Source organism: Sinohyriopsis cumingii, chromosome 11, assembly GCF_028554795.1.
Source record: "Sinohyriopsis cumingii isolate HCF-2022 chromosome 11, ASM2855479v2, whole genome shotgun sequence".
NCBI classification, from domain to species: Eukaryota; Metazoa; Mollusca; class Bivalvia; order Unionida; family Unionidae; genus Sinohyriopsis; species Sinohyriopsis cumingii.
This window is the reverse complement of record NC_142971.1, coordinates 89,674,956-89,963,313: the sequence shown is the minus strand read 5'-3', so window position 1 is coordinate 89,963,313 and position 288,358 is coordinate 89,674,956. Positions and strand designations below refer to the sequence as shown.

General features: G+C 37.4%; 6 protein-coding genes across 16 annotated transcripts; 2 read left to right on the top strand and 4 right to left on the bottom strand.

Annotated features, from left to right (window-relative positions):
- Nucleotides 1-63,688: 63,688 nt before the first annotated feature.
- On the bottom strand, nt 63,689-66,211 carry LOC149788955 (uncharacterized). Its single transcript, XM_089975812.1, has 2 exons — nt 66,041-66,211; nt 63,689-64,971 (listed from the first exon to the last, which is right to left on the bottom strand). The coding sequence occupies exons 1-2, from the start codon at nt 66,068-66,070 to the stop codon at nt 63,775-63,777; spliced, it is 1,227 nt and encodes a 408-aa protein (XP_089831938.1). The 5' UTR covers nt 66,071-66,211; the 3' UTR covers nt 63,689-63,774.
- Nucleotides 66,212-68,362: 2,151 nt separating this feature from the next.
- On the bottom strand, nt 68,363-96,828 carry LOC149788954 (uncharacterized). Of its 3 annotated transcripts, XM_089975811.1 has the most exons (4): nt 74,489-74,700; nt 73,385-73,455; nt 69,519-70,205; nt 68,363-68,762 (listed from the first exon to the last, which is right to left on the bottom strand). In XM_089975811.1, exons 2-4 carry the CDS (start codon nt 73,403-73,405, stop codon nt 68,565-68,567), a joined length of 906 nt encoding a protein of 301 aa, XP_089831937.1. In that variant the 5' UTR covers nt 73,406-73,455; nt 74,489-74,700; the 3' UTR covers nt 68,363-68,564. The 3 variants fall into 3 exon arrangements, with proteins under 3 accessions (XP_089831937.1, XP_089831936.1, XP_089831935.1); XM_089975810.1 differs by lacking the exons at nt 68,363-68,762; nt 74,489-74,700 and adding an exon at nt 96,678-96,828 and having other exon boundaries at nt 69,015-70,205; XM_089975809.1 differs by lacking the exon at nt 68,363-68,762 and having other exon boundaries at nt 69,015-70,205.
- A 1,482-nt stretch (nt 96,829-98,310) lies between these two features.
- LOC149788953 (isocitrate dehydrogenase [NAD] subunit gamma, mitochondrial-like) lies at nt 98,311-141,239 on the top strand. 3 transcript variants are annotated; one of them, XM_089975104.1, is made up of 14 exons: nt 98,311-98,413; nt 103,578-103,634; nt 104,852-104,949; nt 106,246-106,361; nt 110,508-110,559; nt 113,871-114,003; nt 117,350-117,483; nt 120,100-120,202; nt 125,057-125,203; nt 126,121-126,215; nt 128,224-128,284; nt 129,656-129,741; nt 133,483-133,535; nt 139,324-141,239. In XM_089975104.1, exons 1-13 carry the CDS (start codon nt 98,318-98,320, stop codon nt 133,502-133,504), a joined length of 1,200 nt encoding a protein of 399 aa, XP_089831230.1. In that variant the 5' UTR covers nt 98,311-98,317; the 3' UTR covers nt 133,505-133,535; nt 139,324-141,239. The 3 variants fall into 3 exon arrangements, with proteins under 3 accessions (XP_089831230.1, XP_089831231.1, XP_089831232.1); XM_089975105.1 differs by having other exon boundaries at nt 133,483-133,551; XM_089975106.1 differs by lacking the exon at nt 133,483-133,535.
- A 3,950-nt stretch (nt 141,240-145,189) lies between these two features.
- Nucleotides 145,190-197,003, bottom strand: LOC149788952 (uncharacterized). 4 transcript variants are annotated; one of them, XM_089975102.1, is made up of 10 exons: nt 196,926-197,003; nt 188,202-188,826; nt 186,921-186,999; nt 179,551-179,692; nt 174,667-174,779; nt 169,733-169,835; nt 166,927-167,031; nt 164,617-164,762; nt 159,536-159,676; nt 145,190-154,330 (listed from the first exon to the last, which is right to left on the bottom strand). In XM_089975102.1, the coding sequence occupies exons 2-10, from the start codon at nt 188,804-188,806 to the stop codon at nt 154,202-154,204; spliced, it is 1,563 nt and encodes a 520-aa protein (XP_089831228.1). In that variant the 5' UTR covers nt 188,807-188,826; nt 196,926-197,003; the 3' UTR covers nt 145,190-154,201. The 4 variants fall into 4 exon arrangements, with proteins under 4 accessions (XP_089831228.1, XP_089831227.1, XP_089831226.1 ...); XM_089975101.1 differs by having other exon boundaries at nt 196,778-196,992; XM_089975100.1 differs by having other exon boundaries at nt 196,862-196,992.
- Nucleotides 197,004-217,366: 20,363 nt separating this feature from the next.
- LOC149788951 (uncharacterized) lies at nt 217,367-240,520 on the bottom strand. Of its 2 annotated transcripts, XM_089975099.1 has the most exons (4): nt 240,421-240,520; nt 237,565-237,703; nt 227,523-227,712; nt 217,380-218,444 (listed from the first exon to the last, which is right to left on the bottom strand). In XM_089975099.1, exons 3-4 carry the CDS (start codon nt 227,697-227,699, stop codon nt 217,914-217,916), a joined length of 708 nt encoding a protein of 235 aa, XP_089831225.1. In that variant the 5' UTR covers nt 227,700-227,712; nt 237,565-237,703; nt 240,421-240,520; the 3' UTR covers nt 217,380-217,913. The 2 variants fall into 2 exon arrangements, with proteins under 2 accessions (XP_089831224.1, XP_089831225.1); XM_089975098.1 differs by lacking the exons at nt 237,565-237,703; nt 240,421-240,520 and adding an exon at nt 228,816-229,303 and having other exon boundaries at nt 217,367-218,444.
- Nucleotides 240,521-241,994: 1,474 nt separating this feature from the next.
- Nucleotides 241,995-264,691, top strand: LOC149788950 (inactive selenide, water dikinase-like protein). Of its 3 annotated transcripts, none has more exons than XM_089975094.1 (8): nt 241,995-242,129; nt 242,957-243,201; nt 252,084-252,187; nt 254,430-254,579; nt 255,933-256,045; nt 256,859-257,049; nt 258,900-259,112; nt 262,565-264,691. In XM_089975094.1, exons 3-8 carry the CDS (start codon nt 252,092-252,094, stop codon nt 262,747-262,749), a joined length of 948 nt encoding a protein of 315 aa, XP_089831220.1. In that variant the 5' UTR covers nt 241,995-242,129; nt 242,957-243,201; nt 252,084-252,091; the 3' UTR covers nt 262,750-264,691. The 3 variants fall into 3 exon arrangements, with proteins under 3 accessions (XP_089831220.1, XP_089831223.1, XP_089831221.1); XM_089975097.1 differs by lacking the exon at nt 241,995-242,129 and adding an exon at nt 242,765-242,829; XM_089975095.1 differs by lacking the exon at nt 241,995-242,129 and adding an exon at nt 242,829-242,860.
- The last annotated feature ends 23,667 nt before the right edge of the window (nt 264,692-288,358 follow it).

The following is a 288,358-nucleotide window of genomic DNA, read 5'->3' as shown; positions in this document are numbered from 1 at the left end:
TTTCCCACTTTAACATATTTAGGGTTAATAAAGCCTCTCAACATCTCCACTTCCTCCTCTATGACTTCTTTAACCAGATCTTTGGCTGCTTTTAGACTCGTCACTTGACTTGTCACAAAGTCTAGGGTAAGTGTACCTCCATTCAGCTGCAATCCTTTCTCCGACATACGCTGCATCCATCATCCAATACCAACCGACTTTTAAGTCACTAAACAAATTTATTTTTCAAAGTGTTGACTGGTCAACGAGAGTAGCCAATCTGCATTACGTTATTTGAATTAAAGTCGCATTCTCCCACTAGGGCATGCGTGACCGGTTAATGCCCCCACGCGGGGCTGATAGACTTTTTCGAGGGGGAATGATTTGCCCCGTCCCCAAACGCTTTAATGCACACACCGTGCGCTAATTGATTTGTCCGTTTTCGAGACATTAATGTCCCACGGGACATGTGGTGAGTGGGAATAGAGCCACACGCACTCACAAAGGCACAAGATGTCCGGCAGTGGAAAGGAGGGTCGGACTTTATAGGAGGAAGGTGCTGTACATCCGGGATCTTTTCTTTTTAGCTCCATTTTTCCGAAAGGCATATTATGTCGTCTTGCCGTATTTATACTTTTGAAAAACATTATTTGTGCTGTTTGTAGTGGAAGAGGTGGCATAGTGGATCTACCTAGGATATTTTATTGGGAGTTTATTTAATGAGTTAATAATTATGGAAACTTATTTTAAATTTAACGTTTTCCGCATTGTGCGGGGGACCTGATGACTGGGCTTAGCCACCTTATAAATCTAAATTTGGGTTCTATATTTTGATTAACTAGTTTGGGTGCCACACTGTGCGGCTGGACCTGATGGCTTTGGGTTTTTATACACCTTATAAAGCTAATTTGGGGTCCTACACTATACCTAGTAAGTTAATTTGTCGAATCGTTGACGCATTGTCCAGCTGGTCCTGATGGCTGGGATTTAAGCCACCTTTTAATAATTAAGTTTAGTGGGCCAGTTTTGTTTGCTTATGTTTTAATGATCTACTATATCACGAGACATAGAAGAAAGAAGGTAGTAATTGCTAATAGTTGTACTTGGGAGAAATAGGGATGGATTGGCTGCCGACCACTTAGGGATACCTGCAGTCGTACTGCATTGCCTAACGAATCACTTGTAACGCCGCCTGCAGTGACGATGTAGGTAATAGGTGCAGGTGTATCACCGGTCCGCGTACAGACTGGTACCACCACTGCTTGGGTGATATTCCGTATGCCACCTCCGCACCCACTTCCCCGCTTCGGCAAAAATTCACAAAAGCGTCTAATAAATTCGTAGCCGCCTGTATGGAAGCGGCATCAGTTATATGATTCGTTTTGGGTGGGATATTTGTTTCAATTCTGAGTTATTATTGAAACAAACAGGGTGGTGTTGAGGTTGATACGGGTAAATACATTATAAAATGTATATAAGATATGTATAAAGAATGGGATCAACAGTTATATTGCATTGCTTATTGAGATAGCAGTCGATTTTTCCTATTTTATCTATCTCTTTGGGAATGTTAGGATGGATTCGTTAGTTAGCTATGGGTTTTAGTGCCACCTATAGTATCGTAGAAGGTAGTAGGTGCAGGTGTAGCATCGGCCCGCGCACATGCTGGTACCACCCCTACTTGGGTGATGAACCGTATGCCATCTCCACACCCATTTTCCCACCTCCCGACACGTCTACATAAATGTGTATAGTAATTTAACATCGGCCTGCATGTTATATTGCATTGCTTATTGAGATAGCATTAGATTTTTCCTACTTTATCGATCTCTTTGAGGAAAATTAATATGGATTCGTTAGTTAGCTTTGGGTTTGGGTTGTTAAGATATTGTAATTCAGGATAGGAGTAGGGAGAGACAATGTTCTTAAGAGAACTTATCAGTTTTTCCCTTGGTATTTTGTATCTAGGGCCAATATTGGATACGTGTTGCAGATCCTCAGTATTGGGGAAATACTGGCAGTTGGTTCCTCTTTCTTTATTAAGTTGAATGTATTTCCCTATATTCCCTGCTAGTAAAGTTTTACCAGTTTTAACCCTATTTATGAATCGTTGATCGGCTTGTTGATTATTATTGGGGCTTTGGTTTTGCGACTTACAGTTTTTTGTACTGAGTACAGCATACGACTTTTAGGGCATGAATTCCACTCAATTTGCCATTTTGATGTGATTGTTTTGGATGTCATGCTGTATATCTCTGAGATGTTGTACTCAGTATGGCGGGGTTTGGTTCATTAAGTTTTTTTGTTTTGCCGCCAAATCGGATTTGTCATTGCCGGGTATGTTAATATGGGATGGCACCCACATGAATTCCACAATCTGATCTTGTTTCATCATGTTTTTAAGAAGCAATTTTGTTTCTTTTAGGTTTTCTCGCCCCGCTGAGTTTCCGGTTTCTAGGGATTTAAAAACGCTAAGAGAGTCGCAAATTATTAGCTTTTTGTGGAATTTTTAGTTGTTTGCAATTTTATTGCTTCAAATATGGCCCAAAATTCTGCAGTGTATATAGAACAATTATTCGGGAGTCTTATCTAATTCCAAGAGAGTTAGGGCTGAATGATTTTTGTCTGGGTCTTTTGATTTCGATCCATCTGTGCAGATTTTGACAAATTCCTTATACGAGTTATCAACTGATGTTAGAATTTTGGATCTTATCTCTGGCGGTTTGTCTTGTTTAGAGCCAAAGGTTGTTGCTAGAAAGTTTATACTTGGATTTTTGTATGCCCATGGTATAGGGTCTGGGTGGTGGATGGGCTCCGCTTCATGGCTATCAGTACTGAGTTCTTATCACTACTCCTACATACAAAAAACACATACACTATCTTACAAGTCAGAGAAAATAAGTGTTTATAGGCACACTTATATTTTTTACTTACACACACACACACTATCTTACAAGTCAGAAAAACGAAGTGTTTATAGGTGCACTTCTATATTTTTATCTTACAGACAATAACAAATACAGACACATATTTTGGCAATAGAATATTATATCTTTTCTAGATTGTTGGGGTAGCCATGAAAAGGGCTGGGTTTTTTTTGGGTTAAGAATTTTTAGGTAATCTCTTAATACATGGGATTTTGCCCCCGTCTGGCTGCAAGCTTTCGCATGGGATACGGCCAGCTTTTTCGGAAACAGAAGGATAACTCGTGTCCACACTGCAGTCCACAAAGCCTCTGTCTGGCTCCTGCTGTTGCTGCTGCTGCTACTGTTGCTGTTCTCTCTGCTGTTTCCTCAGTCTATACTTCTCGGTCCACTCTTCTCGCTCCTTCTTGATTTCGTCTCTGAAGACCTCGTCTATCGGGTCTTGGGCCACTTTTAACATCCTGAAATTTTCAATCTCATTAGGCTTGAGTATCAGGCTTTGCCTGACGTGCTGCAAATTCACGTGTGCTTCGTTCAGCTTTGCTAGCCTTGGAGACATCTTCATATGTTGACTAGTCAATCATGGATGTCCAGACTGGAGACCGCCCCGCTTCACATGTCTCAAGCGCTGATGCGATCGACAACATCCGTACGATGTTTTGGGTAGGAAAGCTATAGTTTAACTCATGGTGAGGGAGAGAGAGAGAGAAGTCAAACAGCATATATTCACAGTGTTCATTTTTAGAACAAACCACAAACGCTCCTTTTTTAAATAACGTTTTAATTCAACCAACAATTAACCAACACATAAAATAACAATCCAATAAATGTCAAATAACACATTTTTGACAAGGTTTATAACGTTGTGAAGTCAAGTTAGACTTCCACTAATACAGGTCATTTGGTCATTGATGTACACTACGTTTCCTAGCTAAAAACAAGAGATATCCATAATGGTCACAAAACCATCTATCTACTTTTCATCGTTTCTAGAAGAGTCACGATTGAAATGAGTCACTAAATGTTCTAAAGGATATCCAGTCTTCTAGATCTGGCCTTCTGTACATGACCATCACCGCTTCGTCTTTGTCTTTTGGTTCTGCTTCCACGATATTCTTGCATTCACCATTCAAAGAGGGATAAGAGTCTTCCATAGCTTCTAATAGTCTATAATGACTTCTCTTAAGCTGCTGTTTCTAGAGTGTTGTCGAATTCGGCATACATGATGACGTTCACCGTCTCAGTCAGAGCTTCTGCAAACTGAATTTCCACACGCAGTTGACCAGATTGTATAGGGTGGAAATGTCCCTCGTCGCTGCCTTCATCTGGAGTGAAATCAAAAGCCCACAAAGTGTAACCTCCTGCATAATCATCGTACGAAATGCCGTGGCTGCTTTTGGTCCCTAACTGTCCATTGGCTTCGTACAGGGACAAGTCCGATCTCAAGTAATTCTTATCGGTAAACTTATGTTAGAAGGGTTTGGTATGCATAGTTTTCCATCGCGACTGACTTCAATCGTTGACACTCTATAGTGCTTAAACTGGAAAGGATTGGCAGTGACGGCTCCGTTGAGGGCTTCATTGCTGACTATACCAGTGATTAAAAGTTTGGGTAACAGTCCTTGAAACAGATGATCTTCGATCTTGGATCGGAGTTCAGCCGCAGTGGTGAAGGTTTTCACTTCAACGCGTCGTATAGGATACTTGGCGGTCGTTCTGCTCAAAGTGTGGCTGATGTCGCTTCCCACTTTAGGTAACACTTCCACGCGTCGTATGTACAGTATGTCTTCTTGGATGACGGTTTTGTACTCGTTGGCATAAGCCATAAAATAGAAAACGGTACTGCTACGATTCAGTCTCAGGCGAATATCCACTCCGTTCAGTAAATACATTTCTTGCAACCACATGCCCAAATGCAAACGATCTATCAGTTCTAAACTATGTCCTTGCATAATTTTCTTTCGACGGTCGTTAAAACCCACATTGTGATGATCGTCAGCTGTTGTCACGGCTGTGTCGTTAAATTTGTCCTCACCCGCCGTGTCAGGTTTCCATACGACGCAGGCATCCAGATGAGTGTTCTTGGCAGGTAGGCTCGGTAAGGGTAAGTATCCATGCTGCTGCTGACTAGTTTGTTATTCAAGTACAAATCCACTTCGCTGAACAACGAATGCATGAAATTGTTGAAGGGAGCTACTCTAGACTCGGCTCCCAGAGCGCTGTCGTCAGTTTTGATCACTTTGACATTCCGGTACAAGTAACCGCTATTCAGATCGATGTAATCTTCGGGCTGTCCTTTGAGTTCAAATTCGATGGGCTTCGTGATCCAATTGGATAGCCTGAGGTAATTTGGCCGTGAAACAGCACAAAGAATTGTGGGGAAACACGTCCATGGAACTGTCTTTGGGTAAAGTTAAGTAAAATTGGTTATTCATAATTCCAGAGTTCTGTTGCACGTGGGGTCACTGGCGGTCAGAGGAGTGTCCAAAAGAGGATTGTTTTTTTCGGTGGTGACTGTTGGAAGGGTGAATCACGTTGGATACATGGCTCCCATTGTTATTGTTAAAGTATTTCAGGGAAGGATTGGGGAGAAGGTAACCGATGCAAATGCTCAGTAAAATGGTCCACAATTGTTTTTCTTCTCTGTTGCAAACTCAAATTGGAAATGGCAGCACCGATGACACAATACACCACAAAGAACTGGCAGAAAAAAGACGATTTGCGTTTTAGGCATACGTTCTCCACACCACACCCTCCGGAGTGGTTTTTTTTTGATCTTGCAGAGAAGAACTCGGAGAAGGGGTGGTCACTGTGGTGGTTGAGGCTGTGTTGAAGGGCATGATAGTTACTTCTTGTTTTCGTCGATCCTTTTTGGTCACACGTTGTAACTGGGCAAGTAAAAAGTTACTTTTAACACTTCCCCGTTCATGTCTTTCAATTTATAGACGGTAGGATGAAAGCCAAAAACTCGACCAGTGGCACGAAACAATTCGGTGGTACAGTTGGGTAAGTAACCTTTGTCGAAAGTGCATTTGGTTTTGCCAATGCGTACCCAATCTCCGGTCGTCAACACTCCACCTTTCTTGGGGACAGCCACAGTCGGCAACGTACCAAATAGACGCTCAAAGTCGGTCACTTCGTTGTCGCGAGTCACTTCTTGGGGGGCAAATCAGATGCTCCGATGGTAAGATTGGTTGTACGCTTTGACCAGGTCGGGTAAGACGTCCATATACGTGAGAGTGTGTTGATGCGTAAAATATTTCCACATGCGTTCTTTCAAGAAGCGTTAAAAACGTTACACGATGCTGGCTTTGGTTTCGGGACTCTCGTTGGTGAAAAAATAAATGTCTCGTTTCTTCACTTCTTTTCGGAAAGCCTGGTTCAGAAATTCGGTGCCTTTGTCGGTTTGCAATCGAAGAGGGTGACGACCACTTTGTTTCAACACCTGATTTAGAGCTCGCACTAATTCAGTGCTCGATTTGGAAGTCAATGGCACGACCCAGGCAAATTTGGAAAATACGTGAATAACACAAAACAAATATTTGTAGCCACGATTGTAGGTGGCCAAATAAGAGACATGGGCTAAATCGGCTTGCCATTGATGATCGATGCCCGCCACTCGGGTGCGATTTCTGGTAAGTTTTCGTCCAATGGGTTTGTCTAAGGTGTACGTGGCTTGTTCTTGTAACCATCGTTGCATTTGAGATAAACGGACACTTTTCAGTCAGGTTTTGGCAGCATTATACAATTTCTGAACTCCTCAGTATCCCGCAGGATAGAATGGACCGTAGTAAATGCTGGCTAACACATTCTCCATCAGGACTTTTTAAAAAAAATAAGTCTCCCACTCTTCACTGATGCTACTTTGACTGGGGTGAGGTGGTGGTGGTTTGGAAACGGCTTTGTGTCCGACGTGCCAGTGGAGTAGAAATCGAGGGTAGTGGTGTTGGTGGCGGTGGCAGTGATGGGATGGTTTTTGTCTCGCTTTCTTTATTCACTTCTGGTTTCCCTTCCTTCTTTTTCACTTCTGTCGAAGGAGGAGTGTACGTAATCTTTTTAAGCCAAGCTTTCATTTCTTTTCGTTGGGATGTTGGGGAAGGGGTCAACAAGGACGCTGAGATCCTACTAGGGATGGGAACCGCTGACGGTGTTTGAAAGACTGATCGTGTCTATTTTTCCTCAGACATCAGTTTGGCTGCGTCTGTCTTGGTCACTGGGGGTGGTGATCGACTTTTCATCAGGGTTTCATAATTTTTCAGAGTCGATCAAACTGTTTCGTCTCAAGCTTTCTGGTGGAAGAGTTGAAGTCGCTGAAACACTTGACCGTACCGTTGCGATTTTTCCGTTTCTGACAAATGGCTGCGATCCATCAACGGTTCCAAATCGTGTTGTAACCAGACATCTCGGTCAAATGCGGATTGGGTGGTAAATGCGGGTTCCGTTGTTCTTGCCAACGATAGAATTCCGTCCATCGTTCGGAAGGCACTAACGTCAGTTTTCGTCCTTCCATCAGATTCTGAAGGCAACGTCTGAGATCTTTCGACCCAGAGGGTCCCTTTTATCTTCTTGATTCTTTTTTTTATCTTGCTCCCATGAGTCCTTCCATCATTGTTCCCAGCACTCCTTTCAGCAAGGGTCCTAACAACATAGGCAAAATTCCTCTGAGTTGTACTAACATCTTTTTCTTTTGACGGATGGGTACCTTGTTCTTGATCATTCGGCGAAGAACGTCGATGTTTGGCTAAGCATACTTTCTGATGTTGAGACAATGGTATCGTGCCTTTTAAGACATTCAGGCAACATTCACACACGGTATCGACGAAGTCTTTGGAGAATGTTTGAATGAGTTGTTTTCGTATGGGTAGAAGGGCTTTGGACAGGACGGACAACACGTCCCAATGTTTGGCTAAACCATGAGGCAGTCCTTTCCTATTCTTTCCTTTGGGGATAGAAGAGGGATGACCTCTGGGGGAGTGACATCTTTATTTGTTCCGGAGCACAAAAAACAGTGATACCTATCGTATGGTACATGTCTTTTAATAGTGGAATGCGTCGCCACTGATTGTCGGTCCGTAGTATCATTTTCATGGGAGACATCGCTCGACGTTGAGAGGTTCTCAACGAACTAAATGGGGAAAATTCTTGTTTGGATAAATCCAGTAAACTCTGTAACATACCCGATCTCACTTTGACTTTGATCTTGGGAGCAACTACTTTGTGAGCAGCTGCCACTGCAGCTAAAGAGAAGGAGGGTGTCATCGCTGAAGGAGATGTTCCTGGAGACACCGGCTTCCATTTTTTCATCAAATTAGGAAAGACGCGTTCACCGTCGCTGCAGGTCGTGGTTTGGGTAAGTAAGGTTGCGTCCTGGCCGAAGTGCCTCTCTTGCGGTTAGAAGCTGCTTTCAGGGGGCCTTTTCTGTGGGATTTTGTTTGTGGGGAGATGTGACCTGGTCTTGACACCATTGCTCTTTTTCTTCTGGGTCCCTTTGGATCGGAAAGTGGCTTTATTTTTTGAGATGACTTTTGGGGCAGTGGGATTCTATTTTTAAGTAGGAGCGAATGATGACACTTCCTAGAGATCTGCTACCTCCAGGTTTCAAAATAATTTGCATTTTGGTTTGAGTGTCGATGCGTCAAGTCTACTTTGTTTCTTTCAAGACGGTGTTTGGTTTGATGCGGGATGTGAATGATGCTTTGCAGTAATTAACGTGCTGTCACGGTAAACCATCATAAGACTTCTCTGAGACTGGCTTCTAAGACACAAGCACGTATTTGTTGATTTTGTTCGCGACTGATGCCGTACAAGGAACGAATCAATTTGACGGAAAGATGAAACTCAAACGACGTCATGCTGACGATGTGTGAGACAGATCAAAAGTGTCCGAGGTTTTTATGGATTTTTTTAAGTTTACGGGAGCGTATACACGACAGGCCCCCCCCCCCCCCCGTCTTTGCACCAGTGGTGAAACAGATGGGTACGAAATCGCAAATAATCGGGGCTAGTGTGTTTTAAATCTACGATTTATCTCTAGGGTTTGTAAACAAGACCACGTAATGAGCATTGAGACTGATGGTGCGATGGGCTTTACTTTGTTGAAACAAATTTTGGGTGATGTAAATGACACTAGCATAACGATGATGCCTATGCGCGTAAGCCACAGTTTAATTTCTTCTTCGTCTTATCCTAACGTGTCGTCGAAGATGACCAGATGGGTTTGACTGGGGTCATACGCGATCCCGTCGTCTTCGCCAGGAATGCCTTCTACAAACACTATGGAATCACCTTGACGTTTTCGCAGGAGACTGTACGCCGATTGCCATTCTATGTTATATCACACGATAGGTTGAGGTGGATTATCGATCAAATGAGTTTTATGTTCCATCAAAAATTTGACAAATTCGGTTTTGCCTGAACTGCTCAGTTTAGCAATGAACATGTTAAAGGGATGGCAAAGATACAAGGCCTCCCAATTGGCACGATCTAATTTTTCGTCGATGAATTCGAAAGTGGAGGAAGAGGGAGCAGAGACAGCAAAGGAGTCATATTGAAGGTGATCCCAAATTCAAAATAAGAAGAGACAAGACAATAGTTTTTATACTTTTTCTGGACACGTTTATTTCAAAATGTTTAAAATTGAACACGAAAGATAAAAATACTTTGTTTTAAAAATGGTAAAGTACATCGATAAAATATACATCAAAACGATCAAAGTGGAATATAAAAAAGTGACTGTACAACGTTTTTTGGACGAAGGTGTGGTGTCCAAGGGACACTGAGTAATGTTGTTAGAGTCTCTACACTTGACAAAGTTACACAGGGGTCCTCCCGGAATGGCTTTTCGGGGATGTCAATGTCAATGACAGTCCTGTCCTGAATAGGGTGGTTTTCCTCGGTGTCGGGTTCTTCTGGCACTGCGGTTAACACAGGTTTAAAAGTTACTTTTTTTAAATTACGTTTGAAGTCATGATCACAAATCTTTGGTATAGTTTGCCACTTCTTTTGTCCAAGCCTCGAAACCAAAACTTTTCCAGTGACGTACATCTTGCCAGTGAGGGTGTAAATCACAAGCAACACACACGTCTTCAATGCCTAAAGGTTGACCAATGTTTTTCCCGTAGAGGTCTTTCGTGTACATTTAAAGGTATCACCCTCATGTTTTTTTTTATGGTACTGTGAGGTACAGATCGTAAAGAGTCCACAAGGAATCGGTTGGTAAACGAAATCCTAGAAAGAAAGTCACTAAGACACACATCATACGTCGACCTCAATTCAATGGACACAGTTCTCGTAGCAAGTGTTGGTAATCATCCACAGTCTGAATACTGTCATTCACTTCCTTCAACGGTATTTGTTGTATCACGACTGATAAAGGTCGTCCCACTAAAGGTAGGTAGTGACAATGAGGAGACCATCGAGTATGTTCTAGTTAAGCTGAATCTTTCTGCTCCCACTGGTTAAGTGACACACCGCAACTGAAGCACTTGAATTTAATACCGTCGCCCAAGTAGATCAATCCAGTTCTACTAATCCTGCAGGGGTAGGTCCTCTCAGATATTGAGGCCACTTTTCTTGGACGGTTTGGAATCGACTTTCAATGCCTCAGTATCCAGAAAAGTGTACAGGGAACGAATATTCTTCTTTCACAGGTGCATTTTCATGAAGCGGTAGTAATGGTCTCAGTAGTTAGCTCAGGCATGGATGATATCCGTAGGGTGGTAGTTATGCAGTAGTATGACGTTGAGGATGACATGAAAACCAGTAAACTGATAAGGTGTACTGTGCGAGTGGAATCGCTTTCGCATCCGTCAAGTTTGACACTCATAGCAACACTTTCAATGGTAGGTATTGTAGTAGTTATAACAATATTTCCATGAGGTCCTGCTCAATCGCTGATTTTACAGCGTACGGCATTCCTGCAATCGCAAGGCACAGTATCGCACTCACCTGAGAATCACTGATCTTGAATTTTGTCTGTTTAAAATGATTCATCTTTCTCGCTTGTCAGTGGTAGTCACAATGAACTATCGGTCTGGGACGTTTTCCCTTTTTATATGCTGACCAATATCAACGCATCCGTAAGGTAAAGTCAAGTGATTGGGAAGCCGTACTCGCTTATGGTGAACGATTTGATACAGTTTTTCCAAACGTTGACTGACGATTTGGTGTGTGGCTAAACGTACAGTCTTGTGCGGCTCGTAAGTGGTCACTTTAAAATGTTGATCCCATCCAGATTGCAAACCTTCTTTCAATACGTCAAATGTCACCACTTGACTGGTGCGATAATTGAGAGTCAATCCTTTCACTTTACACTCGACGTGCACTTTCCTTGTGGATTACGGTAATTGTTTGGACTGCCACAAGCAAAACTTAGAATCTTGTCGGTCTCCCTCGATGTCAGTGTGACAGTGATCACGGTGATCATATAGAAGCAACTGTCCGTGTGAAAATACAGCACACGATCTCCTAACAGTTCTAAAGCTTCGTACAATTTTAAGCGAGCATGGGCTGTCACGTAGGCTGCATTGATGACATTTCCAAATTCGTCAGGTTGTACAAAGTCCAGTTCTTCTTAGTAATTGACCAGGATCAAGTTTTTACGAAGGACGTCCACGTGTTTCATATATTTGATTTAGTCGTGAATCATTTGGTAGTCGCTAAAAAAAAGTTCTGTCAAATACTCCGTCTTGGATAAAAACTGTCGTTGTGACATTTTTCCCCAGAAGCAATTCAACATCACTTGGGAAAACGAACGGCTTTGTTCGTTTTTTTCAATGTTACTCTTAAGAGATGCCTTCCTGTTGCAAGTACTTCTCTTTGAATTTCTCTTGGTCTTCGGGAGTGTGGCAACAGGAAGAATAGCCACTGGCTTCTTGTTTCAGATTTATAAAGGTATCCACGTTGTCTGCGAAAATGCATTTCTGAATCTCATTCCCCATGTGGTACTGTTATGTCTTGGGAAAGTGGTATATTTTGTACACTTCTAACAATTGATATCCAAGGTCCAGAGCTTTAAACAATTCCCCGTTGACCCACATTCCTGTCAAGTTGCGTTCTTCCTGGGTGTGATGACAAAGTTGGTCTTGGTGGCATATTCCGACACAGGTACGGCACAAGGGAAACATCAGTTTTCCTTGGCAATGGTGAGGTAAAACGGGATGGTGCAAGTCCGTGGGAGGCAAGGATTTACGTTTAATCAATCCTTCGTATTGTCGAATGTTGTCCAGGTCGATGTGTTCCGTTAGCAACTGTGGGTTACCTGCGGAAAAGTGACAATAGTTGCACACGTAAGGAAACAACGAACACACGTCCAAGTATTTTATTTCTTCTCCTTTCTCCTCATCAGTTTGGTTCAGCAACCAGGCGGCATTCGTCCGTCCTCCATAAAAACTGCCCCACGGGTTCAGAGGATCCACCGGCTTGTAACTTTCCACGATGCGTTTAAACTCTGGATCGATTTTTAAACGATGATCGTACTCGTGGTCCCACATTTCTCCCACTTGGTATACTTGCTATTCTAACTTTAAGAGCCGCTGACAAGTGACCATGTACAAGTCTTCCATGGTACGTTCCAGAAACAGATTTTTGGTGCCTCGTTGAGGGTAGCAGATTGGACATCCGTGAAATAAGCAACCATTAAACTCGTACACGATCTTAGGGTTTTCTAACTCCCAGCCATCCACTGGATCCATTTGTCTTCCTTTTCACACAAGTAATGTAGCCAGAGTAGAGCTTTGACCGAGTATTGATGTTTGACAAAGTCGGTTGTTTTAGAGCGGATGACAACTAGGGTCTTCTCCGGCATTAATCGTTTGCGGTACACTAAGGAACACGATTTGGCAATGATGCAAACTTTTTCCAAAGGATCGATTCCCCCGTGCTCCATGAATAATTCTCGAAATTTTCCACAGCATCGCCGCAAAATTCTACGTCGGAACGACAATACTTTAGCATTTCTTCCTGAAAGTCGAAGGGGTCCGAGACGTGAGTCTGGTACCAAGCGTAGAATGCTCGTTGCTCGGTGCTCATGTTGTCGGGGTCGTAGTGGTGAGCATCAGGCAAATGTGGCAGGATAGCGCGTTGATTGGCTTCGGTATTGAAAAAGTGCGGAAATAGCCTTTGGCCATTTCTGTCATTTTAACTGTTTTAGGCATTCGACTCAAAGGCATGGCCAAGTAATTGATTTAGTTTTTAAACTGCACTTACCCCACTTCCATGGAAATGATTTTGGCTCCATTCAAAATGACATTCGGACGTTTGGTGCTTTGTTCCGTCTAGTATTTGAGAAGAAACTGTCCATCGTATCCCGAGAAATTGTGAACCATCACCGTGGCATAGCGATGGCAATCTACTTAACGCTCGATGTCTTCTTGACTCCACGTTTCGTCGATAGGGTCTAAGATCCATTGGGAAAAATCGGCCAACTTGTTCGGTCCCGGAAAGATTTTTTCACGTCCTCCAGAAATCTTGCTACGGGGGGTGGGTAGTGACAAAAGATTAGTTCTTGGATGCACTTCTCGCACGCTCGATGAGCGGCGCAGAAATTATGAATGTGAATGCCGGTCTCTTGTAGCATTCGTGTTCCAAGTCCACGATTTGGTGACAAATGTGACATCGTTTCTTTCCTCCACAAATGCGTGCCTTGTCACTATTGGTATGTTTGACTTGTCCACAAGCAGAACAACATTTCAGGAGTTGACAAGCACTTTTCCGCTGTAAACCTTGCCTCTTCAGATGTTGTTGGTAACAGGTAGGGCTGACAAAGGTGAGCAATGTACTCGTTTTTGTACTTTTCCAAGGCAGGATTTAGAGGCCTAACATCCTGGACATTTCGATGCACAATGGTCGAGTTGCTCTCGATTGTTATACCCATAGTCACTTTTTTCACAGTAATAACCGTATCCAAGGAATCCGGTGATAACTGTTAATGGTATCGAAATGTTCATTGTGATAATAGACGTTAATGTATTTTCCACCTTTGAAATTTTTGCCTCGAAACAACAGACGTCCGCGCACTTCTTGCGGGTGCACTTTCAGTGTGTAACATGCAGCCAAGACGTCATGCAATTTTAGCATTTCAAGAATGCCACAGGGTGTGCCTTTGGAAAGGTCAGCTGGCTGTAACAGGAGTTCTGCTTCTCCTTCTTGTTTTCCAGGCTCTTTTCCATTCTGCCGTGTCGTTCTTGTCGGCATACGTTCATCCTACGACTATGGCACGAGCTAAACACATCTTGTCTTGAGGCTTGTTAATTTGGACGAGGCTACGCTTGATGCTGCGAAGGTTGTCCATCAATAACACTTTTTTGCGTTGTCCGGTCCCTTGGGGAAGAGAAACGTGGGCCATGTACAGTGTCGCTTTTCAATTGGTGATGTGAAACTTGTCGTTGGACTACTGCACGTGTTGAATCTTGTCGATGACTTTGGAAGGTGTCAGTTCGGACGGCCTGCTAAACTAGATCCAAACGGGAAATTTCAGACTATCGTGATCAATGGAAAGGTTCATGAGATCGTCTTCGTTGGCTCGACATTGACACTTCGGTGTGGTTAACAAAGAATCCCACAAATTGGTGATGAACCCTTTGTTTTCTCCGGCGGTACGTCTGACTTTAAATCTTTAAATTAAATGTATGTGTAGGCTGTGGTTCTAAATTTTCTAGAGGAACGTTTATCCGTGTCTCAGATGTGGTAGCAGTTTTCCGGGGCTACTGGGGGTGGACTTTGGTTTTACGTATACTCTCTGGGTCTGGATTCTGGTTCATTGATGTCATCTTCGAAATTGCTGGCATGGATTCGAGCTAAGACTTCAGCTACTATGCGAGGCGATAGGTCATGTTTCTGCCTCTTACTTTCTTCTCCTCTCTTCACGAAATGATGCGATCGTTTTATCTTGATTGGAAAATGTCAAATAACTACATTTTAAACGTCATGGTCCCCTATATATCAATGTAAGGTCACTGTCTTCCCTCAAAGTATTCATTTCACTTTCAATCCTTGCAAAAAGATGGAAGAGCCAACACAGATTGTACTTCTGATCAGAGCTTTGCGAGGTGTCATAGAGATACCGACGGACTACTCCCTTTCCTTTCGAGATGAAAGTCAAGATACTTGCTATATCTGTCAGAAGAAAGGGTGTTGGTCTTCAGAATATCCGAAAAGTCAAAGCAAGACAAGTGTCAAAAGAGACAAAGGTCAAGATACCTGTCATCATTGTCAAGAGAAAGGACATTTGTCTTCAGATGCTCTAAGAAACAGCAGGAGTAGGAGGTAGAGAGGGGTTCCGAACAGGACGAAGGGGTACTCTCCTTAAAGGAAGAACCCAGACACCTACAGAAAGAGAAGAAAAGAAGACGAGAAGAAAGTAAGGAAGAAGACGAAAACCCTGTGACAGTGAAGAAATTCAAAAGAGAGAGAGAGAGAGTAAACAAAAAAGAAAAATGAACTTTTTCAAGTGATGTGTTGTGAAATTGGATTGTAAATTTTTACCAGAGAATAGACCAGAAAGAAAAACGTAAGTGTCTCTTGGTTTTGATTTTTATACTTAAAAGGACCTACACTCACGCACTCACACAGGTCCATTATGATAGAAAAGGGAGCTGAGTTTTACTTGATTTTGGCAAACATTGAGTAGTCTCTTTTCAAGAGAGATGGGTGGCCCTGAAAAGGACCGTTGGGCGTTTAGTTTTTGTTTTTTGTAAAATGCAACCTCAGGAACGGGAAATAATGAGCTTTACCTGCCTTATCCCTATGCCACGGCCAAGGCCTACTTCTGGACCTGCTGATGTCGATTATTTTGTAGAAATCACTAGTGTTGGTATCTCAGACGTAGTAGGCGAGTTGACGGGGTTGGAGTGTTTGGCCCGGGAAAGTATTTTTCTCTTGGGTCGTATTAAAGAAGTCTCATACATTTGTCTCAGACTCCTTAACTCTGCAAAAATGACTAAGTGTACAATCACCGTTTGACTTTCACCGTCCTCCTTTTCTCCTAGAACTTGTTTATTCTCTGCTTCTTCTTCTTCCTGTCGTTTTATTCTTACCCTTTCTTCTTCTTCCTATTGCTGTTGAATGAGAAAGGCTTGTTCTGCTTCTTTCTCCAATTCTTCTTTCTGCCTATGTATATAATCTTCGACGTGTGGTAAAGAAGGAGAAGGTGGCGAAGGTACTAGTATCGGAACAAATTCTTGTGAAGAGAGAAAATCCGACAGGTCCCATATATAATTGGTCTCTTCTGGAAGCAGAATTGTGGTTGTTTTAGTAGCCGCTGCTATACCATCACTCCTCGTCTCCACAGCCGGTGCGTCCCAATTCATAGTCTTCGGAGTTTCCGTTATGTTCTAACTCTGTCGCATTGATTCACTGTACACAGACGCTAGCGCACCTACATAGGGAATGTGACGTCACATGCCGATAAATTCGGACTGGTAGACAGTCTCCGCACTGTGACTGAATTTTGTAACGCATTTTAAGATTGGTGAAAGAAATCAACCCGTTTCGATCCGCTCTTCCGCTACAAATAACCCCGATTCAACTCATTCAATTCATCTGTCCTCGTCACAATATGTGGAGTAACGTTGAATCGTCTACCCTCGTATCGTCAATGCTGTTAAACCCGGCCTATCCCTAGTATGTCAGATAATCATGGGCAATTACCCAGATTACAGAGACGGCCCTTTGGAAACAAAGGATCTATGTGGAGAGACAATGCTATCTGAAGCCAATCTTAATCTACGATCCAGAGGTCAGGCGAAGTTTGAGGAAAAGAAGAAGATCCGTGCGGTACCCTCTGTGTTAACTGAATGGTGTTAACAAAAATCCCAAACGCCATTTTTGAGGCCACTTCAATGCGTCGAAAAGATATCTATTTCTCTCTTGCTTAAAATACTTTTAGTTGGTAGAATAGTTGTTTGTGTGATATATATATATATATATATATATATATATATATATATATATATATATATATATATATATATATATGTCTCTAACCCTGTCTCTAATCACGTCTCTATGTCTGTGTCTCTATTTGTCCCTACAGTAACGCGTATTCAGGTCAGACCTTGCCACACCGTTCCGCCCGATTGAGGTTAGCTACTTGTAACATTGTTGCCAGTGTCAGTACTGTGATATCACCACTGTTCAATTTCCTTTGTCCCTATACAATCCCAATCCCTTGTCGTTATACAGTCCCTATGTTAAATTCCCCTTGTCGCTCTAAAGTCCCACCCCATGTTAAATTTCCCATGTTAAATTCATTGTCACTATAGAGCAAGCTCACTTTTTTAACATTAAGGTGACATTGTCGCTATATCGTTCCCACTCACTACTATTGTTGATGAATATTGCAGGTCTAATTTATTTTATATAAAGAGCGGCTTGTAAAGGGAAAAAGGGTCACATGTAATCAGCCATCTTTTATGCCATGCTTGTTTTCAATTTGAACGTTTCAATTCTTTTTATATTTATTCACTTATTTTAGTCGCACTTGAATTTAGTCTTATTATTGTTTTCGTTTTTATTTCCAAAAATATACAGCTGACTGAAATCTAGATAAGGGTCTAATAATGTCACAACTTTCATTGCGTACTGTCTTTTCTCTTTGACTGTATCTAGATATACGTGTCTCTTTAATCTGTGTTGTCCGACTTCTGAACAATTCCGATGTTGAAATTCAAAACTTCTGCTGAAATCCTAACGTGGCTGTGTAACTACGTTGGCCAAGAGATGTATGAGCGCTGCGGTTATTTCCCTTTACATTCATTCTGGAACATGAGAGGCAAACTTCAATATCCGTCAATGCAGACCCGGCCCTATGATGTGCGGGGCCCCAAGCCAGCAAGCGATGAGCGGGGCCTCAAGCAAAAAAATTGCATTGCGGAGTTGATTTCCTGAAAGCGCGGGCCCAAGGCGGGTTCCTCATTCGCCTTGCCGTAGGGCCGGGCCTGCGCCAATGACACTAAATTATATATCGCATCCTATTGCTTGGTGAGTCATTGGCAGAACTAATCATTTCTCTGGTGTTTTCTTTTCTAATCACTTATTATTAACAGTAATTAAAGCAGTGTTCATCGGCAAATATGCCATCATCAGTCGTTATTTGTGCTTATGGCTGTATAAATTATGGCTATTAAAGAAAACAAGAATTGAAGTTCACAACTATTATTGATATGCATTAGAAGAAAAAGAACGCTACTGCATTTTGATTACACAAATGAATTATGTATTTCCTCTTCAGACATTTTTACAACTAAACCAGAAACAGAGAATAACTCGAAAGCTCATTGATACAACACCATTGTGAGGAAGGTATATACCGGTTATTCTGTGCAAGTTTCAGGATGCGTTCAATTAATTTGTCTTTATTACCACGACTCAAAGGTAAACGAGTATTTAATTTATTGTGATGTTTTAAAAAATTCTTTTAAGCTACACCGTAATCACGACATTAGGAACCAGCCACCCACCCACCCCATCTCTTTTACGCAAACAACTTGGACTAGAAATAAAGAAATATAAGCTGAAGCAAGGATGTATTCCTAGTTCAAACTAATGACATCTCTTCTGCAGTTGAATGTAGATGTTCCAGTTAAGAGGAAGAGTTTAAAAGACGATCTGCGCATGTGCACTGCATAATTCACTGTAATATACATGGGGGCTCTAAAGTGTTCAAATGATGTGTGGGGAGGGTGATTTTTAATGTTGCAAAGTAAACCTACTGTTTATGTACCTGATTAAATACTGATGAAAGAGCGTCTCTGAACAATGCAGTGTGATTGGAAACCTAGAGATTGTGGCTTACCCCAAATTCAGTCTGCAATTTGTACATGTTATGTGTCAAGTGTGGTTGCAGGTCATGTGGTAACAACTGCAATGTCATCAATTTCGATCGTGCACATCTATAACTACTCATAAAATCTTCTAGAATCTTACTTCCTATGAATTTATCACACTCAGAAATATTTTTCACACCACTTAAATTCCCATCTAAATCAGCATTTCAACAGCACTAAGTTTGATGACTTCATCAGCTGACACAACTAAATAGGTCTGCAGCTAGGATGGCCAACGCTTGAACACATTACCGGTCCCACACACAAAATTTGTGAAATTTCACATATTTAGTAAATTTCACTTGTTCTTTGTAAATGCTGGCCTTCTACTACACAAGTATGAGTATACTTTGAACATTAAATATTGTATTCTTCCTTCATTTTTATGCTAGTCAATGTATTATCAATGTTGTCAGCGTTCACAGGTCCCTGTTTACTGTCACCCAAGCCTAGCACCCTTGGTTTCGACTTAAAAGGCTCTGATATTTGACGGATAAGACATAATACAAAATACAAAATGTTTATGTATTTGCCACTGACTGAGTGTAAGCAGACAAGTGATGCTAGTTAAACTGTATGATAACCCTCAGTTTATGGCACTGGTTCTAGAGTATCTGTTCGGCACAATCCAATCTGTTAGGATTGACAAGTAATGATTGGTCGGAATTTCGTCACATGACTATTTTCCGAAGAGTATAAATAGGAGCAAAGTTCAAAGGTAGGCGGATGGCTGTAAACAGTAATAGCGACCATAGATACCAAACTCCACCAAGTTATTGTCCTGAGGAAGTTACCAAATAACATTAAATAGCCAACAGATAGTTATATAAATTGAAGTTTTTATTTCTTTATTATCAAAATACATGGAAATTACACCTGAAGTATACTGTAACTTTAACAAATTTTCAGTCATATCTCTACGATGTCCGCAGTGTGGCAGTTTAGCAGTGGTGCATCATGCCGCAGATATGTAGCATGATTTCCCACCCAGTCAGATTATCCTTACAAAAGGCCGATCAGTCCTAAACACTAACCTCTTAATGATGAGCGCCTAGCGAGGCAGCTGTTAGTACCATGTTTAAAGTCTTTGGTATGATTCGGCCGGGGTTCGAACCCGCAACCACCCGCATCCTAGGTCAGACGCTCTAACCACTAAGTCACCGGAGCAGTCTCTAAAACCTATTAATATGGGTCTTCAAACATATTATTTAATATTGAAATATCCGAAGGCCGTTCTATCCTCCTTTCTTTATCACTGTGTGGGTTGGTAAGGCAGCAGACTCATCAACCAATAAAGAAACATAGGGATGGGCACAGAATAAACGCATTTAAGGTAAGTCCCCCCCCCTCTCTCTCTCTCTCTCTCTCTCTCTCTCTCTCTCTCTCTCTCTCTCTCTCTGGACCTTAGTAGAAAGATACCAGCGAAAATCCGTTTAAAAACGAGAGCGGCGTGTTATGTTATACGACGATGTCTCTGGACCTATGAAAATGGAAAAATGTAGTCACACAAAGCAACGGAGAGAAGAAAGTTAGAAATGGAGGATGTAAACAATCGTATCTTGGGAGCAATGTTAACTAAATCATAACAATCACTTAGATGAACTGTAATTACATCTTAATGGTTGAGTTACCTCTTCCTGGTTCCTCATTTCGCCTAGTTTATATTTCCAACTCATTTTAATAAGCTAGCCTGTATGTGAAAGGTAGCACGCTCATGTTCAAGTAGTTAAGCATGCTGTGTTTGTAGTGCTCTACTTTCTTCATTTAAATATTCTTTCTTGTGCAAATCATAGGTGTATCTTATATTTATTTACTCAGTATGAATGAAAATAGAAGTACAAAAACTAAAAGAAGTAACTTATTAATTTAAAAAGGAGATTTCGATTATTCGCAAAAGGTTAAGAACTACATTTTGTAGCGGACATACTAGTCAGGGCTGTGCAGAGTTCATTCATTCCATCAATATACAATTGCTTGTAGTCAGTCTTAACTGCGTTGGAAATGCAAGCATGTGTATGTGGTATAAATTAATTATATTTTTAGTATCTACGCTTTATCTTTAATATGCCACTCGTCGTATAAATTTTTCACTAAAAGCAAAACTCGGCAAGCCTCGTTTCCTTTTAATGAACAAAGTAATCATCTCATGGTATATCCAACAAATGCCCAACAAATCAAACACAGATCCATGAAGAGAGCAAGAAAAACTCTCCAACTGCAAGACAACAGGAACAACAACAACAGCAAAAGCTACCAGTACAAATGAAACAACAACAACAACAACAACCAAAACAACTAAATCAGGAACAAGAGGGGAAGCAAATTTATTTCAAAACAGAAGGAAAAAAACCAGAACGGACAGAAACAACACCAACAGCAAGAGAATGAGAAACAAAAACAACAATTACAACTACAGCAGCAATAAAAAGAGGAGCGACGAAAAGAACAACAACTACAAAAGCAGAAGCAAGAAAAAGAAAAACAATAGAAGGAGCAACAAAAAGAACAACTGTAACAACAAAAAGAGAAACAAGAGAATGAGAGACAAAAACAGCAAAAAATAAATAAATGAAATCAAAACCCAAAACACCAACAAGGAGAACAGCAACAATTGGAACAAAGGCAAGACCCACAACATCAACAACAACAGCAACAAAGAAACTAACAGGAATACAGAAAAAAAAAGACGCTAGCCAAGAGAAACAAACAGAAGAATCCAAGAAACAAACACAGCTGATCACAAAGAAGGGAAACACAAAACAAGAAACATCAGTAGTAAAGTGGGGCACCCTAGCGACAATGGGAATTAGCATTACAGAGACCCCTGGGTCACTCTAGCGACAATGGAAATTTAACATGGAGAAAAATCGTGGGTCACTCTGGCGACAAGGGAAATTTAACATAGAGAAAAATCGTGGGTCACTCTGGCGACAAGGGAAATTAACATGGGGAATAGAGTTTGGGCTTGTCTAGCGACAAGGGAAATTGAACATGGGATTTTTTTTTAAAAAAAAAATTTAAAAAAAAAGGGGTAGGCAATGGAAAGGCTATCTCTTTTCGAGAAATATGGGGGCCCTGAAAAGGGCCTTTGGGTTTATGTTAATGTATTCATTAACATAGATGGCATCTGTTACATCTTCTTCTTCTTCTTAAACTCCTTCTAACTGCCGGTCCATACACAAGTACCCTCTTGAGACATCCTTGTCTTTCTATATAAACTCTCCTCATCCATAGACTAGCATCTGTCCTATCAACAACAGTCCACTTCGATCGGACATACATGAGCATGTCCGTCCTGAACATCATCGTTGACACAAGCGTTGAAGAGTGCACATCGGTCCACATGTTGAGGCGCCGAGAACAGGTGAATCAATGCAGTGAACAGCGCTTATTTATAGGTACAGGAAGGATTGAAACGGATTGAGTTCATTCACCAATCCGAACACGCGTTACAAAATTCGGTCAGCCCGCATCCAATCCGAAGAGAGCAGTCTGTGACGTCACGTAGTCTATATAGATTCGCTAGCGCTTGTGTGCAGTCAATCTATGCGACAGTGATTCAACATGACGGAAATTCAGAAAACGATCCATTGGGGTGCACCAACAGGGGAGACTGTCCAAGGGAACCCGGACTTACTTTCAGAAGAGGTGAATTGGGATTTTGTGGATTTTCTCTCCTCGCAAGAATTTGTTCCGGAACCTTCGTTACCTTCTTCATTACCGCAAGTGGAGAATTTTAGACAGAGACAGAAAGAAGAATTGGAGAAATTTATACAACGACAAAAGGAAGCGGAACAAGCTTTTCTCCTACAGCAACAGCAGCAAGAAGAAGAGGTAAGAAAAAAACAACAGCAACAACAGCAAGAAGAAGTCGCACCAGCAAAGAAACAAGAGGGTGAAAATCAAACGGTCACGGTACTGTTGGACATTTTAGCGGAGTTAAGAAGTCTGAAACAAATGTATCAGACTTCTTTATCACGACCGAAGAGAATACGACCTTCCCGAGCGAAACACGTTAACCCTGTGACTAAGCCTACCGTACCACCCTTAGTGATTTCAACCCAATCATCATCATCATCAACATTACGCAGTCCAGAAGTAGGCCTTGGCCGTGGCAAAGGCTTAAGGCAGTTAAAGTTGATTGCTTAAACTCACCCCTACACCATAAAGAAAAAAAGGCCCTTTTCAGGGCCACCCACATTTCTCGAAAAGAATTACAATTTCAATTTGCCAATAACTCAAAAAAAACCCACCCATTTTACCCTTATAGTACGTTTCTGTGTATGAGTGCGTGAGTGTAGCTTCTTATTTTAAAATCAAAACTCAAAGACACTTACCTTATATCATTCATTTATTCTTTTCTCCATTTTTTACAATCCAATTCACAATTCACAACACAACACTTTAACAAAAAGTTCATTGACTTCTTCTTTCTCCTTGTTTAGTCTCTCTGTTTTTTGAATTTCTTCACCGGTTTTTCCTCATTTTCTTCCCTTCTTCTTTTCTTCTCCTGTTTCTTTTTCTTCACTTGTCTGCTTTCTTCCTCTGAAGAATCCCTCTCTTCTTCCGAAGAACCCCTCTCTTCTTCTGAAGAATCCTTCTTTTCTTCTGACTCCTCTTGTTTCTTTTTTGGGCAATCTGGAGACCAATGTCCTTTTTCTTTACAATAATAACAGGTATCTTGACTTGTGTCTTTTTTAGCCCGTTTCTTTTCTTTTTTGACGGTCTGGACACTCTGAAGACCAATGCCCTTTCTTCTGACAGATATAGCAAGTATCCTGACTTTTATCTCGAAAGGAAGGAGAGTAGTCCGTAGGCTGGTCTGAAGAGAATTTTCTAATGACCCCTCGCAAAGCTCTGACGAAACGTTCCGTCTGGGTAGTCTCTTCCATCGTTGTACTCGGACTGAGAGTGAAATGAATAGTGAAAAGGACAAGACACGCACCCTTTAATATACGCTGGTCTGCCATGACTATAAATTAGTTTATGGTGTTTATACTTGAGTCATTTGACGTTTTGCACTCAAGATGAAACGATCCCATTCATTCGAGAAGAAAGAAGAAGAAGAAAGTAAGAGGCAGAAACGTGATCTATCGCCTCGTACCAGAGCTGAAATCTTGGCACAAATTCATGCCAGTGATTTTGAAGAGGACATGAGTGAACCAGAATTTGAAACCTCTAAACCAAGTTCGTCACCCTTAGTCAACCCTGAAAAATACTATTCCATTCGAGAGACGGAAAAGCGCTCCTCTAGAAAATTTAGAACCACGGCTTACACCTACACGGTGAAGTTTAAAGATTTCAAGGCCGACGTACCCTTGGAGAAAGCAGAAGGGTTCATCACCGAGATGTGGGATTCTTTGCTCACCACACTCAAGCGACAATGTCAACCCAAAGAAGACGATCGCTTGACACTATCCATAGATCACGACGGTTTGAAATCCCCTGTTTGGATCGAGTTTAGCAGACCCGCAGAACTGACCCCTTCGAAAATCATGGACAAGATTCAACACGTACAACAATCTAATTACCAGTTTGACATCACCGATGGTAAAGCCACACTGAAAATGGCCCACGTCTCTCTTCCTCAAGGGACTGGACGCAAAAAGATGTTATTGGTGGACGACCTTCGCAACACCAAAACAAGTCTCGTCCGAATTAACAACCCTCAAGACCAGATGTGTTTAGCCCGTGCCATCGTGGTGGGACGAACCTATGCCAACAAGAACGACACGGTAGAATGGAAAAGAACCTGGAAAACTATTCAACGATCCGATCGAGCCAAACAACGAAACGAAGCAGAACTCCTGTTACAACAAGCCGGATTGCCCAAAGACACACCCTGTGGCATTCCTGAGATGCAAAAATTGCAAGATGCCTTAGCTCCACGCTACACCTTGAAAGTGCACCCTCAAGAAATGCACGGGTCTCTGTTGTTTCGAGGCCAAGACTTTAAGGACGAAAATACATTCACCTGTATCATCACGATGAACATTTCGATACCATTACCAGTATCACTGGATTCCTGGGATATGTTTATTCTTGTGAGAAATGTGACTATGGTTATAATAATCGAGAGCAACACAAGCATTGTGGATGGAAATGCCCAGGATGTTTGGCCTCTCCACCCTGTCTGAGCGAAGAACCAGTGCCTTGCTCGACTTGTCTGCGTACGTTTGTCAGCCCTGCCTGTTACCAGCAACATCTGAAGACGCAAGGTTCACAGCAGAAATGTGCTTGTCAACTCTTGAGATTGTGCCCTACCTGTGGACAAGGCATACTTACCAACAATGCCAAGGCACACGTATGTCGAGGAAAGAAAAAATGTCACATTTGTCACCACATCGTGGACTTGGAACACGAATGCTACGTGCAAAAATACCAACCCCCACCAGAGAAAGAGGACGGTCACAAGAAGAAAGGCAATTTCATCTTTTTCGATTTCGAATGCATGCAAGAGACCGGCATTCACATTCCTAATTTCTGCGTGGCTCATCGAGCGTGCGAGAAGTGCATTCAAGAACCTATCTTCAGTCATTGCCCTCACTGCAGCAAGATTCCCGGAGGGCGTGAAAAATCTTTCGGGGACCAAACACGTTAGCTGATTTTGCCCAATGGGTCTTAGACCCCATCGACAAGACGTGGAGCCAAGAGGACATCGAACGTTACGGAGATTGTCATCGTCATGCCACGGTGATGGCTCACAATTTCTCCGGATACGATGGACAGTTTCTTTTGAGATACTATACGGAACAAGGCACCGAACGTCCTAAAGTGACTTTGAACGGAGCCAAAATCATTTTCATGCAAGTGGGACAAGTGCAGTTTAAAGATTCGATGAGTTACTTGGCCATGCCTTTGAGTCGAATGCCTAAAACGTTTGGAATGACAGAAATGGCTAAAGGGTACTTTCCACACTTTTTCAATACGGAAGCCAATCAACATGCCGTTCTACCCCATTTGCCTGAGGCTCACTATTACGACCCCGACAACATGCGTACCGAACAACGAGAAGCTTTCCACGCTTGGTACCAGGCTCACGCCTCGGACCCTTTCGACTTTCAGGAAGAAATGTTAAAGTATTGTCGTTCCGACGTGGACATTTTACGACGTTGCTGTGGAAAATTTCGAGAACTGTTCATGGAACACGGAGGGGTCGATCCTTTGAAAGAAGCTTGCACCATTGCCAAAGCGTGTTCCTTAGTGTACCGCCAACGATTCATGCCTGAAAACACCGTGGCTGTCATCAGTCCTCAAACGACCCACTATGTCAAGCGTCAATACTCGGTCAAAGCCCTACGTTGGTTACATTACTTGTGCGACAAGGAAGATAAATGGATTCAGCATGCCCGCAACGGAGGAGGCGAAAAGACCATCGGAACGTATTCGGTCGATGGCTGGGACTTAGAAAACCCCAAGATCGTGTACGAGTTTCACGGCTGCTTATTTCACGGATGTCCCGTCTGCTACCCTGACCGTGACACTAAAAATCAGTTTTTACAACGGACCATGGAAGACCTGTACCAGGACACTTGTCAGCGACGCTTGAAGTTAGAACAGCAAGGATACCAAGTGGTGGAAATGTGGGAACACGAGTACGATCACCGTATGAAAACCGATTCCGAATTTAAACGTCTCGTGGAAAGTTACCAGTTCATGGACCCGCTGAACCCGAGGGATAGTTTGTACGGAGGAAGGACCAATGCCACCTGTTTGCTGTACCAAGCCGACGAAGAGAAAGGAGAAGAAATCAAATACTTGGACGTGTGTTCGCTGTATCCCTACGTGTGCAAATATTGTCGCTTTCCTGCAGGGCACCCGCAATTGTTCACGGAACACATCGACCTGAAGAACATTCGACAATACGAAGGCTTGATCAAGTGTAAAGTTTTGCCTCCCACGAACCTATACCATCCCGTCTTACCTCACCACTGTCAAGACAAACTGATGTTTCCTTTGTGCCGTACTTGTGCCGAAACGTGCAACCAAGACCAACCTTGTCAGCACACCCAGGAAGAACGGGCCTTGACGGGAACCTGGGTCAGCGTAGAATTGTTCAAAGCTCTGGACATGGGATACCAACTGTTAGAAGTGTACGAAATTTGCCACTTTCCCAAGACACAACAATACCACAAGGGTGATCCCAGTCAGAAAAGCATTTTCGCTGACTACGTGGATGCCTTTTTGAAACTGAAGCAAGAAGCTAGTGGCTATCCTTCCTGGTGTCACACTCTCGAAGACCAAATACAATTCAAAGAGAAATACTACGAACAAGAAGGCGTCTCTTTAGACCACATCGAGAAAAACGAAGGCAGGCGATCGTTTGCCAAAGTGATGTTAAATTGCTTGTGGGGTAAAATGGCACAACGACCGTGTTTACCCAAGACGGAATATTTGACAGAACCTTCCCGCTACTTCCAAATGATTCACGACAAAACCAAATACATGAAACACGTGGACGTCGTTCGAGAGGATTTGATCTTGGTCAATTACGAAGAAGATCTGGACTTTGTACAAGACGACCCTTTTGGAAATGTCATCATTGCGGCTTACGTGACAGCCCATGCTCGCTTAAAATTGTACGAAGCTTTAGAACTGTTAGAAGAACGCGTCCTGTACTTTGACACGGACAGTTGCAATTACATCCATCACCCGATTCAACATCACCCTGACATCGAAGGAGACCGTTTAGGAGCCTGGACAGACGAGCATCCCGACGACAAGATTCTAAGTTTCGTCAGTGGTGGTCCCAAAAATTACGGCTACGAATACCGTGACAAACAAGGAGAAGTGCACACGACGTGCAAAGTGAAAGGACTGACTCTGAATCATCGTACCAGTCGAGTGGTCAACTTTGGGGTATTGAAAGAAGCCTTGCAATCGGGAGAGGATGGAAACTTTAAAGTGACCACTTACCAACCGAACAAGATTGTACGTTTACCCACTCACCACATCGTCAGTCGACCTTTGGAAAACGTTTATCAAATCGTGTACCAGAAGCGAGTTCGACTTCCCAATCATTTCACCTTACCGTATGGACACGTTGGTATAAAACACTGGTTGCAAGAGGATAGTCACCCACCAGAAAGATGACTTCGCCACAGCAAGAATCGAGTGAGAAACCCGATGAGAACTCCAAGTTCAAACCCTACCATTTTCCAGTCTTCTTACCTGACTATTGTGATTGTGCCCGTCGATTGGACACGTTTCAGAAATGGCCTACGGATAGGGAAGGATTACCTTCTTCGCATGTTTTAGCTAGAACAGGATTTGTCTACTTGGGACCTGAGTCAGGATTGGGATACGAGGTACAGTGTTTCGCTTGCGGACTGAAGTTACGAATGGATCTATGTATCTATAAAGATTCAGCTATTCTGGAACATACTCGATGGTCTCCGCACTGCCCTTACCTTTCTATGGCCTTTCCACCCATCACACTACGGTACAATGTTGACGGTACCTTAGAGACGGTACCTTCCGAAACAAGACATAAAAAACGTAAAAAAGGAAAGATGTACAAGCTGGAGACTGCATTGCGACTAGTATAAAAAGGGGGCTATGGTCAAGATCGATAGTTCATTGTGACTACCAAGACCGAGCGAACAAGATGAATACTTTGAAAGAGACATCGTTCCAGTTTGGGGATTGTAAAAAAGTTGTATCTTCCTCTAGTGTGACTAATATTGGATGGATAAGACCCATGCATTGCGACGGAAAATGTCCGGAAGGAAACTGCGATTGTCCATGTGGTTACCATTGTAATTGCGTAACGGAGTTTGCAGACGAGTGCGATTGTGAGCCTTGCGATGGGTACGATGCTGTACGTTGTGACCTGAGCGATGCCGTAAAGCATCATGGGAACTTTGTTCTCACTGCCCCTGTCATGGAAAGTGATGCTGTGCGTGTCAAACCTGAGGGATGCGAAAGCGATGCCGCTCGTCCTCTTGGACATTTTACTGGGTTTCGTTTTAAAGGGGAATGTTCACCTTCACGTTTACCCCCCTACGGATGTCATCCAGCCCTGAGCAAACTCCTGTTCATGTCACCCAACCCTCATCGAAACCAACCTGTGAAAGACGAATATTCGTTCCCTGTGCGTTTGTCGGAATACTGCGACTTTGAAAATCGTCTTCAATCGTTCAAAGGAAAATGGCCTAAGTATCTGGGAGGACCGACCCCCGAAGAATTAGCCAGAGCCGGATTTTTCTACTTGGGCGAAGGAGATAAAGTCAAGTGCTTCAGTTGCGGTGTGTCACTTCACCACTGGGAACCGCAAGATTCGGCCTACGTTGAACATGCTCGATGGTCACCGAATTGTCATTACTTACCCTTAGTGGGACCGAGACATTGAAGTAACTTACCATGTCGTTGACGAAGAAGAAACCAGATTGGTTAGGAGTCAAATGTTGGACATCACCGAGACCAGTATTTAAACTTCATTTCAAAAACGATATTGAATCATTACCTAAAGAACTGCAAGAGAAGATTTACAAAGAAGTTTGGCAGGGGTTTGCCAGAGTGAAATCTCAATGGGTCACTGTAGAACTTTTGTGTCGAGAAATTCATAAGAGGAAAGTGAAAAAAGTCAACCAGTGTGTTAGATTTCTTTGGGTCAAGGGTGCATTCCTCCTATTGTATCGCTTTAGACCGTTTACATCAAAAGAGTTCAGTGACATTCTTGGACGTTACCCTGAATGGCAGTGGTCAGAAATTACTCACTATGTGGATTACTTTTGTGAATTGTACGGACTGACCTATTCATGAATACTTTACAAGAGAACATTTGTGCTTTGCCTGTGGAGTTGAGAGAAAGGATTTACCGAGAGCTGGTCAAAATACAAGTGAAACGTAAAGAACAATTGCATCCGTTACGTCACCGGTGTTTGAACCACTGGTACCTGAATGCTATACAAGGACTGATTGAGTTGAAACTGTTCCATTGGACAGACATTGATCAACGACCTCCTGGTTATAAAAAGGAATGGTTTGGTATTGACGATTCTATCTACTACATTGTAAACGTACTGCATCGAATTCCAGAGGAAGAGTTAACGAATTACCAACATCTTTCACGCAATGTCAACTTGGTGAAAGAGGAAACTTCTGAACGAATTGTAATGTGTAGATTAGTGGTGAAACGATTTAGATTCGACAATGAATTAAAACCATGTTTGTGCAAACAGTACATTTCTTGTGTCAGACCAAAGAGGATTTAGTATGACCTATTCATGGATACTTTGCTAGAGAACATTCGTGCCTTGCCTGTGGAATTGAGAGAATGAATTTACCGAGAGCTGGTGAAAATACAAGTGAAACGTAAAGAACAATTGCATCCGTTACGTCACCAGATCTTTAACCACTGGTACCTGAATGGTATAAGAGAACTGATTCGTCAGAAATTCTTTCAATGGTCAGACATTGTTCAAAACTTTGAGGTCGCTAATGATCGACATGTTCATGATTATGGTTACTTCGAGATTCACCTAGTGCAACGCATTGAGGAAGACAAGTTAAACGATTACCAACATTTGTTACGTGGAATCTACTTAGCGGAAGAGGAAACTTCTAAACGAACTCTGACGTTTCGGTTACAGTATGCAAGATTTAGATTCCCTACTGGAGAACGAAGATCTCTGGCTAGAAAGTACGTGTATTGCATCCGAAAAAAAGAGAATATAAAAACAGGCTGCCATGCCACGGTTTATGTCACATGTCATTCAACAGATTCCGTGGAAGGAACTCAATGACCATATTCAAACCGTGGATCATTACCATCGATTATTACAAGAATTGTATCCATTCAATTTGGGACGACAAGTGGTGTGTGTCTTAGTGACTTGTTTTCTGGGATTTCGTTTACCAGCCGATTCTTTGTGGACTCTTTACGATCAGTACTTACCACCTCCATGGCCTTAAATGGTCACGAAAAACTCCTTTTGCTCAAAGCCTTGCGTTTTCATCTGGATACTTCTCGACCTCAACAGGAAAAAAAGATTCGTCAACTTTTAGCTACCCAAGACGTGTATGACGATGTGTGTGTAGCTTGTGACTTACATCCCCATTGGACAGATGTCCGTGCCTGGAAAGAATGGGGTTTTGAGGTTTGGACCCAAGAAGTGGCCCAGTATGCACGAGAGTTGTTCAAGGAAAAAAGTTACTTTTCATCCCGTGTTAGTGACGGTGTCAGAAGAACCCGTCACCCAGGACAGGACTGTCGTGGACAGACCTGAAAGACCCTTTCGGGAGGACACTTGTGTGACCTTACCCCCTACTATAGAACTGGTTAGAACATTACCCAAAACATGTGGTTGTTGTACAGACACTTGTGTTTATTCCACGTTCGTGGTTATCATGTGCCTTTTATCCTTGTACTTAAGCCTTTGGCTTTTATGCATTTTTGTCTTTCGTATTCATGTTTGAAAAAAAACATTCAATAAACGTGTTCTGAAAAAGTATATAAACTCTTGTCTTGTTTGTTTTCGTGTCACAAGTGACATTTCTCACACCATGGCTACCTCTACTGTCTCTGCTCCCTCTTCCTCTACTGTCAAAGTCATCGACGAACATTTAGATCGTGCCAGTTGGGAGGCTTTGTATCTTCGCCATCCCTTTAACATGCTCATTGCTGGACCTAGCGGTTCTGGCAAAACCGAATTCGTCAAACGTTTGATCGAACATAAACATCATTTGATCGATCGGCCCCCTCAACGGATCGTGTGGTGTTACAAAGAGTGGCAATCGGCGTACAGCCTCTTGCGAGAAAGTCAAAGCGATTCCATCGTGTTTGTGGAAGGTATTCCTAAAGAAGACGACGGCATCGTCTCTGACTCCCGTCAAACCCATTTGGTCATTTTCGACGACATGTTAGGAGAAGACGAAGAAGAAATTAAATTGTGGTTCACGCGCAAAGGGCATCACCGTAATGCCAGTGTCGTTTACATCACCCAAAATTTGTTTCAACAAAGTAAAGCCCATCGCACCATCAGTCTCAATGCGCATTACGTGGTCTTGTTTAAAAGCCCTCGAGATAAATCGCAAGTGCAAGTCTTAGCCAAACAGTTAGGAACGCCTTGGCTGACTCAGGCGTACGACGATGCCACTCAAACGCCACACGCCTATTTACTCGTCGATTTGAAACCTACGACTCCCGAGGATTTGCGATTTCGTACCCACTTGTTTCACCACTGGTGCCAAGACGGAGGGCCTGTCCTGTACACGTCTCCGTCCTCGACTTCATTTCACTCCCCATAAAAAATCTATAAAAACCTCAGACCCTTTTTCGTCTGTCTCACTCACAGTGTGAACATGACGTCCCTTCAGTCGCATCTTCCCGTCAAATTGATTCGTGCCTTGTATGGCATCAGTCGAGAAAAAGATCCACAAACACGAGCTCGTGTCTTAGAAGCTAGTCTCAAAGAAGTCTTACGATGGTTCACGGTGACGGCACGTCAATTACTCCAAGGAATCATTCAGATTCCTCATCAAACCAAACGCTTTTTCGATCGAAACAAAGTCGCTTTGGTCCAACTGGCCGATCCCCGCATCGACACTCAAACCAAAAAACAAATCATTTTGAAACCTGGAGGGAGCGGTACTCTAGGAGGGGTCATCATTCGCTCACTCTTAAGATGGGATCCTAATGCCCCCAAAGTTATCCCCAAGACAAAAGTCCAACGAAGCCCCAAGAAGAAAAAGAAAAAGACCAGGTCCCCAAGAAGAATAACTTCTCCAGTGGCAGGGCCCTCCTCTTACCAGACACCACCCCGGAAAAAGAAAAGAAGCCCCCAGAAAAAGAAACAGAGAAAAAGTCCCCAGAAAAAGAAAAGTCCACAGAAGAAAACTAGTCGCAAGAGAGGCACTTCGGCTAGGACGCAACCTTACACTCGCAAACCACGACCTGCCACGGCAATGACTGCGTCTCCGGCAGCCTCACGTTTGTCCACTTCTCCGTTGATGTCACCAGGAACTGAAGAGTACTTGGAGACGTTGATCACACCAAGAACTTCTCCGTTGATGACCCCCAAAAGAACTTCCCCAGTGGCAGGACCCTCCCATTTAGCGGCAGTGGCTGCTGCTCACAAAGTACCTTCTCCCAAAATCAAAGTCCATGAAAGATCGGGCATGTTACAAAGTTTACTGGATTTGTCCAAACAAGAACTGGCTCGATTTAGTCCGTTGCGTACCCCTGCACGACGTGTCATGCCTGTCCTCAAACTAATACGACGTAAAGACAATCAGTGGCGACGCGTTCCAGTATAAAAAAGACCTGTGACCAAGTCGGGTATCAGTGTTTTTTCGGTGCTCCTGAAGACTCAAAGATGTCACCCTCCAGAAAACCCCAAAGAAAGAAAAGGAAAGGACTGCCACCACGTTTAGCCAAACATGGGGACATGTTATCTGTCCTGTCCAAAGCTTCTCCACCCCTACGAAAAAAACTCATTCAAACGGCCTCCAAAGAGGTCATCGATACCGTGTGCGAATGTTGTTTGAACGTTTTGAAAGGCACGATCCCTTTGTCCAAACACCAGAAACAATGCTTAGGCAAACATCGTCACGTTCTTCGGAAAATGGTTCAAAAGAAAATTCCCATTCGTCAAAAAAAGAAGATGTTGGTCCAACGTGGAGGCATTTTACCTCTCTTGTTAGGCCCCATACTGAAAGGAGTCTTGGGAACCATGTTGGGAGGACTGGTGGGAGCAAGATAAAAAGGCCCTCGGAAGTCCCAAGTCTCAGAATCGACCGCTGACAACCCCATGGAAGGACGAAAACTAGCTTTAGTGCCTTACAAACGATGGATGGAATACCATCGGTGGCAAGAACAACGCACCCCGCATTTACCTCCCAATCCCAATTTGAGCGAGATGTCCCAGTTACAAGACGAATTGCAGTCCTTGATGGATCGCCAAGATTTGTCCGAAACAGAAAAATCGCAAAAGTACGGTCAACTCTTGCAACGACTCCAACTCTTTCACCAGAAAGCTTTAGACGAAACAGCTTTACCCACTCTAAAAGATTTTAAGACCTTGATGAAAAGTCCAGCACCATCATCATCATTACCACCACCACCACCACTACCATCCCCAAGGGTCACCAGAGATGCTACCCCACAAAGACCTGAGGAAGAAGAGATGCGCGAAGTGTTTCAAACACCGTCAGCAGCTCCCATTTCGAGTAAGATTGCAGCATCCTTGTTGACCCCGTCCCCCACACCCCAACGAGAAGAAATGAAAGCTTGGCTTAAAAAGATGATGTCCACGCCTCCTTCGACAGAAGTGAAAAAGAAAGAAGGGAAACCAGAAGCGAAAAAAGAAAAGAAAACCAAAGCCATTCCATTGCCACCTCCACCTCCACCACTACCTTCGACTTCTACTCCCGTAGCCCATCGGACACGTAAATCCGTTTCCAAACCACCCTTTCGACCCACCCAAAGTAGCATCAGCGAAGAGTGGGTGACTTATTAACACACCAACAAAATGGAAAAAGTCTTAGCCAGCATTTACTACGATCCCTCCCATCCTCCAGGTTACGCAGGAGTTCAAAAATTGTATCGTGCTGCCAAAAGTCGACTGAAAAGTCTCCGTTTACATCAAGTGCAACGATGGTTACAAGAACAAGCTACCTACACTTTACACAAACCCATTCGACGCAAGTTTGCCAGAAGTCGCACCCGAGTGGAAGGCATCGATCATCAATGGCAAGCCGATTTAGCCGATGTCTCTCATTTGGCCAGCTACAATCGCGGCTACAAATATTTCTTTTGTGTCATCGACGTCTTTTCCAAATTTGCCTGGGTCGTGCCCTTGACTTCCAAATCCAGCAGCGAGTTAGTGCGAGCCCTGCAACGGGTGTTGAAACAAAGCGGTCGTCACCCTCTTCGATGGCAAACGGACAAAGGCACCGAATTTCTGAACCAAGCTTTCCAAAAAGAATTAAAGAAACGTGACATTCATTTTTTTACCACCGAGAATCCCGAAACCAAAGCCAGCATCGTGGAACGTTTTCAACGCACTTTGAAAGAACGCATGTGGAAATATTTTACGCATCACCACACTCTGAAGTACATCGACATCTTACCGCACCTGGTGCAAGCGTACAACCAATCTTACCATCGAAGCATCGGACGTGCCCCGCAAGAGGTGACTCCCGAGAACGAAGTGCTGGTGTTTGAGCGCCTGTTTGGTACGTCCCCGACGAGGGCTGTCCCCAAGAAAAGTGGAATGTTGGCCGTAGGAGATTGGGTGCGCATTGGCAAAACCAAACGCACTTTCGACAAAGGTTACTTACCTAACTGGACGACCGAATTGTTTCGCGTCACTGGACGAGTGCATGGCCGTCATCCTGCCGTCTATAAATTGGAAGACATGAACGGAGAAGTACTCAAAGGAACGTTTTATTTGCCCGAGTTACAACGTGTCACCAAAAAAGAAGACGACGTGTACGACATCGAAAGCATTCTCGAACGCAGAACCCGTAAAGTGGGCAAACGACGTGTCAAAGAAGTCAAAGTACGTTGGAAAGGATATCCACCCAGTTTTGATTCTTGGATCGACGCTTCGCAAGTCATCGACTATAAAAAGAAGTGACCATCATGCCCTTTCACACAGCAGATGCAGCTACGTCGACCACTCCTTCTTCCCCTAGTTCTTCTGTGCAAGATTTACAAAAACAACCCTTGTGGGTGTGGTGTGGAGAACGTGTGCCTAAAACGCAAATCGTCTTTTTCTGCCAAATCTTCGTGGTGTATTGTGTCATCGGTGCAGCCATTGCCAATTTGAGTTTGCAACAAGGAGACAAACAATTGTGGACCATTTTATTGAGCAGTTGCATCGGTTACCTGCTTCCCAATCCCTCCCTGAAATTCTCCTCGAACGGGAACCACGGGAACCTTGTGTCCAGTGCCAGTGCCAGTCACCACTCCAACCACAATCAGAACCCCATTTTGGGCGGAGACACGCCTCTGACGTCCAGTAATATCCCCTCCGACAGCCACAGAACTCTAGAATTATGAGTCACGAAAACCAATTTTACTTGACCTTACCCAGTGACAGTTCCATGGAGGTGTTTCCCAATAACACGTTGTGCTGTTACACGGCCAAATTACCTCAAGCCATGCCCTTAGATCACGAAGCCCATTGGGAAGTGGCTTTGGTAGAAATGATTCACCCGACCCAAGTCCTCAATGTCCTTCCCAATCAAAATTTTTTTACGGTGCAAGTTCATGACGAGCAAGTGCAACAGTGGATGGATACCCATAGCAAATATGACAAGAAAACCCGTAACAAAGAAAATCCAAACTGGACCGACTATCACTTGTTCATTCCCCCAGGTTATTATTTTAGTGGTCAACATTTGGTCAACACCATAGCCACCAGGTTTAATGGTGTGTTTCTGAAAGCTTTGGAAAGTACCAAAAAAAGTGTCACCCTGGAGTACCACAAAACAGCTCGTCGCTTCCTGATAAAATTTCCTGAGGGGCCTAAACTAATATCTTTCTTATTTTGTCCTGAATTGTTTGACATGTTGGTCGGTGACATGAACCTGAAGAAGATAGTAGAACAACAAAAAGGCGAATTACTAGTCATTTCTGACAACGATACTTTTGCCAAGTATTTTCGTACCCCGGTAGAACTGAACCAAGGACTGAATTTGATGTTCGTGTACTCCGATGTGGTGGAGTATAACGTGGTGGGACACACCTCTGTGCCGTTACTGCGTGTCATTCGTTTCAAAGTGGATTCTGCCGCGAACGCTGACGAGGAAGGTGGAAACACTTACCACGTACACCGCGAATTTGTCCATCCTCACTATTTGCCGGTCAGCAAGTCGTATTTGGACACGGTCAACATTACTATAAAAGGAGATTTGGGACAAAATATTCCATTCACCAAAGGAAAAGTCACGGTGAAACTCCATTTTCGAAAACGGTTCTCTCACGACTCGTAAGTCAGTCATGTATCCAGTGTACCGAGGGGTTGCACGACAGCGAGGACACGGTTTAGGAGATATGCTGAAATCGGCGTTTCGTTCGGTGGCCCCGGTGTTGAAACCGATGGTGACACGCGGATTGCACGCCTTGAAAGATGCGGCACTGACGCAAGGCAAAGAATTTCTCCAAAATGTCATCATCGACAAACAAAACCCTAAAGAAGCCTTCATGAGGGCTGGCAAAAATGTCTTGCTGCAAACGGGCAAAGACATTTTGGGCCGACGAGACACACCTATAAATGCCCTGCACGCTACCGAATCAAGCATTCAGCAAGGACAAGGCAGAAAGAGACGACGAAGAAAACACCCTTTCACCAGACTTCAAGCGAGAAAGGCCAAGAAAAGAAGAACCGTTCGAGACTTAGACGTTTTCGATTATTGAGACACAGCAACAAAAATGATGCACCGAGAGTCTTGCGCCTGTTCCAAGACTGAACTGGATCTGTTTGCCATGCCCCCACCATGATGACCATGCAAGAATCCCAATGGGTGGAATTTCATCCCGTTTCCTCATTGGCCGATTCCGCTCCCATCGAGTTTGAAATCAAAGGACAGCCCGAAGATTACATCGATCTGAATAGCAGTTACTTGTACCTGAAAGTCAAAGTTCTAGATAAGGCAGGAGGTGATATAGACACTGAAGCAGTAGCTCCCGTCAACAATTTCATGCATTCCTTGTTTAGCGGAGTGGACTTGTACTTGAACAACAAACTGGTCAGCAGCAGCATGGATACTTACCCTTATCGAGCGTACCTGGAAAATCTCTTGACGTACGGAATAGACGCCAAGAACACTCATCTCAATGCCTGTGTGCTATGGGAAGCTGACGAAGCAGGCGAGTTTCAAACATTCGAAACTGATGCATCAGCCAAAAAAAACAATGATGGATTTGTAGAACGAAGAGACAGAATCAAAGGACCCAACAAAAGTTTAGAACTGATGGACCGTTTGCATTTGGACATGTGGTTGCAAGAGAAATATTTGCTGAACGCAGTGAATGTTCGCCTGAGACTGAATCGGAGCAGTACCGCTTTCCATTTATTGGCTAATGATGACGATTACAAAACCAAAATCCAAGAAGCCAGACTCTACGTACGCCGTGTGGAAGTGTTACCTAAAGAGGGAAACGACATCAGTCAGACGTTGAGCAGAACGACCGCCAAGTATCCGATCCGACGCGTGGAAGTGAAAAAGTTCACCATTCCCAAGGGACAGCGATCCATGATCGAAGATCATCTGTTCCAAGGACAGTTACCCAAACGTTTGATCGTTGGTATCGTCGAAAATGAAGCCTTCAACGGAGCTATCGCTAAAAATCCTTTCTACTTTCAACACTTTGGCGTGTCCAAGATCGAAGTCAGTCGCGATGGCAAGACCTTGTGTACCCGACCTTTCGAACCTGACTTTGACAAGAAGAATTACTTGAGATCGTACTTGTCCCTGTACGAAGCCACCGGACAGTTAGGAACCAACACCAGTCACGGCATTACGTACGAGGATTACGCAGGAGGCTATGCTTTGTGGGCTTTCGATTTTACTCCAGACCAAGGCAGCGACGAGGGACATTTCCACCCTATAAAATCTGGCCAGATTCGTGTGGAAATTCAGTTTGCAAACCGAATCCCTGATGTAACGGTGAACGTCATCCTGTATGCAGAATTCGATAATACCATAGAAATCAACAGTTTGAGAGAAGTCATTCTAGATTACTAGAAGTCATGGAAGACTGTTCTCCCTCTTTACCTAGTGGAGAAACTTTGGACATGAAATGTGAGGAGACTGTGGAAAAAGAAGAAGAAGTGATCATAATGAAGTCGAGATGGCCAGAACAAGAAGCCCATTTAGTCTCCTGTTTTGCCAAACACTTGGTCGATAAAATGACGGAATTGATCAAGAAAAATTGCTATGGATGTCAAAACGATCATCCCAGTCAAATTCAACACGATAAATGCCTAATGTTAAGTCAAGAAGAAAAATTGGACGAGTATCTGGACGAAGCTTGGAGTCTCATCTCGAACAAAGACGTGTTGCACCAGTGGTATAAAGACTTGCGTGAACATTCTTGTCCACCATTAACCACTCAAGAGATCCATCGTATCGAAGCTCTCCTGAATGAGAGTGAGGAAACAGAACGAATAACCGTTTATTCGTCAGACATTTTCAAGCAAAAAGTCAGGATCGAATTGACGACGTATTATTACCTGTGAAGAAGAAGAAAAAAAACACACACAAATCAATGGATACCTGGGAACTTTATTACCTTTTGAACCACAGTTCGTATACGGCTTCTTGGAATCCTGTCGTCTGTGCTAAAGATGAACTCCCTCATCGCAAACCTAAAGACCATCTAGCTTACGTGATCAACACGGACGACAGTCATCTCCCAGGAACCCACTGGGTAGCCGTTTACTTTCCTCAAGAAGGATGTGTGGAATATTTCGATTCGTACGGATTGCCCCCTTTGGAAGACGATATCATCGACTTTATGAGAAGAAATGCTCAAACCACCCGATTCAATAATGTGAAATTACAAGGCACAGATTCCTTGGTGTGTGGACAGTACTGTGTGTATTTTCTGCATCATCGCAGCCTGGGCTATTCCTTAGAACATTTAGTGACTCATTTTGATCCTCGTTCTTCTGCTAGAAACGATGTGAAAGTAGATCGATGGTTTTGTGACCATTATGCTTATCTTTTGTCTCAAGCTAGGAAACGTAGTGTCCATCAATGGCCTAATGATTTCCAACAGTGGAAATCACAATTTCATTCACAACGTTGTCAGCCCTGTTCAAATTATGTTGTCCATTGAGAAAAATGTTAGTGATTTGAAAAAAATTGTTTGATGTTATAGTGTTGGATTATTGTTAAAAATGTTAGAGTTGTTGTTTAGTGTTAAGTGATTTTTGAATAAAAAATGCTGTGTTTTGAAAAACATGCCTTTGTCTTTTGTTTAGCTATAAGAATGTTGGATTGATGCTCTTTCATTTCTTACTATCCCTCTCATGAACGTTGCGGCTCGAAAACCGTGTGGGGGATGTTTTCCTTCACGTCCGCGCTTTGACTTTAAGAACCGGGTTGTTTCCAGTCTAACCATCCATTGTCGACTCATCCTCCTAAGAAGATATGCTCCAAACTAGCTAAGCTCAACGAAGCCTACGTGAATTTGCATAGGGTCAGACACAGTCTGATACCGAAGCCAGAAGAAATAGAGAATGTGAGAATGTTAAAAATCACTGAAGACCTGATAGAAGAGCTCTTCAGAGAAGAAATGAACAGGGAGAAAGAAGAATGGACAGAGAAGTACAGACTTCAGAGACAGCAGCAACAGCAGCAACAGCAGCAACAACAACAGCAGCAACCTGAAGCTGACAGAGGCTTTGTCGATTGCCGTATCGACACCAAAGAGTTCTTCTTCTCTTTCCGAAGAAGCAGACCTATCGCCAGAAAGTCTATCCTCAGAGGACATCGCATTCTTAGAAACTAAAAAAAAATGCCATAGCAAACAAAAAAAACAGCCCTTTTCAGGGCTACCCAATACTCTAGAAAAGAAATAACTATCGATTTGCCAATGTGTAGGTAGAGTAGTGTGAAAATAAACACTAACTCTTTTTAAAAAAATGTGAGGGTATGTGTTTGTGTGTTTGTAAGTGCTTAAGTAAGTTGGTGTGGATAGTAGATTAAAATAATGCTTTTTGGTGTTTGAGGTGTATATTTGGGGTTAGATTGGATTGCTTTGAGTATGTAAATAGTCTATTGAAGTGATTTATAAAAAATTTTAAAATAGTGATGGGTAGCATAAAAAAGTGAGTGAGTGTTTCTTTTAGGTCCGCGCGTTGTTGGTTTTTTGGTTATGATCTAGGTAAGATCAATTTTATGTTTTTAGGGGATGTTTTCCATCACGTCCGCGCTTTCAGTATAAATTGAAACTCGCTCGGCAGTCTAGCTACCCTTGTTGATTGATCAGCACAAGAATGAATAGCAGAATTGTGAAACAGAATTGTGAAGCAGAACTCCAGATGCACCTGGAATATGCCAGGCGCATAGTAAATGAACTATCAGCGGAGGCTATCGTAGAAGAAGCAAGAATAAAGAAGGAAGAGGAGGAGAGAAGAGAGAGGGAAGAAGAGGAAAAGAAAAGAGAAGAGAGGATGTCATACAACATTCCCGAGACAGAGGATTGGGGTGCTGAAGCGAATCATCCCGCCTCTGCACTCTCAAGACAAAAAGTAAAAAGAGACTGGAGTCAAAGATGCGTGTGTGGCGCCAGGCCAGGAAGGTGCAACCATTAGATAGGTGCATCAGGAGTTCAAAAAAAAACAGCCCTTTTCAGGGCTACCCAATACTCTAGAAAAGAAATAACGATCAATTTGCCAATGTGTGTAGGTAGAGTAGTGTGAATATAAACACTAACTCTTTTTAAGATAGTGTGAGGGTATGTGTTTGTGTGTTTGTGTTTGTAAGAGTTAAGGTATGTTAGTGTGAATAGTAGATTATGGGTTTATTTATTGTTTCTTAGCGTATGTGGAGAGTATAGTTTGGGTTATATTATATGAAATGAAAAAGTAGGGGGATGTTTTCCTTCACGTCCGCGCGTTGTTAGGTCATGATCTAGGTAAGATCCATTTTATGTTTTTAGGGGATGTTTTCCATCACGTCCGCGCTTTAACTATAAAGCTAACAGTTTAGCCATTAGAACCCATTCCAAGGAATAAAGACAAAGAAAATGGTGGTAGCAACAGCGTTACTGAATCATTGATAGGCATTTATTATTGGATAGTAGATGTTACGTTTGTCATGGAGAAGATAGAGAAAGAATTCAAATTAGAAAAGTGTCTCGACTATTTTAATAATCTGAAGGAAGCAAAGGAGATAATAACAGGAATGATGGAAGAAGAGGAAAAGAGACTGAGAGGATTGATTGACCCGCCTTATGTAAGAGTTGGAAGTTTAAAGGAAGCACTTGAAAATGTCATCGAAGTCAGGTGCTTCTTAGAAAAGATATTGAATTGGACGGAGTGGCAATATGTAAAATGGGGGTTGGACCAGCTGACAAAAACGGAAGAAGTAATGAGGAATGTGCTGACCGAAGAGGTCAAGAAGATCAAAGAAAAGTGGTCAAAGGAAAGAAAAGAAGAAGAAAATAGAAAAAAAAGGATGAATTCGAAAAACTGAACACAAACTGGATGAAAATCCAAGAGAAGTTCCGGGCCATGGGTCACCCGGACTGGCTGCCGGAAACAGAAAAAAAGAAGAAGAAAGGAATCATGGACAAAATAAGAGGATGGTGGAAAAAGTTAAGAAGTTAAAAGAAGAAGAAAAAAACCCAAAGGCCCTTTTCAGGGCCCCCATATTTCTCGAAAAGAGATAGCCTTTCCATTGCCTACCCCTTTTTTTTTAAATTTTTTTTAAAAAAAAAAAAATCCCATGTTCAATTTCCCTTGTCGCTAGACAAGCCCAAACTCTATTCCCCATGTTAATTTCCCTTGTCGCCAGAGTGACCCACGATTTTTCTCTATGTTAAATTTCCCTTGTCGCCAGAGTGACCCACGATTTTTCTCCATGTTAAATTTCCATTGTCGCTAGAGTGACCCAGGGGTCTCTGTAATGCTAATTCCCATTGTCGCTAGGGTGCCCCACTTTACTACTAACATCACAAATACAACCACAACTACAATCAGCCCAATGGACATACGATCAAATCAATGAGTATCTAGAAGATTTTTGAAGATTATGAAAGATACGAAGAATACATGATGGAAGAACAGCTAGAACTTCAGCCATCAATTTCAACAGAAGATGCAAATAGAGATAGATAAGAAGAGCAGCAAAGAGAGAAAAAAGAAGACATGAGGCAGAGACGAATGAAACTTGCTTGTTGTTTGACGACTAATGCCTGGAATACAATTCATTTTAAAATTTCCTTTAAAAAAATCTATAGGTAAATTATCTGCAGCTATACGAGCCCCCCCCCCCCGGTTTGGGAGCATACACGATTGTATCGCCCAGTGAAAAAGGATGATAATGAAACAAGTTTATCATTGCTTTTACTAAGCACTTTAACATGTCCTTTTCAAACAACAAATAGAGAATATATATATATATATATATATATATATATATATATATATATATATATATATATATATATATATATATATATATATATATATATATATATATATATATATATATATATATATATATATATGTATATATATATATATATATATATATATATATATATATATATATATATATATATATATATATATATATATATATATATATATATATATATATATATATATATATATAAGTAGTGAATGGGGGCACACTAGGGACAATGGGACTTACCATTAAAAACAGGGTCCCGGCACTCTGAGGACTATGTAAATTTAACATGGGGAAAACTTGCCTGGCACTCTGGGGACAATGGGAATTTAACATGGGAATATATTTTGGGCCTGTCTAGGGATAATGGAAATTGAACATGGGAATATATTTTGGGCCTGTCTAGGGACAATGGAAATGGAACAGGGGAATATATTTTGGGACTGTCTAGGGACAATGGAAATGGAACAGGGGAGAGGGATATACAACACAGACAATAGACAACAGACATTTTTAAAAATATTAAAAAAGAAAAAAGGTAGGCATGAAAGATAATGTCTTTTCGAGACCTATGAGTGGCCCTGAAAAGGGCCTTTGGTTTTATGTTAACATACCATACTGTTAACACAGAGGGCACCGAATTGGTCTTCTTCTTGTCCTTAAACTTTGTCTTACTTCTGGGCCGTAAATCAAGACCCTCTTTAAGCAACCTTGTCTTTCGACGTATATTCTTCTTTTCCACACACAGGTATCCGTCCTCTTGACAATGACCCACGACGATCGGATGTACATAGTAAGTCAGTTCTAAACATCATGGAAGAGACGAGAGTAGACGATTCTACGTCGGTCCACATCTTGGTGACGAGAACAGGTGAAGGAATGAAGTGAACGGCGGTTATTTATAGGGAGAGCGAGGACTGAAACGGATTGAGTTCATTGACCAATCCAAACACGCGTTACAAAATTCAGTCACCCTTTGTCCAATCGGAAGAGGGCAGTCCGTGACGTCACATTCCCTATATAGAGGCACTAGCGTTTGTGCGCAGTCAATCCAAGCGACACAGTGCGCATAAACATGGCTGAAACTCAGAAGACCATGAATTGGGGTTCACCGACCGTGGAGACTACCCAAGGGAACCCGGACTTACTTCCAAAAGAGGTAAATTGTGATTTTGTGGATTTTCTTTCGCAAGAATTTGTTACGGAACCAGTACCTTTGCCACCTTCTCCTTCTTTAACACACGTGGAGAATTTTAAACAGAGACAGAAAGAAGAATTGGAGAAATTTATACAACAGCAAAAGGAGGCGGAACAAGCTTTTCTCCTACAACAACAGCAAGAAGAAGAGGTAAGAAAAAAAAAACAACAACAACAAGAAGCAGCCAAGAAACAAGAGGGTGAAAGTCAAACCTTGACGGTACTGTTAGACATTTTAGCGGAGTTAAGAAGTCTGAAACAAATGTATCAGACTTCTTTATTACGACCGAAGAGAAAAAGACCTTCTCGAGCTAAACAACCCAACCCTGTGACAACACCTACCATACCACCCTTAGTGATTTCTACCAAATCATCGACAGTATGCAGTCCAGAAGTAGGCCTTGGCCGTGGCAAAGGCTTAAGGCAGTTAAAGTTGATTGCTTCCAAACTTTTGTTATTTAAAACCCACCAAGACTCAAAGGACGTTTTCAGGGCCACCCATGTCTCTCGAAAAGAGTGTATTTCAATAGCCAACATCAATTAAAACTGAAAAACCCATTTTTTTACCCTAGTGTACGTGTGAATGTGTGAATGCGTCAGTGTAGATTCTTATTCTAAAAATCAAAACCAAAAGACACTTGCTTTTTATAGACTGTTTATTCTGGTACAAATTTTACAATCCAAATCACAACACCACATAACACTTTAAAAAGTTCATAGGCTCCTTCTTCTTTCTTCTTTTTCTGTTTTCAATCTCTCTTTCTTAAATGTCTTCACTTTCACAGCTTTTTCCTCCTCTTCATTCTCACTTTCTTCCCTTCTCCTTTTTTTCTCCTGTTTCTGTTTCTTCATCTGTCTGCTTTCTTCCTCTTCTTCCTCTCCATCACTCCCCTCTTCTTCTTCTTGCTCCTGTTGTTTCTTAGGGCAGTCTGGAGACCAATGTCCTTTTTCTTGACAATGATAACAGCTATCTTGACTTGTGTCTCTTTTAGCCCCTGTTTTGCTTTTCTGACGGTCTGGACACTCTGAAGACCAATGCTCTTTCTTCTGACAGATATAGCAAGTATCTTGACTTTTATCTCGAAAGGAGGGTGAGTAGTCCGTCGGATGGTCTGAGGAAAATTTTCGGATGACTCCTCGCAAAACTCTGATAAAAAGTTCGATCTGTCTAGTCTCGTCCATGTTCTGCTCGGTTTGAGAGTGAAATGAATAGTGGAAGGACAAGACACACACCCTTTATATACGCTGGTCTGTCATGGCTATAAAGTAACCCATGGTGTTTAAACTTAAGTCATTTGACTTTTTGCAGTCAAGATGAAACGATCCAGTCCAATCGAGAAGAAAGAAGAAGAAAGTAAGAGACAGAAACGTGAACTATCGCCTCGTACCATGGCTGTAGTCTTGGCACAAATTCATGCCAGCGATTTTGAAGAGGACATGAGTGAACCAGAATCCAAACCCAGAGAGTCTACACCTAGCCCAAGTTCACCAGTCAACCCTGAAAAGTACTATTCCATTCGAGAGACGGAAAAGCGTCCCTCTAGAAAATTTAGAACCACGGCTTACAAATACACGGTGAAGTTTAAAGATTTCAAGTCCGAAGTACCGTTGGAGAAAGCAGAAGGGTTCATCACCGAGATGTGGGATTCTTTGCTCACCACACTCTAGCGACAATGTCAACTCAAAGAATACGATCGCTTGAGACTTTCCATACAACACGACAGCTTGAAATCCCCTGTTTGGATCGAGTTTAGCAGCACTGCAGAATTGACCGCTTCCAAAGTCATGGACAAGATTCAACACGTGCAACAACCCAATGACCAGTTTGACATCACGGATGGAAAAGCCACACTGGACATGACCCACGTCTCTCCTCCTCAAGGGACTGGACGCAGAAAGGTCTTATTGGTGAACGGCCTTCGCAACAAGCCTCGTCCAAATTCACAATTCTCAAGACTAGATGTGTTTAGCCAGGGCTATCGTGGTGGGACGAACCTATACCTACAAGAACGACACGGCAGAATGGAAAAAAGCCTGGGAGAACATTCGAAAATCGGACCGAGCCAAACAGCGACGTGAAGCAGACCTCCTGTTACAACAAGCCGGCCTGTCCAAAGACACACCCTGTGGCATTTCTGAATGCAAAAATTGCAAGATGTCCTAGATCCACGCTACACCTTGAAAGTGTACCCTCAAGAAGTGCGCCGGCCTCTGTTGTTTCGAGGGAAAGACTTTAAGGATTAAAAATACATTCTTGTCTATCATCACGATGAACATTTCGATACCATTACCAGTATCACCGCATTCCTGGGATACAATTATTACTGTGAGAAATGTGACTATGGCTATAACACTCGAAAGCAACACAAGCATTGTGGATCGAAATGCTCAGGATGTTTGGCTTCTCAACCCTGTCTGGACCAAGGACAAGAACGAGTGCATTATCCTGCTTGTCTGCGCACTTCTGTCAGTCCTACCTGTTACCAACAATATTTGAAGACGCAAGGTTCACAGAAGAAATGTGCTTGTCAACTGCTAAGATTGTGCCCTACGTGTGGAAAGGCCTAGGTACCAATACCGCCAAGACACACGTATGTCGAGGAAAGAAAAAATGTCACATTTGTCACCAAATCGTGGACTTGGAACATCAATGCTACATGCAAAAATACCAACCCCAACAAGAGAAAGATGATGGTCACAAAAAGAAAGGCAATTTCATCTTTTTCGATTTTGAATGCATGGCTAGAGATCGGCATTCACATTCCTAATTTCTGCGTGGCTCATCGAGCGTGTGAGAAGTGCATTCAAGAAAATATCTTCAGTCATTGCCCTCACTGCAGTAAGTTTCCTGGAGGACGTGGAAAAATCTTTCGGGGACCGAACACGCTAGCCGATTTCGCTCGATGGATCTTAGACCCCATCGACAAGACGTGGAGCCAAGAGGACATCGAACGTTACGGAGATTGTCATCGTCATGCCACAGTGATAGCTCACAATTTCTCCGGATACGATGGACAGCTTCTTCTCAGATACTATACGGAACATGGTACGAAGCGTCCTAAAGTCACTTTGAACGGAGCCAAAATCATTTTCATGCAAGTGGGACAAGTACAGTTTAAAGATTCGATGAGTTACTTGGCCATGCCTTTGAGTCGAATGCCTAAAACGTTTGGAATGACAGAAATGGCTAAAGGGTACTTTCCACACTTTTTCAATACCGAAGCTAATCAACATGCCGTTCTACCTCATTTGCCTGAGGCTCACTATTACGACCCCGACAACATGCGTACCGAACAACGAGAAGATTTCTACGCTTGGTACCAGGCTCACACCTCGGACCCTTTTGACTTTCAGGAAGAAATGCTAAAGTATTGTCGTTCCGACGTGGACATTTTACGACGTTGCTGTGGAAAATTTCGAGAACTGATCATGGAACACGGAGGGGTCGATCCTTTTAAAGAAGCTTGCACCGTTGCCAAAGCATGTTCCTTAGTGTACCGACAACGATTCATGCCTGAAAACACAGTGGCTGTCATCAGTCCTTAAACGACCAACTTTGTCAAACGTCAAAACTCGGTCAAAGCACTACGCTGGTTACATTACTTGTGTGACAAGGAAGACAAGTGGATTCAGCATGCCCGCAACGGAGGGGGTGAAAAGACCATCGGAACGTATTCGGTCGATGGTTGGGACTTAGAAAACCCCAAGATCATGTACGAGTTTAACGGTTGCTTATTTCACAGATGTCCCGTCTGTTACCCTGACCGTGGCACTAAAAATCAGTTTTTACAGCGAACCATGGAAGACTTGTACCAGGCCACTTGTCAGCGACGCCTAAAGTTAGAACAGCAAGGATACCAAGTGGTGGAAATGTGGGAACACGAGTACGATCACCGTTTGAAAATCGATCCCGAGTTTAAACGCATCGTGGAAAGTTACCAGTTCATGGACCCCTTAATCCGAGGAATAGTTTATACAGAGGAAGAACCAATGCCACCTGTTTGCTGTACCAAGCCGACGAAGAGAAAGGAGAAGAAATTAAATACTTGGACGTGTGTTCGCTGTATCCCTACGTGTGCAAATATTGTCGCTTTCCTGCAGGGCACCCGCAATTGCAAACAGAACACATTGACCTGAAAAACGTTCGACAATACGAAGGCTTGATAAAATGTAAAGTTTTGCCTCCCACCGACTTGTACCATCCCGTGTTACCTCACCACTGTCAAGACAAACTGATGTTTCCTTTGTGCCGTACTTGTGCGGAAACGTGCAACCAAGACCAGCCTTGTTAGCACACCCAGGAAGAACGTGCCTTGACGGGAACCTGGGTGAGCGTGGGATAGTTCAAAGCTCTGGACATGGGATATCAACTGTTATACGTGTACGAAATTTACCACTTTCCCAAGACACAACAATGTCACAAGGGTGACCTCACTCAGAAAGGCATTTTCGCCGACTACATGGATGCTTTTTTTAAACTGAAGCAAGAAGCCAGTGGCTATCATTCCTGGTGTCACACTCTCGAAGACCAAAATACATTCAAAGAGAAATACTGGGCACAAGAAGGCATTACTTTAGACCACATCGAGAAAAACGAAGGCAGGCGATCGTTTGCCAAAGTGATGTTAAATTGCTTGTGGGGTAAAATGGCACAACGACCGTGTTTACCCAAGACGGAATATTTGACAGAACCTTTCCGCTACTTCCAGATGATTCACGACAAAACCAAATGCATGAAACACGTTGACGTCGTTCGCGAGGATTTCATCTTAGTCAGTTACGAAGAAGATCTGGACTTTGTAGAAGCCGACGAATTTGGAAATGTCATCATTGCGGCTTACGTGACAGCTCATGCTCGCTTAAAATTGTACGAAGCTTTAGACCTGTTAGGGGAACGCGTCTTGTACTTTGACACGGACAGTTGCATTTACATCCATCACCCGAGTCAACAGCACCATAACATCGAAGGAGACCGTTTAGGAGCCTGGACAGACGAACACCCCGATGACAAGATTCTAAGTTTCGCAAGTGGCGGTCCTAAATATTAAGGCTACCAATACCGGGACAAACAAGGAGAAGTGCACACGAAGTGTAAAGTGAAAGGATTGACTCTGAATTATCGTACCAGTCGAGTGGTGAACTTTGGCGTATTGAAAGAAGCCTTGCAGTCTAGAAAAGATGAACACTTTAAAGTGACCACCTGTCAGCCAAACAAGATTGTACGTTTACCCACCACATCGTCAGTCGACCCTTGGAAAAAGTCTATCAAATCGTGTACCAGAAGCGAGTGCGACTTCCCAATCACTTTACGTTGCCGTATGGACATGGTGGTATAAAACATTGGTTGTAAGTGGATAGCCACTCACCAGAAGGATGAGTTCGCCACAGCAAGAATCGAGTGAGAAACCCAATGAGAACTCCAAGTTCAAACCCTACAATTTTCCGGTCTTCTTGCCTGACTATGGTGATTGTGCCCCGTCGATTGGAAACGTTTCAAAAATTTCCCACGGATAGGGAAGGATTACCTATTTCGAATGTTTTATCTACAACAGGATTTGTCTACTTGGGACCGGAGACTGGATTGGGATACGAAGTACAGTGTTTCAGTTGTGGCCTGAAGTTACGAATGGATCTATGTATCTATAAAGATTCAGCTATTCTGGAACATACTCGATGGTCTCTGCACTGTCCTTACCTTTCTATGGCCTTTCCACCCATTACACTACGGTACAATTATGACGGTACCTTAGAGAAGGTAGTACCGTTGTCCAAGAAGAAAAAAAGGAAGGGTTCCAAAACTAGACATAAAAAAGGAACGATGTACAAGCTTGAGACTTCATTGCGACCAGTATAAAAAGGGACAATGTCCAAGATCGATAGTTCATTGTGACTACCAAGACCAAGCGAACAAGATGAATCCTTTGAAAGAGACAACATTCCAGTTTGGTGATTGTAAAAAAGTTTTACCTTCCCCTAGTGTGACTAATATTGGATGGATAAGACCCATGCATTGCGACGGAAAATGTCCGGAAGAAAACTGCAAGTGTCCATGCGGATACCATTGTAATTGCGTAACGGAGTTTGCAGACGAGTTCGATTGTGAGCCTTGCGATGGGAGCGATGCTGTAGGTTGTGACCTATGAGATGCCGTAAAGCATCATGGGAACTTTGTTCTCACTACCCCTATCATGGAAAGTGATGCTGTGCGTGTCAAACATGATGGATGCGAAAGCGATGCCACTCGTCCTCTTGGACACTTTACTGGGTTTCATTTTAAATGTGGATATCAACCTTCACGTCTACCACCCTACGGATGTCATCCAGCCCTGAGCAAACTCCTGTCCATGTCACCCTGCCCTCATCGAAACGAACCTATGAAAGACGAATATTCGTTTCCTGTGCGTTTGTCTGTATACTGCAATTTTGAAAATCGTTTTCAATCGTTCAAAGGAAAATGGCCTAAGTATCTGGGAGGACCAACCCCCGAAGAATTAGCCAGAGCCGGATTTTTCTACTTGTGCGAAGGGGATAAAGTCAAGTGCTTCAGTTGCGGTGTGTCACTTCACCACTGGGAACTGCAAGATTCAGCTTACCTGGAACATGCTCGATGGTCTCCCAGTTGTCACTATTTAACTTTAGTAGGACAATATATTTAAATGGATACTTTACAAGAGAACATTCGTGCTTTGCCTGTGGAGTTGTGAGAACGCATTTACCGAGAACTGGTCAAAATACAAGTGAAACGTAAAGAACAGTTGCATCCGTCACGTCACCGGTGTTTTAATCACTGGTACCTGAATGCTATACAAGGAATGATTCAGTTGAAAGTGTTCCATTAGACTGACATTCATGAACGACCCCATGGTTTTAAAAAGGATTTGTTTGCTATTGATGATTCTATGTACTACATTGTAAACTTACTCCATCGAATTCCAGAGGAAGAGTTAAAGACATACCAACATATTTTATACAATGTCAACTTAGTGAAAGAGGAAGCTTCTGAACGAATTGTAATGTATAAATTAGTGACTAAACTATTTAAATTCGACACTGAAGTAAAACCATGTCTTTGCAAACGGTACATTTCTTGTGTCAGACAATTGCTTCCGAAAAAAAAGAGAGTATAAAAACAGGCTGCCATGCCACGACTTTTATCACATGTGATTGAACAGATTCCGTGGAAGGAACTCAATGACCATATTCAAACCGTGGATCATTACCATCAATTATTACAAGAACTGTATCCATTCAATTTGGGTCGACAAGTGGTGTGTGTCTTAGTGACTTGTTTTCTGGGATTTCGTTTCCAAGCCGATTCCTTGTGGACTCTTTACGAACAGTACTTAACACCCAATTCAACATGAAAGTGGTGCCTTTAAATGGTCACGAAAGACTCATTTTGCTCACAGCCTTGCGATTTCATCTCGACACCTATCAACCTCTACAGGAAAAAAAGATTCGTCAACTTTTAGCTACCGAAGACGTGTATGACGATGTGTGTGTAGCTTGTGACTTACACCCCCATTGGACAGATGTACCTGCCTGGAAAAAAGGGGGTTTTGAGGATTGGACCCAAGAAGTGGCCCAGTATGCTCGAAAGTTGTGATCCTTCCTTTCAACGTCCAAAGAAAAAAGTCACTTTTCAACCTGTGTTAGTGACAGTACGAGAAGAAGAACTCGTCACTCAGGACAGGACTGTCGTGGACAGGCCTGAAAGACCCTTTCGGGAGGACACTTGTGTGACCTTACCCCCTGTTGAACTGGTCAGAACATTACCCAAAACATGTTGTACAGAAACTTGTTTCTATTCCACGTTGATCGTTTTCATGTGCCTTTTATCGTTGTACTTGAGCCTTTGGCTTTTATGTACTTTTGTCTTTCGTATTCATGTTTAAAACATTCAATAAACGTGTCCTGAAAAAAGTATAAAAACTCTTGTCTTGTCTGTTTTCGTGTCACAAGTGACATTCCTCACACTATGGCTACATCTGCTATCTCTGCTCCCTCTTTCTCCACTGTCAAAGTCATCGAGGAACACTTAGATCATGCCAGTTGGGAGGCTTTGTATATTCGCCATCCCTTTAACATGCTCATTGCTGGACCTAGCGGTTCAGGCAAAACCGAATTTGTCAAACGTTTGATCAAACATAAACATCATTTGATCGATCGTCCACCTCAACGCATCGCGTGGTGTTACAAAGAGTGGCAATCGGCGTACAGTCTCTTACGAGAAAGTCAAGGCGATTCCATCGTGTTTGTGGAAGGCATTCCTAAAGAAGACGATGGAATCGTGTCTGACTCCCGTCAAACCCATTTGGTCATTTTTGACGACATGTTAGGAGAAGACGAAGAAGAAATTAAACTTTGGTTTACGCGCAAAGGGCATCATCGTAATGCCAGTGTCGTTTACATCACTCAAAATTTGTTTCAACAAAGTAAAGCCCATCGCACCATCAGTCTCAATGCGCATTACGTGGTCTTGTTTAAAAGCCCTCGAAATAAATCGCAAGTGCAAGTCTTAGCCAAACAGTTAGGAACACCTTGGCTGACTCAGGCGTACGACGATACCACTCAAACTCCACACGCTTATTTACTCGTCGATTTGAAACCTACTACCCCTGATGATTTGTGATTTCGTACTCAATTGTTTCACCACTGGTGCCAAGACGGATGGCCTGTCCTGTACACGTCTCTGTCCTCGACTTAACTCCACAAAAGAATCTATAAAAACCTTAGACACTTTTCGTCTGTCTCACACAGTCTCAACATGCCGTCCCTTCAGTCGCATCTTCCTGTCAAATTGATTCGTGCCTTGTACGGCATCAGTCGCGAAAAAATCCACAAATACGGGTTCATGCCTTAGAAATTAGTCTCAAAGAAGTCTTACGATGGTTCACGGTGACAGCACGTCATTTACTACAAGGGATCCTACAGATTCCTCATCAAACCAAACGCTTTTCTGATAGAAACAAAGTCGCTTTGACCCAACTGGCCGATCCCCGCATCGACACTCAAACCAAAAAACAAATCATTTTGAAACCTGGAGGGAGCGGTACTCTAGGAGGTGTCATCATTCGCTCTCTCTTAAGATGGGATCCTAATGCTCCCAAAGGTCTCCCCAAGAAAAAAGCCAAACGAAGCCACGGTGTCAAGACCAGGGCCCCAAGAAGACCCGTGTCTCCAAGAACTTCTCCAGTGGCGGGACCCTCCTCTTTCCGGTCACCATCCCGGAAAAAGAAAAGCAAACAGAAAAAGAAACAGAGAAAAAGTCCCCAGAAAAAGAAAAGCCCACAGAAAACTAGTCGCAAAAGAGGCATTTCGGCCAGGACAAAACCTTACACTCGCAAACCACGACCTGCAAGGACGGTGACCGCGTCTCCGGTAGCCTCAGGTTCATTCACTTCTCCGTTGATGTCACCAAGAACTGAGATATCTTGGAGACGTCGATAACACCAAGAACTTCTCCGTTGATGACACCAAGAACGTCTCCAGTGGCAGGACCCTCCTCTTTAGCCGTAGTGGCCGCTGCTCACAAAGTACCTTCTCCCAAAATCAAAGTCCAAGAGAGATCGGGCATGTTACAAAGTTTACTGGATTTTTCCAAGCTAGAACTGGCTCTATTTAGTCCGTTACGTACCCCTGCACGACGTGTCATGCCTGTCCTCAAGTTAATACGACGTAAAGACAATCAGTGGCGACGCGTTCCAGTATAAAAAAGGACTGTGACAAAGAAGGGGTATCAGTGTTTTGGTGCTCCTCAAGACTCAAAGATGTCACCCTCCAGAAAACATCCCTCTTCTAATCCCCAAGGAAAGAAAAGGAAAGGACTGCCTCCTCGTTTAGTCAAACATGGGGACATGTTATCTGTCATGTCCAAAGCTTCTCCACCCCTACGAAAAAAAACTCATTCAAACAGCCACCAAAGAGGTCATCGATACCGTGTGCGAATGCTGTTTGAATTTTTTGAAAGCCACGATCCCTTTGTCCAAACACCAGAAACAATGCTTAGGCAAACATCGTCACGTTCTTCGCCAAATGGTTGGAAAGAAAATTCCCCTTCCCCAAAAGAAGAAGATGTTGGTCCAACGTGGATGAATTTTACCCCTCTTGTTCGGCCCTTTGCTGAAAGGAGTCTTGGGAACCATGTTGGGAGGACTGGTGGAAGCAAGATAAAAAGGACCTCTGAAGTCCCAAGATCTCAGAATTGACCCTTGACATCCAATGAAAGGACGAAAACTAGCTTTAGTGCCTTACAAACGATGGATGGAATACCATCGGTGGCAAGAACAACGCACCCCGCATTTACCTCCCAATCCCCATTTGAGCGAGATGTCCCAGTTACAACACGAATTGCAGTCCTTGATGGATCGCCAAGATTTGTCCGAAACAGAAAAATCGCAAAAGTACGGTCAACTCTTGCAACGACTGCAACTCTTTCACCAAAAAGCTTCAGACGAAACAGCTCTTTCCACTCTGAAAGATTTTAAGACCTTGATGAAAAGTCCAGCACCATCACCACTACCACCACCACTACCAGTGACCAAGACAGAAAAAGGAGAAGAAGAGGAAGGATTTCAAACTCCACCCGAAAAAGTACGCAAGTTAACAACACCACCTACCTCCAGAATTGGATGGATTAAAAAGATGATGACCACCCCTTCTTCATCAGAAGAGAAAAAGAAGGTGAAGACAGAAGTGAAACAAGAACCAATATGCCCTGTTCAGACATCCTCCTCTTCGACACCTATGGCTGGTCGCACACGTAAAGCATTACAAACCAAGAAAATACCCCACGAGAAAAAGAGTAGCATCCTGGAAGAGTGGGTGCCTTATTAACAAACAAAATGGAAAAGGTGTTAGCCAGCATTTACTACGATCCATCCCATCCTGCAGGTTACGCAGGAGTTCAAAAATTGTATCGTGCTGCCAAAACGCGACTGAAAAGTCTCCGTTTACATCAAGTGCAACGATGGTTACAAGAACAAGCTACCTACACTTTACACAAACCCATTCGACGCAAGTTTTCCAGAAGTCGCACCCAAGTGGAAGGCATCGATCATCAATGGCAAGCCGATTTAGCCGATGTCTCTCATTTGGCCAGCTACAATCGCGGCAATAAATATTTGTTTTGTGTCATCGACGTATTTTCGAGATTTGCCTGGGTCGTACCATAGACTTCCAAATCGAGCAGTGAGTTAGTGCGAGCCCTGTAACAGGTGTTGAAAGAAAGTGGTCGTCACCCTCTTCGATGGCAAACGGACCAAGGTACCGTATTTCTGAACCAAGCTTTCCAAAAAAAATTAAAAAAACGTGACAATCATTTTTTTACCACCGAGAATCCCGAAACCAAAGCCAGCATCGTGGAACGTTTTCAACGCACTTTAAAAGAACGCATGTGGAAATAGTTGACGCATCACCACACTCTGAAGTACATCGACATCTTACCGCACCTGGTACAAGCGTACAACCAATCTTACCATCGAAGCATTGGACGTGCCCCGCAAGAGGTGACTCCCGACAACGAAGTGCTAGTGTTTGATCGCCTGTTTGGTAGGTCCCCGACGAGGCTTGTGCCCAAGAAAAGTGGAGTGTTGACCGTAGGAGATTGGGTGCGCATTGGCAAAACCAAACGCACTTTCGACAAAGATTACTTACCTACCTGGACTACCGAATTGTTTCGTGTCACTGAATGAGTGCATGGTCGTCATCCTGCCGTCTATAAATTGGAAGACATGAACGGAGAAGTGTTAAAAGGAACGTTTTACTTACCCGAGTTACAACGTGTCACCAAAAAAGAAGACGACTTGTACGACATCGTAAACATTCTCGAACGCAGGACCCGTAAAGGAGGCAAACGACGTGTCAAAGAAGTCAAAGTACGTTGGAAAGGATATCCACCCAGTTTTGATTCTTGGATCGACGCTTCGCAAGTCATCGACTATAAAAAGAAGTGACCATCATGCCCTTTCACACAGACTCAGCTACTGCGCCTACTCCTTCACCCAGTTCTTCTCTGCAAGATTTACAAAAACAACCCTTGTGGGTGTGGTGTGGAGAACGTGTGCCTAAAACGCAAATCGTCTTTTCTGCCAAATCTTCGTGGTGTATTGTGTCATCGGTGCAGCCATTGCCAATTTGAGTTTGTAACAAGGAGACAAACAAGTGTGGACCATTTCATGAAGCAGTTGCATCGGTTACCTGCTTCCCAATCCCTCCCTGAAATTCACCTCGAACGGGAACAACGGGAACCTTGCGTCCAGTGTCAGTGTCAGTCACCACTCCAACAACAACAACAACCCCATTTTGAGCAGAGACACTCCTTTGACTTCCAGTAACCCCTCGGACAGCCACAGAACTCTGGAATTATGAGTCACACTAACAACCAATTTTACTTAACCTTACCAAGTGACAGTTCCATGGAGGTGTTTCCCAAGAACACTTTGTGCTGTTACACGGTCAAATTACCTCACACCATCCAATTAGATCACGAAGCCCATTGGGAAGTGGCTTTAGTAGAAATCATTCACCCGACTCAAGTCCTCAATGTCCTTCCCAATCAAAATTATTTTTCAGTGGAAGTTCATGACGAACAATTGCAAAAGTACTTGAATACCCATGACAATTACGATAACAAAATATATAACTCAGAAACTCAAAAGTGGTCATATCACTTGTTCGTTCCTCCAGGCTATTATTTTAGTGGTCAACATTTAGTCAGCACCATTGCCTCCAGGTTTAATGTCGTGTTTCTGAAAGCTTTGGAAAGTGTCAGAAAAAGTGTCACCCTGGAATACCACAAAGCAGCTAGTCGCTTCCTAATAAAATTTGACGGGGGTAAAATCATGTCTATTTTATTTTGTCCTGAATTGTTTGACATTTTGGGCGGGGACAACGACATGGGGATGACCATGATGAAGAAAAACGAATTACCATTTCCGACAACGATTCTTTTATCAAGTTATTCCGTTCCCCGGTAGAACTGAACCAAGGACTGAATTTGATCTTTGTGTACTCCGATGTGGTGGAGTATAACGTGGTGGGACACACCTCCGTACCGTTACTGCGTGTCATTCCTTTCAAAGTGGATTCTACCACGGTCACTGACGAGGAAGGTGGAAACACTTATCACATACACCGCGAATTTGTACATCCTCACTATTTGCCTGTCAGCAAGTCGTATTTGGACACGGTCAACATTGCTATAAAAGGAGATCTGGGACAAAATATTCCATTTACCAAAGGAAAAGTCACGGTGAAACTCCATTTTCGAAAACGGTTCTCTAACGAGTTGTAAGTCAAGTATCCAGTGTACGGAGGGGTTGCTCGACAGCGAGGACACGGTTTAGGAGATATGTTCAAATCGGCTTTTCCTTCGGTGGCTCCGGTGTTGAAACCGATGGTGACACGCGGATTGCATGCCTTGAAAGATGCCGCATTGACACACGGCAAAGAATTTCTCCAAAATGTCATCATCGACAAAGAAAACCCAAAAGAAGCTTTCTTGAGAGCAGGCAAAAATGTCTTGTTGCAAACGGACAAAGACCTTTTGGGTCGACGAGAAACTCTTATAAATGTCCTGAACCCTATTGAGTCAGGCATTCCAACTTCCCTGACGAGACAGCAAGGACAAGGCAGAAAGAGACGAAGAAGAAAACACCCTTTCACAAGACTTCACACTTCTAAAGCTAGAAAGACAAAGAAAAGAAGAACCGTTCGAGACTTAGACTTTTTCGATTATTAAAGTATTGAGAAACAGAAAAAAAATGATGCACCGAGAGTCTTGCGCCTGTTCCAAGTCGGAACTGGATCTGTTTGCCATCCCACCCACCATGATGACAATGCAAGAATCCCAATGGGTGGAATTTCATTCCGTCTCCTCTTTGACGGATTCAGCTCTCATCAAGTTTGATATCAAAGGTCAGCCCGATGATTACATCGATCTGAATAGCAATTACCTGTATTTGAAAGTCAAAGTGATCAAAACGGACAACAATCCAGGAGGCGATGCTAGAGTAGCTCCCGTCAACAATTTCATGCATTCCTTGTTAAGCGAAGTGGACTTGTACTTGAATAACAAACTGGTCAGCAGCAGCATGGATACTTACCATTATCGTGCCTACCTGGAAAATCTCTTGACGTACGGAAAAGAAGCCAAGAATACTCATCTGGATGCGTCCGTAGTATGGAAACCTGACACAGCAGGTGATAACACGTTTAACGACACAGCCCTCACAGCAGATGACGATCCTCACAATGTGGGGTTTAACACACGTATAAATAAAATTCTGAAATGACGTAGTTTAGAACTGATGGATCGTTTGCATTTGGACATGTGGTTACAAGAAAAGTGTTTACTGAACGGGGTTAATATTCACCTGAGACTGAATCGTAGCAGTACCGCTTTCCATTTGATGGCCCATGCTAACGAGTACAAAACCATCATCCAAGAAGCCAGGCTCTACGTGCGACGCGTGGAAGTGTTACCCAAAGTGGGAAACGACATCAGTCACACGTTGAGCAGAACGACCGCCAAGTATCTGATACGACGCGTGGAAGTAAAAACGTTCACTATTCCTGCTGGACAGCGATCCATGATCGAAGATCATCTGTTCCAAGGCCAGTTACCCAAGCGTTTGATCATTGGTATCGTCAAGAATTCAGCCTTCAACGAAGTCCACTACGAAAATCCTTTCCTGTTTCATCATTACAACGTAGCCAAGATCGAAGTCAGTCGCGATGGCAAGACACTGTGTACCCGACCCTTTGAGCCTAAGTTTGGTGACAGGAATTACTTGAGGTCGTACTTGTCCCTGTACGAAGCCACCGGACAGTTAGGAACCAACACCAGTCACGGCATATCGTACGAGGATTATACAGGAGGCTACGGTTTATGGGGTTTTGATTTCACTCCAGACCAAGGCAGCGACGAGGGACATTTCCACCCTATAAAATCCGGTCAGATTCGAGTGGAACTTCAGTTTACTAATCCTCTACCTGACACAGTGAACGTCCTCCTGTATGCAGAATTTGACAATACGATAGAAATCAACAGTTTGAGAGAAGTCATTCTAGATTACTAGAAGCTATGGAAGACTGTTATCCCTCTTTACCTACTGGAGAAACTTTAGACATGGAATGTGAAGAGACTGTGGAAGAAGAATCCCAAGACAAAGACGAAGATGTCATCATGATGAAGTCGAGATGGCCAGAACAAAAAGCCCATTTAGTCTCCTGTTTTGCTACATCCTGGCAGAACAAATGAAGGAGCTGATCAAGGAAGATTGATATGGATGTCACAGCGATCATCCCAGTCAAATTCAACACGATAAATGTCTGATGTTGAGTCAAGAAGAAAAATTGGACGAGTATCTGGACGAAGCTTGGAGTCTCATCTCGGAAGAAGACGTGTTGCATCAGTGGTATAAATACTTGCGTAAACATTCTTGTCCACCATTAACAACTCAAGAGATCCATCTCATCGAAGCTCTCTTGGATCATAGTTGGGAGACGAGGCGAAGAAACGGTTACTTGTCAGACATTTTCAAGCAAAAAGTCAGGATCGAATTGATCACTTATCATTACCTGTGAAGAAAAAAAAATCCACACAAAACTTGGATACTTGGGAACTTTATTACCTTTTGAACCACAGTTCGTACACTGCTTCTTGGAATCCTGTCGTATGTGCTAAAGATGAACTGCCTCATCGCAAACCTCAAGACCGTCAAGCTTATGTGATCAACACGGACGACAGTCATCTCCCAGGAACCCACTGGGTAGCCGTCTACTTTCCTCAAGAAGGATGTGTGGAATATTTTGATTCGTATCGATTGCCTCCTTTGGAAGACGATATCATTGACTTTATGAGAAGAAATGCTCAGACCACACGATTCAATAATGTGAAATTACAAGGCACAGATTCCCTGGTGTGTGGACAGTACTGTGTGTATTTTCTGCATCATCGCAGTCTGGACTATTCTTTAGAACATTTTGTGACTCATTTTGATTCTCGTTCTTCTTCTAAAAACGATGTGAAAGTAGATCGATGGTTTGTGACCATTATATTTATCTTTTGTCTCAAGCTAGGAAACGTAGTGTCCATCAATGGCCTAATGACTTCCGACAGTGGAAATCACAATTTCATTCACAACGTTGTCAACCCTGTCCAAAATAGAGTGTTATTTGAGAAAAAATGTTTGTTATATGAAAAAAATGTTTAATGTTAAATTGGATTGTTAATGTTAAAATGTTATGGTTAATTGTCAGTGTTAAGTGACTTTGAATAAAAATGTTGTTTTGAAGAAAAAATGTCTTTGGGGTTTGTTTGGCTATAGGTATCCTGATTCATGCTCTTTGACTTCTTACTATCCCTCCCATGACACTCATTGAACGTTCCGACTCGAAAACCGTGTAGGGATGTTTTCCTTCACGTCCACGCTTTGACTATAAAACCGGGGCAGTCTCCAGTCTGACCGTCCATTGTCGACTCATCCTCCTACGATGATGTGCTCCAGACTAGCTAAGCTAAACGAAGCCTACGTGAATTTGTATAGGGTCAGACACAGTCTGATACCGAAGCCAGAAGAGATAGAGAATGTTAGAATGTTAAAAGTCACTGAAGACCTGATAGAAGAGCTCTTCAGAAAAGAAATTAACAGGAAGAAAGAAGAATGGACAGAGAAGTACAGACTTCAGAAACAGCAGAGAGAGCAGCAACAGCAACAAAAGCAGAAGCAGCAACCTGAACCTGACAGAGGCTTTGTCGACTGTCGTATCGATACCAAAGAGTTCTTCTTCTCTTTCCGAAGAAGCAGACCTTATCCTGGGAGAAAGCCTATCGTCAGAGGAGGCCGCAATCTTAGAACCTAAAAGATTGCCATATCTTCAAGTTCACATAAAAAACAGCCCTTTTCAGGGCTACCCCATACTCTAGAAAAGAAATAATTATGAATTTGCCAATGTGTGTATGTAGAGTAGTGTAAATATAAACACTCTTTTCTGGTGTGATTGTATATGTTTATGTGTGTGATTGTAAGCGCTCACGAACGTTTGTTTGGATAGTAGATTATGATAATATTTTTTTGTTGCTTGACGTATGTGGATAGTAGATTTGGGTTTGATCTGACTGCATTACGTATGTGGATAGTATATTATTTCTTTAAGTGATTAATGAAAATTTTTAAATTAGTAATGGATAGTTAAAAAAGTGAGTGAGTGTTTCTTTTAGATCGGCGCGTTTTAGGCCATGATGTAGGTAATATAAGTTTTGGGTTTTAGGGGATGTTTTCCTTCACGTCCGCGCTTTTCCTATAAAATAAGAAACTGCTCGGCAGTCTAGCTACCCTTGTTGATTGATCAACACTACAAAATGAGCAGAAGGCTAGCTAAACTTCTTGAACTCCATGTGCACCTGGAATATGCCAGGCTCATACTGAATGAGCTGGCCGCAGAGGCTAGTGGAAGAAGGAAGGATGAAAGAGGAGGAGAAAAGAAAAAAAGAAGAGGCGGAAAAGGAGAGAGGAATGGCTGTACCACAGCCACAACAAGGAAATTTCAGAATCCCAGAGACAGAAGATTGGGATTCTGAAGCCACTCATCCCGCCTCTGCACTCCCAGCGAAAAGAGTGAAAGGAGACTGGAGTAGGAGATGCGTGTGCGGTGCCAGGCCGGGGAGACGCAACCACTAACAGGTGTCTGTGGAGTTTAAAAAAACCCAGCCCTTTTCAGGGCTACCCCATACTCTAGAAAAGATATAGTAATCGATTTGCCAATGTGTGTATGTGGAGTAGTGTGAATATAAACACTCACTCCTTTCCTAGTGTGAGTGTATGTATTTGTGTTTGTAAGCGCTCAAGTACGTTTGTGTGGATAGTAGATTATTGGGTTTTGTAATGGCTCACGTAAGTTTGTGTGAATAGTATATTAGGGTTTGATTTTGCTGCTTAACGTGTGTGGATAGTAGATTTTGATTTGTTTTTTGTTTTTTTTGCTGCTTAGGATGTGTGTGTGTGTGCGGATAGTATATTTGGGTTTGATTTTGATGCTTACCGTGTGTGGATAGTAGATTATGGTTACGTTTTTTCTGTCTCATTACGTTAGTGTGGATAGTAGATAATATGAGAAGAGAAAAGTAGGGGGTGTTTTCCTTCACGTTCGCGCTTTTTATATAAGAACCCACAACGTTCGTCGTTCGCCCCATTCTACAGAATAACCGAGACAAAATGACTCAAGTATCAGTTTTATTTAATCTATTGTATTGACAGACATCTATTTCTGGATAATGGATGTAGAATATGTTGTAGAAAGAATAGAAAAGGAATGGAGGCATGGAGATACGAAAGACTTGGTAACCAGTCAAGTTCAAGGTCTAAAGGCAGCCAGAGATCTCATAGCAGGGATGATAGAAGAAGTCAATAAGTCAAGAGGCTTCATTGACCCACCTTATGTCAGAGTGGGAAGTTTGAAGGAAGTACTGGATCATGTCATCCAAGTCCGGTGCTTCCTAGAAAAGATATTGTACTGGACAGAGTGGAGGAATGTAAAATGGGGGTTGGACAAGATGAAGAAAGGGGAAGATCTGATGAGAAAAGTGATGGAGGAAGAAGTAGAGAAGATTAAAGAGACATGGAGTAAAGAAAGAAAAGATCAGGAAAACAAAAGGAAACAGGCAGAGTTTGAGAGGCTCAATCAGAATTGGATGAAGATACAGACCAAGTTCAGAGCGTTGGGCCATCCTGACTGGATGCCAAAGAAGGAGAAGAAGAAGAAAGAATTATTAGGAAAGATAATGGGGTGGATGAAGAACTGGAGGAAATAGAAGAAGAACAAGAAGAACAAGAAGAAACCCAAAGGCCCTTTTCAGGGCCACTCATAGGTCTCGAAAAGACATTATCTTTCATGCCTAACTTTTTTTTCTTTTTTTAAATTTTTAAAAATGTCTGTTGTCTATTGTCTGTGTTGTATATCCCTCTCCCCTGTTCCATTTCCATTGTCCCTAGACAGTCCCAAAGTATATTTCCCTGTTCCATTTCCATTGTCCCTAGACAGGCCCAAAATATATTCCCATGTTCAATTTCTATTGTCCCTAGACAGGCCCAAAATATATTCCCATGTTAAATTCCCATTGTCCCCAGAGTGCCAGGCAAGTTTTCCCCATGTTAAATTTACATAGTCCCCAGAGTGCCGGGACCCTGTTTTTAATGGTAAGTCCCATTGTCCCTAGGGTGCCCCCATTCACTACTTATATATATAAGTATTTGAACTGTTGGATATTGTAAGCAAAACCGAAGTACAAAGGGACAAGCTACGACAGCCGATTGCGGCCGACAGAATTACAATGCAAAATTAGCTGAAATTTGTACATGCACACACTTGTTTCGGAAATGTGTTATGTAACGATCTACAGCTACAAAGTAACACAAGTTTGTGAATGCAAACATTTTAGGAAAAAGTGTACTGTTACAAATTTCATAGTCGACACAACTTAAACTAATTAGCATTCTTTCATAGTAATAAATTAAAAAGGTCAGGAATTAGCATCTCGTGTTTTGTATAGAGAAGAAGTCATTATTCAGTCCAACAGCCCAAGCGGACTGGGAGGATACCTTTTTTAAAAATTAATTCAATTAAATGACAGATAATACAATACTTCTTTCAAAATGAACTCTGATACTTGGTTACGTTGTTTATTTGTAATAACGGTTAAGCACATCAGTATAAAATATGTCGAATGATCATAAACTGAAAGTGGTCTGTCATCAGTAGCAAAATTGGTCCTTCTTGCCACATGGCCAACCGTACAGGTATTTAATTAATTCTCGTCTACAAGGATAAGCTCCGTGCGTCCTAAAAAAGCAGAACAAATTACGTGACGTCTGCCGGAAGTGAGCCGCCTGGTAGCTAAAGCCGCTTGCTGTCAACACCAGAACGTCACACCTCATCAGAATGCTATGTTCTGTCAACGTCACCAATAAATCCTCACAAGAACTTGCCTCGTCCACGTGACCCACATTCCAATATCTCGCTATGTAATTATTCCCAAATAAAGCACTAGCAAATCTTTTGACTTCCGTGTTATCGGAGGCCACAAAAATCTTATAACGTCCAGTCAAGTTAAATCTACGCAATAAAGACCACACAGAGCCAAAATCGGTCGTTTCATACCTTTTATTCCCCGGGTAATCAATTCTTGCGTGAAAACATGCAAGTTTATTATACCCAACATATTCTGAGATCAAGTCTTTTATGTTATTTCTTAAAACGTCTGAGTATTTGAAGAGACCAAAGTATACCATGCGAAAGATATCACTGTACGTCCTTTTCTGGAGAGGAGGTAGAACATTCCTGGCTATCCTATTCCTCTTCAGCTGGTCCGTCCAATCCTGGTTGACCTTCAGGTAGATTACATCATGTTTATACTCAGTGAAGTTGTTATGTTGAATCCTACCTTGGATTTCTATATGATCATTCATGTAGTCGATTGTATGTACACTTGGGCTTGTCAGTCTAGAATCCTCTATCTGCCAGTTTATCAGATTAGGCGCCAAATAACTTGACAGGTTACATGGATAAGAATGATGTATCCCAAAAGTCCTGTTGGACAATATGGACAGAAGATATGCCGTAACCATCCCTTTAATGCGGTCACCCCAACCTCCACAATGATTGCGGCAGTCATAGATGAGAAATTTCTTATCGTCTGGTACATGTGTGAAAATTTCCTTGAAATCTGCTTCATAATTCTTGACAGCAGCATCAAATGTCATGTGATCTGGTTTGGTTTCTCCAAACTCCAACACTGGTTTGTCGAATTTGAGGTCATCATTCTCCATTACTTCTAAGGTGATGGTTTTCAGTTCTTCCCGGGTACAAAGCCACGGATACGTTGTGTAGATGACGTATAACATTCCCAGACCTAATCCAGCCATACCCAAGGGTGTCAGGTGACGAGTTATCTGGATAAAGATATTGTCTTAATAAAAACCAATAACATCAGACACAAAGTAAATTGAATACTAGACCGACCAGAATCGTTGATTTCGTTTAATCTTTATCTTCATTTTCATCACATTATGTTATATTAATTTTTAGCAATGTTCTGACGACAATTAAAACTAATTGATGCAACAGTTATGATATTGTCTTATTATAAGGAAATGGCAGTAAGATAAAATTCCTGGTTAAATAGTTGTTACTTACATCCGTAAGTTGAATATTGTCATTAGTTTTCGGCTTTTGTATGATATATGAGTAGCATAATCTAGTAACACAAACTTAAGGTGAATATCTTGAGCGTACATATGTTTCCTCGGGAAGTTCGCTAAAAGTTAACGCTGGAATTAAAACAAAAAATGTTTACAGTATATTGAGGTAAGTGTAACATGTGTGCCTATATGGTCATGTGTCACTAGCTATAGCCGATGTGGGGCAGTATGCAAAATTCACAGTCTGTCCATCCGTGTGTCTGCCTCTCATCCCGCTGTGATTGCAACTTAAATAATTTCAATGCATCTTTTAAGACTAAACTTGCAGTATGAGTGCATATGAAAACTACGACACTGATTTGTGACCCACTTTGCAGGGTTTATTTAATATTGCAAATAGGTTCTGTCAGGTTCTTATTCTAATACCTTTTGACTTATTGTTTCCAAAACTATGCCGTCGGTGCTTCCTGGGACGAAGATCGCCACATACATACATACATACATACATACATACATGCATACATACATGCATACATACGTGAAGAAATCGCTTGATCTATGATATTGATCACGATGAGGTGCAAATTCGTAAGTACGATGTGTTTTATGAGAATACTAAGCCACATACATACATACATACATACATACATACATACATATATAGAGAACTTTTGATCAAGAGCAGCTCTTGTTTCGTATCTTTATCATAATTAGGGAATGAAATATGATCCACTATGTATGTATGCATGCATGCATGCATGTATGTATGTCTGTATGTATGTATGTGGCTTAGTATTCTCATAAAACACATCGTACTTACGAATTTGCACCTCATCGTGATCAATGTCATGGATCATGCAATTTCTTCCACTTGTTTTCAATGTTTTATTCCTCCCTCCAATGATCAGTTTTTTCTTCTTCCTTCTGGCCCCTTTTCAGTGCTCAGTCCTCTTGTAGGCGAAGACTAGTCGCGGAAAGTAGTGTGGAAAAAAGATGGTGTCCTCAGAAGTTGATGCACATGCAATATATATATATATATATATATATATATATATATATATATATATATATATATATATATATATATATATATATATATATATATATATATATATATATATGTGTGTGTGTGTGTGTGTGTGTGTGTGTGTGTGTGTGTGATTGAATTTCGATTTGTGTTTAATTGACTTCTTTCATGCTACTACCTCCCGATTTACCTTTCCTTCTAAACAGCTTATCTTCATATTTGCATTGAAAATTGTTTCGTATCATTATTTGTATTGCCTCGACCTGTCGTTCATGTTCAACATGAACGAAAGGCTGTACGTTTCTGTTATGCTTACATGCCTGAAAATGCCTTTTTGGTGACTATACAAAGTTTGGACTAGCTTGTAGCGTAAGAACATGACTTATTATCCATAGTTGATTTTATTTAGGTGAATTCCATACAAAGTTACGTTGCCCGACTTTCAATGAACAGACATGATATACGAAACTCTTTTACTGATCATATTCCTATTCAAACGAGTAACTTGCAAACAACTTAAATACATTTTACCAATGTTTAGCACTTAAAGCAAAAAAAGAAACAATTCTTTTGTACAACATTGCGATGAAAATAGAAAGGGGCAGGTATTTTAGAGATATGTACTTTTCTACTAAGCGTCACACCAATGAACTCACATAGACAATCTACTACTATCAGACTTTACTAAGCGTTACCCCAATAGACTACCATAAACAATATACTTCTATCAGGCTTTGCTAAGCGTTACAATCTAGGACTCACATAGACAATATACTTCTATCAGACTGTATTAAGCGTTACAATCTAGGACTCACATAGACAATATACGTCTATCACATTTTGCTAAGCGTTACACCAATGGACTCACATAGACAATATACTTAACAGACTTTACTAAGCGTTACACCAATGGACTCACATATACAATATACTTCAAACAGACTTTACTAAGCGTTACACCAATGGACTCACATAGACAACATACTTCTATCAGACTGTATTAAGCGTTACAATCGAGGACTCATATAGACAATATACTTCTATCAGACTTTACTAAGCGTTACACCAATGGACTCACATAGACAATATACTTATATCATGCTTTACTAAGTGTTACAATCTAGGACTCACATAGACAATATACTTCTATCAGGCTTTACTAAGCGTTACACCAGTGGACTCATACAGACAATATACTTCTATCAGACTTTACTAAGCGTTACACTAATGAACTCACATAGACAATATACTTCTATCAGACTTTACTAAGCGTTGCACTAATGAACTCACATAGGCAAAATGCTTCTATCAAACTTCACTAAGCGTTACACCACTGGACTCACATAGACAATATACTTCTATCAGACTTCACTAAGCGTTAACCCAGCGGACTCACATACAGAATATGCTTCTATCTGACTTTACTATGCGTTAACCCCAACGGACACTAGTAGACAATATACTTCTAGCAGACTTTACTCAGCGTTACACCCAATGGACTCACATTGAAAATATAGCTCTATCAGATATTGCTCAGCGTTACACCAGTGTGGTATATGTTCTCACACAGAGAATATACTTCTATGTGACGTTGATAAGCGTTACCACAATGGACTCACATAATAAAATATATCGGGTTTTGAATTTTGTTCAATACATCGTTCAATGTTAGCGAACCATTTTGATAATATGACGCTTTGAAAAATGCACCACACTCGATTTATATTATATTTTCTGAGATGCTTTAGTGCAGAATTTAAATATTTTATATCATATGTGCGAGTTGAATCACTACAACTTGACCCTCATGGGTGTAACAGAAGCACGATGGACTGGTGCCGGCAAGCAGAAGTTGAACTCCGGAGAAGTCTTCATCTGGTCCGGAAGGAAGGACAATGACCACCGGGAGGGGGTCGCCATCATTATCAGCAAGAACAAGACTAATACCGTTCTACAGTGGAAGCCAGTGAACGAGCACCTGCTGTACGTCAGGATGAACTCCAAGTACGCCAAGCTGTCTGTTGTTGTGGCCTATGCACCAATAAACGACGCGGAAGAAGAGGACAAAGACACCTTTTACAACGCTCTTCAAGCCGTTTTAGAGGACGTACCTCGACATGACGTGTTGTTGCTAATTGGCGACTTCAACGCTAGGGTCGGCTGCGACAATAAAAACAGAGAGAGCACCATGGGGCGCCATGGAGTAGGTGTGATGACCGACAACGGGGAAAGACTGGTCAACTTTCGTGAAGAGAATGACTTGGTCATAGGAGGGACCCTGTTCGAGCACAAGGACATCCACAAGCTCACATGGACGTCACCAGACGGCAGAACTCAGAACCAGATCGACCACATCATCATCAACGGCCGATGGAAACACTCCTTGCAGGACGTGCGAGTGATGCGGCACGCTGACATCGGCAGCGACCATAGTCTTCTGGTGGCCAAGGTGACTTTGAAGCTTAGGAAAGTTAGGATAGGGGTCTCCAGGAATCAGCGCTTCGATGTGGCCAAGCTGAAAGATCCAAAAGTGAAGGAAGAGTTTAGGCTGGCCCTAAGGAATAGCTTTAGTGTTCTAGAAGATGAGACAGCGCTGACCATCGACAATTTCAACAGAGTAATGAAGGAAGCAGGAGAAGTAGTTTTAGGTTATAGGAATAGTAAGAAGACAGAGTGGATATCAGGAGAGACGTGGACTCGCATAGAAGAGAGAAGACAGATTAAGAAGAGCTTCATCTTCAGCTGCAATTATATATTTTCACATATGAAATAATGATATTTTTATTAATTACTTACAAACACATATTTAGTCCCAACTTAACGTTGACTTTAGGACGTCTCTATTACATTCGAATACAGATGAAGTGCCTACATAACAATATAGGTTATCTGATGAGGCGCGCATGTACGCTGCGTACTTCCCTTGTAGGGAATCTGTTATAATTAATGCATTACAATTTTGTAGAATCGTCATTTGCAGTACATTTTTGAAGTACTCGTTACATTTGTTCCCATTGTCACTGAACAGATAAAAGTAATTGTCAAAATCCACCACAGTTGAACCAAATTCTTCTTTAGCTTTTTGTTTAATCTGTTCATTGTTTATTTCAATAAATATATTATATGTTATGTTCGCTCGTTTACCGTAATTTTTAAGAAACTTCCAAACAGGGTCAAAATACGAATAAGAGTACATCTTTGCCACAGGAATTTGAGCATAGAGACAGACAAGGTGTTTGAATTCGTTGTACGGTAGGAATATTTCATTTACCTTTTTGACAAGAACTTCACTTGGTTGGAACAAACCATACAATGCAATGCGTATTATGTCACTGTGAGCCATATTTAAAATCCAGGGCATTGTGTCAAAAGTACGGAAGTGACGTCGAATTTCAGCAATGAATTCTTCCTCAGCTACAAAGTAAATAACGTCCTGAATGAATTTTTCGTCGAAGTTGTAACTTTCGAGCTGCTGTCTGAAATTTGTCATCCTCCTCACATCATGCCTGCTTGACGTCAAACCTCTTAAATCTTCTTCTTTGACGTCCCAACTAACAAGTCGTGGTTCAAGCCAAGAAAGAGGAGAACATCCACTTGTCTCTTTGATTGCAAAAGACCGCTGTGACAAAATGGAAATCAAAAAGGCAGTAACAGCGCCGGGAAAGAAATCACCAATATTATTTAAACTTTGATCGTACTGATACACAAGATATTTCTTTGAAAAGTCTGGTTCCTCAAACATAAGACTGAATAATTTGTCCATATAGTGAGCTAAGTTTCCGTCTTTCCTCAATACGTCGTCTTCAAATTGGTTCAGTTCTTCAGCCTTTTCAATTGTTCGTGTTTTGACTTTCGACACAAAGTCTATTCTTATATTTGGAGAACATGCATGTCTGTTCAACCATACATTCCATATCGTATAAATAATCAAAATGCAGAGTATGAATTTGAAACAAGCCTGAAAAAGAATAAAGCAAATGTAAACCAGCCTATCAAATAGTTAAATCCAACTCAAAATTTCCGTTAAACTCAGCATTTAAATAGATCTGCCCTGAAAATCCGGGCATTAAATATAGAGATGTAAAAGAAATGAACTATTAGAAAATGAAAGAAAAAAGTTTTGTCTTGATTAACTTACAAAATACTTAAGGGTTATAATATTTGATTGTAGTGGTAATGTAATTGCATTACCTTCTGCAAAAACAACGATAAACATAGTATATACTAATAGTATGTACGCTGTGTAATAATAGAGAAAAATATTAAAAAAAGATTACGTATTGGCAACCTAAATTTTATTTTCCATCTACTAAAAAGGTTTACAGTAGACATATCGATTATTATTATTATTATTATTATTATTGTTGTTGTTGTTGTTGTTGTTGCTTTTGTTCTAGTTCTTGTTCTCTTTGTTCTTGTTAATAGTAGTAGTAGAATACAGATGCTGTTTTTCAACGTTTAGATTGCATTTTCCATCTGTAATAACAGAGACACGCACAGACACACACACATAGTTTATCCAACATATTCATTGCATTTATGTAGGATTGCGTTAAAAAAAATCAAATTTATAATGATATTTTTGAGGAATGACTGTGGTTACTCGCATTCATTAATGAACAAAGTTTCATCAGTGTTGAAACAAAGTTGTATTAGTTTAGAGGTGATAGAACTAAAATAAAAGGTACAAAAAATGAATAACCGAAAAGTTTCCACTTTAACATGAACAAACACAACAATATGGACTTATATTTTGGTGTGGTTAAGTTACTCACCGAGATGCATCCTCATACCAATTTCAATGTATGTATATGATATATATATATATATATATATATATATATATATATATATATATATATATATATATATATATATATATATATATATATATATATATATATATATATATGTCAAGCGTGACAAATTCGGTACAGTGACCTGCTTATAGCATGGATGTTACTGTTCTTGATACGCATCCACATACCATTTTAAAATGGGTGTATGGTCAAATATAGTGTTGTTGTTCGTCCTTCAAGTTTGAAGATGACCATGACATTACTAACTGGTTTGGTTTGTGTGAAAACCTGAGTTGCTGATCGGGCCAATATGTGCTCTGTACTGTACGTGACACTCGACAGCAAATGCCGCTTGGGTTAACTTGATCAATAGAGGAAGTGCTGCAGTTATGTGATCTACGCTGCGTGCGCTTCTGCACTGTCTTTGAAATTCTCCTTCGTTTAAGGTCTGTAGCTCCAGAATAGACGAGTCAACACCAGGTGTAGCGGTCACGAGAGAGATCTTCAATAGACTCAGGGTTAATGTAGAAGTGTTTCAAGAATGGCTTGATGGAATCTTTGAAGCGTTTCTTCAGCCCACCCTGAGATCGCTTTTCCTCATTCAGCTCAGGTCTACTTTGGTAGTCGTTCTCATGGTATCCTGATAACGTGGTCTGTCCATTTCATCTGTGATATCATCACCAGTGTGTGGGCATGAAATGCCCGCCTGGGCGAAAACCTCAGTATATAGTCCATGTCCTGTCGTATTATCCTCATCTGTTTCCTCAAGTAATAGTTCGAAAATGATCCAGCTTCTTGGCATGGAGTCTGTACAGCGTTTACGTTTCGCATACATATAGCATGGTCGACAACGGCTTTGTAGACCTAAAATTTTGTTTGTAAATTGATGGCTCTGCGCTCCTACATATTTGCGCACAGTCTGCCAAAGGCCACAATAGCTTTAGCCATTCTGGTGCTGGTTTCATGATCGATGTGAACTGCATGTAAAAATGCGCTACCGAGATATGTGAACCTCTCCACTGCCAGGAGGGTGTGGCCTTTACTGGGATTGTAGGCTGTACGTAAGGCTTTCCTGATGTAGATTGGGCATCCTTTCTGTCTTCTATAGTTTGATTGTAAGACCTAAATTGTCACAAGCTAAAGAAAGATCTGTCATTATACTTTACTTTCCATACAGGACACGATACTTTATTTACCACACGATACTTTACTATCCATATGCCAGTCTACTTATATTCCATAGAAGGCACATTACTTTTCTTTCCATAGATGACACGATACTTTCCTTTCCACAGAGGACACGACATTTTACTTTCCAAAGCTCATGATACTTTACTTATCATACAGGACATGATACTTTACTTTCCATACAGGAGATGATACTTTACTTTCCATGCAGGACACGATACTTTACATTCCATAGGACACTATACATTGCATTCCATAAAGGACACGATACTTTACATTCCATTTTGGACACTATGCATTACATTCCATAGAGGACACTATACATTGCATTCCATAGAGGACACTATACATTGCATTCCATAGAGGACACTATACATTGCATTATATAGAGGACACTATACATTGCATTCCATAGATGACACGATACTTTCCTTTCCACAGAGGACACGATACATTACATTCCATAGGACACTATACATTACATTCCATAAAGGACACGATATATAACGTTCCATTGAGGACACTATACATTACATTCCATAGAGGACACGATACATTACGTTCCATAGAGAACACGATACTTTACATTCCATAGGACACGATACTTTACATTCCATAGAGGGCACGATACTTTACATTCCATAGGACCCTATACATTACGTTCCATAGAGGACACGATATATTACGTTCCATTGAGGACACTATACATTACATTCCATAGAGGACACGACACTTTACATTCCATAGAGGACACGATACTTTACATTCCATAGGACCCTATACATTACGTTCCATAGAGGACACGATACATTACGTTCCATTGAGGACACTATACATTACATTCCATAAAGGACACGATATATTACGTTCCATTGAGGACACTATACATTACATTCCATAGAGGACAAGATACATTACGTTCCATAGAGAACACGATACTTTACATTCCATAGAGGACACGATACTTTACATTCCATGGAGGACACTATACGTTACATTCCATAGGACACTATACGTTACATTCCATAGGACACTATACATTACATTCCATAGGACACTATACATTACATTCCACAGAGGACGCGATACATTACGTTCCACTGAGGACACTATACTTTACATTCCATACAGGCCACAATACATTACTTACCCGTTTTGCGGATATCTTCATTTTACTAGAGATTTCATCTAAGCAGTCATGACAGCCAATTCATCTTCGTACTGAAAAGTAAGCGTGGTATGCTAATAATGTTACTAATTAGTCTTTGCATTGTCGTGCTAAACTTTCGATGTTTTGTCGTCAAAATTTAGTATCCTAGTATTTAAAGGGCTACAAGCAGGTGTACATTTATATCGCAGTGCAACATAATTGTCAAATAGATCCAATATTTGAATACAATAGTCATGGTTAATTCCACAAAATGAGAGATCCAGCTAACTCCTGAAACCAGTCTGTTGGATCCCTGAGTCCAGGAGAAAAATGGAGAAGAGGGAGGGGTGAGGGTGAGGTGTGTGTTGTTCAAATTAAAAAATCTCGAGTTATTACTTTCCAACGGTAATAACTCGAGACGCATGCAATGTTTAAGAAAAAGCTAACATGCAGCCCTTAGTATGTAGTGTATGTGTTTTGTGTCAGAGAGACTCAGTCTGTAAAGATAGATTGACTCCGTGTTCACAGTGATTTTGACTAAAGCAGACATTTACTTAAAAGTTGGTGCCCATTATAATTTTTTCGGATGTGTCAATCTTATGGGATGTAACGTTGAACAAAGAGTGAGAATAGCTATATATATATATATATATATATATATATATATATATATATATATATATATATATATATATATATATATATATATATATATATATGTGTGTGTGTGTGTGTGTGTGTGTGTGTGTGTCTCTGTCTGTCTGTCTGTCTGTCTGTGTGTGTGTGTGTGTGTAGTACGGGTGACTAGAGTCCTTTTGCCCTCTTCACTTTACTGATAAATCTACCATGGTCACATTAATAATTTTAATACATTTAATGTATAGATTTGCATGAAACTCGAGCAAAGGATAAATGTGTAACTATCTGTACTGACATTGACAAATAAATTGTGTTAATACATATAAAGTTAGCATTATGTACGAAATAGTAATATAAATAGTACTTACGAATACATATTTACAGTAATATCAATAATACTTAAGAATACATTTTTATTATGTTGTTAAACTATGCACGAGTGTTTAGCACGACAATAAAAATTACCTCTTTTGAAAGAGAAGCTTATGTGTCCCTTGATGTGCATAAGTCCAGTGTAACGAAACCGCATTGAAGGTTTATATATCAGGCTTGTGTATTCAAAGTCACACACTGTAAAAAGGCAAAAAAGCGCTCAAGTCGTCTTAATAGCGGTTTCAATAAACAGTACTTTCCAAATGAACTGACTTACGCTATTTCGATGGTATCTTACAAACAAGCCAAGTCACATTCCGTGTGATGTTTTCTCTTGCTGTGAATGAAAACACTTGCGTTGAAAAGTGTGATTTGCTATTTATTTGTTTTCGACCATTACTCAAAAGCCATGCGTCAAGTATTATATAATACACAACAAAACGGGCTCCTTTTGAGTTATTTTCTCTGTCATCTTCTGTAACTTTACCTTTAAAAACAATGAACCCATGATAATTGCCAAATACGCACTGAAAATATACGTAAAATAGTAATCTTGAGTTTATTGTAATTCAACTCCTGAGAGAGAGAGAGAGAGAGAGAGAGAGAGAGAAAGATATATATATATACATATATATATATATATATATATATATATATATATATATAGAGAGAGAGAGAGAGAGAGAGAGAGAGAGAGAGAGGGAGAGAGAGAGAGAGAGAGAGACTTACCCACGATGAGCTTTTACTATTTATGTCACCAACAAACTAACGTCTTGAGATAACAAACGGATAAAGTATGACAAAAATAGTTTGATAGTTTAAATCAAAGGAATAAATCGGTACTTTATGTAAATTTTAACTCCAGGAGTCTCTATTAATTACTGTGAACTAGTATTTTATGCACACTATTTATGTGCGTCCAGTTCTTGGAACGATCTCATCTGATAATACGCAAATACAGAGTGTTGTTTGATGGCGATATCTTTTATGAATATATTCTTTCATGTGTCCAATCAACTATTTTCTTCTGTATCAACAAATCTTTTACAAGAATTAGTTTTTTAAAACAAAAGTCGTGACTAACCCGTAGACGGTGATTATTTATGTTCACAACCGCTTTTTTTAATTATTAACGTGTTTTCTTTGTGCAAAGTCCGTAACCATCCTGGACATAACGCTGTTGACAACAGAACATAATCTAGGCACAACAAAATATTTGTTTTCCCTATCTTAAAATTGTTCAGGTACCTAATTGGAGTTAGTATCCTAACTCTCCAATTATTTTGCGACATGTACTCTTTGGGACACCATCATTTTCGCATTTTCTTCGAGAAGTCGCTTCAAATTAGTGACAGTTTGTAATTGTTAGCAATGTCTTTTATCTTTTTGACCGAAGTCACCTCGTTCCAGTTCAAATCATCGACAACAGAAATACTTATTTCCTGCAATATTTTTGTATCTTTTGTTGCGACAATTGATTGTTAATTTGCCCCATTTTAAATGTCGTCTGGGAGTGTGTTTATGCTGTGAGCCAAACGTCTTTAATCTTTGTGATCTGACAAAGCTATCTTGTTCACGGTGACGTTGTCTGTAATGACATGCAAAGATCACACCTGTTTTCTAGTCATTGTCATAATGATTGAATAAAACATCTTTGCATTTGCTATTTTCCATTTGTTTGCTATTGCATTATTATTTGTTAGTTTTAAGAAGTCATTGTAAAAAAAATTGTTTGTCGCCTTTTGTTTGAAATGTGTACTGTGCTCAATATAGGATTTTAACCACGATTGTTGTCAAAATAAAACAATCTATGAATGTTTTTTTCCCTTCAGTTTTAGACCTGATATCACGTAAAGCTTCGGATTTATATAGAGTATAATTATTTTCTTTCGCTCTTCAATGTTATATATAAGTTTGAGTACAGTTGGTTTTCCAGTTTTGTTTTCTGTTCAGTAAATAGCAACTCTTTCGAACCGTTGGAAAGTGATCTTTTCACATCAGGAGTCAAGAACAATTAAACTATGGCTAATCAATTTTATTTTACTTTACTCACTAACAGATCTCTGGATTGTTTCCCATCAACACGTTTTCTTGTTTCAAGGAAAATTACCTCATACGACTGGACTGAAACGGCTTTAGCAGATATCATTCATTCCATTCAAGACTTGACTATCGCTATAAAAAAAATTCAACAACAAAGGAATTACATTGTACAACTACTACACAATCAAATACAAGAACACTTGGACAAAAATTATCCTGGTTATTACGATTTTGTTTTTTACTAATGCTAGTGAATCCCCGAATGAATGTGTATGAAATGAGAAATATACTAGAGATATTATTTTGACTGTCAACATCTCTTCAGTGCGATCTTAAAAGTTTCGCAAGGCACTCAACAGAACTAACAGCGCGTGGTGATCGATTTGCTTCCACCATCCCGCCGTTTAAAAACGGATTTTCCTGAGAACAAACGCTCTCCATTAACCTTTTTCCAAGCTTATTTGCTATTCAGGGTGGATAAACATAGATAGTTCTGCGTTCAAAAGACATCGGCAGCAACAACAAAATCATAAATCATTTCCGATAGCCCATCAAATCAAACCAAGGACTAATTTTGATGCTTGTGTATTCCAATGTAAGCACGTAGATGTACGTGTTATAAGAGAAGCAGATACGGCATCTGATCAACACCTAGTAGTAGATTAATTCAGAATGAAACTCAGGAGCTACAGAGGCAGGTGCGATGAGCCAAATTCAAAGTCCTACGTCCAAAATCTAAAGTACAAAGGCATCAGGAAACCTGACAGAAATATCCATCGACGTACACTAGAGCGAACCAAGATAGCTGTGGGAGAGTTATTGTAGCACAATTCTTGACAAGATAGAAAGAAGACGCAAAGAATGGCTGGCAACATATCGTATAACAATGAAGCTACAGATTAATCAATGCTTGGATGAACAGAAGACACATAAATGCATAGCCCAGTATGGGCAGGTTTACAATCAAGTCAATAAAATCGTCAAGAAAGACAAAAAAGAAATATATGCGAGACATGATCACATATACTGAGACAGCAGCAGGGAGGAAATATATGAAGAGGTTTACAAGCACACTTTCATGGAAAATAAGGAACCCATCAAAGCTAGTCAAAGACAAAGAAGGTATAATACTCAGCAAAGAGGAGGATCATCTACAACGATGGACTAAATATTTCAAAGCAATGGACAATAGGCAGCCACCAACAGAAGTGCGCCTTTCATACTACTAGTATAGGAACTGCTCCGAGTCAACGCTTCCTCCCCCACGAAGATAAAAATCTTAAATGCCATGAAAGCATTCAGAAAGTAACAAGGCAGCAGTCCAAGACGGCATCTCACAGGAAGCCACATGCCCTGTCTAAAGAAAAACAATTCATCCAAAATTCCATTCTAGATAAATGGAATCCCAAATAAGCGTTATGAGTGCTGAAAAAATGGTGATGATCCAGACAGGAAAAGAGCTCATTGAACCCAAACTAAAAGCACAGCTCTTCTCGAAATAAAAGTGAAGATACCTGTTATTTTTCTCAAGACAAAGGGCACTGAGTTCCAGGATGTCCATAACGTCAAAGTAAAAATATCTCACTCCTCCGCCCCATCATAAGAATGGAGAACAGAGGTCTCTAACCAATGATTTGGTGTCACGAAGACATCCGGTCTTCAGAATGTTCAGATAGTCGAAGGAAAGGAAAGAAAGAGAAAAAGAACAAGAAAGATCAAATCTCAGAAGAAGATGCAGACGAGCCAGTTCTTTTTTAGAAATTCGTGAACAAAGCGCGCTCTCAAGAAAAATATGAACTTCATTGAAATATTTGCAAATTCATTGTGACTCATATTCCTGAGGAAATACTAAAAGAAAGTGAAAATCAAAATATTACTGTGTTCATCATTGCTGTTGATATTGTTGTTGTTGTTATTATTATTATTATTATTATTATTAATTCTTCTTCTTCTTAGTATTATTATTATTATTATTATTATTATTATTATTATTATTATTATTATTAATTCTTCTTCTTCTTCTTAGTATTATTATTATTATTATTAACGGAATACAGAAAAACAATTTTTGGGTTTGTTTTTTATTTGGCAATAACTGCGTAGTATCTTTTTTCTGAGAAATGGACGTTGAAGCATTTTGGCAATTTTTAATTTGTCGGGACCTTTTTTGTGTTAAATTTGGTATAATTTGTTTAATTATTTTTTATATAATTGTTTTTAAAAAAAATTGTGAATTTGCAAATTGTTAACTTTTACATTTTTAAATATAATTTATACATATTCTTTTTAAAACGTTTGTAAACTTTTGAGGAATTTCTTTTAAGTCTGAACTATAGTTTAGGAATTTTAGCATTTTACGTTGAGCCTTGGCCATAGCTTAAACTTTTCCTGTTTCCTTTCAGTTACGTATTAGTTGCAAAATTTTAGAACTAGTTTAATCCAAGCCATAACTTTCAAAATTGTTTGGTGGGTTTTTTTTCTCAGTCTTCACTAAATTTTCGAAATTGTACTACTGCTTTTAGTTTTAGCGATAATCTTTAAAGCATTCTGAAGTTTTATAGTCTCCTAAAATTCGTACTGGTATTGTTTATTGTTGCTTTGAATCTCGACCATTTTAAATTAAATACTAAATATAAATCTTGGCTTTGTGATTGGTGCCACTAGAAAGCATTCTGTCTAAGGAACTTTCCTTCATCTATTCGGCTTGTAAAAAGGTGAGTGTTCAGAGTGACTGTCTGTCTAAATTTCGGCATTAATCCTCATTGCTTTACCCACTAAACTTACATCCTACCCTTTCACATGTGTTTGTAGGTGTTGGTTCTTGTTAGTTGTTGTGGGTCACTGCGAGTAACGCTGTGTATTGGTTAGTATGCGTGGGTGCTAGTCACTAGGTGTAGGTGTTGGGCATTTAGACCTCCTAATTATTTAGTCGACAATATATGTGGGTGTTGGTAGTAAGACTGTGTTTGTTGTTGTAGGGTTTAACGCCATTTTTTCAGCACACGATAGGCTATACATGGCGGCCAGTATTAATGGTGGAGGAAGAACCCGGGAAAACCCCGGAAAGAACCACCGACCCACGAGAAGCTACGGGCAAGCTTTCTCACATACCCACATTGGCCGAATCCGAGACTCGAACCCACGCAGACAGAGGTGAGATGGCAGTGATCCGTAACGGAGAGCGCTTTAGACCACTCGGCCGCTCGGATGCTGGTCAGTAATGGGTTGTTTTCACAGACGTCACGATTGAGTACGCAAATACCCACAATGCAATGCGCGCGCTCCTTGCGCTGCCATTTTGAGTCCCTAACAAACCTTTGTCAATATCAGTCATTATGTATATTTAAGATAATGCTCTGATTTAACTGTCAGTAGTTAAGTGGGCCACTTTACCGTCAATGGGAATTAGCATTACAAGACCCCTTGGGCAACTCTAGCGTCAAGGGAAATTTAACATGGAGAAAAATCGTGGGCAACTCTAGGGACAATGGGAATTTAACATAGAGTTTGGGTCTGTCTAGGGACAAGGGAAATTAACATGGGGAATAGAGTTTGGGCTTTTGGGATTTTTTTTTTTTTTTTAAAAAGTTTTTTAAATTTAAATTTAAATTTAAATTTGAAAAAAGGGGTAGGCAATGGAAAGGCTATCTCTTTTCGAGAAATATGGCTGGCCCTGAAAAGGGCCTTTGGGTTTTCTTCTTCTTCTTCTGCTTCTAATTTCTTCTTTTTCTCCACCAAGTTCTTATTTTATCTCCAACACTCTTTCTCTTCTTCTCTTTCTTTTTCTCCTGCTCTTCTTTCTTCTTCTCTTCCTCCTCTTCTTTCTTCCTCTTCTCATTTTCTTCTTCTTTTTCAATCTTTTCGTTCCATTTGCTTATTCTTATTCTTTCCTCTTCATCCTCCTTCTCCTCCTTTATCTCTTTCATGACACCACTAATCTTGTCCTTTACCTTTTTTAAGTTATTAATTTCCATCTTTACACGATGGGGACTATAGGAATAATGGTCTTCAACCAGTCTTATCAACATCTGCTCCATCATTCCTAAGTTGTCTAAAACGTCTTGTAATGTTTGTATTTTGTCCATTTGGTTAGAAGCCATCTTCTTTTTTTTTATTCTTTGCAGAATGGTTTGAACGACGAATACTGTGGGTTCTTATACTTAAAGCGCGTACGTGAAGGAAAACATCCCCCTAAAACGTAAAATTGATCTTACCTAGATCATGACCAAACAACGCGCGGACGTGAAGGAAAACATCCCCTACTTTTTCATTTCATATAATAAAACCCAAACTATACTCTCCACATACGCTAAGAAACAATAAACAAATCCATAATCTACTATCCACACAATCGTACGTGAGCGGGTACAAACACAAACACACAAACACAAACACACAAACACATACGCTAAGAAACAATAAACAAAATCCATAATCTACTATCCTCACAATCGTACGTGAGCGCTTACAAAACCCAAACTATACTCTTCACATACGCTAAGAAACAATAAACAAATCCATAATCTACTATCCACACAATCGTACGTGAGCGGGTACAAACACAAACACACAAACACAAACACACAAACACATACGCTAAGAAACAATAAACAAATCCATAATCTACTATCCACACAATCGTACGTGAGCGGGTACAAACACAAACACACAAACACAAACACACAAACACATACGCTAAGAAACAATAAACAAATCCATAATCTACTATCCACACAATCGTACGTGAGCGGTTACAAAACCCAAACTATACTCTCCACATACGCTAAGAAACAATAAACAAATCCATAATCTACTATCCACACAATCGTACGTGAGCGGTTACAAAACCCAAACTATACTCTCCACATACGCTAAGAAACAATAAACAAAATCCATAATCTACTATCCACACAATCGTACGTGAGCGGTTACAAAACCCAAACTATACTCTCCACATGCGCTAAGAAACAATAAACAAAATCCATAATCTACTATCCACACAATCGTACGTGAGCGATTACAAAACCCAAACTATACTCTCCACATACGCTAAGAAACAATAAAGAAACCCATAATCTACTATTCACACAAACATACCTGAGCTCTTACAAGCACCAACACACAAACACATACCCTCACACTATCTTAGAAAAGAGTTAGTGTTTATATTCACACTACTCTACCTACACATTGGCAAATCGATCGTTATTTCTTTTCTAGAGTATTGGGTAGCCCTGAAAAGGGCTGTTTTTTTTTTAACTTCATGGACACCTGGTTAATGGTGGCACCTTCCAGGCCTGGCGCCACATACACATCTTATCCCCCAGTTACTTTTTACTTTTTTGGGGGAGAGAGCAGAGGCAGGATATGTCGCTTCAGAATCCCAATTTTCGCTCTCTGGGATTCTGAAATTTATTCTTCTTCTCTTCTTTTCCTTCTCCTCCTCCTCTTCTTTGTTTCTTCTCTCCTCCTCTTTGTTTCTTCTTTCCTATTCTTCTTCTTCTTTATATCTTCTCTCCTCCTCTTCTTTTTTTCTTCTTTCCTCCTCCTCTCTTATCCTTCCCTCCTCCACAATGGCTTCCGCGGCCAGTTCATTCAACAGGCGCCTGGCATATTCCAGATGCACATGAAGTTCAAACAGTTTAGACAGTCTCGTGTTCATTTTTGGTGTTGATCAATCAACAAGGGTAGCTAGACTGCCCAGCGAGTTTCAATTTATAGTGAAAGCGCGGACGTGAAGGAAAACATCCCCTAAAAAACATAAAATTGATGTTACCTGGATCATGACCAAAAACAACAACGCGCGGACCTAAAAGAAACACTCACTCACTTTTTTATGCTACCCATCACTATTTTAAAATTTTTTATAAATCACTTCATTAGACTATCCACATACGCAAAGCAATCCAACCTAACTCCAAATATACACCTCAAACACCAAAAAAACCATGATTTTAATCTACTATTCATACCAACTTACTTAAGCACTTACTAACACACAAACATATACCCTCACATTTTTTAAAAAAGAGTTAGTGTTTATTTTCACACTACTCTACCTACACACATTGGCAAATCGATCGTTATTTCTTTTCTAGAGTATTGGGGTAGCCCTGAAAAGGGCTGTTTTTTTTGTTTGCTATGGCATTCTTTTTTTTAGTTTCTAAGAATGCGATGTCCTCTGAGGATAGACTTTCTGGCGATAGGTCTGCTTCTTCGGAAAGAAAAGAACTCTTTGGTGTCGATACGGCAATCGACAAAGCCTCTGTCAGGTTCAGGTTGCTGCTGCTGCTGCTCTTGTTGTTGTTGTTGTTGCTGCTGTCTCTGAAGTCTGTACTTCTCTGTCCATTCTTCTTTTTCCCTGTTCATTTCTTCTCTGAAGAGCTCTTCTATCAGGTCTTCAGTGATTTTTAACATTCTCACATTCTCTATTTCTTCTGGCTTCGGTATCAGACTGTGTCTGACCCTATGCAAATTCACGTAGGCTTCGTTGAGTTTAGCTAGTTTGGAGCACATCTTCTTAGGAGGATGAGTCGACAATGGATGGTTAGACTGGAAACAACCCCGGTTCTTAAAGTCAAAGCGCGGACGTGAAGGAAAACATCCCCCACACGGTTTTCGAGCCGAAACGTTCAGTGAGTGTTCTGGGAGGGATAGTAAGAAATGAAAGAGCATCAATCCAACATTCTTATAGCTAAACAAAAGACAAAGGCATTTTTTTTTCAAAACACATTTTTTATTCAAAAATCACTTAACACTAAACAACAACTCTAACATTTTTAACAATAATCCAACAATATAACATCAAACAATTTTTTCAAAACACAACATTTTTTATTCAAAAATCACTTAACACTAAACAACAACAACTCTAACATTTTTTAACAATAATCCAACACTAAAAGTTTCTCCACTAGGTAAAGAGGGATAACAGTCTTCCATGGTTTCTAGTAATCTAGGATGACTTCTCTCAAACTGTTGATTTCTATGGTATTATCGAATTCTGCATACAGGATGACGTTCACCGTTTCATCAGGGTCTCGGTCTTTAAACTGAATTTCCACACGAATCTGGCCGGATTTTATAGGGTGGAAATGTCCCTCGTCGCTGCCTTGGTCTGGAGTGAAATCGAAAGCCCACAAAGCGTAGCCTCCTGCATAATCCTCGTACGTAATACCGTGACTGGTATTGGTTCCTAACTGTCCGGTGGCTTCGTACAGGGACAAGTACGATCTCAAGTAATTCTTCTTGGTAAAGTCAGGTTCGAAAGGTCGGGTACACAAGGTCTTGCCATCGCGACTGACTTCGATTTTGGACACGCCAAAGTGTTGAAAGTAGAAAGGATTTTTTTCGGCAGCTCCGTTGAAGGCTGTATTCTCGACGATACCAACGATCAAACGTTTGGGTAACTGTCCTTGGAACAGATGATCTTCGATCATGGATCGCTGTCCCTTGGGAATGGTGAAGGTTTTCACTTCCACGCGTCGTATGGGATACTTGGCAGTCGTTCTGCTCAACGTCTGACTGATGTCGTTTCCCACTTTAGGTAACACTTCCACACGGCGTACGTAGAGTCTGGCTTCTAGGATTTTGGTTTTGTAACCGTCACTATCAGCCATCAAATGGAAAGCGGCACTGCTACGATTCAGTCTCAGGCGGACATCCACCCCGTTCAGCAAATACTTTTCTTGCAACCACATGTCCAAATGCAAACGATCCATCAGTTCTAAACTTGTGTCGGCTCCCGTGATTCTCTTTCTTCGTTCTAGAAATCCATCATTGTTGTCTTTCTTTTCATCAGTTTCCAATATTTCAAACTTGGTAGGTTCGTCAGCTTCCCATACCACACAGGCATTGAGATGAGTGTTCTTGGCATCTATTCCGTACGTCAAGAGATTTTCCAGGTAGGCACGATAAGGGTAAGTATCCATGCTGCTGCTGACCAGTTTGTTATTCAAGTACAAGTCCACTCCACTGAACAAGGAATGCATGAAATTGTTGACGGGAGCTACTGCTTCATCGTCTATAGCACCTCCAGTCTTATCTAGAATTTTGACTTTCAGGTACAAGTAACTGCTATTCAGATCGATGTAATCTTCGGGCTGTCCTTTGATTTCAAACTCGATGGGAGCGGAATCGGTCAGTGAGGAGACGGGGTGAAATTCCACCCACTGGGATTCTTGCATCGTCATCATCGTGGGGGGCATGGCAAACAGATCCAGTTCCGTCTTGGAACAAGCGCAAGATTCTCGGTGCATCATTTTTTTGGTCTCTTTTCTCAATAATCGAAAACGTCTAAGTCTCGAACGGTTCTTCTTTTCTTGGCCTTTCTAGCTTGAAGTCTGGTGAAAGGGAGTTTTCTTCGTCGTCTCTTTCTGCCTTGTCCTTGCTGAATGCCTGACTCGGTAGCGTGCAGGGCATTTATAGGTGTTTCTCGGTGACCCAAAATGTCTTTGTCCGTTTGCAGCAAGACATTTTTGCCTGCCCTCATGAAGGCTTCTTTAGGGTTTTGTTTGTCGATGATGACATTTTGGAGAAATTCTTTGCCTTGCGTCAGTGCCGCATCTTTCAGGGCGTGCAATCCGCGTGTCACCATCGGTTTCAACACCGGGGCCACCGAACGAAAGGCCGATTTTAACATATCTCCTAAACCGTGTCCTCGCTGTCGAGCAACCCCTCGGTACACTGGATACATGACTTACGAATCGTGAGAAAACCGTTTTCGAAAATGGAGTTTCACCGTGACTTTTCCTTTGGTGAATGCAATATTTTGTCCCAAATCTCCTTTTATAGTAATGTTGACCGTGTCCAAATACGACTTACTGACAGGCAAATAGTGAGGATGTACAAATTAGCGGTGGACGTGGTAAGTGTTTCCACCTTCCTCGTCAGTGTTCGTGGCAGAATCCACTTTGAAAGGAATGACACGCAGTAACGGTACGGAGGTGTGTCCCACCACGTTATACTCCACCACATCGAAGTACACAAAGATCAAATTCAGTCCTTGGTTCAGTTCTACCGGGGCACGAAATAACTTGCTAAAAGACTCGTTGTCGTAAACGATGGGTAATTCGCTTTTCTTCATCATGCTCATTCTCAGGTTCATGTCTCCGCCCAACATGTCATACAATTCAGGACAAAATAAAATGGACAGGATTTTACTCCGTTCAAATTTCATCAAGAAGCGACGAGCTGTTTTGTGGTACTCCATGGTGACACTTTTGTTAACATGCTCCAAAGCTTTCAGAAACACGGCATTAAACCTGGAGGCTATGGTGCTGACCAAATGTTGACCACTAAAATAATAGCCTGGGGAAATGAACAAGTGATAGGTGGTGTACTTTTGTGTACGGGTTTTCTTGTCATATTTGACATTGCTATCCATCCACTGTTGCAATTGTTCGTCATGAACTTCCACATCAAAAAAATTTTGATTGGGAAGGACACTGAGGACTTGGGTCGGGTGAATCATTTCTACTAAAGCCACTTCCCAATGGGCTTCGTGATCTAAGGGGATGGCTTGAGGTAATTTGGCCGTGTAACAGCACAACGTGTTCTTGGGAAACACCTCCATGGAACTGTCACTGGGTAAGGTTAAGTAAAATTGGTTTTGGTGACTCATAATTCCAGAGTTCTGTTGCTGTCCGAGGGGTTAGTGGACGTCACAGGCGTGTCTCCGCCCAAAATGGGGTTCTGGTTGTGGTTGGAGTGGTGACTGGCACTGGCACTGGACACAAGGTTCCCGTGGTTCCCGTTCGAGGTGAATTTCAGAGAGGGATTAGGAAGCAGGTAACCGATGCAACTGCTCAATAAAATGGTCCACAATTGTTTGTCTCCTTGTTGCAAACTCAAATTGGCGATGGCTGCCCCGATGACACAATACACCACGAAGATTTGGCAGAAAAAGACGATTTGCGTTTTAGGCACACGTTCTCCACACCACACCCACAAGGGTTGTTTTTGTAAATCTTGCACAGAAGAACTGGGTGAAGGAGGAGTGGTCGACGTAGCTGCGTCTGCTGTGTGAAAGGGCATGATGGTCACTTCTTTTTATAGTCGATGACTTGCGAAGCGTCGATCCAAGAATCAAAACTGGGTGGATATCCTTTCCAACGTACTTTGACTTCTTTGACACGTCGTTTGCCCACTTTACGGGTTCTGCGTTCGAGAATGCTTTCGATGTCGTACACGTCGTCTTCTTTTTTGGTGACACGTTGTAGATCGGGCAAATAAAACGTTCCTTTGAGCACTTCTCCGTTCATGTCTTCCAATTTATAGACGGCAGGATGACGGCCATGCACTCGTCCAGTGACGCGAAACAATTCAGTCGTCCAGTTAGGTAAGTAACCTTTGTCGAAAGTGCGTTTGGTTTTGCCAATGCGCACCCAATCTCCTACGGCCAACATTCCACTTTTCTCGGGGACAGCCCTCGTCGGGGACGTACCAAACAGACGCTCAAACACCAGCACTTCGTTGTCGGGAGTCACGTCTTGCGGGGCACGTCCAATGCTTCGATGGTAAGATTGGTTGTACGCTTGCACCAGGTGCGGTAAGATGTCGATGTACTTCAGAGTGTGGTGATGCGTAAAATATTTCCACATGCGTTCTTTCAAAGTGCGTTGAAAACGTTCCACGATGCTGGCTTTGGTTTCGGGATTCTCGGTGGTAAAAAAATGAATGTCACGTTTCTTTAATTCTTTTTGGAAAGCTTGGTTCAGAAATTCGGTGCCTTTGTCCGTTTGCCATCGAAGAGGGTGACGACCGCTTTGTTTCAACACCCGTTGCAGGGCTCGCACTAACTCGCTGCTCGATTTGGAAGTCAAGGGCACGACCCAGGCAAATTTGGAAAAGACGTCGATGACACAAAACAAATATTTGTAGCCACGATTGTAGCTGGCCAAATGAGAGACATCGGCTAAATCGGCTTGCCATTGATGATCGATGCCTTCCACTCGGGTGCGACTTCTGGCAAACTTGCGTCGAATGGGTTTGTGTAAAGTGTAGGTAGCTTGTTCTTGTAACCATCGTTGCACTTGAGGTAAACGGAGACTTTTCAGTTGCGTTTTGGCAGCACGATACAATTTTAGAACTCCTGCGTAACCTGCAGGATGCGAGGGATCGTAGTAAATGCTGGCTAAGACTTTTTCCATTTTTTTGCGTTGGTTGGTGTGTTAATAAGACACCCACTCTTGGAGGATGCTACTCTTTTTCTCTTGGGGTATTTTCTTGGACTGCAATGATTTGCGTGTGCGGCCAGCAATAGGCGTCGAAGAGGAGAAGGATGTCTGAGCGGGGGATATCGGTTCTTGTTTCACTTCTGTCTTCACTTCAGTCTTCACTTTCTTTTTCTCTTGTGAGGAAGAAGGGGTGGCCATCATCTTTTTAATCCATCCAATTCTGGAGGTAGGTGGTGTTGTTAACTTGCGTACTTTTTCTGGTGGAGTTTGAAACCCTTCCTCTTCTTCTCCTTTTTCTGTCTTGGTCACGGGTACTGGTGGTACTGGTACTGGTACTCGTACTGGTGATGGTGCTGGACTTTTCATCAAGGTCTTAAAATCTTTCAGAGTGGGTAGAGCTGTTTCGTCTAAAGCTTTCTGGTGAAAGAGTTGCAGTCGTTGCAAGAGTTGACCGTACTTTTGCGATTTTTCTGTTTCGGACAAATCTTGGCGATCCATCAAGGACTGCAATTCGTGTTGTAACTGGGACATCTCGCTCAAATGGGGATTGGGAGGTAAATGCGGGGTGTGTTGTTCTTCCCACCGATGGTATTCCATCCATTGTTTGTAAGGCACTAAAGCTAGTTTTCGTCCTTCCATGGGGTTGTCAGGGGTCGATTCTGAGATCTTGGAACTTCCGAGGCCTTTTTATCTTGCTCCCACCAGTCCTCCCAACATGGTTCCCAAGACTCCTTTCAGTATGGGGCCTAACAAGAGAGGTAAAATACCTCCACGTTGCACTAACATCTTCTTTTTTGACGAATGGGAATTTTCTTTTGAACCATTTGGCGAAGAACGTGACGATGTTTGCCTAAGCATTGTTTCTGGTGTTTGGACAAAGGGATCGTGCCTTTCAAAACGTTCAAACAACATTCGTACAGGGTATCGATGACCTCTTTGGAGGCTGTTTGAATGAGTTTTTTTCGTAGGGGTGGAGAAGCTTTGGACAGGACAGATAACATGTCCCCATGTTTGGCTAAACGTGGTGGCAGTCCTTTCCTTTTCTTTCCTTGGGGTTTTCTGGAGGGTGACATCTTTGAGTCTTCAGGAGCACCAAAAAACACTGATACCCGACTTGGTCACAGGCCTTTTTTATACTGGAACGCGTCTCCACTGATTGTCTTTACGTCGTATCAGTTTGAGGACAGGCATGACACGTCGTGCAGGGGTACGTAACGGACTAAATCGAGCCAGTTCTTGCTTGGACAAATCCAGTAAACTTTGTAACATGCCCAATCTTTCTTGAACTTTGATTTTGGGAGAAGGTACTTTGTGAGCAGCAGCCACTGCCACTAAATTGGAATGTCCTGCCACTGGGGAAGTTCTTTTGGGGGTCATCAACGGAGAAGTTCTTGGTGTGATCAACGTCTCCAAGTACTCTTCAGTTCTGGGTGTCATTAACGGAGAAGTGGACAAACGTGAGGCTGCCGGAGACGCAGTCACCGCCGTGGCAGGTCGTCGTTTGCGAGTGTAAGGTTGCGTCCTGGCCGAAGTGCCTCTCTTGCGACTAGTTTTCTGTGGACTTTTCTTTTTCTGGGGGCTTCTTTTCTTTTTCCGGGGTGGTGGTGGTGGTGTCTGGTCAGAGGAGGATCCTGCCACTGGAGAAGTTCTCCTTGGGGACCTGGTCTTTTTCTTCTTGGGGTTTCGTTGGACTTTTGTCTTGGGTATAACTTTGGGGGCATTAGGATCCCATCTTAAGAGTGAGCGAATGATGACCCCTCCTAGAGTACCGCTCCCTCCAGGTTTCAAAATGATTTGTTTTTTGGTTTGAGTGTCGATGCGGGGATCGGCCAGTTGGACCAAAGCGACTTTGTTTCGATCGAAAAAGCGTTTGGTTTGATGAGGAATCTGAATGATTCCTTGGAGTAATTGACGTGCCGTCACCGTGAACCATCGTAAGACTTCTTTGAGACTAGCTTCTAAGACACGAGCTCGTGTTTGTGGATCTTTTTCTCGACTGATGCCATACAAGGCACGAATCAATTTGACGGGAAGATGCGGCTGAAGGGACGTCATGTTCGCACTGGAGTGAGACAGACGAAAAAGGGTCTGAGGTTTTTATAGATTTTTTTATGGGGAGTGAAATGAAGTCGAGGACGGAGACGTGTACAGGACAGGCCCTCCGTCTTGGCACCAGTGGTGAAACAAGTGGGTACGAAATCGCAAATCCTCGGGGGTCGTAGGTTTCAAATCGACGAGTAAATAGGCGTGTGGAGTTTGAGTGGCATCGTCGTACGCCTGAGTCAGCCAAGGCGTTCCTAACTGTTTGGCTAAGACTTGCACTTGCGATTTATCTCGAGGGCTTTTAAACAAGACCACGTAATGCGCATTGAGACTGATGGTGCGATGGGCTTTACTTTGTTGAAACAAATTTTGGGTGATGTAAACGACACTGGCATTACGGTGATGCCCTTTGCGCGTGAACCACAGTTTAATTTCTTCTTCGTCTTCTCCTAACATGTCGTCGAAAATGACCAAATGGGTTAGATGGGAGTCAGAGACGATGCCGTCGTCTTCTTTAGGAATGCCTTCCACAAACACAATGGAATCGCCTTGACTTTCTCGCAAGAGGCTGTACGCCGATTGCCACTCTTTGTAACACCACACGATTCGTTGAGGGGGTCGATCGATCAAATGATGTTTATGTTCGATCAAACGTTTGACGAATTCGGTTTTGCCTGAACCGCTAGGTCCAGCAATGAGCATGTTAAAGGGATGGCGAAGATACAAAGCCTCCCAACTGGCACGATCTAAGTGTTCGTCGATGACTTTGACAGCAGAGGAAGAGGGAGCAGAGACAGCAGAGGTAGCCATGGTGTGAGAAATGTCACTTGTGACACGAAAAAACAAACAAGACAAGAGTTTATATACTTTTTCAGAACACGTTTATTGAATGTTTCAAACATGAATACGAAAGACAAAAATGCATAAAAGCCAAAGGCTTAAGTACAAGAATAAAAGACACATGATAACCATTAACGTGGAATAAACACAAGTGTCTGTACAACATGTTTTGGGTAAAGTTCTAACCAGTTCTATAGTAGGGGTAAGGTCACACAAGTGTCCTCCCGAAAGGGTCTTTCAGGCCTGTCCACGACAGTCCTGTCCTGGGTGACGGGTTCTTCTGGCACCGTCACTAACACAGGTTGAAAAGTAACTTTTTTCCTTGAATAACTCTCGTGCATACTGGGCCACCTCTTGTGTCCAAGCCTCAAAACCCTGGTCTCGGTGATGTCCAACATTTGACTCCTAACCAATCTGGTTTCTTCTTCGTCAACGACATGGTAAGTTACTTCAATGAACAATGAACTATCGATCTTGCCTAGGGTTCCTTTTCATATACAGACCAATACCGACGTGACCGTACGGTAAGGTGAAGTGATTGGGAAGTCGCACTCGCTTCTGGTATACAATTTGATAGACTTTTTCCAAGGGTCGACTGACGATGTGGTGAGTGGGTAAACGTACAATCTTGTTCGGTTGATAGGTGGTCACTTTAAAGTTTCCATCCTCTCCCGATTGCAAGGCTTCTTTCAATACCCCAAAGTTGACCACTCGACTGGTACGATGATTCAGAGTCAGTCCTTTCACTTTGCACGTCGTGTGCACTTCTCCTTGTTTGTCACGGTATTCGTAGCCGTAATTTTTGGGACCACCACTGACGAAACTTAGAATCTTGTCGTCGGGATGCTCGTCTGTCCAGGCTCCTAAACGGTCTCCTTCGATGTCAGGGTGCTGTTGAATCGGGTGATGGATGTAAATGCAACTGTCCGTGTCAAAGTACAGGACGCGTTCTTCTAACAGTTCTAAAGCTTCGTACAATTTTAAGCGAGCATGAGCTGTCACGTAAGCCGCAATGATGACATTTCCAAAAGGGTCGTCTTGTACAAAGTCCAGATCTTCTTCGTAATTGACCAAGATCAAATCCTCTCGAACGACGTCCACGTGTTTCATGTATTTGGTTTTGTCGTGAATCATCTGGAAGTAGCGGGAAGGTTCTGTCAAATATTCCGTCTTGGGTAAACACGGTCGTTGTGCCATTTTACCCCACAAGCAATTTAACATCACTTTGGCAAACGATCGCCTGCCTTCGTTTTTTTCGATGTGGTCTAAAGAGATGCCTTCTTGTGCGTAGCATTTTTCTTTGAATTGTATTTGGTCTTCGGGAGTGTGACACCAGGAAGGATAGCCGCTGGCTTCTTGTTTCAGTTTCAAAAAGGCATCCACGTAGTCGGCGAAAATGCCTTTCTGAGTAGGGTCACCCTTGTGGTACTGTTGTGTCTTGGGAAAGTGGCAAATTTCGTACACTTCTAACAGTTGGTATCCCATGTCCAGAGCTTTGAACAATTCCACGCTGACCCAGGTTCCCGTCAAGGCACGTTCTTCCTGGCTGTGATGGCAAGGTTGGTCCTGGTTGCACGTTTCGGCACAAGTACGGCACAATGGAAACATCAGTTTGCCTTGACAATGGTGAGGTAAGACGGGATGGTATAGGTTCGTGGGAGGCAAAACTTTACACTTGATCAAGCCTTCGTATTGTCGAATGTTTTTCAGGTCGATGTGTTCCGTGAACAATTGCGGGTGCCCTACAGGAAAGCGACAATATTTGCACACGTAGGGATACAGCGAACACACGTCCAAGTATTTCATTTCTTCTCCTTTCTCTTCGTCGGCTTGGTACAGCAAACAGGTGGCATTGGTCCTTCCTCCGTACAAACTATCCCTCGGGTTCAGCGGGTCCATGAACTGGTAACTTTCCACAAGGCGTTTAAACTCGGGATCGGTTTTCAAACGGTGATCGTACTCGTGTTCCCACATTTCCACCACTTGGTATCCTTGCTGTTCTAACTTTAGTCGTCGCTGACAAGTGTCCTGGTACAAGTCTTCCATGGTTCGTTGCAAAAACTGATTTTTAGTGTCACGGTCAGGGTAACAGACGGGACATCCGTGAAATAAGCAACCGTTAAACTCGTACACGATCTTGGGGTTTTCTAAGTCCCAGCCATCTACCGAATACGTTCCGATGGTCTTTTCGCCTCCTTCGTTGCGGGCATGCTGAATCCATTTGTCTTCCTTGTCGCACAAGTAATGTAACCAACGTAGGGCTTTGACCGAGTATTGACGCTTGACATAGTGGGTCGTTTGAGGACTGATGACAGCCACGGTGTTTTCAGGCATGAATCGTTGGCGGTACACTAAGGAACACGCTTTGGCAATGGTGCAAGCTTCTTTCAAAGGATCGACCCCTCCGTGTTCCATGAACAGTTCTCGAAATTTTCCACAGCAACGCCGTAAAATGTCCACGTCGGAACGACAATACTTTAACATTTCTTCCTGAAAGTCGAAAGGGTCCGAGGCGTGAGCTTGGTGCCAAGCGTAGAAAGCTTCTCGTTGTTCGGTACGCATGTTGTCGGGGTCGTAATAGTGAGCCTCAGGCAAATGGGGTAGAACAGCATGTTGATTGGCTTCCGTATTGAAAAAGTGTGGAAAGTACCCTTTAGCCATTTCTGTCATTCCAAACGTTTTAGGCATTCGGCTCAAAGGCATGGCCAAGTAACTCATCGAATCTTTAAACTGTACTTGTCCCACTTGCATGAAAATGATTTTGGCTCCGTTCAAAATCACTTTAGGATGTTCGGTGCCATGTTCCGTATAGTACCTCAAAAGAAACTGTCCATCGTATCCGGAGAAATTGTGAGCCATCACCGTGGCATGACGATGACAATCTCCGTAACGTTCGATGTCCTCTTGGCTCCACGTCTTGTCGATGGGGTCTAAGATCCATTGGGCAAAATCGGCTAACGTGTTTGGTCCCCGATAGATTTTTTCACGTCCTCCAGGAATCTTGCTGCAGTGAGGGCAATGACTGAAGATAGGTTCTTGAATGCACTTCTCGCACGCTCGATGAGCCACGCAGAAATTAGGAATGTGAATGCCAGTCTCTTGCATGCATTCGAAATCGAAAAAGATGAAATTGCCTTTCTTCTTGTGACCGTCCTCTTTCTCTGGTGGGGGTTGGTATTTTTGCACGTAGCATTGGTGTTCCAAGTCCACGATGTGGTGACAAATGTGACATTTTTTCTTTCCTCGACATACGTGTGCCTTGGCATTGTTGGTACGTATGCCTTGTCTACACGTAGGGCACAATCTCAGGAGTTGACAAGCACATTTCTTCTGTGAACCTTGTGTTTTCAAATGTTGTTGGTAACAGGTAGGGCTGACAAACATGCGCAGACAAGTCGAACAAGGCACTGGTTCTTCGCTCAGACAGGGTGGAGAGGCCAAACATCCTGGGCATTTCCATCCACAATGCTTGTGTTGCTCTCGATTATTATAACCATAGTCACATTTCTCACAGTAATATCTGTATCCCAGGAATCCGGTGATACTGGTAATGGTATCGAAATGGTCATCGTGATGATAAACATGAATGTATTTTCCGTCCTTAAAGTCTTGGCCTCGAAACAACAGAGACCCGCGCATTTCTTGAGGGTGCACTTTCAAGGTGTAGCGTGGAGCTAGGGCATCTTGCAATTTTTGCATCTCAGGAATGCCACAGGGTGTGTCTTTGGACAGGCCAGCTTGTTGCAACAGGAGTTCTGCTTCATTTCGTTGTTTGGCTCGGTCGGATTGTTGAATAGTGTTCCAGGTTCTTTTCCATTCTACCGTGTCGTTCTTGTTGGCATAGGTTCGTCCCACCACGATGGCCCTGGCTAAACACATCTGGTCTTGAGGGTTGTTAATTCGGACGAGACTCTTTTTGGTGTTGCGAAGGTCGTCCACCAATAACATCTTTTTGCGTCCTGTCCCTTGAGGAGGAGAGACGTGGGCCATTTTCAGTGTGGCTTTACCATCGGTGATGTCAAACTGGTCATTAGATTGTTGTACGTGTTGTATCTTGTCCATGACTTTGGAAGGGGTCAGTTCTGCGGGTCTGCTAAACTCGATCCAAACAGGGGATTTCAAACCGTCGTGATCTATGGATAGTGTCAAGCGATCGTCTTCTTTGGGTTGACATTGTCGCTTGAGTGCAGTGAGCAAAGAATCCCACATCTCGGTGATAAACCCTTCTGCTTTCTCCAAGGGTACGTCGGACTTGAAATCTTTAAACTTCACCGTGTAGGTGTAAGCCGTGGTTCTAAATTTTCTAGAGGAGCGCTTTTCCGTCTCTCGAATGGAATAGTACTTTTCAGGGTTGACTAAGGGTGGTGAACTTGGTTTAGAGGGTTCGTATTCTGGTTCACTCATGTCCTCTTCAAAATCACTGGCGTGAATTTGTGCCAAGATTTCAGCCCTGGTACGAGGCGATAGATCACGTTTCTGCCTCTTACTTTCTTCTTCTTCTTTCTTCTCGAATGAATGGGATCGTTTCATCTTGAGTGCAAAACGTCAAATGACTCAAGTTTAAACACCATAGACTAATTTATAGTCTTGGCAAACCAGCGTATATAAAAAGGGTGTGTGTCTTGTCCTTTCACTATTCATTTCACTCTCAAGCTGAGCACAACGATGGAAGAGACTACCCAGATGGAACGTTTCATCAGAGCTTTGCGAGGGGTCATTAGAAAATTCTCTTCAGACCAGCCGACAGACTACTCTCCTTCCTTTCGAGATAAAAGTCAAGATACTTGCTATATCTGTCAGAAGAAAGGGCATTGGTCTTCAGAGTGTCCAGACCGTCAAAAAAGAATAAAAACAGGGGCTAAAAAAGACAAAAGTCAAGATACCTGTTATTATTGTAAAGAAAAAGGACATTGGTCTCCAGATTGCCCAAAAAAGAAACAAGAGGAGTCAGAAGAAAAGAAGGATTCTTCAAAAGAAGAGAGGGATTCTTCGGAAGAAGAGAGGGATTCTTCAGAGGAAGAAGAGGAAGAAAGAAGACAATTCTATTTAAAAGAGGCAAAGAAACAGGAGAAGAAATGAAGAAAATGAGGAAAAAACGGTGAAGAAATTCAAAAAACAGAGAGACTAAATAATGAAAAAGAAGAAGTGTACAAACTTTTTAAAGTGTTCTGTGGTGAATTGTGAATTGGATTGTAAAAAAATGGATAAAAGAATACATGAATGATATAAGGTAAGTGTCTTTGAGTTTTTGATTTTAAAATAAGAAGCTACACTCACGCACTCATACACAGACACGTACTATAAGGGTAAAATGGGTGGGTTTATTTTTGAGTTATTGGCAAATTGAAATTGTATTTCTTTTCGAGAAATGTGGCTGGCCCTGAAAAGGGCCTTTTTCTTTATGGTGTAGGAGTGAGTTTAACCAATCAACTTTAACTGCCTTAAGCCTTTGCCACGGCCAAGGCCTACTTCTGATGATTGGGTTGAAATCACTAAGGGTGGTACGACAGGCTTAGTCACAGGGTTGGCGTGTTTAGCTCGGGAAGGTCGTATTCTCTTCGGTCGTGATAAAGAAGTCTGATACATTTGTTTCAGACTTCTTAACTCCGCTAAAATGTCCAACAGTACCGTAGCCTTTTGATTTTCACCCTCTTGTTTCTTTGCTGCTACTTCTTCTTGCTGTTGTTGCTGTTGTTTTTTTCTTACCTCTTCTTGTTGCTGTTGCTGTTGCTGTAGGAGAAAAGCTTGTTCCGCTTCCTTTTGTCGTTGCATAAATTTCTCCAATTCTTCTTTCTGTCTCTGTCTAAAATTCTCCACTTGTGGTAATGAAGAAGGTAACGAAGGTTCCGGAACAAATTCTTGCGAGGTAAGAAAATCCACAAAATCCCAATGTACCTCTTCTGAAAGTAAGTCCGGGTTCCCTTGGGCAGTCTCCCCTGCTGGTGCACCCCAATGGATCGTTTTCTGAGTTTCCGTCATGTTGAATCACTGTCGCATAGATTGACTGCACACAAGCGCTAGCGAATCTATATAGACCAACTGACGTCACAGACTACTCTCTTCGGATTGGATGCGGGCTGACTGAATTTTGTAACGCGTGTTTGGATTGGTGAATGAACTCAATCCGTTTCAATCCTGCCTCTACCTATAAATAAGCGCAGTTCAGTGCATTGATTCACCTGTTCTCGTCGCTTCAAGATGTGGACCGATGTGCAATCTTCTACGCTTGTGTCTTCCATGATGTTCCGGACGGACATACCCATGTATGTCCGATCCAAGTGGGCCGTTGTCCACAGGACAAACACCAGCCTGTGGATACGTAGGATCTACGTAGAAAGACAAGGATGCCTGAAAAGAGTGCTGATTTACGGACCAACAGTGAGACGCAGCCTAAGGACAAGAAGAAGACCAATGCGGTACTATTTATGTTAATGAATACATTAACATAAACCCAAAGGCCCTTTTCAGGGCCAGCCATATTTCTCGAAAAGAGATAGCCTTTCCATTGCCTACCCCTTTTTTTAAATTTAAATTTAAATTGAAATTTAAAAAAAACTTTTTAAAAAAAAAAAAAAAATCCCAAAAGCCCAAACTCTATTCCCTATGTTAATTTCCCTTGTCCCTAGACAGACCCAAACTCTGTGTTAAATTCCCATTGTCCCTAGAGTTGCCCACGATTTTTCTCCATGTTAAATTTCCCTTGACGCTAGAGTTGCCCAAGGGGTCTTGTAATGCTAATTCCCATTGACGGTAAAGTGGCCCACTTAACTACTACTGTCGATAAGGTCATTTACTTCATTGAAACAATGCATAGATTAAACTTAAAATTAAGTGCCCTATAGAATGAAAATAAAAATAAAGCTGGAAGTTCCCTTGCTTTTATCGAAAGACAGAATAGTGAATCTGAACTGTGATCATGCATTTTGCTATCAAATAGAAATGCATTCTTTTTTTTTTACAAACAGACAATATTTACATTTTTTTTTTAAAGTGTGTCGTATCATATCCCTATGATTGTCATCTTGAAAGAGTATTTCCGGACAATGATTTTCGGGATAAAATACCAGTTACAAATTAAAATTTGATAGCATGTGTTTTATGCCAGAACTTTTATGTACAAATGCTTTTCACAACAACAGGTGTTTGTGCCATTGTTCTGAGTTCCAGTCAACACGTATATGTTATGGTTAGTAGATATAGACGCTGGTCAGTACGTGTCTGCCTTAGTAAGCAATGGTATTTGTTACTAAATATAGTTTTAACATTACCTTTTCCTCATATCTATAAATTTGGAAGAATTGTAACCTAATGTTAATTTTCCCTTTTTCCCACAAGTACCACTTAAGCTTAATTCCCATTATCTTGATTTACAGACTATGGTTATATGTTAATTTTCCGTTTTACAGTAATATCGCCCCGCCCCCCCCCCCACCATACAATCGTCCTGTGTAGCATATTCCAATCTCTCTCTCTCTCTCTCTCTCTCTCTCTCTCTCTCTCTCCTCTTAAAACATTGTTTCATATATCGTTTATTTTTAAGTTTGTATATTTTTCAGGAAAAATATTTTCACTGTCAAACTGGATATTTATCACTGACAATACTGAATAACTATTTAGTGGCCGAATATTAATATTCATCAGTTTACTGTGTTGGTTTTTTAAGATTATTTTACCTTTTTTCCCCTCCATATTTGAGTATATAACGGAATGAAGCATCAATCTTTTGATACGAAGTCAAGAGTCTAGACAAATCATTGAGAATTTTAAAATTGGACGACTTCAAGACTCTGTACTCTTTGTTTCCAAGGTCAATGTCAAAATGGCTGCTTCCTTAGGACGTACTTGTCAAGGTCTGCGTCCATTTATTTCCAAACTGTCGCAACACTTCTTAGAAAATCAAAATAAAATTTTGACAGTAAGTACATCTATATATGAGAGATATAAGTATTAACAAGTTAGCGTTTAGATTTTAAAGGAGTACAAGAAAATAAACCACAAAATGGTGAATCCTAATTCCGAGGATTTTTACCGACGTGAGACGCCTGATATCTGCTTTGTCCAGATCACTAGAGGGTAGCTAGATGACCTTTAGATATTTAATATTGTAGATCAAAATATTGACTGATTTTTTCATACAATTCTTTATCCGCAGTCGTTAAACGTTTTAATAGAATTAACCAAATGTGGTAAGCAAGATCAGTCTACTTCGATATAAAACCAAACCCAAGTATGGTAACACTGAACTTGCAGATTTAAACATAATCACGTGAAGACAAAAGGCCGTGTACCTTTAAAACAAGAAACTGTAAGATAGTTGACGGAGGAAGGTATAGAACTTGAGGATTTTTGGCCTTAAGGCTTAAACCTGCTGTAAAGAAATTAGGTATAAAGTTTAATAAAAAATGTTAATGTAACGTATTGGTATACTCCAAAGCTGTTTTATCGTGGGCTCTTGGCCTATATTATTGCAGCAAACTGTATTTTCAGATTAATTTTGTACACATACCATCTAGTGCATGTTTAGAGATGTAAAGCTGTAGCCAGTAAGGATACAATTATGTTGCGAACTATACCATATAAATCATTTTCAGATACAATTTTTAGATGGCCAAACCTATCCCATAGCTGCATCCGGTATGGTCATGCGCATTTGATGTAGGGCAACTCGAGTGACCTACACTTCTTACATGAATAGAACATTTGTCATTACAGATTTTCGCAGATCTTAGTAAACAGTATATGCCAGCCCACAAGTATAAGAGTTGAACTGTATGTTTTCATCAAGTATTTTTTAACAATAAATGAGTATCTGTTGCTTTATGTTATTGCATCGTGATGATCATCTTAACTCGGCCTCCCCCCCTTATGACTGTTTGGTAATGAATAATCCGAAAATAAGCAAGTTAACTTGTCTAATTAGCAGCAAACAATGAACACAAAAGGCGGCACATCATATATTAAGCAGATGCCTCGTAGAGTTGCCATTTAGTTGATAGTTAAACGGGAATGAATGTGAATCTTGAAACTGCTTATGCAGGGCTCGAAATTAGCGGTAGTCCACTAGCCCGAGGCCAGCAGATTTCCTGTCGAACTAGTAACTTTCATAATGTTAATAGTAAGTTTCAGTTATCAATAGTCAGTGTTTGTTTATGCCATTCCTGGGGCCCAGAGTGGCCAAGTGGTCTAAAGCGCTCCCTGTTACGGATCACTGCCATCCCACCTCTGTCTGCGTGGGTTCTATTCTCGGATTCAGCCAATGCGGGTATCTGAGAAAGGTTGACAGTAGCTTCTCGTGGGTCGGTGGTTCTTTCTGGGGGTTTTCCCGGGTTCTTCCTCCACCATTAATTCTGGCCGCCATGCATAGCCTATCATGTGCTGCAAAATGGCGTTAAACCCTACGACAACAACAACTACGCCATTCCCTAATAAAGACTTGACTTAGCAGATGTTCTGTCGAATCAAAGCAGTGGTCATTGTAAACACAGTCATAAAATATTAGCTTGAGAAGATGAAGTAAATTTCTGCCTCGGAAAGGTGCGTTTCTATAACAAGACTCCATCCGATTTTGTGCATTTCACTTAACAGCACAAATTATGGTCCCGTCATTAACAACGGGAATTTGGTAATTGATCCTAATTAATCTGATAATGAACTAAATGACAAAATGTCGTGGTATCACACTTTATTTACTCAACCACAGTAACAAACTACAAAGTGGTATACCACACAAAAGAACACGGCAAAAACTATTTAAAGAAATTAGTTTGCACGTTTTTTTGTTTAAGTTGTTTTTGGGGGTTCGCTACCCAAATGCTCCAACAGTCACAAACAGGAAACTACATATTTTACATTTCCGTCAAAATAATTATAAGAATTAGATCAGTTTATTATGATTACATTATTGACACATCCATTCCGTACAACTACTTTTTATATGATGATAAGAATAATTTTTATTTTTTTCCCTTATAAGAATGAACAAATAATTGAATACACGTGGAGATATCCAAGCAGAATGCCGCACATTTGTTGGGAATTAAAATCTCTGAGCATGGGCATCTAAGATTTTAAAATTTTCCGCCTTATTATTAATTTCAACAATTCATTGAGGTTTGAATAATTAGGAACAATTACCAAACTTACGACTTATGATACCGTAATTGGAGCTGTTAAATACAATGCGCTGAGTGTCAGATGGTTTCATTTGATGGGAAACTAACACTATCTTCTGATGCTCATATTTTATAACAGTGTTTACATTAGCCACTCCTTTGATCATGCAGAACATCTGCTGAAGTTAAGTCTTTGTTAGGGAGAGGCCATTTAATTATGGGAGGGGGCAAAGACACGTGTTTTGAAACGTGTTTCTTGCTCTGACTTTCTTATATAAAGGACACTATGCCATTCCTTTTCTTGCTTTAAATAATTCGTGTCATCTATACTTAACATCTTGTATTTCAAACAAGGCACAATTCCCTCCTTATAAGACAGGCAAAATGTCGCATTTGATAGAAAGTGTTCAGCCACCAGAAAAAAGCAAAAGTTGAATGAGAATGATGAGGAATAATTCTTATGATAGGGAAAAGCATAATGGAAAATTTCAGAAAAAATGGACAAAAGACAGGGAATGGCTAAATTATGATGAGGAAAGGAACGTTATGTGGTGTAACTGGTGTATGCAGTTCACAAAAACAAACACACAGAAAACATCCAGTTTTGTTGCCGGTTGTTCAAAGTTTAAAATTGAATCAGTAAACATACATGAAAGCTATGTGGCATTGTTTTGTGAACAGGACTAGTAAAGATTTGGCAGGACTAGTAAATTTCTCAATATACTAGTCCTTCTGGCTACAAAGAAATTTGTGTTAAGTTCGAGCCCTGTTATGATACATTGGATTGGCTAAGCAATTTACTCTCTTTCTCTCTCTCCTTAGTTTGCTAACTCCTTGAACAAATATGGATAATAATGGTGAGTTAACTCATCCTGCTCTACATTTGCAATGGCCAGTTGCTACAGTACTATCAGCTATGTATTACTCGTGTGGCTTCTTGGATTGGGCTTGGAATCTGATTATGTTGGTATTAATAATGCTGTGTTTACCTGTATGCATCTATCTGGTATGAAATTAATTATATGCAACAAAGAGATTTGTAGGTCATCATGTTTTCGTGAGTATATAGTCTTGAAGAGTCATCTAAATACACATAAATTTGTACATATTGTAATTCTGGTCACATAGGAAAATTGTCCACCCATCCCTTTCCTTTCAGAAATGGATCGTCCAGCTTTGTAAGTTCTATCCAGGACCGCGGGCAGGGTAGGACACATTTCGGGAGACCAGAGCAGTCAGGGTGTCCACCATTGTTTCAATTTGCGATTCATTTGGGCCTACTGGATAATTTTTCCTAGGGCCCACAAATCCTGTCCACTGCCCTGTTCCTCTCAGATACTTTTTGTGCTCATATCTACTTTTCTGTTTTAGGCAGATTACTGAACTATTCACTCATGATTTTTAAACATATTATTTCTGTGAAGGGTGTACAGACATCAAACCTTTACAAATTTGTTTGAAACTTTCTTCACGAACATACACTATGTTAATGACAATCGTTTAAAAGTTGCTCTATGTTGATTGCGCATGCGTTAAATATTGATGTGGGAAAACCCAAATTCGACTTCCTGAAAAAGGTCGATAGCAGTTTCCTCAAAAATGTCAACATTTTTGATAATTTTACATAAAAAAGACAATGTATGGTACATCACTTATTTGTACAGTGCATGTAATTCCATTGATCACCATTTTCAAGGCTCCTGTCACACTTACTATACCTGCATTGGCTTTGATTACAATATATACCTAATGTATCGTCTGATGTTTGATGATTATAAATCATATACTGATGGTGAGGTACATGTCCTTTAAAAATGTTAATCTTGGAATTTCATTCCATGGTAGCTAATATGGACCAGAATTGACAAAATGTTGCTTATGATCATACTTACCATACATAAAGAGGAAAACAATAACAGTTAAACTTTCTTTAAATCGTTAATATTTCAGTAGTAATAATAACAATAATGTTAATACTAATTTTTTTATATTTTTATGACTTTTCCACATTCCATTAAAAATTTATATAGTCAAACATTATTAGTTTTTTAATTGATGACTTTGTTATTCATGGATTTCAACTTTAATTTACCTCAGATGTGGGAGGTCATGGGTTCGATCCCTGTCCAAGTCATACCAAAGACTTATAAAAATGGTCTTAAAAGCTGCCTTGCTTGGCACTCAGCATTAAGAGGTTAGTGTTAAGACTGGTTGGCCTTGTGTCAGGATAATGTGACTGGGTGGGACATTATGCTACAAGTCTTAGAAAGAGGGAAAGTCATAGAAACTCTATAAATTATAAGTTTGCAGCAATAGCACAACAGTTTTAATATGTACCTATAGCAACATTAAGTACTGTGATAACACAGCGTTCCAGACTATTATCAGTCAACGTGTATCAGTCAAGGTGAATTTTTTTATTTTGTTCTAAACCAGGTGACTTTTGCAGCACTTCCAATATTCAGATAATTACTTCCAAAATGGTAATTTTGCATTCCCAGAAAACAAAATGTGCCTGACACTGCTAATGAATCCGACACAGAATAAACCAATTCTTGTTCTGTTTGACTGAATGTCTAATCTGGTATCTAGCAGGTTATTAAGTACAATAGATTGGTTAATATTTCAAAGAGATTAGGCTTGTAATGAAGATAAAAAAAACCAATTTAAATGATATTGCAGATGACTTTGTTGCTGCATTGATAACTTGTTAACATTTGGAATAAGTTTAATTAATTAAACAGGACAATGTTTAACTATAAAAACTGCCTCCCCACACAAAAAACTTCAAATGGTTCTGTTTGAAAATAACGGAGTAAGTATTCTTATATTTTGTAAATTCCAGAGAAATCACTGTTATTTAGCCTGTACTATGGTTTGCTGTATATTAAGTTATTACATGTACCTTTATTATATCTTTCAGATCAATTAGTGTCAATTTTGTTGCTATTCTGTTTTTTTGAACAGGTCACATCAACAGGACATGCCTTCCAAAATTGCACCTACTCAACTGAAGTTAGTGATGTAAGTATAATGCTAATTTAAAAAAAAATTGTATCTAAAATCAATAGGCATATGGTTTCAGACAAAATATCTTGTTTTTCAAGTTACCCTACATAAGGGTTCTCAAACATGTGGCCCACAATGACACCTGGAATTTGTAAAACAATTAATAATGCAAATTTTGTTCTTTATAGGCAGACAGTTTTAATAAAAATTTTGATTGTTACATGTTTAGTTCTTGTTTCCAACAATTCAACTGGCTCTCTTTTATATAAGCCATTTTCGCTGTATAAAAAGGTTTTAGTGATGCGTCTGCTAATCAATGTACTAATCCTTATGTGGCCTTCATGGTGATTTGAGTTTGAGACTCCTGCCCTACATCATGTGAATTTCGAACCCAAGTTTAAATACAAAACTTAAGACCCTTAATCACAAAATTAATTTAGGATAGCAACCTTTTTTTTAAAGGTGAACAAGATACACCTGGCTATGCATGCTTTCATATTACATGTTTGTGTTGAAGCTGTTACACTGTCATTAAAATCTAACTTTGAATTGCCATCTTAATTGATACTAGATGCTACAGTTCATTATTCTTGTGAAGATTATTCTTCATTTACAGTTGCCATGTGACTGGATTGTAAGGAATAAAAGATTACCAGATCTGCTTGCATTTAAGTTGAGTCCATCTGCATACTGCATAAAGTTCCTGTTGAGCTTGGTTTTTGCAGTTTGTCAGGAGTAATAAATTGAACAATTAACATACACCTTGATCTGTCAGTGCATGATGCAACAGGAGATGTATAATCCGTGTTAGATCAGGGTCTGTGTTGTTTGCAGTTTGGCTTAACTTATACGAAAAAGTATAGAGTATCTGCCAAAATGCCAATGGGAGCATAAAGGAGAGCAAAGGTCTGACCATTGGTTATATACAAGGTTGAAATTGATTTATGAATGCATTGCCATACAATTTCAGTTACCTTAGCTTATTTTCATCAAGGAGTTTGTCTCTGTAACCAGCAATTTGGAAAATTAAAGAAAAATCAGAAATAATTGGTTCAGGAAATATGTTTCCATGCTGGCCAATTTAAAAGGTCAGATATTCTATGTCCAGATAATAAATCATGTATAGAGTTATATACTGTAATTTGTTAATGGATAAATTAAAAAAAGAAAGCATAGAATACAGAGCTTAGAAACTTTTATTAGCAAATGTCCTTTAAAATTTTACATTTCAGCACAAATTTGCTAAGTATGGAGGCAGAAACACTGTGACCCTTCTTACAGGAGATGGTGTAGGGCCTGAACTTTTGGGACATGTTCAGCAAATTTTCAGGTACGAAGTGGATACCCATCAGGCCATCATTAAGCAAATTGAAGCAATGCCATCATTCATTTAATTTAGGTTAGATAGCAGTACAGTGAATTCCATTTTGTGATGCCTTCAGCTTCTGTAATGAAAATATGACCACATAAAAGAGGTTACCGTTAGGTAGATGTGAGGGGTAAAATAGACAAATATGCTTCTTTGGTACAGGATAGGGTCATCTCATATCACAGACTGGCCTATATTTAGAAGGGCCTCATGAAAGAAGACCAGTATACCACAGAATTTTCCATTCGGTTTAACAAAGATCAATGAATTTGAACAACCAGTGTAATTAACATTCATTTTCAGGGAAATAGATTATTTTAGTCAGGTAAAAAGTTTAGGGATTCACAGTAATCTAGCTGTGTTAGTTTCTTAATCACATAGTTAATCTCAGTGGAATGTTTAATACTTTTAAATAGATGAATTTCTAGCTGATTAGGTATTTTGGTGTTTATAAATAATATTTGGCTTAGATGTATTTGTAGGATTTCCAATTTTGGAGTTTTTTGTTTATTTGGTATGTGTGCATGTGTATGTGAGAGAAAAAAAAAGGCAGACAAATGCATAGGGAGACAAATAGGCTGAAAGATAAACTGATACAGAGGTATTGAAAAAAGGATTAGTGGTGTTGTCAGATATTGCCTTCATCATGTATCATTGTTTAATATAGTGCTATGAATTATACAGATCAGCAGTATCATATAGATGGTAGATAATCTTCCCAATGAACCCTGGGCCATGTAAATCTGTTTTCAATTCACAACTCTAATACAGAATAATATATCAACTGTAATTATGTGTCCTCAGCAATGAAGACATTTTTGCCAGATACAAATAATAATAGTCCACAGCCAATGGTCAGTGGGAACAAATGGAATTTTTCACAAGTAGTAGCTTTGACCTTTCATTGACTGTCAGATTTGATCAGAAATAGCATAAATATGATATGATCATGACAACATTGTCAGATAGTGGCAGTATCACAGGATATCTTCAGGTTCACAATAATATCATAAACGAGATGCAGAGATCAAATAAATTCACCCTCAACATTAACTGATCCGTTTCCTCATGCTGCAGGAAGTACTTCTTTTGATATTAGCCTGATGCGTATGAGTTTTATAAGAACATGCAGTTTGTTGATATTTCTTAGCATCACCCTGTAGCAGTTTAACAAATCCAGTGAATAAACTTGCTAATCTTAATCCCATTGACCATGAATTAATGTTCAGCTATAACACGTACTATATCACTGTGTAGGTATGCAGGTGCTCCAGTGGACTTTGAGGAGGTGGAGATTAATGCTGATAATGCAGATGCAGAGACTGTGAAGAATGCACTACTCTCTGTCCAAAGGAATGGAGTGGCTCTCAAAGGTGATATATAATTCATCAGGTTACAATAAGATCTTATGGCTCTCATCAGGCACATCTTTGGGGGCAGAGTCAGAGCACAGATTGGGTTAGAGGTTGTTATTAAAACCATGTTTTATTGTTATAAGTCATATAGTTCTCCTGTAATGTGTTCAGCTACCCCTATGTCTATATTTACATCTTGCCATTTATCATTCATTGATCAAGTTTTGCATTTAAATTAGTTTTCAGGCAATGTGGCAGGGCATCTGTGTTCCTTAAAACATAAATACTTGCCTTTCCTGCAAGTTGTTTATTCAGTGAATTAAAAGATCTTATTATATATAAAAACCATCTCTTTTAGTATCAGTAAAAATGAGATGATTGTCAGTTTATCATAACAAATTGACAGTGTTTATCAGCTATGGAGTATATAATAGGGATATGGTTGAAGTATCTGTACTGTACATTCACCACAGAAATTTGATGGGACATAATCCACAATATAATTTTTATTTCAAAACACATGAAACTCATTCTAAATATAAAAGATTATGAGATTTAAACATGGTGTCACACAGGCATTCAGTCAGAAAGACTACCAAGACTTAAGCTGTCTAATCCATACTTCAAGGATTATTGTGTAACAAATAAGTTTCCTCCAAGTGCCTCATTGGTCAAGTCATTTACCCTTTATTTAAAGTGCTGTATTAATCTTGAGTTGATGATGATTTTACATTTCCTACATCATTCCTTTTTGTTTTTGAAGCATTTGTTTGTCTAGGCACCATATTATACAATAACAGGGTGGATTTACCATAAGCACTCATTAAGTTGTGTCCAGCTACAAACTGCACAGACCAAGATGTCATCACATAATGTGCTGGCATATCTTGGTTTATGCAGTTAAACAGATTCTGACCGGCTGGTGCATTAAATCAATTAAACAATTGTACAAACATAACTTGTGTATATGTGTGATAGAAGAGGCTGTTATGATATTGCAACTATCAAAATTTGCCCAAAACCAACAAATAATAAATGCTTTTGGAAACCTGTAAGAAACTCAGTGACATCATTCTGCTCCTTTTGAAATAGCAGAGATTTTTCTGCACTGTATACAAAGTCACTGTTGAAAAAAAAGAGAGAGAAAAACACATATTTTACAAATCTTTACATCATTGTCTGGTATTTTTGGTATAATTAGAGTGAAGAAGATTATGATCATGGATCATAAATAACACTTTTGTATTGAAATATAAATGGAAATATCACTTGATTTACATTGATTAACATGTGCCACAACATTTTGACTTCCAGTAAGGCTTATAAATCTGATACTTTATATGAGCGTAGTCTTCCCAAGTCAACTTCTGCTTATATAAAATGACTATGAAGACAGACAGATTAAATGCTGCTGTTTAATTTTTTGTCATTTTGACAGGGTAGAGGAGTTATCATTTTAATGAGTGCTTAACTCAATATTATTTATAAAGGTGACATTTCTGTTTGGTAGCATGCACTATGTGTTTGTGAAAATGTGACAACAATAGTGTACAGATTGTCATAAATGAAAATGGTACCAATCTTCCATCCAAAATGTGGCTACCACAGTGGCTAATTTGAAAATCTTATCACTCTGGAATATCAGGGATGGTTTCAATTCTCAGCAATTAAAAAGAAATGATTTTATTTTGAATTTATGGAAATTCTTTTTGGCCAGTAGAGCATCAAATATACATGCCAACCATTATGCTTTTGGCGCAATCGTTACGGTTTTTTTCACTAAACATAAACGTATATGAATTACACTTTTCGGTATATCCACCTTTAAAAAAATCAGTTGTTTGTTTTCTCGTTTTTATTAACATCCCATTAATCCCACAGACCGTATTTTAGAAAAGACGGCTTCTACGTAACTACAATATAAGAGTACGCTTGTCCGTACACTTTCCTAACAGTATTTTTTGTTCTATTTATAGCAACTATCCTATTACTCAGAAACATGCTGGTTCTAGTTTCAAACTTTTGACCTCGTATTCTATTTATAGCAGCTGTATGGCTTAGTGAGGAGAAAACAGACTGGTTTTCTAATTTTTAATCTTTACTCGCAGACTCTTTTTTATCATTTATATTTAGTACAGAACCAGTCTATAGGTATTTGGCGCTAAAAAGTGTAATTTATTTTAGTTGATGCGTGTATGAGAGCTAAAATATCTCTTTTCAAATAACTTCACAGATAGATTAGAAAAAGGCCAAAAATAAATGAAACATAAAATAACAGAATCCTCCAAAGATGAGGACACGAGGGCAGCATCACGTGATGTCTATTGCAGGCCATGTGGAAATAATTTTACTTTTTTTGCGCTAAAAGTCTTCAGATGTATTCTAGTCGATGTTTGTGTTAGAGCACATATATTTTTTCAAAGAATTTCACAAGTGGATCAGAAGGAGAAAAAAACAAAAACAAATCCTTCAAAGATGAATACATGAATGGCATAATACAGCATTCCACACAGGGGCTTGTATCGTTGCTTAAAATTGACGTGTCATACATGTACATGTGCATGTATGACATGTCAGTTTTAAGCAACGATATGAGTCCCTGTATTCTAGGGCAGCATCATGCTCATTGCAGTCTTCTTATCTACAGCAGAAATAAATTGCAGGCATGAGTGTTATAAATGCAGAGGTGTTATTTACCGAGTTCTTAATAGAAAGATAATGAAGATCTTGCTATTGGTGCAGAAGCAAGAGAATTCATAGAACACAATTCTACTCTAGCTCTGTAGGTGTTTTATAATAATGTTATAGATTATTATGCTACAGCCTGTGATTACATGCTCCAGAAATTCCCCTATGGAGATGAAGTGCTTTTAAGTGCTTCAGTTGCTGATGTAAATGAGAGACAGTCAAAAAGCTTCAAAAGTGTTAGATTCTTTGTCAAGAGATATCCCTTTCTATTACCATCCTTGCCTACCTTGGATCATCTGGAAGGAGAATTCCTGAAGTATAAAGCTGGGATTCTACCTGACAATATACTTAATGCAGATAGAGTTTATGTGCAGTGGCACCTTATTTCCCAACTAAAAGACACAATCACTGGAAGATATAAATTTCCGCTTCTTTGTCAGGTTATGAAAGGAATATTGGATCTTTAACAGTCTAATGCTGACTGTGAGAGATTGGTCAGTATTGTTAAAAAAAAATAAAAGTGAATTCTGATCCAGGCTAACCAGTACTTTGTGCTCTACTGGTGTGCAAAACATTCATGGTCTCAGCTGGTACAAAGTGTTTTAAAATGCAACATGAAAATCTGTTGCTTTCGAAAGCTAAAAAAATTTCATATGAAAACTGGAAGCATTAAAGGATGTTAAAAGACAAGAGGGGCAAATAAATCATTGTTTATTGAATTTTTAGCGTGTTATATGTGGATTCCTCTTTTTCTGCTTGGATTCCTCTTTTTGTCCACTTGGATTACACTTTTTCCTCATCGGGGTTGGCATGTATGATCAAACTGATGTCTTTGTTACCACTATAATTTCTTTCCAAAAATTAATTTTATTCAGTTCCATTAGTGGACATGAAGAAGAGAGGAAAACCTCTTTGGACCTTTTCTGTTATACAGTGATACTTTGATTTGTTAATTTTGGAGATTTATGCTAAGAAATCGTCAAAATGTTTGCAAATCACCTTTCTTTCACACTGGGAACATTACAGGCAAAACTTGTGCCAGTTATTTTGATACTGTGCCATGTGGATGCTTCTTTTATATTTCAGTGTGCCATCAAATCTTTTTTGTGCATTTGCACAAAAACAGCTTAAATTAGGTTGCTTACCACACAGGCGACTTTTTGGCTTTCCTGACCATCATTATAGAAAGAAAGCGTCATTCGGATACATGTAGTTTGTTTTCTCTTTTGTCCATTTTTACCTTTGTTGTCATATTTTAGGTTTGAACTTTAGGATTAAATAAAATATATTATTTATTCTGATGGTTTTATGATCAGGTCTGAAAACAAAAGATGTCTAGTAAAAAAGAAATTCACCATTTATATTTAGAAGTTGAATGTTGATGTTGATTGTACAGGTCATCACAGCCTTATTAAGCTTCACTCTATATTTACACCTGAATATTTCTTAATTGTGGTTTTATTTCATTGATTACAGGAAATGTGGAAACCAGACTAGATACTACAAGATCCATAAATGTTCTTCTCAGGTATGAGATTATATTCAGCTATGTAAGAATGGAAATGCTCCAGAAATAAACGTGCCAACCACTGGGCAATTATTTAGAATGAACTTTAGCTTGTCTGGTCTGACCCTCATTCAGACCTGCCAGCGCTTACGATTTTGCCATAAGTCTTATGAAAATTATCCTTAAAATATAGGCTTACGGCATAAAAGTAAAAACTACAGGAAAATGATCAGTGCCAAAAAAATCTGGATAATTGGTTCATCTGTGTTTAATTTGGATCCGGGTTTCATATTAGAATTAGTGAAATTAGTCAGGGAACCAGACTAACTTTACAACAGCACCCCGGACCCCAGATGCTTTAAACTGCACCTACGTGTTCACTCGAAGTGTCTGCATTATCAAACTGTTGATTGTAGAATTTTTAAAACGGCATCCAGAAAACAATGCATGTTTAAGACAGAAGGAAAAATAAGCTTCTAGAAAAGTGTTAGTACATAGAAGAATAAAAAGGAGTATTCAGATTCTTGTGAATAAAAGCTGGAAAGGACACAATTACGTTTATTGGACATCAGGTGCCAATTTGATTATGTCTCATGGTGGGAGATATGATTGTCATCGGCATTAGTCATACATGTAAGACGTATCACATGTTATTTATGTTTTAGTGCTACGTCTTACTGAGCAAATATTAATGAGTAGTCAAAGTTTCAGGAATATCTCATACACTTGGCAGCCCATCTGGACACACTTCCACAAATTGATATGTAATTAATATACTTAATGTGCTGTTTTTATTCTGGTTGAATCAAAATCTGACACTAGCAAATGGACACATTTTCATGTTTTGTTGACATACATTTGAATTTGTTGAAATGCGATGGTAGTTGAGGTACGCCAAAGTATGTTTAAGTAGGTTTATGCGGGGTGATATGTTTCTTGAATAAACAAAATGAAGGTTTGCAGGTCTGCTCGCGCCCTCAAAATTGGCAGGTATGTCACCGTCTTGAGTTAATTTGTAATGACAGTGTAATTTAATTTTTTTAAAGATGTCCAGTATGTAAGATGTATATCTTTGCCTCCTAGATTATTCTCTGTCTAATCAGATTTTATATGCTGTCTAATTGAGCCTGTATGAAATTGTGCTGTTCACTCAATCAACATGGCTGCCACAGTGGCCATGATGAACATATTGTTATCACTACTTCGGTATGAATGATTATATCAGCATGGGGTTTCCACTGAAAGGTTTCTTATCATGTCAAAAATGGTGCTGCTCCCACATCTAATATGACTGCCACAGCTGCTGTTTAAGAATTTTGTTATCACTACACTGCTTGAATTAATGGTTGCATCGGTATTGGGTTTGTCCTTAAAGACATGATGTCTAGTTGGTCGTATATGAAAATGGTGCTGCTCAGACATCCAATATGACCATCACAGTGGCCATCTTGAAATTCTTTTTATCACTATTTCTCCAAAATAATTGATCATATCAGCATTGGGTTTTCACTGATGGTCATGAATGAAAATAGTGCCAAATCTGACCTCCTATAAGGCCACCATAATGGTAATTGGGGAAAATCGTTTTATCACTACATCTCCTAGATGGCTGGTCATATTGACATTGTGCTTTTACCAGAAGACTTATGATGTCTAGTTGATTCTACATGGAGTCATGAACATCTGATGGCCACCATGGCAGACATCTTGAAAACATTCTGGTTAGTCCTCTAAAACAAAACAAAAAATAATATCATTATGGGGTTTTAATCAGAAGACTTTTTATAAAGCATTGTTAATCTTATTAATAAAAAGGATGCAGATCTGATGTCCAATATGGCCCCAATGGTGTCCATCTTGAAAATAATGTTACTGCTATTGCTTTTAAATGGAAAGTCATTTTGACATGCTCTTTTCATCAAAAGAGTTCTTATGGTGTATAGTTAGTCCTAAATGAAAATAATGCAAATTGACCCTCAATACTGTTATCTCAGCTCCTTCCAAGTTGATAGTTATATCAACTATCAAAATGTTGCTGTTGGTTCTCCCCCTGGATGGATGGCCATAGACGTATTAACAAGGGGTTTTCATCAGATGTTTCTAAGTGTGTCTGCTTAGTCCATAGTAAAAATGGTACATGTCAACCACAACAGCTAATTTGAAAATCGTGTTAAGATTGAAGAATATCAAAGATGGTTTAAGCACTCTACAGATTAAAGGAAGATATATCTTGAATTTCTGAAAATTCTTTTCACCCAGTAGAGTGTAAGTTCCTTCATGTTCTTAGAATGTGCTTTAACAAAATTGCATCAAGGGTTGCTTTTATGTCAGATCTTTGTGCAGGGTGGCTTCCCTAGCAATGGTATGGTTTAAATATCAAACATGTGGATAAGCTTTTTCAACCCCACGTCTATAAGGGCTAGGCCAATTTTAATTAAATGTGTAGGAATAATTCACATGACATTTCTTGCCAGATTTGTTTATAGGGTGGCATCATTGAAAATGTTAGGTTTCCATGGCAGCTAGGTGGAAAACCTATTTTCGACTTTTACAGAACAGCTAGACCAGTTGGATCAAACTTGGTAGGAATTTTTCATTGTAGACAATCTACCAGAATTATGTTTGGGATGGTTCATCCAGTGTGGTTTCTATAGCAACCAAGGTTTAAAAAAATAATTTAAATATCTACTCCAGTATAGCTGAACAAAGTTTGTTCAAAGTTGGTATAAACAATCCTTACATCATGTTCTGCCAGAATTTGGCCCGAATAGATTTCCTAGCAATGGCATGGCTTATGTTGCAGCTATGATGAAAACATGTTTTTAGCTTCATTAGAATGACTAAACCCAATTTTGATTAAACTTAGTAGTCATATTCCATTTGATATATGGTACCAGAATTGTATTTGGGGTGTCATCCCTAGCAATGGTATGGATTTCATGGCATCCAGATGGAAAATTTTCAGCAGATACTACTCATCCCACATCAAGTATGGTTTTTCTTTTACTAACGCATTAACAGACTTTCATAGAACAAATTTGTCTAAAATCTGCCTGACCAGATCAAATCAGATTTCATGGGTCAAGTCCTAGCATAAACATATTTCTCTTTCGTTCTAAAGTTGTCAGTACGTGTGGTTCAACTGAAGTTACTTTGAGTAGAAACACATGTAAACATTGTTTCAAAAACCAGTTTCAACCATATAACTGAATTATCCTGATATGAATCCCTTTATTCAATGGTACCTCCCTTTTTACTGCTACATTTTCTTTCTAGACCAGTGTTTGACAGATGAGCAGTATCAAGTCCACTTTGTGTTTTCTTTGATACAGGACTGAACTGAACCTTTTTGCCAGTATAGTATGGTGCAAGTCACTTCCTGGTGTAGCAGCAAAGCACAAAAATATTGACATTGTTCTGATTCGAGAGAACACAGAAGGAGAGTACTCCAACTTAGAGCATGAGGTATCTCATTACTTCACACTAAGTTAAATATCTCATTTAATAGCAATTATGTAACCTTTTTGCATGTTTCCATGCAGATTTGTGATAGGAGAGGTTTCATATTATGAAAATTGTTATGTGGAGGCATCACATTTTCAGGCTTGATCAACATTTTTTCCCAGCTGTATTTTTGTTGTTGTCAACAGTATCTTGAAACTTATTTAAGCCACACGGATAAGAATTGGTACATGGATGAATCACAACAAGAGAAACTCACCCATTCCAAAACTGGTCACTAACCGAATTTCAAAATGACCTAATTGTCTTGAAAATTGGTATGCATTTGCATCTCGATAAGATTAAAACAGTTGTACAAAACAAAATCACCATGAGCTAACGTTTATGCTGAGTGCCATGTATTTTCAGCTATTCTTTACATGCTCTGTATCTTGGACCTATTTTACATGCATGAAAAAATTGCCATGTGGATTCATCTTTGACATAGCAGCTCAATCATATCAAAACTAAGTCACTGTGATCTAATTTCATGCTCATGTGACCTTGGTTTTTTCAGCTGTTCATTTATTATGCCATAAAGATCTTGTACCATCTTCATCTACACTCATGAAAATTTGTATGTGAGTGCATCTCAGGTACCAAACCTAGGTCACTCTGGCTAATTTGCATACTTTCAGTGTCTTATATATATTCAGCTTTTTGTTTTTTAATACCATCAGTATCTTGGATCCCATTTCTTATACATGAAATTGTTATGTGGTTGCACCCCAGAAGGAGTAACAGAACCATATGAAAGGTAGATCATTGTGACCTAATCATCATGCTTGAGTTTCTCTTGAATTATGAGCTATCCATTTCTCACATACTCTTGATAAGTAATATATGTATAGTAGTATTAACCTCTGCATGATAGCATAGTCACTGACAAGGCCAGCCTAATTTGGCAGATCTTTTTGCAAAGTTTTTAACTCTTATTACCTCAGCTTCATATTAGGCTGTTATTATTACCTACTCCTGATGGTGAGGAAGTTCAGGCTTATGCATGTAAACACCTTGTACAAAAATTGATGGATGGATTCCTTGACCTACAATTTATTTGTCTATCTAGTCATCTGCGTATATAAAAGGTACAATAATAAGTTATCTTAATAGATTTGCTTGGTTCCCTTCAGGTGTCAGACTCTTTCTGGTACTGTTTATACTTGTAAGCCAAGTCCAACTGCAAACAGCAGCAGCAGATCAGGGTCTATGTTGCCTGTTCAACTAATATTCCTAACAGACTGTATAGACAAAGATCTGCTTGTGCATTATGCAACAGCAGATCTAGACTTTGTCTGTGCAGTTTGCAGTTGGTTTTAACTAAGTAAGTATATATGGTTGGTGAGAATATTGAATTTGAATTGTAAATCAGAGAAAATGAAACTAATGATTCCTTGCCTATGCAGTTTAACTACAGAATAAAAGTGAATTGAACATCTTCACATGGTGACAAATATACATATAAAAATTAAATGTACTGCAGCAAGAACTTCATTCATATATGGAATTTTCTCACCTTACAGAAAGATCTGTTTTGAACTTTACCCAGAACTTTGGAATTTTTATCATACAAAAGGGGTAGATAAATTCATCCATTGTGGCATAATTCATCCAGTGTCATATTTTTACCTCTACTGGTCACATGATAGCCTATTGTTCATTATCTGTCATCTATCCATCTGTTAGTACAAGCTTGTTATTGCTACTCTGACTAAACTACTTGCAGGATTGCTATGAAACTGTATACACACAATCATCACAATGTCTACTTGGTCCTAAATGAAAATATTGATGCTTGGACCTCAAATTTGGCCACCACATTAGCCATCTTGAAAGTCATGTTATTGTTTCGTATGGTCATATCAACATTGAGTTTAACTGAACAGTTTCCTTGATGTCTTCTTTGTCTTGAATAAAATTGATGCTGATGTCACATCAGCCATTTTGAAATTCTTGTTATTGCCACTCCTGAACAGAAAGTGATATCGATATTGGGTTTTCACTGTAAGAATGGGGCTTTTGCAACAAGACTTATTAAGAAGCTGATCATAAATGAAAATGGTACCAACATGGGCGTTTCTCTGAAATACTTTTTATGATTTCTAATTAAGTCCTAAATGAGCACAGTGCTGATATGACTTTCCAATGTGACTGTTGGAGGCTTTACACAGAAAGTCTGATTATGACTATAAATATGGCCACAATGACAGCCATCTTCAAACTCTGGTTATTGCTACTTCTTAAATATCAGATCAACATGGGGTTTTCACCACATGATTTGTTATGGTGTCTAGTTTGATCTAAATGAAAATGATGCTGATCTGACATTCAGTATGATCACCTTGGTGCCCATATTGAAAATCTTGCAAGTCCTTCAGAATTGATGGTCATATCAATATAGGATTTGAATCAAACAATTATATTTCTTGATATTGCTGCCATGATGACATGGTAAAAATCTTGTTATCACTTCTCCTTCTGAATGAATGGTCATATTTGTAAATGGTTTTGGCCAAATTGATGTCTAGTCTGTCTTAAATGAAAATATTGCTTATCTTACATCTAATATGGCTTCCACAGTGGTTAATTTTACAATCTTATCACTTAGGAATATCAGTCTGAGAGATGATTTCAATTCTCAGCAATATCAAGAAGAATTGTTTCTTGAATTTCTGGAAATTGAATTCAGAGAAAAGGTATTAATCTCGTCAAGGGACTTTTGTTCTGTACATTTACTGCTCCATTTGTACCTGAACTTTAATTTATCTTTTTTACGAAGTTGTTACTTGAAAATTAGACCACTCTGGTGGCCTAGTGGTTAGAGCATCTGCCTCGGATGCAGGAGGTTGTGGGTTCAATCGCTTGGTGCTTAGCTTTAAGAGTTAGTGTTAGGACTGGTCTGCCTGGTGTCAGGATAATGTGACTGGGTGGGACATCATGTTACATGTCTGCGGCATGATGCCCCAGTGCAAGACATCACTATAAACTGCCACACTGCAGACATTATAGTGATATGACTGAAAAATTGTTAAAGCTACATTAAAAATACAAATCACACACACACACACATGTGAAAATTATGGTGAGAAAAAAAACAAAATAAAGGATATGTTCCATATGTGCTGACATGACAGGAAAAAAGAAACCTGTAGAGATTAATATTTGTTCGGGGTTGATGACTTAGACTTGAGGAAAATTATTGTAATTAATTCTAACTTTTCAGAAAGCAGCATTGACTGTATTTAAGAGTCTTTTTGTACACTTGAGAATTTTTTTTCATATTTTTTCTAATGCTTACAAATATTTCCAGAATGTGCCAGGTGTTATCCAAAGTCTTAAAATCATAACAGAGAAGAAATCAAGCCAAATTGCCAGATATGCCTTTGAATTTGCCAAGAAACATGGCAGAAAAAAAGTAACAGCAGTTCATAAAGCAAATATAATGTAAGTAATATGAATTTTTTTATATAATTTCATCCATGTTGAGAAATCATAAACATAGCTAAGTATTTTGAAGAGTTTTATTATTTCATAAAGGAAAATCTTAACTTTTTCATTAACAATCTTAAATATTTGACATGAAATTCAGGAATTGAATTGAACAATGTTTTTTTTCTACATGTTACTAGTAATAAGTGACATTTTATATTATTCAGTGTGCATCATGACATTCATCAAAGAGTACTGGAGTTTGATGTTTAACACAGAACAGTTGTAACCCAACTCAGTGACATTACTGAGTTGTCTCTATGATGAGCAGCAGCAGGGTTCACATTATTTATAATGTGGCATTTATGACCATTATACATACAGAAGTTACATATAAATTTGTATGCTTTCACTGTCTGCAGCAATGACATCTTCATTTTTTCCAGTATGTTCCTTTAAAGAAGGTTGTTAACAAATTATATTAATTATAGCCAAATTAACTTCAGCTAGCATATCTTTATGCATATCAAGATGACCTGATTAGATTTTCCGACCACTGAGGCAAGTTTTGTATACTCAACATAAGTTGGATTGTATCATTACCTTCCATCTAATTCCTATTTTTATTCCACACAACAACTCAGGTTCTTCACCATCTATCATTACTCAACTTTGTAAGAGCTTGTATTTGGGGAATGAAAAACACCTATTGAATTTGGCCACAACAGGTCTGTGGGCAACGTTACGTGAATTGAAAGGACAACAGTTTCAATAATGACCAAGTTCCCTCACCTTAGTTTGTGGCTGGCTGCATTAGGTAAGAAAGAAGCCAGTTGATTTTGGAATCAAGAGGTCAAAGATCAGATTCACTGACTCTTTGAAGATATTTTTTTGATTATATGTACCTTGACCAAAGTTAATGAAAGGTTTGCACTTAAAGTAAGAGGTCTATAATTGTTGAGGTAGGCAGTCAACAAGTCAAAAGTCAAGATGATTGTGACTAAAAAGAAAATGAGTTTTACATAAAGCCAAATGTGAATGTTAGGTGGCTCCAATGGCTTCAACAAATAACTCGTGTTCCATGCCACAAATCATGACCAAACTTTGTGGATGGCTTGCATTTGAGACAAGAAAGGCACCTATAATTTTGGGGTCAAAAGGTCATGGTCATCAAGACTGAAAGAAGTAAAAAGGTTTATGTAAAATAACTTGAGCTCTTTGTTTTTTAACTTGACAAGATTTTGTGGACAGCTTGCATTTGAAGCAGGGAAGACAACTGTTTATTTCCGAGTCTTAGGTTCAAGTATCCTTGCAAACAATTAAAGCAGGCTTTAAGTAAAATAAGTATTATAATGTTATTAATCTATAATGTATAATGTACTGTTTATCGTACTCATTCAACCATTTTGCATATTTTCAACTTTCCATAACAAGACTTTTTTGGAAAAAGAACACTTGAGGTATTAAATTTCATATGCATCTTAAATTTCTTTGCATGTGTAGATTACCTTAGATTTTCATGCCTTTACAGTAATTTTTTAGGGTTTGTTTAACATATTTTTTAAAACTTTTTGGACTATTTATTTTTTACATAAACCTTGTTGAGCACAATTAGACAAAAGCCACAGGAGGTAAACAAAGGAAATTTAGTAGAATGTTTGTATGCATATGTAGATGACCTACCCTCTGTACATGCTTATAAGTCGAGTCAGTGTTTGCCTCATATGGACGAGGTCACAGGTTTGAGCCTTGGTCGAGTCATACCAAAGAGTTATAGAAATGATACTGGCATATGCCTTGCTTGGTGCTCAGCATTAAGAGGTTAGTGTTAGGACTGGTCAACCTGGTGTCAAGATAATGTGACTGGGTGGGAGATGATGCTACATGTCTGCAGAATGATACTCCAGTGCTAGACATCACTATAACTACCACACTGCAGACATTGTAGCAGTATGACTGAAAAATTATTAAAGCTATGTTAAAAATCCAATTCACACGCATACACATATAAGTTGAGTCCAGCTGCCAACTGCACAAACCCAGATCTGCTATCACATAATAGACTCTCTGATCTCGATCTGTGCAGTTTGTTAAGTGTTATCAGTAGAACAAACAACATATACCCATTATCTATCAGCACATTATGCAACAGCAGATCAAGGTCTTTGTTGTTGACAGTTTGATTTGACTTATATATGTGTTTATTTGGTAATTAGATTTTCATACCATTATATAAAGTTTGCAAATTTCATCATTTTTTTTACTTCTTGATCTTAGACTTTTTATTTGGCAGTGGGGGCATACATGTTTTACAGGCACAAATCAAGTTTGCACTAGCAGTTTCATTTCAAAGACTAAATGCTATAATGTAGAAAGGTAACAAAGCTAACACTTGAGAGCAAGTTTGTATATTTCATTTTTTATTTCCAAGATGCATGCAAGGTACAGACAGTGAAATATTCCTAACTCATGGATTATAAAAGTAGAGCATAACTCTTCTGTGGATTTATTTATTACAGAGCTTTTTATCAAAATATGTAACTAGTTAGAAATTACCAGATAACGACAATTTGTAATGCATCTGCTTGCAAAAGTTAACTGATTTACTTTATGAGCATTTTCTCATTTCAGGAAACTTGGTGATGGATTGTTCTTAAATTGCTGTAAGAATGTTGCAAAGGAGTATCCAGACATTAAGTTTAATGATATGATTGTTGACAATGCCAGTATGCAGGTAAGTACATAACAAGACTGTCATTTCTTTTAATTTTAAGTTCACTTGCAAAAAATGCCAAACACTTTCACTGGTTGAAAATAACCAAACTCTCAAAATAGATCATATTGGAGTGGTCAGTCCACTTGAAAGTTGGCAATAGGAAGAACACATTTGCCCCTTTATTAGCACTACTGGTCATATACATGAAGAGCTTATGTGTTGGCCTTTCATCTGTTACCCATTATCCATCCATCACCAATGTCTGTTAGAAAAGGATTGTTAATACTACTCATCCTGAACTACTGGATGGATTGCCTTAATCTGCAAACACACAGATCTGCATTGTTCCTAAATGAAAATGTTCACCCTTGGACATCTCATAAGGCCATCTTGAAAATTTTGTTAGTGCTACTACAGTAATCCTAAATGGATAGTCATATCAACAGAGGGTTTTCTCTTAAAGATATATATCATGTCTAGTTGTTCCTAAATGAAAATGGTACTGATCTGACAATTGTGGCAACCATATTTGATCAACTTGAAAATCTTGTTAATGCTAATCCATATAAATGGATTGTTGCATCAACATTCATGAAAACAAATTCTTTTATATTACTGGTTGGTCTTGAATGAAGATATTGCCAATCTGACATCCAGTATGGCTGCTATGGCTGTGATCTTCAGATATCTTGTTATTGCAGTTCCTCCTGAATTGATGGTCATATCCACATAGGGTTCTCACCAAAACACTTCGGATGATGTCTAGTTGGCTCTAAGTGAAAATGGAGTTGATCCATCATGCAGTATGGATTTCATAGTGACCATCTTGAAAATCTTGTTAATGTATCAACACGAGATTTTCACTCAAAGACTAGTAATGTGTGGTTGGTCCAAAATGATAATGGTACCTGTCAGACAGTCCCTCGGACATCCAGTAGATCTGATCACTCCTCATCCTGAATGGATGATTATATCAACATGGGGTTTTCATTGAAAAGCTTCATTTAGTTGGACCATAATCATACCTACCAACACTTACATGATCAAGCTGGTGCTTATGGAATTGTCAAGAAAGGTATCAAACAAAAACCACTTTAAAGATGAATGGGACATTAAGTCTCTTAAAAAAGTGTAAACATTCAGCAAAGAAATATAAAAAGGAATACTCAGATTCTGTAGAAAAAAAGCAGGAAATTCAGCAGTTTATTGGACATCATGTCATGACAGGAGAGATGACCTTCCTCAGGGACCCAGGGTCCATCCATAGACATTGCACTACCTGTATCTTATATTTTGAGTAAATGAGAAGCATAACCAAGTGAGAAAAATGGGCATTTTACATTTTTCTTGTATCTTCAACCCTGACAACTCTTGGACCATGGCCAATTCTGAAACCTTGCTGCAAATCTGTACCCTGTAGGGAGTCACCTGCCAAGTTTAATTGTTGTGCCATGAATGATGACAATATTTTTGCATTTACAAGACATATGACTTATGAATTGATAGACACTGAGATGAAACTATTATATCAGCAACTTTTGTTTAGCATGATACATACAATGGAGTGAGGTAGGCAATCCCTTCTCAGGAAGGGAAAGTTACTTGTAATGTTTGTAGTAATCATATGGTCCTCTTAAATTATGTAAAACATTCTGGTTTTGATGCTTAGAGCATTTGTTTCTTGTGTCTTCAAAAATATATTCATGACAAACTTTTGTCACATGCCAGTCTAAGACACAGCCCTCAAAGTAGATCAGTCTGTAGTATTGTTGAACAGAATTTCTTAATAAATAAAGTTTAGGACAAGCTAACATTATGTTCCTAACACTTTTGGTAGCCTTTGATGCTTTGTATCTGAATGATAAAGTCTGGATTTTTGTGGGTCAGATTGCAAAGCAATCTCTGCTTACAGGTTGATGATACCTGTCTGTTTATTGCTTCTGGCAAAACACTTGCATTAGAGTTCACATTTAGGTAATTTCCTCCAAAACTGTTGCTCATGGAGTCACATAAGTTTGTATCAGGATGTGGGACATGGAGTACTTTCAGCCATCAGTGAAAACTAGTTCACTGACATTTCACAGTCCATTGATTCTGGTTAACATTTGTGTTGAGCTCATTTTCTCATGCACTGTTTATGGAGTCACATAACTTAGTATGTAATTGTGGTGTGAGGAATACTACAGGGTTCAGTGCCTTTTGTTCCCTTTGCCTTGTTCAGTTTCTCTAGGGTAGGTTGTGCATTTAGGTCATTTTCTCAGAAGCTATTACTTCTAGTCACTTAAGTTGGTGTTTAGATGTGTCATGTAGAGTATGCGCCTTTCAGTGAAACTCCAACCTATAATTCTCAGTCCATTAATTTTGACTAATTGCATTTATATAACTTTCTGTCCATTAGTTTTTAAAAAATAGTTTTGGCAGTTTTCTCATACACTGTTTTGCTATTTAGATGCACTATTTTTGGAGTGCTATAATGTTCAATGAAAATGAGGTCACTGACCTATATGTTATGGCTCATTGATTTTGGAAAATACTTGTTTAATTTTCATAAGCTCTATATTATGTTTAGTCACATAACTTGTATGCAATTGCATTATGAGGAGTACTATAGCCATAAGTAAAAACTAGGTCAATTTGACCTGTATTTCATTGCTCAGTGATTTATGCTTAACTATCCACTGAGTTCAATTTGTCTGGGTAAGGGTTTGCATTTAGGTCATTTACTTAGATACTATTGCTCATTGAGTCAAATAAGTTGGTTTTTAGATTTGTCATCCTGGTTCAAAAGAACCAAAACTCTTCAAAGATTTTCTACTCCTTGAATAAAATGAATTTTTGTACAGTATTCTTGGTTTGAAATCTGACCTCATTGTAAAATGCATTTTATATTCTTTTGCTTTTGTCTGCCTCTAGCATGTCATTAGGGGCAACTTAATGGAGGCAACCCCTTTTGGTTGGCTGGGATTCATCCTTTGATGATGTTCCATCAGAGAACATCTGGACAGGACTCTCAGTTGCTAAAATATTTGCAAGAAAAACTATATATTGGAGAAATCTGATAAAATACAAATACCAGTATAGGACATATTTTTAATTTTCAATAGAGCTAATGCCATATACACAGAAATATGACTGCTCCAGTAGCCCAACTGGTTAGAGCATCTGCCTCACATGCGGAAGGTTTTGGGTTTGAACCCTGGCTGAATCATACCAGATAGTTATAAAAATGGTACTAGAAGCTGCCTTGCTTGATGCTCAGCATTAAAGGGTTAGTGTTAGGACTGGTTTGCCTGGTGTCAAAATAATGTGACTGGGTGGGACATGATGTCACATGTCTGCAGTATGATGCCTAGTGCTAGACATCACTAAAAAAAAAAACTGCCATACTGCTGAGATCATAATGATATGACTGAATTTATTTTAAAGCTGTGTGAAAAATCTAAATAACACACACAAAAAAATGTTATTGCTACTTTTTTTTTGAGCCCACAAAAGTGGAAAAGCAAGACAAAGTAATATTTTTCCTTCAATATTGGCATTGTAACTAAAACTTGTTAGTGAAAAAGTGAATTACAGCAGTTACTTTTTCCTCAATGACTGCATTTTTACTAACACTTATATTAAAAATTTGTCATTAAAGTTTCTCATATAGTTTGGACAAATGAAGCAGGTATGTTCCTGTGTTTGTCTCTTTAAATATTGGAGCTGCCCATTTTCTGTTTTTCTTGAAACATGGAACATGAGAAGCACATGTGAAATAATGAGGTATGTATTGTCAAGGAAGTAAAGAAGATTTATGTGTAAAGGAATGGAATATACTCTAATGTCTCAAAACATTTTGAAATTGAAATTTTTTTATATTCTTAATTCTTGATATTAATTATTTCTTTTTGAGAAAATTTAGCAGGCATTAGGGATAAAAAAAGATATAGTCATAAATCTGTAATTTTCCTTAATAAAATCTCCCCATACCTCTGAGGAAATTTTGAGAATTTCTTCAAAGTTGTGAAATTCCTCAACTTGTTTTCAATAATAAAAAACATTTCATGTGTTACCTTTTAGAAGCAAAAAGTGATTTTGCACCCATTCATTGATCAAAAATTTTAATATTGTCTGAAGTAATATAAGAAACATAACATAAATCTCAGTTTAAGATCAATATTGTGTATTTTAGTGAAACCAGGGCTTGGTTTGGAATTACAAATATTTCAGTTAAAAGAAACATACTGGCAAGTGAAATTGTGGCATTTGGAAGAATAGATGAATTAAGAATGATATTGACTATAATAGACTTGGACCAACATAAAATGTTCAAATTAAGTGGTGAACTTTTAATATCTGAGCATCGCGAGAGTTGGACCAGATACTACAGATATATATATTAAGGCTGCAGTTTTCTGTGTCCCAGATAAGGGTCTTATTGACTTAAATTATGTCTAGTGAAATAAGAACTTTCAAAAAATTTATTTCAGAAATCTACCAAATATTCTTCCAAAATATGTGGTATGTCTCATGTTCTTTAAAAACAATATCTTATTACAGTTCATGGTGCTTTAGGCTCTAACCAGTAAAATGCCACTATTTCTTGGTGTTAATAATGCTACAGTTAACAATCTTGACCCCTATTGTACACAAAGTTATCAAGGTATATTAGATGCTTGTCTATGTGTAATCAGATTTTAGCTTCATGAGACAGTTTGACAGTGTCTCTAATCCGGAACACAGAGAACTTGATTTTGGATAAGATCAGATGCAAAATGCAAACAAACATTACACATAATGATGGAGAAAAAAACCCAACTAACAAATAATACAAATTAAATATACATAACACATATAATAAGGTCAGAATTATTGTTTGTACTCTTACAGATGGTGTCAAAACCGCAGCAGTTTGATGTATTGGTCCTACCAAACTTGTATGGAAACATCCTCAGCAGTATTGCTACTGGTATTGTTGGTGGTCCAGGAGTTGTAGCTGGCCAAAACATTGGAAAGAATTTTGCTGTGTTTGAACAGGTATATAAACACTAATTGTACTAGTAAAAATGTTGTGTTTTTGTATCAATTGTAATTGGCAAAACAAAGACATGACTTTCATACTGGCAGTAACAACTACTTTGTCATCATCAACAATATTTAAATTCTATGCAACAATATTCAGTTTTTTTTATATCTTCTATTTCAGTTGCTTTATTCATTTGAAAAACTGGTAGAAATATTTTTGTATGACTAAAGTTTGCATCCTGATATGTTAGGATTTCCTCTCTGGCATGCATAAGCAGAAAGGTACACTTCATAAGACTGTTCACAGGCTAGACACAGCATTGTTTTAATAGATTCTTCCTTACAAGCATTTGTTGAAAATGTTTTTTTTGTGGGTTTTAACATCATTTTCATCACATTATTGGCTATATAATGTTAAGGAAATGGGAGCCAAATGCCTTTCCCAAGAACATACAGAAGCAGCTGACTTGGGCTGGCCTTGATGGGTATTGAACCTGTGCATTTATTGGAAAAGAAGGGAAAAAGCATGGATTATATAATCTTAAATAGAGCTAAACTTTGTTACCTTTCTTTATATTATATATTTATATTTGTAACAAGGTTTTGAAATTTTCGATCAATCCTGTCAGGCATCTTCAGGAAGAGAGATATTTGAGGGAAATGAGGCCATTGATAATTTCAGTTGTTCATGGAAATGGTTACTTATTTGATTCATTTCTTTGTTTTATTTTTAAGATGTCAGACCTTTTTTTGTTTAAAAATTCATCATATCAACATTTCCATTTTTCTTATTTACCTTATTTATTATATTGGAGAATATTTTACTTGCAAGAGTCTTTGCAAGATTATTTTCATAACAAGAAACAGGTTTTCCCTCAAAAAGTGAATATTTCCAAGAAAAATCTAGATTTTTAAATATTTGTTTACAGGGTTCTAGAAGTTCAGGAAGAAACCTAAAGGGAAAGAACATTGCCAACCCGACTGGAATATTACTGGCAGCCTGTGATATGTTGGACTACTTGGGGTAATATTATAGAAGCATAACAATATCTTTGTTTCTTTCATGTGATCTTTTTTTCTCCCTTTTTTTTAGCCTTCTGTCTAGTTTTGTATACTCATCTTCAAGTCTCCCTCTCTCTCATCTAATATATACAAAAATCTTGTTAATTTGTAGTATATGATTCAAATCAGGCCTAAGATTTATTACTTAACATGTGAAGAAACATGAAGTGTAAGGTATTTTATGTAAACTTGAATTAAATGTTTTGAAATGGAAGTGATGGGTATCTTTTTTCTGGACAATAACTTAAGTTCTCCACTATCTAAAGTTACCAGACTTTGTTGATGGCTTGTGCTGGAAGGTAAGGAAGAACCCTATCAATTTGGTGGTCAAAAGGTCAAAGGTAAAAGTCACTATGACTGAAACAAGAAAAATGGTTTCTGCACAATAAAGAATTCAACATCACATACCTAAACCAAACTTTCTGTATAGCATTTAATTATGGTAAGTTTGAACCCTATCAATTTTTAGGTCAAAAGATCAAGAGTCAAGATCACTAACTGAAAGAATGAAAAAAGGTTTCAGCATAGCAATAATTCTGTATCACATACCATGGTCAGATCTTGTGGATGGCATGCACTGGAGGAAGTAAGAAGCCTGACCTTTTAGGTCTAAAAGGACCAAATATCAAGGTTACTGAACAATATGTTCTGCACAATAACATTACTTCTACATTACATATGTAGACAAGAATTTTTGGGAAAAGGTGACGGTTTCTGTGATTGAAAAAAAGAAAATATGGTTTCTGTTTAAATATTTTGGTTCTTACTGATGTACTTTCACCAGAGTTTGTGGATGACTTGCATGTTGTGTATAAAATGGAATGACAAGAACTCAAGGTTGAGGTCATTGATTGAAATTAAAAAAGGATTTTTGGCATAAGATTTTTGGTTCTTGACTTTAATAGTATCTTGACCAAAGTTTATGGATGGCTTTCACTTCAGGTATGGACAAAGCCTTTAGAGTTGTGGGTAAAATAAAGGTCAAAGGTTAGGGTCATTATGGTGCAAGGGATAATGGGTTTTGCAAAATAGCTTTTGTTCTTCAGTAATTTACTTCATCAATGCATTTTTTTAAAACTTAACCTTTTGTTGGCACTACATAGCCACTTTTGTGCTGCAGTGCATGTCCTTGATCAAACTTTGTGGATGGCTTACATTTATAGTAAAGAATCATATTGATTCTGGGGTGTGGATGTCATGGTCATGGTAAGTCTAAGAAGAAAATAATAGTTTCTGCACAGTGAGTTTAGTTCATAACCTCATACCTTGACCAAAGGTCCAATTTATTATTACCCATTGATCAATAATAACCAGAGTCTACCATGCCCTTCAAGTGCCTATTCAACATGGGGCAGGCATATAATGTGCTTTTCACAGTAGTCTTGTTTGAATTTGATTTACTATTTGTGTGTCCAAATTGCATAATTTAAAATTTTTGAGTGCAAAGAAACAGGTACATTTCGCTCCAAAAAATGAAAATATACCATTTTAATTGTATATTTTGCTGCAGAAGCTTTCAGTTTAATGATAAGTATTGCTCTATGAAAAATTACCATATTTGCTTATGTGTAACATATTCCCAGCTGTAAACAGCATAGACCCTGATCTTTGGTGGTATATAATGCTTGCATGGCATGGTCCATGTATTTGATCCTACTTTAACTTACAATTTCAATGAACAGAGTAGGTTTTGGTCTGCTGACACATTATGTGACACCAGATCAGGACAGAGGCATTTATAAGGTCAGCACATGTGACAGCAGATCTGGGCAGAGGCCTTTATAAGGTCAGCACATGTGACACCAGATCAGGAAAGAGGCCTTTATAAGGTCAGCACATGTGACAGCAGATCAGGACAGAGGCCTTTATAAGGTCAGCACATGTGACAGCAGATCAGGACAGAGGCCTACATCAGATCAATACATAATTTACGTAAGCAGTACAGTACAATGACTTTTCATTCTTTTCAGTATTTACAAGCATGCCACATTGATAAGAGAATCTGTGATGGCTGTTCTTTGTGAAAGGATGGTAAGTATAGTATAATTATTTAATTATTTAATTCATCAACAGTAAAAAATAGATATAAATACATATCGGGGTTTACAAATGGAAATCTTGCAAATATTTCATGATTTCTAAATTCAACATATCAGCCATTTTCCAGCATGGCAGTTAAGTACCTAACTTCAGTCCATACAGAGAGGTAAGTCTTCTAATAATCTTTACTGCATTTTGTTCTTTAAATGTTAGGTTTAGTCACCTTGATAATACTTGGCTATTATCACCACTGATACTGATCAAGATGACAAAACCTAACAGCTGCAAAGAACATCATTGTTCAAATCAAGTCAGCATATTTTCTGGTTATTATACAGCAAGTGATATGTTAGTCAGCAAGGTTTCTCTCTCATAGATGACAAGACATATTTGAAAGAACACAGAGCCGTATCCAGTGATCATGTGACAAGCTCACTTCCTTGGTAAATACAGCATTTCATCTACTTAATGTGAGAGTGGGTATAGATAGGTTGTTGCAAAATGACATCAGTTCTCAGTTTATGTGATGAAAACTCAAGGTTTCTATATTGTATCTTCAACATTTGATGATGCACCAGCACTTGTGAAAAGCGAAAGCAACTTGACTAAATTAAAAAAGGTAGAGTTTAACAAATGATATTGATCTAGAATATGACTACTATTGCTGAAAATAGACAAACATTTAAGCAACAGAATTTGATCACCTTAGCAGAAAATATCCTTGTACAAAGTCCTTTCAGTGTTCAATAAATGCTGGTGCGTCATCATTCGTGGAAGAAGATACAATAAAGAAACCATATGCACTTTTTATCACATAATTATATAATCAAAAGCAATTTAAAAAAAATTGAACAGCAATGATCCTTCTGATCTAGATTTCATGGTCACCTGCTCTTTAATGTATATATCTATTAGGCAGATAGCAGGTAGGTAGGTGATATCAGACCTATTTTTGACCTCCCTGATAACCTAAGTGGTTAGAGCATCCACCTTGGATGCGGGAGGTCATGGTTTCCAGCCCTGGCCAAGTCATACTAGACACTTATACAAATGGTTCTGGCAGCTGCCTTGTTTGATGCTATGCAATAAGAGATTAGTGTTAGTATTGGTTGGCCTGGTGTCAGACTTGGTGGGACATGATGCCCCAGTGTTAGACATCAGTATAAACTGCCACACTGTAGACGTAGCAGTATGACTCGGATTGTTAAAGCTACATTAAAAATCCAAAACACACACACACACACATTCAGACCTATTCTGACCACCTGCTAGCAAGTGAGCCAATTTAAAAAAAAAAAGATATGATACATAATTATTGGTTTTGTGCCAAACAAAAATAATTTCAACAATCTTTCCTTTAAGGTCCACACCCCTGATCTGGGTGGCCAGGCCTCCACCTCAGAAGTTATCCAGGCTATAGTAGAAGAGTTAAAACCCAGAACCACATGGTAAGTTACAAATGGAGTAAACTGAAAAACCTCCCAAAGCCAGATGCTGTGTCAATCAAAATCTTTATAGAGCTGGCAGATTTAAAGAGGATTGATTATTACAAGAACAACCTTATGGAAGCAAAATATACAAACAATCTGCAGAAGCTTGGTTTACAAATGGACAGTGCACAATTTTACTATAATTCTCAAAATTGTCCTCAAATTGAAATTTTACATAGTTGCTTATAATATTTCAGACAGTGTCAATAGTTTATCTGACGTTGAGTGGTAGAAAGGATGGAAACCCTCTTTCTTGCTATAAAATTGAACTCATTTCAAACTTTTTCATTTCGAAACAAAAGTAATTCCTCAGATTCCAGGAAGTTTCAATATAGTTTGGAGATAATGAAAAACTTTAAGGAAAATTCAAGATTTTATTACTATTTTAATTCCAGATGATGCTGAATGATCTGTGAAATAACTATTGTTTACAACCTTTTGGTGAGAAAGATATTCAGAAATCTCAGTTTGAGGAAGAAATCAACGTGTTTAGTGAAACAGTAGCCAGTTCAGGAAAGTTCTGTAATATGCATGCCAAGATTTTTTTATAAAAACAATGGCATTACAATGCATAAGAGTTTTTAAAAAAATTCAAAGAATCAACTCTCCTTCAAGTATTGTTTATCACTCTTAATCACAGATCTAACAAACGTACTATTGATGCAAACTTTCAAATCCCCATTTGATGTGCATATGATAAGATATGTCATGATTAAATAGCTTTTAAGGTAGTAGACTGCTCAAATCATTTACATACAGAAATCATTCATAAGAAGTTGAAGATACGATCATAATGAGTACATCAAAGTGAAAAAACTTGGTGTCATCAAACTAATTTGGTCACTGTAGGCATCATTAGATCTGATTTTTAGGCCTCAAGGAGATGATTTTTCAAAATATTTTACATTTTTAATCAGATTTTAAAATTATTTTTTAGAGATATTTTGAATGGTATCAGCTTTTTAAAAGGAATGAAAATTCATAGGTCACTGTGCTCGAAATAAATCTAGTGACTTTTTCATGCAGAACTGTGGACAATAACATACTGAATGAAGATATACAGATTTAAATGTTTTCTTCTATTTAATGGTGCATATGATCAAATGATTCATTTTATTTGCTTAACTGGCTGAGTGAGCTTATAGTAACGTCCTTTGTCCATTATCTTCTGTCAGATGCAATTTTCAACTTCTCAAAAACTGCTGGATGGATTCTAACCAAATTTGGCAGAGTTCATTCAGGCTTGAAGGCTTTAAAGCTTATATAAATAATGCTGATCTGCAGTCAAATATGGCCTTTACTACAAATAGATAAGTTTTTAAATAACTTCTTAAAAAATGCAACCTGACATAAATGCCTTTTAAGTTCTGTAAATGATGTTGTTAGATATAACCATTGTTGCTTAAAAGAGAAAACCTTCAAATGACTTCTCAAAAAATGCTGAAAAGTATTTACCAAATTAACAATTTCTTGGCATGAAGGCCTTTCAAGTTTGTACACTGATGCTGATCTGTCATCAAGTATGGTTGCTATAAATAATAAATAGAAAAAGCTTTCAATTCAGCAAGCATCATACTAACCCTCTGCATTTGACTTTAAGTAAATGTCAGCCAGATAAGTGATCTCAGGTCCACTGGGGCACTTGTTATTAAAATGAATCAGTTTAGTAAATAGATTTACAACTCATTGTGATTGCTTATCTACAGATTTATGTGTCCAAATGGCATTCAAGTCTGAAAGCAAAAAGTTTTGATACCTTTTTACTGTATCTTGTAAAATGACTTGCAGAATCTCCAAAGCTGTTTAAAAAAGTAAATATATCATTCTGATAGTTTTTTTTCATCAGGTTATCCTGTATTATTATCCTATATTATTTAAGGTTGCCACAGCAGCTGTCTTGAAAATATTGTTACTGCTATTCTGCCTGAATGAAAGGTCATCAGCATTCATATCAACAAGACGTTTTATGAAGTGTAGTTGGCCTAAACAAAAATGGTACCAATTTGACAGCCAACATGGCCATCATGGTGGCCATCTTAAAAATTTCTTTATCACTACACCTGGATGGATGGTACTATCAACATGGAGTTTTTACCAAACAGCTTCATATAATGTCTAGTTGGTCCCTAATGAAAATGATGCCAATCTGTCAGTATGGCCTTTTTGGCAGCCATCTTGAACATCTTGTTATTGCTTCTTTTATTAAATGTAAAGTCATATCAACATGGTGTTTTAGCAACAAAATGGCTCATGGTGTCTAGGTTGTCATTGAAGATTTTTCCAGTCTGACATCCAGTAGCCATACATATGGCAGTGATCTGAAAAATCTTGTTACTCTTTTTGATTGGATGGTTGTACAGCATGGGGTTTTCATTGATGGACTTATGATATTATTTTAATGAAATCTTCATAAATATTAAACATTCTACATGGACAGCCATGGGATTGGGAGCCATCCCACAAACTACTTCTTATGATGTATTTGGTCCTAAATGAAAATCATGCTGATATTTTATCTAGTATGACCTCTGTGATGGCAGTTTTGAAAATCTTGTTATTGCTGCTGCTCTGGAATGGATGGTCATGTCAACATAGGTTTTTCTACCTAACACTTCTTTTGATGCCTAGTTGGTTGTAAATGAAAATGGTGCCTATCTTACATCTTTTTGTTGCTCAAGAATATCAGAGATAGTGTCAGTAATCAGCAGTTAAAAAGAACAAATGATCTCATCTTTGATTCCTAGAATATCTTTTTCAACCGTTAGGGTGTTGATCCCTGTGAGGGATTTGTGTAGATACATTGCCTTGAAACTTGGTAAATACAGTGATTGTCACCTGAAGATGTGTGTGTATGGACAAAGCACTTTGATGCAATTTCAGTTATAGGTATTGCCCTTTTTTGTCTTTTATAAGTAGGATATAATTTTGTTAGTGCCCCAAATTTGCTGGATTGCGATACAACTTTATAAATATTATGGTATTCAACTAAAGATGCACATTTCAGTGAATCACTTTGCTCCTGCATTTTTTGTTACTGTTATTACATTTTTGGAGGTCTTTTTGCTTAATTCAGTGTATGACACAATATTGTTGTTGTATCAAGTCCTGCAAGTTTTAATATATTGGTCACCACTAGTAGATGCAACCATCAACAAATCACTTTTTTTAAACACCATTTGTGTTAGAGCTATTGCCCTTTATAGTTTAATGCAGTATATGGCACAATCTGGTTAGCTGGTCCATCAGCTTGTCTTGCAGTTTGTTGTTTAATGGATTGCTATGAAACTTGGTACATGTTCTGGTCATCATTTAAAGATATACATATTGACAAACCTTTGTGCTCCCGCGCGTTTTATTGGAGTTGTTGCCCTTGTTGACTCACTGCTTAATGCAGTGTATGACAGAATTTGATGACTGCAACTACTATTGCAGTGCAAATTTGTACATATTGTCATCATCATCACATATGCATGTTGACAGATGCTGGTTCTCTATTTTTAGAAGAGTTGTGGGGTTTGTTTTTATCATTAGATTCATTTGCATCAGGGGGTAGAATGCAAGAGGGGCGGGGGCATATTTATATGTGCAGATGCTCACAATTCCTCAAGTTAAATGGTAGGTTTTCTTTTTTCAGTTTGTAAAGCTGATAGTTGCACATAAAATGGTTGATACTAATGATTAAAGTGTGATTCTTTTCAGGCTGCATGGAAACATTTATTAATATCAATGCAATCCTTTTAGTTGCATTGCTGGTGAGTGCTGTGAATGGTAATGCATATCACTGAGTTATTATCTCAATTTGCTTCTAAATATTGTATGTGGTGTCTAGTAGTATTAAAACAATTTAACACAAACAAATTATTAATGCATTTATTTAATGGTTAGCTTTTCTGTATTTGTTTGCAGTTGCTCATTAATTATGCTATATTTAGCAATTTAACATATAATATGGAATTAATTAATTCTGCATCAGGAAATCTGTAATAGCAAGGAAGTTTATATTTTTATGAATTTTATCATGATTTGACAATTATGTTTGCAGAAAGCTTGAAACCCTAAGCTAATGACAACCATCAGTTAAGTGTTGTTATAAACATTTTGATTACTAAGCAGAATATGGCCTATTTGTTGATAGATATGACTCTGTGGTAGATATATTTGATGCTCTGCATGTAAAATACAATTAGTGCAGGAAGTTCCTATGGTCTGCTTAGGCTTCACAGACAAATTTTGAACATTTAACTATTTTAGCATAATCCTGTCTTGTGAGCTCTTTCAATGACTGATGAAATTCATTCACCTAAATTTTCTTATAAAGCTGATTGCTTCCTGAGCTGGTAAATGACTGAGGGAGAACAAGACTCTTCTGATTCATTTCCACCAACTTCAGGGCCATTTGTTTCTCTGAAGGGCTTAAATGTTTGGTTGTGTTAGGACAGAACTATGTATATTAAGTCTGATTCATAGTTTGTTTAAGAAGAAATGTCTTATTTTGAATGATATCTTAAGAGTGATTTTAGATCTCACAAAAAGGAATGGGAATTTGTAGATTTCTGAGCAGATATTTCACACATCCAACCATAATGCTTCCGACATTGATACTATTCATTGAATATGAAGGAAAGTTCTTTGCTTACAAAAATCCTGTCACTACTTTCAACTACTTATGAATGTATTGTTGCAGTACTTTTAATTGGTACAGCTGAACTGCCTCCAGCAATATTAAAATTCAATGATGATATAATGAAGATCACCAAGGCAAGATCATGATAGTCTGATCCATGTATTGAACCAGAGAAAGAGTTTGGGAAAAGTGATCAAAGTAGAAGAAACAAATGATAAAAATAATATATTTTGTTACTACTGTGACAGTTCAGTTCATATGTAAAAACAACTTTTTGTATAAAAAATTGGCATTTTTGAGTAGGATATATATTTTGAACAACTCATTAGTTTAAAACTGCTTATTATTCCTTCTTTGTTGTTTATTTTTCAGCTTGATAGTAGCTATTGGTGTTTGCTTATTTATATCCTTTTATATATATCATGGTGTTTTGTTTCAGTAATTAGAGTAGTTGCATGTAAACTTTAATTACATTCATGTGTAATCACTTGCATGTTTGGTGCTGGCACTTATAGTGGATCATACTAAACAGTTTATCTTCATCTATAATTCTAATCTCTTGTATGTCAGATGGTAATAGAAAATTAATGTTATAGCTAAGCTAAGTGGTGTCAAACTTCAGATCTTCATCTATAATTCTAATCTCTTGTATGTCAGACAGTAATAGAAAATAATGTTATAGCTAAGCTAAGTGGTGTCAGACTGTGCAGTTATGGAATGCACAGAGAGGTTTTAAAGTCAACAGAATACCGGTGTGAAAATCAATTTCTTCAGATAGTACTTGCTGTTGAATCTTATAAAGTTTTTAACTTTAGATTTAAGTCTCTCCCTGTCTAATGGCATATTATCCATTCTCTATTTACCAAATATAGGTTGTATTACTAATAATAGTAAAAAACTTTATGATCTTGCTAAAATTAGTATACATTCATACGTATATTTATATTTGTCAAGAGAGGCAACTCACTTTTAGGTACATTGTTAGACTTTGTAAGTATTCAGTCTAGATTAGCAAGCCAATAACATAGGCTGCTAACTAGGAAAATCTGTGTCTTCCAATAGATTTGTCATTGACATTTGCACAACAGGGACATCATCTGCATATAGATATTTTGGACAGTTTCCTCTGATCTGCAGTGATTGGTTGGTAGCTTCACATTGGCGTGGTGCATAATTGTGGAAAAATAGTATAATTCTCAACTTTCATCAAGATGGAAGGCAGTAGTTGTCTGTAGTTTCACAAGCACCAGAAGTGTGACTCAGTTGTCACTTAAATGATTAGGCCTGATAGAAGTTATGTTCCTTGGATATTGTTTCACTAATTACTAGAAACAATTGTAGAAAATGTTTTAAGAGGAAATTCCCACAGTAATTTTTCATATGTTTCAAATCTTAATGTAAATTCATTTATGACATGAAAAGAAAACTGAAATAATATCATAAAGATTATTTTGAGTAGTATGATGGTTATTTAAAAAGTTCTGAAGATTAGTGTGCTTTACGGCACAAAGTTCTTTATTTGTAATCAGTATGTCTTTGCATCCACTTGAGGTTCTCCTGTTGCACCTCTGTATACTTTGTCAGCCTTATTATCCAGTTAATAAATATCATTTGGTATGTTGTTTCTTTTCACTTGAATAATACATTTCCAACCACACTGAAGTTTTCAAATCATATCCCAAACAGCAGATCTTTGATAATGGGATTCAACCAGAAATCACATAGAGCTGTATGGCAGATGTTGCAAAGTTTGGCTGCTGTTCTCAGGTATGTCTGTCATGATGGCTTAAGCAACAGTGCAGTCATGTGGTAAAAAGATATCTCAGGTACTGGTACATAGATGGTTATTCAGTAATGTTCCATAACTTCTGAGAGCACTTTGAAGGCATAAAAGTGTTCAGTTACACAAGTAGAGTTAGAAACAGCTAATCAGATGACCAGTCCTTTTTTTTGCATTGAAACATAATGCCTGTAAAACTCTATTGACAGTTCAGCTATTTTGAGCAATTTGTGGTCTCTGCTTGTTTACTCCAATCTAAACTTTATTCCTCTCTCAAGTCCATTTAAAAAAGGTAAATGCATGTTTCATCACCTGTCATAATCTCATTTAAATGCCTCTGGCTATTCATTTCACATTTGCAAAGCAGCTGTTTGGTGATTTCAACCTGCATCACTGTTCTGATCAACTGTAAACAATTTCAGGACCCATTTTTCACTCATCTTTCTAAGCTTCAAATGGTTCTTCAATCTGTTAAAAGCAGCTGACAAATTAATACCTCTGATAAAAGAAAGATCTTACACATTTGTCCCCTAGACAGCAGTCACTTACTGCTCACTGATCGTAGAAAAGTTTTCCACAATGCGGTTCATCTTCCATGGATTTATGACTATATTAAATACAATGAATCCACCAATGAGTTGTGTTTTATGACTGGATCCACATACTTGATCCATATTAGCCTTGATGTCCGAGTACCCTAAGAATGCCTGGATTTTACAGCATGATCCTTGCTCAGTGTCAGAATTGTTCTTTGACAACATTTTCTGATTGCTGTGGTTTACCTGAATCAAGAAACAAAAGTTATAACAAAATATTCAGAACTTTTTAAAAACCCATCATATGTTTACAATAGTAAAAAGGGTAATGGTTTGCAAAATCTCTGAAAGTATGCTTTTGTATGGTATATGATGTAAATTAATATCACACCAAATCTCTCAGTGCATTCATCCATTTAGTAATAAACACTATTTAATGGAGCTAGTGTAATTAATGTAGGTTTTATGAAAATTAACTTGTGTTTAATTTAGATTTTGTAGATTTTATGATTTGCCAGTTTAATGAATTATTTCAACCACCTTGTGGCAGTTTTTCTGGTTTACTAGTATCCCCTTGAAATAAGAGATAACAGTTTAGGTAAAGTTAATTTTGAGAAGTTATCAGATACCATATAACTTATATAACTGGACTACTCTGGTGGCCTAGTGCTTAGAGCATCTGCCTCAGATGCGGGTGGTAGTGGGTTCGATCCCCAGCTGAGTCATACCAAAGACTTACAAAAATGGTACTAACAGCTGCCTCGCTTGGCGCTCAGCATTAAGAGGTTAGTGTTAGGACTGGTCAGCCTGGTGTCAGGATAATGTATCATGCTACATGTTTGCAGCATGATGCCCCAGTGCTAGACATCACTATAAACTGCCGCACTGGAGACATCATAGCAATATGACTGAAAAAGTGTTAATGCTACATTAAAAATCCTAATCACAAACACACACACACACCATAAATAACTGAGCCTAACTGCAAACTGCACATATCCAGATATGCCATTGCCCAATGTGCTGGTAGATCCAAGTCGATGTATTTTATTAATTATAATCAGTAGAACAAACATAGACCATGATCTGCTGGTGCATTATGCAGTGGCAGGTCAGAGTCTGTCATTTGTAGTTGGACTTCTAGTGAGCATAAATGTTACTCAGCGATAACTATGATGGCTGTCTCTCTTTCCCTTTCTCTTTCTCAGAATTTACAGCTTGTCTTTTTGTTTCCTGAATTGTTTAAGCCCACAACACATCAATGTTTTAGAACCACTGGAAATAAATAGCTGCACATTTAAAATTCCAACTTGCCAATAAATAAAGCAACAGTAAATACTGAAGTGCTTCAGCAATTCAGGCTCTTCATAGTTTGTTAGAGTATTTGATGTTTGTTCCTATCATGGAAGAAAAAAGCTCAGTGTGTTTGTCTTTACTATTACAGAAAGTCAGCCACATGACACAGTATAGTCTGTATTTTTGCCTGTACTGTTAAACCCTATACATTCAGATAATGTGCTGTTTGTGTGGTGCTCCATTACATTATTACTTTTATATATGTAACTGAATTCAGTTACAGTGTGTCTCTTTAATCACTTAGTTTACAGGACTTTGCCATTTTAGTTTAGCCTAGCTCTGGTGCCCATTAGACTTGCTTTGATTAGTTTCTTTGAATAGAATGCAAAAAAAATACCACTTTTTTCTTTACAGTTTTTTAATAAAACAATTAATTTTCAAAAGCAGTGGGTTAGATAGCATTTAAAATGGTATATTTGTATTAATGCCAGTGGAATCGCATGTATGATGCCACAACATACCATTTTAGTTATATAATTCCTCACCTTAAAACTGTGCAGCTAATCAAGTACATTTGTTAATTAGATAGCAAAATTTCATTTTAATTATACTTGTACAGTTGTTCATCACTTCCTACTTTATGGTCATTTTTTTTAGCTACATTGCCAACACCTTGAAACTGACAAGTTCATTTCTATAAGGCATCAATTTGATTAGATTTGAAAGATGTCAACATTTATGATCTTTAAATAGCATGTCAACATTTATGATCTTTAAATAGCATATAAATGTAAATGTTTCATTCCAGACAAAATGATGTAATAACAAATGTCAATACATAGTTTTGACAAGCGTAAGTATATTAAGGCTTTAAGCAAGGTGACATTTTGTACCATGAAATTGTTCACAAAGTAAACAATGTACTGGCTTTTGTTGTTGTGGGCTTTATAACACAGTATTGGTTATACCATACCAAGGAAATGGTAGCCATATGCTTTTCCAAGGACATACTAAGGACTGGACTGGGTGGGTATCTAACCTGTGACCTTTGGATTACAAGTCCAATGCTCTACCAACTGAGACTGGTACTATATGATTGGAAATTTAAAAAAAGATTTATTTTAGCTGGAGGTAGTTCTTATGTGTGTTATTTAACCTCATTATTACATTGTTTTAATTTTAAAAGTCTTTTTTGTCTTACTTAAACATAGCTGTATGTGATGTACCTCATAAGGGCATGATTTTTTTTATTGCCATTTAATATTCTTGAAGAAACATACTAACACTGAGATATTTCTTTTCAGGGCAAGAAACAATTGACAGACTTTCCACAGATCTGATGTAAAGTGATCCATGCAAGGTTCATCTTCCCTGATTATAACAGTTTTCTGTCAAGTTCCTATCAACGTTTTTGCTTTTGCAAAATGTTTCAATTGCAATGTAATCTATCCATAATTCTTGTACAGGAAACAAAGTTACCTCATACACTGTTTATCACTAAGAGACAAAAGAATTCAGAAGTATGTATTTTGCCATATCTATCAATGAAGCCAAAGAAAAACAGATCAAGCGTATGCTTTCCATATGTATTTAACTAATGAAAGAAAATTTTGCAGGCTTTCGTCCATTACCACTAGTCAGATCTGTACATAATAGACATTTTTGTGTAGGAGTTAGATAGATATGATCAAAGCCAGTTCAAACCATTCATCCTTTTTCTGTTCATACTATGAGCATGCCTCTGTCATCCCCCCATTTCTTAAGATACTATAAAATCTGGATATTAAATGTAAATGCTTATATTTTGGAAAATGTGAGCATGTGTTTTTGTTATTTATATTGTGTATTCTCAGTATACTTGATTAACTTGAAGAGCTTGCCTCATATATTTTCATGCTGAAATCTTGTAATGCAAATTTGACAAATAAAAAGCATTTGGTTACTCTACATAACAGGGCTGAGACTAGCTTGCAGAGACAGTGATATGCTTCAGTTTGACAAGTGTTGATATGTGCAATGAACAAATGTGAAGGCTGGCAAATTTGATTTCTATAATTGGTGCTTCATATTAAAGAAAACATTGTTAATGCCACAGGTATATATGTTATGTCTGTTATGCAGATTTCTCACATGAGATAATGTGCAAAATATTGCTTTATTGTTCTCACAAAAGGAATAAATTCCCCATTAAATTTGTCTTCATTGTTAGATACCTCATAAACTGGAGTGGCAACTTCACATATCATTGAAAAATATCAGATTTTAATATGATCGTATCACACAAACATAACTTTTATTATATTACTTTGTAGACTTGTTCTGGGCATCATGTGTGATAACAAGTTCAAATAATCTCTCTAGCCGTTTACAAAGATTTGCAAAGTCTTTCACATTTCACCCATTTCATGTCATTGTATTATGAATAGCTTTGTATCCCTGATTGGTTTAAAAGTATTTGTCTACATAGCTCTATACATTGAGAATATTTCAATAAACTGTTTGTAAGGTAATCAAATAATAATATTGGTTATTTGTACCAGTATAATCTGAGTTTACACTGAAACTTTCTCTTGTGCATGGTTCCAAATCATACCCAATTTTTAGGTCGCTCCATAATTAAATTAATGTTTTGGCATTGATATTTTTTTTGTTGTATAGGAGGAAAGCTTAAGCCAACATAATTATACTAGTTTCAGTGCTATTAGTACTTGGCAGGTTTGTAATTTCATCAGATTCAGACTTCAGACCTACTTTTGTACATGTTTTTAAATTTCTTCAGTCTTTACACACAGCAAGATACACCTAGTGAGTAGTACAGTGTGACTGTACAATACTTTGGAAGTTTGATTCTTTATTCCGAGTTTAGAAAATTTGTAATTATATACAGTTTATAAAAATGGAATAGTGAGTAGTTGGCAAATAAATTCACTCTACATGCACTATTCTCCTTTTCGCTAAGTAACTATTATGAAACCTACTTGTTTTTGAAAACAGTTGATAACCATAATGTTAGAATTTGTATTCAGGTAATAAATATTCACATTGACAGTGTCCGTTTAATGCTGGTGAAATCTTTGGACAAAAGTCTTGTTAAAATTTGCATTATATCAGAACTGTAACTTTTTATATTTTGTTTATTTATTTCAAAACTGCTTTTGGATTGGTCTTGTTTAGTTAATATATGAAATGTTGTAAAATTAATTATAAAGCTTTGATCTTTCTTGTTTTGTTTTCTTTGAGTGAAAATTCACTTTATGTAACTATGTATTGGCAGCAGATGGTGTATCATCATCCCTAAGGCCTGTCAGGCTGATATAATGGTTCATTGTTAAACTCATAAAATCAGCACCTGCTGCAATAGAAACAGATGATGTTGTATTGGTCAAAGATTAAAAAAATGGACCAATTTATTGAAGAGGAGTTTAAAGTCATTCACTCAGCATCTAGAGTTTTAAGTGCCAATGTGTTGCATGGAAGCGTAGTAATGGTCTGTTACCCATCAGCTAGGTTACACAGTGCCTGTGTGGTGCAAAAGTCCACATCAGATCAAGCTAATTTTTTGTTGTGTTTTTTTGTCAACTCAATGGTTTCTCTTTTGTGATAATCATTTGTTGTTGCCATGTTCATATGCCTGGTTCCTGGGCAAAGGTTTACATATTTCAGATTATTATTTTCTTATTTTCTCTATAACTTGTACATATTATGATTTTCCACTTACCTGTCAGGATTAAAAAGAATGAGTTGCACCAACGTGAGACCATTTTGCAATCTGGCATATTATGTCATTGTCCTGTCCAAGTGTTAGTTCCTTTAATTATTTATAGTCAAGCCTGTTTCAGCAGTCACTCGAGTTCAGTGGTCACCTAGTCACAATGGCTATTCTAATTTAACCCTGGCAAATTTTCTATATAAATGTCATGTTATCAGCAGTCACCTGTCTTCCATGGGCAGTGGCCATGTTTCATAAACCAAGCAGTGGTTTCATCCAGCCTTCTGTTGTAAATAGCCTTGTGTTTCTTAACCAGGCAGTGGTTTCATCCAGCCTTCTGTTGTCAATGGCCTTTTGTTTCTTAACCAGGCAGTGGTGTCACTCAAATATTCTGCAGTCGGTGGTTTCACCTTGCCTTTGGTGATCACTGAAGCATACCAGCAGTGATTGCTGCATGTATGCAAATTAAACTTCTTTTGTTTGACGAGCAAGGCACCATAAATATTAGGTATATTACGTGAATCGATGTTTACATGTTTCATATTTCGATTGTTCTTACCATAATCTGGTATTTTTCCTTGTTAATAGGATGAATCTGTTATTTTAAGATCTCAAATCAAAACAATCACCAGTAATTAAAAAAAATACAAATAGAAGTACACATAAGTGATATCCCTTATGGTTTAGGTGCTGCTAACACCTTCATTCCCAAATTATCAAAAGTTGCAAACAAAAGCCAACTGACTTTTGATCTCAGTGAGTTTGTGCAACAGTTTAAACCATCAGTTGTTTAACGTGTGAACACGTTTTCATACCCAGTTATACAAACTGCCCTAATACAAGTCATTCGTATGTTTCACAATTACAGGTAAGCTGTCAGTAATTTTATTTTGGAGCCATTTCTATTGAGGAGATAAAAGTATGTGTGAGAGAGATGTATAAATAAAAGCATGCACACAGCTGTATTTTTGTTGACTTGATGGGGTTGGATGAAATAATAACAGTGATAATACTAATAATAATCAGGGCCCCCGAGTGGTCTAAAGCGCTGTCCATTACAGATCACTGCCATCTCTCCTCTCTGCGCTGGTTAGAGTCTCTGATTCAGCCAATGTAGGTATGTGAGAAAGCTTTGCTAGTAGCTTCTTGTGGGTCAGTGGTTCTTTCTGGGTTCTTCGTCCACCATTAATACTGGCCGCCATGTATAGCCTATCGTGTACTGAAAAATGGCGTTAAACCCCACAACAATAACAACTACTACTAATAATCTAATGCTGTTTGGTTCATAGTATATAAATTCATCACAAACCTAGTTTGAGACATGAACCTGCCTTCAGAGTTCACCTGTCTACAAAGGCCATCGCTGCTTTTCCCATGGTTGGCTGCTGTAGACAGTTCTGACTGAATATTTATTCAAAATAGTTTGAAAAAGATAAAAATGCATTTTAATGAAACATTCTTAAATACTCCATCCCCGCAAAAGGTTGCAACTGATTTTAAAACAATTTTTTTAACTTATGCATTTTCATAAACCTTTACCCAGCTAAACAGGCCTTCATTTTCTTGCATGTATTAAGAAGGTAAGCCAAAGATGTCACTATTTGGGCAGTGACAGCATTGGTTCCATCACGTTAAAAGTTTTTGATAGATGAACTAGGAATACATCAAGGCATGGAGATCAGTGAAATAATTGCTATATGAGTGATTATTTTGCAAAAGGACTTTATTGCAAGTAACCATTGTGTTTAACAAAATGTGATGATGTATTCCAAATGGATCAAATCTATTTGACAAGCACAGGACATTGTTTGATACCCAGTCAGCACTGTGACATAATATGTTTTATGATATTTGACTCGAGATTAAGTAGGGCTGCTCACCCAGCCAATGTTATTGCAACTAAACATACTAATCTGTCAGCCATTCTACTTTTCCAGGCTTTGTAATTGTGCAAGAAATCTTTACAACTTTTTTCATAAACAGGGTTTATTGAATATGATTTTCAAAAAAAGAACTATTCAAGAAGTACAGCCTCTATGGTGTCACTAATCATATGCCAGATCACCTCATTGGCATGTATAGATTTTTTTCTTAATTGGACCTATCCACATGTTGATAGTATGGACATGTAAAAAGTCTGAACAAGGCCTGATAAATAAACAATAAAGCCTCAAGATTAGTAAACAAAAGTACTGTGAACAGCACATTATATCTCTACCTCATGCTGAATAGTGCTCCATGCAGGAACTACTTGTACATGGTTGAATCTGGAGACTGACCTTGGGTCAGAGCTTGATACATGGTCTTGACCTCAGCTTACAGTACAGAACCCATTTATTTTCTTATTCAACATCCCATGACCTTGACCAATCACCTTTAGATCCCACAAATCTTAAGGTTTCTTTAAGCATGCCATCCACAAAATTTGGTCAGGGAGTTCACTTGCGAACAAACATCTGCAAAACCCATTTTGTCTTTGAGCCACAATGACCTTTAACTTTGACCTTATAACCGCAACATCAATAGGCTTCTCCCATACCTAAGTGCTCCACAAACCTTGGTTAAGGTACATGGTCTACACAAAAGTTATACAGTCGAACCCACTTATCTCGACCTCGGTTAACTCGCCAACCCTATTAAGTCGACATTTTTGAAGTGGAACCGCCAAATTCTCTCTTTGTCTTAGCATTTTCTCATCTGTTATGTCGATTCTTTTATATCTCGAGCACAAAAGAGGGCCAAATTTGCCACTTAACGTCAGTTATCTCGATCCCCATGACCAATCGCCAGCTTTTGAAAATGTTAGTTATCGATGCCACTTCAACATCTCACTACTGTATTTTCGCATATATAAGACGCGTCTTATACAAAGTTTTACAGAGACTTAAACTCCGCAAGAAGAAATAGCAAACAACAAATAAACAAGTTTTGCATAATTAAAAATAATTATTTATTTCTCAAAATACAGGAGTGAAAGAATCCCTATATTGGGTGTTAACTTATGCTACAGTAATATATACGGTCCAATATTGCCAGGTGTTGACTCGTGTAAGTTTCTTTCGTGGGAATGGAGATCCTATTTTGCAAGAACACGGTCTTTTGATTTTTTAATTTAACTCTTGCGATTGGTTATGTTTATGCTAGCTTTGGACTAACCAATAACATGATCGTACTTGGTTCACTGCGCATGTGCTGAGTTCACGTAGCACGAACTACACCTCGCACGTTTTTTGTGATTTTGTGAGCGATCTTTGTGTTTGCAATGTTGGAGAATATAATAAAGGTTTGTATCGAGAATCGACGGTGGTTTGTATTGTATACTGGTAAATCTCTGCTGTTAGTTGGTGCACATATGCCTTTTGTTGTTAGCAAACATGCATGTACATTTTTATAACATGCCGATCGCTTCATCAAACAAATCGCAGCAACGCTGTTGTGTAAAAAACCTCCAAAAACACGTGCATGTACATTCTCATTTATTAACGCACATCATGTACATAAAGAAATTTCAAGCACATGTTAATATATTGCCGCCATATTGGTTTTCGTTTATCTCGATCATCGGTTATCTCAACGCTTTTTGGCAAACCCCTAGGCCGGCGACATAACTGGGTTCAACTGTAATGTAAAAACCAGTTTTCTTCCTTCAACAACAATGACCTTTGACCTCAAACTAATAGGCTTCTTTCTTACCTGAAGTGTAAGCCACTGACAAAATTTGGTGATGGTATGTGGTCATGAACTGAAATTTGTGTGCGAAAACCATTTTTCATTTATCACCTACAGTGACCCTGAACCATGAATACAAACAGATTTCTACCTTGCTCAATGTTCATTCCATCCACAAAAAGGTATGATTTGTAGAATTAAGTTACTATGCAGAAATCATTTTTCAATTGTCGTTACCATAGGATGTATATAATTATGAAGACAGAATATTATGCACCATGTTCAATTAAAATTAAAAAAAATTGTATCATGTTAATAATTAAGCTTGAATACTAAGATCACCTCAATATTACACACATGTTAAATGTAAACAAATTCATCAGAGCTTAAAATGATATAACCATATATACCTTTTACGAAAAAAGATATTCAGAAATTTATGGTCTCGATGATAGGAATAAAAAAATCTTGCTGGAAATGCTGCCTAGAGTTTTGGCAATAAGGTAAGACAAATATGTGCCAGATCACCTCATTAATATGAAGGGGTGGCTGAGTAATTTATAGCACTTGCCTTTACCAATCACTGCCATCTCGCTCCGTGAGGCTTAAGGGCTCAGCCAATGTGTGTATGATAGAAAGCTGCCAGTTGCTTCCTGTGGGTTGGTGGCTCTGACCAGGATTTTCCCGGTGTTATGTATATTTGATTTAATTATGATTTAATTGTTTGTAAGTTTTTAAATCTTTTTATTTTAAAAAATTTCATTATGTCAAAATTTTTGCTAGGAACTCATACTTTTTCCAGAAAATAGTTTGACCTTGACTGTTCATTTTAATAAACACATAATTTTGACCTAGATCCTGACCTTGATTAAAAATTAGTAGCGGCCACGTAATAAGTTCTATTTTTATTTTATAATGATTGGCTGTTGTTGCGGTCATGATGGGACTATGTGATTTAAGAGTAAACAATTTTTTATGTCTTAGAGTAAAATGATTGGTTTTTGTCAGGGTCATGATAGGTGTACGTGATATAAACACGATCACGTGACCCTCCTTTTCGATTTCACAAATTGGGGATTTTCAAAACTGTGTTTTAGAATAAGATATAACCTTTGTTTTGGAGAAATAATCTGAGTTGGGCTTCTTTCTTTACACTGGAAAGTGTCTGTTGTGTCCTTTGGGGTTATTTCAAATTATTTGGATTCAAAAGGATTAGTTCTTTTTTCCTGGAAAAATACATGTGCTCATATTAAATTCTTGAACAAAAACCGCTCTTATAAAAATTTATTCGGATTTCCAAAACCGGAGTGATATTGTTTCTACAAGGAACTGTAGACTTCAACACACTCCAGGTTACATCATATGTCATCATCATCCATCATGGATTCTTCGTCGGGACTCGAACTTGAAATCATTAGAACATTTTATTATTAGGACTTCTAATATTTTATTTGTGGATTATTCTTGGATTACTTTTGGATTTGATTCTTACAACCATAAGTTCATATTTTTTCATTTTTACAGAATTTTTTCCAGGTAAATAAATTATATTTCTCAAAGCTTGTTGTTTTCACTTTCTTGTGTTACTGTTTATTCGAGCTTAAACACGTAACATAAGACCCGGGTTCTTCATTCACCAGTTATGCTGGGTGCCATGTATGGCCAATGTTATGCTGAGAAATGGTGTTAAACTCCAAAACAACAACCACCTCATTAATATGCACAGATGTTACTCGTATTTGAAACCAAGTTTTTACAAATCGGCTTACATACCAGGTTTGATCAGGTTTAGAAATGAGGTCTTCAGATTGGTAATGAGCAATTATTTAAAAGATCTATGAAAGACAACAAACAAAGGATACATGATCATTAGTAATTTCCCATACTGTGAGCATAAATATCTTAAGATTTGTGAGTATGGGAAATTGCTAATAATCTTGAAACTCCAAAGCAAGGAAGCAACCTTTTGCTTGCTTGCAAGGAAGTACAAGGGATACAGATCTGCATCATAGGCTCACTTTGCCTTTTTGGCAATGCAAGCTGCAAATTTTGTAGATTTTGACAGTTATTGTTCTAAAATACCTTAAAAGAGTTTCCCTATTAAACGTTTGTAATCAAATTTGGTGTTCACTGGAGTAATGACACGAGTTTCTTACCATGTGAATCTTGCGCAGGCCCTCTCTCAAAAGCACATGATTAAGCTCGGTATGATTTACCACAATTGCAACAACAATTACAACAGAGGGAGAAATGCTGTTTTATGAATTGTCAAGGTCTTACAAAACAAAACTGGAACAACAGAAAGGGTACATTTGACCCTGCACCCATTCCCATGCATTCTGCCCACTTACTGCTGTTTTGTAAACAGGAGATTGCATACATCTGGATTTGTGGTGTGGTGATGAGAAGACATTAACCACTATTATAAATGCAGGAAGAGTGATATCTGTATCTCACTGCACTACTTCATGTGAGATATATATTGCATATTAAAGATTTACCTATACATTATTATCAGCCATTTTTTCAATGAGACAAAAAGATAACAGTAGAATCTTGTTGCCTTGAACAGATAAAATTATTCCAACTGTTGCTGAAGACCCAACCAAATGCTTATACAGTGTGACCCTGCTGTAGCACGCTCTAATATAACATGAATTCAGATCCAACATGATTGTAACGAGGCTCCCAAAATTTCACTTATTTTTCTCATATATAACAAAAAAATTCATTCTTAAAAGAGGGGAAAATAACGTAAAAAGTTCATTATCCTTTTGGGAAAGAGACTGGGTCATATGAATTCTAATATAAGATGATCATAGCATAGCCCCTTTAAGTTTCATATACATGTAATTTTCTTGTCCAGGAAAAAATATTTTTTCTTCTTAAAAGTGCCCATAAAAAAGTAAAATGTATTTCAGGGAACTTGCTGGGTTTCTTGAATGTTGCAAATTGCAATTTTTTCCCTAATTGGAGACATATACCATCAGGCAATTTTTGTTTTGCGGCACTGTAGGCTGTTTAAACTTGTGTATACAATCTTGGGTTTGGAGTGGAGAAATTTATTAGAGGTACCATGAAAGGAAGCAAACTTGATATATCTATTCTTGCATAAACAAATTCTTTGTTCATATTGATAAACTATATTAACAGTACATTGTTATATCACAATGCTGACATCTGAATGCTGTGATACACTCCAACAGTCATGCTACTGGGAGTAGCTACAATCGACTAACCTTTTGAAGGCAGAGCAGTGACTGCTACAATCAACCAAACAACGGCTAATTCCTTTTTTATCTTAATTAAATGTTCCCAGAAAAAATAGTTTTGCTGAAACTTCAAACAAAAATAATGCTAAGCAAATGAAAACAAAATTTAGTCTCCATCAATGTTCTACAATTATCTGATGTTGCAGCTGCAATTATAACTGACATTTGTTTGGTCCTCCAAAATTGTCCGTTAAATTTTCAGATACCAGACTTCATGTCCTTTTGATGATTTTATTTAACTCCATGTCTGTACATAACTTTGTTCCAGATGACTTCACAAAAGTTACAATTATGCCGCTACCAAAAAGCAAAATTAGTAACCTGATAGATAGAAATAACTCAAGACCTATAGCTCTTTATGACAATTATTTAAAAAATATTTGAATGCATCATACTAAAAAGATGTGAAGGCACAATCTCCAATAACCAGTTTGGTTTCGAAAAAGCAACATTCAGTGGATTTATGCCTTTAAGGAAACCATCAGCTATTATGTAGAACATGACACCCCAGTGTGTGCATGCTTTTTGGATGCTAGTAAGGCATTTAATAAGGTCAATTGTTGGACACTCTTTAAATAGTTGCTTGAAATTGAAATACCCATCTACATAGTTCATACTTTAATTAACTTGTATGGCAAACAGTTAAATTACATGCACCGGGGAAGTATAATATCCAGCTCTTTCCATGTAACTGATGGGGTGAGACAGGGAGGTGTTCTTTCCCCTTTAATTAATATATACAGAAATGAGTTATATAAAAACTGGGTCAGTGTCATGTGGGGTTGGATCTGCTACCAAATGCGATATTTCTTAACAATTTTAGTTTTGGTGATGATATGTCATCTAATTTCTATCACAAACTTAAGGAAATTATTAAAGATATGTGAACAATATGCACTAGAGAATGATATCATCTATAATGCACAAAATCTGTATGCATGGTCTTTCAGTCTACTGCTTTCAAATTTAACATCTCCTCCCCCTGTACATCTTAACAGCCATGCTCTTACTTATGTCAACAGTTTTACATGTTTGGATCATACTTTAAAATCAAATCAGTCAGGTGATGAAGATATGATGAGGCATTACAGACTCTTGTGTACTCGAACAAACAGGCTTCGACGTAAACTTAGGAATTGTTCATTGAATATCAAAATTAGATTATACAAATCTTATTGATGCACCGTGTATTGTGCTCCTCTGTGGACAAACTTTAGTGAATGTATGAAAAGAAACCTATTTATTTATTATAATAATAGTCTTCATTTTCTATTCCAAGATGGAACAGTTTGTAAATTATAACATTCGGTTTTGATGAAGAAATGAGAAAGTATGTGTTCTCAAATGATGACAAGAACATCTAATAGTAAAAACTATTTTTAAACACGTGGAATTATGACATTCATTTATATTCTCATATTATAAGTAGATGAAATAAATTACTCTTTAAATGTGCTGCATTATTTCATTCTTAACAATGCAGAACACAGCCCATTTTTGTAGATGCGTCTTTATACTAGTAATATAAGATCTTTTATGTCTAAAATACTTTATATCTATATTTTAATTTAGATGTATGGACTATGTCATCTGAAATAGAGAATTCTTATCTGTAAGCAGTGACTTCAATACCATGTGCACCCTTCATCAAAGAAAGCTGACTACAATCTTCAATAAAAACAAAGAACCTTTTCATCAAAGGAAGATAGCACCAAACTTCAGTTAAAACAATGGAATCTGATGGACTGTTGCAATGTGACTGGAACATGTTTATTGTGCCATGAAAATTTCCTTTTAACAGGAAAAAAGCTCATGCTTATGATCGTTGCAAACAGCAGCATAAAAAGCCAGTTAAATTTCTAATCGTCTGAAACCACAGATATCTAGTCAACAAGTTAATTGAAGATGGGTTATCTCACCAAGCTATCTGTTAAACCTTTTAATTTGTTCACATTTTCATTTCCCTATGAATAACCTCATCTGCTGGGTAGCCTCTGCAAGATGCTGCTGTCTCCAGCTGACCAAAATCAAGGCCAACTTAAGTATATGTAGCATGTAAACAACTAAAGCCACATGCTACTGGCAACAATATCTTAGTGAATTATTTAGTGACAACCGGATATATATTAAATGAGGACTACCATGATTTGTGTTATATATGTGTTTGTGTTTTCTTACTGGATGTAACTGATAAATGAAACTTTAAAAATGTGATCTGTACTCAAATTCTCTTTTCATATACATGACACTTTATAGAACTTAACGGATTATGGATTGCACTATACAAATGTAAGTTGTCAGTATACATCAGAGTAGTTTCCTCCACTTATTCAAAGCATGTATTTTTGTACCTGCTTTTATTACCGCCCCACCTCCCCATGCCATTTCTTCAGCTAACTGACTTGGTTGGTTATAACATGTTTCGGTCTATACCACAGTTATGTTCTATTGACCCCAACCAACATGTTATAGCAGGGTAACATTATAATTATACTGCACCTGGCTAACTCGAAAAAATTTTGAAAAAGGATTCATTTTATTCCTTTGAGGCATGGGCTTTTGAAAGTATAGGTACATGGGTTATTATATGCTGTCTCTGATATCACAGAAGGTCAAGTTGTTTTGGCACGTTATCAGTTGGAGTACATTTTTAGTGCTAATCTTTGTTAATTATTTAAAAAATCATTACATAGAGAAGTGTAGGAAAGAAAACTCTGTCACCAAGTATCTATAAAATAATAGCTGAATCAGCATTTAAAACTTCATCAAATTTGCACAGGTTGAAGAGCATAATATTCCTTTTATTATGAGTATAATATTAACAATAATAAAAATAACATAGTTAAAAATGTTCAAGCACACTTAGGGATTGATACAAAGGTATTAACAAAAGGCATATAAATATCAACAGACAAGAAAACAGGGGGCAAAGTAAATAACGTCAAACCAGAAAATAATGTACATGTGCTATGAATTTTTTAAAACTATTTAAAGGAAAATAATTTGGACGCCATTCATTAGTAAATAATTATGATATACCTTTCCATAAAGTCTGGAAAACAAGCAAAAGATAAGTTTTATGCCAGTGTCTGTCCTTCCAACTGTTTCAAAATAAACTGAAAATCAAATGCACAAGTCATTAATAACTCATCAATAACCAGAAGCTTCACCATAATAACCGATCTGGTTTTAAGCAAAATCATTCCTGTGAAATGGCACTAATATCAATGGTTGGGAGACGGCTATAGGCTTTAGATGAAGGAAGGTTAATTGGGATCATTATAGTTGATTTTTTAAAAGTGTTAAATGTTGCAGATCATGAACTTTTTAAAAACTAAATATCAATTTAGTGATACAACTTACAAATGGTTCATTTCATACTTGAATTACCAATTGCAATAATGACTTTAAGCAGACTTGTATCTGAAAAAAAAACAGAATAAACTGTTGTAAGTCATAATCTTCTGTACTCTAACCACTTGTTTCATAAATCATCTTCCCTCAAGACTAGAAATGTATGATCAACTGGTCTGCATGCTGATGATACAACTTCTCAGATAAACGTAGTTGCAAAAATGGTTTAGAAAACAATGATCAAAGATCATTAAATGTGGCGTAATGAGAATGGCATAGTTGAAAATCCAAGTACAATAACAACACAGAAAAATTAAAAACAGATCACTTAAGTATTATAATCAAAAACTGAAATTATTTGTCAGAGAAAAAATTTCCTGGTTTTCTTGGCAACAATGATTACTTTAGTCTGATCATATATATTTAACTAAAAAGAAAACAAACTCCAATCCATAGCTGTTAAGAAAAATAAACTAATTCATTCCAAAACAATAGTGTATCACTTTTTATAAGAGCTACATTCATCCTCATTCTGACTATAAATGTAATATAATATTGGGAAATGAACTTATGCCAATATTAACATTGTTCTAAAATTAAATACCAATATAGTTTAACCAGAATCTCTTCAATCATGATTATTTAATAATCTGCACCTTAGCTGACACAACAAAAAATGTCTAGACAAAAGGTATTGCAATGGATTTTAACAATGGTAGTCCGGTACTAAACTGGGTCAAGAAAAGTGGACAATGGGTTTAATCTAGGTCTAGTCATAACAAATAAATGGGTTGAAAGAGTTGGATTTTTTTCAACACATGTAGCTCTCCTTGTGATATCACAGAATGTGACATTAAATATGGTTTGTACTGGATCACACTTTTGGGTTGATCTCATCCGAAAATGAGTGCATACTTTAACATTGAATTTTGTTGTATGCAATTCTTGGGTCATGTATTTAATGTGAAGACTTATAGCATGCATGCAAAAGAAACCATGGAAATCCCAGCATACTAACCCTGAACAGCATCATAAGACCAGCTGAACTGACAAAACTGTGCCTGTCACATGGACAAATGACATTAATGCACAAAAATGGGAAATCTAACAAGATTCTTGCTAAATACTAATCAAATCTAACAGTATTTATTATTATAGTACACGATTCCTATAAGATAATTTTTCACTGGAAGGCAAAATGTCGTGCTATTTGATATTTATGTCAAATGATCATGACAACTGCCTTATGCAAACCATCATGTCAAGTTTTTATCATCATGCAGGTGAAATGGCACTCGTACAATTCTAAAGCAAATTAAATTGCAATATTTTTTCTCCAAGTTATGTAATAAAACAATTAAAGACTTCAGTTTCAATGAATATGAAGTGTCATGAGCCAGCAAAACTAACACATTTACTTCCATAAGGCATCTTTCAATCTGAGGTTTAACTTTAAATAAAATGTTATACTTGTGTCAAGAAAAGTTTGAATTTCTGCACTGTATACTCCATTTCATAATGACTATGCTTGTCTTATATAGTCATCCAATTAACAGTCTTAGGAAAAGCCTCTTATGGTTTATAGAATTGTTAGATTTCTTGTTCAAATTGTACCTGATGTCATGTGAATCAGTCCATTCAAATTTTATTATATTTCAAATAATGGTTTTGAGTTCATATTAGTTTCATCAAAAACCTTAAAAAAGGTAATGAAACAAACAGTTCATGTGTGATCATGAGGTAAATGTACATATAAAAGTTAATTTATCAGCTGTCACAAACTGACATTGGAATGGTAACATGAAATGGCAAAAATAATACAAAAAGAATTGCTAAAACACCTTATCAGTATTTTTTCAAACATAAATAGTGTAAATATTCAAATATTTTGGTAAATCACTTTGTTACTCATTATGTTCTAAAAATTACTTAAAAATTATTAACAAAAATAAATAAAGTTCATTTTTTGTGACAAGCTTTTTACATATTTTTTTAAAAATCATGCATTATTTTACTTTGGGAAGTCACTTTGTTGCTTAGTCTGTTTTAAATCATTTAAAAATTATTTAAAACAACAGAGTTCACTTTGTGACAATATTTTTTCATTTTTTTCCCTATCTATTTTGTACTCTGTCTCTATTAATAGGAATGTACACTGACAATGAGTCCTGTGTCAATCTATTTGCTATCTTTCAGTCTGTCTATTTCTGTCTGCGTCTGGGCTGCTGCATCTGTGTCACCCATGGCTTTCTGAGCATTCTGCAGTTGGAGCCAGAATGGCAACATCTTTGGTTTTATTTCTGTACCCTAAAAATAGTTTAAAAATGTTAAATCAATAATTGCAGTTATTTCACATCTATAATTTTAATATGCTGATTAAATCTGCCCATGTTACACAAGCTAAATAACTGTATTTTACAGTTAAATTATATTTCAAAAAATCTTATTTAATATATCATAATAATAAATAACTTTATTATTACAATTAAAATTTGTCATAAAAGTAACAACAGTAAATTGTTATTAATAGCAAACAATGCTCACTGAAAATATCTAATCAACCTGACTTTCTAATGAATGAGTTTGGCATTTGGATTTTGTATTTAAACGTAGTTTTTAAAAAAATTCAGTCATATCACTAAGATGTCTGCAGTATGAGTTTATTGTGATGTCTAGCACTGAGGCATCAAACTGCAGATGTGTAGCATGATTTACCACCCAGTCACATTATCCTGACACCAGACCGACCAGTCCTAACACTAATCTCTTAATGCTGAGCACCAAGCAAGGCAGCTGCTAGTACCACTTTTATAAGTCTTTGGTATGACTCGGCCAGGGTTTGAATTCCACCTCCTGCATCCGAGCTGTACTCTATAACCACCTGGCCATTGGAGCAGTCTTGAATGAATTTAATTTCTACAATAAAGCAATTATGATCCAATAAATTAAATCTTCTAAACTTTGGGTTTTTCTAAACAAAAACAAGAAAAATGAGCCCCCAACAGTTTGAAAATATTCAACTACAGACCTTAATACTGGTATTAAAACTCCTGTTTATCCCAAACATTTTACGTCTCACAGTGAAATCTGATAATCAAGGGTCTACAATACATGTCTCAATAAATCATTCCAAACTAAATGGTAAACCTTTAACAGGGAATCTAGTAAAAATATCATGAGCCAGATTATCCTCAATAACTGTGATATTTAAAACAGACCTACCAGCCATGTTTGTGAGAACAAGAGGTTTTTTATACTGGTTATTTAGTCTCAAAAACAGAAAGAGCAGGGACTTGTTAGGGAAATCATGAAAATACACAGGTAAAGAAATGATAATATTACCAAATAAAAATCAAATTTTAATGTATCTGAACAAAGTAACCAATATTAATACATGTGACATAATGGATTTCAATGATGATTTTAATTTACTATGTCCATTACTGCTATTTCTTTTCTTTAAATACATATTTACCATTCTTGTAAAATATACAACATGCCAACCTTATTCACTTCAGCATGTACCTGACTAATATTGTATTCTATTCCAATGGTTTCCATTTAACTTGCCTTACTCTCTTCTTTTAAATCTTCACCAATAACAATGGTCATCATGGATCATAGCTGTTTTGAGTACATCCATTAGGATTAATCATTCAAAAGATATATATATATATATATATATATATATATATATATATATATATATATATATATATATATATATATATATATATATATATATCACAGTACATAGACAAATCAAACTGCAAACTTAACATATTCAGATCTGCCATCACGTAATGCTTTGGCAGATCTGAGTCTATGCAGTTTGATAGGAATAATCAGCAGAACAAAGAGCATCAACATTGATCTGCCATCTGCCAGTGCATTACATGAAAGCAGATCATGGTCTATACTGTCTGAGGTTAGGCCCCAACAAGCATGCAAGTATACACATGGGATTTTCTAAACATCAAGATAAAAATAGTCATTTTATTGAAATTATATCAAATATAGGAAAGGCTTGGAGGCCTGTTGTAAGTTCAGTTTCTCTGTTTGACAAATGTAACATTAAATATGACCAATTCAAAGACCAGTCAACTAACACTTTTTGATCTTCCGACCTTGAATCCCTACAAATGTCCCATGGTCCCTGTAGTATGAAGAATCTCACAGCCATTCAGAGGATAGCCGTTAAAAATATTTTAACAAAAATGATGTATAAATCGACTGAGGGATGTTGTTATGGATTTAATGCCATTTTTCATCATATGATAGGCTATACATGGAGGCCAGTATACCTGGTGGAGGAAGAACACGGAAAAATCCCAGTAAGAACCACCAACCCACAGGAAACTTCTGGTAAGCTTTCTCACATAACCACATTGGCCAACACCAATACTCAAGTCCACATGGACAGAGGTCAGAAGGCAGTGATGAGTGAAAAAAAGCAATGCTTTGGACCACTCAGACACCTGGAAGCTCAAAAGACTATGGAACAGACAGACAATCTGACCACTATGTCTTGCAACAGTGCAAGTCTAAACTTTAATGCAATCTGATTCAAATCAGATCTCGACAGTCATATGTGGTGATCTGACAGAGACATAAAAGTTCATGTTTTGGTGACTTTTAGAATTTCCAGTCCAAATGTTTTAAGTATTCTATCAGATAAAGCTCTGGAAATTGTGTAAGGGAGATTTACCATTAGTAACGGTATGCTATGAATTAATTAACTTTCATATATTTCATAGTTGTAATTTGATAGGTAAACCACAATGTTAGCAGAGCACGGCCTCTTATTGGTGCCCATCAGATCCCCATTTAAGGCTGCAAAACATGGGATCTTAACCCCAAGGTCAAAAGGTTGAGCAAACATGCCACATAAACGATTTCCTTAGCTTCATGATGACTAAACCTAAGTATGAAGAAAATTCATTAAGGGGTTTAGGAAATATAAGCAAATGAACGAAACTTTAACCAAAATCTTAACAAAATGTTCAGCATGTTGTAGAATGAATTGTCTCAGTTTCATAATAGTTCATACCAAATGGGTTTAACACATTAACCCCTGGAGGGTTTTGTCGTTTTCGTCTTAAATTTTAGTGGGAAACACATTTTGAAAGCTATTTCAGAATAAATCCTAAAACACCAACTTCCAGGTGATTGTCCAATAGCATACTGCCTAGCCTAATTGTGTTAGAAATATGGTTTTTCAATGGCTACTTGGCTAGTGCCTGAGCAAAAGGGTAAAAGTTGGAGTTCTATTTTATTTTTATTTTTGCTTAACATATTCTTTACTTTCGTATCGAGACCACTGTTTATTCCCATCTTATCCTAATTTTTGCAAAGGTTCATACTGGTCTGCCTTAGATCTGAGATCCCAAAAGTCTAAAATTCAGACACAAAATCAGATTCCGACCATAGGCAAATTTTGGGTAGAAAAAAATCGGGTCCAAAAATTAAGGTTTATCCCTCTGTATTTTGTAGTGCAACTAGAAATTCCAGATTTTTTGGTATCATTGTAGGGCTACATCTGTCTACCTTTCTATAATACCACTCACTTTAGTGTACCATATATGACATTGACACTACAGAGCTCGGCAGTAGGGTACTACCTCCTGCCACTTAAACTCGTCACCAGGGGTTAATGTGTTAAGAAATATAAGCAGGAAACAAGAAAACCATGAATAATGCATTAAACATGTTGAATGGTCCTCTATTTTCTTTTTTCTTTCAGTCAGAATAACCCTGACATTTGACCCCTTGACCCCAAAATCAATATGATTCTTCTTTACTCTAAGTGCAAGCCATCCACAGTCTGGGCCAGGCCTATGATGTAGAACTAGTGTTATTGAGCAGAACCATATTTATTCTCTCAGTCAGTAACCTTGACCTCTCAACTTTTCACCCCAAACTCAATAGCCTTCTTACTCCAAGTGCAAGCAATCCACAAAGTTTGTATGTTATGTAAAACTAATGTTATTGTCTTCAAGCCAGTTTTTTCTTCTTTCAGTCAGTGACTTGACTTTTGATGTCATGACTCCAAAATTGATAGGATTCTTTCTTATGTCAAGTACAAGTTGTCTACAAAGTATGATAACTATAGATGATGGAAAACTCAAATTATTGTACAGAAACAATTTTTCTTCTGTCAGTCAGCAACAGTGACCTTAAACTTTGTGATCCTAAAATCTGTATGACTCTTCCTTACCTAAAATGCAAGCTACTGTATCCACAAAGTTTGGTAACCATAGATGGTGGAGAACTTGAGTTATTGTACAGAAATCATTTTCCTTCATTTAGTCACATTGATCCTCACCTTTTTAGCTTCTGAGTCCAAAATCAATCCCAAAGTCAAAAGACTTCTTCCATACCCAAGTGCAAGTTACAAAGTCTGGTAACTAGATGGTGCACAAAAACCACAATGGTAACAGACAAACAGATAGACAACGTCATGCTTTATGGCATACATGTAAAAACTTCAACCAAAACCTTAATGTAGTAAAAGGGGCAAAGCAAGCTTGGTACAGATTGAATTGTCTCAACTTCTTAATAATTCATCCCAAGTAGGAAGAAAATCCACCAAATGGTTTAGAAAATGTAAGCAAATAAAAATCCTTCCACCAAACCTTTAATAAACTGTTGACAACAAAGCCATTGCTATTGCCCAAAATGTAATTGCTATGTCTCACTTCACACTATCATGAAGTCAACCAAAAATATCCACCTTAATAAAAAGCTGATATGTGATTGATAAAGGAAGGTGGATAACCTGTATGATCACTACATCTTGCCTTTTGTAACAATAATTATGGGAAAGACAAAACAAAATACCAAAATCATGAATCTTTCTATTAGGTCAAATGTACTTATTCCAATCACTTATTCATATTTGTTTACTGGCAGACAATGATCAAAATGATATGTCTTAGATATTACTTTATAATAAAAATTTCCTAAAATTAAAAGTAAAAAATTAAATGTGTCAGTATTTTTAGAAAAGCTTAAACTTCTACTAGCCCTTATATAACTGAAAAGAGTTAATAAGCCTGCCTTAAAAAATATTAAAGAACCAACATGCAATATGCATGCTGTTCTGGCTTTCTTTCATGTAAAGAGAACCCAAAGGTGCATTATTACTCATACATGTAAACATATACATTTAAGCATGTAAGTTCAAAAGTAAACTGCAAATTTTAACCGTACTTGCTTCAAATGGGTTTGTTGCTTCCAAAAGTGATCTTTTATTTATAGTTATAAATTTAAGGTAGAAAGCTGGCATTTTCTGATTTCATGTACAGTATTTGTCCCTTCATGAGAGCATGAAGCCAGCTGATATGTCAAAAAAGTAGAGAGGAGGTCTTGCTATTAAAGATTTTCCTTGGAGATATTTGGAAGAATTCTGGAAAAAAGGGTGGCTCTATTATCTAGCATGGGCTAGTCAATGAATAAATACAGTAATTATAATTATTCATGTCTATCCTAAATCTTTTCTTAATCAGTTACCTTCTTGTAAATTGTAACAGCATCTTTGGGTCTGTTACTTTTCATCAGGAAGTCTCCATACTGGGCATATACATCCCAGAGGTATGGGTTCAAGTTCATAGCATGCACATACAGGCGGTCAGCTTCATTTGCATCTCCTAGCTTTAGTAGCAATATAGCACATATTAAACATACAGGATTAGTAGTGCAAGTATGTATAACAGTTTATCACATGACTACTGTCTTTTTTAGATTAGTATGTTTATATCCAAATTTGTCTACAGACAACATTTATTTTACAAATCATGTCATGACCATATAAGACTAAGGTATAATGACAGGAGTATCCAAATGTATTTATTTCAAAGTCATTTATACAACACTAATCTGCAGTTTTGTCTATCTAAAATTTTTGTCATGTGATGAAATAGAATCTTAGATTCGTGCTCATTCCAAACAAAAATTTATAAAACTCCTCAAATACTTTCAACATTTTTCTTTCCAAGACTAACAAAAAAATATATACTATTCAGCTCCTGTCATCATTTTCATAAGAAATGAGCATGAAAGATTTCGTGTCAGAGAAGGTAAAAATGTATAATAACACAACAATATTACATTATTACATGACCAGGCATGGTCCCACTGTTTGTTACCTGTGACAGTGTGCCATTTGCTAGTATGAAATCCATTAGAACTTTAAAAGTTTAAACCTGATTTTTGCTAGGTGTTTGTGCCCCTCAAGTGTAAAAATTCTAAACATCCACAACTTTAGAAAGTAATAAAATAAAGTTAACAAAAATGGAGGAAATCAAATTTAATCAATAATACTTCTGAACAAAAATGAAGTTCAAGACGCTCAAGGGGTAACTACTGAGCAAATCTCTTCCAATAAATAAATATTGATGTTTGATTGGAAAAAAGCTGGGACGAAATGGATGATACAATTCTGGATATCAAGTCTTATACCACTGATCTAGTTCCAATTGGTAATGTCAGGAGTCTGTGCTAAAATGTTATGCCATGAATGATTATAGATTTCATCATTTTAATAACTCATATTTATTGGATAATTTGTTTATAATTCACTTATTAGGGAATGACTCATGCATGAATAAGGATCACAATTCAGACAATTAATCGCATTTTTTGTCCTTGTTTCAAGAATGATTCATGTTTCAAATGCAATTTGTATGTAAACTCCTTATTTACACATACCAGTATATTGTGCTTCTGAAAAACCTCATGTATGTTGAATTCATGTCAATCAAATCCATCTCCCGAGTTGAATCTAAATCCCGGTCAAACACATAATAATGGCTATTCCTTCATGGGAACCCATGCTGCTTGTCTGCATATATACATGAATGACATGGGGTATACGTTTCTGCCTGGGTGTTCATTTTATTTAACTTAAATGTGAAATGTGGGTAAGTCAAAGACATTTGCCATAACACTCAGGAACAAGAAAGCCACCAATATGAATGAACTGCAAAGCAATGTTTATCTAAATAAAAAAGCGCATTTCATAACACATCTATAAATCAAATTACATGACACCAATGGCACAAGTGCCTGAGATACTAAGCAATAAGAAAAACATATCACAAATTACTTTAGAACGAACAGAAATCACAGCAATATAGATTATGCAAAGCAATGTAGTGCCAGTATGTGTAACCCATCTTAAGAAGAACACACTCAACAGAAGCCACCCACTGACCAGTAACCATCATCTAGATATCAAGCTACATGACTATGCAAGTAACAGTGTCTGAGAAAATGAGCTACTGAAACATTTAATGCAAATCAATGATACTTGAAACATAGGTCACAGTGACCATGTTTTAATTGATGTAGTCTTTCTCATAAAGCATTTGTGATTGTATCCAACAGTGTTTGCGAAAATGAACTTAACACAAACATTCATCGAAGAGTTCTTGAAAGAGTGATGCAAAAAATGGATACACAAACATTAACAGCCTGACTTCAACTATTGATCTCTTAAGTTTTGCCTTTGGGTTCAAAATTATCCTCAATATTTCAACTATTTTAGAGCACTGGCAAAACATGTTTGACCAACAACAACAAGGCCTGGAAAATAGAATGCATGCAGGACCAAAATGCAACAAATGCCATGGACACAAGGCAGAATGTGTTATTCTTTCTTTTTTAATACTTTGTCCACATACATGCAATTTTTTTAATGAATTCATCTCTAAAAATGTCGACATTATTTACTTTACAAAAACACGTGACACAGGTAACTGCAATCATTTTCTAACTACATGCTGTACAAAAGCATTATTAATTGTCCATCATGCAATTAATGTTTCATCCAAATTAAAAACAGACCAATGTTTCACCATGAACTAAACCTCATATGGGATCATGCATATCCCATCATGCAAAAGTCTAATGACAATCTGTGATGTACCCCTTACAAGCTCAAAAGTAAGGCGTCGATAACACAATGGTAACCTACTCATTTTGCACCTCTGGTCCTTGATTTAATGGCAAAGTTGTGACGTGTATGGGGTATGGGTATGTAGTCAGGGGACACTCACCAGTTATTATGTACTTTTGAGAGAGTGACGTATATAAGGTGAAGTTGTTTGCATTTGAAACATGCACAGTGGAGAGAATGTTGGCATACCGCTATGCTACTTTGATGTAATGTGCCTGACATTTCTTTGGATACTGTACTTATGGAAATTGTACATGATCTAAGCACACTGTGAACTAAAATGACTGCTCCCATATGCTAAAAAATCAGCCTGAATTAGTGTAAAGTACATTATCTTTAGCACCTATTAAAATAGGGAAAATGAATTTTGCCCAACTAGACAATACCAGCTTCTGAAAGTGCAATGGAGGAATTACTACATATATAAAAGGTAAAAAAAGTTATTGTCCCTTTTTTTTTACAATTTATCTCTGAAGTCCAGGAAGAAAAATGACCAAACAAAGCTAGCAGTTTCTGAAAGGTGCACATCTGGAGTAAGGCCAAGCTGTATACTCTATAACCCATATTATACCCATCAATCATACACCAAAATAAAGGGAATTAAAGGTTTTTGGAACAATACCTAAGATATATAAGGTCTTTTTAAATAGCCAGTATAAACAGTGAGGAAACCCAGGGAAATTCTTTTTCTTTAAAATTCTAACCCTATGCCAAATATAAACTGTAGAGCACCACCTCAGTCAACCAAGTCTGATAATTACCTGTGTACTCTATTATCCTCCATGTCGAAGACCATATTACACTCATATCAATGCCATTGATAGTGTCAGTGAAACTGTTGGTACTTCTTGTGCAGCAAATTATATAAAGTCTGCACTTTTTTTTAAAGTTCAGATGTGAACTGCTAGTGATCAGCTTTTGAAACTGTGGAGACAGGCAAATAATGTGTGTACTCACTTATAAGTCAAGTCCAACTGCAATCTGCACAGACCCAGATCTGCCATTGCATAATGTGCCAGCAGATCTGGGTCTAAGCAGTTTGTTAGGAATAACCAGTAGAACAAACAACAAAAACCCCGATCTGCAGACACTATGGCAGATCAGGATCTTTGTCTGCAGCTTGACGTGACTTATAAGTGAGTATAGATGGTATCTGGAATTTTTGTTCTTAAAATAAGTAACAAATGTGTCTCCTATAATTGTCTCCTGTGTTAGCACTAATACCTACTGCAATACATGACTGAAAGCATCTGTTATACTGTAATGTTATGCTGATGCTTTAAAAAGAACTTTTTCCAACTGAAAATGGATTTGTGTTTGTAACAACATATGCCCCAACTGCAAAGAATAAAAGATTCATGCCATAAAAGTTTATACAAATTATAAACAAATTCTTGTAAATCTGATCATATCACCTACATGCACATATCCATTCAAACATGCCCACTAAATTTTATTTATTTATTTCAAATGTGGTGCTTCTTTTTGATAGCAAAGTTTTCAGGAAAAAAATCCAGCAAGTTTTAAAAATGTTTTAAAATGGTGTAGATAACTGTTGTAACAACAAAATCTAATCATATCAAATATTTTATGTTGAATCAAGCTAACAAGGTTTTCACCAAAAGAACCAAAGAACTCCAAGTCCCTACTGTAAAAAAAATGCATGAAAAAAAAAATGAGAAAATTGTTCTAACAGCTACAGAATATATTCACTGTGAGTGTTTATTTTATATGTGTGTGTGATTTGAATTTTTAACAGAGCTTTAACAATCTTTCAGTCATATTGCTACGATGTCTGCAGTGTGACAGTTTATAGTGATGTCAAGCACTGAGGCATCGTGTCCCACCCAGTCACATCATCCTGACACCAGGCCAACCACTCCTAACGCTAACCTCTTAATGCTGAGCTCCAAGTGAGGCAGCTGTTAGTATTATTTTTGTAAGTTTTTGGTATGATTCAGCCAGGGATCAAACCCACAACCTAAAGCATCCAAAGCAGACGCTCTAACCACTAGGCCACTGGGGACGTTGTTTATTTTATGTAATCATACCAATGTTTAACACAAAACATGTATGCTACCAATAGACAAAGGAGACACATAACATTTGTATGAAATTTAAATTCCAGTAAAGCTAATACTAGTCAGCTAAAACAGTTAACAAGAGCCCCAAGTGGATCTGAGATTGCTCACAAGCTTGATCTCTTCCTAAAAGCCAATGCTGTTGACTGAATATGTTTGTGTTAAAGTTTATTCAGCCATTGTTTTAAGATAAAGTTGTACATGTTTTTCTACCTTTAGTATATGTAGCCTTTTTTGATGCCAAAACATCATCTCTGCATAACTTTTTTTTGATAGTATGGTCACCTTCCTTCTCATATCATGGCTATTTGACATTTGAAAGGTGACTTTTTAAGGAAAGCTGACTATTATATAAAACCATATTGATAAGATAACAAAATTAAAGTAATTTTCAGTTGGAATATTTTTTAAACTGAAGGAACCATGATGTGACTTAATGTCAGAAAATTGCAATAGGATATTTTTCAAAATTATGGAATAAACACAAGTACCAAAAAAAAAAGGTGCAATATCAAGGTTTGCCAACAATACAAAATAAAACTCTCCACAATTACCTGAGAGTGTAAGCCAGCCAGGTTAAGCAAGGCTAGGACAAAATATTTATCAAGTTTTACAGCTTTCTCCATGTGAGTTCTGGCTTTCACATAACTTCCCATCTCTCTGTACATTTGTCCTGCCTTCATCTGAACTTCAGCATTCTCTAAAGAAAATTTTCAGATGCAATCAAATGGTGCAATTTCCTTGGGCAAGGAAAGTCTCATCTAGAACAAGCCTGAGTCGAAGATCAGAGATAACTAACAACCAAATCCATCATAATGTACTTATTGCATATGCAAAACAACTGCAAGGACAACAGGCACTCATTTATGTCATTGAAAAAATAAATTATTGACAACACCCACTCAGCTTTTAGAAATTAACTTGGTGACTATAACTTATGTTGTTTCAAATCTGCCCCCTTGCCCTGAGTACAAATATATCACTGTAAAAAGAAATATTCCAAACTTGTTCCCCATGCATGACTCGAGTACTTTACTGGTCATTTAAAGGCCATTTTTTCTTTATATTTATTTGGATCAAGTTCTGATGCAATTCTTATGGTGTGCCACATTTTGAAAAAGTTAATTCTGATTGGTGGTTACTATTTTACCCTCGACATGAACAAACAATAACCACCAATGAGACATGAATTTAACATAGTTCACTGTGCAACACACTGGTATTGTAGCCTTCAAATTCAATCCGAGTAGAAAAGACATAAGCTTAAGAAAAGCTTCATGTAAACATGGTTGTTAATTTATTTGTGAAGTATTTAATCAAAAATGAAGAAGAAGTCCAGAATATCTCCTTTACATGTGGAGATACATTATAAGTGGCTGTACTTGCAGACAGGATGAAATAATTAGCAGGAAACTGGGGGGATATGGGTGGTGATGGGAGATTTCAAACCATGTGAATTGTGCTAATTTTTAGAAGGCATGTGGGTGTTGACAATGGTTGTTTTTCTTAATTACTTTAATCTGACAGAAATCAGTGCATATGCCTGTGACAGATGTCCTAAATGAATTCTCAATTTACAAAATAAAAAGGTAATGAACTAATAATTATTCATGACTGATGATTAAAGTTTTGTATTGTTTCTTCACCTCTTGTCTCCATCCTGGTATCAAAATCAAAAAAGTATCAATGCATTGATACTTAACTGTATCACCCATTTACATATATATATATATATATATATATATATATATATATATATATATATATATATATATATATATATATATATATATATTGCACTGGTTAGCAAGTCAATATCACATGATCAACACTTCAGTTCTATCCCTTTGAAGTGAATGATGTTAAACATGACTGAAAAGAAACTAATTGGAGGTAAAGATGTTCCAAAATTGGGTTTTATCTCCAATGTACTCCACTTCAAGTGGTCAAAAATCCATCTACATGTTGTTTATTGGTAATAAACAGCACATCTCTTGCATAAAAACACTGGCTAAGGGTTAACAGTTTTCATTTATTATTATGCTTAAACTTTAACATGGTGAATAGTGCTCTTTCAATCATTAAAAGAAGGACTGTCTCCTCTGGGCATAAATATTTATTACAGATTTTTAAAAATAAATTAGAATAACAAACAATTTTATTGACAAGCTGATCTTTGAAATTACCACACCAGTGTTCACTAAAGAATTAAGTTGCCATTATCTACTCCCATTTAACTGATTAACTGTGAGCAATAAAGCCTTCAGCCAGTAGATCTGTAACAAGCTTAGTCAGTGATGGACAATGTCTGACAAAGAAATAAACTGTAAACTAGACACAGTGACCTTTAAATGTGATTTTGTTATGGTGTTTATTTGATAGTTTCAAAGATAAATGAATGAAAAACAATTTGATAAAATGATATTCGAGAATATACTATGTTCAATGTATGATTGCTCAGACCACATGCTGGTAATAACCTTTCAACTGACAGATGTGTGGCAAGTACATGGATTTAAAGAAGCCTGTAATAATACAGGTATCTATACATAATACATACAACTTGAACCTCATGTAAAAAGCCAGCCTTACTTTAAGGTCATAAGATGATGAACCTAACAAATTAAAACTGATATAAAAAACAGAATGAAATCCTTTACATGTTTTAAGAACTAAGAATCTAATGTTATCAGTTTACTTAAAAAGCATAAAGAATTATGAAAAAATAAATTTTAAAATTAGTCATTATGCATACAACTTCCAAAGGAACTCAAAATTACCAGGCATCACTGTACTCAGTGTTCATACAAAGAACAAATTATTATTTACTCATGAAAAATGTGAACTAGGTAATTGTTACTGACCTGGTAAAAGCTGAAGCAGCCTTTCAAACAACTCAACTTTTGTCTCCAGAAGTTTGAACTTGCCACTCTCTTGTGCATTACGAAGAGCTACATCTACATCATGCACTGGAAAGTAAATTGCTCATCTTTGCTGATAAACTGTCATAAGGTCAAAATAAGTCTTTCATTGTGTAAGCAACAATTTTTTTTATTCCATACTATGAACTCTGGAAACCTGATGTTACTGAGACCTGGATTAAGATGTTTCCTTTACTAAGCTTTAAAAATTGTACACGTTTTCAACTCTTGATATACAATATCCTTCACTATACCACTATGTATAATAACCAGTTAAATTGATTGCCTTATATATTGGGTTACCATATAATGGAATATATTGTACATAACATTATTTCAAATAACCTAAATGAATTCATTACCATACACTTATAAAACTGACACTTTATACTGAGGTATTTAAGACATTCTACATATGACTATTAAATAATGAAAAAAAATCCACTGCCAAACAATTATAAAAGTGATACTTTATACTGAGGTATTTAAGACATTCTACATATGACTATTAAATAATCAAAAAAAATCCACTGCCATACAATTATAAAAGTGACACTTTATACTGAGGTATTTAAGACATTCTGCATATGACTATTAAATAATGAAAAAAATCCACTGCCACACAATTATAAAAGTGATACTTTATACTGAGTCACCACTTATTGAGGGAAACTAATTAATCAATATAGGTTATTCTTTATAAAAAATCTAAAACAGGCTTCACATTCCTGTTTCTGTAACTTGATAGTTCAATCAAACCCCTAAATAGTCAAACCTGTCAACAGCAACCACCCACGGGAAAAGACAAAAATGACCTTGATAAAAAGCTGACCTCTGTACACAGGTTCACCTTTTAAAATTGAGTTTTGAAATTACCATGCACCAAATACCAGTCATTATTTATATTATTATTATGTTATCGAGATTGTTTTATGTGTGCTATTCAACAAAATCATAAAATATGGTATATGTTGTTTTCTCCAAACTTTACTTTCCATACATGATTACTGTATCCTACTCCATCCCATAAATTAAACTGTCACGGACTTAAAATAATTATCACCAATCTTAGTTTATTTTTTGCACCATGACAATACAATAACTTCAATACTGATTGACAGCTTACATTCGAGTTTAAAACTGAAGACTGTTTGGTTGGCCCACTTGAATAAGTTTCATTTGGAAAAAGCTGTTCAGTTCATGCTTACAATATGGTATCTGGTTAATCCAGTTGCTCAACTCACCAGATTAAAAGTAAGTCAGCTTAATTTGAGATGCCTGTATGAACAGGAAATTAAATGAAGCTATATATGACTATTTTTTGTGACCCATGAACTGAAACTTTGCCTGTATTTACAGATAAGTTTTAAATACAAAAAGACCCTCAACCCTAATGCAATGGAAAGCAATTTGTATCTCTTCTCAAAGGCAAACAGTTTCATTAATTGACAGGTCAACAGATCAAGATACTGAAACAATGCTGTCCAACCTTTTAGACACCACGAGCCACTGAAAAATGTTTTACTTGAAGCCGAGGGCCGCAACAGAAAACTGAAAAGCAATGACTATGTAGCTGCTTGATCTCTGGCGGGCCATTTAAAATCAGCTAACAGGTTGGACAGCACTGTACTGAAATATACCTGTCACATTGGCACAAAAGGTGACTTTAATTTTTAGCTGTCATAACAAAACTACATTTCCCATTAACCAACAAACACATAGTTTCAACCATCTATCCTAATGACAAAAACTGCCTGGCTTTCAAATTTGACATCAACACCCCTGAGTTAGATTGTCAAGATGACCAGAGTACAAGGGAGATAAAAATGTTTGCATACTGATTCACATTATCTTCCTTTATGTAAACAATGCCTTCCTCATGAAGCAAATATTTAGTATGCCTGGTTATAGCAGTCACTGTTAAGGCAGGGAGAAACCATTGTTTGGTTAAAAACTACCTGGACACTGACCACAAAAGGCAGGTGACCATTACATACAGGACATTTATAAAGGAAATTTGCTATGGGGAAATCAGAATGGTCAATGAGTAAAGATGATGGCTAGGAAAAGTTTGATTGTATGTTGCTTTGAATCCCATCTAAAATTAGGAATATCTTCAGCTGCACACATTCTACAATACTTAAATTACCTGGAATAGCCCTTTTTGTGAACCAAACCAAAACTGCTTTTTTTCCCTCTTTTCTAAAAAAAGTGTACAGGAAGTGAAAACAAATTTTACTTTTTCAACAAGCTTTTGAAATCTGTAATAGTCTGTAAAACAAATGAAATTATCTAGTCTGATTCGAATTTGGAAATATCATATCCATGGAAGTTTGAACTATTCTTAAAACCGATTCATAAGTAATTATGTCTACATCATAATATCATTATTAAAGCTAAGACCCTTTTAATCTATTGACTCTGGTGACTCAGCAATTTCCATTACTACACCAAACACTATTAATTCAATGAGGCACCAAGTGGCCAAGCAGTCTAAAGTGCTCTCTGTTCTGGAGCAATGCCATCTCATCTCTGTCTGTGTGGGTTTGAGTCTAGACTCAGCTATCATGGTTATGTGAGAAAGCCTGCCATTAGCTTCTTGTGGGTTGCAGTTCCTTGCAGGGGCTTTCCTGGGTTTTTCTTCCACCAGTTATACTGGCCACCATGTACAGCATATCCTGTGCTGAAATTGGCATTAAACCCAACAACAAGAACAACTAACAATTCAAAGAACAATCAGTGATGTTACCTTCATAAAAGAGCTTCTCAGTGTCAGTGACTGCCCTCTTCTTCTGGATTCCTATAGCCACCGTGTCTCCAAGGTTGATTGTGCCATGATAGGTTCCCTCTGGCTAAAAAAGTCCCAAAGAAATAAAATGATTTCATTTTATAAACGTCATTATTCCTCAATGACAAAAAAGTCTGACTTTCCACATTTTTGACAGAGTACTTTCATACTGCTCTCATACCTTGACTGTAGTGCATGATGATATAATTTTTAAAAGAGGGGTCCCTGGATCATTATTATGGGAAAAATATGTCAAGAAATAGGGACAGAACTCAAAGAAATATCATATATGACTTCTTCAGTTGATTCCAAACTTTAAAGTTAATCTTAATATGTTCTGGCATCACAAATATTCATATTTACCATGCATGGTACATAAAACTCAAATAATGAGGTACATATGTAATTCTCCATTTGAGAATATATCATATGAGTATTGACTCGTTTGATGTGTTAAAAAATTGAAAGTACAATTAAAAAGATGGTAATGGAATATTAACTCTTGCTTTACAGTGCAATGAAAAAACAATATGTGGAAAAAATTTAGAAAAATCCTAAAATATTCACAGATCAACACTAACACTTCACTTTCAATCAAATCATGTCAGGGATGATTCCAACAATAAAACTTTGAAGGCCCCATCCCAAGAATCAAAGTTTTTCATTGCAAAACAAGTATTTCAGGGAATTTTCAACACATAGACTTGTGGTCTGCAGCCTCCTAAACCTCAACACTCATAATTGTTGTTGCAATCTACTTTGAGATGTCCATTTATAGCAAATAAAACAATAATTACTATTATAAACCAAAATTACCAGTAACGATATAATTTTGATCTTGTTTTGTAGTGGTAGTAGAAATTGTTGTTGCTGAGTCTTTGATATATTTTTGTTTTTTATTTTATAACAAGTCCTTAATATGAAATAAAAAATTGTTTTCATCTAATGTTTATCTCTTTTTTCATCTAACATACTATAAATTAAGGCACTCGTACAATAACTGTTTGCTACTTACAGCTGTCATAGGAATAAAGTGCCCCATGATCAAATTGCACAATTACTTATTTTTACACTGAATTAAAGAACTTTGTTTTAAAGATAAAAATCTCTGCATCGTATTTACCATCAACAAATCAACAAATTAGAATACTGAACTCTATTTAAAACTACATTCCCTTTTTAATTTTGAAAAATCCATGATATAGAACATCCCATGAATCATGATTTAGTTCGACAGAAGTAGTTGAAAAGTGATTTAACATTTTTTGCTAGACCTTGGCAGATGAATCTCTGGTCATGTGCTGAATATAATCAATTCAAAGATGTGTCAACCATAACCATCGTGTACTGTTGCTATCCAAACAGCTAGTCAACAAATATATTCTAATTATGGGAGGAATATAAATCTAATATTACAAAAATGAAGAGATATCTGTTCTCCTGTAAAAAAAATTAAAATGCATGTATATTGGAGAATATTTAAACAAAATTGTCAGCGTGTGGATGTTTGCAGAAACCAGTGAATCTTTGGCAATAAGAATAATACATTCAGACTCCTGCAATTCACCAGGTACTTTAGTGACAGTCCTATTCAAGATGTGTAGAAAATAAGGAAAACAGAAACAAAAACTTACCATGAAATTATGTGGCACCAATCCCAGTTATGATGTAGTATACTTGCTGTGGATTGGGATATTTAAAAAAATAAATCTGGGGACACCAACAGAAATGGGGATCACTAGACAGCCTTAATTAACACAGCACAATCATCTCTGCATTTAATTTCCTATTCTTTAAATAGTTCACAATAAATAAAGGATAACATATAATTGTTCATCAAATTTTGAAAAAAGTTCAACAGACCTGCCAACTCTAACAAGACCTCAGTAAAGCTGCTGATTGTTCTTCCGTAATTGGACCAGTTTTCAGTAAGGTGTAACAAAATATCATGTACTGCTATTGCCAAGCTGGAAAACATGCAATTAAAAGTTGGGAAGTGTAATTAAAGACCGATACAGTAACAGTAAACATTGCATTAATTCAAAAGTTCGTAAAGTTTACTTAACCTTAATAACCTGCAGTATAGCTTCACAAACTGTAGTTCTATACCTAAGGAGCTCAAAAGCATATCTCTCAACCCATTGTAATCCCTAAAATTAAATTAAATTTCATGTGGGCTGTGGCAATGGCAATGGCAATGGCATTCCTGCCATGTGACATACTCAAATCAACACATGATATCCACTAAACATAAGTGTTCGCTTTTTCCCCAGGAATCTGAATATTCCCTTTTGTTCTTCTTCCCTATTAAAAGATTCTAAGACATTTATTGTCCCTTTCATCCTGACATGTCGCTTATTTTAAAATAAATAAGCAACAGCTTGATCAAGCAGATGTCTTGCATCACAAAATATGCACAGTGTAAAGTATCTGAGGTACACAGGTAAAGTTAGTCTAATTCCCTGACTACCGTATTTCATGTACTTTTTTTGTACCCTTTCATTTTTTGTACACAATCCAGTTATCAAAACAATAATTATTTAAATGTATCATAATTTCTTCATACATATTACTTTGTATTTTTCTGAAAGATCCATTATATTATCGGGCATAACATTTCTACTAAGAAGATTTACATTTGCAAAAAAGCTCGAAAATACCATATTGCCATTTGGTTTTACAAAAATTAATAATTGTTGGTGAGAAAATACAAAGATTGATTTGCATGAGCACCCACAGCATAGGTCGAAATCATACTGCAAATATATATATATATATATATATATATATATATATATATATATATATATATACCAACAAGTTTAATCATGCAAATGAAGCTGAAAATATGTCATAAGATTCTGCTCGAAACACTTAGTAAAGATTAGTTTTAGTTTCAGACTACTTGCTATACAAACTTTACTAGCCGTGACTGACTGAGTCTCCTGCAAAAACTATTGTGGGTGCACATATCCATAAGCTCTCTTATTATAATTACAACATCTACTGGTGTTTATAAACCAATTGGACAAAGGACTTCACAGAACAAACCTTTAAGTATTATTGTTAATTAGTTCTCCTTATTAAGTCCATCACCATAACAAAACACCATGTGCATTTTAAAACAAGTTCGGATGCTCTTTGAGGTTTTCTTATTTAACAAAAATGACATCTCAGTACATGCTAAAGTGAAGACCACAGACCACTTGTTAACCAGTCTTATTGTTTTATTATAATTATACAAACATAAAATATAAAAACCATGTCATTTTCCATCATAAATGTGAAAGTCACGGACTCCGTTAAATCGACTTGTATATATACATATACTATCTCTTAAGTGCTTGTTCTGTTTTGACTTGGATATAATTAACATTTTATTGCAAATCTATTCTATGATATACCCCAATACAAGCTTTATTGGTAAGTTCGAATAACAAGTAATGCACATGATCGCTCATCCTTATAACATCTGCTGTATAGACAATGGCTTCAATAGCACATTGACAGATTGTCATTTCCCTTTATAAAGAGAGCCCCATTTCCCTACTGGCAGCCTCGCTGATTTGACCTCTTCTGTCCATTCTTGCCCTCAATATGGTTTCAAATGGATAACCATAGCGCTAAACATGTTTAATTACCGTGTAAATAACACTGCTTTGCCATGTGGTAGTTGTGACAATGTACATCATAATTAATGCAAGAATGAATTGTTGATTTAGTGGTGTTTATTGATAATGGAATATAGTAGGGTCATAATACATGAGGATAATCATAATCGTCAGGTAACTGAAAATAGTCTTTTTTTCCTCTTTGCAAAAGCTACAAATTAAAAAAAACCTGAATAAATACAGTCTTGTACACTGACAAAATTTTGTTTCATATCTCTCTGTCTCTCTTACCCATGCATGTGCACTCATGCACATTAACTAAAACGTGATTTCAAGCTCTTTATTTTTTATAGCAATTTGATAATGAGATTATTGTTGCTGTAAAAATACAAGTTCCACTTAATTTCTTGACAATGTGGACTCATATCTTTACTTAAAATTTACCAATAAATAATACCCATAACTAATACATGTCCAAACCATCTTAATCATTTTGCCAACATTACACAACATAACAGCTACATATGCTCTAAATGCAGACGAGCTTGCACACTGAGACATAATCCACTCTCTTTCCCTCTCCCTCTCATTCACTAATAATAACAATCTTTATGAGTGCTTTTATTTTTATTGTAATTAGATTCTTGAGTTGAGAGCAGAATGAGACAGAAAATATGTTTACTTTGTACGTTTGTACCATAAGGTTGTCGAGTAGTGTGTGTTCCGTAGAACTTGTTCAGGTACAATTATTTTATTTTTTGTACATAGTACCACCAAATGATAATTATTTATTCTACATATATTTTGTACACTGAAATTAAAAATTATTTTGTCATGTATGAACATGAAATGCGATAATTCCACTGAATCTAATATGAAACCCAGACCCAAATCAAACACGGGCAAGCCAGTATCCTGATTATACAGCAAAGAATCATATTTCTGTAAGCTGTGCTTTTATTCCATGTTTCTGTATTTTAAGGTTAATTTCCACAAGACTTATGACAAAATCGTAAGGGTTGGCAGGTCTGGTTCAATATACAATATATTACCATTTATACTTGCTTATAACTTGGGTCCAACTGTAAAGAACACACAGTTGCATTATTTGCTGGTAGATCAGGTTATATGTTGTTTGCTACTAATGATTAATCCTCACATACTTACTATACTAAATAAGCAGCTTACATTTAGATCCAACTTATAAGCAAGTATTGACAATATATGCCCATTGCCACAAGTTGTGCCTCTGTGTGCATGTAGTTCTCACAAAGGTTCATTTACCAAGTAGAGTATATCCCCATCTTCTTGTATACATTCTAATGGTCTCTCACTGTCTGTCAAATTTGGGTACACTTTCTTGAACCAATCAATCTGTGTAAATCCTGGATACACACCTTTAATATAAAGAAAACATTATAGATTACATTAACTGTAGAGTTGTATTGTTTTTATTCTACTCTGAATGCATGGGTGCCTGTTGTTACATCTATTAAATTTGCTACTGAAACCTCTAACTGATTACAGAGCTCTCCAAATAAATTATATAGCTCTACAACTGAACTAGAGAGCTCTATATATCCACTAGCGAGCTCTATATATAAATTAGAGACATCTCTAAATCAATTATTGCCCACAATATTTTATTCAGATTTGTAAACCACGCTGCAATAGAATTAGAGACAACCTCTGTAATAGAATTAGAGACGACCTCTGCAATAGAATTAGAGATGACCTCTGCAATAGAATTAGAGACGACCTCTGTAATAGAATTAGAGACAACCTCTGTAATAGAAATAGAGACGACCTCTGTAATAGAATTAGAGATGATTTTTGTAATAGAATTAGAGACTTTTTTAATAGAATTAGAGACCTATATAATAGAAGAAACATATCCAATTCAATTGGAGAGCTCTATCACTATCTCTTAAGATATTAATTCTACAATCCTCAATGTTGTTGGTATATAATAATTCCTCCCTCCACATAGTAAGACTTTGTAAACAAGACAGGTAGCTCTAAAATGACACCAGAGTTTGTAAATCATTACTGGCTGAAGAATGAACCAATGAGCAGCAGAAATCTGAAAATCTAGCCAGACAGAGTGAAGTATTCTGGTGCAGATGATTCAGAGATACTATTCTTCAAAATATTTACTGGTCACTTGGAATAATTTTTGGCTGCTTACCAAATGGACAAACCAATGGTTTGCTTTCTAGCCAATGATCTGTCAGACATGTTGCAAGGTCTGTTGAGGAAATGTTTATAAAGCCTGGTGTGCAGCAGTTGCAGCTTGTACAACATCTGAAAAGCCAATGACATTAGATGTTGAAAACAATGACAGCTTGTACAACATCTGAAAAGCCAATGACGTTAGATGTTGAAAACAATGACAGCTTGTACAACATCTGAAAAGCTGATGAGTTTATATGTTGAAAACAATGACAGCTTGTACAACATCTAAAAAGCCAATGATGTTAGATGTTGAAAACAATGACAGCTTGTACAACATCTGAAAAGCTGATGAGATTAGATGTTGAAAACAATGACAGCTTGTACAACATCTGAAAAGCTGATGAGGTTAGATGTTGAATATAAAGAAAAGTATAAAGTCTACAGTAATATTTAAGTAGGGCTGTTGAAAATAACACAAGGTCAGTGATAAACAATTGATGGAATGCAGGCATTTTCTTGTGAATTCGAGCAATATACCTTGATATGGAAATAAAGAAAAGAAAACACAGCAGGAGTTACCAAAAAAATAAAACCATACTTGAGAAAATTAGGACTCGAAAGATGCAATGAAGCTGATATCATATATAAATGAAAAGGCAGAGGCCACAAAGCAACTAAAATTTACCAAACTATTTAAGAAAAAGATTGAAAAATATGACCAAGAAATTAAATAATCTGGAAGAATAATTGAACTGAAGAGGTCTATAATTCATTGGAAGACCTCTCTATACCATTGGAAGACCTCTCTATACCATTGGAAGACCTCTTTATACCATTGGAAGACTTCTCTATACCATTGGAAGACCTCTCTATATCACTGGAAGACCTCTCTATACCATTGGAAGACCTCTCTATACCATTGGAAGACTTCTCTATACCATTGGAAGACCTCTCTATATCACTGGAAGACCTCTTTAATTCATTTAAAGCATTTGTAGAACCTATGTTGAATTTGAGAGGTCTCTAATTCTATTAGAGAGTTCTATAATTGAATTAATGACTTATGATATTAATTTGTACAGCTCTCCAATTGAATTAGAGAAGTCAACAATTCAAGTATAGATATCAACCATTATTAATTGAGAGCAATCATGGAATTAGAAAAGTCTGGACAGCTCTTAAACAATTACAGAGCTCTACGCTGAATTCATATATGAATATGGCTGCCCATATGAATGGAAATGACTCTATATAATCATGTAACTTCGTTCACATTTAGGTTTTCCAATGTTTTGTATACTGCATGCTCTTTAACATAGTCCAATATAAACGGTTATATATTTTGTAGTTTCTCGTTTAGGTTCTCATTTTGAAATTCATCAGAAACACTACTAAAATACTTGCTGATTGAATCTCAATATCTTGCATAGAAGTCACTATATGACCATATATTCAACCTTGGTATGGTCATAGAAGTCACTGTATGACCATTATATTCAAACCTTGGTATGGTCAAAGAAGTCACTGTGTGACCATTATATTCAACACGGGTATGGTCATAAAAGTCACTGTGTGACCATTATATTCAACATGGGTATGGTCATAGAAGTCACTGTGTGACCATTATATTCAACCTTGGTATGGTCATAAAAGTCACTGTATGACCATTATATTCAAACCTTGGTATGGTCAAAGAAGTCACTGTGTGACCATTATATTCAACCTTGGTATGGTCATAAAAGTCACTGTATGACCATTATATTCAAACCTTGGTATGGTCAAAGAAGTCACTGTGTGACCATTATATTCAACCTTGGTATGGTCATAAAAGTCACTGTGTGACCATTATATTCAACATGGGTATGGTCATAGAAGTCACTGTGTGACCATTATATTCAACTTTGGTATGGTCATAGAAGTCACTGTGTGACCATTATATTCAACCTTGGTATGGTCATAAAAGTCACTGTGTGACCATTATATTCAACATGGGTATGGTCATAGAAGTCACTGTGTGACCATTATATTCAACTCTGGTATGGCCATAGAAGCCACTGTGTGACCATTACATTCAACATGGGTATGGTCATAGAAGTCACTGTGTGACCATTATATTCAACCTTGGTATGGTCATAAAAGTCACTGTGTGACCATTATATTTCAACATGCATATGGTCAAAGAAGTCACTGTATGACCATTATATTCAACTTAGAATTGAATTTTATTAAAAGTTTTTATCTAGTTTTCAAAAAGAATTATATCACATGTACTCACTTATAAGTCAAGTCCAACTCCAAAAAAAAAACACAGATGCTAATCTGCCATTTTATAATGCACTAGCAGGTCAAGGTTCACAATGTCTGTTCTACTCATTACGCCTGACAAAATGTATAGACCCAGATCTGCATAATGTGACAAAAGATCTGGGTCTGTGCTGTCTGCAGTTGGACCAGACTTATAAAAATGTATACACTGCAATAAAATCAGTATTCAGAACATCAATAGTAAATGAAAACATATATTGATAATAATCAATGGTGTACACTTGTACCAGATGACCTGTTCAAGTGAACATATATATGTCTGATTCAAAACAACTTCTGTCTGTAATGGTGCAACAGATGTGTGCAACATTAAGCATAGTATGAACAATCTGGCCAGAAATCCGAGAGTGAGCTCATGTAAATCACAATTAGCTATATTAGCATTTTAGACAATTCAGCCAATGAACTATTCTGACTAAAAATTGAAGTTAAAATTTAAGGAAAGAAAGATCATAATGTGTATGCTATAAATGTCAACAAATATCCAGATGAATAGTACTGGAACCATGGTTACATATTTGAATCCAGAATATCCAGATGAATAGTACCGGAGCCATGTTTACATATCTGAATCCAGAATATCCAGATGAATAGTACTGGAACCTTTTTTATATCTGAATCCAGAATATCCAGATGAATAGTACTGGAACCATTTGATATATCTGAATCCAGAATATCCAGATGAATAGTACTGGAGCCATGTTTACATACCTGAATCCAGAATATCCAGATGAATAGCACTGGAACCATGTTTACATATCTGAATCCAGAATATCCAGATGAAAAGCACTGGAACCATGTTTACATATCTGAATCCAGAATATCCAGATGAATAGTACCAGAACCATGTTTACATATCTGAATCCAGAATATCCAGATGAATAGTACCAGAACCATGTTTACATATCTGAATCCAGAATATCCAGATGAATGTTTCTGGAACCATGGTTAGATATGAACAGACTGAACATCCAGATGGATGGTTCTGGAATCATAGTTAGATAGTAACCATAATTATAATCCTTATAGATAGTTCTGGAACCATTTTAGATAATAGTAGCCAGATTATTCCGATGGATGGTACTGGAACCATCACCGGGTACCGTTATATATTAGCAACCATAATATTCAGATGGATGGTACTAGAACCATGGGTAGATAGTACAAGCTAAAACAACCAGATGGATGGTTCTGTAATCATGGTTACATATTAGTAACCATTATGTGCCATGTTAAGGTGGGATTATATGGACCCAAGAATATTGTTTATAAGAAATACTATGACTGATTTTTTGTTGATGATTTTATTTGATAATCCCTCACTCTGTATCAAAATTCATATTATTTTCTGTTTGATAATCCTCAAGTGTTGGAATAAAGTGATCAAATACTATTTGCTTGTGTCCTTTAAATCCTTAAAAAGCAATGCATTGTCTGTTCATCTGTATTCATCACTAAAGGAATGACACATACTGACATGATTTTTAAAGTTTTCTTTATAATTTTAAAGTTGGCACTATTAATATCAGGCTAGAGATATAAACGTTGCAAACTGAATGTTTTCAAACAACAGGAACTGGCACATAACCTAAAAATGATGAAGTTATGGACAGTTGGAACAAAGAATCTATAATACTTAAAGCGAATTAAGCAATAACAAATAATTACCACCAGGTGGTGTCCTTTGACTTGGATAAAGAAACCAACGTTTTTTGCCATAGATCACTCCATTCCAGGCATCTGCATGCTTATGAAAACTGACACCACTCCGAGAGCCACCCACAAAAAATATACTGTCATCAACACCATCCTACGAGTGAGAATATTTCAGCACAATTAAAAAGATTGAGAGGAAAATAAACATACAGTATCGCAAAGTACAAAAATGGATATAACAATAATAATAATAATAAAAATAATAATAATAATGATAATAATTTGGTTTTATTTATAGAGGGTAACAAAATAAGTTATGTGGAATTTATCAACCTTGTTGCCCCCTATTATTTACATGACTGCTCAGACTCATTAAACACCTCTCTCTATCTCTCTTTCATGCATTTTCTCTGGCATGAAGTGGTATCATATTTCCCAGTAAAATACAATTCATTTAGATTTTATTTATAAGTGACCACAATATGTTTTGTAACAACATTTTTTTAACAATACAATTAGGCAACAGCAATTTAGATGTGTTCATGCATGTATAGAAATGGGATAAAAACATAGCTATAACACAATGACCAGGATCCACAAAGTGCTATGTCCAATGAAGTCAGTTAAGTGACGACAATATTACATGTGTATCCTTTTAGCTATACAGGACATGGGGGGGGGGGGGCAAAATTATTAACTTCTGTGATGCAGTTACCAACTTGATGCATATTAACCACAAATATTTGAACAATTTATTAAATAATTATTATTCATTTTCTTGTGGCTGAGAACCACACATTACATGTAAAAGAATATTGGCAACTGAACTGTAAATATTATAAGTATGTGTACCTACCAGTTGATCTCATTGTATTCATACAAGTAATTGCACTGAAAATGTTGATAAAAAGCATAATTTCTGTAATTTTTCAAAAGCTAAGTAGGGCGATTAAATTAAAAAAATTGGGAGATTGGGACTCGAAATTGGAAAGTTTTCATGTGGCATTTTTTAAGCAATGGTTTCAATAAATATTGACCAATCTTTCAGGTACAATAGGCGTGAAATTCTCAAAGGAGGCACCAGGGATGCCCATAGCAACTATTCAGGTAGGCCGGTTTGGAAAACATGTAGTGGTCAGCCATTATATTTTAAGAATGTTGGCCTAATAATGTTTAAAGGTGAAATCGAAGGGGGATGAAGCACCTATGGGACTTGCTGTTCTCCCTGTGGTACATCTTGTTTTGCCACAGGATATGCCCCTTTTTCATAGTATGGTCAGCTGTGGTTAAACTGCACAATAGCTAAAGGATAGACTTATATACATAAGTAATAATGTCAGTGTGATTATTAACAGTTAATCCGTAACAATGCATTTATCTTGTGAAAAGGACTGTCCCTCTGACAGACTTCAAATAAACCATATTCTACAGTGTCTGTGTATGTAAGCACCAGCAATTGATTGGCAAATAAACGATGCCCTATTTTGTTGTAATTTACGATGCCTATCACTTCATTTTAACAGTTCAAATTTGCAGCCACAAGTTAGTATACATGTGGCAACTATTAATCCCACATTTAATATCCCACCTCATTTCCTAAAGATCAGCTCATAAGGCATATAACACTGTTTACTAAAGAAACTATGTATTCTGAATTAGATCTTTTGGGGAACATATCGTGCAAGGTATATTGTTTTTCATTCCTTCTTTTAAGTTAATCATGGTAATTAAGGTTTATATATATGGTACAAGCATGTCAGGCGTTTATTTGTATAAGTATCTTTGGTGGGAATGGAGATGCTATTTTGCTTGTTGCGAAAATTACACAGCATTCACAGTGATCATTTACTGGATTGAAACTAATTGGTGACAATTTTATTGTTGTGGTTTATTTTTTTACCACAGTATTGTTGTACAGGTTAAAAAATTTCTTAAATTTACACGAATAATGTTCAAATATAACAGTCTATTTACTGAAGAAAAAAAACACTTTGTAGTGTGATATTAATTGTTTCATAACAACAATATTCACAGGTGATAAAATAGAACATGGCTTCTGTGGATTGCACATGGTATATCTATTTGTGTGGGATTTTGTTTGGAGAAATGAAAATAGACATAATGTAATAATCAGGAGTTTTCTGCAAAAAATCAGGAGATATTATGAGCTCGGGAGGTCGACATGGAATGACTCCAAAAAGCAGGATTTTTTTTTCTCCTAGTGTGAGAGGTGACAGGTATGAATTTTTCCACGAGAATCTGCTTTAATCCAGATACTTAATTTTTCTTGCTAATACAAACTTATCAAACATGTCATGGAATCGTGTGTACTTAATGTCAATGCTTTCTATATGAATGAAAATATACTCATCTTCCATTACTGCATGTAGCAATACCCAAGGGTGGTTTATTTATGTCTTTAGCTAATTCAAAATATTGAGTTCGGTTCACCCAATGCTGCATGAGGAAGTGCTTGCAGGTGAGAAAGCTGATTCCCTTATGTTTTCTGGAAATGGATTTCACCATAACCATGGTACTAATAGAGTACAGTCTGACTATTATCACACTTGTTTTGTCAGGAAACTGTTGAATTTACTAATAATAATAATAATAATAGTAATAAATAATAGTAATAACAATAATGACTTTATTTAATGAGGGTAATACAATTAGCTAAAGAACTAATCTACCTTGTGACCCTCATATAAAGGAATTTATCTATATTCAAATGCAGACATATACACAAACACACACATATCTATACATACTAGCATGTACACGAATTGACACAATATATTTACTTTCTTTCTTTTCACAAGATGGATACTAACCCATACATACTGAACCCACATAGTCAATGTAATGTGCAATTAGTGACAAAATATACAAGTAGTATATTTAATGACGCCCAAAGGCATTCATGAATACAAATGTATGTACAGTTGTTTCAATTCTCATTTTAACTACATCTCCGAAGCCACCAGATATACTGGGTTTGGAAGAAGGAAATAGAGTGGGCATTTCTAATGAACTAGAACACTATTCCAAAGCAAAGTTCCAGAGTATTGGAAACTTTTTCAGAATAATTCCTTATCTGGTTTGAGATTTTTATACTGTTTGGTAGACATGGATCGCAAGTGGGGAGTATTACCAGGTAGCCTATACTGGAATAGTGATTGTAAATATTCAGGAGCACTATTATTGGATATCCAGTACATTAATTTGGCATTTCTCAAACAGATTTATTCTTTAATAGGTAATATTTTTAACTTACCAGATAAATTGTCCTTGCTTTCTTTTTGGACTGATATTAGCCCAAATGCTCTTTTATGAAGATGTGCTAGCATTGCTGTGTTTTTATCATTTGAATTACCCCATACTATAATATAGTCTAAGTAGGGTTGTATGTAACAGTTATAAAATAGTGTTCTGTGCCTTTCAGGGAGAAAATGTCTTATCCTACTGAGAAATCATAAATTTGAATTGACATTTTTACTGATATATTTGATATGTTCAGTCCATGATAGGTTTTTATCTACCACAAAGGGGCCCCCAAGGTGGCTGTTAGTACCATATTTATAAGTCATTCATATGACTTGGCCAGGGATTGAACCCATGACCTTCTGCATCCAAGGCGGACGTTCTAACCACAAGGCCACCAGTGGTTAATGCGTGGATGAAGTTTGGGAGTAAATAATAATTTGATTTCAGGGGAAAAGACTAATCTCCATAAAACAGTTGAGTCTATCTCTAAAACACAAAGAATAAGGTATCTTCATTGAAACTTATGTTTATAACTATAAACAATGACTTCACAACAGCAGAGCAAAAACTGGGAGTAGCATAACTGATTATGGCATGACTAAAACTACTCCCTAACAATATGTGTGATAAGCTTGATTCAAGCGATGTGTATGATGGCTGATTGAGCTGACATTGGTAGTTTATTGTTCTCCCCTAAATAGGTATGTAGACAACTTTTAAGAAGCTAATGTCTCTCAATAATATGCATGAAGCAATCATATTTCTTTTTTCTTTTCCTTGAAGAATAGAAAATATCTTGCCAAATTATGAAATAAAGTTCTTGTCTATTTTGGCACTAAAACTTTGTAGTACTTCATGCATGCACCTGGTTAAATTACTGTAAAATTTCTGGAGCCATGCATGATCGTGCAGTATCCAAGTCTGTGTTTTAATGAGCAATGTTATAGCAGGGTTTCATCAAAATCATTTTTTAAAGCTCTTTTTGTTTGGTTTTGGAAAACTATCAGGCAGATGACTTAATTTTCATCTTAAGGAAGCATTTATCATTAAAATATTCTCAAGAAATAGGCATTTTATTAATAGATCTGTTCAGGTTTAGCAATTTGTTAATTTTTCATACAGCATGTATATGTTTGGATATATACTGTAAAGCAAGCTAGCTGTAGTATTGCTAATATACTGCAGTTGGTTTAACTTCCTCTAGTACTGCTTGTATACTGCACCTGAATAACATACTCTAGTACTGCTTGTATACTGCAGCTGGCATAACATCTCTAGTACCTGTACTACTTGTATACTACAGCTGGTTTAACTTCCTCTAGTACTGCTTGTATACTGCACCTGAATAACATACTCTAGTACTGCTTGTATACTGCAGCTGGCACATCTCTAGTACCTGTACTACTTGTATACTGCAGCTGGTTTAACTTCCTCTAGTACTGCTTGTATACTGCACCTGAATAACATACTCTAGTACTGCTTGTATACTGCAGCTGGCATAACATCTCTAGTACCTGTACTATTTGTATACTGCAGCTGGTTTAACTTCCTCTAGTACTGCTTGTATACTGCACCTGAATAACATCCTCTAGTACTGCTTGTATACTGCACCTGAATAACATATTCTAGTACTGCTTGTATACTCCAGCTGGAGTAACACTCTCTAGTACTGCTTGTATACTGCAGCTGAATAACATACTCTAGTACTGCTTGTATACTGCACCTGAATAACATATTCTAGTACTGCTTGTATACTCCAGCTGGAGTAACATTCTCTAGTACTGCTTGTATACTGCAGCTGAATAACATACTCTAGTGCTGCTTGTATACTGCACCTGAATAACATACTCTAGTACTGCTTGTATACTCCTGCTGGAGTAACATTCTCTAGTACTGCTTGTATACTGTAGCTGAATAACATACTCAAGTACTGCTTGTATAGTGCAGCTGGAATAGCATCCTCTAGTACTGCTTGTATACTCCAGCTGGAGTAACATACTCTAGTATTGCTTGTATAGTGCAGCTGGAATAGCATCCTCTAGTACTGCTTGTATACTCCTGCTGGAGTAACATTCTCTAGTACTGCTTGTATACTGCAGATGGCATAACATACTCTAGTACTGCTTGCATACTTCAGCTGGAGTAACATCCTCTAGTATTGCTTGTACACTGCAGCTGGAGTAACATTCTTTAGTACTGCTTTTATATTGCAGCTGGAATAACATCCTCTAGTACTGTTTGTATACTGCAGCTGGAGTAACATCCTCTAGTACTACTTGTATATTGCAGCTGAAGTAACATCCTCTAGTACTGCTTGTATATTGCAGCTGGCATAACATCTCTAGTACTGCTTGTACACTGCAGCTGGGATAACATATTCTAGTACTGCTAATATACTGCAGCTGGAGTAACGTCCTCTAGTACTGCTTGTATATTGCAGCTGGAATAACATCCTCTAGTACTGCTTGTATACTGCAGCTGGAGTAACATCCTCTAGTACTACTTGTATATTACAGCTGGAGTAACATCCTCTAGTACATGCATCAATGTGCATGATGAAGGGAGGGGCAATAAGGGGTAAGGTGCAGACCTTTCTTATTCATGTAAAATTAGAAAAAGTTGTAAACAATAAGTATTCTTTACTATAAATTAAAAAAAACATCAACTATACCATGGTGCTCCAACATCTTCAACACCATGGGAAACCCAAAATGTAAAATTCAATGGGCCATACATAATATATATTACAATAATTATACTATAATTATAGAACTTACATTTTGTATAATCACGAGCTGCAAAAAAAATACACACAGGCCTATAGCTTGACCATGCCGAATTATACTATCAAATTACAGTACATGTATATCATTGTAAAAAAAATTAATAAAATATAAGGAAGTGACATGGCTCTTTTTCATGATTATTTGTCTTATCTCCAGTTTCACAGCAACTTTTCTGTATATTTATCGATGCAATACTTGCAGAGTACATATATAACCTCACATTAACTATTCATTCCAGATCAAATTGAGGCTGACCACGGTATTGTTTATTGGGTAATATGGCACATTTTTATAAACAATATTGGCACTGATTTTGTATAAAAAAACACTAAATGAACAAACTAAATGCTTTCCTGGAAGAGCTATTGTATTGTTAGAAAAAAAGGGAGTAAATGAATGTGCTTATACGACATTTCTTTCCTCATTTACAAATAGGTTAAGTGTTATTGAATTCTTGTACTTTGCAACTTTTCTTTCCTTATTTTCAAGCTGTGAAAATCAATGTTTTTCAAGGTTATACAACCAGTGTAAATCCCATGAATATTTGTGTGAACTGTTAGGGCTTTTAGTTGCCTTGGGTTTATTTTTATTTTTAAAAAACTGGAAAGGGTCTAATAGGCATGCCTTTTAATGGGGTAGGCAGGGTGACCCTCTATATCATTTAAGCTGGAATACCGTACAGAAAATTTATTTGTCCTCCAGATTTGTGTTTCATTACCTTACATTATTTTGCACTGGTCAAAAGGACAAGAACCATTAGCATTAGAACAGAGGCCAAGTGCTAATTATAACAAACTATATATTTTAAGCTATCATAATTGTGTTTATTATTATGATTTTAGTGGACTTCTGTGAGTAAAATCTTGCCAAGCAAAGGGTTATTGATTCATAATACATAACTGTATCAAGCACTGTAATGAATTATCAAGAGAATTTGATCCTGCTGCTACGAGAGAATGAAATCTTTGATGTAACCTACATGAATACTAATACAGCTCTCTGTCATCATAATATGGTAGTTGGGCTCTATAAATGCTGACCATGTTACAGTGACAGCTGCATTATGTCATAAACAGCAATCTACTGAAAACAGCATCATACTGCTAACAGTGGTATAGAAAGAACTACTGGCATCAAGTTTTTTAAAATAATGTTGTTTTGGAAAAGGAAATAAAGATATAACACTAAGCTTCATCTCGTCTTCCTTCAATGCATATTGTTATACAATGGTATGATTTTGGTTATGGGGTCTGTTTTGTTACTGCATTATATCCAGAATCATGTTATAATGAAGTACGTTATAATGAGGTACACTTGAACTGGTGTACAAACCTGAATTTTGAAGTATTCTGGCGGTTTTAAAGTCTTTGGTAAACTTGAGTCATTATAAAATTCTCGATCAAACACATAGCTGCAAAAATAAATATAGGTACATGTGCTTTAGTCACTCACAAATTTTTATTTTAACAAATGTCATTCTTAAACTAAAAATATATGGAATAAAGTACAGAATGATTTCTACTAAAGATCAGATAATTTTTATTTATATATGAAAGATAATGATACACCAACTGTATAAGTACACTGTAAATGAACAAATTAATTAAGATATATTTCTATGGCTCACCACAGCTAATCCCAACTACTTTTGTAGTAAGTAGAACAAACGACATAGACCCTGATCTGTAGGCACATTATGTTACAGCAGATCAGGATATATGTTTGCAGTTGGATTTGACTTAATGGTGAGTATTGATGATATTTGCTAAAACCACATACCTTGATAAGCTCAGATCCAATGTATTGCTATCTTACATAGTTATAGCTTCTTGGATGAATGGATATTAATTAGTATGTCATTTAAAATATACAAACAGACCATATCATACTGCCATTGGCTGCAAAGATAATTTATATTAGAAATGATAATCCCTTTAATATTATTTACTCAAATAAATGTCAAAACACTGTCAAGTAAAATAAACACCATTATGAACAGTCATCTCCAAAGAACCTGTAACTCTTTTATGCATCACGTCATGTTGTTAATCAGTGGTGACCTGGATCACAATGCAAAGTCTAAGATTCTGGCACAAATATATAGCCACTTATGATTACAATACATGTATAATTGAGAACAAAAGTGATAATGTTCACAAGGAACAAAAAAATACATTCTGCAACCAAAAAAGGGGAAGATGTTGTAAATAAAAGTCCTGGAATGATGTAAAATACACCTCTCATGAGAGAAGACTGTCAAGGTGTGGCACCGTCATAAAATCACTTTAGGGAAAAGAGTCTACCAGGTGACAGACTGCATGATGGATTTTTTTGTGATTGGCAAGAAACACTAAACCCTCCACTTTGAGAAGTAAAATGTTCTACTGAAAGTATAAAACAAATTCTGAATCAAATTCCATGCAGTAAGAGTCTGCATGAACCTTGTATGTTTAATAATGGGAGAAAAGTCCATTACTGGACCCTGGACACCCTTTAAAAATCCCTGGTATGATTAATTTTTGTTGGAAGTTATTTTTTGGCAATATTTTCATAAATTTTAACAAATACCACTAACTCCTACAACCCATTTTAGACTTTACACTAAACACTTACAATGGTTCTCCAAGTGAGTCCTGCTCCTTCATATACTTGTCAACATACTGAGAAAAGGAGGTTGCCATTTCCCCTCTTCCTCCAAGCCTCACTATCTCCAAAGAGTTGCCTGAGAGGACTGACCACTCCCCATACTCTCTTTTTAAACTTTTCACAGTCCATTTCTCTGGATCTGTCCAATTTTTGGCACCATTCTTAAATTTTACAATCAAGGGCTTCTTAAACCTGTATGTTGTTTCAAATTCCTTCATGGACAGTTCATCTGCATTATGAACATCGATGCTGCAAATTTCTGATCCAAATTCCTGAAGTGTTTTATCATCTGCTAATCTCCAACCTCCCCGTTTTGATGGCTTTCCTGCAACTTTTGCTCCTGATGACTCATTGCCCTGAACCCTTTTTGTGCTACTTTTAAAAATCTTTAATACATCCGGACCATTGAAATAAACTATAATAACTGCAACTAAAACAATCAAAAATCCAAAACTGATGAATTTGATGTCAATTGTGAGAAAATTCTTTTTATTTTCCTTGTTAAAGGGTGCTGAAGGATTCTTGCCACCCCTTGATGCAGTTGAACTCTTCGCTTGATGCTTTACTTTCATTCTTTGTCATAGCTCAGCATCTGAAAAAATATATCAACATCTCGATACAACAAAACAACAAGGAACTGTTAACAATATTAATATATCACTACACGAGTTTGTATAATTCCTGTATATACTCACTTATAAGTCAAGACAAACTGCAAACAACTAAGATCTTGATCTGCTATAGCATAATGCAACTGCAGATTGCTGTCTATGTTGTTTGTTCTACTGATTACTCCCAATAAACTGCACAGACCCAGGTCTGCTGGCTCATTAAGCAACTTCAGATCTTGGTCTGTGGAGTCTGCAGTTGGACTCAACTTATAAGTAAATATAGACAGTATTTGATTGAACACATACAAATTTGTAAGAACTTTTAAGCTATAACTAATGGCATGTGCTTATACATGGATGCTTCAATAATAATTATTTCAATGAGATCACTGAAACATCTGCTAAAATGTACTTTTGCTTTACTCACAAAATTTGCTGCAACAGGGTTGCCTGGAAGTATATTAAACCTTCAGCTTGCTGACTGGAAAACTGAATTTGCCCATGGAAGATCTGAACTTGACCCAAAATATGACGTGATATAATAACAAAACTTTGGAATTAAGATAAAATATAATATAGGATGCATTCTAGCAACTGTGCTATATTTATTTTACAAATAAACATCTTTTTTTTTCTATTTATCTGTTTTTTGCACATTAGAAACTTATGCTAATAATTAAAGTTATCAAACAAAAAATCTAATAGTACATGTAAACACATAAGAAGATGAGAAAAGATGGGGTTGAATTGACAAGACAGTTATAGTACTCTCACACCAATCTGTTTGCTCGTACCCCTACCAGTTTTAAAAACAGAAGGCATCAAGGATATAAAACATTGTAAACTAGTAAGCATTTTGAATCAAATGGGAGTTTCTTTGGCAACATGGTCACCATATTTGCATGGTTCAGTCTGTGTTTCCAAGCCAAAGATATGATGTAATTCACTGTTTTTAATAATCTCAATAATTCCGTACATTTTTTAGTTACATCTCTTTTAACACATGTATGCAACAGTTCCTCCCGTTTACATATTCAGTTTGTTTTAGATATATTATAATAATACATTACAAATATTGGATGCACAGTTTTTACAAAATGGACTATTCTATAAACCAGAAAAGGACAGTGAGTAGTCTGGCTGCTTGTTAACATTGGAAGCTTCTGATGCTAATATATACAGTGTTATGGACCCCTTGGCAACAATCAGGTTAGAAATTATAAATCTAGTAATGAAATGACCAAGTTTTGTGCATTGTTTATAAACTTGATGCTTTTCATTTTTAAAAGTGGTACGGGGGTACTAACGCTGTTCTGTCTGCTTCTCCAGGAATAATGAAGGCTGTGGTGGCCATATTCAATATCTAAACAGCACCATTTTCATTTAAGACCACTAGACCATGGAAATGGTGTGTGTAAAATTTCATGGCAATCCTCCAAATCATGTGTGTCCAACCTTTCTTGATTTTGGACCAAAACAGATAAAATGCTCTAGGTTATGGGCTGCATGAGCAAGAACTATTGCTGTTCACTAATAAAATGTATTAATTAAGTGCATATTTTCAAAAGGACTGCCCACATAGATAGCCACAGGTAGTATAATGTGAAGGATTGGGCCACAAGTGGCCTGTGGGACATGGTTCGCTCTAAACAGTCATGGAGGAGAAGTAATTACAGGCTTGAGGCAAGAGATGGATGGACGTAAAACAACGAACAATATATTATATAAGCACTTCTGGACTAGGAGAGCTAATCAAGCACAAAACAATAGAAAAGCATTAATATACTCAGAAAAATATATACAACTGAAAGAAAAATTTACTAAATGAGCCCTGTTTTCATGATCTTTTTAAGTGTTAGTAATTGTATTATTTTTAAATTGGCAGTGCAAGAAAGTGTTAACATTATTTCGTTCGATTTGCATACAGAACTATGCCATTATCTCACATAAAGTCAAGGTTTTGCCTCCTTAACTGCAGTTTTTAATTGTTCAATGTACCTGTGACGTAATGAGAAATATATTTTAAACAACTGTAGAAGTCACATTTACACTGAAAACTAAACTTCATATCATTTCACATTGTCCAGATCAGAATGCAATATGGTCCAAATAAGCTTGGTCTAAAATTAGCCTGCTCTCATATGGTCCAAATAAGCTTGGTCCAAAATTAACCTACACTCATATGGTCCAAATAAGCTTGGTCCAAAATTAACCTGCACCCATATGGTCTGCTGCCTCATAATTGGACTTTATTACCTTTAATATTCCAAATGTTTGGTTTATTATGTTCACAAGTATAGCACATACAAATTAAACTTTCAACAATGGTTTTGTAACTTTTATCTTTAACCCTGAAAATTTCATTAAATGAGTCTGAATACTGTTATGGGGCAAACAACAGTAAATTCATTTTCAACATAATTTTGGTATTTATGATAAAGGGAGACAACTGAAACACAAAAATTATTAAGATCTCATGTCTAAATTTTTTTTTATATAATGATGCTGCTACATTATCACCTCACATTGTCATCTGTTACAGGTATGCATAATAATCAAACATTCGCACCCGTACTCAAAAGACTATAATTTGTTCTGCACAGCATTGCAAAGGAAATCCAAACCTGTTTCTCTGTGAATTTTCATGTCAGCATCTTGAAATGCTACTAAAGTTACCAAATTCATTTCATGCATGAATGTTTTAAACACGATTCATACTGACACACCATTAATTAAATAGATGCTGAGAAAGAGTGCTTTGTGTAATCTGCCATATTCATCCTGGAGATTTGTAAGAATCAAATTTTGATACAACAGAGGTCGTATGGGAACAGCTGCATGCCACATGTAAACAAACATCATCCACATCATCTTTAATTAGAATTCTTCTTTCAACAAAACATGTCAGTGACCAAAGAAATATTTTCAATGCAATCAGCATAATAATCTTTACAATAATAGAATTTTTTCCTGATGAACTATTTCAGGAGTTCCAGATGGTATCTTAAGCTGTATTTTAAAGGATTGCTCAATAGTTTGACCTCAGTTTATTATGTGATATTGTAAAAGGTAAAACATGTATTTATCCATCCATCTATCTGAATCCATAGATTTATTTTCAACACCCATATTTAAGTGTCCCAATTTTTTTTTAAAAGTCCACTGTTATCAATGGCTGCCTTTATTTATAGTTATGATCAAACAATAAATTCAATTTCATTTTTAAGCAAAGTAAATCATTCTCTTTATAAAAAATAAAACAAAAACATGAAAGTTAAAAGCTGTACCTCCAATTTCAATTGTGAACGTCCATTGGTTAACTGGAGAATGATGTCTCAGATGACAATTTTGTCTATTTCTTTGTGTTGATGGGAGAAAAACAAAAACTACTTTTTGGCTAAGTCAAAATTATTGGCACTATCAGGGTTTAATGGTTAAATGGTTTTCTATGTTCACCTTTACTCTATGAATAAGAGACCAGTAAAACACTGCATGGCATACTTTGTCCTACATTGATTATGAAAGTTTTCTATCACTTGCTACATGTATAACTGATTCTAAATAAAAATGATTAGACTGGATGTCCAACTTGGTCATTTTATGATTTCCAAACATCTATTCTTTACTAGTAGAATGAAACTCCCTTTGAATTCATATAATGCTAAAAGGAACTTAACAGTTTTATCTCTGCTATAAATGTCTGATATTCTGTATTTATACTCGGTGCAATATTGTTTTCAAACATGTAACCTGCGCTGCTTACTAACATCGGCAGCATGTCAGATTTATTACATATCAATTGATGCATTATCTTTATTAAAAAAAGATTTATTACAATGTAAGGTTATGTATTACTGTATTAAATGAATATTACACCTCGGTCAAAAGCCAACTCTGTTATTATGTGCTACATTGAATGTGTTTCAAGTTTTGAAGGAAGTACACTGTTTATAATCCTCAGATGTTTCATTTTTTAAATTTGCTTTAGCAGAGCATAATTAATACCCTTTTCTAAACTAAAATTAGTTGTATGTGTGTCTTTGTGGCAAAATCCTCCTTTATGAATATTTTCCCTCTATTGTCACAAGTAACTAACTCCTTTCCCAAAGACCACAATTTTATCAGGTCATATACCATGATCTAAATGTATCTAAAAATGAACATGTTATTCTGTTAAAGTTTCTGTTAAATTTTACATATACTGTATAGAAACTTTGATACAGCAAGCATTAACTCACCAGTTTAATCCATCATCAATAAATATTGCACTACTTTTGGATATTTATTAAATAAGCTGTGTTGTACTGCCACACCATTAGTTTACAGATAGGTTAATTCCCTGCTTTTATGTCATAAAGGATGCAAACATTTTGATTAAAAGTATAAAAAAATTAACCTAATTAAGGAATTAGCTTGATGCTTTTCATTTAGACTCCTTCTCATTTCATCATTAAGAATCTTGACCATGCATCACAGCATTTGCCAATGGCACTCGTCACAAATCGCAGGTGTTAGCGTCAATGTGCTACCACAGCTAAACTGATTCTACAGACAATATATTGTTAGTGGGCTATCCATAGACAGCCTCAAGCAACATTGATTACCACCCCCTTTTATAGTGCTGTTTGATGACTTCCAATGTGCTGATAGTACTATTACAAAAGACAAAAACATGATACTTTCACACAAACATTGGTATGTGCCAACATATCGGAGTTAAAGTGAGTTGAAGATTTCAGTCTTGTCAGTTCACTAGTGAACATAAATATTAGACAGAGTGGCCTTTATTGATGTTAAACTTAGTATTTTTCTATTATGTATTATGCACTAAAAATGTCATGACTATTTACTGTATGATGAGGTGACCAGCTTCATCTTTTACTGACCCAACAAGCACAATGCAGAATAAAGGTCATTAAACATTTTAATTTGGTCTGGAAAGCAAAACACAAAATCATGTAAAAGAAATTTAAATAGATTTACTAGTAACTATTTTCTGATAGCTCAAGCCAGATAGGATAGGATTTCTAGCAAAATCTGTGCAACCATACCAAATGATAATTTACTTATAAGGTATGTTACCATCCCTGCATTAAGAAACATGTCATAAAGTCACAGTGTGCTAAGGGCTGGTCACATTAGCCGAGTAATCAAGGTTGTGACATAGGAATGATTTCACATCCGATGATGAAATGAAGTCATCCCAAGGACTCAACAAATTCTGGTACTATAGTCTTTAACAACAGATGACACTAATCTTGAATTAAGATAACATTTTCATTGAGAATCATTGCTTCTTGGAACAAATTACTGGTACCTGAAACAGGTTTCAAATGTAGTGATTCAAACCCTGACTGAATTCTCTCCAGACTGTTACCAATGTATACACAGTCCAACATTCCTATATTTTTGGATATAAATATGAAAACAAGCACACAAAAAGTTATGAAAACAATGGATGACCATGGATCTAACAGGTTATCAAGTAAGTGTTGCGAGTTTAAATACCAACAGAGTGACATCAGGTTCTAAAGTATGGAGTTGTCCTTTTCTTGAAACCTTCCTTTGTGCAGGTCTTCTTTGGAAACATGCACTATAGCATGCTCTTAACAAATAACAAAACATCCACATTCATAGCCAAACTGGCAAGTATTACTAAAAAAATGAACCAGCCAGGAAAAACTGTACTATAACTGGGTCAATGAAACCTTCATTTTATATTTGCTAAAGAAATCCATATTTAACCATAACATGTTTATGAACTGAACATACAAAAACATGTTCTGATGAGCCAATTTTTTTTACAAAGTATCATTATGATCCTAATTTTAAACTTAACTGTCTCTTTCACAAATATACAAGCTAGTACCTGTCACTGTTCCAGTGCTGATTTATTGTTCAGCTGAATTAGTTTACATTATTTTCTCTGTGAAAAATAACTTCAAAAGGCGAATAGCAAACTTTAAAGCTGATATCATGAGGGCAAAGTACAGTACACATTAAAGGATTTACTAACTTTGTTACTAGTTTTCATTATCATTGTATCAATTAGACTAAATTCTGTAATACCTCATCTTAATGCTAAATTACTATACTATCTATTAAATACTTCTGTAAAGGATACCATGGAAACGTATGGCCTCAAAATTAGGTAACTGCATGGGGATGTTGATTTTGAAATGAAATATGTCCTATATAAAAATTAAAAAATAATTTAAAATTCATTTTAATATCTGATTTGTCTGATCAGCAATAAAATCTATATTTCAGTACCAAAAAAAAGAAAGATTTGCTGCCAGAAGTGTATCGTCTGACGCAATTAAAGTATATCTATGTGTACTGGAATGCAACACAAAGAAATCACAAGTGAGGCAACAACATTATGATAGAATACAGCTGAATAGGAAAGCTGATCAACCCTTAATAAACTTTTACACAGGTCATGGTAGCAATGAAGAATTTTATGTAATGTGATGTGTTTTGGATTTCTAATAGCTTTAACATTTTTTCAGTCATATCGCTATTATGTCTGCAATGTGGCAGTTTATAGTGATGTCTAGCACTGGGGCATCATGCCGCAGATATGTAGCATGATGTCCTACCGAGGCATATTATCCTGACACCAGGCCGACCAGTCCTAACACTAACCTCTTAATGCTAAGGGCCAAGCGAGGCAGTTGTTAGTACCATTTTTATAAGTCTTTGAGTATGACTCGGCTGGGGATCGAACCCACTACCTCCCACATCTGAGGCAGATGCTCTAACCACTAGACCACCGGAGCGGTCAAGAATTTTATGCAAACATACAACCCTGTTTCATCATGGATTTAATGAGATGAGCTATGCTGTACAATGATCTGAATGGTGCTGAAGTACTTCAAAACAAATCAGGTACACTTTTTAGCTACATTTAAAACCGCTCTGGTGGCCTAGTGGTTAGAGTATCCAACTCATATGCAGGAAGTTGCTGGTTCAAATCCCAGCCGAGCCATACCAAAGACATAAAAAAAGGGCACTAACTGCTACCTTGCTTGGCGCTCAACATGAACAGGTTAGTGCTGGGACTGGTCAGCCTGGTGTCAGGATAATGTGAATGGGTGAGACATCATGCTGCACGTCTGCCTCAGTGCTAGACATCACTATAAACTGTCATGCTGAAGACATCATAGCAATATGACTGAAAAATTGTTAAAGCTACGTTAAAAATATAACATACACACACATAACTACATTTAAAGCTGCTGACCTTGAAATTCACTGAGCAAGAAACAGAGATATCATTCACAATGCTGTGTGCAGCAACAACAGGGGCTCCTTACATATGAAATTAAGTGTATTGGTCAATGAATAGAGGGCTGGGGGCTGTCCAAACCTGAACAGCAGCACTGTCACCTGTGATGGCGACAACTGGACCTCGGTCAGTCTTGTACATGCATTATTTAAATGTCAAGTCCCTGTGATTATGAAACATCATAATATTGATTTAATAAAGTAAAGCAACTAACCTATATGCTTCAAATTATACAAACCCACGGGTGCTCGACACGAGCTTAAAGTTAAAAAAGCAAGAATCTGAAGAAAAAAATCGTACCGAGTAACAAAATTTCTTCCAATTAGGCCTACCTAGATGACCCGTTCTGACAAAAGACCCCGTCTATTATACTACGAAAAGACACAGTAAGTATGATAGTCAGGGTCTTTTGTCAAAACGGGCCATCGGGGTAATCAGAGGAGTTTTGTCACTCGGTATGGTTATTTTTTTCTCCCAGGTTATTGCTTTTTTTAACACTAAGCTCGCGTCGACCACAGGGGCTCGTTTAATTATATTGCTACAGGTTAGAACCCCCATCCCTTGGTTCAAGGACAGATACTCCAAATTTTCTTTGTAACGAGCCCCTGTGTCGTCCAACACCTCTGTACGAACCCACTTACATTCCTCTGGGTGATGACAGTGGCTAAAAGAGAGGGTAGGCATACGAAATCTGAAAGGTAAGTCATGTATGTGGTTCAGCAGACCTTTAAATAACTGTATGTTGTAACTCGGGTCAATAATCAATATATGCTCTACGTGGCATCGTACATTTATCTCGAAAAATAAAATATCTTCCTATAAGATTCACACTGGAAGCAGACATACACTTCCGCTGTTAAACCCGTTTTATAATCAAAGATTAAAAGGAAGTATTCTTCCCGGACAGTCCAAGTATATCAGAAGAAAACGGGATCAAGCAATACCTCGATTCCTTTGATCCGTCCAAAGCAACGAAATGCTTATAAAGACCAAATGCATCTTATAATCTAGGTCTAGCGTCAGTTTAAACTGGATTTTAGCTATTCGCATTCTCCGCCGATACAACATAAGAGTTGATGACTCTTCGAGTTGAACATTTTGTTTGTTTGTTTTTATTTTATTTTTGTTTTTTTTAGGAATGGCCTCAACTATGAAACAATTCCAAAAAGATTTGGCAGTGGTCAATTTATTAACGCTCTTCTGTATCTTAACCGGACTTAGTACTTTGCAGTGTTACCGAAAATCTAGGAGATAAGTAAAGGAATTTCATACTGGAAATAACTCAGGTAATTACAAAATAATATATTGCTATATTTTATCAAACATGCAAAGAAATTTAATTATCATCTTCTTGTATATAAGCACCCAAGTTTGTCTTTCTTTCTTTCTTTGTGTCCCAATTGCCAAAAAAGAGGTCCCGAGTGCGACTGCATAATTTTTTAACTTTATTAATTTTACTTTTTGTGTATTTTTCGGTTCAAACATTCTTTCAAACTCGCTCTTCCCAGTATTTATTTTTCATTCCCGTACTAGGACGGGCAATTAACCAAGTTTGTCATAATCTTCCTGTCCAACATTACCTTTGTTCTTTGTTAAAATACAATATTACCATCAACATTCTTGAGATTTAATATTTTAACTTCCCATCACTAAAACAATCACAGCACCGATCTACAGAAATCATGCAAAATATTTGAACGGAAATATAAGGCAGACACGTTAAAACTGACAGATAATGCCAGACCGACAATCACTGATCAGACCATAAGTCAGAGATCGACAGTTGGTTGTAGGACTGTATATCATATACATATAAAATGACAACAAGTGAGATAGTGTGGACTGAAGGCATAAATAATATATACAGTGTTGTCGGACATTTCTGCACACTTAAGGTTTCTGTCTCCAATATTGAAGCAAAACGTATACCGAATTCGACCGATTGACGAAAATAAAATACAACAATCCTTACCATTTGAAAAGAGGCAATTGTCACCAGAATATTCTGTTAAAAATAATATTAATTTTGGACACCGGGGATACCACCCCCGTGTTTTCCTGGCTCGCGATATGTCGGCCTATTCTGCGCACAGCATTGAAAAGATGTAATGTTTATCCATCGGGCTATAGAAATGAAATACATTACTTTGGATTCTTTCTATCAGCAGTTCAGTCGAGTAATTAGGTCAGGTTTATAGCTAGTTTTACAAAATTCAAGGTAAAAATGCTAACAAATGGCAAGCGATATTAAGCAAACTAAACCGATCTTGTAAAAAAAGTTAGTAAAGTTCAACGTTTTATAAAAAAATAAGCTATTCTGTGGAAGAGAAACAACATTGAATATGATGTAATGTGTTTATACAGAGGCGGTGTTAGGAGTACGCGGGGCCTAGGGCCGACCATGACCGCGCGGGGTCAGAGTATCGATATATCGATTGGTATGCTACTGCAAACACTGATTATGTCTAGACTAGATCAACTATCGCGATTTGACGCACGAATTTAGTTTTTTTCATTATTCATTTTAAAAAATCCTATTTATGGACAACGGTTTTTTTAAAATCAAAATAATAACATGACGACAATGCCTTTGGCCCAATAAACTGATTATAATTGTCATTTTTCAAATATCATGAAGATTCGTATTAAGAACAATAATTTGCTTAATTGCAAGTGTACTCTGAACGTCGACGTCTTGGTCATAATTCGTTACATTAGCCAAACACAGCTGGCAATAAGTCAATATCAGACATGCAATAAAGAGCTGCTGACTAGGCTATATATCGATATATGACAGTCTTCCACACATAAACGTCAGTTTCAGTGTTTTCAAAAGAGATGTTCTACATTAATGTACCGTTATGAAATCATTACAAGTTTCCAGGTTCACAGGCGAAAGTCCACTTTTCTTGCCTTCTGTGTGGAAAATTCATGGATGAGATCTTCGTCGTCCAAAGTGGAAGCAATTTCTTTTTCTATTGATAGAATTGCCAGACCGCAAAGCCTATCTTGAGACATGGTTGACCTCAAATAGTTTTTGATCAACTTCAGTTTGGAGAAACTTCTTTCCGCAGTTGTGACTGTCACATGTACGATTAGGAATATTCTGTACGTTACGCTATCGCGGTGTTTGGAAATTAATCCCTAATAGACTCAGAATAAACAGTAAATCCCACTGCTATAAAACTATACATGTGCACGCATTTTAGATTAGAACTCAAATACTGTGGGAACAAATATATGTATTGACATATTTGAAGTGACATAGCTTACAAATTAGAAAATATGCACAATTAGTTCATTTAAAGTAATTATTCCAAAGTCCACGTATAAACTTTCGTATGACACCTTGCAAAGCTCTGATCAGAAGTTCGATCTGTGTGGGCTCTTCCATCGTTCTAGTCGGTTTGAGAGTTGAGAGTGAAATGATTACTGGGAAGGAAGACATTGATCCTTTATATAGGGAAGACCCTGGTTTGACATGGATATAGGGATCCATGACGTTTAAAATGTAGTCATTTGACTTTTTTCAGTCAAGATGAAACGATTGCATCATTTCGTGGAGAAAGTGGAAGAAAGTAAGAGGCAGCTACGTGATCTATCGCCTCGCACAGTAGCTGACGTCTAGGCTCAAATTCATGCCAGCGATTTTGAAGATGACATGAGTGAGCCAGAATCCAGACCCAGAGAGTCTACACCAAACCAAAGTTCACCAGTAAACCCTGCAAAGTACTATCACATTCGAGAGACGGATAAGAGCTCCTCTAGAAAATTTAGAACTACGGCTTACGCGTACACGTTGAAGTTTAAAGATCTCAAGTCCGACGTACCGTTCGAGAAAGTAGAGGGGTTCATTACCGATGTGTGGGATTCTTTGTTAACCACACTGAAACGACAATGTGAAGCCAAAGAAGACGATCGTTTGAGACTTTCCATTCATCACAACAGTTTTAAGTCCCCGGTTTGGATCGAGTTAAGCAGCCCGGCAGAATTGACACCTTCCAAAGTCATCGACAAGATTCAACACGTGCAACCATCCAACACGTGCAACCATCCAACGACAAGTTTCACATCACTGATGGAAAAACTACACTGTTCATGACCCATGTGTCTCTTCCCCAAGGGACATGACGCAAAAAAGTGTTCTTGGTGGACGACCTTCGTAGCATCAAACGTAGCCTTGTTCAAATTATCAACCCTCAAGACCAGATGTGTTTAGCCCGTGCTATCGTGGTGGGACGAACATATGCCGACAAGAACGATACGGCAGAATGGAAAAGAGCCTGGATAACTACTCATAAATCGAACCGAGCCAAACAACGAAGTGAATCAGAACTCTAATTACCACAAGCGGGGCTATCCAAAGACACACACTGTGGCATTCCTGAAATGCAAACATTGCAAGACGTCTTGGTTCCACGCTACACCTTGAAAGTACGCCCTCAAGAAGTGTGCGGACCTTTGTTGTTTTGAAGCAAATATTTCAAAGACGGAAAATGAATTCACGTCTATCATCACGATGAACATTTTGATGCTATCACCAGTATCGCCCCATTCCTTGGATTTAGTTATTATTGTGAGAAATGTGACTATGGCTATAACAATCGAGAGCATTTTGCTCAGGATGTTCGGCTTCTAAACCCTATCTTGATGAAGGACAAGAACGGCTGCATTGCCCTGCTTGTCAACGCACTTTTGGTAGTTCTGTCTGTTACCAATAACATCTAAAGACGCAAGGTTCACAGCAGAAAACAGCTTGTCTACTACTGAGATTGTGCCCTACTTTTGGACAAGGCATGCATACCAATAGTGCCAAGTTACACGTTTGTCGAGGAAAGAAAGGATGTCACATTTGTCGCTAAATTGTGGACCTTGAACACGAAAGCTACTTTAAAAAATACCACTCCAAACAAGAGGATGAATATGACCAGAAGAAAGGGAATTTCATCATTTTCTATTTCGAATACATGCAAGAGACCGGTATTTACATTCCTAATTTCTGCATGGTTCATCGAGCGTGCGAGAAGTGCATACAAGAGCCTACCTTTAGTCACTGCCTTCACTGCATCAAGATTCCTGAAGGAAGTGGAAAAATATTTCGGGGACCTAACACGCTGGCCGATTTCGCCCAATGGATCGTAGACCCCATGGATGAGACGTGGAGCCTAGAGGACATTACTTACAATTTCTCGGGATACGATAGACAATTTCTTTTGAGATACTAAACTGAACAAAGTACCCAACGTCTGCAAGTGACTTTGAACGGAGTCAAAATCATTTCCATGCAAGTGGGACAAGTGCACTTTAAAGATTCGATGAGTTACTTGGCCATGCCATTGAGCCTAATACCTAAAAAGTTTCGGATGAAAGAAATGACCAAAAATTATTTCCGTACTTTTCCAATACCGAAGCCAATCATTACGCCGTTCTGTTCCATTTTCCTGAGGCTCACTACTGCGACCCCAACAAAATGCGTACCGAACAACAAGAAGCTTTGTACAGTTGGTACCACACTCACGCCTCAGACACCTTCAACTTTCAGGAAGAAACGTTACAGTATTGTCGTTCAGACGTGGACATTTTACGGTTGTTGCTGTGGAAAACTTTGAGAACTGTTCATGGAACAAGGAGGGGTCGAGCCTTTGAAAGATGCTCACACCATCGCCAAAGCGTGTTCCTTCGTGTACCGCCAACGATTCATGTCCAAAAACACATTGGCTGTCATAAGCCCTCAAACAACGAACATTGTCACACGTTAATACTCGGTCAAAGCCCTACGCTGCCTACATTACTTGTGCGACAAGGAAGACAAATTGATTCAACATGCTCGCAATGGGGGAGGCGAAAAGACCATCGGAACGAATTCGATGGATAGCTGAGACTTAGAAAACCCCAAGATCGTGTACGAATTTAACGGATGCTTATTTTCACGGATGTCACCTCTGCTACACTCAACGTGACACTAAAAATCAGTTTTTACAACGGACCTTGGAAAACTTGTACCAGGCCACTTGTTAGTGGCACATGAGGTTAGAACAGCAAGGATACCAAGATGGGGAAATGTGGGAACACGAGTACGATCACAGTTTGAAAATCGATCCCGAGTTTAAACGTGTCGTGTAGTCAAGTTGGTGGGCCCTCTGAACCCGCGTGACAGTTTGTACGGAGGATTGACCAATGCCACCTGTTTGCTATATCAAGCCGACGAAGAGAAAGGAGAAGATACCAAATAATTGATACGTATGCAAATTCCTAGACAACATTCGACAATACGAAGGCTCGATCAAGTGCAAGGTCTTGCCTCCCACGGAAGTGTACCATCCTGTTTTACCTCACCATTGCTAAGGAAAACGGATGTTTCCCTTGTACCGTACCTGTGCCAAAACGTGCAAACAAAATCATCCTTTTCAGCACACCCAGGAATAACGTGCCTTGACGGGAACGTGGGTCAGCGTGGAAATGTTTAAAGTTCTGGACCTATGATACCAGCTGCTATAAGAGTACGAAATTTACCACTTTCCCGAGACATAAAAATACCACAAGGGTCACCAAACTCAGAAAGGCATTTTCGCAGACTACGTAGGTGCTTTTTTGAAACTGAAAGAAGAAGCCAGTGGTTATCCTTCCTTGTGCTATACTCCCGAAGACCAAAAGAAATCCAAAGAGAAATATTGGAAGCAGGAAGGCATCACTTTAGACCACATCGAGAAAAACGAAGGAAGGCGATCGTTTGCCAAAGTAATGTTAAATTGCTTGTGGAGCGAAATGGTACAGCGACCGTGTTTATCCAAGACGGAGTATTTGACAGAACCTTCCCGCTACTTCCAGATGATTCACTACAAAACTGAATACATGAAACACGTGGACGTCGTTCATGAGAATTTGATCCTGGTCAATTACGAAGAAGAACTGGACATTGTAGAAGCCGACGAATTTTGAAATGTCATCATTGTGACTTCTTTGACAGCCCATGCTCGCTTAAAATTGTACGAAGTTTTAGAACTGTTAGCAGATTGTGTTGCTGTATGTTGACATGTACAGTTGTATCTACATCGATCGCCTGGGTCACTGTTACACTAAAATCGAAGGAGATCGTTTAGGAGCCTGGACGGACGAGCACCCCAAGGACAAGATTCTAAGTTTTGCTAGTGGCGGTCCCAAAATTTACGGTTACGATCACCGGGACCCACAAGGATAAGTGCACACGGAGTGTGAAGTGAAAGGATTGACTCTCAATTATAGCACCAGTCGAGTGGTGAACTTTAGCATACTGAAAGAAGCCTTGCAGTCTGGAAAGGATGGATATTTTAAAGTGACCACTTACGAACCGCACAAGATTATAAGTTTACCCACACACCAAATTCCCAGTCAGACTTTGGAAACAAGTGTATCAAATCGTATACCAGAATCGAATGTGACTTCCGAACCACTTCACTTTACCGTACGGATATGTCGAAATTGGTAAGCATATAAACAGGGACAACGTCCAAGACCGATAGATCATTGTAACAACCAAGACCAAGCGAGAAATATAAATACATTTAAACAGACATCATTCAAGTTCGGTGATTTTCAAGTGGAGTGCGATGCTGTGCTTTTTAATCAGAGCTATGCCGTACGCTTTGACATCAGCAGTTCATTACCACATCACGGGAACTTTGCTATGACTACTGCTACTGCCAATACACCTACCATGGAAAGTGATGCTGTGCGTGTAAAACCTGATGGATGCGAAGGCGATGCCACTCCTTACAGAACAGCTTATCACTTTACTGGTTTTTATGGTCAATGTCAACCTCAACGTGAAACAATGCAGCTACCACCCTACGGATGTCATTCAACACTAAGTAAACTTCTGCGGATTTCATCGCACTCTCATCAAAATGGGCCTGTTAAAGACGAATATTCGTTCACTGTGTGTTTGCCTGAAAACTGCAACTTTGAAAGTCGATTCAAAACCTTCAAACGAAAATGGCCTAAATATCTGGTAGAACCTACACCGAAGAATTAGCCAGAGCCGGATTTTTCTACTTGGACGAAGGGGATAAAGTCAGTTGCTTCGTTTGCGGCGTGTCACTTCACGAATAGGAGCAAAATATTTCGGCTTACCTGGAAGATGCTCGATGGTCTCCGGATTGTCACTACATATCTTTAGTGGTACGACTTCAGTAATCTCTGGATGGGTACTTTACAAGAGAGCATTCGTGGTTTGCCTGTGGAGTTGAGAGAACACATTTACGGAGAGCTAGTCAAAATAAAAGTGAAACACAAAGAACGATTGCATCCGTCACGTCACCGGTGTTTAAACTACTGGTACCTGAATAGTATAAGAGCACTGATTCAGATGAAGGTGTTCCATTTGTCAGACATTGTTAAACTGGACGTGGGCGAGAAGGATTGGTTTGTTGTGACTGCTTCTTTTTACTACAAAGTAGACATCCTGCAAAGAATTCCAGAGGCAAGTTAAAGGGTTACTAAAATCCTTTACACAATATTAACTTAATTCAGGAGGAAATTTCTGAACGGTGCGTTGTGATGTGCAAGATAGTGAATAAACCATTTAGATTCTCCACTGGAGTACGATCATCTCTGGGCGGATAGTACACCTAATTGCATCCGACAAAAAGAGGCATAAAAACGATCTACCATGCCACGACGTTTATCAGTGGTGTCACAACAGATTCAGTGGAAGGAAATCAATGAGAGTATTCAAACGGTGGAGGATTATCAGCACTTATTACGAGAACTGTCTCCATTGAATTGGGGTTAACGCGTGGTATGTGTGTTAGTGACTTGCTTTCTAGGAGTGACTTGCTTTCTAGGATTTTGCTTACAAGCCGATTCCTTGTAGACTGGGTACTATCAATGCTGTACAAAACAAAAAAAAAAAAAAACATGATTGTGTTTCCTTTAAATGAGCACGAGAAACTCGTGTTTACAGAAAAGTTTCTTTATGAAATTTTAGCCACTCCGGATGCTTACGAAGACGTGTGTATAGTTTGTGACTTACACTCTCAATGGAAAGATGTACGTGACTGAAAACGTTGGGGTTTCGAAGCTTGGACCAAAGAATTGGCATACATTACCCGAGATTTTTCGTATGCATTCAAAGGAAAAATTGAACTTAAAGTGTCCAGTGAAAACAGTAGCTTTTAAACCTGTGTTAGTGAAAATGTCAGAAGATAAAGAACCAGACACCAAGGAAAACCACTCTCTTCATGACAGAACCGTCATGAACATTCCCAAAAGGCCATTCCGTGAGGAGACCTGTGTGACTGTACCCAATGTAGAGACTGTAAAAACATTACACACTGTACATAGGACACCTTTGTTACCAAAAGCTTGTTGTACACGGACTTATTTATATTCCAATTTGAACGTTTTGATGTGCATTTTATCGCCGTACTTAACCATTTGGCTTTTATATATTTTTGTCGTTCGTGTTGTTCACTTTAAAAAAAATAAATGTGTCCTGAAAAAATTATAAAAATTCTTATCTTGTTTATCTTCGTGTCAAAAGTGAGATTCCTACACTACTGTGGCTACATCTATTGTCTCTGCTCCCTCTTCCTCCACTTTCAAAGTCGTCGACGAACGCTTAGATTGTGCTAGTTAGGAGGCCTTGTATCTCCGCCATCCCTTTAACATGTTAATTGTCGAACCCACTGGTTCAGGCAAAACCCACTTTATCAAATGTTTGATTGAACATAAACATCATTTGATCGATCGTCCACCTCAACGGATCGTGTGGTGTTACAACGAGTGTCAATTCGGCGTACAGCCTCTTGCGAGAAAGTCAAGGCGATTTCATAGTGTTTGTGGAAGGCATTTCTGGCGAAGACAACGGGATCGTCTTTTATCCCAGTCAAACCCATCTGGTCATTTTCGACGACATCTTAGGAGAAGACGAAGAAGAAATTAAACTGTCGTTTACGCGTAAAGGGCATCATCGTAATGCCAGTGTCGTTTACATCACCCAAAATTTGTTTCAACAAAGTAAAGCCTATCACACCATCAATCTCAATACTCATTACGTTGTCTTATTTAAAAGCCCTAGAGATAAATCGCAAGTGCAAGTCTTAGCCAAACAGTTAGGAACGCCTTGGCTGACTCGTGAGTACGACGATGCCATTCAAACCCCACATGCCTATTTACACGTAGATTTAAAACCTTTCACCCCCCGGTTATTTGCAATTTCGTACCCGTCTGTTTCACCACTGGTGCTAAGACGGAGGGCATGTCGTTTACACGTACCCATCGTCAACTTAAGAAAAAAAGAATCTATAAAAACCTCGGACAATATGGGTCTGTCTCATACAGCGTGAACATGATGTCTCTTCAGTCTCATCTTCCCGTCAAATTGATTGGTGCCTTGTATGGCATCAGTCTCGAATAAAATCTACAAATACGTGCTCGTTTCTTATGAGCCAGTCTCAAAGAAGTCGGTGACAGCACGTAAATTACTGCATGGCATCATTCACATTCCACATCACACCAAAGTTTTTTGGACAGAAACAAAGTAGCCTTGACGCAACTGACCGATCCTCTCATCGACACTCAAACCAAAAAGCAAATCAATTTAAAATCTGGAGGTAGCGGTTCTATAAGAGGTGTCATCACTCGCTGTCTCGTAAAATGGGATCCCAATGCTCACAAAGTCATTCCCACCAAAAAAAGCCGCTAACGAAAAAGCCAAACGGACCCAGAAAAAGAAAACGAGCAACGATGTCAAAACCATGTCACAGCCATAGAAAAAGAAAAGTCCCCAGAATAAGAAAAGCCCACAGAAAACATCTACCCGCAAGAGAGACACCTTGGCCAGGACGCAACCTTACATTCGCAAACCACGACCTGCAGCGATGGTCGTCGCGTCTCCAGTAGCATCATGTTCTTCCACTTCCCCGTTGCTGGTGATGCCTGCAAAACCCAATTTGCAACCCGTTCTTCCTTATTTGATGAAACAATGGAAACCCGCGTCTCCAAGAAATTCTCCTCCAGCTGTGACACCCTCCTGCTCTTTAGCTCCAGTGGAAGCTGCTCACAAAGTACCTGCCCCAAAAATCAAAGTCCAAGACAGATCTGGTATGTTACAGAGCTTACTGGATTTATCGAATCAAGAACTGTCTTGATTTAAACCGTTGCGAAAACTTCCACGACATGTGATGCCTGTCATCAAGTTGATATGACGTAAAGACAATCAGTGGCGACGCATTCCAGTATAAAAAGACCATTAGTAAAGTATGAGAATCAGTGTTTTTTCTGCTCCTGGAGGCCCAAAAATGCCCCCATAAAGACGTGCACACGTCAGCATTATCGTTCTTCTGTCCAAAAAGGAAAGGAAAAAGAAAACGACAGAGTCGTCATCCGAAAAAACGCTTAGCCAAGCATAGACGTCACCCACAGAAAAGACCCTATTGTCCAAAGAAAAGGAGAAGTCAGCAAAGGGAAGGATTTTTGTGGGCATAGAACCTGTGGTCAATCAGTTTAAACAAAACCTTGAAAAAAAAACTTTTCAAAAAATGACAAAAAAGGACCCGTGTCAAGGTATGGACATGAGTACATTTTTATGTGTGCTTCTGAATGCCCAAAGATGTCACCTCAAAGAAGTGGACACAGTCACCATCGTCGTTCTCCTGTACAAATAGGAAAAGGAAAAAGAAAAGGACAGTCTCGTCATCCGCAAAAACGCTTGGCCAAGCATCGACATCACCCGAAAAAAGACATAGTCGACCAAAGAAAAAGAGGAACAACCAAATGGGAGGATTCTTTTGCGATGTCGGAAAATACATGGTCACCTTTTGACGAAGCGGTAGTCCAAAAAAGATAAAAGGGCGTGTGCCAAGTCATCGACGTCAGTTTATTTTTGGTGCGCGTCCCGGAACCAACAAACCAACAAACAAACAAAGATGTCATCCCCCAGAAGATATTCCTCTTCTACCCCTAAAGGAAAGAAAAGGAAATGACTACCTCATCGTTTCAAACACTGGGACGTGTTGTTGTTCCTGTCCAAAGCCTCTCCTCCCATGCAAAAACACATCATTCAAACAGCATCCAAAGATGTCATAAATACCGTGTGCGAATGTAGTTTGAATGTCTTGAAAGGCACGATACCTCTGTCTAAACATCAGATAAAATGCTTAGCCAAGCATCGACACGTTCTTCACCAAATGGTCCAAAAGGAAATACCCATTCGCCAAAGAAAATGATGTTGGTGCAACGCGGACGATTTTTTTTTAGCCCTATTAGGACATCTTACCAAAGCAAAAATAGGACCTACTTTCGTACTCCTGGGAAGTGTTCTACCCTCCATAGCTCCAAGATAAATGGGACCAGAAGGTAAAAGGGACATTTGGAGTTAAAAGATCTCATACGTGAACTTTGGAAACTGATGGAATGACGAAATCTTACTTTAGTTCTTTACAAACGATAGATGGAAATCCATCGTTAGCAAGAACAACAGACCCCGGATTTACCTCCCAATCCTCATTTGACTAAGATGTCCCAGTTACAACACGAATTGCAATCGTTGTTGGATCTCAGCGATTTGTCAGAAGTCAACTGTGAGTAACTATTTCACAAGAAAGCTTTAGACGAAACAGCTCTGCCAACTCTGAAAGATTTCAAGGCTCTGATGAACAGTCCATCATCACCACTACCACCACCCCCAGTGGTCAAGACAGACATAGCGCCAAGAACGTCTGAAGAAGAAGAAGCACGAGACGTCTTTCAAACAGCGTAAGCAGCTCCCATTCAAAGTAAGATTACATCGTCCTTGTTGACCCCTTCCCCCACTCCCCAACGAGAAGAACTTAAAGCTTGGGTTAAAAAGATGACGTCCACTACTCCTTCGACGGAAGTGAAAAAGAAAGAAGGGAAACCAGAAGTGAACAAAGAAAAGGAAACCAAAGCCATCCCATTGCCACACCCATCGCCACAACTAACCGTGACTTCTCCTCCCGTGGCACAACGGACACGTAAAGCCATTTCCACACCACGATCTCGCCCCATCCAAAGTAGTATCAGCGAAATGTATAATTACAAGGCACGGATTCCATGTTGTGTGGACAATATTATATGTATTTTCTTCATCAACACAGTCTTGGATATTCTTCAGAAGATTTAGTGACTTTTTTTAGTCGTCACTCTTCTAGAAACGAAGAAAAGGTAGCTCGATGGTTTTGTGACCATTATGGCTATCTTTTACCTTTAGCTATGAATATGGTCCAATTACTTCCGTTAGTGGAAGTCTACCTTAACTCCAAACGTTGTCAACCTTGTCAAAAATAGTTTGTCATTTGAAAAATTGTTTGTTTCAGAGAAAAAATGTTTTATGGTTAATTCTTGGTTGGTTGTTGTCTGAATAGAAAAAATTGTTTTTAAAAATTGTGTCTAGTTTTTTAAAATTATTTTATCAGTATATATGCTCTTTGAGTTCTCTCTATCCCTCTCCATAAAATCAACTATCATAGCGTTTCGACCCAACAAAAATCGTATAGATGTTTTCTATCGCGTCCACGCTTTAACCATATTAAGCGAGGCAGTCTCCAGTCTGACCTTTTGTTGTTGACTCATCCTCCTATGAAGATGTGTTCGATACTAGCCAAGCTGATCGAAGCTTACGTGAATTTACACCGTGTCAGGCAAAGCCTGATACCGAAGCCTGAAGAGATAGAGAATGTTATAATGTTGAAAGTGATTGAAGACTTGACAGAAGAGCTCTTCAGAGAGGAAATCAAGAAGGAGCAAGATGAGTGGACGAAGAAATACAGGCTGCAGAACAGAGAGCGCAGAGAGAACAACAGCAGCAACAACAGCAGGAGACAGACAGAGGATTTGTCGACTGCCGTGTAGACACGAATGAGTTCTCCTTTTCTCTTCGAAGAAGCAGGCCCTATCCTGTGGAAAAGCACACCGCCAGACGGGAATGCAATGTTAGACATTAAAAGATTGCCATAACTCCCCGTCCACAAAAACAGCCCTTTTCAGTGCTACCCCAAAACTCTAGAAAAGATATCCTAGTTCAATTGTCAATTGAATGTTAGTAAGTTTTAAAAAATATAAGTGTGTCTATAAGCACTTCATTTCTTTGTTTTCCGTCCAAAATAAATAAAAGTGTGTCTATAAGCACTTCGTATCCTTTTGTGTTTCAAATATAAATAGAAGTGTGTCTATAAGCAGTTTGTTTCCGCGGCTTGTCAAAAAAAGTCTGTATGTGTTTTTGTGTTTGTAGTTAGTGTTTGTAAGTAAAAAGTGAGTGAGTGTTTCTTTTAGGTCCGCGCGTTCCATGTGTTTGTGTTAATATAGTTTGTTTGTTTCTTTGTTTAAATTAACGATGTATTCGCCCATTTGGGCATGTACTTCCGTTTAATGTCTGCATCGCAGACTGATAATTATTTCTGGGTGAAGGAATTTGAGCCACATCCCCAGGCGTTAATATACTCAATGAGTGTTGTTAATTTAGCCTCAGGTCGTTGGACTATATAGGCCCTAACGACCTGAATGTATGACTTTCATGAGTGGGAATGGACCCAACACGCACTCATGTTAAAATAAGTATGTGTCAGTCTGTCTACTGAGCCAGGTGTCTACCAAAGCAGTATCTGACGCCCGATGCGATTGGTCCGGGAGAGGCAAGGGAGGAGAGGTCCCCGGCAACAGGCGCAAACGCACAGAGCCCTGAAACGCCAGCCCGTACTTAAACAAATCTAGTTCAGTTATTTAATGGACAATAACAATACCAACAATGTGTAAGTCACCTGTGCAATTAATCGAATCAAATGGCTCAAAACATTTCAAAATTGATGCATTAATAAAGTTAGAATTTAGTGTACAGAGTGTGCATACAATACACTAATTAAAAAACAATCATTCAAGTCAAAATGACTTGTTTAGTTTGTATCACGTATAATAAAAATTGGAGAATAAAAATATTGATGGCGGTAATAAAACGGATCAAATTAGAATATTAAAATAGAGATATTATCAAAAGCAGTTTCCCAGCCAAAATGAAAAACCGCATAATTCACTTTGGCAGATTTGGCAGGTAGCTCGACCTTTTCCATATCGAGTTTAATCGGGGGTAAACAGAATGTAAGGCAGCACCTGGTACACAGCTCACAACCCAGCTAGTAATTTGCTTGCATACTGAAGAGTAAAGTTTCCTTTTAACTACAACAGTACTCTGCTCCGTCATTCAATATGAGGAGACTCGTTGACATGCAGGTATCACCGGACTTCTATCTTTCTTCTTCCAGAATTATGTGGGTCCCCGTTTCGGAACATGCAGCATGTAATCCCATCCACCCACATGCCACTCTGTCACAGTACCAGCCAGGGCTTTGATGTTACTTCCTCGATGTCGCCAAGGTGAACTACTATTATTCCTTCAGACAAGCGGCTTCTCTCAGTGAAGAAATTTTTCAGCAGTCTTCGCTATCCACGGCTATAACATAGTCCTTGTAGGATTGGTGGCTCATTTGTCTCCATTCCAAATGGCAACTCCTGGCCGCACGTGGTCGCTGGAGACTACTGCTCTTCGATGTTCACTGGTCGACGTCTCCAACCTGAATGGAATGATGCGATAATATGCGTCTTGTACGTGTTGGTAACGGGGGTGTTTTCCTTCACGTCCACGCTTCACGAAAATAATGCGAAAGCGTTCGTCGTCTTCCTACCCGTCGTCGATACATCAGCTGAAAGATGATGAACAGACTCACCTAGCTTCTTGAACTCCAGATGCACCTGGAATATGCCAGGCGCCTCCTGGACGAGCTGGCCATATATGCAACCCAGGAAAGTGCAAGAATTGAAGAAGAGGAGGAGAGGAAAAAGAAGAACGAGAAGGATGAAAGAATCCTGCCTCACCTAATACTAAGGCCTCTCTGTGAGGTCAAGCCTGAAGTGAGGACGCCTACACAACCAGTACGTCAGCTACAGCTACAGCCAAAGCCACAACAGCCACAACAAACACTACAGCCAGTACCAGCACATCAGCCACTACCAGCATCATAACCTCATCATCCACGGGTGCAGATTATGAGGAGGGATATCTTCATTATCCCTAAAAGTGAAAACTGGGATGATGAGGCCACTCATTCCCCGTCTGCAATTCCAATCATTCAAGTCAATTGGAACAACGATTGGAGCCGTCGATGTGTCTGCGGTGTCCGGCCTGGTAGGTGTCATCATTAACTAGGTGCATCTGGAGTTCAAAACAACAGCCCTTCTCAGGGATACACCAATACTCTAGAAAAGATAATATTCAAGTTGCCAATTTGTGTGAATTTGGAGTAGTGTGACTATAAACACTCACTCCTTTCCTGATATGTTTGTGTGTGCGTGTGTGCGTGTGCGTGCGTGCGTGTGTGTGTGTGTGTGTGTGTGTGTGTGTGTACGTTTGTGTGGATAGTAGACATTGTAGGGTTTTTCTTCTCCTCTTCCCGAGTGGATAGTAGATTTTGGGGTTTGTGGATAGCATATAATAGTTTTTTTCTTCTTCGCGTGTGTGGATAGTATATTTGTGATTTTTTTTCTTCTTCCCGTGTGTGGATAGTATAGTGTGTGTTGGTATGTATTCGAGTACATTTGTGTAGATAGTAGATATTGTGTTTTTTCCTCTACCCGTGTGTGAATAGTATATTCTGGGGTTTGTGGATATTATTCAGTAGTTTTTCTTTTTCCTGTGTGTGGATAGCATATTTGTGATTGTTTTTTTTTTCTTCTTCCCGTGTGGGAATAGTAGATTTTGAGGTTTGTGGATAGTATGTAATAGTTTTTTCTTCTTCCCGTGTGTGGATAGTATATTTGTGATTGTGTTTTCTTCTGCTTCCCGTGTGTGGTTAGTAGATCTTGGGTTTGTTTGCGTTCGCGTACGTTTGTGTTACTAATAGATAATGTGTGAAGTGAGTGTAAGGGATGTTTTCCTTCACCTCCCTGCTTGACCCATATAAAGCCAATCGCTCGTCATTCTCACCATTCTACAGGGAAGACTCAAAGAAGATGGCTTCAGACCAAATAGACGTCATGAAAATATTACAAGAGGAAATTGATGACCTGGGAATAGTGGAAGATTTTATGATGAAGTTGGAGTATGGTGTTTATACCATCCGCATCGCTAAGATGGAGACTAACACTGTAAATAAAACGAAAGAAAAATTGAGAGAGCTGTTGAAAAACGTTGAGGAGGACAAGGAGGACGAAGAACACAGAATTAGGATGAGAGCCTGGAATGAGAAAATTGAAAAGGAGGAAGAAATTAAAGAAAAAAATAAGAAAAAGAGGAGGAGAAACAGGAGAAGGAGAGAGAGGATAAAAAAGAAAGAGAATGTAGGAGAGAAATTAAGAAGTCGGCGGAGAAAAAGAAGAGACTAGAAGACAAACAAGAAGAAGAAACCCAAAGGCCCTTTTCAGGGCCACTCATATGCCTCGAAAAGATATTTATTCACTTTGCCATACATGTGCTTGATGTTCATCAACCTATGTATGTATGTGTTATATATGTCTATGTCCCGACATTAGTTCTAGGCCCCCCCCCCCCCGCTGTTAGGTCCGATTGTTGAGGTCAGCCCCTTGCTACATTGTTACCGATGTTCAGTACCGTGACGTCACCTCACCTATTATATTCATATTGTCCCTATACAACAACCTCACTTTCCCTTGTCGCTATTGAGCCACAATATCCCCATGTTAAATTCACAATGTCGCTATACAGTCCCAGGGTGGCCGTAAAAACCTTGTCGCATACAGCTCCACGACCTTCTTGACTGAGATTTCCATTGTCGCTATACAGACTCCTATTACTACTACTGCTACTACTGCTACTACTACTACTACTACTACTACTAATAATAATAATAATAATAATCGTCGTCGTCGTAGCTACCTTATTCATCATCATCATCTTAATAATAATAATAATAATAATAATAATAATTGTCGTCGTCGTAGCGACCTTATTCATCATCATCATCTTAATAATAATAATAATAATAATAATAATAATAATAATAATAATAATAAATGATTATTATGAGTATTATAATAGTATTTGTTCAATAAAACGTTTACAGTCATATTCGATACGTGTACCGTAACACTTATTTACTTGTTTTCAGTCCGTGAAATCTGAAATCGTGGAAGAAATTATCAATAAAGTTTAGGCAATTGTTGATTTACTGAGTTCTGGCGATTTATCGGAAGAAGATATGGATCTATATTTTTTTTCAAAGAATAAAAATATATGTTTGAAAACGCTTGTTGTATAAAGCAAATCATCGGCTAATGTTGGCAATCATTTAAATTCTCCTTCCGACAAGGGTCGCTTGCTCGATATCCGCTCATGCCAGCCCAAGTATTCTGCCTGAGCGTGACCTTGGAAAACGCAGTTAGTTCCCATCTCCTTGAATGATAGAGCTAAGGTGTCAAACGTGCCGTTAAACGATGTAGCCTTCCAACATATTTCTCCAACGCAAACTCTACCGATACTGCGGGTTTATAAGCCAGAAAGACTCGGTTTTTTGGACCCGCTTCTTCTCAGATTTATGCACATAGTTATTTGAACAAATATTTTTTTTAATGGATTTTTTTAGATAAATTGTTATCAATTTTCTCATCGATTCACAAATCTCAAAACTCCATCTATATACTATCGTCTGTCAGCAAATTGTTGTTAATTAAAAGTGATGCGGACAGCGAACTAATCTTGTTTTTGGTTACGTGTGAACCACTACAAAATGTAATACCTTTTGTCATGATTAACTTGTCCGACTATGAGGTCGCATATCACTCAAACGGCTATATACCTAGACTGCTCCTTTAGATGTCATGTTTAAATAATTTTTTAATAACCGAATTATTTTTCAGCCAGTTACCGCTGCATTTCGAGTAGCAACTGACACGAGTCTCTAATAAATTGGTAACATTTTATCACAAAAGGAGTATAAAAAAAAATTGGTTTTAAAGAAAATGTAATGTATGTTCGTATGTGTGATTAACTCGATTATAGTCATTTGCCTGCCTTTAAATTTCGCATCCAATTATCATTACAGGGTAGGACAAAGGCCGAGTTAAATTTACATATGCACTGTTGATCGAGCGTTAGACTTGTAATCTAAGGGTCGCACGTTCGATACCTGTACGTGCGTCACATTAGGAAATATATATAGAGATAAAGAGAGAGTTAGTGCATACCGAGACAGACAGACAGACATTCAGACATATTCAGATTCCGGCTCTCTCTCTCTCTCTCTCTCTCTCTCTCTCTCAATTAATATTGTGTTGTTATTATAAAATAAATTTCAATTCACAAAATAAGAGTGAAATTACAAGAAACAAATTAATTTCACGAAAGATGACTCGTTAATTTTAAAAAGAAAGTCGAATTAAATCTAATGCTACCGTAGTACACTTCAGTGTGACAAAATCTCTCAAAATATAACCTTCAAGTGATTTGTCTTTCATCCGTTTTTATAACATAGCTCAGAGAAGCGGGATTCACATTGTCTGTTCGTCAGTAAGCCAGATCTTTCTGCCTGGGCTATAACTCGTATAAGATTGGGTCGCTATGATCAACGTTCCAGGATTTATACGTTGCTTCAAACTCGTTTAGGACTCTAATTTAAAAAACTGCCTCGGTTATTAACACAAATGTAATAAGTGTATCGTGCACCTAATTTGGGTTACTGTGATCTACTTTCCGGAGTTGATTCCACGTTTGATTACATATCGTGTGCAGACTATAAGTTCAATACATTGTAACTAACGAACCAAAATAGCAGTGTGGACAAATCTTTGAATGAAGATGTGATGCGACCTACTAACGCTCGTTGAAATACTCCGCTTCTGTCCTCGTATCCGTCAGGCACACTATTTATGGCACAACCAATCTCCCATTTTTGATGAATTGCCATAATGCTTGACAGATAATATCATCACCTATAGGTGCGCACTGTGCTCACGTAACAATTAAAAGTGTATTGCCTTTTTGCCTCGCTGCTAATGCAGTGTGCGGGGAAAATATTGTGTCTTGGTTTTCGTTGGGTCGCCATGAAGGTAGCAATATATTATGGCCATCACCTAAATATGCACATATCGACAAATCACTTTGCTTCCAAATTTGTTTTTCGAGTTTGCCCTTTTTGTCTTGTAACTGAAAACATCGTCTATTTATTGAATCCAGTGGACGTTACTCATCTCAAGTGTTTTGAATGATCTCGGTCAAAATGTATACATATTATGGTAATTATCTGAGATGTGTACATCGACAAATCACCGTGTTCCTGAAACATTGCATTTCTTTTATAAAATAACAACTTGAATCCTGTGAGTTTTGTTGGGAGTTATTGCTCGCTTTGACTTGGATCTGGATGAGTATATGTTGCCCTCGCAAGTTTTTGCTAGAGATATTTTCATTTTTGTTCTGCAGCTAAATGCAGTGTATGATAAAATATTGTGGTTGCAACTTCTCAGAGGCTCCCGCAGAATTATTTTCGCGGGTGGGGGCAAACATGTAGTGGTCAGCTATTAAGTTTTATGGATGTAGACTAAAACATATTTAGAGGTGAAATCGGGGGTGGGGGTAAGTGAAACTTGGTATGTTATATGGTCATCTTCTAACGATACAGAGTACGGATTTCGTGAGCTCAACAATGCCTTTTGTTATTTCCCGCATAATTCTCTTGTTTATAACGTTCAGATTTTTTAACTATCGACTTGTAAATGTGAATAATTAGGAACATCAGCTATATATATCGGAATATTTTATTGAATGCTGAAAAATTTTAAATAATAAAATGATCACAAGTGATTAAACAGGTGATTTAATAAACTGGTGTAAGAACTCTGGGTAAAAATATCAGTATGCAAAAATATAAACTTCTCAAATCGTGTAGCAAATATTAAAAGAATATAAAAATTGTATATAAAAGCTTCATGGTTTCTACAAATATTTTTGTTCACCGTGTCAATTGACAGGTGTATATATATCTATAAATAATCGTACATGAATACAAATTGTTTCTATTCATTTGACTGTGGAAACCATGCAGTCAAAATAAAAGTATATCTGGTTTAAGTTCTAGAAATGAGGGACGAACATTGACATAACAGGAGGGGGCATTTCACAAAACAATGTAAATGTATAGTGATCCCCATCTATTATATATATATATATATATATATATATATATATATATATATATATATATATATATATATATATATATATATATATATATATATATATATATATATATATATATATATTGGTATTCTGTGTGTTTACAAGCATATCTTAGATGCAGACTTGAAGACTATAACAAAAGAATGGCGCTCTTGGAAACAAATTGCCCATAAATTTAATGTTCACAAATCTACGTTAGAAATAGAAAATGAACTTTGGGTAGCCTAGATAACTGACAAAAATCATGTATGCATACGTTGCAAGAAATAGCCTTGATTCTATGAAAGACTGATTTGATGTCTTTTTTTAATGACGAATGAATTCCTATAAAGCAAAACGTGATAAATAAAATCAATATATAAGCGTCGATTGTACCTTGTTAATCAGAACATCATGATGGAAATTTTTATATCAACATTTGTACAGTCGAAGCCCCACCCCCTTTAAGAGAGAGAGAGAGAGAAACAGACAGATAAAGAGTGTGTGTGTTAATATATTTAGTACGAAATTTAAAATGTCTTTCAAATATTGTCAGCTATGTCTTCCTAATAAACGTGTGTACCCTTGTTTATAAAAAAAGGCATTTGATACAGTTTCTGTTACAGACGGCTGGTCGCGATTACGGGCCATTTTCCACTGTCACTCTTATCCCAAGCAGGTATGGGAGTTTTCAAATGTTGAATTGCAGGGGTTGACGGTATGCTTGTTCCACAAGACATAATAGCTGGATCTTCGTATTCAATCTTCAGTTTTTGTTGATTTTCAAACCCAGGAGGCGGAGCAACTAAACCCGGAGGGGGCTTTGATTTCCAAGTACTAACTTTACTCTTTTCAAGCCCAAAATTCAGTGGTCCACCGGTTTGATACAACAAGCTATAATCAAATCCCATTTCGCATCCGAATAAACTTTCAGGCGGACCATTTGGTATATTTGTAAACTGGCTGCCAGTCCAAAAGTTCGAGAGCTCTTCACGGAGTTTGTCTATTTCGCGCCTCGAATCATCTATGACGTTGTTGTTCAGACGGTAGGTGGCGAATACGCGATCGATGTCCTCTCGTATCTTGTCTAGTTTGGCGGCATCATAACGGTACTCCTCTGAGTCTTCTTCAGTACTCGTGGACTTACTTTCCTGAAAATAAAATAAAAATTACAAAATCATTTCGATGAAAAAGGCCAATGATTATGTGCATCTTCTACGACAACGTATTCATTGCTTTGTAAGTAACTACACATAGACCTACGATATTTTAAAATGCAAATTAGACGTAGCGTATGACATTACGATTAAGGCTGAATTTACCATTAGCGTGTTTTTATTATAACGTTATTCGTCCATTCTTCCTTTCCTCGAAATAACCATGGCATAATGGTATCTAAAAAGAATTACAGAATGCCAGACTCATATTACAGAAACAGTCACGAGAGAGAGAGAGAGAGAGAGAGAGAGAGAGACTTATCCCATGATGAGCTTTTACTATTTATTACATTAACAACAAACTAGCGTCTTACAAATTGCAAACGTACAACACATGAAAATAGAGTTAGTTTAAAGAAAAGGTATGAAAATTGTTGCACTATCAATGTCTTAGATTAGAGTCACTACATACGTTTTTGCGTACTGGTTCTCTTGTCATCCTTTTTTAAGTAATATCGGTTCTGGCTTGAATTTTTTTATCATTATTTTAAATTGAATTTCCCCAAAAATAGCGAAATAATAATTGTGCAAGTTAATTTAATGAAAGAGAAGAATGATTCTAATGACGACATTGATCTGGTGATTACAAACATTTCTTATGCCATTGCTACCTAGTGCCCTCTGAAGCTTAATTATCCCCAATCGGTCTTTTTTTGCTGCTTTTTTTTTCTTTCTTCTTTTTTTCTTTTTTGGCCAGAGCTTAACTTGGCTTTGAAAATTCTTGCTACTGCGCACATATGTGTTTTAAAACAACAGCTCCAACTATTTTGACCACCTTTTGGGCCATAGTGGATTTTTTTAATACCATTTATATTTTTACGTTTTATACGTCCGGAGATCATAAAACTTCGGAGCGCAAGTTTAAGCTTTAGATTTTGTGCTAGCAAATAAAAAGGGGCATTGTCTTTCGAACGTCACTTTTGACTGGAAAACTCAGTCTCAATAATATCAGTTGTATGAACTCAAGGCCAGTTTAACCAGTCCCCAAATTGTGTCACGATGACCAGACGTGCAAACTATAGAGGTCTTCTGTACCATATTTGTTTTGTTGCAACTCTCAACCACGAAATGTATTTCGAGGAAATCCCGTATGCTTTTGGCAAATGTTAATGGACAAATTGGTAAATATTCGAATCTTCAGTCTTGCGGAACAAACACTTATCTACACTATCCCTTTAGTATAGTAAGTAATAAATACGAAGCATCACACACATTTATCGAAGAAGAAACAGATTCAGAAACGTTACACACCCATAACGTTTGCAATTAACCAATTAACAATTTGTGCAGCCTACAAGGGGTACAGTTCAGAAAGGTCGAGAGTAGAGGTGCTGTGCGTAATGATTTAGGTGGGTGAGGGAATTTTATTTTTTATCAATAAGTTTTTGTCGTCATCATTTTAAACATTTGATGATAAATAGTGCGAGCATATGCATGTGTCTGATGATAAACATATCATCCTGCATATTCCTACACACGCTGTTGAAAGGCAATATCGCAAAAGCTGAAACAAGCGAGTCTTATGGGTTATATTTACCAAAGAATGACAACGTGTAAAAATTAATACGTGTTGAAACACACTTTACCAGTTTTCCATTGTGTACACGAAATAAAAAAAATACAATGAACGAATAAAATAGCAATGCAAATGTAAAGAATAATATTAACTCATAATCAGCAAAACACTGACAGAATAACTTTTTACAAATTAGTTTATTATTACCATCTACTGTAGTATGTAATGAAAAAGATAACTTACTCCAGCTCTCATTTATTTTTGTTTAAAAAGGTCTGCAATGTCATGTTTATTTTGTTCGGTTTTTATATTGTTCAGCCAGGTATTGAGAACTCTGTCACAAAGACCGAATGACAAACATTCTGAAACTCCTTCTAGAGATGTAAAGTCTGTTGTTTTATCGTCGGCAATGGCACGTACAAAGCAAACCGCATAAAAATCAACCGGTTGTTATCCACCTTGTAGTTTCTGATACTCCTTCTTGAGAAGTAAAGTCTCAGCGATGGCACGTACAAAGCAAACCGCAAGAAAGTCCACCGGATAGAGGAGTTTGTAAGTGCACAGTTTGGAGAAAAAATTATTTTTCCTTGTCCTTTTTTCTGCACATTTATATGCCTATCTTTTTGCACCTTAAATACCTTAGCCCCCTTTTTTGTTAAATAATTATTTGAAGGTTTTTTCCCTTCAAATTTTTGTTTTTGACATATTGCACTACCAATTTTCAAATCCCAATTTTCCTTTTGTAGTTTGGTAAGATAACTAAGTAGTTACTACCTTGTTTCAGAATTTTGTATTTCTTTTCATTGTTAACAAGAGAATCAGTGGTGTGAGATCTACTCACACAAATTAGTATTCAAATTGAAATCAGCTCACCTACCTGTACTAAAATGGCTACAAATCTTGTACTAGGGGATCAATTAAAGCAACGGCAAGTAGGCTCAAAACTACGCAATTATTTCCAAACAAGGTTACCCTCTAATCTTGTTCAGAAATAATTGCGTAGTTTTGAGCCTACTTGCCGTTGCTCTAATTGATCCTTTGAGCCAGAAGGGAAACAACAAATAATTGCTTATCACCCACCAGGTTGTCAAACCCTGGGCTTCGAGAAGATAGAAAACTGTCCCAGACACGCTGACATTTTAACAGAATTTAAACTACAAGGGATAGGAATCCATGAAATTGAGGGCCAGCAGAATGGAGGACCCAATAAATTCATCCTATATCCGAAAAACCCTAACACTGTACTCACTGAAGAGAATTTCTTTGAGGATAAAGGGAAGAGCCCATGTCACCTAAAGTGAGCCTATCATCAGAGAGGTTGAGGCAAAGACAATAGACATCCATATATCTGGACTCCCTCTCGAAATTAGTAGTAGAGAAATCATAGAGAAAATGGAGAACAAATTCAAAATAATAGCAAGGAATAGCAAAATGGCCACTGTATATGGGTTCCAAAGTGTAAAGACTTGGGTCAGACTCATAACGGTACTAAGGCAGGATGCCAAAAGAGTACATACATTTTTTTACGTCATGGACTTTCGCCTAAAACCATGGTATAGAGGAGAGGAGAAAGAAAGAACAAGTACAAGATGCAAACAAATAGGTCATACGCCTAGAGATTGTAAGGGCTTATATGGCAACAATGAAAGACGCCAAACCTACGCAGGGGTGTTAGAAAACGCTCAGGAAGTGCAAGATACAAATGAAAACATACACGAGGATGAGCAAGAACAAGGACAAGAAGCTATTATTAAGCTCCTTAAATAAGAAATGGAAATGGGAATCCCTCGCAACTGCCTGATTTAAATCTGACGGCAATAAGAGCGGAAACTCCAACAACCTCTCAATGGGCGAAATTCTTGACCCCTAATAAAACGGGTAAAGGGACAAACCCCAAAAGGGACCAAGTACAAACCAAAAAAAAAAGGTTTCAAATCCTAATGGATGATGAGGAACAAACAAAAGAGGGGGAGGAGATGGAGGATATAGAGGGAGAGCCAGTAGACCTAATTGGTCTGAAGCCCCTAACCTCCACCCCAATACCTGCCCAGAGGGAAACAAAATAAGGAAATCCCTGTGCGTCATCACAGAGTGACACAACGCCGACGGAAGAAAACTCACCGCAGAATGACAAAGCCACATCTCACAAAAAAGAAAAAAGAACAACACCTGAGTGACATGACTGTAAACGAGGATTCGAATGACGAAAACATACAAAAAACCAATGACGAAGACGGAAACAGCGACAACGACAACGACGAAGACGATGACATACAGGTGAAATACAAGCTTGACATTCCAAAAACGGACACGGAACAGGAAACAGGACAAGAAACTGAACTATCTGAAGGGACTGAAAATACAAAACAGACAAAAGAGAACTCTGGAAACGGATCCGATGGGGGTCCTGATACCTCCGAGGAAATAACCACACAAAATTAAATAAATTAATTATGAAATAATATCCAAAGAATATGTAAAAGGTCTTTTTTTAGACAGAATGAGGCCACCTGAAGGATCAAAAATGGAAGGAACAAACTTCCGAATTGCCTCAATAATTACAAACGGAGTAGATAGGGGAAAAAAAAAATTATAAATTAATTAACCTAACAGAATTTGATCTTATTTTAATGCAAAAGACTCACAACAACTTTTCTAAGGAGTTAATATATACTATTGAAGAAAAAATGAATGCAATTGCAATTGTAAACAACTGTAAACATGACGGTATGGGGGGGGGCGATAATTATTAGAAAAAAACAAGGTTTTATCTGGGACAGAATAGAGGAAAAATGAAATTTTAAGGGGAGGGTGATTCACATAGCAATTTGCATATTATAAATGTTTATTGTCCTGCAACTAGATATAACAGAAAGGAATTTGTGCAAAATCTAAGTAAACACTTAAATCATTATACAACGGAACCACTAGTTATGGGAGGGGACTTCAGCTGGGTAGGGATAGTATAGATAGGACAGGTGAATTATCAACTGATGATTTTAGTTCCAAAGAAATAATGGAACAATTATTAAAATAAAGTAAATTAACAGCTGTATAAAGAAGACTAAATATGATTAAAACAGAATATACATATGAATGCAAAAATGAAGTGGGGGGGGGCAAGCAGATTGGATAAATTTGATGTAACTAAATTTGAAAATAACTTACACATGAAAGCGGAAATAAGAGATTTTAAAGTATCAGATCACAATCTTATAAATCTAGAAATGAAGATAAAAAACATAAAGAAATGGGGGAAAAGGGTTTGAAAACTGGATAACAGACAAAATGTGTGTAGAAGTTTTTGCAAAAGAAATTAAAACAGAATGTTTAAAAAAAAATTAAAACCAAAGGGAAAAGAAAATAACAAACATAATATTAGACTGGGATAAACTAAAAAATAAAATCAAGGACTAGCAATATACCATTCAAATAAAAGGAGAACATTGCAAAACATGGAGAAAAATGAGCTAAACATACTACTTTAAAAAAAAACAATAAACAGAAGACTCCAGGAAAATGTATAAAGAAAAACTAAACAATATTTTAAAAGAAGAAAACAATGGAAGGAAATTAAGAGCAGGAAAATTTAATAACATAAAAAGCAGTGGGGTTAAATAAAAGAGAAGAGTTGAGAAGAGGAGGAGGAGAAAAACGATTAGACAAGCTAGTAGAAAAAGGAAAAGAAATAACAAACAAAAAGGAAATCATGAGAATTATAAGGGACCTCTATGAAAGTTTATATACCTCACAGGAAATAGGAGAAAATACGATCACATATTATTTAAAAGGAATACACTGTGAGACGATATCATCAGAACACAGGGACCTGTGTGATGACCTCGTCTCTAGTGAAGAAATACAAAACACTATAAAACAACTAGCAAAAGGCAAATCCCCATGAAGATATGGACTCACTGCGGAATTCTATCAAAAATTCCAAAGTGAGTTAGCGCCGATTCTTGAAGGGCTATACAATAATATACTTTTACAAAATGAAACAATGTGTAACTCCATGAGGGAGGGATTTATAACTATAGTTTACAAAGGGAAGGGAAATAGAGAAGAACTTAAAAATTGGAGGCCCATCTCCCTCCTAAATATTGATTACAAAATTTTGAGTAGAATTTTAGCAAACATATTGAAAAAATGTATAAATGAAATCGTTAATATAAATCAAACATGTGGGGAAAAGGGTAGGAATGTACAAAATAATATCTTAAATATAAGATCCATAATTGATTATTTAAATGACACAGGTCAGAAAGGTGTCATGGTACTTTTGACCAAGAAAAAGCTTTTGACAGGTTGGAGCACAACTTTATACAGAAAGTGTTGGGAAAATTTGGTTTGGGAACAAAATTCCAAAATTGGACCAAAATACTGTACAACAAAATAACTGCAAGAGTACAGGTAAATGGGGCTGTTACGGACAATTTCGATATACAAAGACCAGTGAGGCAAGGATGCCAATGTCAATGCTATTATATGTAAAAGAAATCGAAGCTCTAAGTATAAAAATAAGGACCATCAAACATGTTGAAGGAATAAGAATTCCAAATTTAAAAGACGAATTCAAAATGATCCAACATACGGACGATTGCACTAACTGTATTAAAGACCTAAATTCCTTTAAACTCTTAGAAAAGGAATATGAATCCTTTGGTAAAGCCTCAGGGTAAGAAATCATTCATGACAAAACTGAAATTTTGAAAATAGGAAACTGGAGATGTAATCACCCTTGACCACCCACCCTCATCTAATAAAAAACAAGGTTAAGGCTTTGGGGGTCATTTTTGGAACACACGAAGATTAGAAAACTGTAAAACTGTAACAATGAAAATTAACAGATCATCCGAATCTGGGCACTGACGCCATTATGCATTATGGTGCGTGTACAAGTTGCAAAGGCATAAATGTACTCTAATATGAACTACCTTCTAAACTCCATAGACATAGGAAACAATATTTTAGATAAAACTGGCAATTAAATTATCAATTATATATGGAATTTTAAAACACGTTATGTTAAAAAATCAACTCTATATAGAGCAAAATCAAAAGAGGGCTTAGCACTACCAAACCCAATTTTAATAAAATATCCTAACATAATAAATAGGATCAAACGTCTTAATGCTCAAACTAAAACACCTTGGGAAGCCATATATATATATATATATATATATATATATATATATATATATATATATATATATATATATATATATATATATATATATATTGGTTTGGTTTTTCCATTAGAAACAGAAAAGACATTTGTGAAAATAATAAACTAAGTAAAAAAACTTGAAGTACCTAGAAAATTTAGAATTATAACAGAATTGATATGTAAATATAGGGATCAAGAACAATTATGGGAAAAAAAGATATACAAGACATATGGGTGGCTTATAGAGGAAATAACAAGGAAAATTAAAAATAAAGTAGAAGAAGAAAATACTGATGTTAGATGGGATAGAGTATGGAGGCATTGGGCCAACGTCGGGTCCCCCAAAATCCAGAGTTTAATGTTCAAATACCTCCACAACGAGTGGCTGACTGGAGAAGTGGCATTGAGAAGAAGAATGATAAGGACAATAGTGAAATGCCCGTTATGCAAAACAGCAAATTTCCCTAAATAACACACAATTACTCAGTGATAGAAAAGGAAAGAAGAAAGGATTAAATTAATAATAGAAATTTGCAAAAGAGAAAAATACCAAAGAATACAAATTCTATATTTAGACGGAAACTTTGAAAAAACTTAATAATAAAGATAACTGATAATGTAACTAACACAATGCTGGCATGTGGACAAATAATAACAATTAAAAGTGATTAGTACAGATTAATATGTAGCTACTGTAATCATTTAGTATCCATAATCTAAAATTAATATTAACTACGAAGTACTTTGACATTTTAAATAGGCAATAACTCAATAAATATACCATAAATATCCTGACTAAATTATAACGTTCCTTGTTAATCCGTATATGAGCAATGACAATAACCAAACATAATACTGCTAATAACATTACAAAAATTGTAAAAACAGGGACAGGGAATCTGTATGGGGAAAGTAGAGGTAATGACGTCATTGGGCTATATCACATGGCGCCACGCAAAGTGGATAAGCCCACAAAAGAGTCTTGGAAAAACACCCCATATAGAACACTAGCAGACATACACATACACAAACACAAATACAAACATAAACACAAATACAGTAGGCCTATAGGAATTTAACACCCCATTCCATATCTTTCCAACAACTATACAGCTCCCTTACTGTATAGTATATGTAAACGCTTTTGGAAATTTTGGTCAATAGCTTAAATTAAAAAGAGGTCAACTCGAGTCAGGAGAAATACAAGAAATAAATAAAGCATGGGCCCTCACTCGAGTACAGTCTACCTCATTTAAGAATAATTAATGCGAGGAGCCACACACATACTCACGCATATAAACATAGGAAAATATACTAAGATAACTGGATAACTGGAAAGATTTGACAAGTATTGCTGTCCCAACACAAAAACTATATAGCACTCACAGTTATAGCATATATACACATAGCAAACACGGGACTTAGGGGACCTCTGGCAAAGGTCACAAAAATCCAAGGGAGGGGAATTCGAGTAGGGTAAAAGAAACCAGACTCGGATGAACAACCCTATAGAAAACACTAGGAACTATAAATACCCCATCAAAAATGTACTTAAATAAATTTTTGATCAAAACTCTTTTTAAAAAATAAACAAACAGCACACTTATGGGGTACACACCGACACATAAAACACCTTTTCGTGTTTTTTTTTCGACAATTGGAAAAAAAAGAATGACAAACATTGTGCATTTCTTGCCTTGGCACAAAGACAGCCCGTAGCTAATGATATCGCTCTCTTCATAAGTAACTTTTGCTTAACAATATAGCCATATCATATTTTTTTATCTCTTTGTAACACATATAACATTTAATTACGTCACAAGTGACGTCATTACATGATGCAAGGCAAACAACGACTGCGACATCCGAATATATATATAAATCAACTGCACTATTCTCAGATTTCATCAAATAAATATGTTTCTTGTTATGTGATCAATAGAATTCTATATTTCTGCTCATTGAAAATGAAATGTAGGAAACTAACTTAATCCTTTTAATCTTTTGATCACCAAAAGTCTGCAATATTTAGAAATCATTCGACTAGTTTCATAAATTTAATTTGAAATGAGCACAAATACAATATCATTCATTTATGGAGAATGAGTTCCGAAACAAAATTTAGTCTTGACAAATTTATAAATACCAACCTAGACTGTATTCAGACGAAGCTATAAACCTTTCATACGCTCACCAAAAGTGAGAACATTGTAAATTCTGATCTGTGCCATAAGTTCTTGGACTTAGCTGCTTTTAGTTGGCTCTGAGTTATATAAGCACAAATATTTGTATTATATTCTCTACAAAAAATTACACATTAAGATACCTTTTCTGTGACCGTGGAAGCTCTGAGGGCTTCAAGAAGTGACGCCAGTGGGTAGTTGAAGGTGACGTTACGGGACATAAGCTGCTGAACGGAGAGCGGAAGACGACAGTTTGGACAATGGATCTTCAAGTCTTTAAACGGTACGTGGAGATAGTTCAACTTGGCGTGTTTGCCCATTTCCAGAAGACAGCTTAAACATAATAAGAAGAAGATCATGACGAAACCGTTTCTATAGAAAGTATAAGCAATCTTTCTGCTGAATCATTCCTGTTGTTATGCAGGGTATAGTACAACTTTCTTTTCCCAGATACACCGCTTGACTTTAGAAGATATTAGTACTTTCCTATTGTTTATTTTCAATGCACTATGGCAAACGTTTGAGCTTACGGTCACTGTTTTTCATGTCAAATATCCTGACGAATAATTAAAGGGACTTTTAAATAATTAAAATCATTTATTCAGTCGGCGCTTGTAATTCCGATGTTTGAATAACGTTAACATCTCAAGCAAAGCCAAGCAAAAACCGGTCGGTTCTATGAAACTCTGCATTTTTAAAAAAAGATAATTCATAAATAGTTAAATTATTCTCGCGATTTCGGTCACGATTAAATAAAAGTTGAATCCAGTAATCATGCAGTGAGGATGACCCCAGCTGATTTCGAAAAAACTGATTCTGTGACGAAACTTGTACTTAATCTTACGGGCCGTATAAGTGCACACACACACACACACACACACGTGCATATATATATGGTTGCTTTTCGATTAAACGTCTTCCATGCTTACATGTCCGATTTTATTCTGGTGTGATCTATCCCAGTTTTAATGAAATTCAATCGAAGAGCTAACACAGCCTCAAATTTGTATTTCATATTATTAGATCATGCCTGTTTTATATCATACAATAGCTCTCATACTTGACAACATACTTTAAATTCATAAAACACGGTTTCAAATCTTGTATCTATAAGAATTTACGCGTTTAGGAATTTCGTGACTTCTCATATAGCATAATAATACAGTGTAGGCCTATTTGGTTGAAATGTTCCACAAACCTCCAGCTTACATATTAATATTGGCCAGAATTGGTTTGTTACGTTAAATTAAAGTTTTCAGTCAACAAAAACAGATCGCATATTTCATGCAATAAATGATTTACGCTGGAAATATTTGAATAAGGACGGAACGTAATGAGTTTAGATACACAAATATAAAATTCATAATATATTCTGCATATACATACATACATACAGAGAGAGAGAGAGAGAGAGAGAGAGAGAGAGAGAGACTTACTCGTAGCAAAATGTGTGGCCACATGTTAAGATGACCGGATTGCTGTAATATTCCCAGCAAATACTACATTTTAAAGCCTGCGCAGCGTCGTCACCCACCAAATTTGTGAAAACTCGCGAATTCAGTAGGGCTTCCATTATCAAAATAAACGCGGTTGAAAATTACGTCTTGACCCTACCATAGTCGGAAAAATGATGTTTTGTAACGTTGGCAATCGCTTACGTCATACTTTATTCACAACGTTTCATACCAAGAGACAACGATGATGTGAAATGACGTTTCATTCTGTATGGCACGAAACTAAACTCTATCTGCATCTTTTCTGGAATGATCGGGTTTCTGGCGTAAAGTAATCGAAATCAAACAACAAAAACAACAACAACACACAAAAAAGAAGAGGGATAAATTAAATTCTAAGTACTAAAAGAACATGAAATATGTTTCTCTAGAAACTAAAGCATAGATTCTTTAAATACAGAACACCGGTATTGCAAATGACGAAGTGGATGAATCCATAACTCATTGACCAGGCGTGTTCAACCCGTGGCCCAGCTCATAATTTTGTATAGCCAGCGTCCATGTATGTTGCCTTTTGAAAATGTGCATTAATTAATATGCATAATAAGTTATAAGGAACCGTTCCTGCTCCTGCAGCCTCAGACCTTAAGCAGTTTTGATCGACATACAAAAAGAGTTGGACGCACCTGCCGATCGATTTGAAACTTTTATTTCACTCACTTTGCAGTATAAAGCAATGCGAATATAAATTAAGATTCGTTTATGAGAAAAAGTAAACATTTACATATTACACAATTAAAGAAAATCCTTGATTTATGAAATTTGACAACATCTGTTATTTTAATAGCCGTCAAACTATGTGCACTATGTTCATAAATGTTAGGTAATTATCACTGCTACCAATTATACGAGGTCCGCTGGCATACGGAAAGTAGGGACTTACATCCTTGAATGTTTCACCTAATTATTAAATATCCAAGTCCTATAATGTTTTATATAATAATCCTGCAAGGTACTGTCTGTTTAGAATAAATGGTTTTCCACTGCGCAATTTCAATGTTCACAGCATAAATAAATCACAATTCCTCTCTTCTTACAAGACTAAAATATAACTTAAGAATGAAAGGCTTCATATTTAATTCCTGTAAATATGCAATATGTAAGCATCAAATTAACACATATGACAAAGATTCCAGGTATTTACATTATTATTATTATTGTGAAATATATTAAACAGCCTGACTTTTTAAAAAAGATTATTGAGCCAATCAACAACAAGGACGTGCATGATATCTTTAGAGTACAGATATTCTCCGAGGATCACGTGATGTTGGCGTGACCTACATTCAACTGTTTTGCTGGTCTAGTTGAACCGAATTTATAGTTGACAAGAAACTGGCAATAACCTTTATTTATGAAGGGCGAAAGTATATACATGTACTCTTGCTATAGTACAGGCCAGCCACCGAATTATAAAATTAAAAAATAAATGTCACGAGCCCAAATTACTTAAATTAAACTATACTATAAAGTAATATATGATACAGATATCCTTAAACCCCTTCCCCATAAAAGAAAAAAAATTATGCAAAGAAACGTTTCTTTTTTATTAAATGTAAAACATATATGTAATTAATATTGCATAAGAAAATGAATTATACAATAATGTATACAAAACAACGCAATACTGTACTTCAATGCACGCGAAAATGCGTCTGTAATCAAATTGTTTTCTCTTTTGATTTATCTATCATTGATATTATACGAATGTAACATCAGACTCTGTCGTCACAGTCTTTGATTTTTGTTCTTCATTTTATTAATGAAAGTGATGGGGTTGTGATCACTGAAGACAACATTTGGGAAAGAAGCTCCACTAACATACACCTAAAGTGTTGCAGGGACATCATCAAAGACCAACACTCATTTCTCTGTCGTGGAATAATTTCTCTGGTGATTAATCAATTTCCTTGAAAAATAGCACACTGGATGATCCACACCGTTGCTATCTTCATGTAACAGTTCTCCACCAACCCCTAAGTCACTTGCATAAACTGACACTTTAAAGGATTTAGTGAAATCTGGAGCTGAAAGAACTGGTGTACTCTTGAGTATGGCCTTTAACTTATCAAAAGCCTCCTGACCTTAGCCTGACCAGCGAAATGTGTCCTTCTTGCTTCGCAAATTGTTTAGGGGTTCGGCAATCATGGAAAAATTAGAGCAAACTTTCCGATAGTAACCAGACAAAATCTCATCAGTTGCTTCTTACTGATAGGCACAGAGAACTCATAAATAGCCAAATCTTTAACTTTTCGAAGTTTTATTTGACCATGTCCACAACACAAGTAACACAAGCACGGCAGAAGTCACTTTTTCTCAAGTTGACTGTCATATTTGCTTCGCTGAGCCTTTCGAACAACTTCCGTATGGTTTCCATGTGGTCCTTCAAAGTGTTATCGATGTAAGCGGCACATTTTCCTATACCGGATGTTATCATATTCATCAAACGTTGGAAAGAATTGGGGGAACCCTTCATCCAAAATGACATGACTTTGTATCGGTAAAGTCCATCTGGAGTCACGAATACGGAAATTTCCTATACTCTCTCCATAATTGGAATTTGCCAGAATCCCCTCTAAAGGTCAAACTTGGTGATGTATTTGTCATTTACAATCCTGTCAGTGCAGTCATCGATTCTAGCAACTGGGAACGAATCTGTCTTAGTGACACTGTTTACTTTTCTGTAATCAGTACACATATGGATAATCTTATCTGATTTCGGCACTAGAATAAAAGTTGAACGTCATTCACTTTTATTTGGATCAATGAAGCCATTCTTCAGCAAACACTGAACTTCTTTCTTCAAATAGTCTTGTTTGAGAGGATTCATCCTATAAGGATGTTGTTCATAGGCGTAGAATTTACTATTTCAACGTCGTTGAAGGTCTTATTTGTTCGTGTTGGGATATCTGAAAATAATTCTTCATATTTTTAGTAGCTGTTTCAGTTCGTTCATCTCTTGCGGTAGCAGATGTGAAAGTGTTTGGTCCAGATTGTCCAAACTTTCAGAATTGCTAAGATTAGTCACCTCAAAATCACCACTGTCTGATTTCTCATCTTAGTATAAATGCTGTTTTTGTGGGACAGGTACTACTAAATTATCTGAATAATTTACATGGCTATTTATGTCAACATATTCCTAAAATATTAACATATTACTTTGACAAAATTAATCTTATTTACTCACCCAGGAGTAGAAATTATTTTAAGTAACTTATTTTCTTCCTATCGTTATAAAGACCAAAATACCTACTCTGAAAAGAATCTCAAACATACTCCTTAACAGGAAACAACAACAACTGAACACCTTTGTCTCTAACCCGCCCTGTATTTCTTTGAATCTCACAGTGTGTAAAAAGCCTTACCAAAGCTTCTGTCAATGTCTTAACTTTAATATTCCTCAAAGCAATAGCTTCTGGAAAACCTGTGGATGCACATATAATCGTCAACAACCATTGGTTGCCTAGCTTTGTCTTAGGAAAAAGGTTAACACAGTCTGCTATTATGGTTTGTCAAACGCAGGAATAGAGTAATCTCAATAGAAGAAGACATCTGAGAAAAGGTCAAAGTACTCCACAACAAGCAAACTCAGAGAAGCTCCAGTTTCTCTCAAGAATAGCCTTATCTAAATCACCAGCACGTGATTCTCAACCCTTCGATATGAATGATCATAAATCTCCACATTAGAATTAGACTGGGGTAGTGTAGCCCCAATAAAAGCATCTCTTTCAATATATGACCGACTCAGTGACCTCTTAGAAACAAGAGCATTTGAAACTACACTGTTAGAATTATGTTGCTTGTATTTCTTCCTATAGCATTCAGAAATAACGTGTCTTTTCCTCTTACAGTATGTTGGGAAAAAAATTTTGGTCAGTCTTACTAGACATGTTTGATTCATCACAGTTATACTAGTTTGAGACTTATAAGTACTCTAACTAAACCGAAACGGTTTCTTAACAAAAACTGTTGAGGGGATCATTTATCTACAAAATGAACCTTGTGACTCAAATAATAATCATCAGCTATACTAGCTGCCTTATCTAAAGTTTCAAACCCTTTCTCATCAGTGAGTTCTAAGTCACCCCTGACACTATTGTGGAACTCTACTCTTTCTGATTATTATTTGTGGGTTTTTTTCTGTATTTCTCTACGTTTTTTCAATAGCCCTTCTTCTACATGAAGCATAAGCCTTCTTAACACTGCTTCATTGTCCAACCAACATAAAATCTTCGCTTTCATTATCAGCTGCATTGGGTCCTGCTGATACTTTCTGGACTCCATACATTTCCAGAAATCTCTCTCTCTCTCTCTCTCTCTCATCAATGGTATCATGACAGTATGCCCTAACAAAAGGACTAAAGCATAAAGACTTTGACCCCTCTTGGACAGGATCTGCAAAACAATTCCCTACTTAGTGAAATGTTGGTTTCGTAATTAATTTCCCAGATATGAAATCAAAGCATCAGAGACTACTAAGATTTCCAACAAAGAAATTCAAATTTCAAAAACAATCTCCGAAAATGTATTTTTTTTTAAATCTCTGAAATATTAAGCTTTAGAAAATATTCAAATCATGAAAATATTAAAATAAAATTCATATTCGAGATGATCTCACCAATTATCCTAGGGGCTTGAACTATGTAACAAGACAAGGTAATACCGAACAAGCATTCAAATTTCCAAAATATAAATTTATTCCCCTAAAATACAAAATCAAACAAAGTGAACGTGAAAGGATTAAAAATAGTTACAGCAGTGCTGTCCAGCCCGCGCCTCGCAGGCTGCATGCGGCCCGCGGGTTGATTTTAAATGGCCTCCAGTCCTCAAGCAGCTATATAGTCGTTGCTTTTCAATTTTCTGCTGCGGCCCTCGGCTTCAAGAAAAACATTTTCAGTGGCCAATGGTGTCAAAAAGGTTGGACAGCACTGAGTTACAGTAATATATTAATTCCTTGAATTGTACTATAAATTTCGACTGCGCCGCTTCACTAACATCAATCACCGCTGGGTTCTTTGATATTCATGTTGACTCTTCCCTCTGCATGAAAAATGTCGCCCACAATGATGGCTATAGCAAGAAATTAGTCTGCTCTAGATGTGAGCATGTGGGTCATGATGAATTGTCCTGCATAGGGTACGTTTCTTGTGCGAATTGCCAGGGAGAACATATGTAGTACTCCAGAAACTGCCATAAGTGGAAACTCAAAACGGAGATCCAACGTGTTAAACACGACAAAGGCATGAGCGTTTCTAGTGGTGTTTTGTGGTGTTTTAGATTTTTTACATAACTTTTTAAAAAATGTAATCATATCGCAACGATGTCTACAGCGTGATAGTTTATAGTGATATCTAGTACTGGGGCATCATGCTGCAGACATGTAGCATCATGACCCACCCAGTCACATCATCCTGACACAACGCCAAGCGAGGTAGCTGTTAGTACTATTTTTATAAGTCTTTGTTATGACACGGCCGGGTTTTGAACCCGCGACCTCCCGCATCACTCAATTGTACTATGAAGGAGTCGTTTTGATCCAGTCCACAAAAAGAGCCGCAGTCTGCTTACGCTGTTGAAAATTGGCGTTTTAAACCAGATCATAAAGGGATTAAAGGATCCGCTAGGCTTCCAAAACGATATTACTATCCTTTTAAAGCTCTGTGATAAGCTTGGCTGTCCCAGAAAGTGTGGAGACTGGTGAGCCGTCAGATTTGTACCAGGGAAAGATCCCTAGATGCCCGTACTTCCATCTCTTTTCATAAAAATGTTTGACATTATTATACAGTGGAATTATCGAGGTTTGAAAGCAAATACTGCCCACTTTTGTCTCGTACTTAAGGAAACAACAACATGATTTCATGGCTGCTTGTCTTCAGGAGACCTGTTCAAAAGAAAATGGCTGCGTTACTCATCCAAACTTAGCAACGCACGACATTTCAAGAAATAATCATACGGCTCCTGAAAGAGATCTATCATCATAAATAACAGAACTCTTCACAGACAAATTAATCGTAATTCAGGCAATAGTTTATATGCTATGGCCATTTGTGTGTCGTTACACACAACTCCTTCATTTTGCTTAATATGGCTCCCGTAAAGTACTCCAATTAGTCAATCTGACCTTGACCTTCTTTTGAACAGTTACCAGTACCTTTTCTTTTACTTGTTGATTTTAACAATCACATTTGCGACTAGACTGTTAAAACATAAGTGGAAGAAGAAATAGAATATAACAGTTTGTTTCAAAATATAATCTTTGCCTTTAGAATGATAAGTAAGAGGGTTATTTACAAAGATCTGACTATTAGTCTGGTGTAAAACAAAGCTCTTCATCAGTGAAGGTACGTCAGTGCATCAACTCAATGTACTCCCCATGCGCCTCTGCATACGTTCTCAGTCTGTAATCCAGTTATTAAATGTCTTTCTTTATTAACTCTTTGGTAAGTTGTACCTATAGGGGAAAACGGCACTTCCAACTGTATGGTGATGTTTAACTCGCCTGCCCCCTTAAAAGAATCGTGATAATGAGTTTGAGCCAAAACTCATTTTGAGTTAAATCAGGGCTGTTTAATGCTATGTTCATTCAGAAATCTGACCTCTGGTATCTACTGCCTTTCTCTGATCCAAACTGTATTACTTTCTCTTGAGTCTGTTAAAAAAGAAGTAAATCTGTGTTTCGTTACATGTTTTAATCCCGTTCAAATGTTTCTGGTCATTTTTTTCATAGTTGGCTAGCAACTGTTTGGCGATTTCAATCTGATCATATTTTTGATCAGCCGTAATCACGTGCGGTACTCATCTTACGCAAACCTTTTTGAGCTTCAAACGATTTTTCAATATATTACGACTGCTGACGAATGAATAACTGTAATAATAGACATATCTTTCACTGTGTATCAAGCGTATTCACCAATTGATCCCTTCACAGCAGCCACATCCCGCTCACCAATCGAAGATAACGATCTTCCATAACACGGGTCATCTTCATTTGATTCGAAGACCATCTTTAAAACGATGATATTACTTCAAAATTGTAGGCTATGGCAGAAAAATTCATCTATAAATATTATCTAAGTCGGGATTGATATCAGTAGGAGAGTACACACCAGAGCGCTCCGATTCAACAGTAGCTACTTTGCTCGGTAGAAGAATTGTTCTCCTTCTCCAATATTTGTACGTCGCTGTCTTTTACCTATGTTATTTTACAAGTATATATCTGTAGTTCTTTGGCATGCTATATATGCAGATCATTTTTTTAATTTAAAAAAAAAACAATGCTAGTTCCCCTACAGACCGGTGTTAAATATATTGACAAGTTGAAAGAAACAAAAATAAATGGTATGCTATAATATTAAGAATTTTCTTTTTTTTTAATACGCCTCATTCATCCATACTTCCTCAGATCACATTTATCTTTAGAGTTGATCATGTGTAATTCACCTGTTTTACTTTGCCTCTTTAGGGAAGTTGGTGACGAATTATATAGTAGAGACCACTTGCCAGTATACATAAGAAGCAATATTATAAAATCGTAAGGGTTCGCGATGAAATAGAACTGAACAAAGCATAATGGGAAACGTTTCAATCGCTCAGCGAATACAATTTTATTTCGCACCACAATGGATTCTTTGCCTATATGCACAAAGCAACTCCATTGTGTTGCCGGGGATACGATACCAAAACTTTGGATTCGAATTCCAGACTGTAAACCTTACAAAACCTTAAATGTGACATCCAGCTAATATTCCAGATATTACATAAGAATGATTTGCTCAGATAATATGGGGACAGTATTTTGTGCGGTTGCCTACCTAGTCGCATCGGCATTATGGGAAATGAAATGGCAGGAAAGCAGCCAAAGCTGCCTTGCAGTCACCCGTTGCAAAATATAAGATTTCATAAAATGACATAAAATATTATATAAATCAGCCTGTTCTTCATACTTGGCAAAATATATGAAATTAAAAGTCTACAAACTTCAGAACATCAAACCCATTATTGGAGAGTGGCATCCTTTGTATAGAACCAATCACATGGATGATGTGGTATTGTAGCGATAACGTATCGGCCACACATACCTCCTAAACCGTGAACCTCGAAAGGATTGCGTACCATGCCAGTATCCATTGACTATGTAACACATTCTTGTCGAGTGTGTAATCTTCCAGACTGAGAGAAAGACGCATTCTCAAGCGCACGCAATGAAAAAAAAACCCAACTGTATGACGATTTATCACAAGAGAAAATGTTGGACTTTTTAGGGAATGTGATTTGCATAAAAACGCAGTTTCAGTATTTATGTTTGAACGATTTTACATGTACTTCTATTTTGAATACCCTTTACAATGTTTTACAATCTTTATCATTTATAGCCTCTATTTTTGTACTTCATGTTGAACGTTTATTCAGAAGGTTTTATCTCCCTGGAGTTTTTAAACAAATACAATTCTTGATTTTTGTTGTTGAATTTTGCCTTTAATTGGCACCATATATATTCAGATAATGGGAAGGACCTTGTTCTAAATCTTCGAATCATCTCTGTTATTTATGTGATTTTGTATTACATGTATCGCGTGAGGTGAGAAGCCCATGATAAAAAGTACTTTTGTCACGTATGTCTTTCATCTACTATATACATCTGGTTGGTATACATACTGCCAATGAATATTACCATGTTTTGGTTCTAGAATCGCTTTGGTCACTAGTTGAAATTCAAACACGTGGCATTTAACGTTTATGGTGTATTTCCTGATATCATTTCCATATCCTCGGATGTCTTCATTTGGCTGTCATGGTCAGGTTGTATCACCCTGTTGGGCAAGATAAGATCATTCTTGTTGAAGGTACATAAATTGTAAACAAAACTAGGTTGATATATAAAATCTTCAATCATTTGTATTTAAATGTGGCATTAGATATGGCAAGGGTGATCCTTTCGACCCTTTAACTCATCAAAGTATCAAGAATATTAAGGACAAAATAACTTAGATAGACAATAGTGACTTAGATACAGTTTTTGACTTTAATATAGTTTAACTGCGACGAAGTCTAAAAATTGATGCGAAGATTGAAATCGAAAAAGCTACAGCGCCGTGGGTTGGTAGTCATATTCCTTTTAATATGTTCAAAGCTATGGCATCAATCCTTGCTTGCTATGCTACAGATGTAATTTAAAAAAGCGCTAACATGTAATAATATTTCCTAACGTTATGAAGGAAGCACAAGTAGTTCCGATTTTAATATGAAACAACCTTCTTGATATAAGTAATTGCATACCAGTTAATGTTATATCTATCATAACCAAACTGAGAAATCGATTAAGACTCAGTTAGCGCCATATTTTAAAAACATTTTTAACAAATGTTTTAGTGCTTTTCGAAATTTCAAGGCTATGTTTCTATTATTACTCTAATTCTGGAAGTAGGCTCTTGACGAAAAGAAATATGTAGCTGCTGTTCGGATGGATTTTTGACCGTAATCGTCATGTTATTCTAATGTGCAAGCTACAGTCAGTTTTATGTTATAGTGGATGGCTCGGTAAGTCTGTCATTGTGCTGTCTGTCAAATCGTAAGCAGTAAATTAAGATGCAGAGTGTATTGTGTAGCTGGATGAAATTTCAACAAGGGGTTCATCAGTGATCAATCCTCAAACCTTTACTCTTTAATTTTTTTATCAATGATATTATTTATTTTATTAAACATAGCTCTCTGCATACATATGGCGATAACAAAACTCCTTTTCTTCACTGGGCTTTAGAAATTCTTTCTTCGTAAAAACAATTGTGGACTGGAATCATCTGAGTGACAGTGGAAAGCATCAAGACAGCGCTTGAACAATACTGCTAACTTTTTAGTTGACTATCTCTTCCGGTGCAAATTTATGCCGTAACTGACCCTGCACTGTACACATTCAGATTTATTCCATAACTAACCCAACACTGTACACATTCAGATTTATGTCGTAACTGGCCCTGCACTGTACACATTCAGATTTTATGCCGCAACTGGACCTGCACTATACACATTCAGATTTATGCCGTAACTAGCCCTGCACTGTACACATTCAGATTTACGCGGTAACTGGCCTTGCACTGTACACATTCAGATTATGCCGTAACTAACCCTGCACTGTACACATTCAGATGTATGCGGTAACTGGCCCTGCACTGTACACATTCAGATGTATGCGGTAACTGGCCCTGCACTGTACACATTCATATTGTATGCCGTAACTGGCCCTGCAATGTACACATTCAGATGTATGCGGTAACTGGCCCTGCACTGTACACATTCAGGTTTTATGCCGTAACTGGTCCTGCACTGTACACATTCAGAGCATGCTGTAACTGGCCTGCAATGTACACATTCAGATGTATGCGGTAAATGGCCTTGCACTGTACACATTCATATTGTATGCCGTAACTGGCCCTGCAATGTACACATTCAGATGTATGCGGTAACTGGCCCTGCTCTGTATACATTCAGATGTTATACCGCAACTGGCCCTGCACTGTACACATTCAGATTTTATGCCGTAACTGGTCCTGCACTGTACACATTCAGAGTATGCCGTAACTGGCCCTGCTCTGTATACATTCAGATGTTATGCCGTAACTGGCCCTGCACTGTACACATTCAGATTTTATGCCGTAACTGGCCCTGCAATGTACACGTTGATTTATGCCGTAACTGGCCCTGCAATGTACATATTCAGATGTATGCCGTAACTAACCCTGCGCTGTACACATTCAGAGTTTATGCCGTAACTTGCCCTGCACTGTACACATTCAGACTGTATGCCGTAACTGGTTCTGCACTGTACACATTCAGAGTATGCTGTAACTGGACCTGCACTATACACATTCAGAGTATGCTGTAACTGGCCCTGCACTGTACACATTCAGATTTTATGCCTTAACTGGCCCTGCACTGTACACATTCAGAGTATGCCGTAACTGGCCCTGCACTGTACACATTCAGAGTATGCCGTAACTGGCCCTGCACTGTACACATTCAGATGTATGCCGTAACTGGTCCTGCACTGTACACATTCAGATGTTATGCCGTAACTGGTGCTGCACTATACACATTCAGATTCAGATGAAAGACTTTAACACTTTGAGTGACATACACGAAAACGAGGCTAACGTTCTAATTGGTTCACTATGAACAAAATACAAGGCACTCCCGACAAATTTCAAGCACTAATTGTAGGTGAAAAAGCATTCAGTATGAAACGTGTACTTAACATGAGCAAACTGTAATACTGACTAATGTAGCTTGACTCACATATAAAAAGTCTTTGTATGAAAGCGTTAAGACAACTAAATGTTTTGAAACGTACTGGTCAAAAACTGACAAGACCAAACAGCTAGTCCTTTATTATCTCCCTTATCTCGGCACTTCCGATAAGAAAACTACTAGATTTCAGAAAAGAAAAGAAAAATGAAAAAACAAACAACAACACAAGAGCATGCTTTGAGACTTGTATATTATGATTACACCTGCAATTACCTTAAACCCTTACCTAATGTAACAAATATTCGTTAATATGGTGTAATCTCCCTGCACCACGCATTGCTGTGACAATATGGGCGGTTAGAAAACAGTCCGACAGGTGAGCCGACCCGGGTATGCAACATTTTATGTAGACACGAATAATGAACCTATGACTGCATCCGCACGTTATCAAAACATACCTTACACCGGATAGAACGGTAAATAGCGATACCTTTTTATATTCAGTTAATAAACACCTTTTGGTAAAAGAAGCCATTTTGTATAAAAATTGACCCATGGGCATTTTGTGTATGCATAAAACTTTTCGGACAGAAAGTTTAATTTTAGTTATTTATTAAAATGAGAAATATCTGGTAATTAGTTATTAAATATGCAGCTGTAAATATGAACTTTTAATACTAATATAAATAAGTTACTCATATCATCAGATTTCATATAATACGCCAATCATAAATCCTCTCTTTGATACACATAATGTATAGAGATGATTACTCTTTATCCACTCTACGAACCTAGTGAACATTGATTCTGTTTTTGGACACCCCCACAGAAGATGAGTTAAAACTTCTGCAGAGTATATTGAGGAGAGAAAAAAGATTTTTCCATTCATTCTCGTTTAAATTGTGAAATTTGGTTTTCCATTTTGCAATTGAGGATGGCTCATGATTACTGCAAATGAGTGTTTATTAAATTCTCGTTCGTAATTTTCAATCCATTATTTATATCAGTAAAATATATGGATGCATACATAGCCTAGGTACTGTATATTAGAATTTATACATCAAATTTTCTATTTTTTATGGCACCTAGAAGCCTCTGAAATTCTATGAAACTTACATGGAATCCAACTTTATAACGCAAATTGTCAAGATTGATCCATGAACTGTCCCACTTACAAAGCCGCTTGCACAGAATATCCCTTTTTCAGACCAGTGTTTCAGATATGTGTACAGTCTTTCAGATAAGTAACTGCTATTATTTGGGAACTAGTTACCAAATCACTTTAAAAATGAATGAAATCTTTATTCGTTTAGATGATTCATTTTATCTTAGAGTAGTAAAGACTGTTAATGAAATAGTTGCAAATAATACCGCTCCGCCCCCAACTCTCCTGCCATGATGACGCCCACTAATATCTGTTACGGTTTCTTTTACTCTCCTTGTCTCATGTATCATCATGTACCCTACTGCATATTAGCGTGCGTAAGTCCTAATCCGGTGCTTCTCTTTTAGTTTAATTTAAAATGTCACCTACACTTTAAAAATTGTTTACATCTGTTAGGTCCTAACCTGTTATTTTTTAATTTCTTAGACACCAACTTTACTTTTACGTACTGCCTCTTTAAAATTATTTATTTGTTAATATTTTCAGATCATGTACTATGAGGCTTGTCCCGTTGTATTTACGTACTATGCTGCGTTTGTATGTCTTACAAAGCATGCCGATTTAATTTTATTATTGTACTTATGTTATGTCCGTAAAAGCTAATTGGAGCTTATGTTGAAATGTTTGTTTTAACTCATGCAGACTATAAATAAATGACTATAAATAAATCTTATCTTATCTTATCTTGTCTTATTCTCATATGCCCTTGAGGTTAGGTTATATTACTATCCCGTTACCATCAACATATCATGGTCGGACTACTATAGTAATTCAAAACGTGTTTCAGTACTAAGAATGGATGACTCTGAGCCTGCAAATGGTTCTCTAAGGTAATTTCACTTTAAATTGCAATGGTTTCAAGGTTATAGACGAATCGTTCTCCCACCACATGTCATTTTACTCTTGGGTATCATAATTATCACAAGGTGGACTTTGTCATATAGCCTCTAAATAAAGCCAATAACTGAATAATATTAAACACACTATTAAAATTTGCTAAGACATTGTTTTTAAATATCTTCCATTATTGCAGGGTATTGGTATTAAACGTTAATCTTTGTCCTCGAAGAAGCAGGGTTTTTTTTTGTGTTCAAAATGAAAAAGGTTGTTATTCGTGTGGACTATACACTATTTGTAGAAGTTTATAATTACGGAATGCTAACTACTTTCCAAATCAATTCACTTGTTCCATAGCAAAATACTTTGATTTGGTTCAATCAAGAAAATATTTTCAGTACACTCAGCATTAATATAAGGCCATGCTACTTAACGAATTTAAGATTGACAGATATTTATTGATTAAAAAAGATGATGTGTCCCAAAAGATTATAGGCGAATGGATTATCTTCGCTATTATTATGATTTTCTTAAATCTCCAGTTTTGTCGGAAAATATCGGTGGAACAGGTTTGCAATTTATGTTTAATGAATGATCCTTTAGTGCATCACGTGGTCCAGATTGGAACGAGTCATTGCAAGGATAAAAGATATATCCGGGCACTTATAAGTGCGCGAAAGATTCGTCGGGGAGGTAGCCATATTTGTAGGCTAAATTTGAAAGGGTAGCGCGACGACATTGTATATTTTCCTAGCTTTTGATATCATAAGTGGATCTTACATTGACAAAAATATTAAGTAACAACTGCTCTTTCTTTCAGAAATCAATTTTTGAAACTGACAATGGAGGGAGCAACTGCTGTTCCAATGCGCCGTCCGTTCGATCCTGCGGCACATGAGTTGGATCCCAATTTCCGACTCACCAAGTTTGCTGACCTAAAGGGATGAGGGTGTAAAGTCCCTCAGGAAGTACTGCTCAAACTTCTTGAGGGACTTCAACAGGACAGCAAGACCCAGGATGCAGAACAGGCGCATTTCCAATATGTTGCACAAGTTCCACGTATTGGTAAGTGTGAAAATTGTATGAAATGATGTGTCTATGTTTCTCTCGGAACTGAGACGAAAGTCTCGATTCCGAGAAAATAATTGTAATTTGCTTCAAAATTAGTGTTAAGCTAGTTGTATGTGATGCATAGATTAGTTAAATATAATATTTTGTTTGTAAATCCTTATGTATTTTACAAGTGACCGTGTTATGATTAATATTGGGGACGATTTAAATGAAATTAACTCCCGATCCCCAATTGTACAACATGGCGAACCGTCGGTAAAGTCACGTGATTTTGGGGTGCACACCACTTGCCAAAAAGCTTTGTGTATCACGAAACTTTGCAGTGTTATCAGCAGTTTTCATGTTTTTCAAACTGTTTAGGAAATTAAAATTGGGCAGATAAAAATAGAATTAATGTTCGAATTTAGTGAATTCAATTATAAGTACAAATTTTATTTTTGAGGTCAATGACTACAGCAATTTCTGAAAGAAAGTTTTTTTGTAATGTTTAAGTTGTAATTAACTGAGCAAATTTTAAACTAGTCCTAAAGGGCTGGCAAAATTTGTATGGTCATTGCTGTAATCTTTTCCTTATTCCTTTACATGAAAAATTCAAATTAACATTAGACTTTTATTGCCATAATGCAATTACATTTTCGTATAACTTATCTTCCATTTAATCACAAACAATATCATGTTTAAATTTTTTATAAAAGACATGCATTTTGAGATTAAACAAATTTTGCTCATTTTCAGCATTCCGTTGGTCCCAATTTATTTATTTAAAATGGATTGATTAATTTTGTACTTGTTTACAATACATATATGAAATGTTTGTTAACATAATAGTTATATTTTTGAGTTTATACAGACGATTTCAGTCTGTCATCGAATATGTCTGCTGTTACTAAAAATAGAAATGCTGTAATAACTTCTTCTAAGAAACTACTTCACATGATTTGACCCAAATAGCCTGAAAGCAACCTAGCTTGAAGGCCCTTCAGATTTATACCAATGATGCCATTAAATTTGACAGTATTTGTTAAAAAAAAGAAAAACACAGCATGATTTAAAAAAAATAGAACCCAGAACAGATTTTTATTTATTTTGATGGCATAGAGACTAAAGCTGTACCGATTAATCGGGCTGATTATGAGAACAATCGGTATCGGCAGAAATAACCAGTGCCTATGTAAACAAATTTCCAAAATATAAATTCAGCCATAACATTCATCTTGACATGTCTTGAATTTTAAATCAGAATTAAATAGTGGAAATTAGGAAATAGACATTTGATTTGGGGGTTAATTGAAAGACAATATATTCTTAAAAGTAAAGACTTTTTACCACACATACTGTAAGCTATCGCTGCTTGTCTGCACACAAGTTATCAACACCATTCATGCACTCATTCCAATCACAGCAGCCAACCAGCAAATGAGGCCTCATGTGGCTCTATGAAACTATGACTCACTATTGTTAATCTGTTATTTAGCCTGTCCTGCAGTGCTGCTAATCAAAGAATAGCGGTTGCACACTGAAGCAGCTGAATGCTGACATACAAATATTATGCAGCATTGATATTGGTATGCCAGCACCAAAAATGTTACCCCTAAATACCCCAGCTGCTGAGCTGCTTCAGCATGCAACTCACAGCGTGGTGCGTGCATCCCTCCAGCCACATGGACAACTTAGTAGTAACTTGATTTAAAACATTGTTTCAAGAGCGCGAATTGATTGCATTATTGATATTGACTAGCAATTGTACACTATTAAATATACTACCAAGCCTATGCACTGTGTTGAACTCGAAACACTTAAGTTTAGTCTGGAATTACTTCAAAGTAAATTCAGTTGACGAGTCCAAAGCAAATTTGCACACTCAGCAAAGCAGGCATTTCCATAGGTGGAAATGATTCTAAAATCTATACGACATCAATTCTTGTCCAGCACTTGCTCTGCAAGCACATCGTCAAACATGACCTGTTTCTGGCAGATAAAAAAGAAAAGGATGCTGCACAGTTAACCTAAGCAGCTGAAGCAAATCCTCATAATCTAACTAGCCATTTGCATTTGACGACCCAAGAGGTATTTGTTGGCACAAAGCTATTGCAGAGCTTATGGCAGTAGATGTGCAATCATTTTCCCTTTTTGAAGACATTGGATTTCGATGTCTGATAGCCAAGGCAGAACCGCACTATAAAATGCCAAGTTGGAAGTACTTTTCCACATCTTTGATACCTAGCATGCATAAGGCAATACAAAGCAAGGCATGTGATTTAGTTTCTGCCCAACTGACCTTAGTTTGACCTCTTATGCGTGGTCAGATCCATCCATCAGCGTAGCCTTGAGTCTTATGGAAGACTTTCAGCGAAAACAGGTGACTTTAGCTGCATTGCCTCTCGATGAATCACACAGAGCAAAATATTTGGTGAGAAACTGGACAAATTATGTGAGGAGTACAACATTTTCAAAACTCATATCCATGTTCTTCTGTGTGACAGAAATGCAAACATGGTTAAAGTAATGCGTCTGGCTGAAATCAACAGCATTGGCTGTGTTGCACACACACCGCAGCTCGTCAGTGATGGCATTCTGTCACAACAAACTGTCAAAGATGTTTTGGCGATCTCACAATCCATAGTCAGCAGGATCTGGCAATCCCATAAGAAACTCATCCAGGATGTTCAGACACTCTGGAAGTCTACATATGAACAAGTCTTGGGAGCTTACGCTACTCTCTATGACCTGCCTAGCCTAACAGCCCAACAGTGGGTCTTGATTAACAATATTGTGGACACATTCACGAACATTACCAAGGAAGTAAGTGATAGCCAAACATCCGTATCCGTCATTCTTCCTATGCTGAAAATGATCCGAATGTTGCTGGCTCGAGAGCATGAAGCAAGTCACAGTATTCAGACAATGTGCCGTGATGTGTTGATGTCACTGAACACACTTTGCTGACATTGCCAGCAACAAGAAGCTGGTCTTGGCCACCATCTTGGATCCATGAGTCAAACATTGCCTTTTCAGTGAAGAATTAATTGTGACCAGATCGAAAGAATGGCTTGAAGCAGAATGCTGACAAGCAGGAGGAACCTCAGACCAAAAATAAGAAAAATTGCAACTGAAACAAATGCCACTGGACCATCAACGTCACATGTCTCGAATTTGTTTTCTGTAGCCTGTGATGAACCTGTCTGTACCATCAACGAACAACCCACATGGATGACGCTGTTTACGTGATGCTTGAATTGTATCTGGCCATCCCTTTGTTGCCATGAAAAGAAGACATATACGGCAGGTGGAACACTCACAGGTTTCAGCAGTTCCCCTACTTGTATAAATTAGCTAGATGCTATTTGTCTGCATCATTTTCAAGCGTTCCGAGCGAGCAGCTGTTAAGTGGCGCAGGCTAGATTTTTTCATATCGCCCTTGATTGTTACTTGGTGAGAATGGAGAAATGTTACTGTTGCTTAAACACAACATACCTCAACTAGGTTTTCAGTATTAGCTGCAGCCAGCATACAGTGATGTCTAGCTTTAATCTTAAAGCATGCATATTATTAATTTTAATTATTATTGGGTTATCGTTATTAATATTTTTTAGTCATTTATTGAAATCTAGTAATGGCGACCTGCATCATTGAATGTAAGTTCAAAGACTAGCTTAATACATTTTCATTCATTTATATCTTGGCAAACCATAAGTTTCATCAGTGTTAGTTTTAAAGTTTTATGTTTGTGTGAGTGTTGTTTTCTATAAATAGCACTGTACTTCTTATCCGGTTTCTGTTTCTTTTTGTATAGAAGTTCAAATTCACTTGCCGCATAGACAACCTTGTTATAATTCACATGGCAAAACACCTGCATGCATTGCACTAATAGGTTTATGTTTCTGAATCAGTCATTGTTATAAAACATTGAAATAATTGGCATCAGCAATTTTAATAATTAGCTATGCTCTGTATCGGCATAATCGACAAAAAAGTGACATCAGTACAGCTTTAATGGAGACTTTTCAATATTTGACAAATGATGCTAATGTACCAATAGCATTGGAAGAAATCTCAACACAAGGCATCCTCCTGACCTAAACTTCTTGTATTTTGGTCATGAGACAGATGTCAGGACTGTGGGGTGTTTTGGGGTCCTTTCTGGCATCTTTTTAAAATGTTTTGATAATGGTTTGGGTTTATTACTTTTTAATGTTTAATTTAGCCCATTTTGATTTTTACATTGGTTCTCAGTCTTTATTTGATACGTGGAATAGTATTGCTTAGTTTATTCCTTCTATTAGTATCTTCATTAGGGGTGTTTGATCAGGAGACCTAAATAGCAGTTATTGTCTGAGGACAGTGGTTGTAGATCCATATGAATATTAAAACAAGATGATTAACATTTCTTTGGTCATATATTGACAATTTGGTTCTAAGTAGTTTTCAGGAGAAAAATTAAACTCCAGAAACCAGTAATTTACTCGAGATTGTTAGCAGTTCATTCCAGTGTAGAAATCAGGGATCGTCCTGGGCTTCGCCAATGTCGCAAATTGCGATTTTTTTCCCTTATTGGCGACAAAAATATCCCATCTGGCGATTTTTTTGGCGACAGACTTTTTGGTTATTTAATTTGTACATAAAATCATGGATTTGGACTGGATAAATTAAAAGGGAGAATGAAAGGAAGCCACAAACTTGACTAAGCAATGCATTGGAATCAATCTGTTACACAAACGATCCTTTGTTCGTATTGACAACCCCATCTTTACAGTGCATTGTTACATCATAATCTGCTTATGCTGACATCTGGGCTGTGTACTGTATGCTGTGATACAGTCAATCATGCTACCGAACTATACCTACAACTGACCGACTTCTGAAGACGCGAATAGAACAGATACAATTAATTGAATGGCTAATCCTTCTGTTGTCGTCTTTTTTTTTTTTTTTTTTTACATGTACCAATACAATAATTTTGCTTAACCTTCATAGAAAACTGATAACCTTTGAAGTACCGACTATTGCGTATAAATACAAAGCAAATGGAAAAAATCTCAATCACAATTATATCTGTCGCCAGTGCAGCATTTTACTCATTGATGTTTTCCTTTTGCCATCAATCCGTGTTATGGCTGCAGAGACTTAAACTCCGCAACAAGAAATAGCAAAAAAAAAAAACAGTTTTGCATAATTAATAATAATTATTTATTTCTCAAAGTACAGGAGTGAAAGAATCCCTAAATAGGGTGTGAATTTATGCTTATATATACGGTCCAATATTGCCAGGTGTTGACTCATGTAAGTTTCATTCGTGGGAATGGAGATCCTAGTTTGCTTGTCGAGAAAATTTATACAGCATTCAGTGATCATTCTTGGGATTTAGGAAGCAATTCACTTCAAGCTTTGTGAAGCTAGCCATGGGGGGGGGGGCTGCTGAGAGACTACTGGTGTCACCTGTCAGCCTGTAGACTGTGAACGTGGATTCAGTAAGATGAACCTCATAAAAACTGACATCAGAAATAAACTCTGCATCTCATCTCTTGAGAATTTAATGAGAATCAGCATGTACAGATGTGAAAAATTAGACTTTGAAACTGCATTCAACAAGTTGGCAGCCCTAAAATCGCGACGGATCTTCGTATAACACTTTTTAACATTTTGTTAATGCTTATTGTAATTAGAGTATTAACTAACCCATCTTTTGTAATTTTCATTGCCTGTTACATTAATAGACTAAACTAACACTTCAAAACATGTACACTGCTTGTTCTGGCGACACTTTTTGAAAATTGGCGACAAAATATTGAGGTTGGCGATTTTTTTGGCGACAGCTTTTTAAAAGCCAGGACCATCCCTGAGAAATAGTGATAAATTATTGTTTATGGAGATTTTTTATGGAGGAACCATAAAAGCATATTTCACATTCATATACTTCCCTAAGTGGAGAGTGGAATTCTTCATATAGAAGTCTCAGAGATGATGATGTGTTTTGTCACTTGTGTTGAGAACGCAAGAAATCGGGGGCATTTTTGTAAATATTTAATTGTGCAAAACTTTTTTCTTGTGCTCATGGCAGACAGATCGTGGTATGTGGAGTCTAAGATACACTGTGTAATGGTTCAGTGTTCATTTCTTAAATATGATGTTTTTAATCCTGTAGTCAAAACCATACATTATTGCTGATTATAGACTTATGGGTACATAGCTGACTATTTGTTGTCAGAGCAGTACTATTTGCTAGTTGCAAGCAACATATTCTTTTGAGTCTGGAAACTACAGATTTGTACTCGTATCAGAAAGGGCTTGGTCTTGTGTTTATACAGTTAGAAGTAGCAGGAAAAATATTACTCCTTCATTGATGAAATTTGGCTAGGTTCGGTTTATTTTAGTATCTTGAAGCAAGGGAAGTAAAGCAATGTCCCAAAATTTAGAGAGAAAATCACCTTGACATTGAGAAAACCATTGGGGGACAGAGCAGCATTAGATAACTGGGCTATTTATTGGCTGAATCCTCATTTTACAATCACGTCGATAATAATTTTTAATAACAAACTTTTTCTAATAAAGGTGTTCGTTATTCTGTTTAAATAACATTTATTTTCATAATGTCCAACATATGAAAGATCGTTCCAACTGGTTTCAACAACCATCACATGTAGGAAAAAAAATCTGTGCATTACATCACTGCTTTTTGTTTTCTTGATGAGTCTGGTTCCTGTAGTGGTGTTTAATATTATCCTGCCAAATCAGGAGCCCATAGAACAGGGAACAAGACTAACTGTTGATACACCACCAAACAAGATTCCTTTTTTTTCTTCTCAATTGATAAAGAATTTATTTTTCTCAAAAACATGCGACATTTATTTCGTGAGACAATCATCTGTGTTGAAACTCAATTTTTATATTGCTCAATTAGTACAATGTTGATGTCGTGGATTAATTAATTGGAATAATGAAAATTCTCATCATCCTTGAGGATATCTCTAAGTGCCAGTTCAAGAATTCTCTGAAACTCGCTTGCCCACAATGGTCCGTATATGTGAAATCAAACTCTTTTATTTTATGAAGTATTCATTTTGCTTGCCTGCCTTCTTATCTTTGACCATGGTTATGAAAAGAGTTGGTTAGTTTAAGGTAGTTTATGTTACATACACAGTAACATTTATAAGTGTTCGATTGATCAAATGAAGTGAGTACACACAACTGGGGCCGATAGATTTTAAGTTTGTAGGATTTTTGTGCCTTTATTTGATTCAAAAGACAAAATAAACGTGATAATACAAAGGAGGTCAGCTTTTTAATTCAGTGCAACAATGCAACAAATACTTCCGGAAGTCAGTGATCAAAACATGGTCGGAACGTAATTAGGTTCTCAGAGAAATGCTCACGGACATACCTATTACAGTAGATTGGCACATTTTACATTTAATTACAAAGGACACATTGCATTTATGATGATTCCACTTAAAAGGAACTAAAAGATAGAACTAGAACACAAATTTCAATTGATAGAGAAATTTATTTAATTTGTATTTATTTATTAAAGTACTGCCTCCACTCGGCATGAGTGACATTTTCATTGATCAAAATTTCTTTACATATTGTTAATTGCGGTCTACTAGGAATGTCTTTTGGGAGGAAAATGTAAAAAAAATTGTATGACGTATTTTTAAAGTTGATATTTCATAGTGTTGATTAAAATTTCCAGGTCTTATCTACTGTTTTCGCCAATAAAATGAGCGATACATCAAAGTTTCCGTTACCAATTTTAACTGTGATTTTCTTCAACAAATAGGGATCAATTTTGGGGGGTATTTTCTGGTTTAAAAAATGGGATCCATGTCTGACTCCATGTTATAAGCTGGTTCACGAGTTATCGAGGGAGTGGTGTATATATACATCTTGAAATGGGATTTACAAGTCCATGACAGTGGTACTTTTGTTTGGTTTAATGTATCGGCGTCTACCCTGTTCAGTAAAATGATTTTGATGTTTACTCTGCTATGATAGTTTTGGAGGATGTATCTCCAGAGAACTTCTTTTACTTTTTAATCAAATGTAATTTGTGTATTCCCATCCCATGTGACCCTGTATTTTAAAGATTTTTTTTTGTTGCTTGATGTTTTATTTCCTATACCTTTCAAAGAAATGTACCATTATTTTATGTCTTATCTTATAGGACACTGTTTGTATTTAATACAGGGTTTGTCTCCCTTGGTTTAACATTTTTAAAACTTGTTTAATTGGCATTTATGGTCAGTATTGTGCTGATGTGCCATTAAACCCAATATATACATTTATTAAAGACATCTATTTTTGTTTAGGAAGCAATAAAGTTCTTGAAGTATGTATTTAGTATTTCCTTGAAGAAAATAAAACTTTTAAAAATTAATACCTTTTACATGTAAGAATTGGTTTCTTGAGCTTTTGTATGGTCACAAATTAATTGGTAATTTCATCCCAGAAAGACTGAGGTTTAAAGATGTGGGTCAGATTAAAGTGTTGATGTATAGACCTGATATATTGAAGCATATCTGTTAATCAGTATGATCTTACATAAAATAAATATAATTTTAATCCTTTCAATAAAAGTTGTTAAATAATTAATCATGAACAAGTAACATCCTTCATGTAGGTAAAACCTGCCTCATAGAACAGCTGGTGTTCTGAACTGAACAATGAAAATATTATAAATGGCTATACATGGCTATGATCAGGAGATGCTAGGTAACAACTACACACAGCTGAATTTATATTTACTTGTCCAGTAGACATACAGTGAAAAATTTAATTTTTTTATATTAGGGGTGTCGGTTTGTAATGGTATATAATGTACTGTTCACTTCTAAGCATGTTGCCATCAGTTTTTAAAATCTGGAATTGTTTAATTTCAGGCATTGGCATGGATGCATCTGTTACTCCTCTGCGTCATGGTGGACTTTCCCTTGTACAAACCACAGACTTCTTTTACCCCCTTGTGGATGACCCCTACATGATGGTAAAGTTGTGTGCATGTGTGTGTGCAGATTAATCAGCCATTGTGCGGTGCTATGCATTCGTTCAAATAAAATATTTTACAGCCATTTAATGTTATGTAGTCGCCAACTTAAACCATTAGTTTTGCTGTACCATTTTGAAGAAGACTACACAGGCTTTATGGATTCTTAATTATTTTATGAGATTTACTTGGCCTGGCTGCATATAATATCATAATGAAAATATGCAGAGATAGATTTTCATCAACGGTGTCAGGGTCATTAGACAGCTTGGTTGTAATTGAAAAAGAGTATGTGTTTGCGATTTTGCTATCATTTTCATGGCTAAAAGTTCAGTTTTTGTGGTACTAGACGGGGGTAAAAATAGTCCTTGAAATTTCACTAAACATTGCCAGGGAAGTGAAGTTGACTTGTAACTTATTTTTACCTAGTCCTTACTAAGCATGCTACCCAGAAAGTGAATCTTCGAACTAAAAGTGAGTTATGGGACTAAAATTTATTTCCATAAAAGATTAGACATGTTTTTTTAATGGAAATTTCTTGTAATTTAGTAGCTTATCCTTGTTATGGGAAAGAGTACTTGTATCTGATCCCAACCTCTTTATTGAAATATCATATAAATGACTACATTTATTCTGATATTTGTATGATGAATGTTAATTAATTAAACCATTAAAACAGTAAATTAGTTTTGAATGTGCACTACACAATAGGCAGCTATCTCAAAGAGTTGTTGTAACCAAAGTTAGGTTGCTGCATTTAATAAGGGGAGGATTTTAGGTAACATGACTAAGAGTTGCAAATTAATGGCTTGATTACAGTCAGTTTGGTGTGAATTTGGTGACTGACGGTGAAAACACTTTGAAGATCTTTTGCCATGAATTTAGTTTAAGCTACAAGTAAAAAACAATAATAACCCTATTAAGAGAAGTTGTTTCACCCTCAAATTTTGTCCAGGTGCTGCAAGTCTGAAATATTTTCTCAGATGAAACTACATTTTGTTTCGATCCGCTGCGTATTGCCACACAGGGGCTGATGCAAGATAGCAGCAAAGTAACATGAACATAGATGGCGATAAACTTTCAAGATAATGTTCTGTTAGATTATTGAATCTTACAACTATTTAAGGAAGTACCACCAATTTTATTCTCATTAAAATTAGGTAGCTTAACTTGCCATGGCATGTTTTTTACCCTCAACAAAAGATTTTAATAAGCAAATGCTAGTTTCTTATTTACATCTTGTAGACTTTAACATACTGCAGCTTGCCAAGAGCCATGCATATTAAAATCTGAAACTAAAAAAAAGAAATGAAGGATTGATTTAGTGATTGGTTTTCAAAGGCACATCAGGACATGAAAGGTTATATTTTGCTTTGGGACAAAAAAGTATGTTTCCAGTTGCAGTGGTTTTAAAATTTGGTTAGGTATGTATTCTTTTTTATAGAAAATAATTATTGTAACGATTAGTATATATAATGTACTAAGCAATTAAAGTAGCAGGCAAACCCTACTGAATTAGTTGCACAAGTCAATTTCAAGATTTTTTTTTACCCTGGGTAAAAAAAGTGCTATGGTTGGCAATGAAAAACAAGGATGGTCAGCTGACTGGAAACATACATTATTTTGGGGGGCCTTAGGCTATATGAGTAATTGTTTAATGGTTTGTCACTATGCAAAAGCTAATTTGCCAATGCTATTGAAGTAAAATAGTGTCTTCTTTAATGGCTTGTCCACACATAAAAGGTATATTTAACTGCAGCAGTTGAAGTAACTTTTTGCCTTTTAAGAGCACACCGTGGCAACAAATCTAGCCTGGTCTTGGCAAGATTTGAACCTGCACCATTCTGGTTGCAAGTCTAGCACATTAACCACTTGCTTCCAGCTCCTGAGAAACTTGGAATACATAGGGTCATACTTTGATATTTATGTGTTACCTTGTATACTTAACTATAGGTCAGATCCAACCACAACATGTGTAGACCCATATCTGCTATTGCATAATGGGCTGGCAGACCTGGTTCAATGCATTTTGTAGAGTGTTAATAAGTAGACTCTGATATACTAATGCATTATGTGATGGTAGATCATGATGTATGTTATTTTTGTTGGCTCTGACTTTCAGGCAGATGTATACGTTATAAAATGGTACAAACTGGCATGGTGAGAATTTCCTTTTACTTAGGTTCAGATTCAACTGTATTCATTGCTTGACCATATATGCAAAGTTCTTAGTTAATTTTAGGGCAAGATTGCTTGTGCCAACACATTGAGTGATCTGTATGCTATGGGGGTAACTGACTGTGACAACATGTTGATGCTCTTGGCTGTCAGTAATAAGATGTCTGAAAAGGAAAGGGATGTTGTCATACCGATGATGATGCGAGGATTCAAGGTAAGCATGGTCTTTTGTCCAGTTTAATGGCCCTCATCATATAAATTTGTATCAAGTATAAGCAGGAAAAAAACAGTTAAAGAAATTCGTACTGTTTTCAGTTTCTCACTTGAACTTGTAATTTTAAACTGGAAGCTATGACATGAACAGACATAGGCTAATGCAAAATTATTTTTAAAAAGTAGGTCCCTTCATACCTTTCTTTTGTATTCATAGGAGAAATGCCTGTAATTTGTTGGGGCCTATGTCTTTCCTTATTTCCCTTCAAGTCATAATTATAGTCACGCTTACGCATGTTCTATATCATTATCTTCTGGTAACTTTCTTGTCTTTATACTAACCTTGTAAAGATCTGAGTAATACTCTGGATTTCTCTTTTTTTTTCTTGTCCATTGATTTTTGTAGTTTTGCAAAAAAAAAAGACGTTTTTGTAAGTGCTTAAATTTGTTCTTTGGGGTAAAAAGAGGCTCTATTGCCTTGTGAGGATGTGGTATGGTGTATCTGGTGTCAGTCTCTATCTGCTTGTTACCGCTCTGGAGACTGTTTTTAGTCTGATTTTAAATGTGTCATTATATCGTCACGGTCTGGGACTGAAAAACACCCTAGAGGCCATGTTTCTGATAGATTTTGATTGAATTTGGAATATATGCTTTTGTTATATATCTATAAATTCCACGCAAGAATGAACCAAAATTGTACTGTAGAATCCCAAAGGTAGGAAAACAATACTGTTGTTTAATGATCCTATATCTCAAATGAGGCTTGAGGTTTCCTGCATATATCCATTGTTAAAAGAATATGAAATTCAGTTTATGACTTTATGTGAAGTTGAAATCTGAAAGTTTGAGCTGCTAAGTGATTTCTTTTAATTTTTCATTTATATTTTGTGACTTCATCTGGAAATTGATAAATATATCTTGTTCGCTAGATCATGTCTTGTCTGCATCTGCAAATTCAGACTGTGACTTGACCCTTCACATCTCATAATGATCCCGATTTTCTGAAACCTTGATTGCTGAGACATATATCAGATGAAGGTCTTGCTTGATTTAGATTTTGAACCTTTGACACTATTCTTATTACATGTTTGAACAATGTGAAATCAGATTTTCTTGACAGCAAATCCATGTAAAGTTGATATATTATATTTGTTCATGTTTGTATGCATATTTATATGCTCAGTTTAGATTTTCATTCCATCATAACAATTTTGAATAAAGATGTTTCAAAATGTTGAACTATTTTTTATCTTTCTCATCTTCAGTATGGGTTTCCAGACACAAGTCTACTTTCATGTTGGTTTCATACATTTATGTTTTTCATTTTGATCATAAAGCTGTACACTATTCACAGGATCTTGCTGAGGAAGCAGGAACATTAGTGACTGGTGGCCAGACTGTTCTTAATCCATGGCTGACTATTGGAGGTGTTGCCACCACAGTCTGTCAGCCTAATGAGTTCATCATGTAAGTTGTACTGAATTTGCCAAAATCTAAAACTGAGCTTTCTCCTGTCTTCTGTGTAAGTAAGAAAAGCACTCCGGTTAGCAATATTGCTTTATTTTGTCATTTCAATCTCAGGATCATCTAAGAGTCAAGGTTGTTACAACTCTAGGTCTTAAACTGTGTAACAGATAGAAAGTAAAATCAACATGCATTTGATTTCTCTCCAGTTCAAAGTGAAAATTCAAGAGACGCTTGCAGTAATGTTAATTAAATCCCAAATAATATGTCCTATCACAAGCTCAAAAATATGGAATGTTCAAAGTTAATTCTAATAGACATGAATGTCCTGACATAACACAATGATGCAATCCAGAATATCCTTGAGTGAGTTCATGCAGTAATGTATTAATCCAAACATCAACGAGCACTTTAGTGATTCCTGTGAATGTTTTAAATAAATAATTCCTTTTCAGTGTCGGATATACTGATTTGAAACCGGAATGAATTGTTTGTTTATTAAATCCCTATTTATACACATTTTTACTTGATCTGCATCATGATAGAATGTGATGATTTCCAACATAAAAACCTTGCTGCATAAATATTCATTTTACAACTTGCAATCATGGACAAAAATTAGCTATGTAAATATTCTGTTTACAGATTAGAATCATGGCCAATATAAATTAAATATACATCATAAGGTGCTAGTGAAAGACAAGTGTTAATTCAAAACACAATCCTCAAATAGATAAGAAAAAGATATCAAAATCTTGAATCATTCATTTATACAGCCAACCTTCAAAGATTTAATACCATTATCTTGTATTCTAGGCCAGACAATGCAGTTGTTGGTGATGTATTGGTTATGACAAAACCTTTAGGCACTCAAGTGGCAGTCAATGCCTACCAGTGGTTGGACCAGCCTGAACGATGGAACAGAATCAAGTTGGTTGTTACGGAGGATGATGTACGGAAGGCTTACCAAAGAGCAATGTTCAGCATGGCCAGGCTAAACAGAACGGGTAATGGAGAGCAGGAGACTATCTCTATCTCTCTCTCTCTCTCTCTCTCTCTCAGTCTCTCTCTCTCTTGTGTGGATGAAAACTGGATTAAATGTTTACAGATATTTATAGTCCTTCTGAAGTAATGTACAATCAGGGTTTTAGATTTTCTGTCTGCAAGGTCAAGTAAGCTTTTGGCTCTACATCAGGCTTGTGTCATTATTCATGAATCAGCATGTTCGGTTTAAGTTTTCTCAAACACTGCTTGTCAAATTTCAATCAAACTTTGTAGAATTGTTCTTGGGACATACTCTAACATCAGCTCATAAGTGACATCAATGGTTGCCACATGGAAGACAAATTGTCAACTTCACCAAAATGTCCGTGTCAGTTTTAGTCAAACATGGAATGTTTCTAGGATATGTTGACAAAATTATTCTGACTTTTCTCTTGCATGTGTGCAGCCATGTCCATAGCATCCATTTAGATAAACCATTTTCAGCATCTTCAAAATGGCTGAACCAAAAGTAATTAAACTTTGTTGGAATGGTTCTGGGGACATGTACCTGATGTGGGTATCTTGGCAATATGACATAAACAAGTTGCCTAGTTATGACATTCTAATTCTGAGACACATGCACAAATTTATGCCACAAATGAAAAACAACAGTTTTAACAGCACAAACTTCTTTTCTTCCAGTTAACACTTGCGCCTTGTATCTCAATTTTGACAAGGTTGCCAACTGGTGTGGTTCAAAATCCAACCTCTCACAGATTCTAGGCTGGTTTGTTTATGCTGTCATCGTGTCCTCTAATTGTGTTTGTTACCATAAGGGCTGTTCCAGTAAAACATATACACACACCCCACCCCACCCCCTGGGGGGAAGGCACTTTCAAATTCAACCAACCCACAACAGAAGCAATTAAAAAAATTATGATCCACTGTCAGATGTGTTTTAATCGAAAAACACTGCCCCCTACAGCAGCATATTTTTTAAACATAATTTCTGGCTATGGGTTAGTGGGCGGTAGAAGCGATTTTAATATTGGGTTGGGGACAGAAGCAATTTAAATGACAGCTGGCTGGAGGTAATCTACTGAATTCTTATAGATCATATAATCTATTGCATATTTGTATTCATTCATTATAATCAATCTTTTGTTTGTTTGTCTGTCAGCCAAGTATGTCTCTGATACTGTGAAATCACAGATTTTCATGGTGGCTTATTATTTATAGATGTTATTGATCAGTCCCTTAATACCTACTAATTTAACATCCATGAATACAGATTTTATAATAGATATTTCTATTCTAATACAGAAATCATGAATTTGTATCCTACCTAAACTAAGTTTACTACAGTTATCACTATGTCTTGCTATTTTTCTTTGTTCTCAGGCATGCTGCTTTTGATTAGAATAATAGTTCAATCTTGTATTGCTTTAAATGTGTGTTCAAATTCTATGATTCCTTGTTATTATTTTTTTCAATAAATGTTTTGGTAAACTTATAATACATGATTTGTCAGAAAGAAAAAAACCCATTGATGCCTGTGGAAGTGATGTTGCATTATATCTGTTTACTTTTACACTATATCATTTCTTGTAAGAACATCTTTTTAAGTTACCGATGTCTTATTTTTATGCCTTGTTGCAAGACTAATATAAAGTTATATAAAAAAATATAGCAAGTCAAACATTTTAGATTTTGAAAACTGGATAAAAGTCAAGGAATCATTTTTCCCAGAGTACTTATAAAATCAATGTCATTGCAGTTAACTGTATTGTCAACAGCATCATCATCATCATATTTGTCAGTTGATGAATATACTTATAAGGTTTAGAATACAGCACTCATTTTCATTTTTCAGCTGCACGTCTGATGCACAAATTTAATGCCCATGGAGCCACAGATGTTACAGGGTTTGGGCTACTTGGGCATGCCAAAAATCTCGCCTCCATCCAGAAAAATGAAGTCAGTTTTGTTATCCACAATCTACCCATTATTGCCAAGATGGCAGCCATCAGTAAAGCATGTGGGAACATGTTTGGCCTTCTGCAGGGACAGTCGGCAGAAACATCAGGTATGTGTATTAAATTGATTTCCTGTTACAAGAAGTTAGGAGACAGTAATTATCTAGCCCAGTTTATTGTGGGAGAATGATAAATTTCATACTGATATCTCCGTTTTTACTTAGATTTTTAAAACAAATCTTATTTCAGGATCATATCCTTTACATTACTTGCTAGGGTAAAAGATCAGAAATGGAATTTTTTTTCTCTGAATTTTTTAAACAATAAAGTTAATCAACTTTTTGTTTAAGTAATGTTTATTATGTTTTGTATTATGATTCACATAAATACTGTGCATTTAAAATTTGTCTGTGTCAAATTTTGTGCTTGGTTAAAATTACTTATTGTGGGTTCTTATATTTATGTTTTGGGCTTTTGAAGAGAAGAAATGCATTTTTTGAGAGATTTAAAACATGATCTGCCTGCATGATGACATGTCATCTTAGTAGGACTCAGTAGGGTCAGAGTTTGGAAAGGGAAATTGATCAGATTTGGTCATCAATCTTTTTAGAACAAAATGATGGTTTACATTGATTTGTCTTGAGAGAGTTGCACATGAATGCTGCATAATTGACAGAACTTAGTCACTTAGTGATTGCATTAGTGGACCCCATGCTCCTAACATCAATTATTGAATGAGTAAATAATGTATATGCACTGTTCAAAATATTTTATAATGAAATCTATTTAGGAATTGACAATTTAATTTTCCGCCTGGTTGCGGGGTGGGGTGGGGAGCTGGGATTTTCTTTCAAAAAACTTTACATATTTGTGTACTTGGAAAGCAATGATATTTGAGAGCTCCTGCAAATTAGTTTCAAGTCATGCATTAAAAAATGCATTCTGCTCTGTTTAAAATTAGCATTTAACTGTCAAGATAAAATTACTAAAAACAGAATCTAAAAATAATTAAAAACAATACTTGTTTGATTCAAATACACTGTCCAGATGTGGGTTAAAACAAAATGGTGCTTGGAAGAAAAAAAACTTTGATGCAAAATTTCAAAACTCTTGACTTTTGTCACAGTACATGTGGCTACAACTCAACACCAAGATGTGTAATATTCTACAAATATTGTGGAAAAATCGGTCTTATATGGAAATTAGTATTTCAGTGGATGTCAACTTTTAACACATTAATCCCTTGAGCTTTTTGTCATTTTTGCCTGAAAATCGAGTAGGAAACACATTTTGAAAGCTATTTCTGAATAGACTCGAAAACACCAAATCCCCGGTCATCTTTCAACAACATACTGCCTAGTTGTGTTAGAAACATTGTTTTTCGTTGGATATTTGACTCGCGCATGAACAGAAGGGTAAAAGTTGGACTTTTTTATTATTTTTTTTTTGATAAACGGAGCCATTATTTTTGTATGGAGACCCCTCTTCATTCCAAATGCCATCTTATCCTACTTTTTGCAAAAGCTCATCTGTCTGTCTGCCTTAGATCTGAGACCAAAAAGTCTAAAATCCAGACACAAAATCGGATTCCGACCGTGGGCGAATTTTGGGTTTTAAAATGTCAGGTCCAAAATATGAGGTTTTTCTATCTTTATTTTATAGTGCAACTAGATATTCCAGATTATTTGGTATCATTGTAGAGCTACATCTGTCTACCTTTTTATAATACCACCCACTTCAGTGTATCTTGCATGACCATGATGCCACAGAGCTCGGCAGTAGGCTACTACCTCCTGCCTTGTAAAGTCGTCGCTAGGGGTTAATGTGTTAACTGACATGACAGCCACCAGATCACATACATTTTAGAGATGAGATATTCATGAGACAGCACCCTGAACTGCAGAAAATTCTACAACAATAAAGAACAGTTTTAAAACTTCTTGATGCTGGCTAGCTAGCTATGCAGATACCCCTTCAGACCGCAGACTGTCAAAGGGAGTTCATAGCACAGAACACATACATTCGCCTATGAAGAAAAAGTTTTGGCCACAACTAGTGGTAGAATCTGGGGGGGGGGGGGGAAATGATACACCTGTGCTGTGTGTTGATACAACTTACAATACACAGTGCACATTATGATACATTATCAACACACATATCATCTTGATGGTCTCTTCATCTTTTGATATAAAGCAGTACCACCATGGTATGGTGGTACTGCTTTATGTGCTTTTGCTCGATTCCAGTATGCAGATCACATACATATGTAGATTTTGTCATCTGTTCACATGCCTTTCTCATCCTTGTGAGGATAAAAAATATTAATCCAAACAGACCTGTTTGTTGTCAGTGGTTATAATTCAGCCTATTGTGCCATTCCAGGCTGTTCCATTTGATCACATGCTGGGTTCCTCTTGGTCACCATGCCCATTGTTTTGCACTGCATGAATGCTTTAAAAACATCTTGCTTGATGTCATTTACATTTGGAAGTCATTACAGTCTTTTCTTCAAAACAAAAGAAATAGTGCAATTTCCATTTGGATGGAAAATCATGTCTAGAACAATTCCGAGTGTGGGAATTGAGATGACTTAAATCAGTCATCACTTTGTACTTACTGCATATGCAAAACATCTGCCACGAATGCAGGAACTCGTTTGAAAAAGGTAAATATTGACAACACAACTCACCTAATAGAAATTAAGAAGGTGACTGTAATGCGTGCAGTGCCATTTCCGTGCTTTTTTTTTATAAATAATCCTGTCTGCATGGTCAGTCACTGATTACATGTATCACTGAAAACGTAGACATTCCAACATTGTTTCCCATATATGATTTAAATCCTCTACAGATCATTTAATAGCCACTTTTGTGAGAAGCTTATCTGTTGTCTCTATCTATTTTGGAACAAGTTTTGATGCAATTTGTACAGTGTCACACACTGATCCAGCAAGCTTTTTGATTGATGGTTATTGTTTTATGTGGACTTCAGCAATAACCACCAATTAGAATTGAGTATAACAATTTGTCAATATTTTTTAAAAATCTGACAGAAATGAGTGTATATGTCTGTGACAGCCGAGATAGTTCTCAGGTTGATGAATAAAAAGGCAAACAACTAATAATTATCCACAACTGCTGAAAATTAAAGTATTTTGTTCAGTATAGAACAAGTATCGATGCATGTGTTACTCTCACTCAGTTGCACCCTTCATTGGGGGTAAATTGCCCTGCCTTTTGACACTGTTCGTCATAAACATGACGACCAAAATGGAGTCCATATGAAAATGTTTTTGGATCTTTAACTTTAATTGTGTCAACCTAATTAAGACTTCTGGGTAATTTGTAAAACTTCATTTTATAAGTGAGGCAAAACATGTTGATCCAAACATTTGCATGGGATAATTATAAACAAATTTTGCCCAGTGTCTGATATTTCTAGTTAGCAAATGAATCAGATCATTTGAGCTGATTTGTCAGTTATTCTGGCAAATACAGGCATTTTAAATATCTAACCCTGAGTAAATAAATACATGCTTTGATATGTCTTTATTTACTTTCAGGTGGTTTGCTGATAGCACTTCCACGTGAGCAGGCAGCCGCATTTTGCAAGGACATAGAGAAACAGGAAGGTTACCAGGCATGGATCATTGGCATTGTAGAAAAAGGCAACAGAACAGCCCGGATTATTGACAAACCTCGGGTCATTGAGGTCCCTGCTAAAGATCGTGATGGGGAGCTTTGGTAGAACTTAAGCCATATGCAGACTTTATAGACTTTCAGAGCATTCAATTTGGTGAATGCAAAAAGAATTCTAAGAAGTGTGCAGCAGTGAAAGGGCATTCATTTGTGCAGCTGTAAGCTTGGAAGTTTATCAACCAAAGTGGGAAGATGAATATTTTCTCAACCATGGGCAACATTTTATAATCCCAAACCTAGGGGTCAATAGTTGGGTTTCCACAATGACTGTACAAATTGGCAATTTTTTGGTTGTAATCACTAATTGACTTTTTAATGAAAGAATTAGGGTCTGCACACTTATAATTTGAAGTACTGCCTGTAACATTTCCATTTAAGTGTATGAAAATTAAATACTGAAGACAGTGTATTACTAAGGCAGTGTGTAAGTCAGCTTCAGACAGTTTAGCACCAATGGTGGCAACTATGTGCTGTGAGCACAAGCTGGAGAGAAACTATACAAATGAAATGTGGCATTTTAGCCTAATGTACTAGAGTTACCATATTTAAAGTTTAAAAAATAGGACATCTGTAGAGAGATTAAGGACCCAAAAAGGTGGGCACGTCAGGGAAAAAGAGGATGCATGGTAACCGTATATTTACTCTTTAGGCAGCTTTGAATTGCCTGAGCATGTCTTTTGGAAAAGCACTTTACTCCATTTGATCATCTTGGTATAGCCAATATTTTTTAAAGTGTCATTAAAAATGGAGGGAAAAAACAACCAGTCCAAATGGCAGGTGTATTAAATGTCAAAAATGTACATTGTATTACAAATATATAATGAAGTGAAATGTTCAGAACTACAAATGTACACCAAAATTTACACTGGAGACAAACCATACTAATAAGAGTTACATGAAAATGTCTCTGATTGCTAATTAGGGACATCTAGCAATATAATTGGGACCCAGGTATAATGAACAACTACTGAAGGAAAATGAAGCTATAGAAGTGGACGAGGATACATAATAGAGAAGAAGAAAACTATAACAGTGTGAAAAATGGCTGATAATATATCTGGAGAAAAACCATACAAACTGATATAAGATTTTATGGGCACATGAGAGTATAAACTGAAGAAAACCATACAAATGAGAAACATTGTGCTCATTGATGTTGAATCACACGATACTTCTTCCCTGAAAAAGGTGGTCCATAGCATGCCAAAATGAAGGGGATTATAAAATGTTGACCTTCAAATAATATTGTTTACTGCCTGTCCTGAAAGAGCTGTCAATTTCTTAAAACAGTTGGAGCTGACCATCTAATTGTTGGGGAATGGGGGGTGGCTTTGATTTTCTTTAAAGGGGATGTTTTGTTATTTACTGAAGATGAAAAGAATGTCAACAAATATAATTAGGTTATATTAGGTTGCTTCTTTTCTGTAAATCAGTAGAATTATTTTTTAAAGCTATTTGTTGGCCTGGGTTTTGTTTATTTAAGGATACACACAGACACACATTGGCAAATTAAATGGTCAGTCCCATAATCTGTAAAATCATGTGTTTTTATCTTTTCATCACTGTATTGTAAACATTTAATATTCTATATGTCCCAGATAATTTGTGTTGGAATTATGAATCAGATTCACACGCAATCATTTTATCAGTACTGTTCCCAGAAACATTCTCACGTACGTAACTTTGATATTGTTCTTCATTTTAATCGCCTCATTTCGTGCTTTATTTCATCCTCATTTGGCACTCATTCTGTAAGCAGGTGGCTGCGGATGTTGAGCAGGTTCGTAGACTCTGCATACAGTTTGGGTTGTCCTGTCAGAGGTCATGTACTTTTTGACATCTCAGGTGATGAAGGCTCCTGGGAAAAAGTGAACTTGCCAGTTCCTCTTGGGAGTCCGATGGAATTGAGAGTTTAAAAGTACAGCTCTTCTGCCATCATTCTGTTTACTGGGAATACTTAATTTTTTAAAATAAAGAAAAATTGAAGTTAACATTGTTTTGCTCTCTTTTTTCCTTTTTTTTTTTTTATTTGTTGTCTGTTGTCCTACTTTTTATATATACCTCCTATGAAGCAGAGGGTATTACGTGTAAGCCCGTGTCCATACATAAACAGTTTGATTTCCTTGCTACAGCTTGAGTTAATGCTTCATGTACCTTCACTAAAACATAGCAGATGTGTTGCCGTAAAAGATAAAAAGAAACTTCTTACTGAAATCCAGTGAAACTTGCATTTTAGGTTACCTTTATTAATTAGTCATCTGTCTTGAACATCCGTTTTTTGGTAGGTCTCAAAAATTATTTTAGGAACTTCCCTTAACTCATTTGGCCCTGGAGGTTTTTATCGTTTTTGCCTGAAATGCGAGTAGGAATGACATTTCGGGGGCTATTTTTTAATACATCCTAATACATCGACTTCCAACAGATTTTCCATTAGCCTAATGCCTTGTTGTATTAGAAACATTGTTTTGCTTTGGATATTTTGCTTGTGCATGAGCAGAAGGGTAAAAGTTGTATTTTTTGTAAAAATAAATAAATATTTAATTTTATTTATTTTTTTGCTTAATGGACCCATCATTTTTGTATGGAGACCACTCTTTATTCCAAATGCCCACCTTATCCTAGTATTTGCAAAGGTTTGCCTGTCTATGTGCAGTTTAGACCGGTCTGCAATAGATCTGAGACCAAAAGGTCTAAAATCCGGACACAAAATATGATTACGACCACAAGCAAATTTTGTGTGGGGGATAAAACAGGACTAAAAAAAAATTTTTTTCTCTCTGTATTTTGTAGTGCAAATCAAATGTCCAGATTATTTGGTATCATTGTAGAGCTATATATTTTTTTATGTTTTCTAATTTCATGGTGTTTATTTTTGTGATCATATCATTATATGTTTTTTATCTTATAGGTGTTGTCTAATGTTGTAAAGCGCTTAGAGCTTCTAAAGATTAGGCGCTATACAAAGTCCTCATTATTATTATTATCTGTCTGCTGTTTTGTAATACCACCCACTTTGGTGTATCTTAAGTGACCTTCATGCTGCAGAGATCGGAAGTATGGTACAGCCTTATCATGCCTACAGGCAGGATTGGGGCTGAATAAGTTAACCAAGTTTTTGGAAATTTCTTAGAAATTGTCAGAGAATGGCTATTTTTGTAATTCATGTGCAATACTGATGCACAAATGATGAAATAGATGAGTAATATTCAGACTTGGTGATGTCACCAAACTTCACCCATTAACTCGTTCGGCCCTGGAGGCTTTTGTCATTTTCGCCTGAAATGCGAGTAGGAAAGACATTTTGGGGGCTATTTCTGAATACATCCTAATACATTGACTTGTATATGTGTATTTTAAATGACCTTGAAGCTGCAGAGCTTGGAAGTAGGGTACAGCCTCATCATGCCTACAGGCGGGATTGAGCTGAATAGGTTAATAACCATCTTTCTTAGCAGGCTACATTTATCATATCATACAGATGGCTGCATACCTTCGTGGATTAAATAGCTATGGTGGTGCTCTACAGTTAGAATTTTAAAGAAAAATTTCACTGGCTTTCCTCACTGGTTATACTGGCTATTTAAAAATAACCTTGTATATCTTGGGTATAATGGAAAGAACCTTTAATTCCCTTTATTTTGGTGTATGATTGATGGGTGTAATATGGGTTATAGAGTATACAGCTTGGCCTTACTCCAGATGTGCACATTTCAAAAAAGTGCTAGCTCCACTTAGTCATCTTGACTTCCTGAACTTAAAGAGGTAAATTGTGTTTAAAAAAAAGAGCTGATAACTTTTTTTTACATTTTATATATTTGTTAATTCATTCATTGCACATTCAGAAGCTGGCATTGTCTAGTCTGGCAAAATTCATTTTCCCTATTTTAATAGCTGCTATGGATAGTGTACTTTAGACTAATTCAGGCTGATTTTTTAGCACAAGGGAGCAGTCATTTTAGTTAGCAGTGTGCTTAGATCATGTACAGTTTCCAAAAGTACAATATCCAAAGAAACGTCAGCCACATTACATTAATGTAGCATATAAGTATGCCAACATTCTCTCCATTGTGCATGTTTTAAATGCAAATAACTTCACCTTACATATGTCACTCTCTCAAAAGTACATAATAACTGGTGAGCGCCCCCATATCAGTGCTTTATCCTGGCGACATCTATTGGATTTCATTAGTTGCCTCCCTTTGTATGTAATACTAATGAACCAATAGTGTGACGCATTGTACATCGGCTGAAAACGGTGGTAGCAATTGACCTAAAAATTAAAATGGATACTTTGTAAGTTTAACATCGAAAGTATGACTAGGTACCAGAGGGAAGCCATTACAGGTCTATTGAGCGAAAGATATTTGTGCGAATACAGACCAGTACTGGAAAGTGCTTATTTATCAGTCCATTCAAGGTGTGTACTCCCCTTGTATCGATCATGTAGGATCAGTGTTCAGATTTGAACAACCTAATGCTTAATGTTGATTGGGTGTGGTGTTTTGTTGCTTCAGCCAATGAAATTCACAGACCCGAAGCACAGAAATATCTGCTCGACATGCCAAGGTGTAGATAGGGTTATCAGAACCTTGGCTGGCGAAGATGGGAGTCCAAAAGTTAAAGTAACTGTGACTGACATAATAAAAACATGGTTTCTGCACACAACTTTAGTTCTGCAAGACACACCTCAAGCAAAAAAACTTTGGATGCATTGCACTTGGAATAGGGAAGAAGGCTATTGATTTTGGGATCTAAGGTCAAAGTCATTCTGAATGAACAGAAAGTCATAAATGGAAGAGGCATATCCTTTCACTGTACTTTTTATGATGTTATGCTCATTTCTTAAAAGTAAGGTTCTTTTTTTCTACTTGTGCTAGTAATTTGTGATAGTTTTTTCTTTACATGCTTTAACATCTGTGAGAGTCATGTGAGACATGAACATGTTTAGGTTAGTGGAGCTGATCATTGTTCCTATATTTTATAACCACAGTATATTTCCATTAGATAAATCCTTTACGTTGGATAACAAAAAGTAAAAAATAATATAGAAAGAAAGGAAGCTTGTACAAGACTTGAAAAAACTTGAACACTCATTTCATAGAAATTTTCATGTCAGAAGAATACGTTACTGCGATATTTTCTTGACCAGACTTACTGATGAAGATTCAGCATTGAAAATTTCTGAAAACATAATTTTCTCACTGTATTCATCAAACTACCTACCTCCCAAGCATTTGGGGCATAATTTCTTTTTCTGCTGTTGATATTTATCTTAGCAAATGAAAGAGAAATTTGGACAGTGTTAGAAGAAATTAAAGCTGCTCAAGCAATTAAATCAGCTGAGTAATGGGAAAGGTATTCATTGTGCTACATAGGCCTTGCCAGCATAACTTTGTGGGGTGGCCGAGTGGTTTAAGGTGCTCACTGTTCCGGATCACTGCCATCTCACCTCTGTCTGCATGGGTTCGAGTCCAAGGCTCGGCTAGCGTGGGTATGTGGGAAAGCCTGCCAGCAGCTTCTCGTGGGTTGGTGGTTCTTCCCCAGGTTTTCCAGGGTTCTTCCTCCATGAGTTACACTGATGTAGCTTATCTTGTGCTGAAAATTGGCGTTAAACCCTACAACAACAAAAACGACATAACTTTGTGTAATTAAAGACAGAAATTCACCTTGAATATTATGTGCTTTTCTAGATGGCAGTTCAATTTCTGTCACCATGCCCTGTAGAGCCATCATCCTAATGTTTGATTTATCTTGATAAGCTTTTGAATGTGAAAAGTTTTCATGCTCCATCGTAAACCTTTGGGTTTTCACTGATCAATGTTCTGTGAAAATTGAATATTACCAGATCCAAAAACTTGACAAAGTTGAAACTACCACCCTTTTCAAAGCAGTTAACTTGTTGCTAAGCATTAATCAGATTAAGTATTTTTAAAAGAATTGTAGAATTAATGAACACGACAGAACAAGACTTGATGAAGAAAAAAAATCATACTCAGGCCTTACATATTAGGCATAAGAGTGAATTACTGTCAAAGTCCCGTTATCCATGAAGCCATCATGGTGTACTGTAAACATGAGAGAGGTGAGAAAATACTACGCCACAGTGAGAGAGAATAGATTATCTAGATATTACAAGTCAAGAAAGAAACATGATCAGTGATTCAAATGAAAATGTTTTATGTTTCACTTTATATTTGGCAGTTGTAAACGGAATGTGAAATTAGCATAGGTAGCTATCGAATCCTCTGTTCAGTTTCTATTTCATTCATAACTGTTAACCAATATGCTTTAATTTTTCACTATTATTTGGCTCATATTTTCATTAAATATTGATATTTCAAAATTGGTCATATGTGATACTATTCTTAATCAAATTCAGTCGAGTGTATGTGTGTTTTGGATTTTAACGTAGCTTTAACAATTTTTCAGACGTATTGCTACGATGTCTGCAATGTGGCAGTTAAGAGTGATGTCTAGCAATGGGGTGGGGCATCATGTCACAGACATCTAGCATCATGTCCCACCCAGTCGCATTATCCTGACACCAGGCCGACTAGTCCGAACACAAGCCTCTTAATGCTGAGCGCCTAGCGAGGCAGCTGTTAGTACCATTTTTATAAGCCTTTGGTATGACTCGGTCGGGGTTCAAACCCACGACTTCCACGTCCGAGGCAGATGCTCTAACCACTAGGTCACATGAGCGGTCCCCCACTGGAATTCATCACCAAAACATTATTATTTGAATATTTGATAAAATTTCTTTCTTTTATGATTTGACATCCCAAATTGCAAGATATCTAGAAGTACATGTTATAAGGGATATTTTTAAAAAATATTCTTCCAGCTGAATACCCATCTAATAAATTGTAAATCTTTGTCTTTAGGAGGATTTTTCTACAACAGGTAACCAACGCCATTGTTGATTGTATAGTACCTGAAAGTGTCGTCACATAAGAGCTTCCCTCTCAAGGGAGATTAGTTCAAGAAACGGCCTTTAGTGATGAGACATTGGCTGAGTACTAATTGCGCATTCTGTCATTTTCTTACTGGGGTTGTAGCCCTTGATTGTCATGCCCACCCAAGTTTGTTTCTACACAATACTCTCTGATTTATTATTGGATTTAAACCAAATTTGGTATGCAGCTTGGCACTGACAAGACTTTAGCCAAGTTCATTTGCCAGGTTTTTGTATAGCCTTGTTTAACTGAGTTGTGCCTGAGATTTAAAATTTCGTATGCTGATTGCGATTGATGGTATTTCGGCCGAGTTTCATTTTGTCAACATTCTGCATCATTTTTTTGTTTTGTTATTGTCCGTGACTGTCGGAATCGCCCACTTAAATTTAATTATTGATGGCTTAAACCATATTTTATGGGCAGTTTGATACTGCGTCAGGAAAAGTTTGGAGCATCAGTTTGTGAAAAATTGTGTGCTGACATTTGTGGGCAGAGCCAAAATTTTGAAAGCTACGTCACACACACACTTGACCAACTGTCCGTGCTGTTATGAAAACGGTACTGACCACATTGGCTCTCTTGAATCGCTCAGGTGGTCTAGTGGTTAGAGCGTCGCCTCGGATGCGGGAGGTCGTGTGTTCGATCGCTGGCCGAGTCGTACTGTTGCGTATATATGATTTAATTCATATTTATTTTAATTTAATTGTTTGTCAGTTTTAAATTTGTTCTATTATATGCTATTATAATGTAAATGTATTCACTGGAGATGATATCTTTCCAGAAAGTTAATTGACCGTGAATCATTATTTCGTAAACACCAGGTGTTGATCTAATTCCTGACATTGTTTCAGAATTTATAGCAACCTTCGTAAACAAGTTTTATTTTATTTTAAAATTATTGGTTTTCGTCAGGGTCATTTATGGTGTACGTGACAAACACGATCACCTGACCACCACTCCTTCGATTTCGCAGTTCGGTTTTTCCATTACTGCGCATTTGTTAGTTTTAATAGAGATGCGTATAGAGAGACTTCTCAGTTGTTTTTACACTGATGTCAAGTTATTTTGTTGTAGCCAGATTTTTGCGTTATATTTTTCGTCAGATCAGTTGGATTTCAAAAGGATTAATTATTTTTTCTCTGGAAATATTTTGAGGAGTGCTCACACAGAAATTTTGGAAAGACATTGCTTACAAATTTAATTTGGATTTCCAACACCGGAGTGTCATTATTTATATTTCGACAAGGAACTGTTGATAAGCACAGTACTGACTACATCATACGTCATCGTCATCCATCTTGGATTTTCCATCTGGATACAAACTTGAAATTATTAGAACATTTATTACTAGGACTTTTGCAATTTAATTCGTGGATTATTATCGGATTATTTTTGGATTTGGTTCTTGAAACCGTAAGTTCTCGTTTTTTTCGTTTTTTTTTTTCCAGGAAAATAAATTTTTTGCTAAATTTTAAAAAGCTTGTTGTTTTCACTCTTTCAGTGTTACTGTTTATTCGAGCCTAAACATGTCAAAGTACCAAAGAACTTACAAAAATGGTACTAACAGCTGCCTCGCTTGGCGCTCAGCCATAAGAGGTTAGTTTTAGGACTGGTCGGCCTGGTGTCAGGATAATGTGTCTGGGTGGGATCATGCTACATGTCTGCGGAAGGATGCCCCAGTGCTAGACATCGCTATAAACTGTCACACTGCAGACATCGTAGCGATATGACTGGAAAATTGTAAAAGCTATGTTAAAAATCAAATCACACACAGACACACACAGTGACCATCTTGAAAAATCTTGCTATTGCTTGTCCCGAATGAAAATATTGCCATTTGATTTTCACCAGAAGACTTTTAAAAAGTATAGTTGACTGTAACTGAAAATGGTGCTGCTTGCAGATCCAATATGGTTGCCATAGTGGACATTTTGAAAATCTTGTTAATCCTACTCTTGTCAATGGATGGTCACATCGACATTACATTTAGTTTTTATGATGCTTAGTCCGTCCTCAATGAAAATGGTACTGCTCAGAGATCCAAATAGAACCATCTTGAAAGTCTTGTTTTCTCTGCTTCTCTATCAGCTTGGGGTTTTCACTGATGGAACTGGCATGTCTGGATGGTCGTAAAATAAATTAAAATGTTGCTGATATGAATTACATTATGGGCATCATGACAGCCATCGCGAAATCTTTTTATTGTTGCTTCTTAAAGATGTCTGGACATATTGATATTGTGGGGGTTTTTTTTTCTTCTTAAAAAGACTTCTTACAATGTCTAGTTGGTCTTAAATGGAAATGGTGCCAAACCATGTCAGCCAAATTGAAGTCATCTCACCATACGAATTACTCCAGAAGACGTTTTATGGTGTAATATCGGCCCTAACTAAGAATGGGGAGACTGTGACATCCAATATTTCCACCAGTACAGTTAATTGAAAAATCGTTTATTGATGAAGATCATATATGGTTTCAACACTCGGCCATTAAACGGAAAAAATAAAATTGGTCAACTTGAATTCCTGGAATTATCATTCTGCTAGTAGAGTGTCAACACATTCGAGAGACTCACTTTTTTATATTCTGATCTGTATCCCATTTTGTTATTTTGGAGGTTCTACACCCGCCAGCAAAGTAGTATTGCTTTGAACTTTCCCCTTATTAGTACCGTTGTTAGGGTAGGTATTGTCCCCCTCAAATTTGTCCCAGAGTTGTGTTGTTTCTTTTTGTATTTTTCTTACCCTTCATCCTAACATTGGACCCATCAGCGCGCTTCCTTGCGTAATGAAAGCGTGGTCATAATCAACTGGCTTGAGTAGTCTTGCATCTAATTCGAACAAAGCAGGAGGGGAATCTACAATGTGGGTCGGGCACTGGATCGAACCAAAAGCACCCGTGTCTAAGCACTTGTCACTGGGCCTCTGTCACTGCTCACCAGTTACCAATCTGAGTACCAGGTTCTGATCACGGGTCATCTAGTACTGGTCACCGGGTACTTTTCACCAGGCTGAACCTACTGGTCAGCTGGCATCGGACCTCTATTTTGACAAACATAACTTGCCCTCCTCCCAGTATCTTGCATCCACTAGTAACTGGGCTTCTGTTCTCCGGTCTGACTGATACGTGCGGACAAAGTTCCTGGCAATATCGTTCTTCGACCAGAACCAAAGAGCAACATAACCCACGTAGAGGAAGTGACCTGGTGGACAACCTCCTCACCCTCTCCTAAACATTACCATTCAGTCCTATGGGGGTTGTGGACTTCACTACCCGGAGGTGAGTCTGGAGTCCTTTTCTCCCGATGGCACCATGGATGAGTTTTCCGGTGGGCCCATTTGGCGGTGGTTCGTGTAATGTGTTTGAGTTTTATAGCGAGAAGCAAAGACATATTTATTCCACTGCATACATATATGGCACACTTGTCAGATATACATCTAGCACCCAATATATCAGTTTATCTGCTTCTAGAACACTACGTTCCTATTTTTCTTTCAGAACTATATTTTATATATTTCAATTGAAAATCATTTCAGGATATTTCAGAATAATCATAATAATGTTATACATTTTCTAACAACTGAAATTCACAGAATAGAAATTCATTTACGTAATCCCTTCACTTCTTGATTTTCTGATATTGTACGAAATGGTCAGCTTAGAATTGGGCAAGATAGGTTTACAGTTCTCGTAGTTTAGTCCTTACAATGTCCTGGACCTGAATTGATGGCAGACTCACATTGTTAAGCTGAACTGCTATTTGATGCACATGTTACTGTTATTAACGTTTTACTAATCTCAGTTTCCTTATTAGATCTACACGTTTTACAGTTACACAATGATACACTATCTAGAAAGCAAACATCGGATCAACACCATTTATGTGGTAAGGATTCGCACATAGAATCTTTTAGGCGCCGTATATACTCGCCTATAAGTCGAGACCAACTGTAAACTGCACAGACCCAGATCTGCAGTCGCATAAAGTGGCAGCAGATGTAGTGTTGTGCACTTTGTTAGGAGTGGGCAGCAGAACAAACAACACAGACGCTGTTCTGCAGTCACATAATTCGGCAGATCAAAAGTTTTGTTGTTTTTAGTTCGCTTTTTCTTACAAACGAATATATACGGTATTCGGCGGGTTTGCTTATTTTTGTTGAACTGCTGAAGTTGGATATGTTTCCATTCTTTATAATTACTGAATCATATGTTTGGTCATTTGAAAATGCATCGAGATCGTTACGTCTCTTTTGCTGTTATCACAGATCCCCTTTTGCTAACAATTTCATTTGGTTTAGGTTCGAATGGTGTTGAAAACTTTTCTTGATCAACAGAACGTTATATCCACATTTTATTCTTCTGTTTGTCTAGTTCGATCTGCATAGTTTTACATATTTTCCGTTGTCTCATTATCGTTCTCCTTTGTCTGCGTGGGTTCGAGTCTCATGCTCGGGTAACGTGGGTACGTGAGAAAGCTTGCCAGTAGCTTCTCGTGGGCGGGGTGTTTCTTCCCGTGGTTTTCTCGGGTTCTTCCTCCACCAGTTATACTGGCTGCTGAAAAGTTACGTCATACCCCACAACACCATTTTCTCATTATCGACCAGACATCCTTTAAAACTCCTTCCTGCCCTTCATTTGTTAAAAGGATCTACCGGAAGGTCTAGGATAGACGTCTTTAAGGAGGATGTCATTTGGCCCTATGGAGTCACGCCCTATTCAGCCATGTCCCTCTCGTCCCTACATGCCAGTCAATAATAGGCTAATGATGTCAAGATAATTGATAACTTTTATTACAAGTGAGAATTACGTACATGTGTATATTTATGAAGTGATCTTACCTCTGATTGTTGTATTTTTACAATTCCAGATAAAGTATTTTTGATGAGAATTTGATCAAACTTGACAAGTAGGCCTAGATATTTTTGTGAACGATTTTGTCAATGAAATCCATTCATATTAATTACATTGTCCTGCATCTGATTAGTTTAGTACGTCAGCACTATTGAAACTATATTTCTGAACAGATTTTGATAAAGCTTGTTCCATAGTCTTATATTCATAAAAATTCTGGATGAATATTGATTATGCGCAAGATCAACGCATATCAATTAGATAATCTGTTATCTGATTAGCTAAGCCTGATACCACACTGGAGACTGAATTCTGATCAGATTTTGTTCTTGCTTGGTGAATAAACATATATTGTCGATATCCTGGGTTCAGTTATAAGCGAGATCTGCGCATACTAATGAAGTATGCTGCATCTCATTGGCTGAGCTTGTTACCCTTCTAGATTTAAAGAATAGTATTTATCATCCAGTTTTTATACAACTTTGTAATGGGTTTTATATCATCCAGATCGCGGTTGAATTCGATTGTATAAGCAAGAGATTATGCATATTAATTATATCTTGCAAGTGCTATCGTCTTGCACTTGGAGAAATTAAAGCTGTGAAAATACAGAAAGTGGAATGAAGTGAAAGTTGGGAACAGCCATCCATACTTACTAGAAACAAAGCAGAAATATATACACCAACTTCTTTTTCTTCTAAAGGCCCGTGTTTGAAGTATTCGCTACGTTTTGCAACGTTTCTCCACTTGCAGTCCTATATTCCAGTTTCCCACTTGCAGGCTAGTGCCCTACTAAACAATATTTTCAAAATTCCTTCATTAAAAATATATCAACCAATTAATGAATAGAAATACCACAAACAAGTATCCAAAATGAAAGACATTGATCGGATACTTTATAGTTATTCGCTAGAGGCTGAATCAGGAATATGAGAAGAAACTTTGAGGGAGAATTTTGACGGCAATAACCGGTTTATTGTGGTAAAGGAAACTGTAGAAATTGCACAACATTTTTTAATATTAAGATCAGATGCCTGATGAAAGCTATTCATTTAAAATCAGAATTACGGAAAGAAAAAGAGGAAGAAAACGAAAACGAGAGCGCAGAAATTACATTATTTTTTTGAAGAAGTGAACTATGATTATAAAAAACGAAATGACAAAAAAACAAAAAAAAATTCTACAACACGGTAATCCCAGGCGATCACACATCCAAGTACTGACCGAGCCTCGACATTGCTTAGCTTCGGTGATCAGACGAGAAAAGGTGCATTCAACGTGGTATGGCCGTAGACAACTGCATTTACAAATTTAAGACTAATATTCAGTTCTCTCTTCGCCGTTTCCGATGTACAAATATTTAAATATATGTGCAGTAATAACATTAGTAATTAAAGCGTGTACCTATTAAAAAGTACATATCCAAAGACGCGAAACTGTTGTCATTCATATTTGTCATTCATCCATTTCCTGACTCGAACCTACGATGCTTAACCGGGGATTTTCACGTTGAAATAAGTGTTGATAGCGAAACGTTAAAACCATGGTTTGGGGAACCGTCGATCCATATATGACGTCACGCATCGATGGGCGGACAGGAGTGTGTCCGATTTGTTTTTACATTGTGTGACGATCGGGTGCAGGGAAGTTTTGAAGACAAACAAAACAAAAACAAAAACAAAAATGAAAGAAAACCAGCGTCATTTACCAGAGGAAATGTAAACTACATAGCATGCAGTATTACTATGGAAGGAAGAGAACATTAAAAAAAATTAATTCATGAGATGAGATGAGATGAGATGTGTACGACTTTGTTCCTTTAATATACATCTTTTAACTATCCATATATTATCTATTTAGCATAGGTTTCTAGAGGAATAAACCTAGATTGATCTAGAATGCTGTGTTGCTGCGTATTTTTCTATGTGTGATTGCAAGCCAATTCTATTTTTTTAACATCATGGGGGGGGGGGCAAGGCTTTTTGACGACATATGGGAAGGGATCTGATCTTTTGTCACGAAATGTTATTTCTTGATTAATCCCCAGCCCATATAGAAATTATGACACGCCAAATTAACTGACACTTAACCATCGAAGGAGCTTCTCCATTCGATAGATTTACTCATTCTTTTGTAAATATTTTTTTATCACAGTAAATTACCAATGGATCGATACTCATTCCCAACTATAGTCTGACTATACCAAACCATTTGTTTTAGCCCCCCCCCCCCCGATTTCAATAATGGAAACGTTTAATGTGATAAAAAGTGCAACGAACTTGGTCAATTCTTTCAATGATTTATAATTTCTAAGTTACTCTAAGCAGAGTGACCCTAACACTTTCATCTTATGTGCGTTTCATGCTTAACGGAAGTTTTCATTATAATAGACGGACATGCTCGTGATCCATTTCCAGTTACTGGACAAGTCCATTTTCAGCAAAGGGGTGTGTACATAGCTACCATATATATATATATATATATATATATATATATATATATATATATATATATATATATATATATATATATATATATATATATATATATAAAAGTCGTCTGCTTCCGATATTTACAGTGTCGAGTCAAGCATAGGAAAAGAAGGACAACAACGAATTTGCCTTTTCACGTGGATTTAACAAGCTGTTTAATTTATATGTTCAAGCAGCAGAGAGGGTGAACAGACCACTTAGGGGAATGGTCACCCTTGTGTTTGACCAAAAAAAAATAGTGACCACTCATAGAGGTCAATTACCACGTCTACGATTATTGTTTGTCCCAAACAGAATTGTAGACGCCCCTCTCTGCTGCTATCAATATTGGGAATCATCATCTGAATCATGGGAATCTTCATCTGAATCATCTTCATCTGAATCTTCGGAATTTGTTCTATGTTTCAAGTAATATTCAAGTTCTGATGGTGGTTTTTCTATTTTTGGATTTATGTTCTTTCTTTTTCTGTAATAGTTCATCAAACTTCGATATCGATCTCCACCGCAATTTTTGCAAATCTGATATAATCCTCTAACGCCGTTGTTACATCCAACACAACCTCGTGGACCAGCATGAAGGTTTTTCTTTATAAGATAATTATGTTTCTTGCAATATTCTCCACGGCACCTTTTGTTGCATTTATCTGTTGTTCCTTGACGCAGCCACGCACAGTTGTTCATTATATTAATGATATCTGTTTAATTAAATTTAATTTTATCATCACCCCTGTTACCCAAATATTTTATCAATACCCACACGATATCTTGTTCTTGGATCATGTAAATTTATTGTTATAAATCCATGCGGGGTAGCTTGCGCTCGTGAGAAGAAATTTTTGAATTTAATTATATCCATGTCACCACCACACCAAGTTTGATGAATATTTCGCAACGTGTGTGTGTCTACGCCATTAAACACAACTAAAATGTTGCAGTTGTCTCTGATCACCTTCGGAATTTGTGTATATCGTTGAGTAACATAGATCACGTCTGTATTTTTGTGTCTACCTCGGGAAAATATTCTGGCTGGATTTGATTGTTTATCTAGCATCACATCGTCGTATACAACTAAATTATTAATAAATCCGTCTATGGAATCTACGGATGGTGCTTCATCAATATCGGTTATAAACTCAATAACATCATTATCTTCATCCAGTAATCGCGCGTTTTCATTGAAATCTTTAAGTACATCATAACATCGCTGATCATCAACGGATGGTGCTACTAAATATAATTTATCCCATTTCAACCATCTCATTATCAGATTAAGTAATAATTGCGTCTTACCCGATCCAGATGGTCCTATGATAATCATTCTGATGGAGTTCGGTAGCGCAGGATGATGCTTAACTGGCTCTCGTTGCCGAGTTGCTGAGAAATCAATTATATCCATATATATATTATAACATGAATTTATATTGTTTACGCTGTAGAGTTAAAACTCCAACTACTGATTTAGCCACAGTTATAACAAAAAATAAAAAAATAGCGTACGGTGGAAAATGTTCTATATGCGGTAGAAAGAAATTTTCGTTTTTACCTAATAAGCGCGGTGGTGATATTGCTAATTTGATGTCAAAGTTTCCAGGTGCTCCATGGGCTAAATATAGTGGAGAAAAACATCTACCAGGATATAATTATTGCGGTCCTGGTACCAGACTTGATATCAGGCTCGATGATCAAGATCAACCAAAACCAGGCAAGGAACCAATAAATGCTATTGATCGAGCTTGTCATGCTCATGATGTAGCTTATAAAAGTCAAAATCTACAAGATAGGCATATTGCAGATGTAAAATTAATTCATTCATTAAATTCTATAAAAAATAAAAATATTAGAGAATCATTAGCTAATTGGTTAGTAAGATCCTCGATGAAAGGTAAATTAGCGATTGGGGCTGGTAATTAATAATGGAATCAATTTATTATTCACCGAGAGGATACTGGAGAGGCAAAGCAGCAATTGGTAAACTCGCTGATGCAGCGGCGGTTAAACATTCTACTGCTAAAACGTGGTTATCTAAACAAGCAATATGGCAAATTTATCTACCACGTCCTAAACAAATTCAGTACTCGTATTTCGATGTCAGTGTTCCTAATGAAGTTCATCAAGCTGATATTCTGTTTTTACCGCATGATACTGTGCGTGGAAAAACGTACAAATACGCGCTAACCGTAGTTGATGTTGCAAGTAGATATAAAGAAGCAGAGCCGCTATCAGCGAAAACATCATCTGAAGTAGCCGATGCGTTTAAACGAATTTATCAACGAGGACTCGGACCACAAGGTGGTCTACGATGGCCACAGCTACTACAGGTTGATCCTGGCAAGGAATTTCTTGGTCCAGTATCATCGCTGATGAAACAACATAATACCAAAATACGACGAGGTCATACTGCAATTCACCGTGATCAAGCAATTGTTGAGCGATTTAATCGAACACTTGCTGAACGGTTATTTGGATATCAATACGCGAGGGAATTTATTCAGGATAAAAGATCTCGCGAATGGGTGGCAAGATTACCAGGCGTGATAGCTGCATTAAATAATGAGATCACACGAACAACCAACATGAAACCCATTAGCGCGGTCACAAAAAAAAATATACCAACACAACGGAAAGATGCTGGAAAACAAAAAAATATTAGGTGATGTCACAGTCAGATATTTATATGAGCCTGGTGAACTTGAAGGTGGTAAAGCGAGAGCGACTGATCCTATTTGGAGTGTTACCACACACAAAATATCTACCGTGACAAGATCCACTGGGAGAAACGCAGGCGTTTCCAGACCTGCAATCTACAGATTAGATTCGGCCGCTCCTCAACGTGGATTTACACGTGAACAACTACAAATAATTCCCGCGGATACACAACTACCACCAAAATCACTTCAGTGATTTCGATCACTTAACTAGCACCCAAGGCGCTAGCGCCAAGGGTGCCTGCACCCCGACGTCGATTACACTCAAGACAGGTTAACATGGTATTTTCTCGTGTATGACCGCGACTATTATCTTTTCTATCTACGGTAAATTGTCTTGAATCATTACTCGAATATCGCCATAACATTATACAATTACAACAGATGCAATGATTGTTCTGCTGCTGTTTTAACTCAATAATAAATTCAACATCAAGATCAAAGTCACGTTTATTTTTTTTGTCAGATTGTTTGTATCCGATTAATTTTTTTCTTATTATATCATCATCGATGATGTTAAATTTATCAACGATTTCAGGAATTATGATTCTACGTAATTGAGATATATTTCTGACCCTCGATACCGCCAAATAAACTAAATTTGACCACTCGATGCGATCGTCTACAATCCAGACTCGTGTGTCAGAAATAGTTAATCCCTGAGACGAGTGGATTGTCATGGTGTATCCCAACACCCATGGAGATTTGTCAGCGCGTAATGCATCTTCGACTACACCGATATCAACGGCGACAATATCATTTAATACGAGATTCTGTTTCCTTGACTCTGTCAAGGGTCCTGGAATATCAACATTAATATTCTGTTTTCGTGTATCTGATGGTCTATAACACAACGGAACGGGTAATTCTGAATATTGTTCTTTATGTAGTTGAAATAACTGTTGTTGTAAAGCGTCTCTGACTATTTTTCTACTTGCTACGATCAAATCGGTGGGTCTCCATGAGTTCAAAAAATCACTCATTGATGTCTCTGAGATCACTCCACGTATTATTTCACACTGAATTTTGTTTGATTGTAATCTGATTAATTTTTAAACTCTTTCAAATTTGCATCAAGAGCTCTATGATCATCATCTATTTCTTCGTAATAATCAACGAAATTTTTTAACCAATCATGTGGAGATGGTCCAACAAAGGGCGGCGGTTGACCATGATCGCCACACATTATTATGGCGGTATTTTTCGTCAACAACCAATCAAGAAACATTTTTAATGTATCCAACGACACCGTGCATATCTCATCCCAAATAATTATTTTAGGTATATATTTTTCTCCCATTCGCTCAGGAGTCCATGTATCTCCGCGCCATCGGAAGAAACTATGATACGTACACGATTGTACTTGCCGCTGTTTCATCTCACGTGCGAGTCTATGTGTGGGTGTCAGCACGATTATATCTGAATTTCTAAAAACATTAATCGTTCGAGTTGTTTTGCCGCATCCACCAGGTCCATTGAGATATACTGTCTTATATCTGGTTATTGGATCACTCAACGATGGTGCCTTCGACATTTCTGATATTTTATTACCCTCACGATAAAAATCTCTCACTGGAACATCTGCTGATTCTACATAATTGTGTAATAGTTCCTTTTTTATTCTCCACGAACCCCATCTTTCATCATTACTTGTAAATTTCATAACAGGTTCTAAATATTTACTTGAAATATAAAACGAATCCGTTGCGACTCTGACTGCGGTCTCAGGAAATCTATTAATCATCGATAATAAATTTATAGAAACATAAGCCAACATGGAAGATCTTAGATGAGTATATTGCGGGGATACGTCATTTATGTAACTAACGATCGTACCTAATTTTGTTCCGTTGGATAAATAAACACTCTCTCGATTTACAAACGTATTTTTCGCCGTTGTATCAGCGATTATAAAATCGTACTCGGCATCATCTAGAATTAATCGTGCGTGATGTCTTTTATAATCATATGCACCACCTTGAGTAAATTTACCTATAATTTTTCTACCGAGATCTTTTCGGTTTTGAGTTTATTAGGAATATCATCCTTAAACTCGCTAATAACTTCAGAATCTGACATGGGCAACCAAACTTTGGTCTGTGCATGATATGATATAATTGCCTCACTGACCACCAACGATGTCAGTATCGCACAATCTAGCATATATCGTAACAAAACTATAGGTGCCCAACGTTTTTCACAAAAATGTCTACCAAACCAAACATAACAAATCTTGTGAAGATTTTCGTTAAGCTCGAATGATTCAATACAGGCGAATCCAGTCAGATCAAAATCAGGTAATGGTCCATTAATTGCCACTCGCGTCATCTCGTTTGTTGGGTGACCAAATCTTTCAAAGTACACAGAACAATCTCCGTATCCCAGAAAACTTCCTGGATAACATGCAACCATATCAACCGAAATAACATCATTGTAATTATATTTGGTATTCCATAATCCGCCATGTCCATATTCGACGCAACTTGCGCGTACGTCCTCGAGTAAATCAAATCGTGTTGGTTTCCATGAATTTCGTTCTCTGGCGAAATGAGCCGCAACAGATGGAACGGTAAAACAATTAGTTAGTAATTTGTCAGTATTTTCCGCGTGCTTGCACTGTAAAAACGTCGCAAGATTTTTCATCTCGTCATGGAGGGATTCTGTGCGATATATTTCACCGTTCGGTTTGACAAACTGATCAAATTCACCCTCCTCATTACTTTTAAATAACCATACCGATACAGGATCGGGTTTACTTATTTCGTTGATAAAATCAAACATATCTGCCCCAGAATTATCTGGGGAGTAAAATCTAACAGTTCGATCACGTGGAAATATTGTTACTGCGTTAGTCCATGCGTGCGCGTTATGATCGATAATATTTATTGGAGCTCCCTTCGATTTATATTTCGACTGGTACAGTACTTCTCCCGTTATTGTCGCCACAGTTATTGGAAATTTTAATATTTTTCCTAACTCAGCAACATCTTTTATTGTAGCACCGGTATCCTTAACCGAATCAGCCCACGAGTTTATTTTTTCACGCCTTAAATCAGTTAATCCATTTCCACGCATCGCGTTTGTAAAGTGTTCTATTACTCGTTCAGCCACACAATTTAACCTTGAAAATTTCATCGGCGCTAGTTTATCAACGTTGGGTTTTTTATTTATCTCATAGATTCCATAAATAACCGCCGTTACAGGATATGCTCGTTCATAATACGGTTTGTCAATACCTGTCAGTAGACCCGGTCTGGAATTTTTACTTAATATGATAGTTTTATTATTACCAAGGACAGGATCATATTTGTCACGGATAATCCAACTATCTGTTTCTGTTAATACAATAAATTTTACTCTGAAGAAATATTTTTGATTGCCCTCGTATTCAGCGATGTAGTTAATGATAGTTGCCGCTCGTTTGTCATTCATTGTAGCGTCCGTGACAAAGTCAGTGTTTCGTATAATCTTGAACGTTGACCATGTATGAGATGCACCATCCGTGTAAAATTCTTTCTTGGCGTCGTGAATTTTCGAGATCAAACTTTTATTTTTCGGATCAACCAAATCTCGTACTGGCAAGTCAGAAGATAATCTGTCAAGGTTGAATTTATACTTAACAGGCCTAGTTTGGGATAATCTCTCAAACTCGTTCATATAATTAAAACAAATATTTAAATAAAGAAAATTATATATATATATATATATATATATATATATATATATATATATATATATATATATATATATATATATATATATATATATATATATACAATGTCCCAATGCAGATGGTTGATGATCGGCTCGGTAAATCGATGCAACAAATCCTGTAGAAAGGAATTTTGTTGGATGCACTCACAAAACATACGACGAGGAAGTCTAGGACCAATACCATGTCTACGGTGTGGTATTGGAGTGCGAGGAAAGACAGAATTATGTGGGAAGTGCGGCGGAAAACGGTTCAGAGAACTCAAAAGATATTATGACCAAAAAAATAATAGCGGTGAAAACGCTATAAAATCCGTGAGGGATTATATATCAAGATTTCAGACAAACAATGATTTAAACATATAATATTATTATAATGGAGCAAAATATATTTGTCCCACATCCTGTCATAACAAACTATGAATCAAATATTAATGGTATCATCAGACACTGCAAGTTGAAGAAACAAGTTGGTTATATTACTAATGTTGGTTATCTAATGTTCACATGCGGGGGGGGGGGGGAAAAGAAACATTATCTGTGTCATAGATTTACGTATGAATGTTTCTTCGGAGTGATCAATGACGGTCTTGTTATTGATCATATTGACGGGGACACTCAAAACAATAATTTATCCAATTTACAAGCTATCTCTCACAGCGAGAATAATACACGCGGTAATACAGGAAGATGTAAGACAATCGGAAAGAGGGCGGTAATTTCGACAAGCATAGAAACTGGCAAAGTAATTATGTTTCAGTCTATGAACGCGGCTGCGAAATATTTTGATATTCACTCGCAATGAGTACAAAAAGTAGCAGAAAATATATATAAAACCACCTTTTCGAAAAAATATAAGCAGAAAATTATCTTTAAGTATCAATAACTATCATCAGCACATTATTAACTATCATCACCACATTATTAACTATCATCACCACATTGAATTAATTTTTTTAATTTATGTCACAGTAGGTCCTCCATACACTACTGAATTTTTGATTATATAAGGGGAGATTTCTTTGTAATATATAGTTTTCTTCGTAGATGGTTGGTTTTTTATGATCGTAATTAGTCAGTTTAACTAATTACGTCGTAACTAATTACTCGTAGAAGTATTATTTATGTTTTTTAAATATTTCCCCATCATACAACATTACGAGAGATCATGATAATGTTATTGATCCGTAGGAAGCTGTGTGTGAAACAGAAACCGTTTGTCATTGTAATCGACCTGCAGTTGTGTGTTCATGCCACTGTTATTATTGATTTTCAGTCTGCTTAGGAAACCCGCTACAAATACAGAAACTGTTATTATTGATTCTCAGTCTACTTGGGAAACCCGCTACAAATACAGAAACTATTATTCAGAAACTGTTATAAATACAGAAACTGTTATTATTCAGAAACCGCTACAAATACAGAAACTGTTATTATTCAGAAACTGTTATAAATACAGAAACTGTTATTATTCAGAAACCGCTACAAATACAGAAACTGTTATTATTCAGAAACCGCTACAAATACAGAAACTGTTAAATACAGAAACTGTTATTATTCAGAAACCGCTGTTTAGTGTAAATATTGGTTCCTTAGCTATATAGCTAGCTATATATTAACTTCCGAAACATATGTTCGTAACAATGTTTGATAGCTCGATCAGTATGGTATTGGACTGTGACGCTCGCGGTCCAGGATCGAATCCCCATGGCTGACAATTTGTCGGTGGTGTACGCATAATTGCGATTTTTATAATAGTGGGGGGAACCGCAAAACCCACACCCCCCCCGCTCAGCAAAATTCCCAACCACAATATTGACTTGTGGTTGATACATATTTTCGTATCACCCACTGGATTAATTATTGTGGGTGTGATTTTGCTGAGCGTACATGTTTGTACTGTCCTTAGTTAGTGCCGTTTCATTCATAATCTGAGCTCGCTAATACACTCGATAGGGGCTCTTCATTCATTGTATATAACCATTTCATTGTATATATGTTATATGTATATTCTCTAAACTTGGTAGATTGCGGTGGCAAGCTACGAGTTTAATGAGGATTGTGCTGTCCTTGTGCTGTCCTTAGTTAGTTATATGTTATATGTATATCCTCTAAACTTGGTAGATTGCGGTGGCAAGCTACGAGTTTAATGAGGATTGTGCTGTCCTTGTGCTGTCCTTAGTTAGTTATATGTTATATGTATATCCTCTAAACTTGGTAGATTGCGGTGGCAAGCTACGAGTTTAATGAGGATTGTGCTGTCCTTAGTTAGTTATATGTTATATGTATATCCTATAAACTTGGTAGATTGCGGTGGCAAGCTACGAGTTTAATGAGGATTGTGCTGTCCTTAGTTAGTTATATGTATATCCTCTAAGCTTGGTAGATTGCGGTGGCAAGCTACGAGTTTAATGAGGACTGTGCTGTCCTTAGTTAGTTATATGTTATATGTATATCCTCTAAACTTGGTAGATTGCGGTGGCAAGCTACGAGTTTAATGAGGACTGTGCTGTCCTCGTGCCGTCCTTAGTTAGTTATATGTTATATGTATATCCTCTAAACTTGGTAGATTGCGGTGGCAAGCTACGAGTTTAATGAGGATTGTGCTGTCCTCCCTCTTGGGCCTCTAGACCGTTGTTTGGCGGGTTAGGGGCTCTCGTAGAGGGAATATTTGCCTAATGAACTTGGTAGATTGCGGTGGCAAGCTACGAGTTCTTGGTTGTGCTGTCCCTGAAACATCCCGACGAACTCGCTAATACACTCCATAGGTGTTCTAGGGATATTTTTTTTAATTTTAAAGATTTATATATTATATAATGAACCATGAAAATATCAATGATGTAATTGTCGCTATTAAAAAATTAAAAAAAGATGGAATTAATATATCTGATGAACTTAATCCTGAAAAAATAGTTTCTGAATTTGAGATTTTACAAGAACGTAAAACCATGGGGACACACACACTATCATCTGAATACAGGCTCATGAAACGGATTCAATCGGCAATGTTTCAGTCGCTAGCTACCGTAGAAGATGATCATGTGAAGGAGTTCGTTCCTCTTTCTACCGCCGTAGAAAGAATTAAGTCGTTATTATCCCACGAGTATGAGGCAAAGAAAACGATTAGTACTCGCATAAGACTATTAAGAAAAATTATGTTAGATCGTGAAACGATCCAAGGTAACCTCGTTACTGGTGAAACGATCCAAGGTAACTTCGTTACTGGTGAAACGATCCAAAGTAACCTCGTTACTGGTGAAACGATCCAAAGTAACCTCGTTACTGGTGATAATGAAAATGAAAGTTTTGGTAACTGGGGTCCATGTCAACGCTGACCACGTGTATTGGTAGTCAAAATCAAGAAAGTTCTAACCTTGTCAAATTGTTCCTAATAAATTTTATTTATTATAAATTAATTTTATTTTTTAATAATATTATTTTTACTGAGGATTTATTTTTTTTTACCAAAATCAAGAAAAATGCACGAATTACTTGATTCTGACGGGGTAGTTGGTAGTCAAAATCAAAGAAAAATGCACGAATTACTTGATTTCTGACGGGGTAGTTGGTAGTCAAAATCAGGAAAATTGAGCAATTTTGTTGTATTTTAGTAAAAAAAAATAAAAATCTCAGTAAAAATAATATTATTAATAAATAAAATTAATTTATAATAAATAAAATTTATTAGGAACAATTTGACAAGGTTAGAACTTTCTTATTTCTGACGGGGTAGTTGGTAGTCAAAATCAAGTAGTTCGTGCATTTTTATGTTTCTGAGGGGGTAGTTGGTAGTCAAAATCAAGTAGTTCGTGCATTTTTATGTTTCTGAGGGGTAGTTGGTAGTCAAAATCAAGTAATTTGTACAATTTCAGTAAAAATCAGGAAAATTAATAAATATTATTTTTTTTTGTGATAGAAATTTTAATTTTACTTTCATCGACTAGCTTTTTTAGTTGCCTGGGCCGATTAATTTGTACCAAACACAAATTTGTGCCAGTAATAATAAAATATTTTTTTATTTATTTTTTTAAGTTGATCGAATTTGATTCTGAAGATCTACGACAAAAGTCCTTAGACAGAAATCCTTACGACGGAAGTCCTTAGACAGAAATCCTTACGACGGAAGTCTTTACGACTTTACATACAGATTTATTACAAGCTCTTCTTCACGTATGTCAATCAAGCGATTAAGGTGGTCTGTGAGTTTAAAATTGATTCGCGTTAACATATTATTGTGACACCGTAAATACACAGGATTAGTTGGTTCTTGCACGATTAAATTTCCAGGGGGAACTTGTGGTGTGAACGTGTATAGGATGTATCCTTGTTGAGCCTGATTTGATCTTCCGAGATCTATTTGATAGCTGCCATCGATTACGTCACAAACCAGATTGACCGCGACCGTCGGTGTTATATTAACGATCCGCGGGGATACGTGTCTTCCGCCGCCATGTGGATCATTATCATATCTGAGAACAGTTGGAGGTGGTGCTAGTTTTTTCCATGCATCGAGTATTTTAGGGAAGTTTTCGTCGATAAGATCGTTTAATAATTTTACTAGTTCTCCAGCATCAATCCCCGGTATTACAAATGTTGGTAATTGTTGTTCAGTTATTTTGTAATGATTGAGAAACCATGGTTTAGCTTTATAATTATCAATAATTTCATCACCGTATTTAACCATGTTCACAATGATAGTTTTATTAGCGTATCTAATATCTGATATGACCTGATTTAGATGTTTTATCGTCTCAATGATTTTTTGTTTTACGTCATCGCTGTAGCTATCAGTAAAGAAATTTCGTAGTTTGTTGATTGATTGTTTAAATTCAAAAATAACAGGATCAGAATATGATTTAATAAATTCTTCATCAACAAGTGGATATGCTCTAGTACCTGAATGAACATTACGTGTATTACTTATTATTCTAAGAATGTTTTCA

What these genes read in the sequence shown, in the direction of transcription:
- LOC149788955 (XM_089975812.1), bottom strand. Translation starts at nt 66,070, where the DNA reads ATGACATTGATCACGATGAGGTGCAAATTC. An exon ending in TCACGATGAGGTGCAAATTC is followed by an intron (nt 64,972 to 66,040) that starts GTAAGTACGATG and finishes ATCTTTATCCAG; the next exon opens with ATAACTCGTCACCTGACACC.
- LOC149788954 (XM_089975810.1), bottom strand. Translation starts at nt 73,405, where the DNA reads ATGAAGATATCCGCAAAACGG. An exon ending in TGAAGATATCCGCAAAACGG is followed by an intron (nt 70,206 to 73,384) that starts GTAAGTAATGTA and finishes ATTCTTTTTCAG; the next exon opens with GCTTGTTTCAAATTCATACT.
- LOC149788953 (XM_089975104.1), top strand. Translation starts at nt 98,318, where the DNA reads ATGGCTGCTTCCTTAGGACGTACTTGTCAAGGTCTGCGTCCATTTATT. An exon ending in CATGTTCAGCAAATTTTCAG is followed by an intron (nt 104,950 to 106,245) that starts GTACGAAGTGGA and finishes ATCACTGTGTAG; the next exon opens with GTATGCAGGTGCTCCAGTGG. An exon ending in GATATGTTGGACTACTTGGG is followed by an intron (nt 126,216 to 128,223) that starts GTAATATTATAG and finishes CATTCTTTTCAG; the next exon opens with TATTTACAAGCATGCCACAT.
- LOC149788952 (XM_089975102.1), bottom strand. Translation starts at nt 188,806, where the DNA reads ATGAAAGTAAAGCATCAAGCGAAGAGTTCAACTGCATCAAGGGGTGGC. An exon ending in TGAGAAGCTCTTTTATGAAG is followed by an intron (nt 167,032 to 169,732) that starts GTAACATCACTG and finishes TTTACTTTCCAG; the next exon opens with TGCATGATGTAGATGTAGCT. An exon ending in GCTGCTTCAGCTTTTACCAG is followed by an intron (nt 164,763 to 166,926) that starts GTCAGTAACAAT and finishes AATTTTCTTTAG; the next exon opens with AGAATGCTGAAGTTCAGATG.
- LOC149788951 (XM_089975098.1), bottom strand. Translation starts at nt 228,952, where the DNA reads ATGGAAGCCCTACTGAATTCGCGAGTTTTCACAAATTTGGTGGGTGAC. An exon ending in GGCCACACATTTTGCTACGA is followed by an intron (nt 227,713 to 228,815) that starts GTAAGTCTCTCT and finishes ATTATGTTTAAG; the next exon opens with CTGTCTTCTGGAAATGGGCA. An exon ending in CTTCCACGGTCACAGAAAAG is followed by an intron (nt 218,445 to 227,522) that starts GTATCTTAATGT and finishes TTTTATTTTCAG; the next exon opens with GAAAGTAAGTCCACGAGTAC.
- LOC149788950 (XM_089975094.1), top strand. Translation starts at nt 252,092, where the DNA reads ATGGATGCATCTGTTACTCCTCTGCGTCATGGTGGACTTTCCCTTGTA. An exon ending in TGGATGACCCCTACATGATG is followed by an intron (nt 252,188 to 254,429) that starts GTAAAGTTGTGT and finishes AGTTAATTTTAG; the next exon opens with GGCAAGATTGCTTGTGCCAA. An exon ending in TGATGATGCGAGGATTCAAG is followed by an intron (nt 254,580 to 255,932) that starts GTAAGCATGGTC and finishes CACTATTCACAG; the next exon opens with GATCTTGCTGAGGAAGCAGG.